Source organism: Artibeus jamaicensis, unplaced genomic scaffold, assembly GCF_021234435.1.
Source record: "Artibeus jamaicensis isolate MK-2021 breed Jamaican fruit bat unplaced genomic scaffold, CSHL_Jam_final contig_781, whole genome shotgun sequence".
NCBI classification, from domain to species: Eukaryota; Metazoa; Chordata; class Mammalia; order Chiroptera; family Phyllostomidae; genus Artibeus; species Artibeus jamaicensis.
Window position 1 is genome coordinate 3,550,824 of NW_026521968.1, and position 243,793 is coordinate 3,794,616.

Below are 243,793 nucleotides of genomic sequence, written 5' to 3' on the forward strand. Positions count from 1 at the left end.
CTCGCCTCTGATAACACCCTGCCTGGTGTCCCGAAGCCGCATCTCCGACACCTCATTTCTGGGAGACAAGCGGCTCTGCCTGGGCCCCCTCCTGGCGCCGCCAGCATTGTCCTCACAGTGAGCCGGGCTGTCACGGGGATTGCCTCCTTTGTCTCCCAGTCATGGACCTTGTCCTCTGTTCCCTGACTTCCGATGTGCAAACCTTTGTTTTAGATATTTCGTTTGGATTTTTAGTTGTTTCCAGTGGAAGGGTAAACCTGGAACTCATTACTCCATCATGGTCAAAGCAAAAGTCCCTGGATTTATGGTTAATCAACCCATATCTAATTCAACAGCATTCATCATTGAATTGACTTTATAATGTTCTTTACAAAGCTACAGTTTTCATAGCATCGACAGTCCTTCTTGTGCAGATTTCATTCTTTTGCATGATAAGTATCAGCGCTGTCATCAGGCATGGGTGTGAGCACAAGGGAGTCCTGGGGCACCCAGGCTGGTGGATGCAGATGTGTGCAGGCGGTGCTGAGCTCACTGGTGTTCTGCTGGTATTGTCTCTGTGACTTTCAGAGAGAATGGAGCATATTAATTTATCCCAGGAGTCTCCTGTAATAAGACCATTTCTATTCATGTTCTGTTTGAATCACCTCAGGAACATCCACATGGAGATGTCCAGTTTTACAGACAAGAGAGATGTCTGTGCTGAAGACATTGACATGGGTCTTAAGTGTACAGGAGGTAGTTGAAGCCGAGCATGGGGGCAGCAAAGACTATGGAGAGTGCAGAGAATGCAAAGAGTCTATGATGAAGGTAGAGTCTATGAAGCCTTGACATTAACAGACAGTCAAAAGAGAGACATCAGAAGCAAAAGGATCAGTACTAAGGTCCCCAAAGTCTATGTTATAGCAACTACGAGCATGGGCAACCGTGAGCAGTAAGTGAAAGGTCAGTGTTCATCAGCTTCTCTGATAGAACGTGCTGACCCCACAACATACGGTCAACACAAGAGGTGCGTTCATAAAAGTAGGAGCCCTCCTAACACCAGGACAAACATGTCTGAACAGACACCTTCTCTGTGTTAGATAATGATCATCTTCAGTCTTCATTTTGGACAAGCATAAAGTTCCTACCAGAAGAATGAACAAAGAAAAATCACTAAGTAAAATGAAAATACCTAACAATTCAAAAGAAGGGAACTAAGAAGTTAAAAGCATGTGTCATTCCAGAAAATAAGAGAAAACTTCAGGAAAATCTCTGGTTTGTCTTCTCAGTAAAATTCAAGAACACATTACATGTGTAAAAGTAGAGGAAAAACAGAAAAAATCTTAAGCCAAGAAAAAAAACCTTGGAGATAAAAAAATGTAAACATCAAATTATATTTTTTTGTTTTTGTTTTATTGAATATGCTATTACACTTGACCCATTTTCCCCTCCCCTTTATTCCCCTCCACCCTGTATTCCCCCTCCCACCAGCACCCCTTCCCCTTAATTTATGTCCATGGGTCACGCATGTAAGTTCTTTGCCTTCTACATTTCCTATACTATTCTTAACCTCCTCTGTCTATTTTGTACCTACCATTTATGCTTCTTATTCTCTGTACCTTTCCCCCATTCTACCCCCACTCCGTCCCCACTCATAACCCTCTATGTGATCTCCATTTCTGTGATTTTATTCCTGTTCTAGTTTTTTGCTTAGTTTTGGGTGTTGTTTTTTTTTAGGTTCAGTTGTTGATAGTTGTAAGTTTGTTGTTATTTTACTGTTCATATTTTTATCATCCTTTTCTTAGATAAGTCCCTTTAACATTTCATATAATAAGAGCTTGGTGATGATGAACTTCTCTAATTTGATCTTATGTGGGAAGCACTTTATCTTCCCTTCCATTCTAAATGATAGCTTTGCTGGATAGAGTCATCTTGGATGTAGGTTCTTGCCTTTCATCACTTGGAATATTTCTTTCCAGTCCCTTCTTGCCTGCAAAGTTTCTTTTGAGAAATCAGCTGACAGTCTCACAGGAACTCGTTTGCAGGTAACTATCTCCTTTTTTCTTTCTGCTTTTAAGATTCTCTTCTTATCTTTAATCTTGGATAATGTAATGATGATGTGCCTTGGTGTGTTCCTCCTTGGGTCCAACTTCTTTGGGACGCTCTGAGCTTCCTGGACTTCCTGGAAGTCTATTTCCTTTGCCAGATTGGGAAAGATCTCCTTTATTATTTGTTTAAATAGGTTTTCCACTTGTTGCTCCTCCTCTTCCTTTTCTGGTACCCATGTAATTCAGATGTTGGAATGTTTAAAGATGTCCTGGAGGTTCCTAAGCCTCTCCTCATTTTTTTAAATTCTTGTTTCTTCATTCTTTTCTGTTTGGTTGTTTCCTTCTTCCTTCTGGTCCACTCCATTAATTCCAGCCCCAGTTTTCTTCCCATCACTATTGGTTCCCTGTGCATTTTCCTTCATTTCACCTAGCATAGCCTTCATTTTTCATCTAATTTGTGATCAAATTCAACAAATTCTGTGAACATCCTGATCACCAGTGCTTTGAACTGTGCATCTGATAGGTTGGCTATCTCTTCATTGTTTAGTTGTATTTGCTGTGGAGCTTTGATGTGTTCTTTCATTTGGGCCTTTTTTTTTTTTGTCTTGACGAGCCTGTTATGTGTGAGGAGTGGAGACTTAGGTGTTCACCAAGGAGAGGCAACCCAGTCAACTGGGTTGTGGTGCTGTAAGTGGGGGCAGGGTTTGAGAGGGAACAATGGTGCTTGCTCCTCTCTCTGTTAGATTTCAGTCCCTTCCACTGCTTTTCCCAAGCAAACTCAGCCTTTCTGGTGCTGATTCCTGTGTGGGTGGGCTTGTGTACATTCTAGGACCCTGTGGGTCTTTCCAACAAACTCTCCTGTGAGGCTGGGAGTCTCTCCCTGTACCTCAACCCCCACAGGTGTTTTCAACTGGTGTTTTGAGGCTTTATTTCCCCTGCACTGGGACCCTGGGTTACACAGTCTGTCTCACTCCCCATTTTCACCTGGTTTATCTGAGCACAAATGTGTGACCATCTGCTCAGCCAGCTGCCTTGAGCTCAGTGCCTCACTTTACAATTGCTGCCTCGCTGGGTCTGCCCATTGCCACCCCATGCCCAGGGTCTATCAGCCGCTGCCTGCACACCCAGGGTCTGCCTGCTGCCGTCTTGTGCGCCCAAAGTGTCTTGCATGCCCAGGGTGCCTTACGCGCCCAGTGCCACCACTTTTTGTGCCTGGACCCATTTCTGCTCAGCTGTCCAACTCCGCCCACCTACCGGTCTGGATGAATGTGTCTACTTTAACTTCTTGGTTGTCCGACTTCCATACAGTTCAATTTCTGTCAGTTCTGGATGTTATTTTGTTTCTAAATTGTTGTTGTCCTTATTTTGGTTGTGTGAGGAGACACAGTGTGTCTGCCTATGCCTCCATCTTGACCGGAAGTCCGAATTCTTGTTTCTTCATTCTGTTCTGGTTAAATGTTTATTTTTTCTTTTTGCTCTAAGCATTTGATTTGAGTCTCGGTTTCCTTCCCATCCTTGTAGGTTCCTTTTACATTTTCCTTTATTTCACTTTTCATACACTTGACTTTTTCATCTATTTTGCAACCATACACAACCATTTCTGTGAGCATCCTGATTACCAGTGTTTTGAACCCTGCATCTAATAGGTTGGTTATCTCTTCATCGCTTAGTTCTATTTTTGGAGTTTTGATCTGTTCTTTCCTTTGGGTCATATTTTTTTGTCTTGGTCATCCTGTTACATTGTAAGGGGTAGAACCTCAGGTATTCAGCAGGGTGGGACAACTCCCATTGCTGCATGTGGTGCTATATATGGGGAAGGAGTCCAAAAGGGAACAGTGCTGCTTGCTCAGCTCTCTGGCAGATTTCAGTCACTTTTCCCACTTCCCACAAGCAAACTGGACCCTTCTGGTGCTGATTCCTGGGTGGGTGGGTCTGTATACATTCTAGGACCCTGTGGGTCTCTCCGAAGAACTCTCCTGTGAGGCTGGGAGTTTCTCCTGCCACTGCAACCTCCACAGGTTTTTACAGTTAGAGGTTTTGATGCTTTCTTTCTCTGCAGTGGAACCCTGGGTTGCCCTGTCTTGCTGCCCTGTTGTTCCTCCTCATTTATCCACATGCAAATGTGGGACCACCCACTCCACCAGCCACCACTGAGCCTCATGTCCTGTCCACCCCAGCTGCCCATCTCCACCACTCCTACTGATCTGAATGAACGTTTCTTCTTTAACTCCATGGTTGTTGAACTTCCATACAGTTTGATATTCTGGCAGTTGTGATTGTTTTTCATTTTTAAATTTGTTGTCCTTCTTTTGGTTGTGCGAGGAGGCAAAGTGTATCTACCTACATCTCCATCCTGGCTGGAAGTCCCATAAACATCAAATTTTAAAATGCAATGAAGGTAGTGAGCAACATTGCACATGCTGAAGCAGAGTCAGCTCAAAAAATCTTCCTAAGATTTAAAGAAAAAGAAAAGTTCTAGTTAATGTATGAAGAAAAAAAATATATATGCATATTGGAAAGGAGTGAAAATAACCATAATTTGAAGATTACATAATTGTCTTCCCAGAAAAACTAAAAAATGATTCAGCTAATAACATGATTCAATTAGCTGGCTACTTACAAACTGGCTTACAAAATGAAAAACTGGAAAACATGAAAAGGTATTTTAAAACCCATTGAAGTTAAATTAACCATAAACAAAAAAATTATCATCAACACTCACCAATTAAGTGCTTATTAAAACGATGATATAGTATTTATTACTCAGTAAGTTAGCAAAAAATGAGTAATTTATCAGCTTGTCCAGTATAGAAGACTTGTTGTGAGAAGATGAATTTATGAAACTTGTAGGCAATTAGACAATATGTTCATACATGTTTACAATATTTGCATCATTTGATCTATCAATTCTACTTCAAGAAATGTATATTAAGGACATATTCATGATAGCTACAATGACTGGCATCATAGTATTGGGGCACTGGTAGTAATATTGAATTATTTGAAACAATCTAGATTTTATAACAATAGGGCATTCATGAAATATTATGTTATTTCTATATGGTAAAATCAAATTAACACATTAAGATATGGTGCAAAAACTAATAAAAGAAAAAGTTTATAACAGAGTATGTGAAAATGACTTTTGGAAGACTATTGTAGATTATTCCATCACATAGATAGGTATAGAGACAAAGATAAAGAGATATTGACATAGAGAGATCTCCATGTCTCCACATATCTTTATGTGTATCTCTACTTCTTTCTGGGAATTGTGTTACCAAAAGGTTAGAGCCTTGATGGGGAAACCATGGATGACTTTCAGTTTCTTAACTTATGTCTTTTGTGTTTTCTAAAAATTATGAAAGTAATATTAGTAACTTTCAGGGTTTTTTAAAAACAATTTTAAACTTCTCCCTGAGTGAAGTCTCTCTCACAGTTGCACTTTAAAATTTGGATGCAGTTGTGACAGAATTTTGAGCACAGAATAAGGTCCTAGTTAACTCTAATTTAAAAGATTTTACACATATTTGAATTTTAGATGTGCAGACTCGTGAAGAGATAAAGGACTCTCAAAGATGACAACATGAAAATTATTCCTCTCTGTGCAGACTTGAACTTACAGGCAGGCTTATGAGAAGCACAAAAAAATATGATGATAGATAAGAGGTTATAGAGTCAGAAGAAAAAAACTTAAGACTTGTTGGGGTTTTTTTTTTTGTTTAAATATTGGTTGAATAAGTAAGCTGGCAGATAAGGGCCATGAGTAGGGGCAGTTTCCTGTACTTATATAGCAGATGAAAACATTCACAGAGCCCAGCTGAGTCTTGGCCTGGGAAAAACACTCATTTCTCTACATTTTTGCCCTGTTCTCTCCCCACCCGGCCTCATCCACACCCTCATTTTTTCCTGAAGCCACAGAAATTAGATTTTCTTATCTTGTACACATAGCTGCTGGGCATAGGGGGAGGAGGTATTTAGAGCCAACTTGTTCCAAACTGTCAGAGTTACGCTGACCCACTTATTTAATTGAGTGCATGCCTTTTCCCTTTCCCACTAAAGTTTGTGCTTATTTTTCTAAAGAACTAGAATTTTCTTTGTGCAATGCAGCCTCCACCCATCTCTTGCATACCTGGGGCACAGAAGCATCTCTCATAGGTCAACTTGTCTTAGCCAGAGCTGGAAGAGGACATGGGGCCAGACATCATTTCAGAAAGCCACCATGGTGACTCTGAGAACAGCTTTTACACAACACAGAGGACATTCTCAGGGACTGCACCTTTTACCTTTATTTGTGGCCTCTGGGCTTGCATTGGTGTTAACCAATGCTAACAGAAGTTTACAGTGACTCCAGATGGGCCATCAGGAATCATGAAAGCAGTTGGTGCTGGAGGAAAAATCCTGATCTAGTTTGAGTTTCATGGCAGGAGCCCAGAATTTGGGCTCTAAAACCAATTACACCATAGTGTGACTCCATAGACAGGTGGAATGCAGTAAAAACCTATCAACAAGCCCCTGGGTGCTAGAGGGTGAGGAGAAACCAAATGGTCTCCCCTTATTAAATTCTTGCTCTCCCATAACAGCATAACACGACCTTAATTTGCTTTTGCATTTCCCCTAGTAAATCTTCTGGTGAAGAGTGAATTCAAATGGGCATTGAACATACCCTCTGGACCATAGGTGGATTTGTATGAGTCCTGCCCAAAGCAGAGAAAAGGAACCTTCCTAGGCCAGGCGGCCGACTGCTCCCCTCCATCAGCGTCTGAGAGGGAGCCAAACAAACTCTCAAACACTTGGCTTCTGCACAAGGGACATGTGCAAGCCTGCTCCTCAGGAGTGCCATCAGACATAGCAGCAAGCCTCCTGCATCCAAGAATGGCCCTTTTCCACTGATGTCAAATGCATTTCACAGCTGACCTGCCAAGAATGTGGATCCTGCTTCAAGATATACAGACTGAGACAGCCCACAGAGGCCAAAAGAGGGAATCTCCATTCGCCTGAATCCTAGTATATCCCCTCCAGATAGACAGCGTGTATACGGACTGGCAAGGATCCCAGCCGTTGGCCTCCAGCACTAAGTTCAGAATTGCTTCAGAAGTAGATTGAAGAGATAAATAAACTCCCTCAAATATGCTTTGTTTCCTTTGGGGACTGGTAACAAGCAGCTGAGGGAGATTCGCAAGTCAATCCCTTTACAAGTGGTTCGACCAGGACAGGTCCTGTGCAGCTGTGTATCCCCCGTAAACAGGGCAGAGACACTAGGCTATGAAAATCTCCCTGGATTTAGTGTCCTTACACTACTCTCCAACTATCTTTATGGCCTCCAGGTCTACTGGATCAAGATGCAGGGAGTGTGGTGTAGGAAAAAAGCACGACACCAGGAGTAAAGAAATTTGGATGCCATGGCCAGGTGTCACCATTGATTTTCTGCAGACTCAGGAAATGTATTCTGCCTTGCTGAACTAACCTTTATTCTCATATTCTTAAGATAAGGAGAGTAGGAGATAGCAATAAGCCAGAGGTCCCACCCAGATGACATTCTATAATTTTTCCTGCCCCAAATATCCACATATACTAACTGCCATTAGTGTAGTGCCACAAAAGGGCAGTAATTCTAAAGCTGGTCGGAAGTCTTTTGGGGCTGGCATAACCAGATCTGGTGTGATGGTTAACCAACAAGTGAGACAACATGAAAAGACTTTTATTTTCTGCTCATATAAAGAAAATACACTTCATATTAAAAATCAGGCCCTGGCTAGTGTGGCTCAATGGACTGAGCATCAGCCTGTGAACCAAAGGGTCACTCACTGGTTTGATTCCCAGTCAAGGCACATGCCTGGGTTTTGGGCCAGGTCCCCAGTAAGGGGGTGTGTGAGGAGTAACCACACATTAATGTTTCTCTCCTTTTCTTTTTAGTTTTGCCTTCCCCTCTGTCTAAAAATGAATAAATAAAATAGAAAAAATCAGGAGGGGAATGGTTTTAAATACAGAAGAATAGAAAATGGAAGGCAAAACACTATCTAATCAACTTCAAAATCACAATGAAATGGATCATTTTACTTCTTTTAATTACCAAAATAATTCTGATGTTCAGAAATATAGAAGACCTTACTAGATAAATAATTAGGAAATTTAAAAAAATCTTTCAAAAATTATTTCCAAAAAGTCTTCAGGCGTCAATGGTTTTACTAGTGGATTGCTTAGAACTTTCACAGATAAAAGAAAACAACAATTGTCCCAAACATTCCAATCTGGAGGTGGAAACTACAAATCCCACTGTGATTTAATTCTGAAAGGAAACAGAAAAAAGAAAGGGAAGATAAGCACTTTACCGTGGAGGGGCATTGGCAGAATGGCTGAGCCCAGTGGCCAGCTGTCTGGTGATGCCACGGAACCCTTCATACAGTGACATGAGGAAGGTATTTCAGCTCTGCAGTTTTCTTTCCAAAAGCCCACAAACCCAGTCAAATCATGAGAAAATCGTCAGACAATCCCAAAGGGGGGAAATTCAACAAGATAGTCAGTACCCTTCTGAACTGTCACAGCCATTGAGAACAAGAAATGATGAAGAATCATAGACCCAGGAGCCTGCATGGACTTGGAAACTGACTGCAGTGTGGTGCCCTGAACTGGATCCTGCAACAGAAAGAGAACATCAGTGGGAAAATAGCTGAAATCCAAATAAAGTCTCTTGAGTTAATAGTAATACTTCTTAGTTTTGACAAGTATACCAGATAACTGCAAGAAAATAGGTAAGGAGCACATGGTAACTCCCTGTACTATTGTCACAAGTGGCATGCAAGTCAAAAGCTATTCCAAAAGTAGGACTGTAAATAAAAAGTTCAAGGGGACAATGCTGATGATTGTATTGATAGACACGGAGGAGATTTAGAGTAGAAATTTTTTACAAGTAGTGGCTTAGCTGCTCATGACTGTGCTCTGAGGAACCCTGGTCCCTGACGTAAATGGTAGCAAATACACACAGAGGCGAGAAGCACCAGATGCCCAGCAAGGGGTGAGCAAATACAAGCAGTGTTTGGGTTTCCCCTATAAAAAAATGAAAACTTAGGGAAATCAGACTGAAATCAGTCCTAAGTTAGGAATCTAATAGGAATCTAATCTAATTAGGAATCTAATCTACTCTATTGTTTTATATTTTTTATTCCTCATCAAATTTTCATCAAAGCAAATCTCAAATTGTTCTCTGAAGAGTGTAGAATTCCTGACACTCTCCTATAAAAATTGACGTCTTATTAGCCCCAGGTCAAGGACTGCCGCACCTCCACCAACTCCAAAGGTCCCTCTGATACAATTCCCTATGTAATAGCTTACTCACTCCTGTGCACACCTCCTCGCAGAAGCCCTCCTTCACATGGCCCACTTAATCTTTCACACTAGACATCTGATCCCATTTATTACAGCCAACTCAACCTTCACCCCACTCTTTGTTCATTACAAAATACAGTGGTACCTTAGTGCTTGTTAGTTCGTGCCTGAACTCATGATGAGTGCCAAAACCGATGAGTACCAAATGATGAAGCATTTTCTCTTTCAGGGCAGCATCATGACTCGCACAAGTTCTAGCAAGTGTGACGAGTCCCAAGCAAGCGCCGAGTGCCGAAACATTTTGTTTCTATCAAAATACGATGAGTACAGGGTTTGATGAGTTCTGCAGCCAATGAGGATCGAGGTATGATTGTACCTAGTTGCTCAATTTCTGCCTGAAACCCACATTTTGACTCCACATACATACTCGGCTATCAGGAAAAGCCATGGAAGACTGGATAATGGGCAAAATAGTTTCTTGAGTGCCCTTTCAATCAAACACTAAGGAACTCTTCTGAGTTACTGCTTCTACCAGGATCTGTGCCTGATTGTCATGAGGTATGCGAGCACTCTGTGAGTAACGCAGATGATTCTCAACCTTAGAAACACAAACAGATTTTGCCTGCTGAAGATGCAGCTGATCGTTGTCTGTGGATAACGGCCAGCCTTGCTTCTGATGGAAGATGTATGTTAGTGTTTCTCATGACTAACCCATGTGGGCTCTTCGTTGGACTGATTTTATCCTCTTACTGGTTCCTTCATTAATTAATGAGTTAAATAAAATCTTTGCTACCTGTTCACTTTATGCTTCTTTGGTAGCTATGAATTTTTCCCTTTTTAAAAATGTGTTTTTTAACAGAGTTTCTCATCCTCAGACCAATGATTAGAAGGAGTGTGTAACCTAGGTATTTGGAGAGCGCCTGTCTCACTATAAAGAGTTACTTTGTGCACATGGGGGAGCTGAACTCTACACACTGCAGTCCCCGTTGCAGCAAAGATTCTCAAAAACATGCCAAACCATCCAATATCAAGGGACCACATAAATTAGAATAACAAGTATCTCAACAGTAACAAGGGTACACAAAAATCTATAGAGACCTTGCCAGTGCTCTGCTCTGTGCAAGGCATTCGAGGCCTGAGAAGGTGCTGAGGTGAAGGTGGAGGAGAAGAGGAGACAGGTGAAGAGCCCTCCATTCTGTCTGATGAATGTCTTGCCACACAGGCAGGAGGAGACCCACTGTTGGTGTTGATTGGAACCCATGGACTAGTGCCCATGCCTGTTGCACTGGCTCTAGGGAAGGAGATGGAAAAAAATTCATGCTTTGGGTGAATTTACAGCTTTCAATCATGCTCCTCATTGAAGGGCTGGGGTTCTTTTGGCCTAACTGCAATACGGAAGCTCCAAGCCTACCTTGTTCTGTCTTTCATCCAACTTTTCTTTCTTAAGCAGTAGACAGGAATCTGTACACAGTCTTGGGAGTGTAGATTTCAAGTGAAGCTCCTTGTTTTATTAACAAAACCCTTCCTGACCCTTTGCTGACTATTTGCCCACATTAATGTGGGCCACCAGCTCTAGGCACAGTGAACAATGACCTTGGGGTCCTTTAACTAGGTGGAATGTGAAGCACCAGGCCCCTCGCTCTAGGCATGTGATTTAATATTTAGGCCTAAAGGAATTACAGTGTGTTCACCAGAATGAACCTGGCTTTTGTTTTCATTCTCAATTAGTTTGCACTTACCCACCCGAAAGAGACTGGTTTCATATCAGGATGCCTCTCTGTGCCTTTCATAGTGCAGCGTGGTGCTTCCTAACAGTTGTTTGGCAACACGCCCTGAACTCTCATGCAATGAACAGTGCCCACCCCTTCCCTCCACATCTACATTGTACTCCCTTATCTCTCAGAAAACAACCCTCTGTTCATGCTGACCATTTCAAAGCTTATTTCAATGTCAAATCAGATATATTTCAACAGTGTTTTTGAGATATAACCTTACATGCACATGTAAAAACCTAAAGTGTCAGTCAGATCATAACATGCATTTTACTGTTCTAGAAAATTCTCATAAACTTTACCATGTCGTTTCTGGGTTTTTGCCTTTCCTCCACTTGTTTGTTGGCTTAAGGAAAGTTAAAGAATTCCTCACTACAGGCTGGGTCACCCTTGTAGGGGGCCAGCACTCCGCCTGGGAGGCAGCCATCCCTCAGGGTCCCGGCCCTGTCTCATGCTACCCTCACCCTCAGAGCTGCAGTCAGCGCTGCACCAGTAATCACAGAATGAAGAGGGCAGACATCTTCCCACTGAATGTTCCATTTAATCTCTGGGCAGCAGCCAGACTTTGAAGTGGCTTTCATATAATATACCCTAGGGACTTAGTCAGAAATGTCTTCTACTATTTAACTTAAAAATGAGAAACAGCATAGTGTAGTACTTAAGATCATAGATTCTATAGCAGAGATTCAAATGCTGCTGCACTATTGAACAGCTAGTTGACAAGGGCCTAACGTGTGATCCCCAACCTCGCTGAGCCTCAGCTTTCTCATCTGGAAAATGGGCTGACTTTAGTACCAGCCTCACAGAATGTCTCAGAGAATCGAGTGAGTTATATATGTAAAGCTCTAAATCAGTGCCCAACACATGGTTACCTCTTTAATAAAAGATTCAAATCCTCACACAAACCACCATACTATCCAACATCTCTAACTTTTTTATTTTAATCGATGTTCTCTTAAGAGAGAGAGGCCAACTCAGCAAGGAGAAATCTTCTCACAGACTATATCCTCTAAGATACAGAAGCCGCTTCCTGGTTGAGTAAAAAATAAATGAATCATGCAGCTAAGAAATCATCTGACTGATGTCTATATTTTTCAGTCAGTTGTTTTGAGCAGAAACGTATTGATGAATTCTATCAGTAAGGCTTATGTAGAAGTCAGCAAAATGGAGCCCCAAACTGATTCAGTCAAATACCCGCTTCAAACGTTAAAGAGCCAATTAACCCTCTAAAATTTTTTTTAAGATTTTTTCTGACTGAAAGTCTTTTGTCAGTGCTATTTCCAGCTAGCCTACCCACATTTGCAAAAAAAAAAAAAAACCGAACCCTACAATCATCACATTCTTTTTCTTTTCATTTAGCTAGCTAGTTAGTTAGTTAGTTAGTTAGTTAGTTAGTTAGTTAGTTTTAGAGAGAGGGAAAGGGAGGGAGAGAAACATTGATTATTTGCCTATCACAGGTGACCCAGCCTGGGACCAAACCCACAACCCAGGCATGCGCCCTGACTGAGCCAGCAACCTTTAGCTTTTCAGGAGGATATGCAGCCCACTGAGCCACACAGAACCACAATCATTGCATGCTTGTGTCAGGAACTTAAGTGGCTCTCTGATGCAGGTACACTGACTCTGAGCTCCTTGCTAACACTCAAGGCTGTGGCCCCATCATCCTGCCCCACTCGCTCCTCCTCTCCTCAGCGTGCCCTCCCCAACCAGCTTCTCTGCTCATGCCTGACACCAGGATGCTCACTGTGACGTCTTCATTCTGCAGCCCACCCTTTTCCTCTCTACTGGTCTTTTTCTACTCTGTCTTCAGCCCAAAGCTCTCCCAGCAAGGTAGTAGGCAGGGGTCAGGTAGAAGAAACTGATGTTTAAAAATAAACAAATATTAAAAAGTCTTATTTTTTTCTTGTCTGTACTCACAACGCCCTGACACCAAATGTGTGAAGGATTTCCCCTCACTAATCAGGGCTTCCACTCTCCAGGCACCAACCGGGTGCCCAGCAATTTAATTTCATCCTGACACTAATCAGAGGAAGAGCAGACCCCACAATTTAAGGGCTCAGTTGCTCAAGGCTGCCCTCGCTTTCAATGTTAGCCGCACGCCCCCAGTTGCCACCTTAACTTCTGACCAGCCAGTTGTAAGTTAGGGTTTCCAGGACCCCCCTCAAGTTTGCTGGAAGGGCTCCCAGAACTCAGGGACAGTCCCTGACATCTACACAAATGAACATTCCAGGGAAAACGTGCCCAGGGTGAGAACTGGGAAGGTCCAGAAAGCAGGAGTTTCTGTCCCCAAAAGCTGGGGTACAGCCCATGCAGGTACTCACCAGCCCAGAAGCTCTCAGTACCCCTTTGTTTGGGGATTTTTTATGGAGGTTTCATCACATAGGCATGATTAATTATCGACTCAATCTCTAGCCTCTCTTCCCTCCATGGAGGGTAGGAATCAGGGCTGAAACTTCTGAACTTCTAAGCATGGTTTGGTCTTTCTGGTGACCAGCCCCTGTTTTGAAGCTATTCAGGAGCCCTCCAAGAGTCACCTCATTTGGAGAAAAGACACTCTCTAAAAGTCCCAAAGAATTTAGGAGCTCTGTGTCCACAATCAGGGGCAGAGACCAAATATGTCTTTCTTGTGGTGTCACAGGTGGTCAGCAGATAGGGTGGGCTTCAGGATAGGGGGTAAAAGAGCAAAGCAGAGAGAACCAAGCCACATAGTAGGTAGGGGTCAGCCTCCTGAGAGCAGGGACAAAGAGGAAGACAAAGCTGCTGCAGTGTCCACCTGGGAAGCACGAAGATTACGTGATCCTTGTCTGTCATCATGGTGGGGACTTTCCCTACTCCTTTCTAAAAAAGGCTGTTCTGGTTTAGAACCAGATAATGAGCAACAGTTATGTGCATTGGGGTTAAGAGTCTACTTTAGAGGGCAGAGCTCTGTCTTTATGATCCAATAAAACACTCCCATTGCCCACTAATTGTTCCTTTTCTGTATGCATAAGCACCTTGCTTTCTCTATTTATTCATTTTATTGTGCCAAGATACATTGTATTTTTTTCTTCATCTGGCTATGATTTCTTTGAAAAAAGGAGAGAGTATGCTTTTGTTTACTTGGCTGTATCAATGAATAATACATTTAGCTGCAACTGATAGAACATGTGATTACAGTGGTTTAAAAATGTTAATTTTCCTCACTTAACTAGAAGTCTAGAAGTAGGTGATCTGATGGCGTTGCTTAAATACACCCTTAGAGACCTGGTTCTTTCTTTCTTTTTTATATCCCTTAGCATTCTGTCCTTTGTCCCTAGGCTGTGACCTCACGGTCACAAAATGGCTGCTGTACCTCCAAGCATCTTAACCATGTTTCAGGCCAAAAGGTCATCTTCACTCCTGTTTTTAATCCAAAAAACAAAGCACTTCCCAGAAGACTCAGCAAGGAGATATTTATTTGTATCTTATGACTCAGAAGGCTGGCTCATAGCCAATCGCTAGACTGATTGCTAGTCCAGGGGAATGAGATGATAATGACTAATTTTGAGAAACAAGACAGGGCTCTCAGCCATGACTCAGAACCAGTTTTGCCAAACAATAACTCTGAATTTTACCTGTAGAGACAGTAGCCTGGCCTTTTCCAGGATCAAAGCACCCCCACCACTATGTGTCTACTGTAATGGGTAATATTAAGTACTTACTAAATGTCAGACACTGTTCTTAAGCAGTTACATGAATTCTCATTGAATCATCACAACAACACTATGGAATCAGTACTGTCATTAATCCTGTTTTAAAGAGGAAGAAACTAAGTTACAGAGAATCGAAGTAACTTTTGCAAGGCTACACAGCTAATGGGTCATAGTACTAAGAACAAGATGCAGGCAGACTGGCCTCAGCGGTATTTCCTCTGCTGCTTCCCACCACAGTCGTCTCCCTCCTGTGCCATACAGGTGTCTGTGAAGTTGGTTGAAAGGATAAATAATTGAATCAATGAATGTGCCTCTTCTCAGAAGAAGCCCTAACCTGCTCAGGGCTTCCAGTGCTGCTTAAATTCACTGTTCTCCATCCATCTTCTTAACAGGGTCAAAGTGTTATTACATGTACAGGATTTATGTCAGTTCGTTGTGCTCTGAGAAAGAACAAAAAAAAAAAAATCTGATAGTCTTGCTGAGTTTCCTGCATAACAGAAAGGGAGAAAAAGAAGTCTGTAAAAGTCTGAGCTTTATCAGCAGACTGAAGTAAAACAACTGTATGTATGTGTGAGTCTTGGGCCAAAAAATGAACAAAATGCAAAGCACGTCCAGACTTCAGCTAAATCCTTGAAAATTCTAGTAGCATGTCTTGGGTCCCACTAGAAAAGAAGGGGAGAGGAGACATGGGGTCACCAGAGATCAGAGAACTGGGTTGCAGACACTGGCCCAGGACGGGATGAACTCGAAAACTGCGGATACAAGATGCCAGACTTCCAAAGGACAATTGAGTAGTTCTGCCAAACATCTCGATATTTTGTCTACCCAGTGCGAGCATCCAGTCTGTGAAGAAGTGATTGAACTGTTCTGGTTTCATATCGAGATCGGCACTGCTGCAGACGCAGCTACATCCTAAGAACTCCCAGAAAGTGCTCAGACTCTGGCTCTGAGCACAGACCCAGGACAAGCTTTCGCAGCCATAATTCAGTCAGATATTTTCGATGTGAATTTCTTCCTTGTAGGCTGCCAGGTTTAGCAAATGTAAATGTAGAATTTCAAATAAACGGTGAATATATGTTTAGTGTAAGTATGCCCCAAACCACATATTTGGAATATACTTATGCTAAACATTTATTCATCGTTTATCTGTAATTCAAATTGAACTGGGTGTCCTGTACTTTACCTGCCAGCCCTAATCTCCTGGGACCCATAAACCCAGTTATATTTATACAACCTCATTCTATCCTGGCTACATAGGTGGGACACTCTCCTTCCTTATGTTCTCCTCCCAACACAGGTGAGATGACCACTTGGAGCAGCTACCAGGGGTCCAGGCTCTCTGCCCCAGCCTTGCCACAAACTGTTTACATGAGCTTGGACAAATGCTTCCATGGCCTCATTTGTAAAAGAGAGGCTGAAATTCAGACAGGACACAACTTGTCTCTCACGTTGCTCTGACCCACACTCCAGGCTGAGCGCCAATGTGCACGGCCACCTCTACTTCTCAGGACAGGTCACACCTTTGTCAGATGAGGAGCCTGAAGGGTCAGTAGCATCTCAGAGTCCAGCCACTTTGAGCCGTGATGCTGTAATTTGCCCTTATTTTCTCTAACACAGAAAGCTAGATACACCCAGCCGAGATGGTCTACATTCCAGTGCACTGCAAATCGTTTTCCTCATGACGACAAAAAGATGAAGGCGTTAGGGGAAGAGGCCAGTTGCCTTGTCTGAGAACCTTCCGAGTCTAACAGACCACCTAGTCCCAGGCAAGGCAGATGCTGCAATATCCCAGGCCAGCTAGAGAGGTGGAGGAGGTACCACACAGCAGGCACTCACCCTCTGCTGGAAATGTTGGAAGGGTTTTCAACATCACTGTTGCCTGTCCCTGACCCAGCTTACTCCTGTGCCTCTTCACGTTTTCCTTGTTATCTTCTGGCTCCTAGGAGCTGCTGGAACAAAGTGTTAAAAACATTATCTCACTGACTCTTCAGTTGCCAGGGTCCCCTAGCAGTACTCAGAGAGCACTCAGAGTTTGCACAGCTCAGAGTTTGATTCTCACAATGGTCTTGATTCAGCTCAGAGATTGTTTGGGTCCTGTGTCCATTTTAAAGATATGAAAGGAATATGGTGAGAAAGTGGTAAAGCCAGGACTCCCAACCAGGTGTGCAGGCCAGAGCCCGACCTGCTGCACCGTACGTACCTCTGCTAACTGACTGACAGGGTGGGCTGTGCCGTGAGCAGGTGACCACATGCAGTGGCTGACATTCACACAGGCAAGTGACTACACACAACAGGACGCCATCCCAACAGAGTAGCACATGCAAACCGGCCATTGCCTAGAGCACACGCGCATACCCCCAGCAGCTGGGCAGGGGCCGGGCTGCTGGAGATGTGTTGTAGGGAGGCGTCGGCAGGGAGCAGAGCAGACTGCGGCTTGGCCTGCTTTCACATCCAGCCCAAGTGAGAACCAGCTGCAACAAACCGTGAGCAGAGACGGCTGTTGAATTACACTCACTCCAGACAACTGCTTTTCTAAAAATAATGTTAACTTCTTACTGTCCAAGTGGAGGCAAGGAAAACACTCAATTACTCAAGTCCCACAACTTTTGTGGGGAAAAGAAGGTGTGGGGAGAAGAATTATTCAGTCTGAGAAGCAGTATGCACAATCCAGCACAGAACCCATGAATGTATCGAATAAAAAGGGCCATGTCTCCCTCCTGAGAGCTCGTAGTAGAAACTGAGTCCTTTCCTGCAGGGAGGGAGCTGCTGGCTGAGGTTGGCCATGGGCAGAGCTGACAGGCACTCTGCCCTCTGATAAGGACGGTCCGGGTGCTTAGACAGCGGAGGCCCTCTGAGGGGCTTGATATTAACGCTAAGAGTTAAGCTCGGGGAGCCAGCTATTCTGGGAGTCTGATAAGGACAGAATTTTCAACGTTCTTTCAGTGCAGGAAGGAGCCAGTCCTAAGGTTTGAAAGCCATCATAGATACATACTGTCTATCGGTCAGTTAGATTTCATCAAGACTTGGAATTCTGTCACTTTTGTTCAAAACCCATTTGGGAACGAGAAAGTGCCTTTTCTCTGCCCTTGACTTTTTAGAAGGAGTAGAAACTAGCCTTCCCCCTCCCCGAGCTTGCTCTTTGTGTGGGTTGCAGGCAGGCAGCCTCCCCTGTATTATACCAGTTCATCCTTACCACAGCCTCCTGAAGGTTAAGGTGCAGACATGGAGCAGGACACGACCTGACCCACAGTCCAGGCTTCTCATGAAGGAAAGGGAAGACTGGGGCTTCTCCAGGCTGGAAAAGCAGGATAGAGAATGCTGCTATATGTCCCACAAGGTCGGTGAACCCAGCAGACCCTGGAAAGAGGAGCAGGGAGGCGGGACATGAGAGGAACCCACTTGCAGACCAGGCTGCTTCAGATTGAACTGACAAGTTAGGACGGGCGAGCAGAAAGAGAAACATCACTGCTATGAAAACAAATAACCTTTGCCCAGCAAGCCTGCACCCTAAAAATATCACTGTGTTTATCCATTTTTTTGTTTCTCCACATTAGTTTCTGCACTCAGTTTACTCCCCCAGCCTCAGTGGCTTTATTTTCTGTGCCTGAAATATGTCAAACAAATTATCGTCTGGGGATAGCTGGACTCCCAGGTCCCTTGGCCTTGGACACTCTGCCCCAGATATTTCACAATGGTCACCCCCAGCCTTTTGAGGATCAGCTCCATTGTTGCCTCCTCCATGAGTCTTCTAGAAACATCTATATTAAGTTAGCAAACACCATTAGTCTCTCTCCATCACACGCCCACTTCCACCCATAGCACGTTTCACGCTCTGAAACTGCTCTGTTTATTTTTATTCTGTGGCTTAGTTACTGTCTGTCCTCACCCTTCAACTAGAATGTAACCTCCAGTGGAACAGGGATTTCCTTTGTCCTTTTCATCGCTATACCCCCTGTCTCTTGAATCATCCTTGCCCACAGAGGTGGCACTTGATAAGTAATGGTTAATTCAATGTTGATCACTGATTAACTGAATACAAATACCCAGTTCCAAAGTTAAATAAAGAAAAGAGGAAAGGAGGAAAGAGAGAAAGAAAAGAAAGAAGAAAAAGAAAGAAAGAAAGAAAGAAAGAAAGAAAGAAAGAAAGAAAGAAAGAAAGAGAGAGAGAGAGAGAGAGAGAGAGAGAGAGAGAGAGAGAGAGAGAGAGAGAGAGAGAGGGGAGGGGAGGGGAGGGGAGGGGAGGGGAGGGGAGGGGAGGGGAGGGGAGGGGAGGGGAGGGGAGGGGAGGGGAGGGGAGGGGAGGGGAGGGGAGGGGAGGGGAGGGGAGGGGAGGGGAGGGGAGGGGAGGGGAGGGGAAGAACTGATTGATATGTACTAAGATGGAGCCTGTGGACCCGGTTTTGTTTCTGTTGAAGGCTCTCAGGTGACCGCAGTCTGCAGCCAGTACTGAGAACCGCTGCTCTGAGGCACACAGAGATGACTTAAATGTCTGTTTCTGGGGGAAAGCCCCATGGTAGATTCTTACCTACTTTGACAGACACAAATGAAGCTATATTGTATTTCTCCACATTGCTACAAACTCGGCTATAGGTACCCATGATGGCAAAGGTGAGTTAACCTTATTAGCTAGCTCTCATTTTGGAAAATAAAGAGCAGCCCTTCACCATCAAAACATGACAGAGACAGGTGAGTAGTGACTGGGGCCAGGAAAGCGGTCTGCTGGGAGCGTGGGCATGGAGGGCTACCCAGACAGTTTGGACTTGGAGTAAAGGACAGAGTTGAGCCAGCACAGCACATAGTGACAATCAGAGACATCCAGAGGGACTGGAGGGGACCCATCCCTGTGACTGGAGTGCTGACACCCTGAGATGTGTTCAGGTGGAAGGCAAGAGTGAGAAGGGTGCAGTTGTGAAGGCGAACTTGGATTTTCCTGTTTGAAAATGTAAACCAAATCCAAATTTGTGCTCCATCACATATCTACCAGTGGGTTCTTTCTCCCCTACTCTCTCCAGTCCTGGCCAAACAGACCTGTTGTTCTGGGCTCTGAAGACACAGGTTCAGGGTAAGTGCTGTGTTCTGCTTTATATGGAGTAGGAGCACAGAAACTATTAGAAGGAAGCAGGGCCACTGTGACCAGGAATGCGTTTTCTGTGTGAATGCGTCCTGCCCCAGATGTCACTCCCCAAACCTCTGTCTGACCAAAATCTGTGTCATCCCCCATTGACTCACCACGGCTGTCAGACATGGACACCCCATTAAACCACCACCCTGCTGGGGTCATTGTTCTTTCAGGGATCATATCTCTACTCCTGTTACTCTTCTTGTCATATGATAAGCACTTAAATGTGTTTAAAAGAAAAGAAAATGTGGAGAATTTCAATGCAAAACAGAATTTTTTAGAACCTCACAAACACCACATGACCTCTACCTCGAATTAGTCTGGATAACTGAAGTTGTGCTGTGGTAACAAACTGACCTCAGAAATCGGTGGCTTGGCCCAACAGAGACTTATTTTTCTTCACACTGCACATCCAAAGCAGGCTGGCTGCTGTCTTTTCTCCACAAACTCTCACAGGAATGTGAGTTCCTGAAGGCTCTGCTGTCTTGTGATCTCAGGCCTCAACACCTGGCTTTCAGGATCATTCCATCAGAGTAACACCCTCTTCCATCCTTTAAAGGATGTGATTACATCCCTTGTGATTACATCGGGCTCATATGAGTCACTAGCTTAAACTCTTCATCTCAGAGTCCTGGAGTTAATCAAATGTGCAGAATCCCTTGAGGCATGTGATATAACAGTCACTGGTCCCTAAGATTAAGACTCCACCCCACTTCTAAAACATAGAACATTGTTTTAATGAAAAAGCCCTATCTAATTGTCCCAAATTTTGCTCTTTGCCCATCTCTGCATCATGTACCCCACTTGCACCTCCTTTTTAAAAAGAAATTCACAGCTAAAATGTTAAAAATACACAGTGAACATGATATAAAAAGTTGCCTCAGACCTCCTTGATAGCATGTGAAATCTATTTTTAAGAACTTAGGATGTGGTATTTTCATGTTAACATATTAATCTCCATACAATTCAAGTTCACATTTTTAGGGAATAAATTCCTGGGGTTATTCAATCCCAGAAAAAAATAATGATGTATTATTTCTATAGTTCCAGGGATAGGGGTCTTATAAATGTCACTGTTTTCTCCTATGTTCAAAACAACTCTCAAGGTCAAGAAACTTCATCTTAGATCTCATATTTTCTTCTTTTCTTGCAATGAAGTCGGAAAACAGCCACCACTCTCTGTGTAAATATTTTTCACACATGTGAAAATTATCACTAGAATCACTGAATTTAGGGCTGGAAACAACGGTGTGGATCATAAAGTCAATCTGCTTCACTTTCGAGATGAGCAAGCAGAGGGCCAGAAAATCTCCCTCAGAACCAAACTTCCATGCCTGTTGTCCGCCCTTACTCTCCTCTCAAGGAGAAACCATCCAATTCTTTTTGTATTTCTCCCACCATTCACTCCTTCATCCCTTCCATCATTTCTGCAAGCGTTCCTTGACCTCCCGGCAAAGGCTGTCTCTGTCACAGGCTAACAGGAGCCAAGAGATTTGGCCACCAGAGAGCCCCCTGCACACCACTGTGGTTGTTCTTCCACCCCAGACCACACTCCTTGGCCAGTCTGTGAGGAGGGGAAGCTGGAGATGAGCATGGCTTTCCCTGTCTTTCTGCAGACACAGTCTAAGGGTGAGTCAGTGGGCGTTTATTTCTTTTGCCACACTCCCCTCCGTGGTCAAGTGCAAAAAAGCCATCATTGATCCATGGAAGTGGGCAAGACACAGCACAGGGTGGGTGGGGCCTGAGACCAGGAAGGCTGTAAGGGCATCAGGTCCATGGGGTCACAACACAAGAAACTGACAGGTACAGATTTAATGTAAGTGGAAGTCCAGTGCAAAGGCACATGGTAAATTCCCACCGTGTGAAATCCCAGTTCCTTAGTTCCCAGCTTCCACAGTGGGTCTGTGGCACAGGCTTCCCTGCCTAGCCAATCAAGGGTGGGTTCCCATCCCCTCTTTAGTGCCCAGCCCACGACCTTTTTAATTTCTTTGCATGCTAACCACACTTATTTGTTTATGTTTACTGTCTGTTCCTCCCTCCTTCCACTCTCCCCACAAGATTCCCCTGCATTTGCTCTTTTTTTTTTCATTTTACCCATACCATATTGAGTTCATCCACAGGTTTTACCCATATCAAGTTCATCCACAGGTGTGCTTCCCTCATAATGGTAAAGCACCTGCCAGCAGCAGAAACTGGCACTTAACACCTTCTCCTTGACATTCACAGACAGGGATCTATATCCCACAGAAACACTGATTTTCCCATGACCTGGGCACTGTGAACCGACCCCTGCAGACACAAGAAAGCTCTGGGCTGACAGGCTGACTTGGTGACGCAAAGGCAATGGGGTCCCCTGGACTGGCTTACTCCAAGCAGGGCTCAGCCCTGGAGCTCCGAGCAAAACTCAGGGCAGCCACACAGTGCAGGTGGTAGGTTCCCTAAAGGGACATTAGGCTGCCACTTGTAAGGGACAGGAAGAGAAATGGGTGCCAAAGAAATGTCCACAGCAACCAGCCATCCCCATCTGCTTCACAACTACCATTTCCCAACTACCCAAGTCCCAAATTGGCCATGCAAGTGTCTGGCCAAATTATTGGCATACACACACATATATCGTATCTTAAGTAGCATAATGTTTTAAAGCAAAGGATTGATTTTATAAGAGACTTCTATAATGTACAGAACACACTGGTACAAAACCCTACTTGGAATGTCCCAATCCACATGGATCTGCAGTTGTGTAGCATCTTCAAAAAACTTATTCCAAATTTTACCCCACTTCTTCATTAAGTAAATGAGAAGAACAATCTCATGTCTGAATGGCTTTTTGCAGCATCCAAAAATGCTTCTTCCAACTTTGAATCATTAAAAAAGTTGGCTTTGATTTAGAGAGTTGCTTTACAGGGAGGAAGAAATGTTTGGCTGCAGTCCTCCATGAGAGGGATAGGTCAAGATATATCTGGACAATACGTTCACATGACAAAAAATTAAGACTGGCTTGTGTGTTTAGGGAGAAAAATTAAAGTGAGAATTTATAAAGTTTGATAGTTTTAGGTTTTCCAGAGTCCTATAGTTTTTTTAAATTTTCTGTAACTAACTCATAGATTTGTTTCTCTCCTGGACTTGGCTAGAGTGAGTGTTATTACAGAAATAAAAAGTCACTGGATTTTTCTCTGGCAACAAAAACATATAAACATTGAACTGGGATATAGATAACTAATAGGGTCAATGTGTTAATGCAATTGGTAAGATTATGATCAATTTGTTTTCATAATTAGAACGTTAAGGCTAAGAGGATTTTGTTGGCCAACTGCCCTTTTCATCTTGCAGATGAGCACATGGAAATGGAGAGTGCTTTCCTCGAGTCCCTACACTCAGCTGGAGCACTCATGGTCCTGTAACACGCAGCTTTCCTCTCCTCAGGAAGATGCCATCGGTGCTCCTGGGTTAACCTGAGCTAAAAGCTTGGTGTATTTTTTCTAATATACTAGGCTTACATGTTGCTAGTGACTTTGTAGATCCACAAAGGGTTAATCAGGTCACAGATTTTGACACCGGCCCTCATTTGAACCTCATACACTCCCCTTGGAGGTTTTCTAACATTAAATGTTTCTCCAACAGCTTTCCTTCCCCTCTATATGCTCCAGTCCCTACATGCTGATAAGTATGTGTCACTGCCTTGGCAGCCCGAGGACAGATGCTGGCAGTCCCTGTGGACCTCTCTCTGCAGCAGTTTGCCCTGGGATCCCAAGCTCTGAGACACAGCCAAAGCAGGTCCTCAAGCAGATGGCCAGATGGTCCAACAGGTGGTTTGATCAGGGAGGTCAGCGAGGAAGGGAACTCCCAGGCAAGCCTTCCGGACATGTGAGGCTCACTGTGTGCTGGGATCAGAGCCCACGAGGCAAGATATGGATGTTGTTGGGAGTAGAAGGAGGGTCAGGGCTGTGGCTTTGTCTGTATGCCCAGTGGAGCGAGGTGTGGGGGCTGAGAGGGATGGCGAGCAGGACTGGTGCCTGGGACCGAGGACCAGAGACCTGATGTGGGGGTGAGGGAGTGGAAAGGAGTCTTCAACACTGGGGCACCAGATCAGGAAGGGGTGTGAGGATCAAGAGTCTTTGAAGGAGAAATTTTTTACCAAAATGTTGTTGAGACCGTAAAGAACTAGACCAACCAAGTAGAGTGGAAGCAAGGGTGATAGAAGCAGAACCTGAGAAGGGGATTTCTCCTCCTTTTTGTGACTCCCGCCCCCTTCACTTTCTCCATGTTATGGGTTCGGTTGTGTCCCCCTAAAATGACTGACATCTTAAACTCTGCATCACAGAAACTGACCTTATTTGGAAACAGGGTTTTTGCACATGTAAATTATTAAGATGAGGTCATCCTGGAGTAGGGTAGATCCTTAATCCAACAGGCCTGGGGTCCTCATAAGAAGGGGGGAATTTGGACACAGACACACACAGAGAGAAGAGCTCCATGTAAAGACACAGATGGGAGACAGCTGCATGGAGATAGAGCAGATGCTGCCACAAGCCAGGGAACACCTGGGGCCACCAGGCGCTAGAAGGAGCCTCTGAAGGGAACATGGAACTAACACCTTGAATTCAGACTTCTGGCCTCCAGAACTGCAAGACATTACATTTCTGTTGTTTTAAGACACCCAACTTGCAGTATCTTGTTACGGAAGCCCTGGGCAACTAATAAACATGGACTTTCCTAATTTTCAATCACAGCCAATTTAGAGGAGAGAGAGACAAAATACATTGCTGTGTCCCAGTTTTTTAACTAATTGGCCAAAATCTACCATGGGGGCAATCACTGTCCCCATGGAGAAGTGTCGCTTTTGCATTCTGTCAGCTTCGATGCCCCTCTCTGGGAAGGAGAGAAGACGGAGCTCTCAATAGCGACTTCCTTAGAGAGACCGGTCTCACTAAAAACTTTTCTTTTTGCCCTCTTAATCCTGTTACAGCCTCAAAGTAGTTGAAGGAATCTAAGTGTTGCAGAACAAATTCTCAGAAATTCCTGATAAATATCTGCATGTGGTGATTTGTCACTTCTGTTTGAAAGTTCATATTTGTTGTATCTTGGTTCCCAAGCAAGACTTTATCTTAACAAATGCTGAAAGATTTAAAAACAACAGAGGCTTGCAAATATGACCAAGAAGGAGAATCTATTTTTAAAAACAACCAAAGAGATGTGAAAATGAATAAACAAAATTCTAGAAGTAAAATGTATAGTAATTGGAATTAAGACTGGGATGCACAGACCATGGGATAAGGCCTGACCCCACAGGAAAAGACCTAACAACAGTTCAATAGGTTGAAGGAGATGGTGGATTCTTCCCTCTTCTGTAGTAGACTGAGGTGAGCACCCAGCTTGGCAGGCTCCTCTGCTCCAGGTGGCCATTCAGGGATACCGGTGTGCTCCGTCTGATTTTTCAGCCATCCCTCCAGATATTAACTTAATCTTGGTTACAGGCACAGGTGACAGAAAAAAAATTTCCCAATCCTTTTTGAACCATTGCTTTTGTAAAATACTAGATAAATAAATAAATAAATAAATAACCAGAAAAATGTTTACATGGTTAGGTATTGTGACAATGTTGAATTGCTAGAAAGTATCTACATGCTTTTGTTTATATTTCAAAACAACTCCCATTGCAAACAAGTAACAGTTTGTAGATCTGCTGTGTTTGACCAGCTCACAAGAAGGAGAAAAAGTATGGAAGAGACACAGCCAGGGTGCCCATGTGGTACACATCACTTCCACTCACATCTATTGAAGACTTAGTCACATGTCCACATCCAACTGCAGCATTGTCTGGGAAATACCATATAGTATCCTGGTATACAACTACAAAACAGTCCATACAGAAGAACAGGAGAGGAAATTATATTGTGTACCACATATAACTGTGGTACCACAGTTGCCCCCATCACAAGCAGATTACAAAACATACTGCACAGGAGGTATCACAATGTCAGTCAACTGCAGAATAGAACAAAAAAAAAATTATCCCGAGGACCCTCCAGAAACGAAGTAATGGAAACATAAAAGAGATCCTGAGTTTTGGAAACAGCCCAACAGAATAGAGAAGAGGCAACAGTTGAAGCAATATAGATCAATGACTTTCTAGAATTATTCAGAGATACCAAAGCTCAGATTCATGAAGCACAATTAACCCCATACTAGACACTGTTGTAAAGACTTCATATAGTAAAGCCTTTTAATATGATAAACACATTTAATCCACATAGGAACCCTATATGGAAGGTATTGCTATTATCACCATTTTACAAAGAAATTCGAAACTCAGAGAGGTTAAGTGACTTGCCCAATGTCTCCCAGCTAGTAAGGACCAGAGCTAAGTTTCCAGAGTCTCATACCACAACACTAAATTAACTCTCAATTTATATGGTTTTAATAAAACAACAAAGGCAATGCTTTAAAATATATATATGTTGAACATTTTTTATTTATGTCTAATGATTTAGACATAACTTTTTCTAGGTCAATAGACCTAAACAAGACTCCACCCTAAATATTAAATCATACTTCTGAGAAATATAGTAAAATGAGTATACATTTTCATAAATACCTCCCAGAAAATCAGCCCAAAACCAAAGAATGAGAAGAAAGCTACATTTACAGTAAAATTGGAAAGCAGCTGAAGCCTCTATCATGGGCACTATCTGTTTCATTCACTGAGAGGTCCGAGGACCAGGGTTACATTTATATTGTCTCAGGGACCACTCAAAAAACCATCTTCTGTGGCCCAAGAGGTGTTTCCAGAGACCCACGCTGCTCTGCACCCTTCCACTCTCCCACTTTACCTCTGCTCTGCAGACCGGTTCCCCTCTGCCCCAGGGCCATATCCCAGGGAGCAGGCAGGACTCCTGGCCCCAGCTCCCTGCAGAGAAGCTGTGCTATCTCAGGCAAATCATTCTGCCTCTCCAGACTTCAGTGCCCTCACCTGAAAACGAGAAGCCTGATTTGCACTAGCAGTTTTCAGACTCATCATTTTCTTCTTATAAAACCTGAGACAGAAATCGCATATATGGAAAAGATCAGAAACTAAGCCACTGTAGCTGAATCAGAGAGGGGTGGGGAAAAGTCCTGCCCCCCAGCCTTCCTATCCCATCCTGCAGACTGGGCATGAGACAAACTCATGTTACTCAGAGCAATTTGAAAATCACCCATTTCTGTGATTTCTGACATCTTTTCCAGCTGTGGTGGCTGATACTTCTTTTGGGAACCAAGCAACTAAATATCAGTCTCTGATCTAGTCTTTGGAAGAGCAATATAAAGAGTAGAGGAGGAGGAGATGTGGAGAGGAAGGGAGAGAAGAGAAAGGGGGGTGGGAGAAGGAGGCAGGGAGGAAAGGAGAGAGAGAAAAGAAAGAGGCCGCAAACCAAGCATTTAAACCAAAGCCACAAGTTATTTTCAGGCTTGAGCCCAAACAAAACCTGACCTCCGTCTTTGCTTAGTGAATGACTGACATGAGGTAACTAAAGAAGACATTTACTAACAAGAAGTATGTAGCCATATCACTTTTATGCCCCGCCCTGTTAAAATGTCTTATGAAGAGTGACCCATTTGTGGGCCACAGGCCTCACCTGGGGAACGGGCGGCTGAGTGCCCCACATCCGTGGTGAAAACTCCTGCTCAAACCAAACCACTCATCAGCATCTCATTTCTTCCACCTGAAAATTTATATCAGCCCTTTATATAAGCAAATTTGAAGAGTACCAGAAAATTGAAAACACGGAACAAGAAAAAAAGCCTCTTTTGTTTCAAAGGCAACAAAATAAAAAAGGGCTTCTTTTTTTCAGGCCAGAAGAAAAGAATTACTCACTTTAAGGGCTCAGGCTGACATTTGCATGAGAAAATGAATTTGGACAATTTCATTTACAGCTTCAAACACTGAATGACCTGGCCCACTGAACAGTGTCTGCAGTGATGTCCCCTCCTCTCCCAAGCCCACAGATGTTAACCCACCCTTGCCTGCCTCTTTCCTGTATATCCCTAGGCTGCCTATGACATCCATGCATTTATTTATTTGGGGGTAATTTGGAGAGTGAGGACTGTGTCTATCTGCCCCGTGTTTTTGCTCAATGTCAGTAGCAAAGTAATTCTTACACTTAAACTGTACCAAGGGCTTTCAAGATGACATTGCATTGATGTTGCAGAAAATAGCCCATTAGTTCAATCCCAGAGAAGCTACTCCTTCCCAGAGTGCCTCATGCTCCCCCACAGCCCTCCCACCGAACTCCGGTGCCCCCTCGCCACTCGTCCCTGTCACCTAGTACTATTCTCTCACACCTTCACACTCACTTCACTGCATTGCCTCAAATCCAAGATCTCGCCGATTGTAAAAGACACCTCTATTTTATATACCTTCAAGAAATAAATATCCCTTCCAATGAAATGTTGACGTGATGCTTTCTTAATGTTCAGAATTGTTATTTTATACCCATTAAAAGAGTTCATTTAGGTTTATTTAGACATAGGACTGAATTGCTTACTGCTCTCGTGCCTGTATAAAAATGAAAATCCATGCTAAATTAGTTGATGATGGTATTTCTAAAATCTATTCATATTGAAAGTTCTGAATTGCTTTTCTACTCTGAGTCACCAGTGCCCACATTCACGTATTTTCATCCTCCACACTCTTGAAAAGCATTGGCAACTCTGGGCTTCTTATGATGGCTCCTCTATTGTCCCCAGTGTTTTTCTTCCAGTCAGGGACATGCATGCTGCGATTTTTTATGTTGGCCCTCTCTTGGTCTAACCAGAACGTGTCAGTGAAGGTTGTCAGATGACAATCAAGACTTATATTATTTTCTGCAAGTGGCTCTTAAATTGTCTAGTCATTCCATCATGAATAACAATGGAATTCTTAGGTGCAATGAGAATATGGTATAACCACCACCTGCCCAAAAGTCACTGTGAGGTACTATCAGTTCTAAGACTCATCTTCAAACTAGGAATGGAAACATGTATCATAAAATTAAGAAATGATTCTAGTGACATGTTCAGCTGGTGGGAGCATTGTCCCATACACCAAAACGTTGCAAGTTCTATTCCTGGTCAAGGTACACACCCAGGTCAAGGGTTGGATCCCCAGTCAGGGTGTGTATAAGACTAAACCTGTGTGGTGACCATTCGAGGCTGGACAGGTTCATGGTATTTGGGCAGATGAAAGAATATTCACAGAGCCGTGGGGATGTTTGATGTGCCTTTATTTATGGCTGGGTGAGCCACACATGCTGCACACCACGTGTTCCCTGCAAATCTCTGCGTAACGCACGTCATGGCTGTTGCTCCTCAGTGGGGCACCCAGCAGGAAGCCCCAGCCCCTCCTAAATACTAGAATATACAAAGCCGCCGAAAAGCCAGAAAATTATATAACATAGCATAACTCTGCGAGCCCATTTCATGTTATGGGAACAGTTTACCAGACCCAGTCTCCAGGCTATGAGAACAGTACTTATCAGGCCCCTCCAAAGCTATGGGAACACTGCTTCCCTTAGTTACCCAGACACTTGGGTGAGGAAGCCAGACTGCCTCCACTTACTTACCCTACAAAACCAATGAATGTTTCTCTCTCACATAGACCTCTCTCTCTCTCTCTCTCTCTCACTCCCTTCTCTCTCTAAAATCAATAAACATATGCTTGGGTGAGGATGTTTTAAATATTGAAACTACAAGGAATGTTATGTCCCTTCCCTTCATGGAGCCAACTCCTCTTGCTCTGGAGTTCCCAGCTCAAGGGTTCTTTCTCTAGGCTGCTTTCTTCTTTAGGTCTAGATGGCCCTCCTTCAGAGCTTGTGTCTCCATCCATAATACACATTTGCGAGTGTGGTTACAATATGATGGGAGGGATAAAGAATGTAATGAAAGAATGAGTGTGCAAATTTCTAACGGAATCATCCAAATGTGTAATCAAAGTGCAGTACAGTCTTATCAAGATGTAAGAAATGAACATAACTGTAACTCATTATTCATTTGATGCATTTTTTTATTTTTAGCCTCCTTATATAATGAGCATTGAAGTGGGGGAGGTGGATCATAAATGAAGATGATAGGCTTGCTATGATATGATATAAAGTAGGTAACAGTGAGTTATATCAAAGAGGATACAGCAGGGAGAGGGGTAGAGTATGAACAGGCTGCTTTTGCTGTGACTTCAATATGGTTTCTTTGAGTAGGCGACATTCAGAGGCCAGGAGAGGATCTGGTGGAAGAGCTTCCTGGGAAGGGTAGGAAGGCAAAGGCCTAGAGATGGAAGCATCCAGCCTGGCTGAAAGACAGCAAAGGGGCTGGTGTGATAGGAGCACTATGGGCCCAGAGGACAGTAGTCATATGCAATAGGAGAGAGGCAGCAAGAGGACCAATTTGTAAGGCCTTGAAAGCCACTTGGACTGGGTAAACTGGCCAGTTGTCCTGGTGTATACTCAAGAGCCCTTTACCTCTCCTTGATTTCCTCTGGGTTTTTAGGGGCAATGTCACAAACAGCAGCATGAGTGAGCTACCCCATTCTCCTTTCCACACATGGTCAACACTCACTTGAATCCAGATCTGAACAAAGCTCCTCTGGGTAAGTGTATTTGTGCATTGAGGTACTTCATCATAATGAATGTGAAACAAGAGGGATGTGTAGGGCACAGTGATTGCAAAGACACATTTTTCTTTATCCCTCCCATTATCCCTCCCATGCAATCCTGCCCTTCAGGACCTGTTATTCCCCCAACTCTGGATGAAACTTCAAGGAGAAGCTCTAGACACTCATTCTCCTATCTGGATGGAAAAACAGATACAAAGACCTGATGTCAAAGAGAGCAAGGACCACAAGGGTCTCTGCAGTCATCTCGGAAATGAATCTGTCACATGGGCCTCTGGGAATGTAGTATATCTAGAAAAGGGATGTGTTTCCAGCCTGGACTACTTCAAAAGTCTACTGTGACTTTCAAGCATGGAGACTTGCCTCATATTTCCACTGAGAAGCTGAGAGCAGGGATGGGGGTGCAGAACAGCCCCAAATGCAAAGTGATAAAGGGAGAATACAGAGCCATGCCTTTGAAATAATCTACCATGCTTGCTGGCTTATGTGTTCTTCCAATTTTCAAATGATTCTAAACAAACCCAAATTCATATTTCTATATTTAGCAGCCCCCAGTTTGATTCTGATCCTGTCTGGAGACTGCATGGCCTTCTGCCAGTGATTAAATTAGTCTGTGGGATATCTATTGCTCTGAGCTAACCAATGGTCATGTAATATTTTTAGCAACTGCAATATAATGTCAGTAAAATTGTGCATTTTTATGACTTTTTAAAGTAATCTCCAATACAGTTTAAAAGTTGTGTCCTTTATTAACTCCATAAAGGCAACAGACCTTGTCAAACAAGGGAGAAACAGAGTGAGTTTTTGATAATGAGACAAGCAAGAGCAGAGAGCATCTGGGTAGGAAGTCCCTCCCACAAAATGCTATGCTGAGGCAGTGCTGAGCAGTGTCTCTCTCTCCCTGACTAGCCATTTCCTTTGCCATGCCAGAAAAACAAATGAGCAAAGAGTAGGAAGAGTGGGTGAGAACCCTTGAAAAGAGCCTATGTGCCCTGAACAACTCGCTTCCTGCACTAGAGGCATCCTTGTTGGTGCCCAGGCCCTGCCCCTGCTGGACCCATCTCCTCAAGCAGAGCACACCCAACACATGTTCACCTCCAGGCCTCTCTGCACACAGTCCCTTCCACCTGGAGCTCTCAACCCATCACTGCCTGCCAAGCCAACATTTAGGCTCCATACTATACTCTCCAGGAAGACTTCTCATGCTGCCCCAGGCAGAGCTCAACTGTTTTTAGTCTTCATATAATTTCTGAAAAGATAGAAAAATAGTCTCTCTTAAAGTGTATACAAAGGTCATCCGAGGCAAGAGAGTCTGAGAAACCAAGAGAGTCTGAGAGTCTGAGAGCCCAGAGGAAACTAAGGAGAGACATGATGACCGAATGTCACGTGGGGTCCTGGATGGGGTCCTGGAACAGAAGAAAGACACTGGATAAAAACGAAGTATGGGGTTTACTTTCTGGTGGTGAATCGGTATTAGTTCATAAGTTGCACCAGATGTGCCACACTGGCGTAAGAAGTTATGGACGAGAGACTGGGTACAAGGGACACGGGGACTCTCCGTACTATCTTTACAATTTTTCTGTAAATCTAAAACTGCTCTAAATGAGAGTTATGGAAAACACAAGCCCTGGCTGGCATAGCTCAGTGGATTGAGCATGGGCCTGCGAACCACACAAGAGTTATTGAAAACACAAGAACAGGAAGGAACTCCACGGTTAAATCTAATGAAAATGAGGTTAACAGATGGCCATCACCAACCACATCTGCCTCAGGAGAGGAAACAGAAAGAATCAGAGCCCAGTGGGCAAACCCTCCTTGTCCACTTCATTCTCAAAATGAGATCTGCCCAAATACATGAAAATGGAAATTTAAGATTTGCCACAGAAATGTGCAAATCTTAAATGACCTCAAAAATGTGCAAAACTATGCAGGTGGTGTATAGTATTTTTAACAAGAAATAAAATGCCACCTGATACAAAATAATTGCACTTGTGGTTTTTTTTGGAAAATCACATACTGATATCTATTACATTGAAGAACACATGCACCCTCTGACAAAGCGATTTCTCCTTGGGAGAAGGAGAAAATCCTTGGGAACCAGCGGCAGTAGGGCAGGAGAATACGCAGGTGAACACTATCACTACAGAACTGTTTAAAGGGGAACAGGTGGGAAGGAACGTCTGTCCACAGGGAAGTGGTGGATTGATAGTGATACTGGCATACTGTGGAAGCATACAGTAGGTCTGTCAAAGGATGAGACCTTTGGCCAGGATGGATGTCTCTGGAGTCCTATAAATGAGAAAGGCCAATCATTGAGGGGGAAGATAGGGGAGGGGGAAAGGGGAGAGAAACTGATTAGTGAATTTCCTTTGGAGGCGATGAAAAGCTTCAAGAATTAAATAATAATGTTGGTTGCACAACGTTGTAAATGAACTAAAAGTCACTGCATTGTACATTTTTGAATGGTTCAAAGGGTGAATGCTGTGTAATATGTATTTACCTCAATAAAAAATAACACCTACTAAGCCCTACAGATGTGTGTGTTTTCAAAGTGCTGTTCTAAGAACGCTTCTTGCTCAAGAAGACACCTGCCATTGATGAGTGCGCTGTCAGAGGAGGAATGGGCCTGCCCCCCCAGCCTGCCTGGAACCCAGGGTTTTGGTGAAAGGAAAGACATCAGTCCTGGGGGGAAAGGAAGGAGTTGGGAAGAGTACTGTAGGGTTAGGGGTGAAGGGGACAGGCCCCCTGGCTGGGGTGGGGAGGAACCTGTCAAACATGAATGTTTTAGGGAAATTCTAAGTGCTGAAGGAAATGATCTCTCTACCATGGCTTTATAAACTCCAGTAAAGCACCAAATATATTTACTAATGCTTAGCTGATGCACATTTAGTGTGTCAAGTTTTCCTGTGGAAGCCATGGAAGAGGATAAGGTTTAAATCAAGGTCAAGAGGAAACTAAAAACTGAGTGAGCCCATGGAGGCCAGGAGGGCAACCTTCAGTGGGTCACATTTCTTTAGAAGTCATGTTCTTTTGTGCCTCAGTTAATGGGGGTAGGGATGCCTATTACAGAAGGACATGCGTGGGGTCTTGTTCATCTTTATGGTCCCTACAGTACTTAATATAATGTCAAGCACATAGTAGGTGTTCAGTAAACATTTATGGAATTGCATTGTGTTAACAATGGATTCTTATATTGAGATATAATTGATATGCAACACTGTGTAAGTTTAAGGTGCACATGTTGATATATTTCCATATTGTAATATGATTACCACTATAACGTTAGCTAATACTTCTACCTCATCACAGAATTATCATTTCTTTTTTGTGGTGAGAACATTTAACATTTAAGACCTAGTCTCCTGGCATATTTGAAGTATATAATATAGTATTGTTGATTATCAGCACTATGCTGTGTATTAGGTGTCCAGAACCTATTTGTCTTCTACGTGCAAATTTGTACCCTTTGACCTAATGTCCCCATCCCCAAGCCCCTGGGAACAAATGTCCTACTCTCTGTGCAACAAGTTTGGCATTTTAGATTTCACACATTAGTGATGCCATACAGGATTTGTCTTTCTCTCGCTTAGCATGATGTCCTTAAGGTTCACCTGTGCTGTTGCAAATGTCAGGAGTTTCTTCTTTCTTATGGCTGAATAATGTCCCATTGCATTTATGTATACTCTATCTTCTTTATAATCTTATCCACCAAAGGACACTTAGGTTGCTTCCAAAGAATGCTGCAGTGAACATGAGGTGCAGATATCTCTTTTAGGTAGCAATTTTATTTTCTTCAAATACGTACCCAGAAGTGGGATTGCTAGATCATATAGTTCTATTTTGAATTTTTTAAGCAACTTCAGTAGTATTTTTGACAGTGGCTATATAAATTTACATTTCCACCAACAGTGAATAAGATATCTTTACCACCACTTACTTCTTTTCTCTTTGGCGATAGCCATTCTGACGGGTGTGAGGTGACATCTCATCATGGTTTTGATTTGCATTTTCCTGGTAATTAGGGAGGTTGAGCATCTTTTCATATACCTGTTGGCCATCTTTATGCCTTCTTTGGAAAAATGTCTATTCAGATCTTCTGCCCATTTTTTAACTGAATTATTTGTGTTTGTTGTTATTGAGTTGTACATGTTCTTTATATATTTTTGTATACTAACCCTTATGCAGTAAATGGTTCTCAAATATTTTGTCCTATTCCATAGGTTGCCTTTTCATTTTGATTATTTCTTTTGCTATGCAGAAGCTTTTTAGTTTGATGTAGTCACACTTATTGATTTTTGCTTTGGTTTCTCATGTTTTTGGTGTCATATCCAAAAAAATCACTGGCAGAATCAGTATCAAAGAGCTTCCTCTGTATGTTTTCTTCTAGCAGTTTTATGGTATCAGGTATTATATTTAAATCTTTAATGTGTTTTAAGTTAATTTTTGTGAGTGGTGTAAGGTAGGGGTACAATTTCGCTTTTATGCATGTGGTTATCTAGTTTTCCCAATACCATCTGTTGAAGAGACTATTCTTTCCCCATTGAGTAATCTTGGCTTTAGAGAGAACTTTTTTTACATTATTTGTAATCAAAACTTGCTGGTATTGACAAAGTTAATGTCTGTCCCCTAAATCCAAAGCACTTTAAAACCTCTGTTCAGTCTTCTCTTGGTCACTGCCCTTTGGAGGCTTTTATCCATTGCAGTACCAGGCAGTGAGACATGTAACATGTATCTTCATCTAATACTATATAGCCTGTGGCAATTATATTCAGACCATGAACCAAGGTGTGCTGATGAGCTGTCAGTGTTCTGGGGCCAGCAGAAAATCAGCATTTTGGGCCAGATTCCTCTTTGTCTCTTTGTCCTTGTGGTTCCTCATGCACCATGCCTAGATTTGCTCTCCAACCCCTGCCACTTCCAGACAGAAGCCTGCAATGTATGAGCAGATTCCACCCTTGGCCTCACACCATCCAAAACAAGTTTAAAATCAAGGTAATAGCTTCTGGCATCTGCTGAGCTCTGTGCATTTTACTCAGTTCTTTCATAGGCAGCATTAATTTGGCCTCACAATCACCTTAAGAAGTGCACAGGGCAGGTTTTATTAGCCCCATGCTATGGATGGTCAAACAAAAGGTCAGAAAGTTGAAAATACAGCAAGAAATGGGATTCCCTGTGGGACCCTAAATCATAGGGCTAATTTTTATGAGTAAAGTCAACCATTTTGGGAATGAAATCTACCAGTTGAAACCAATGTGTTCACTCATTTAATCATTTTTCCATTTGCTAATCTTTCTATTTTTCCCACCTGCCACAGTGTTTACAGGAATGGTAAGCCTTATTAAATGTTTCAGAATTAATAAACGGCACATGTTCTTCCCTTTAAAAGGAGCATATGATCAGGGGGTAATGACAAGCAGGTAAACAATCAAAATACAGTGTTATAACTATCATTGTAATCATTAATTCAATCAAGTTAATATTTGTTAAGTACCCACTATGTGCCAGGAATTGGGAAGAGACAGGCAGTGCCATGTGGAATTTAAGCAGCATAGATTAGCTGGACAGCCTGGTCCAGCCCCAGCCCTGGTGGTTCTGTGTTGGAACACGGGCAAATCGTCTAAGGCCATGGGGCTTCCGTGTTCTCCTCTGTACACTGGAGATCGCCAAACACCCCTGACAGGGGAGCAGGAAGGATTATGTTAGTTACTAAACGTGAAGATTTCCGGATGGTGTCAGGTCAGAAATGACTATTTAATATATGTTAGTTATCACCATTACTAGTTAGTACTATTAGGAAGGAATGATGTAAAATGTAGTCTGAAACTAGGGGAAAATTCCAGGTTTTTTAAAAATATAAACTTAGAATAAAATATATAATTTTTAAAATAATTATCACCCATAAAAATATACATATGGTCAGTTGATTTTCTTTATAAAAGTGCAAAGGGAATTTGATGCAGAAATGAGAATTTTCAATAAATGATGTTAGAACAAGTAGGTATTCAAAAAAAACAAAAAACAAGAAACATTTCAAGCTTTACTTCATGCTATCCACAAAATTTTACTCTTAATGGACCGCAAAACTAAATATAGAAGTTAAAATGACAAAACATCACCCAAAATGCTCCCTCCTTCTCCAGTGCAGTCAACCCCCCCTCCCCACCCCACTCTATGCTTAACAACCAACCATCTGCTTGCTTTCTCTCACTACTGTTTTGCTTTTCTGGAATCACATAAAATGTATCCTTCTGTGTCTGTTTTGGGGGGTTAGATTAATAATTTTTATTCATCCATGTTCTTTCATAGTTCTGAAGTTTGTCCATTTCTATTGCTTAGTAGTATTTCGTGGAAGAGACATACCATGATTTACTAGAATGGTCACATGTGACCCCTCGGATTACTTACAGTTTTTGGCTGTTATGCATAAGGCTGCTGTGACAGGTCTTGGAATGGACTTATGCTTCCTTTCGCTTGGGTAAATAACCTATTCACAGGGTAGTTGAATGTTTATAAGAAACTGCCAGGCTCTTTTTCAAAGTAGTTGTAAAGTTTTGCATTCCCAGAGCCTGTAAGCCACATTGGGAAGATGATGAGGATAGGAAAGATCGCTAAGTTAGACTCAAGCCTTCTGAGGAGCCCCGTGTAGGGTGCCATCCTGAATGAAAAAGCTATCTTCCCTCCCAGGACAGGCCCTGAGGAAGGCAGACACAGAACTGAGGCAGAGCAAGCTCTCCTGCCCACCATCTGAGTCCAAACCACAGGCAGGGCCTCACGTTGACAGAGTCTCCAAACATCTTAAAAACAAGGACCTTTTCTTTCTTTCTTTTTTTTTTTTTTTGACTTTCCAAGCTCCAATTCTTTATCCATGTGCTCACTCTTGGCATACAGAATTGAAAATATTTAGGAAACAAGAGGATGGAGCTATTCTGTATGTAGACCAAGAGCACGCCTCCCAAATTGTTTCCATTCCATTTGAGTATTTAATTCATATTTGCCTCATTTGCCTAAATTCATTAGACAGTGACTGAAGTCCCAATGAAATCCAATAGTTTTGTAAAAAGCCAGAAGAAACCAAAAAAACATTCTGTAAAGAGTCTCCCTGCAAGTTCTTTAGGGACCACAGCAGCCACCAGGCCCCTCAGCCCCAGGCACACTGGTCGTCAACCGCACGGGCATAGTGGGACAAGTGAGCAAAGGGCAGGGCTGGGGCAGAGCCAGAGAAAGGGCATGGTGAAGGTCTGGCTGGCTACTGCACCTGGTTACTGCCAGGCCAGAATCGGCGGGCAGCCACAGGCTCAGAATTTAGACAGGCTTCCAGAGTCTGGGGTAGGACTTTTCAAACTGCATCCTGCAGTGCTTTCCAGGTTCCCACAGTGGACACGAAGCAGTATATGGGACTCCCGGCTAGTCTGTCTTCAGGCAAAGCAGCTCTGACTTTCAGTGCTTATATATTCAGGTTTATACAAGATTTCATTGCTCTTTTTTTTTTAAGAAAAAGAAAAGCATATTCTTACTAAAAACAATTTGAACATGACTAGTTCAGAGATAAATCCTAAAATTAAGGCTCCATAAAGACAGAGGAAATATGCATGTGTGAAGCAGACTGCAGAGCATAGGAAAAAAGATGGTGGGGACTGCAGCCAACTGGAGTGTCCGTGAGCCCTCTAACAGGCAGCTGCCACTCGACTCTGGGCAGCTGCAGCTCCAAGGGACTGAGAACCCATCTTGCCAGGTCTGCCAATTTCCAACAGAACCCAGCCAAACAGCTTTTTACATAAAATCCCTCAATTATGAAATGTCATCAACTAATTAAGTTTATCTCGTAATAGCATATGGATCCAGAAAGCATGTTAATACCTTTGCCTCTACATCACTAACTGCCTCTGGTCTGCAAAATACTAGAAATCATAGCAGTTTTTCATTATTGGGGCGGGGAATCCACCCTTTTTATGAAGGTAGAAGAGCTAGTTCTGTCTTCCTATTTTCTTGTAATCATTTCATCCTTGGTGCTCAGCCCAGAGCCTGGCACTTCGCTGTCCAAACATCTGTCAAATGACCAACTGCATCATTTTCATCTGGCTCTCTGCAGTACCCAGTTAGGCCTTGAATCTAAGACAAATCTCGACCTCTGCTCTGAGACGCCAGGTGTTAGCCCTGTGGGACATAGAAGGCCATTCCTGGGTGGGTACATCTGGCACATCTCTCTTTTTCTGGGCACTGGTGAATAATCTGAACAGACAGGCTGTGTACTTAAGCCAGTCAGAAGCTGTGCCCTGCAGTTCCCAGGTCCTTTTAAGGTACAAGAAACTTCTGGCTCAGGCCAGGAAATCCCCCACCATCATCACTTCCACCTATGAATGATGGAAGCCTCCTGGCTCTAAGGAATGACACAGGGGCAAAGACATTAATGACCATGTGGAGGGACATCTAAGAGCTGTGTCAGTTTCAGCAGATGCCCACAGCAACTGAAAGTAAGTCCTTCCGTGCTTCCAAGTGAGGGGTTCAACCAGCTCTGCAGGATTTGCGTGGGAAATAACTGAATGATTCTGTGACCCATTACTCACCTTGACCTACCTAAGAGCTAAAAAAGAGTTGAAGTTGGAAATCAGGGAAAAGTTGTGTTTGTAAGAGTGTCTCATACACAGTGAGAACCTTCCCCAGCCCTGTGTTGGAGAGGTGTTCTGTCTTCATCTAAACCTGGAGACAGGGACATCAGGAACCATGTGGAGCCCTTCCCTTGCATTCCCCGGAGTTTGAATGACACCATGAACTGTGCTCAGGAACTTTCACCCTGCCTCTAACGGTGCCTTTTCCTAAATGAGAGAAGCTATGGCTATTAGGCAGGAGATGTAGACATGTCCACCTCTGTCAGGGGCAAACGTACATGAGTGCACCTAATGAATCAACATGAGTTGTAGAAGAGAGAGGCCCTTTGCAGAACTGCTTAAATACTGCCCAAGAGATCTGCCCCAGGAGGTCTGATGACCCCAACCAGAGGTGAGTGGTTAGACCTAGTTTCCTAAGAACAGAGGGAAAAAACATAATTGGCACTAGAAGAAAATGTATCACATATGCTACAAGAAGTATAGCTAAATATTTCTAGTATGGACCCAAAGAAACCCACAGATATATCCCAATAAGTGAAGTCAGTTTTGGCTCTGGCTGGTGTAGCTCAGTGGATTGAGCACGGGCCTATGAATCAAAGGATCACGGTTCGATTGCGAGTCAGGGCACATGCCTGGGTTACAGTCCAGTTCCCATCAAGGGACACACAAGAGGCAACCATACATTGATATTTCTCTCCCTCTCTCCTTCCCTTCCCCTCTAAAGATAAATAAATAAAATCTTTTAAAATTTTTTTAAAAAATGAAGTCAGTTTTGCTCATCTAGTAACTTACTATAATCAGAAGTAGTCAACACTTGATTACATAAACACCAGGCACGCCAGACCTTTCCTATCCCTCACCTCTCCTCCCTTCTCTGTTTAGACCTGGAGAGTCAGAAACCTCATCTAGTAAGCTGGGGGCAGGGCAGCAGGAAGAGAAAAACAAGGTGTAAAACAGAACAGAAACTTCCCACTCACCCCCACCCAGTGTGTATGTGAATATAGTAATGTGTATAAACTGGATGTATTAAGTACTAAAATGAGGCTATTCTTGAAGCTAATAATGACCAGAGAACTGCCTAATTCTTAAAAATGAGCTAGATGACTGTTCACTCCCCAGGACACTATCCAAGTGTGAAGGAGAACTATCGTCTGGGAGCTGTGGAGGGGAGAATACAATTTTTAGAATAATAGTTTTTTTACATGTAGGAAGATACAAGGGCATTCAGACTGGCGGCAGGAGCTTAGTGGTGTTAGAGAGGTGAGAGAATGAGGAAGAGCAGGTAGGCTAATGTGGCCAAAGCAGGGAAAGTGAACAGGGTAGGTGGGCCAATGCCCTGGGAAGCTGGTTCATAAAGCTCTGAAGTGTGTCCTTCATTCTGCTGGCGACCAGGAAGTTCTCTGAGGAGGCAGAGACAGGATCTGTTGGGTGATTTTAGAAGATAACCCTGGGGACCCTTTGGAGGTTGTTACTGTAATTCACATGAATTAGGAGAGTCATGGTTGGAATGGACAGAGGGTGGATCTGAAAACCTCTCTGGAGCAGAACTGTCAGGAGCCAGTCACTGCTTGGATAGCAGGAGTGGGGGGACGAGAGAAGTCAGGGACAACAACTTCTTAGAGCCGGGGCAACAGGTAACTGAATGGCACCAGGAACCTTGATAGGAAATAGAGAAGGAGGAGAAAGTTGGAAAGAAGATAACAAATTCAGTCTCAAACATGGTGAATTTGAGTCCTACCATTGTCAGGACTTTCTTGGGAAGCCACCTGAGAAGCAGCTAGAAGTCTGATCTTAGAACTGCAGAAAGGTCAAGGCTGGTGAAATGGAAGTATCTGTCGCACCCCAGTGTCCTCCACTGGAGTAACTCCAGTGTGAGGCATTCATCCACACTTGAAAAAGTCCTCCAATTACTTTTTAGCACATCTTAGAAGCAGAAGAGAAAAATGGATCGCTTTTTAACATTTTCATTATGCTCATTCTAAAATTATACTCTCCTGATTTCCAAGGACTTCCAGTGCCTGGTGTTGATATATAACCACATAACTTCACCCTCTGTATATAATGCTGAATTACTTACACCTCTTCCAGGACTCACTCCTGACATACAATGTCAAACAGAAATAGAACATGCATCTCCTGCATCTGGGCTGAAATCTTACAGAGATTTCTATGGACTGCAATAAATAATCCCCGATGCTCCCGGAAAGGAGCTGTGCATGCAGACAGGACAGGGTCATCACAGATTTATGAGTGTGCCCCCAGGCGGTAGGCTCACACAGCCCGGTGAGGGGATCAAGGGGCGGTCTGCGGGCAGTGGGAGGTCTGAGGCAGCAAGGCTACAAAAGGACAGCTGATCCTAGGGCCGTGTGGTACCTGGGCACCCACAGGGCCACAGGACATGTTTCCATCTTCTAGCTTTTCTTACTGCTACTCTTACAGCCAGAAAAAGAACTCAAGTTCATTGAAACCTGAGTGTATTTTCTTACAGCCTATTGAATCTGATACCAAAAGCACTACACAAACCTCTGTTGTGAATACTACGTTTCCCTACTATACTGTCTCCCTGCTCTTCAATATGCCCAGAGGTTGGCCTTAGATGAACTGTGCATGGGTGAAGATTGTCTTCCCATGTTTTCTTGCTTGTTTTTCTTTCTCATTTCCCATACCCTTGATTTCCTCTCTCTCTCTCTCCCCTCCCCTAATTTTCCTATGAAAATCCTCTTCTTGTGAATAATCTGGAATAAACTACTTTACCTCTCAAGCCCTTTGTTTTCTCACTTGCAGCATGAAAGTGTAAGACCAAGTGCTTGTCAGACTTGAATGTGCAAGTGATCGCTCTGAGGATATTGTTAAAATTCAGCTTCTGATTTAGTATCAGACTGCTGGAGTGGGGCCCAAGATTCCACCTATCTAACAAACTCACAGGTGATTTCAATGCTCTTGATCCAAGAACCTCACTCTGAGTAGGAAAATGATCATGGATAGCCAAGGACCTCCACCAGCAGGGCTGTCTGGAACGGCATTCACACTCCATTGGTGAAGCCTGCTCAGAGAACTGTTGGAAGCTCTGTGGATACATTCAGCTTCAGTGGGTGAAAGGTGACAGTGGTAAAATGCTTTCAAAACAAGCACATCAAGTATTTGCCTTCAATGAAATAGATGATCTCTAAGGACTCTCACCATTCAATATTCTAAAATATCTGTGTTTCTCTTCCACAGAAAGCATTTCTCAAAAATTGTTCATGTATGAAAGAGTCTAATGAACTCATCAGTGTTGATGAATTATGGAGGACTTTTTTAAAAATAAGGAGAATGGAAATCATAAAAATAGGGTCAAAAACAATAAAAAATTATAGACGGTTAACTAAACAAAAGTTGGTTCATAGAAAAGGGTATTAAGATAGCACTTTAGAAAGAATGTTCAAGAATAAAGAGAAGATGTAAATAAACACCTTAGAAAATAGAAAAGTATAAATAACCATAGACATAAAAGATGTTTTAAGCCTTGGCTGGTGTAGCTCAGTGGATTGAGCACGGGCCTGTGAAGCAAAGGGTCACTGGTTCAATTCCTAGTCAGGGCACATGCCTGGGTTGGAGGCCAGGTCCCCAGTAGGGGACACATGAGAGGCAACCACACATTAATATTTCTCTCCCACTCTCCTTCCCTTCCCCTCTCTCTAAAAATAAATAAAATATTTAAAATGATGTTTTAATAACTTTAAAGAAATATTATGAGCAAGTACCAGAAAATGTCAAAATCCAGAAGCAATGGAAGAATTGTTTTAAAAGTATAAAATGAAAAAATTTTGATATGAAAGAATAGAAAACTTATTTAGACAAATAATATTTAAGAAGTTGAGAAAGTAATAAAATGTATTCTCTCCAAACTCATACCCACACACAAAATCCAGGCACAGAGGGACTTACGAGTGAGTACAGTGATCCCGCACCTATCACAGGAGTTACATTCCAGAGACCCCTGTGATAGGTGAGAATCCACAAAGCAGCAGCGTTATATTTATTTCATTATTTATATTTTTAAGGCTTTATAAACCCTTCCCACAGTCCTATAAACCTTTCTCGTTATCTTATTAACCTTTCCCACACTCTTATAAACATTTCATATGCTCTTAAACACTTTCTACACTCTTAAACCTATGTAATTTTAATAACATAAAATTCTATATGGAATTTAGAATATGGGTACTCACCAGTGAAGTATACTACAACTTGAATGATGAAGATCATGAATTATGTAGTTGTGCAGTAATGATGGCGACGAAGGTGATGACGATGAGATGAATGTACTGCACAGCCAAGAAGAGCATTACAGCTCTTCTGAAGGCACCACTTCATCAGGTGATTCATTCACTGGTGCAGAATCTTCACCTTGGGCTGTAACTTCTGTTTCCACTAAAGGCGTAGGCATAACTGATCTCTTTGTCTGAGTGATGAACATAGTTATGGTGAGTTGCTGGTGCTGCTTTTTATCTGCAGAGGCAGCTGCTCCATGCAGAGAAACGCTCTTGAGTCCAAAGCGTCTCTGAAATTTGTCAAACCAGCCCTTGCTGGCACTAAATGAAGTTGGTCTGGTGGGAGTAGCACTCGACAGTTCTGCTTCTGCATTGTTGTCCTTGTCTTCATCCTCGTCACCGTCGTGAACATCCATGCTCTCTGCAAATCTATCCTAAAGTTTCTTGGCCTTCATTCGGATAGTGTTGGTATCCAGCGAAACATTCTTCTTCCTGCAGTCATTTATCCACAGGGCCAATGCAGACTCCATCCTCACAATGGCTTTACTGTGGGAAGTGACCACCCTCTTTGTGGTCTTGTTAAAAGCCATTGTTGCCAGAGACCTAATATTCTTCTTTTCTTTCTTTATGTAACGAACAGTAGATTCGTTGATCCTGTAATGGCGGCCTACAGCTGCGTAGCTTTTGCTTTCCTTTTAACATGTCGAGAAGATCCATCTTTTCTTTGATGGTAAGCATATTCCTCTGGCACTTGAGTTCACTGCCAGTAGCCTTAGAAGGCACAGAACATTTGGGTGGCATCATAGGGCTTGAAATAAATTCAAACTTTTGTGAAAATGTCACAAAATCACAACACCACAGAGCAACACTATGTGCAGTGATCAGAACTCTATGTGAAGTGGACTTCCGCCAAGATGGAGACGTAGGTGGAGGAACCACCTCGCCTCTGTGCACAACCAAATCTAAGAACAACTATTTTTAACAGCAGTCACAACCAAGCCACACAGAAAATCGACAATACGGAGTCCAAAGGACAACTAGATACTCAGCTGGACCGGTACGAGGAGCAAGGCCAGCAGCGGAGCAGGTTAGCAAGAAAAAATTCCTGGGGTGGTGCGCGCTGTGTGCGGTGCTCGCAGGCAACCAAGGGTGCTGATCGCGAGCGAGATGGCTGCCGGAGTGCACAGGGAAGAAGCGTGGTGGGTCGGTCGGTCGCGCGCATTTACGTGCGGAGAAACCAGTGAGAAGGGAAGCCGGCGCGGGGCAGCAGACTCGCACAATTCCGATCGGATAAACAAGCCCCAGGCATGTGGAGTGACTGGATGCGCTGGGCGAGCGGAGAGGACCGCCATTGCTCCCTCTCTGACCACGCCCCCACACACAGTGTCACAAACCAGCAACCTGGGTCTCCCCATCCTGTCCTGGTAAACAACTAAGGCTTCACTCCGCTCACTTAACAGCACGAATAGACCAAAAATGGCTCTAGGACAACTCAGAGCCCCAGAACCGATAGACCTAAGTGATGAAGAAATAGCCAGTCTTTCAGATGCACAGTTCAAAACACTGGTTATAAAGATCCTTACAGAACTGGTTGATTTTAGTCACAAATTAGAGAAACATATGGAAGCTAAACTAATTGAAATGAATGGTGATACAAAGGATACCAATAGCAATGGAAAGAAAATTGGGACTCAAATCAAGGGAGTGGACCAGAAGGAAGAAAAAAATGATCAAACAGAAAGGAATGAAGAAATAAGAATTCAGAAAAATGAGGAGAAGCTTAGGAACCTCCAGGACATCTTTAAACGTTCCAACATCCGAATTATAGGGGTACCAGAAGGGGGAAAGGCACAGCCACCAGTGGAAAACTTGTTTGAACAAATAATAAAGGAGAACTTCCCCAAGATGGCAAAAGAAATAGACTTCCAAGAAATCCAGGAAGCTCAGAGAGTCCCAAAGAAGTTGGACTCAAGAAGGAACACACCAAGGCACATCATAATTACATTAGCCAAGATTAAAATGAAGGAGAGAATCCTAGAAGCAGCAAGAGCTAAGGGGACAGTCACCTACAAAGGAGTTCCCATCAGACTGTCAGCTGATTTCTCAAAAGAGACCTTACAGGCAAGAAGGGGCTGGAAAGAGGTATTCCAAGTCATGAAAACCAAAGATCTACAACCAAGATTGCTCTACCCAGCAAAACTTTCATTTAGAATGGAAAGACAGATAAAGTGCTTCTCAGATAAGACCAAATTCAAGGAGTTCATCGTCACCAAGCCCTTATTATATGAAATGTTAAAGGGACTTACCTAAGAAAAAGAAGATAAAAAAGATGAACAGTGAAAGGACAGCAAACTCACAGTTATTAAGAACCACACCTAAAACAAAAGCAAACTAAGAGGACAGCTAGATCAGGAGCAGAACCATAGAAATGAAGATCTCATGGAGGGTTAGCAACAGGGGAGTGGGAGGAGGGGAAGGGGGGGAGAAGGTACAGAAAATAAGTAGCATAGACAGTAGATAGAAAATAGATAGGGGGGAGGGTAAGAATAGTAGGGGAAATACAGAATCTAAAGAATTTGAGACACATGTTCATGAACTAAAGGGGGAAGTGGTGGGGGAGGGGTATGCAGGGTGGAGGGGAATGGAGGGGGGAATAGAGCAAATGTAATGGCATAATCAATAAAAAAAGTTAAAAAAAAAGAAAAAGAAACTACTTTAAAGCTGAAAAAAAAAAGAACTCTATGTGAAGTGGAGAAGGAGAGATGCTTAGGGGCACAGTGCAGGAGAGGAAACAGACCAATGCTACCAGTCACTGAGCCAATCAGCACCCAGGATACAGAACACAGTGCTGTGGTTGGTCACCTTCCATTCCATCAGCCAATAGTGTGCTGTATACAATCTCACACTGGCAAACTTGCGCAAGCTGTAGTGGCATACCGCATTTCCATTGTGTACGTAACAGTATTCATCCACTGATGAAATATATATTCATCAGTGAAATATATTGTATTTTATTTTGATTTAATATTCTTTTAATATGTTTGAATTAATATTTTTATTTTTATATTGTTTTAAAATTTTAAGCAAAAATTATTAAAATCATAAATAATACCTATATACCACAAAATCCCGTGATATAGTGAAAACTCCACAATGTAGAATTAGATATGTTTTTTTAAAAACCTGAGATACAGTGAAGTCGCAATAAGTGAACCGTGATGTAGCAAGGGATGACTGTAATATCAAAACTTCAAACAACAAATAATCTATATATTATTCAAGTTGCCCACTAAAAAATAAAAATAAAAAGATTTTTCACTTGACTTGGGTTGGTGAACGTATGATACAATATACAGGTCATGTATTATAGAACTGTACATCTGAAACTTATATAATTTTATTAACCAATGTCGTTCCAATAAATTTCATTTAAAAGTTTTAAAAATTAATTTTAAGGAGGAAAAAGATATAACTGAGATGTCAAAATCAAACAGGGACAATATAAGGAAAAATTATAGGCCAATTTCACTCAGAAATATAAAAAACATTGGCTTGCAGAATCCAACATATATTTTAAAATAATTCCTCATAATCAGGGACTTCCGCCAAGATGGAGGTGTAGGTGGAAGCACTGTGCCTCCTCACGCAACCAAGTTTAAAAACAACAAAGTTTTAGGACATTAACGGGTTCCTGGTGCCTCAGGCAACATTCTGAGCACCGTAGGGCACGGCCTCATGTAATGCTTACCCGTATCCATGAAGTAGGTACCATATTGTCCCATTTACCCGTGAGGATGTTGAGATACTGAGCAAGTTTACATTTTCAGTCAGTTCACCATATCCTCAGCCTTTGCATCTGTAGACTCAGCCAAACATGGATGAAAAATATTCAGAAACAAAGACCTGGACTTTTCAAGATGGCGGTGGACTCGGAGGGAGCAGATACCAGTTCCTAGTACAAAAGGGAGAGAAACATGTCCCATCGGAGGAGGTGAAACCAGAAAGCCAGCAGTTGCCAAACATATATGAAAATAAGAGACCAGAAACCTCATCGGTCATGGAGGAACCAGATGGTAGGGAGACAGCAGCGGTACAGTAGTCTCTGGGATGGAGCAGGGAGAAACAGCCGGTGCAGGGTAGGGGGACCTGTGCCCAGTGGCGAGAGCCCAAGGGCACACGGGACAGCCTTCAGCGCACGGACAGCTCCCCCCCTAGGATTTTTGGGCCAGGGACCTGCCAAGTGGCCCAACCAGAGGGGAGCAGAGGTGATTTCAGACTGTGCATAGTTCGGAGGTCCTGCGCCTGGTGGGAACTGTGTCTGGGAGAGTGCCTAACGGTGTCTGGGACAGCATTCAGCGCCCAGACAACTCCCTCCCTGGGATTTTTCTGCCGGGCAGACCAAGTGGCCCAGGCAAAGAGGTGTGGAAGGAATTTCAGCCTGCGCGCACTTTGGGGAACTAGTCACCACACACGCGGTGTATCTGGGCAAGTGCCTGAAGGTGCCTAGATCAACGTTCAGCGCCCGGAAAGCTCCCTCCCTAGGATTTTTGGGCCAGGGACCTGCCGAGTGGCCCAACCAGAGGGGAGCAGAGGAGATTTCAGCCTGCACACAGTTCTGGGTCCAGCGCCCGGCGTGGTGCTGCTCCATCCCTAGCTTTTTTTGGCAGAGGCTGGCCAGGGGACCCAGACAGACACAGGAGCAGAAGGGATACACACCACGCAGTGCAGCGTACCATGACGTGCGCACAGAGTTTCTAGGTCAGCGCCCAGTCCTTAGATCGGCTCCTGGCTTCTAGTCCACCCCCCTCAGACTATCTGGAAGCCCCGGGTACTGAGGGGTCCTGGGAAAAGAGCTGAGACCCTCGCCTCCCTTTCTGGCCAAGCAAGGTGGGGGGCCAGGAGAGACTTGTTTGATAGAGTTTGTGGAGAGGGTGCTGAGGACAAAGGGCCCCAACCAAGGACTCTGTGGTTACCAGCCCAGGAGAACTCAGAGGTGCAGCCTGGGGATCTGAATCCAGTAGACACGGCAGCCCAGTCTGCTTCACACCCAGCTTGACAGCAAGCCCAGGATTGGGCAGAGGGCCTGGGGCTTCCCAACGGAAAGAGGGCGGGTCTGTGCTCAGTCCTGAGGGAACCAGACAACTAGGCCGGTGCAGGTGCCCGCAGACATGGCAAACCAGCCCATGGCAGTAAACCCTGGGAGGGGAGCGCTATGAGGAAGTCCTAATTCCCCATTGTAGGGAGCTGGGGAGAGGCTCCAAGTGTCTGTATCCTGAGAGGGGCTGACTGAAAAAGTCACAACAATCGACCCTCAGCCAACTGCAACCAGAAAAACCGGTTCGGCTAGTTTGAAGCCAACAAGTGACATTTCCTTTTCTGATGTTGTTTCTGAGAGATTATTTTTGTTGGGGTGTTTTTTGTCTTTTGTTTCTTGTTTGTTTTTTTTTTTTACTTTACTTTATTTGATTTTTATTCTTTCTTTTTTTTTTTTACTTTTCTTCCTTCTCCATTCCTTTTCTTTATCTTTTTGCTTTTTTAAAGTAACCTGTTATTTCTTTTAAATTTTATTACTGTTTCATCTTTCCATACTTTTGTCCTCTATTCCTGGATTTACTGTTTTATTTCTTTTTATTTTCTTTCTAAACTTATTGCTCTTTCTTCCATTCCCCTACCATTTTTTTCTTTCTTCCTTTTATTCCTTTCCTTGTAATTTCTTTCTTTTACCCACAAGAGTCACAATCAACTTGAAAATATGAAAAGACCAGAGCTAGACCCATAGAAGAGGCCTCCCAATAGTACAGTAAGAGAGACAAATTTCACATTGCTGTAGGAGAGAAGCCAAAAGTTGCTGCACATTTGAGTAGGTGGAAGCAGAGAAAGACAGGATAACCAGAAGAGACTGCAGCACTGAAATTCACAGGCATTCCACCACAAAAGTTCATACCATAAACCCAGGGTGTCAAAACAGATCGATCTAAGAAGCTGAGGCTAACAAGAAGAGTCTCACAAACAATGGGAAGACAAAGAAACAATCCCCAAATGAAAGGAAAGGAGGAACCCTCGGAAAGAATGTTAGATGAAACAGAGGCAAGTCAACTATCAGATACTGAATTCAAAGCACTGGTTATCAGGAAGCTCAAAGAGCGCACAATCAGCTACCAGAAGTTACAGGGGAGCTACAATGATCTCACGGCGAACTATATCAACATGAAAAAGGAAATGGAAATTATTAGCAAGGGCCAATAGAAATAAAGAATACAATTTCTGAATTAAAAAAACACAGTAGAAAGCATTAAAAATAGGGTAGATGAAACAGAAGATTGGATTAGCGAATTGGAGGACAAAGTAGAAAGCATCTCACAGAAAGAACAGGAAAGGGAAAAGAGGCTCAGAAAGAATGAAGAGGGATTAAGAGAAATGCAAGACAATATGAAACGTAATAATATACGAATAATAGGAATACCAGAAGGAGAAGAAGAAGAACAAGGGATAGAAAACGTATTTGAAACAGTAATGAGAGAAAACTTTCCTAATTTGATGAGAGAAAAAGTCACACAAATCCAGGAATCACAGAGTCCCAATCAAGAGGAACCCAAAGAGGCCCACTTGAAGACACATCATCATTAAAATGGCAAAATTCCAAGACAAAGAGAGAATCTTAAAGGCAGCAAAAGAGAAAAAAGAAGTAACATACAAGAGAGCCCCAATAACATTAGCTACTGACTTCTCAATGAAAACACTTCAAGCAAGAAGACAATGGCGAGAAATATTCCAAGTAATGAGAAACAGAGGCCTACAACCAAGGCTACTTTACCCGGCAAGGCTCTCAATCAAGATAGAAGGCCAAATAAAGAGCTTCCAAGACAAAAGAAGTCTAAAAGAATATGCTGCCACCAAACCAGCTCTACAAGAAATCCTAAAAGGACTGCTTTAAGGAAAGGAAGGAAAATAGACAGACAGAGAGGAACACAGGTACAAAAATGGCAATGAATAAGTACCTATCAATAATAACCTTAAATGTAAATGGATTAAATGTTCCAATCAAAAGACACAGAATAGCTGCATGGATAAGAAAGCATGACCCACACATATGCTGTGTACAAGAGACCCACCTCAGGACAAAAGACCATCACAGACTAAAAGTGAAAGGCTGGAAACAAATTTTCCAAGTGAATGGACGAGAAAAAAAAGCTGGGGTAGCAATTCTCATATCAGACAAAATAGACTTCAAATAAAGGGCCATAAGGAGAGACCCAGAAGGTCACTTCATAATACTCAAGGGAAGAATCCACCAAGAAGACATTAACATCATAAATATATATGCACCAAACATAGGGGCACCAAAATATATAAAGAAAATCTTAGAGGAATTCAAGAAAGATATAGACAGCAACACAATTATAGTGGGGGATTTTAACACCCCACTATCAAAAATGGACAGATCTTCCAAACAAAATATCAACAAAGACATTGCGACATTAAACAACACCCTTGATGAAATGGACCTAACTGATATATACAGAGCTCTTCACCCCAAAGAAGCTAAATACACATTCTTTTCAAATGCACATGGAACATTCTCAAAGATAGACCACATGATAGGACACAAAACAAGCCTCAACAAATTCAAGAATATTGAAATCATACCAAGCATTTTCTCTGACCACAAGGGACTGAAACTGGAAACCAACCCCAAAGGAAAAAACCCAAAACACCCAAAATCATGGAGACTGAATGGAATGCTATTAAACAACGAATGGCTCAAGAATGAAATTAGGAAAGAAATCAAAAAGTTTCTGGAAACGAATGAAAACGATCTCACGACAACCCAAAACTTATGGGACACAGCGAAGGCAGTGCTGAGAGGGAAGTTTATAGCAATACAGCCCTACACAAAGAAGACAGAAACATTTCAAAGAAACAGCCTTACTCTACGCCTGCAAGAACTAGAAGGAACAACAACAAAAACAGCCCAAAGCAAATAGAAGGAAGGAAATAACCAAGATCAGAGCAGAACTAAATAACGTAGAGACTAAAAGCACAATTCTAAGGATCAATGAATCCAGGAGTTGGTTCTTTGAGAAGATAAACAAAGTAGACAAGCCTTTAAGTAGGCTCATCAAGAAAAGAAGAGAGAGGACACAAATAAACACAATCAGAAATGAAAGAGGAGAGATTACAACTGATATCACAGAAATAGAAAGGATTGTAAGAAATTACTATGAAGAACTATATGCCAAGAAATTTGAGAACCTAGGGGAAATGGACACATTTCTAGAAAAATATAAATCTCCCAAAACTCAATGAAAAAGAAGTAGAAAACCTGAATAGACCAAAAACAGCAAAAGAAATTGAAGCAGTAATAAAAAAAACTCCCATCACACAAAAGCCCCAGACCAGATGGGTTCACAGGGGAATTCTACAAAGCATTTAAGGAAGAGCTAACCCCCATTCTTCACATACTATTCTAAAAATTCCAAAAGGATGGAAAACTCCCAAACTCCTTTTATGAAGCCAGCATCATCCTAATTCCAAAACCAGATAGAGATACAACAAAGAAAGAAAACTTCAGGCCAATATCACTGATGCACATAGACGCTAAAATCCTCAACAAAATATTGGCAAATCGCATCCAACAATATATCAAAAAGATCATACACCAAGACCAAGTGGGATTCATCCCAGGGATGCAAGGATGGTCCAACATTCGCAAATCAGTAAATGTAATTCATCACATAAACAAAAGCAAAGACAAAAACCACATGATCATATCAATAGATGCGGAAAAAGCTTTTGATAAGGTACAGCACCCATTTATGATAAAAAGACTCAGCAAAGTGGGAATAGAGGGAGCATTCCTCAATATAATAAAGGCCATTTATGAGAGACCTACAGCCAATATCATACTCAATGGGAAAAATAAAAGCTTTTTCACTAAGATCAGGAACAGGACAAGGATGTCCACTTTCACCACTTCTATTCAATATAGTGTTAGAAGTTTTGGCCACAGCGATCAGGCAGGAAAAGGAAAGAAAAGACATCCAAATAGGAAAGGAGGAAACAAAAATGTCACTCTTTGCAGATGACATGATAGTGTACATGGAAAATCTTATAGAATCTACCAAAAAACTGCTCAAACTAATTAATGAATTTGGCAAAACAGCAGGATACAAAGTCAATATCCAGAAATTGAAGGCATTTTTGTATACTAACAATGAATCAGCAGAAGCAGAAATCAAGGAAAAAATTCCATTTGATATAGCAAAAAGAAAAATAAAATATCTGGGAATAAACCTAGCCAAGGAGGTAAAAGACCTGTATGCAGAAAACTACACAGCACTGAAGAAAGAAATCAGGGAAGACACAAACAAATGGAAACATATACCTTGTTCATGGATTGGAAGAATTAACATCATCAAAATGTCCATACTATCCAAAGCAGTATACAGATTCAATGCAATACATATTAAAGTACCAATGGCATATTTCGCAGACATAGAACAAACACTTCAAAAATTTATATGGAATCATAAGTGATCCCAAATAGCAGCCGCTCTTTTGAGAAAGAAGAACAAAGTGAGAGGGATCACAATACCTGATATCAAACTGTATTACAAAGCCACTGTAATCAAAACAGCCTGGTACTGGCATAAAAACAGGCACATAGATCAATGGAACAGTACAGAGAGCCCAGAAATCAACCCAACTCTCTACAGTCAATTAATATTTGACAAAGGGGGCAGTAACATAAATGAAGTAAAGATAGCCTCTTCAACAAATGGTGTTGGGAGAACTGGACAGCTACGTGCAAAAAAATGAAACTTGAGCAGCAACTTACACCATACACCAAAATAAATTCAAGGTGGATGAAAGACTTAAATATAAGCCATGACACCATTAAAGTCCTAGAGGAGAACATTGGCAAGAAAGTCTCAGATATTCCACACAGCAACATTTTTACCCGTATGTCCCCTAGAGCAAGGAATATAAAGGAAAGAATAAACAAATGGGATCTCATCAAAATAAAAAGCTTCTGCATGGCCAAAGAAAACAGGATTAAATTAAAAAGACAACCAACTGTATGGGAAAACATTTGCCAATGATACCTCAGACAAAGGTTTAATCTCCAATATATACAAAGAACTTACACGACTCCACTCTAAGAAGACATCTAACCCAATTAAAATATGGGAAAAGGACTTGAACAGACACTTCTCTAAAGAGGACATACAGAATATCCAGAGGCACATGAAGAGATGCTCAATATTGTTAGCTATCAGAGAGATGCAAATTAAAACCACAATGAGATACCACTTTACACCAGTCAGGATGGCTATCATAAACAAAGCAACAAACAACAAATGTTGGAGAGGTTGTTGGGAAAAGGGGTCCTTAGTTCACTGTTGGTGGGATTGCAGACTGGTACAACCATTATGGAAAACAGTATGGAATTTTCTCAGAAAAATAAAAATCGACCTGCCTTTTGACCCAGCAATTCCACTGCTAGGATTATATCCCAAGAATCCTAAAACATCAATTTCAAAGAACCTATGCACCACAATGTTCATAGCAGCACAATTTACAATAGCCAAGAGTTGCAAGCAACCTAGGTGCCCATCAGTAAATGAATGGATCAAAATATTGTGGTACATATACACAATGGAATTCTATGCAGCAGAGAGAAAGAAGGAGCTATCCTTTGCAACAACATGGATGGAACTGGAAAGCATTATGCTGAGTGAAATAGGGCAGGCATTGAAGGACAAATACCATATGATCTCACCTTTAACAGGAAGCTAACCAACAAAACAAGCAAGCAAACAGAATAAAAACAAAGACACTGAAATAGAGAACAAGTGGGCAGCGACCAGAGGGGAGAGGGAAGGGAATTTAAGGGGAAAAAAGGGGAGGGATTTTGAGGAACAAGTATGAAAGACACAGGGATGAGGACTGGGGGGGGTGGAAATGGGAGGGAGGTGGGGAGACGGGGCAGGGGGGGTTGGGATGGGAGAAATTGATCAAAAAAACTGTACTTGAAAAATAACTAAATAAATTTTTCAAAAAGTTTTAGCAATAAAAACGCAGCCAAACCACAGAAAATTGAACTACACGGAAGTCTGACAACAATAAACCCTTCAGCCAAACAGGTAAGAGGGTCAGAGCCAGCAGCAGAGCGGGTCGGGCAGGAAAAACCCACCGGACCAACCCAGGCACACAACCCAGGTGTGCCAGCAGCCATGGGCGGATCCCAGGTGTGAAGAAGCAGCGGACCTACTGAGGGTGCAAGGTATTGGACCCATTGATGGCGCAAGGCAGCGGACCCACTGAAAGTGGACCATGGTCACACATTCAGGAGCAGATAAACCAATGAAGGAGCTAGCAGCGATGAGATGGACCACACAGGCCCTAGTGGCCAGGAAGCGACAGAGGGAACTGCCGTTGTCCCTCTCTGACCCCGCCCCCACATATAGCGTCACAAACCAGCAACCTGGGTGGCCCAACCCTGGTGAACAACTAAGGCTCCACTCTTCATACCTAAAAAGCATGAGCAGATCAAAACATGGCTCAAGAACAACTCAGAGCCCCAGAGCCAATAAATCTAAGCAACCAAGAAATAGCCAAACTATCAGATGCACAGTTAAAAACACTGGCGATCAGAATGCTCACAGAACTGGTTGATTTTAGTCACAAATTAGAGGAACAAATGAAGGCTAAACTAGTTGAAATGAAGGGAAATGCACAGGAAACCAATAGTGAGGGAAAGGAAACTGGAACTCAAAGCAAGGGAGTAGACCAGAAGGAAGAAAAAAATGGCCAAACAGAAAACAATGAAGAAACAAGAATTCAAAAAAATGAGGAGAGGCTTAGGAACCTTCAGGACATCTTTAAATGTTTCAACATCTGAATTATAGGGGTACCAGAAGGGGAAGAGGAACAGCCGAGTGGAAAACTTATTTGAACAAATAATAAAATAGAACTTCCCAGTTCTGGCAAAGGAAATAGACTTCCAGGAAATCCAGGAAGCTCAGAGAATCCCAAAGAATTTGGACCCAAGAAGGAACACACCAAGGCACATCATCATTACATTAGCCAAGATTCAAATGAAGGAGAGAATCCTAGAAGCAGCAAGAGATAAGGGGACAGTCACCTACAAAGGAGTTCCCATCAGACTGTCAGCTGATTTCTCAAAAGAGACCTTACAGGCAAGAAGGGGCTGGAATCCAAAGACCTACAACCAAGATTACTCTATCCAGCAAAACTTTCATTTAGAATGGAAGGACAGATAATGTGCTTCTCAGATAAGATCAAATTCAAGGAGTTCATCATCACCAAGCCCTTATTATATGAAACGTTAAAGGGACTTACCTAAGAAAAAGAAGATAAAAAAGATGAACAGTGAAAGGACAGCAAACTCACAGTTATTGACAACCACACCTAAAACAAAAGCAAACTAAGAGGACAGCTAGATCAGGAGCAGAACCATAGAAATGAAGATCACATGGAGGGTTAGCAACAGGGGAGTGGGAGAAGGAGAAGGGGGGAGAAGGTACAGAAAATAAGTAGCATAGAAGGTAGGTAGAAAATATATCGGGGGGAGGGCAAGAATAGTATGGGAAATATAGAATCTAAAGAACTTGAGACATGTGGTCATAAACTAAAGGGGAGGAATGGTGGGGGAGGGGTATGCAGGGTAGAGGGGAATGAAGGGGGGAATAGAACAACTGTAATGGCATAAATAATAAAATATATTTAAAAATAATAATTTGTCATAATCAGAGTTTACCCTAGATATTGGAGGATGATTCAACATTATAACATCTATCAATCCACTTCAAAATTTAAAACAGAAAAGTCATGATTGTCTCAATAGATAATGAAAAAGCATTTTGTATATGTCAGCACATGGTTATTAAAACCTTCAGGGGACAGGGATATAAAGTTTATCTTTCACAAACCTATAATAAACTACACAACAGAGACACTTCAGAAGGTAGAGAATAAAGCAAATATACATTTTTAAATCACTACTGCTTGCCATGGTTTGGAAAGCCTTGTGTAATTCACTAAGGTTTAAAAAAAAAAAGCAAACAATAGCCTCGACCACTTTTCCTCACTTGGTTGGTCACCGTCCCATAAGGTGAAGTGTCACCAGTTGGTTCAATTCCCAGTCAGGGCACATACCTGGTCGGGAAGCATGTGAGAGGCAACTGATCAATATTTCTTTCTTTTTTTTTTTTAAATAAATTTATTTATTTTTTTGAATTGTTTATGCTGTTACAGTTTTTGAATTGTTTATGCTGTTACAGTTGTTCTATTCCCCCCTTCATTCCCCTCCACCCTGCCCCCCCAACCCCACCATTACCCCCCTTTAGCTTATGTCCATGTGTCTCAAGTCCTTTAGGTTCTATATTTCCCATACTATTCTTGCCCCCCCCCCATCTATTTTCTATCTACTGTCTATGCTACTTGTTTTCTGTACCTTCTCTCCCCGTCTCCTCCTCCCACTCCCCTGTTGCTAACCCTCCTTGAGATCTTCATTTCTATGTTTCCACTCTTGATCTAGCTGTCCTTTTAGTTTGCTTTCGTTTTAGGTGTGGTTGTTAATAACTGTGAGTTTGCTGTCCTTTCACTGTTCATGTTTCTTTAACTTCTTTTTCTTAGATAAGTCCCTTTAACATTTCATATAATAAGGGCTTGGTGATGATGAACTCCTTGAATTTGGTCTTATCTGAGAAGCACCTTATCTGTCCTTCCGTTCTAAATGAGAGTTTTGCTGGGTAGAGCAATCTTGGTTGTAGGTCTTTAGATTTCATGACTTGGAATATTTCTTTCCAGCCCCTTCTTGCCTGTAAGGTCTCTTTTGAGAAATCTGCTGACAGCCTGATGGGGACTCCTTTGTAGGTGATTGTCCCCTTAGCTCTTGCTGCTTCCAGGATTCTCTCCTTCATTTTAATTTTGGCTAATGTAATTATGATATGCCTTGGTGTGTTTCTTCTTGAGTCCAACTTTTTTGGTACTCTCTTGGCTTCTTGGATTTCTTGGAAGTCTATTTCCTTTGCCAGATTGGGGAAATTTTCTTTTATTATTTGTTCAAATAGTTTTTCCACTGGTGGTTGTGTCTTTCCCCCTTCTGGTACCCCTATAATTCGGATATTGGAGCGTTTAAAGATGTCCTGGAGGTTCCTAAGCTTCTCCTCATTTTTCTGAATTCTTATTTCTTCATTTCTTTCTGTTTGATCATTTTTTTCTTCTTTCTAGTCCACTTCATTGATTTGAGTCCCAGTTTCCTTTTCATCTCTATGGGTTTCCTGTGGAATTCCATTCATTTCCCTTAATTTAGCCTTCATATGTTTCTCTAATTTGTGGCTATAATCCACCAGATCTGTGAGGAAGCTGATGACCAGTGTTTTAAACTGTGCGTCTGAGAGATTTGCTATTTCTTCGTCACTTAGATTTATCTCCGGGGCTTTGAGGTCCCCCTGTGACATTTTTGGTCTGTTCTGGCCCTTTAAGTGAGAGAAGCGGCGCCTTGGAGTCCCAGGTCGCTGGGTTGTGACGCTGTATGTGGGGGCGTGGTCAGAGCGGGGAAATGGCGCGGCGCCGCCGCCGCCGCCGCCGCCGGTCCGACCGCCGGCGCGCAACCGGGCAACCACAGTCAGCTCGCTGCCACCGCCTCCCCACTGACTCCTCCGTAGTTGCTCACCCGGTGGGCCGCTCGGTCGCTCACTAGGTCCAATCCTGGGTTTGGAACCCGTGCGGCTGGATTCGCGCGTCTGGATTCCGCGCCGGGGTCCGACCGAGCCCTCCTTTGTAACTCCTCACCCGACGCCGGTTTCGCCCCTTACCGGTCGGGCAGAAGAATTTGTTGTTAGCGGACTTCCGAAAAGTTAAGTTTTCCGTGTTCTGGTTGTGTTTTCTGATGCTAATATTTAGTTGTCCCTAAACTTGGTTGTGTGCGGAGGCAAGGCACATCCACCTAAACCTCCATCTTGGCGGAAGTCCCCCAATATTTCTTTCTTACGTTTTTCTTCCTCTCTTTCTCTCTTCCTTCCCCTCTCTCTAAGAATAAATAAAATCTTTTTTAAAAAAGACAAAACATTGAAAAAATAGACTTGCTATGTTTTGGAGAGGCGATGCTCATTTACACAGAAAGCTGAAAGAAATGAAACTAATAAATATTTATTAACTGGTGAGTGAATGAATGAATAAATGAATGAGATGGTTCAGCAAACTTTCTAGACACAAGATCAACACACAAACACCACAGTATTTAAGAGGCACTTCTGGAATGGCAGTTTGAGAAGCTCCACATGCCCTCTCTGCGTTGGTCTGTTCAGGCTGCTATAACAAAATATCACTAACTAAGTAGCTTTTAAACAACAGAAATTTATTGCTTATAGTTCTAAAGGCTGAAGTCCAAGTGTATGGTGCCAGCATGGTCATAAGGTACCTCCCCCAGGTCACAGACTTCTCGTTGTGGCCTCACACAGAGCAAGGGACCAACTAAAGGGTGCCTGTGGAGCCCATCTCCTGAGGCATTAATCCATTCACCAGCGCTCCTCTACTCCCCTCCCAAAGGCCTCAACCCACTAATAACATCATGCCTGGGAGTTAAGATTCAACATAGGGGTTTGGAGGAGACATATTCAGACCACAGCACTATCCCCAGTGAAATAACCGTAACTGGTGAAAATTATAAAAACAATCATCTAAAGTCTCTGGAAATTCTTCTAAAGGCATACAGCAAAAGGAAAAACATTTGCTCAAGAAAATATACTAAATCTCAGTAAGACAGTGAGTGTCTCTGGTACTTGAGTCACAGCCCACTCCCTACCTGGCTCTCCCTCCCCCACCCCTCCACCAGCACAGTGTCAAAGAAGCTCCACTGTGGGCAGATGGCTCCAGGAAGACAGGGCTCCCTCTCACCCCACTTTCTGTCCAGCAGTATAGCTTTCCCTTGGGAGGAGCAGATGGCCCCGTGCATACTCATAAGGTGGAAACTCTACCCTAGGCATGGCTGGCCAATAATACATGGAAGGCCACGTCACCCTAACCCTAGCTCACTTGTAGGGTGGAGGCTTTGCAGTTGGAGGCAAGACCAGAAAACCATAGATCACCACCATGCTCAGAGTTGTGCCCATGGAGCAAGGATACCGCCCCAAGAGAACTGGGCTGTTGGCCCCAACCCCAGCTCCAGTGGTGCAGAAGTGCTGCCCAGTGGGGGTGGCAGACTATAAGAATGGAGACCTGAGTTCCATCTATGTCCCTAAAAAGTCTGACTTTACTTGCAACAGATGGTGGAAAATTTCAAACAAAAAGGCATTTTGATAGACAGTAAAGATTTTGTTGTGAAGGAAGAGAAAATGTGTAGTTTCAGAATAGCAGTGAGCAAAAAGGTAGATCATCTAGAATTTAGTAAAGAGAATCAGGGAGGACAGGGAGACAGCTAAGAAGAGTTATCACAGGCTTAAGACAAGCCTCAAGGACTGGCCTCAAAAACTCACATCTGTAAAGGGCCTGACTGTAATTTGATCAAATTGTGGAGTAATACATGCCCAAAAGCATTGTAGAAAACAAGTATTGTCTAAAATATCCAGTTTCAACAGAAAATCTTTCAAAATATGCGGAGAAATATAAAAGTATAATTTATACACAGAAATAAAAGCAGACAAAATAAACTGCTTTTGAGGACAGCCAGATGTTGACTGGAGAGAAACTTTAAAAATAGTTATTATATGTTAAACTAATGAAAGGACATATAGTGGTATTTAAAAGATCAAAGAAAGGCATGATAACAATGTCACATTAAATAGAAAATACCAGTAGAGGTAGAAATTATTTTTAAAAAACCAAATGAAAATTTTGGAGTTGAAAGTAAAATAAACAAAATGGAAAATTCACTAGAGCAACTCAAAAATAGATTTCAGCTGACAGTGGTCAGAATCAGCCCACAGAGAGGGAAAGAGGAAGAGAAAAACAAATGGAGCCCCTGAGAAATATGAGACACCATTCTGTATTACGATGCATGCATAATGGTGACAGCAGGTGAAGAAAAGAGAAGGGACAAAAAGAAGTATTTGGAGAAATATGACTACCCTACCCATCCAGCTGCATGGGTACGCATATGAAAATAAGCCACACAAACAGCAAACAGGAGAGAGCTGCAGTGGCTGTACTCACAATAAACAAAATGGACTTTTAGAAATGTTGCTAGAGATTAAATAAAACATATTATAATGAAAAGGTCAATCCAACCAGAAGATATAACCATGATTAAAATGTAATGAATTGGACAGAGCCTCAGAATACATTTCCCAAAATATTTTTTAAAATATTAATCTATATATTCAAGAAGTTCACCAAAGTCCAAAGAAGATAAACACAAAGCAATTCACATTCAGGCATATCATAGTCAAAATGTTCAAAGACAGAGAAAGTTTTGAAAGCAGCAAAAGAAAATTAATTCATTGCACACAAGGGAACCCCATTAGATTAAAAACTGACTTCCAGCCCTGGCTGGTGTGGCTCAGTGGATTGAGTGCCAGCCTGCAAACTGAAGAGTTGCCGGTTCAATTCCCAGTCAGAGCACGTGCCTGGGTTGTAGGCCAGGTCCCCAGATGAAGATGTGTGAGAGGCAACCAATCGATGTATCTCTTACACATCAATGTTTCACTCTCTCTTTCTCCCTCCCCTCCCCCTCTCTAAAAATAAATAAGTAAAATATAAATTTTAATCTGGCTTCCAGCCAGAAACAATGGCCATATTCAAAGTGCTGAATAAAGAAGCTATCAGCTAAAAATATTACATCCAGCAAAACTATGTTTCCAAATCAATGGAGAGACTAAGACATTACAAAATAAACAAAAACTTCTGGCAGACCCAGTTAACAAGAAATTGTAAAGGGCGTTCTTCAGACTGAGAGCCAATGGCACGATGCAATAATTCAAACTCACAAGAGAACACAAAGAGCTCTGATTAAAGTAATCACATAGGTAATTATAAAATACAGTATTAATACACATTTGTTCTCCTTTCTTCTCTTGACTTAAAAACAATTGCATTACATCCCCCATGGAGGATGGGGCAAAATTATATTTACAGTTTTGAGTACATGAAACACAGAGTTTATCTTATATTATTATTTACTAATTATTGGATTGTTTTCCATACAAACAACTGTAAACCTACTTTCACCCCAACTTGTATATATCTAAACATATGTAAACATATAAATTATATATATTATATTTAAACATACATCTATATATGTTGTATATCTAAGTATACACAACATATATATATTTGTATTGTTGAACCTATAATCTATAGAAATATAGTATATTTGAGTATAACAGTAGGTGAGAACAAAGATGTATATTTAAGAATAACAATGGGTAGAATGATGGAATAAGGAAATGACATCAGACAATAATCTGAATTCATTGAAAGAAATTTTAAAAACCAAAAATGTTAAATAAAAAGATTAATAAGCTCCATAAAAATACTTGCTCTTTTCTATTCTCTCAGCTTCACTAAAACACATAGAATTATAAAAAGTAATAATTATGACAATGTATTAATGGGCTTATAGCTTAAATACACATTATGTCTATATATATACATGTAACAATAGCACAAAACACGATGAGTAGCAAATAGTTCTATACAGGTGCAATATTCTATATCTCACTGGAATTAAGATAATATAAACTTGAAGTAGATTCCAATAAGATCTATATTGTAGCCCTGGAGAAGTTAGTAAGAAACTATCTAAAAACATAGATTTAAACAAATCAGTGAAAGAATTAAAATGTTACAATAGAAAATTACTTAATGAAAAGAAAGCAGTAAAGAAACAGCAAAGGAGGAAAAAGGATATGAGACATGTGGAAAACAAAATATTAGACATAAATTAAACCATATCAACAAGAGCACTGTATATGAATGGATCAACCAGTCCAATGAAAAGACAGGGATAGACTGGATAAGAAACATGATCTCACTGCATGCTGACTGAAGGAGCCACATGTTAGACCCGAAAACACAAACAGGCTTGAAGTAAAAGGAGGAAAAAACATATACCATGCAAACAGCCGCCACAAGAGAGCTGCGATGGCTCTACTTATAACAACACATACTTTAAAACAAAATGCTACATATTATAATGGAATAAATTATAAGGAAAAGGTCAACCCAATAAGAGGATATAACTGTTATAAATATATAATGAACCTAACAAAGGATCATAACACGTGAAGCAAAAATTGACAGAACTAAAGAAAAAATAGACAATTCAACAGTAATTATGGGAGATTTCAATATCCCTCTTTCAATAAAGGGGAAAAAATGAGAAGATACACATGGATACAAAAGACTTGAACAATATCATAAACCAAACAGACCCAACAGACATGAGAGTAGAACATGTACTGTCTTCGCAAAGGCGCAGTCCCCCATTCTCCAATGGAACATTCCCTGGTAGGCCATAAAGCAAGCTACATTAAATGTAAAGTAATTGAAATCATGTAAAGCACATTTTTGACTATGAGGGAATTAAATTAAAAATTAATAACAGAAGGAGACTTGGAAACTTCTCAAATAACTGAAAACAAACAGCATACTCTTAAATGACTAATGGATCAAAAAGAGAAATTATAAATATTTTGAGATGGATGAAAACAGAAACACAACACCCCAAACACAGCTTATTGTATATACAGCTATAGCAGACCTTAGAAGGAAGTTGTAACTGTAAATGCCTATGTTAATTTAAAATTTTTCTCAAATCAATAACCTAATTCTCCACCTTGAAAAACAGAAAAATTAGAGCAAACTAAGCCCAAAGCAAGCACAAACAAGGACATATAAGGATTAGAGTAGAAATAAAGAGAAGAGAATAGGAAAAACAATATAGAAAATCAATGAAAGCAGAAGTCGATCCTTTGAAAGTTCAACAACATTAACAAATCTTTGGCTAGACTAAGCACAAAGGAAAAAAATTGAATTACTTAAGTCGAAAATAAAAGAAGCAACATCACTAATGAATTACCACCCCCCAAAAAAGAATTCTAAGTAAACACTATGAACCATATGCCAACAAATTAAGTAATTTGGATGAAATAGGAAAATTCCTAAAAAACTGACACAAGAAGAAATAGTAAATATGCATAGGCCTATACAAAGAAAAGCCCAGTGGAATGAACATACAGTTGGATCGGGTGGATCAGGTTGAATTTACCAATATGGGGCCACTGAGCAGAGATTCCGGACTTGACGCTGTAGCTTGAGGGGTTAAAAAGTGTTTAGTTGTCTGGACCAAAAAGGGGTGTGCACTGAGTGAAAGTGAGATGTCAAGGGCAATTAGACTGTTAGAGTGGATTTGTCATGTAAGCGCTGATCACCTATCCCTGGAGGGTTCAAAGGACACACTTTTTACACTGGTAAAAAATAAACTGGTGAGGGGAGCCCCAGGATCCTTGAACAGCCCTGTGGCTGCTCTTCTCTTACAGGAGAACCTGTGGCCACTGAACTTAGGATCCTTAATTGCAAGAGGGCTATTTGAGCCCTGGGGTGGCAGGGGCCAAAGAATGGTTTTTAGTGGCCAAAGACGGGGGCAAGGGTCAAATACATAACCAGAACAGTCTGATTCACGGATGCCAACGTCACTGGCCAGTGGATCATGGTGTTTCTAGGAAAGAAATAGATGGGCCATCTATTTTTTAAAAGATTTTAATGCATTTTTAGAGAGAGGGGAAGGCAAAACAAGGGAGAAAAACATCGATATGAGGAGATACGGTGATCAGTTGCCTCTCACATGCACCGCAACTGGAGAGCAAACTCACAACTCAGGCACGTGCCTCGACAGGGAATCAAACCAGGGACCTGTTGGTTCACAGATGACATTCAACCCACTATGCCATACCAGCCAGGGCTGAATGGGCAGTCTATTAAATTTCTACTTAATCTATACAAGCGACAGAGCTCTGGGCCAAGTAAACAGAAATATATGTTGAATCACCAAAACAAAGAGCCCTTAACTGTTTCCCTGACTGAGCCAGTTTACAGTTCCCTTGAGGAAGGACCCTGGTACCCTACCCAAAATTTATACTGGTAATTTTTCTCCTAACTTTCCCCCAAAGGCACTGACAGTCTTTCACCCAAATAACTATGCAGTGGGGGAAGGAAAATAATGAGACTCGGGAAATTACTGACACTGGTTCTGAATTAACATCAGTTCCAGGAAACCCCAAATGTTACCATACCAGCCAGTCAGAGTAAGGGCTTGTGGGAGTTTTAGCTCAGGTATTTCTCACAGTGGGTCCAGTGCATCTCTGAATCCATCCTGTGGTTCCTCCACCCAGTTTTAGGAAGTAAAATTGAATATATTCAGCACCTGGCATAACCCCCACACTGGTTCCCTGACCTGTGGAGTCAGGCCTGTTATTGTGGAAAAGGCCAAGTGGAAGCCACTGGAGGTGCCTCTACCTGAGAAAAATAATAAACCAAAACAACACTGCATTCCTGGAGGGATTCCGGTACCGCCACCAAGAACTGAAAGATGAAGGGTAGTGATTCCCATCACATGCCCATTCAACTTGCCCACTGGATCTGGACAGAAAGCAGATGGATCTTAGAAAAAGACAGTGGATTGTTGCAAACTTCACCACAGGGCGACTGAAGTTGCAATTGCTCTTCTGGGTGTGGTTTCACTGCTGGAACCTGGTGTGCAGCTCTTGATTTCTCAAAGGCTTTTTCTCATGTCTGTTAGTAAGGACACCAGAAGCAGTTTGCTTTTGGCAAGACTAGCAGTATGGTTCCACTGTTTTTCACTGATATACTCAGGGGAATATTAACTCCTCAGCCTTTCATCATAATTTAGTTTACAAAAATCATGATCATCTTTCTGCCCTACAGGTAGCATGCTGGTCCATTGCACTGAGGGTATTATATTAATTTGACCTAATGAGCAGAAGTAGCAACTACTCTAAACTTACTGTTTCAGAGGGCGAGAAATAAATCTAACAGAAAATCATGGGATTTCTAACTCAGTGAGATTTCCAGAGGTCCAGTAGTGTGGGGCATGTTGAGTTATCTATCACTTGTAAAGCAAGGGATAAGTTGGTACATCTGGCCCCTCCTACAACCAAAAAAGGTGTGATATCTAGTATCTCCCTTTGGATTTTGGAAGCAGCACATTCCTCATTTGCGTGTCTTCTCTGGCCTGTCTACCCAGTGACCCAAACACTTTTTTAACATTTTTAATTTTTGACAATATTACAGGCATCTCCATTTTTTCCCCATTTGCCCCCCCACCTAGCCCCCACTCCCCCTTCCTTCTGGCCATCCCAACACTGTTGCCTGTGTCTACCTGTTATGTGTATATGTTCTTTGGCTAATCCTTTGCCTTCTTTCATCCGGTCCACTCCCTACCTCTCCCCTCTCACAGCTGTCAGTCTGTTCCATGTGTCCACACCTCTGTTTCTGTTTTGTTTGCCACTTAATTTTGTTCATCAAATTCCACATATATGCGAGATCATATGGTGTTTGTCTTTCTCTGTCTGGCTTATTTCACTTAGCATAATGTTCTTCAGGCCCATCCATGCTGTCACAAAAGGTAAGAGTTCCTTATTTTTTTTATAGCTGCACTGGGTCCAGAACAAGAGAAGACTGTGCAGTAGCCCAGGCTGCTTTGCCATGCACACTTCCAGAGGGGCCTCAGGATGCAGCAGATCCAATGAGGCTTGAAGTGTCCATGGCAGATGTTGTTTGGAGCCTTTTTCAGGCCCTGGTATGTGAATCACAGCCTGGGCCCTTAGGATTTTGGAGCAAAGCCCTGATACCCTCTGTGGACAACTACCATCCTTTTGAGAAATAGCTCTTGGTCTGCTCCTGGGCCTTAGTAAAATCTGAACTCTAACCATAGGCTGCCAGGTTACTGTGCAACCTGAACTGCCAACCTGACCCAGAAGCTCTCTGGCCCACCAAGCCATAGTCAGGGATGCACAGCAGCACTCGGTCATCCAATGAAAGTGGTGTGAATGAGTTACATGGAGAAGTAGCCAAAATTACCCTGTCCCTGTAATCAGTTGATTAAGAATCAGGAAACTCAGGTGTGGTATACAGAGAGTTCTGATTCACCTACAGGTACCATTCAAAATTAAACATGTGGTGCACCGCAGCCTCATTCTGGGACACCCCTGGAGGGCAGTGGGAAAGAGAAGCTTCCCAGGGGGCAGGACTTTGGGCAACGGACCCGATGGTTTAGTTTTCTTGGAAGGAGAACTTGCCAGAGGAACAAGCCTATACCAGTTCCTGAGTTGTGACCACTGGTTTGCCTGGACAGTCAGGAGCCTGTAAGGAACATTATTGGAAATTTGGTGATTAGGATGTCTGGGGAAGTGGTATGTAGATAGACTTTTCTGAATGGACACACCATAAGAACAAGATTAATATATTAGTGTCTCAGGTGGCTCCAAACCAAAGGGCGACCTCAGCAAAGGATTTCTTTAATGATGTGGATGAGAGGACTGGTCCTAGGGATCTCTGTCAGTCTCTTTCCCCAGCTACTCAGTGGACTTGTGAACAACATGGCCATGATGACAGGCATGGAGGGCATGCATGAGCTCTGTTCACCAAGGCATCATGGCTGCAGCCATGGCTCCATGCCCCACCTGAGGCCCTGCCATGGCGCCACTCCCCAGGGCGAGTCACTCAGCTCTCGGGTAGCAGGTTCATGTCCCAGAAGAGGCAGCACTTTGTTCATATTGGAGTAGACACATTATGGATGTGGATTAGCTTTCTCTTCATACAAGGCTTCAGTCAAAAACACCATCCATGGCCTAATAAGATGCCTAATGCCCCATCATGGTGTCCACACAGCATGGCTTCTGACCGAAGACCTCACTTCCCACCAGAGTAGTGGAACAGCAGGCCATGCACATGGCATTTTCCGATCTTCCCATATTTCCTTCTATCTTGGAGCTGCTGGCTTGACACAATGGTAAAATTGTCTTTTGAAGACTTATATACAGCACCCACTAGGTGTCAATTCCTTACAGGGCTGGGGCAAGATTCTCAGGTTCTCAAGGCATCTAAATCAGCATCTAATTTACTGGCTGTCTCTCCCATAGCCACAATTAATAGATTCAGGAATCGAGGGGTAGAAATGGAAGGGGAACCACTCAGTCTCACCCCTACTGACTCACTAGCAAAATGGCTGCTTCCTGTCCCCATGACCTTAAGCACTGTGGTCTGGAGGTTTTAGTTCCAATGAGAGGAATGCTCCCCCCAGTACATACAATGGTGATCCAATGGACCCAGAAGTTAACTCAGCTACTTTGAGATCCTTGTGCTCCTGGGTCAACAGGCAAAGTAGGGAGTTACTGTGTCAGCCAGGGTGGTTGAGCCTGACCACCAAGGGGAGAGCAGGCTCAACCTGATATTGCTCCACAATAGAGAGAAGGAAGAGTATGTCTGGAATACAGATGCTCCTTTGGGGTCTGTTATTACTGCCCTGCTCTACTGGAAACAACAACCATCCAGTTCAGACCTGTCCTTTCAGAACTGAAGGTTTGGATCGCTTTACCTGCCAAAGAGCCATGAACAACTCAGGTGCTTGCTGGGAGAACACGGGATGGACAGTAAAAAGTGGGTAGTTATAAATGCCAGCTGCAGTCATGTGATCAGTTGCAGCTATGAGGACTATACTTGTTATAAGTATTCCTCCTTATTTTATTATGAATATGTCTCTGTGTATCAAATATCTTTATTTTCTCCTGTCTCTCTTTACCTTATAATATAGCACATATATATTAATAATAGTTACCTTTAATCACATTTTTTAAATTATAAGATATCAAGAAGATTGACTACCACCTGAGACTGCCTCCTCTTCTATAGAAAGGGTAAGCACACTTTCGGTTGTATGCAGCATAGTTGTATCACGTTGAGCAAAAGTATGGCCTTATTATTGCCTTTATTTGAAAATTAAGAGTGGTTTGAGTAGATGAGTTTGGGTGTCATGGTGACAGGAGGTGCACCGTGCCCATTAGTTTATTGTGTCAGCAGGGCTAGGCTGCCCAGTTACTCGATCCAACACTAATCCACGCATTGCTGTGGAGCTATTTTATAGATCGGATCAATGTCTTCAATCCGTTGGCTTTGAGTAAAGGAGTTACCCTTGATAATGTGGTGGGCTTCCTCCATTCAGTTGGAAGGCCTAAAGAGAAAAATCAAGGTTTCCCTCAGGAAAAAGAAATGCAAAAACATTTTCTTTCATTTTTCACATTCCTCAAACAAAATTTACTATATAGAGCAAAAATGATAACAATGTTTTGTGAAGCTGTTACATATGTGAAAGTGTTTTTGTTATGCATGTGGAAGTAAGATGGAGGTGGAGGTGAAGCCTACACATTGTGATAAGTTCCTCCCATCACAGGGGAAAGAGTATAAAATTACTTGACGGTAGGCTATGACCAGTTGAGGAATCACAGTCCTGAGCTGCAGCATTTGTCCAATACTGGAAAACTGGTGCTTCATATGTTTTTATCCTGTTTTGTAGCTGCTATTTGGGGAACAATCCCGGACACTGTTACCCGTCACGTTCAGAAATAGAAGCTCCAAAATATAAAATTTTGAAGCATAAGTGCATATATTATTCACAACATGTAAATCATGACACTAGGTGAGCTCACTGTGTGGGCTGGTACGATAGAAAATGGGTGCAGCTCAGGGCCCGAGCTCTGCAGGCCTTCAGTGATTCGAGCACATGTTGATGAGGAAGCTTCCACAGCAAGGTCAGAAAAGACTAACCAGTGACGTGGGAGGAAAATCAGGACAATGTGAGATCCAGGGACCAAATGAAGAGTTTTCAGAAAAAAGATCAGGGGCAGCCGTGAACTCCATTCAGTGGGTCTGGTAAGTTGGGCAAGACGAGGTCTGCGGCAAAGCGGCCACCACATTCAGCAGCACAGAGGCCTTGATAATCGTCAGAAACACATTTCTGGTGGAGTGATGAGAGGACAGACATCACTAAGGTAAATTTAAGAGCAAAAAAAAAAAGAGAAAAATTGGAGACAGCTTGCAGATAACTCTCAAAAATTTTCACTGCAAAGAGTAAAAAAGAAATGAACAAAAATTAGATGAGAAGGTGAAGACAGTAGTGGACCTTTTCAAGGCGGGAGAAACAATAGCATGTTAATACGCTGAAACCCCTGATGGGGAGGGATAAAGGGATTGTGCCAGAGGCAATTCATCTCTTTCCAGAAGAGAAGGTAGCACAGACAGAGACAGATGTAAATAAGTGGGTGCCTGTGGTGGTGGGAAAAAGTAGCAGTTCTCTCTCAAATGCTTCTATTTTGTCAGCAAAATAGGAAACAGTGTCATCAACTAAGGTGGGGTTGAGCAATGATAAACTGGGGACAAGCAGAGAGGAGGAAAAATAAAACAGTCATCTGGAGGAATTAGGAGGGTGAATGGTCTAGTTATATTTACACTGGCAGTATTAAATAGCCACATTGAGTTAATTATCAAAAATTTGAAGGGGGACAAGTCAACAGCAGAGTTGTGGATATTTTTTCCTGCAGCTATTTTCAGCCTATATGGGTGCGGAATGGATGAAGAGTTGGGTTGGGTGAAGGGTTGAATTATATCAGAGTTACTGTTTTGCAACAACAACAACAAAACACAAAAAAGAGGTTCAGGCAAATGAATGAAACAATTGGCTATGGATCTTAAGCAGGGCATGCAGGCAACAAGAAGATGAGAGGGACCAGGGACAGTGAAAAGATGGCAAGAGCAATGACTCAAAGGTCCTGAGGGTTGTTGGCACCCAAGCATTGCTGCTGCCCATGACTCTACTGTAGCCTTCACACATTAGATTCCCCTATTTCCATTATAAAGAGGAAGACATATGTGAGTATTCAAATAAATGCATACAATGATTTCACACAGAGTAAGTGCAAGTAAACACAGCAGAGCTGGGGCAGAGAGAATCAGGAGAGAGGTGAGGGAGCTCAGAGCAATGGTCCCTGTTCTGCAGTTCCCCTTCGAGGCCAGATGCCTCCCACCCTCTCACAAGCCCAGGTCCTACTTCTGCCTCTTATCTCACTCTCACAGCTTCCTGTGCCTCCTCTTCACCGGAAAGAATCACCTAGCCTTAGAACTCCCATGTTTCCTTGCAGTCTTCAAGAGTGGAGAGGGGAAAGGTGGCATGTGAAAAGAAGTGAGGGAAGTCACAGTAAGGAGGTGAGGATGGGAGCTCTGCAGGTAGTTGGGGTCAGAATGTAACAAGTAGGTGGGATAGATGCTCAGGTGGAAGCCTTCCTAAAATGTTCAATGAACAGCAAGCAGGTCAGGGTGGCCAAAGCCTAGAGGCCGGGCAGGCACAGGGCAACAGATGAGGTCAGAGACATTTGGAGACACTATTGGAAGATGGTTAGAAGGACTTGAGTGAGCTGGAACGCCATGGGGGGAGGTTGGAGACAGGGACTGACCAACACTACTGAGAGTTTGAACAGCTGCATCTGCCACTCTGCAGAGCATAGCTACAGACAGCTCAGCAAGGAGGGTGGGGGCCCTAACTAGAGATGAGGAGGGGGTGGGGAGGGGGTGGGGCTCTGGAGCAGGTAAGAGGGGTTGGATTCTGGGTTCATCTTGAAAATAGGGCCAACATGTTTGCTGGTGAATTGTGTGGATAATGAGAGAAAGAGAGTTTAAGGACAATTCAAAGGTTTTGGCTAAGCAAAAATTAAAGCATGGAGTTGCCATGAACTGAAATAAGAAAATGTCTTGAAAGAACAAATAAAGAAGAAGATAAGGAGCTCAGTTTTAAACGGCGAGAACATGAGATGTCTCACAAGCTTCCAAGTGGAAATGTCGGGCAAGAATTAGATTAATTAACCCAAAGTCCAGGGGAAAAATCTAAGTTGGAAATATAAATTTGAGAGTTATCAGTTTATATGGGGATGCTTAACACTTTGAAATGTAATGAGATCAAGGGAGCGTGTGTGTGTCCTATTTCTGTGTGTAAGTTTCTTGAAGTGATGCCTATTGACTGACTGTGTTGTATAAAAACTATGTCTACATCAGGGCATCATATGTATTAAACCCTATCTGTTAATCTAATGCTATTTAAACATAGACCTCAATAAAAAATTTTTAAAAGTACCGCACAAACTTAGCCAAGACTTCAAGAGGGTGAGATTATTTTAAAGTCTACACAGACACACCATGAAGAGCAGTAAGTTTAGCCATGCTAAGACCTGGTCGCTTGGAACTAAAATTGATTTTGGTTTATCAAGTGTCTCATTAACGAAATAAAAAGACTCTAGTCTTCAGATTACCAGTTACTTGTATGACTATGTGCAAATCATCTCTCTTCTTTGAGCCTCTGTTTCTCCAAAGGCAAAAATGAGGGAGTGAAACTAGACCGTTTACACTCCCTCTCTATGCAACAGGCAGACACTCAACTACCGCCCTTTTCCGGGAACTCGTCAGTTTTCCGGCTGTATGGCTCCCCCACGTGGTCAATAGGATGAATGCAACTTGTGTTTGAGGCAGTGACTTTCTTGAGCTCAGGTACAGGTTACCCAACATGGGTCAGACACACTGGTAAGCATTTTGGGTACATTTTCTGGTCCAATCCTCACCGAAACACTACGCGGCAGATATCTTCCTATTCCTATCTTATGTGTGAGGGAAGGGAGACACAGGATTCGAGGTTGTATGTAAGTGCTGCTCCAGGCAGGCTGAGTCTGGGCTCCTGGACAAGGGTCTGCCTGGCAGTGAGAATGAATAAATAGGCCAGCCCCTCAGCATCAGAGGAGAGGTTACGAATGGCTGTGGAGAGAACCTCCCTTCTCACTACCTGGGGTCAGAAAGGATTTCAGAAGCCCACAGAGGCCCCCTGGGGAAGCCTGCCGCTCTGCCACTCGGCCCAGCCACCACGCAGGCCCCCGCACCCAGCAGGACCCTGCGGCTGTTTCCTGAATCGGCCTCTTCAATGGCGCGAAGAGAAAGTGCACAGAAACGGACTGGCTTTACTTGCTTGCTCCCAAGCGATTTGGGAGAATGTTTTTTGGTTTATTTGTTTCTGAAATTCAATCAAGCAACCGACATACAGCCACCAAAAGGGGCCAAGCCTGCTGGAAGCCAGGTCTTCTTACTTTTCATCCGATTCTGTGTCTTCTCTCATGTACTGTCATCTAAAAATTAATTTTTATGTCAGTAAAATGTACGCGTTTTGGCGGACATTTCTTTGAGCTTCCATGAAGCGCAGTCCCTGTCTCCAGGTCTCCTCCTCTCTCCCAGTCGGCCCCACAGGGAGCTCCACGGTGCTGTCGTCCGGGGTTCCCAGAGGGCGTCCTGAGTCGTGGCAAGGACAGAAGCCTCCACGTAGTTTTGATATTTTTGGAGAAAAAAAAAAAGGACAACTGATCCGTGTGTTAGTCGAGCTTAGTGTGTAAGGAAGGGAGAACCCGCTCTGGCGGGCGGTGCGATCGTCCTTGAAGAGCTCGGGTGAGAAGGAAGCTTGGGAGCAGGAGCCACCGAAGGAGCCGGGCGCGGAGCCGGACCCGCCCGGTTACTCAGGGGCCGGCAGCTCGAGCGCCTTCCGAAGGAGGCCTTACAGGAACTTCATTCTGTACCTCCAGGCCCCAGGCCTTCCCTTTGTCCTCCTGCACCATTGGCTTTCTCTACGGGTACTCGCCCCCTATAGCTTCTGCTCCCCCCACCTTGGACTTGCACACAGAGCTCACCCAGCTGCTTTCCCCAGACTCAGGGGCTCTCGCTTCCTGGGTTTCCCTTCAACACGAGTTTCCACTGCTACCTGCTTCATCTTCCCAGTATTTCCCAGTTCCTAGCCCTGAGAAACAATAAATGACTGATCTGCTCATCTTTTTACACCCAGGTTGTCATAAGCTAGCAGCTGCTTGACTGCTTTTCCGCCGTCGGAAAGTTGTGCCCCAGCCGGAGGGTGGCAGTGCACAGGTTACTTTTGTGGCTCCCTGAATGAGGGCATGTCAGCGTAATTTTCCTTTCTAGTACAGATAGAATCTCTATTTCCCTGCTGCCTTTTTGTTTCTGTTCTCTAGTACCCTTTCAAAGTGTGTTGTGATGGTGCCAGATGCATCCTAGACTTCTCAGTGTGATGACTTCTAAGGTGTATATATGTGTGATCACTATGCTGTACACCTGAAAGCAACGTGATAGCGTATGTCCACTGCAATTGAAAAGCACATTGTAAAAACGTATTGTGAAGTACAGATAAACAAGTATATGTAAAGGATAACACACAGTTTAAAGAAGGCAAACACCAATGCACCAACATTGGTACCCGGCTTGGGAAACAATGGGTGAGGTGATGTTGGGAGCCAGCCCTGCCATGCCCTTCTCTGACTGGGCCTTTCTTCCCCTCCGTGCGAACAAATCCAGTATTCTGTGTTTTGGATGAATCCTCCCCTAGGCTTTTAATAAGAACTCTACCACCTTTTAATGTACTCCTACACTACGTGTTTTCCTGTTTTAGTTTTACCTGGTTTTGAACTTCATATACGTGCATTCATGGCTTCCACAGCTACCTGTGGCCTGTGTCACACACTCAGTGTTACACATCTGACGTTCACCCATTTAGATGTGTGGGGGGTATTTCCTTCATTTTCAGTTATTTATAGTACTCCATTATTAAACATTGCCATATAATAAGTTATGTATCGTTACAGCTCTATGTCTATAGGTGAACGATTACACAGCTTCTCTGCTGTCGGTGGACCTCCACATGTCTCTGTATCTGGTTACTTATTATAAGCGACAGGACGTTCTTGTCTAGTTCCCCTGGTGTTCATGGCAGAACTTCTCTGGGATGCATACGTGAAGCAGGATCGCTGAATCACAAGGCATAATCACACTCAAATATATAAATAATAATACTCAAAGTTACAGAAATTCTTTCCCCAAAGTATTTATATTAGTTTACACCCAAGCTTAAGGGGGAAAATGGGGAGGGATTTTGAGGAACAAGTATGAAAGACACAGGGATGAGGACTGGAGGGGGGGAAGGGGAGGAAGGTGGGGAGACGGGGCAGGGGGGGCTGGGATGGGAGAAATAGACAAAAAAAACTGTACTTGAAAAATAACTAAATAAGATTAATTTTTAAAAAAGAATAAAAAAAATTGCCAAGCTTGTTGAATATGAAAATGTTATTTCACTGTGGTTTTAATTAAACTCCCATTTCTGAGTACCAATAACATTAAAATTCTTTTTCTATATTGATAGTCTTTTGTTAAAATACCTATGAAATTTTTTCACATTTTTCTTTCTTTTATTTATGTATTTATTTTTAATATATTTTATTGATTATGTTATTACAGTTGTCAAAATTTTTCCCACTTTGCCCCCTCAGCCTGGTAACCCCATTCCCTCCAGCAATTGCCCCCATTAGTTCACGTCCATGGGTCATGCATATAAGTCTTTTAGCTTCTCCATTTCCTATACTGTCCTTAACCACCTCATCTATTTTGTACTTACTAATTTGTACTTCTTAATCACTGTACCTTTTTCCCATTCTCCCCCTTCCCCCTTCCAGCTTGTAACCCTCCAAATGATCTCCATATCTATGATTCTGTTCCTGTTTTGCTTATTTGCTTAGTTTGTTTTAGGTTCAGTTGTTGATAGTTGTGAGTTTATTGCCATTTTAATGTCCACAGTTTTGATCTTCTTTTTCTTATATAGTTTCCTTTACTACTTCATATAATAATGGGTTGGTGATGATGAACTCCTTTAGCTTTACCTTATCTGGGAAGCACTTTATCTGCCCTTCCATTCTAAATGACAGCTTTGCTGGATAGAGTAATCTAGGGTGTAGTCCTTGCTTTTCATTGCTTTGAATACTTCTTGGCAGTCTTTTTTTTTTGCCTGCAAAATTTATTTTGGGAAATCAGCTGAAAATCTTATGGAAACTCCTTTGTAGGTAACTATCTGCTTTTTTCTTGCTGCTTTTAAGATTCTCTCTTTGTCTTTAACCTTTGGCATTTTAATTATGGTATGTCTTGGTGTTGTCCTCTTTGGATCCAATTGTTTGAGACTCTCTGTGCTTCCTGGACTTGTATGTCTATTTTCTTCACCAAACTAGGGGTGTTTTCTTTTATTATTTTTTCAAATAGGTTTTCAATTTCCTGCTCTTCCTCCTCTCCTTCTGGTAACCCTATGATTCCAATGTTGGTACATTTGAAGATGTCACAAAGGCTCCTTATTCTATCCTCATTTTTTTTATTCTTTTTTCTTCCTTATGTTCCAAATTGTTGATTTGATCTTAGCTTCATCCCCTACACTGTTGGTTCCCTGTAGATTTTTCTTTATTTCACTTGATGCAACCTTCATTTCTGCCTGTGTCTTTTTTTTATATTACAGTGCCCAATGAGTTCTTGGAGCATCCTGATAACCAGTGTTTTGAACTCTGCATCTGGTAAGTTGCTTATGTTCACTTTATTTAGTTCTCTTTTTTTGGAATTTTCTTCTATTCTTTCATATGGGCCATATTTCTTTGTCTCTTCCATTTGGCAGCCTCCCTGTGTTTGTTTCTGTGTATTAGGTAGAGTTGCTTTGACCTCCTGTCTTAGTAGCATGGTCTATTATAGAAAAGCACCTGTAAATTGTGTGGGATGGAGCCTTAGGTAATCACCAGGACAGGGCAACCCATTTCATTGCTTCACGACTCTGTGTGGGGGAGGGCTCAGAGAGGGGACTATGCTGCTGCCTGGCAAGATTGATCAAGGAAAAAAAACAGAAGATGAAAACAATATCATTAATGAAAGGGAGAAATTAATCAGATGTTGAAAAGAAAAGAATACTATTAATAATTATATTTCAACAGATTTAACAACTTAGATGATATGGGAAAGTTAACTTCAGAAAACTAATACAGAAACAATTTTTTAAATATATGAATCATGCTATAAAGAAATTAATGAGGTGACTAAAAACCTTCTCACAAAGAAGGTATCAGAGGCAAAAATACTTTTACATGAAAATTTCTAAAAAGTTTCAAGGAAAACCAACTCATTCTGGAAAGCAAATATAACCTGATTTTTTAGAAAAGTCTTACAAGAACAGAAAATTATAGGCCTATATCAGTCAGTATTATAGATATGAAAATTTTAAGCATAACCAAGCTGTGTTTATCCCAGTAATTAAAAAATTGTTTAAAAGATATTGAATGCTGAATTACACTTTATGAAAAAATTCATGAAGTGTAACTTACCACATTAACAGATTAAATAAGAAATATCATATATTTATTGTAATAGATATAAACAAATCTTTTGATAAATTTCAACTCCATTCATTAAAAAAAGAAACTCAGTAATTTAAGATAAAAGTTAATTTCCTCATTAGGTTAAAAAGTATCTACTAAAACAAAACAAAACACAGAAAACATCATCTAAATGGGGAAATGTTAGTCATAGTCTCAATAAAGTAAGGATCTTACTCATTAAAGTAACACACCTGCCTGGGTGTCTCAGTTGGTTGAAGCATCATCCCATAAACCAAAATGTTACAGATTAGATTCCCAGTTAGAGTGCATATGGGAGGCAACGGATGGATGCTTCTCTCTCACATTGATGTCTCTCTCTCTCTTTCTCTCTCTCTTTCTAAAATCAATAAAACATATCTTCATATGAGAATTTTTTAAAATTAAGGATTAAGACAAACACGTCTGTTTACTGTAGTATTAGAGATCATAGCTAGTGCAAGATAATAAAAACAAAATCAAGAGAGAGAGAGAGAGAGAGAGAGAGAGAGAGAGAGAAAGAAAGAAAGAAAGAAAGAAAGAAAGAAAGAAAGATCTAGAGCCAAGAAAGAAAGATCTAGAGCCCCAGAGTCCCAGCCAGTAACTAACTAGTCCTGTGTTCTCCTGCTCCTTCTTTCATTTCGACATGCTGCTGTATCCTTTGCCAAGGAATTCCTGGCAGGTGAAGTGGCCATGGCCATCTCCAAGACAGTGGTAGTGCCCATTGAGGGGGTCAAGCTGCTGCTGCAGGTGTTACATGCCAGCAAGCAAATCTCCACAGATAAGCAATACAAGGGCATTATAGACTGTGTGGTTCATATCCCCAAGGAGCAGGGAGTCCTGTCCTTCTGGCACGGTAAACTGGCCAATGTCATCAGATACTTTCCCACCCAGGCTTTCAACTTTGCCTTCAAAGATAAATACAAGCAGATCTTCCTGGGTGGTATGGACAAGAGAACCCAGTTTTGACACTGCTTGGCAGGAAATCTGGCATCAGGCAGTGCTGCTGGGGCCACCTCTTTGTGTTTGTGTACCCTCTTGATTTTGACCGTATCCATGTAGCAGTTGATGTGGGCAAAGCTGGAGCTGAAAGGGAATTCAAAGGCCTCGGTGGCTGCCTGGTTAAGATCTACACATCTGATGGGGTCAAGGGCCTGTACCAAGGCTTTAATGTGTTTGTGCAGGGTATCATCATCTACTGGCTGCCTACTTCAGTATCTGTGACAGTGCATAGGAATGCTCCCAGATCCCAAGAACACTCACATCTTCATCAGCTGGATGACTGCACAGTCCATCACAACAGTGGCTGAGTTGACTTCTTGCCTGCTTGACACTGTTTGTCATGGTGTGATGATGTGGTCAGGGCACAAAGGAACTGATATCTTGTACACAGACATGCTCAACTGCTGGAGGAAAGTTGCTTGTGTTGAAGGAAGCAGAGCTTTTTCAAGGGTGCATGGTCCAGTGCTCTCAGAGGCATGGGTGGTGCTTTGGTGCTTGTCTTGTATGATGGGATGAAGAAATTCACGTAAATTATTTCATAGCCTTCCTGCCCCCAACCCCATGAATAGGCATGTTGTATTATGTAACACATCTTGAGAATTCTTGACAGACTGTTGTTGGCTGTCTATTCATCAATGGCAACTATTTACTGGTTGAAAATGGGAAGCAATAATATCGTCAGACTAGGTTTCTCTTAAAGCCATTTTCATGTTGATGGTGGGACTCTATTATATTTTTTATTTCAGTCATACCTAATAAACAACAAATTTGAAAACATAAAAATATCTGAAATATAAAAAAGGAAGGAAATGAAACACACATTATTTGCAAATTATATGTCCACTTAATTAGAAAACCCTGAACAAAGTATAAGCCAATTATTAGAGGGGGAAAAAGGGAGTTTAGATTAATATATCAAAATTCAGAGAAATGGACATCACACAGAGGGTTTTCAGTGGGGCTGGGGAGGGGAAGAATGGGGGGAGGTATAGGGAATAAGAAGCATAATTGGTAGGTATAAAATAGGTGAGGAGAGGTTAAGAAAGGTATAGGAATAGAGAAGTCAAAGAATGAATATGTACAGCCCATGGACATGAACAAAGGTGGGGAAGGTTGGAAAGTTGAGGGGTGTAGGGCAGAGAGGGAGTAAAGGGAAAAAATTGGGAAAACTGTAACAGCATAATCAATAAAATATACTTAAAAATGAAAGATAAAAAAATTCAATGAATGTGTATATATAACTAAAAATACAATTTAAAAGATCACATTAAAATAAGAAGAATGTCAAGTGCCTAGTAATAATATTACAAATATGTGCTAGACTTCTATAGAAAAAATATAATATTGCATTGAAATATTAAAAAAGACCTAAATAAATGAAAAGATATACTATGTTCCTGATGGGAGGACAAACTGTTGTAACATGATGATTCTTCTCACATTGGCCTCTAGCAGTGGTTCTAAGTATGGTTTGTGGAACAGCAACAACAGCATCACCTGGTGTTTGTTGAAAATGCATGTTCTTGGACCCCATCAGGACCCAGTGCATCAGAGACTCAGGGGTGAGGCCCAGCAATTCCTTTTTAACATCCTTGCAGGGGACTCTGGCATATGCTAATGTAATTTAAAAACTACTGATCTCTGGAGTCACTGCAATTCCAATAAAAATTAAGACAGAATTTTCAAGAACTTGATAAGCTTATTCTGAAATGTGACATGGTGAGGAACTCCACTAAGCCCCCAAAGAAACTACTGAAAAAGATTTAAAAAAATTTTTTAAACCTTTGGAAGTGGTCCTAAAGGCAAAGAGCAAATGAAGAAACATCTATTCCAGAATAAGATAAGTGGACTCTGTGTTATTTGAACCATGATCTGCTTCCTCCCTCCCTACCCCCTCCAGCTCAGCAAGGGAGAAACTCCACTCCACACTGCCGCAGCCAGAAACACAGGGTCTCCTCTTCCCCCAGCTCCCAGTTAGAGGACTTTCTTCCAAAAAGAAGCAGAACTTCAGCATTTCTCATCCTGTCCTCAGCTCTGACTGAGGCCAATTCCCAGGTGAGTGTGGCCAAAGAAGTGTGGGCTCCCTTCCCCAGCACCCAGTCATGAACTGAAGGTTCTGCATCGGGCTTGGAGTCCAGAGAGTGCTTGGGCCCTGGTGGTTCTTATGGTACTGGAGATTCTAGCTAGGGAAATTAGACAAGAAAAAAAAAACAGAAGGCATCCAGATGGGAAAGGAAAAAGTAAAACTATGTCTGTTTGCAGAAGATATGATCTTGTAGATAGAAAATCGAAAGAAATCTGCTTAAAAACTACTAGAACTAAAAATGAATTTAGCAAGATTGTAGAATACAAGATTGATATAAAAAGCTATCAATTATATTTTTATGCATTTGCAACGACAATCCAAATAAAAAATTAGGAAAGCAATTATGTTCAGAATGGCATCAAAAATACTTAAAAATAGGTCTTCTGGCCAAGATGGAGGCATAGGTGGAAACACTGTGCCTCCTTGCACAATCAAGTTTGAAGACAACAAAGTTTTAGTATCAAAAACACAACCAAAACGCAGAAAATTAAATTGTATGGAAGCCCGACAACGACGAGCCAGACCAGTAAGAGGGGCAGCTGGTGGAGTGGGGTTGTGCAGGAAAAATCAGCCAGACCATCCCAGGCATGTATGCAGAGGTTGGCAGATGCCAGGCACCGGGTGGCAATGGGCAAACCCATTGAGGGTGCAAGGCAGCAGGCTGACCATGGTAACACACTCATGCACAGATAAACCAGGTGAAGGAGCAAGCAGTGAGACAGACTGTGCAGGCCCCAACAGCTTGAGGGAAGCAGCAGAGGGGACCACTATCGCCCCTCTCTGACCCTGCCCCCAAATACAGCATCACAACCCAGTGACCTGGGTTGCCCGGCTCTGGTGAACACCTAAGGCTCTGCCCCTCATACCTAACAGATGCAAACAGACCAAAAGTTCATTATGGCTCAAGAACAACTCAAAGCCCCAGAGCCAATAATTCTAAGCGACCAAGAAATAGCCAAACTATCAGATGCACAGTTCAAAACACTGGTGATCAGGATGCTCGCAGAACTGGTTGATTTTAGTCACAAATTAGAGGAACAAATGAAGGCTAAACTAGTTGAAATGAAGGGAAATGCACAGGAAACCCAATAGTGATGGAAAGGAAACTGGGACTCAAAGCAAGGGAGTGGACTAGAAGGAAGAAAAAAAATGACCAAACAGAACAGAATGAAGAAACAAGAATTCAAAAAAATGAGGAGAGACTTAGGAACCTCCAGGACATCTTTAAATGTTCCAACATCCAAATTATAGGGGTACCAGAAGGGGAAGAGGAAGAGCAACAAGTGGAAAACTTATTTGAACAAATAATAAAGGAGAACTTCCCCAAACTGGCAAAGGAAATAGATCTTCAGGAAATCCAGGAAGCTCAGAGAGTCCCAAAGAAGTTGGACTCGAGAAGGAACACACCAAGGCACATCATCATTACATTAGCCAAGATTAAAATGAAGGAGAGAATCCTAGAAGCAGCAAGAGATAAGGGGACAATCACCTACAAAAGAGTTACCATCAGACTGTCAGCTGATTTCTCAAAAGAGACCTTACAGGCAAGAAGGGGCTGGAAAGAAGTATTCCAAGTCATGAAATTCAAAGACCTACATCCAAGATTGCTCTATCCAGCAAAGCTTTCATTTAGAATGGAAGGGCAGATAAAGTGCTTCTCAGATAAGATCAAATTCAAGGAGTTCATCATCACCAAGCCCTTATTATATAAAATGTTAAAGGGACTTATCTAAGAAAAAGAAGATAAAAAAGATGAACAGTGGCCTTTTTCTCCTCGGAGAAACTGGCCGCTGCTGTCCTTTGTTTCCCCTGAGAAACTGGCCACAGCCCATCCCTCCTCCCCAAACAGATCTCGTCTTGTCTCAACCATATTTATTCATTCACGCGTGTCTGTGGCACCGGGGGAACCTTGAGAAAGAAGTCGCCCCCTCATCTGGCGCTCAGAACAGGGACCAGACTCGGACCTTTTTCAAGCCAGAGGCCTAGAGCCACGCCACAGACATGCCCGCATGGACACGTCCTTTAATAAGGTAATAGATGCGCAATTCTCATCCTTGTCGGTCAGGGGGACTTAGGAAAGTAGTTCCCACATCTGGTGCTTCACACCAGAGGCCTTGAGCCAATTTACCACCAAGGACACACACCTAAGTGGATAGAAATTGACCCCCAGAGGATTCAGGGGCATCTGTAAGACAGGCCCCCAGATGTGTTAGAAATAAGTGGACAAAAATTTACCCCTCAGAGGGGTCAGGGCATCTGTGGAAAAAGCAGGCCCCCAGGCATGTTAAAAAAAATAGCGAAAGGATACTTTTTACTCTTGAATCTCCCCTTCACTCCCCTTCATAATACCCAGAATGGTGCATCTCACATTAATCTTGGGGCTCAGCGGGTGAGCGCATATCCAGTGCTCCGAGCCCTCTCAGCGGTATAAGTGAACCCGAAACTCAGAAAAGAATTTATTTGATTGGAAAAGCGTGTGCACCCGGGCCAGTCCCCAGAGGAATCCGGCTGAGGGGCTCGCTCCTCTTTCCCCCATCCGCAGGGAGAAGCGGGGATGGGCACCGCCAGCGCCTTCCAGGTGGCAGGCAGGCTGGGAGGGGGGCTATCTCCGCAGGTCAAATGCCCGGACAATTGGAATTGCCGGAGGGCTGGGCCCCCTCACTTCGAGACCCGTGCGCACGATTCTGAAAGCGGACCGGTGGCAGACGTGAGGGTGAAGAAGTGGTGTCCACTCCCTGGGCCGACTTTGGCGCGCCAACCACAGCAGTGAATGCCTGCAGGTAATGACAGCACCAACCGCCTCACACGCAACTTGCACACTGTTTGCTACCAAAGAGATTTGGAACGCTGACCAGCCGAGCGGTGGCGCGAGGTGGATCAGGTGGCTCGTGCTGGACCAGGCAGCACCTGGCAGCCATTGTGGGCTAGCGTCAGCTCTGTTTCTTAGCAACAGGTAAGCTTTCAGTGAGCAGGAGGGGCTGGTGGTAGCATTGAAGCTGGTTTTCTAAGTGCCGCATCTTGCAGTGTGAGGAATTTTTTAGTTTTAAGATATTTACCAATAGAGACCTTACAATGCAACTCATCTGGCAATTGTAGAACGGGCTCATCATACTTTTAAAAATCTCTTTAACGAACAATAAAGGGGGAGTCATGAGCCTTCCCCCCCCCAATTTAATTTTATTGGCCATGTTTACCTATAATTTTCTAAACTACGATGAGTTGCTTTGTATTCCAATTGTAAAACATTTTTGGGCAGAATTCTAAGCCATTTTTTAAAAATATTTTATTTATTTATTTTTTGAGAGAAGGGAAGGGAAGGAGAGAGGGAGAGTAATATCAATGTCTAGTTGCCTCTTATGCGTCCCCTGCTGGGAACTGGCCTGCAACCCAGGCATGTGCCCTGACTGGGAATCGAACCACGATACTCCGGTTCACAGGCCCGCACTCAATCCACTGAGCTATGCCAGCCAGGGCTAGAATTCTAAGCCATTTTAACCCCAGATTTTAATTCTTAACTTGGAGAAGAGGGTATGCTGTTTGCTTTTCAGAATGACCTTTAGAACTGCAGGCAATGAGGGTGAAGCCATATCACAGAAAAGGCTTCCCTGATGGCAACGCATCTCCACACATTAGACTCTGCTGATCCAGACTTCTCCAAGCCATGTGGAATTCCAGCCAACACCCCTGGAGTGGTATTCAACATCACCTAAGAGAGACTTTTTCTACCAACCTAAAGGGACTAAATTGATGCTGCAAGACATTCAACCCTTAACCAAGCAGGATTTTCAGACCCTTCATGCTGAACTCCAAACATTGGTTTGATAGACAATCTGAGAATACGGGTCATTGGACCCACTGGTTGTTTATTGATTTTAATGATGCTTTCTAACTTACTCTTACTAAGTTGTCTCACCCTGAGTTCAGCTACTAGCCCTTGCTGCATATCTTTAAAGTAACTTTGTGAAGTCTGTGCTAATTCTCCCAAAAAATTGAAATGTAACCAGATCTGTTACTTTTGTCTTTCCCATGCATTTATATCATTTTTCAACTGACTGAATTTAGGAGTTTGAGTTATGACAGCCCTTGGATGCCTTGTTTTAATTATTTGTGCTTTATGATATATATGGAAGTTGTTTTCTTGTGATTGCATTCGAGAATAACAAATAGTAGATTTCACAGTGATACAGGGTGCAGCCGGGGGGGCCCCCAAAAAAAGGATTTGGAATGGTGTCCAGAATTCAAAGTGTATAGGAATATTGGAGAGACATATAAGATGTCCTCACCCCCCCCAGGGGGAAGGGACGAATGGAGCAGGGCCATTGAGAGCTGTTTTACATAGCAACAGTTTCCCAGCTAACCTCTGAAATGATTATTTAACATATCTATAACCTTTAACTGGCTTCATAGATATGTTAAATAGCTTTGGCCAAGTTTTGAGCCAGAGAGAAGGGAGTGGCTTCTACCCAAGATGTAACTAGGGGCTGCGCTCCTGAGTGGGAATGCCTGCATGAGAGCTTGGAAAAGACTGGCTCCGGGACATGAAGGGTCCCCGCTTGGCCAGATGAAGAAGAAAGCCACATGCTTTTGGTGGAGCGTGGACTCCTGCAGCTTTGGTGTTACGGGAAAATGAAGCGACCAGACACCGAGGGATTCTGGAGTACGAGGTTTATTATTTAACGTGCACAGGCCCAGAACAGTCAGTCTCCAAATTATGAGCCCTGAACAAAGGATTCTTGGGGTTTATACAGTCTACGGGGTCTTCCTGTCCACACGACAAAGGTGGGATACAGAAGCAGAATGTGCTAATTGTTCTATCAGCGGGGGTGCTAGTCCCAGCCCTACTGACTATCCGGCTATCCGCTTTCCCAGTGGGGGTGCTAGGTGAGTCAAAGGTTTTCCAAAGCTTCCCACATTATTGGTAGAAGAGGCCCACACGGCTTTGGGGTGCCCCCTTTGGCCACGTGGCCTGGAAAGCAGGAGAGACTTTGACTGGAACTGGGTAGAAAGAACTCTTGCCAGTGGACCACGAGAAGGTGCCACATGACTGGATTAACTAGAGATCCTGCACGGTGACACAACTGATGGTGCCAGGGGCCTGAAAAGGGGACATGTGCTCTTCTCCTGGTTTACGGTACCCGGAGTTGGGACAGTGGGAGAAAGGAGCGCTGTGTGGGTGTAGGTGTACACCCTAAAGGACTTTGATATTTTAGTGGAGGCATTAGGCCTGAATAGCATTAAATAAACATTTTGTTTCCTTTTCACAAATCTCTGGCATTGAGAGATATCTTTCCAATTGGCGGCGGACAGAAGAGCCCAGTAGATTTTAGTATTCTGTCCTTGGGAGGGGCCCCTGTTGTGTAGCAATATTTGGCATCCCTAGGTGGGCCGAATATTGTATTGCCCCCCTCCCTCGGACCTCTTGTTCGGTAACAACAGGCCTAACAATTTGAATTAATTTAATAAACATAAATGGGGAAGATGTTGTAGACAAGTCTGCCTGATTTTAGGAATTGCATCTCTACCCCTTGTGGCTAAGGGCGAGAGACGACCTTTAGAATGCCAGCGGCAGGAGACAAAGCCTGTCTCTGGTAGCAAACGCTGCCTCAGTTCTTTTCCCTGCCCCCAAAGCTTGGTCAGAAGTCAATGACAGATAAGACCCCTCACAGCAGGGGCAACCTAAGCCAGACTCGATCACTTGGGAGGCCTTCATGGAAGGACTCGGGGGGACTGCAACAAAGAGAAATGGACTCTTGACCCCCAGCTTTGTCAAAGCCTGAGTCCCCATGTCTTCTGGGAGAAGTGCTTCCTGGCTCTAATTCCCTTGAGCCTGAATACCTGTTGGGGAAGGGTGCAGCTCCTTGCCTTGCTAGAGTGTGTCTTGGGGGAAAATCTGGCATCACAAAGACTTGTTGATAAACCTGTGAAATCTGCTCTGCTAAGAGTGCTTTCATTCATATGATAAGGGCTCGAGAGGAAATGAGTATGTCTCCCAAAGTTTCTGCAACTCTCTTCCTGACAGACACTGACTCATAGTAAGCCCTCAGATTTCTTTGTAATGTTATCTACTGTTTGATCCTTGTCGCCCTGTATTCCTGTGTATTACAACCCAATGAAAGGCTACGGAGAAAGGCATTCGAGGCCTTTTACTTCTCAGAGAAACTGGCTGCTGCTGGCCTTTGTCTCCCTTGAGAAACTGGCCACAGCCCGCTCCTCCTCCCCCCACCAAAAAAAAAAACAAAAACAAAAAGATGAACAGTGAAAGGACAGCAAACTCACAGTTATTAAGAACCACACCTAAAACAAAAGCAAACTAAGAGGACAGCTAGATCAGGAGTGGAAACAGAAATGAAGATCTCAAGGAGGGTTAGCAACAGGGGAGTGGGAGGAGGAGAAGGGGGGAGAAGGTACAGAAAAGTAGCATAGGTGGCAGGTAGAAAATAGATAGGGGGAGGGCAAGAATAGTAGGGGAAATATAGAATCTAAAGAACTTGAGACATGTGGTCATAAACTAAAAGGGGGGAACAGTGGGGGAGGGGGTATTCAGGGTGAAGGGGAATGAAGGAGGGAAATAGAACAACTGTAATGGCATAATTAATAAAATATATTAAAAAAGCAAAAGTAAGTTTAACAAAACAAGTGCAAATCTTGTATTATGAACACTACAGAACCTAGATTTAAGAAATCAAACATCTAAATGAATAAGAAAACACCCTACATTCATGGATTGGAAGAGATAATACTGTTAAGGTGATAAATTGACCCCACAAACTGATCTACAGATTCAATGCAATCTCTATAAAGAATCCTGGCTGAATTCTTTGCAGAAACTGGACAGCTGATTCTAGAAATGATATGGAATTGCCAGTGACCTACGCTAGTCAAACAATCCTGAAAAAGAAGAACAAAGGAGAATAATTCATGCATTCCAATTTCAAAACTTGAGACAAAGCAAGGGTAAGCAAGAGAGGGTGGCACTGGCGCAAGGCTAGACACCTTGATAAATGGGTAGAATCGGAAGTCTGGAAATAAGCCCACCTGTCTGGGGCTCCCAGGCACTACAGGGGCGTCTGGATCGCCACCCACAAAAAATGGTGTTGGACTCATAATTACTTCCCATCAGAAATGACAACCACTTCAAAATGGGCCAAGGACATAAAACATATAATTTTAACTCTAACATTGAGTTAAATGTAAGAGGAAAAACTACACAACTCTTAGGGGGAAAAAAGACGCAGAGAAATCAGAACTCTCATACACTGCTAGTGGGAATATAAAATGGTTCAGTCACTTGGCAAACACTTCAGCAGTCCCTCAGATGATTCCACATAGAGTTTACCCTGTGGCCCACCAGTCCACTCCCAGGTGGAGACACAAGAGACACAAAAACTTACATCCACATGAAGTCCGGTATACAAAGGTTTATAGCAGCACTATACACAGTAGTCAAAAGGTAGAAAAAACACAAATGCTCATCAACAGATGAAGAGATAAACAAAATATGGGAGATTTCTACAATGGAATATTTTTTAGTCACAAAGAGGAATGAAGTACTAATGCCTGTTACTTGGATAAACACGAATAAACCTTGAAAACATACTAAGTAAAAAAAAAACCTAATCATAAAAATTGACACATTATGTGATACCATTCAAATGAAAGTCCAGAGTAGGGGATCTATAGAGATACAAAATATATTAGTACTTGCTTAGGGCTGGGGTGGGTAGTCAGTAAGGGGATAATAGCTCAAATGTATGCATGCTTTTGAGGTGATGAAAATATAAAATTTAGAGTGGTGATGATTGTTAATACCTGTGAATATAGTAAAAACCATTTAATTGTATACTTTAAAGTCCAGATTATATGGTAAGTGAATAATAGCTCAATAGAGCTGTTTTTAAAATGTACAGAGGACAAAAGGTACAAGAATAGCCAAGACACCTGTTAACGACATCAGATGCCAGGATTTATTATGGAGCCATAATAAAGACAATGCGGTGTCGGTGCAGGGATAGACATGTTGACTAATGGGGGGAAACTAAGAGCCTAAAATCCCATGCATGTTTGAAGCCTTTTTACATTATGAAAGTGGAATGCCTCATCAGTATGGAAAGAGGAAACTGATTATTTAATAGATAGAGCTGAAAAAAATGGGAGAAAAAATAGATGGAGCTTATCACATGGGAGAAGTTGAAATTGTATTTCTAACCCATACCATTTAGAAAAATCAATTCCAAATGAATTTAGAACTTGAATATCACACGCACATACACAAAAATACCTTTAAAACTCTTAATATGAAGTACAAGATGAATATTTGTAAATTTTAGGATTAAAATTGTATATTATCCTTTAAAGGAGATGCAAAAATCATGAATTATAAAATATTGATGTCTGGCCCTGGCTGGTGTAGCTCAGTGGATTGAGCACGGGCCTGTGAACCAGACAATCATGGTTCGATTCCCAGTCAGGGCACATGCCTGGGTTGCAGGCCAGTTCCCTGCAGGCCAGTTCCCAGCAGGGGACACATGAAAGGCAACCATACACTGATGTTTCTCTCCCTCTCTCCTTCCCTTCCCCTCTAAAGATAAATAAATAAAATATTTTAAAAAATATTGATGTCTGAATAATTGATGTCCATAACTTTGCTCATAAAAGATAACCTTTAAAAAAGTGAAAAGATAAGTTACTGAGAGAAGGTATTTTTAGTACAGACACCCATGAACAATTTGGATTAATAATATATAAATGGCAATAATAAATTAGTACTGCAAAATAACCTAATGAGAAAATGAGCAGAAAGTATGAATTAGGAGACAGATCTGACCAATAAACATACAGATTGCTCACCACTAGTGATTAGAGAAAGTCATGGCCAGATCACATTGTGATACTATTTTTTTCTTCAAATGAAAAAAAAATTAAAAGTCTGAAATACCAAATGTTGAGGAAAATGTAAAGCAAAAACTCGGTGCAACAACCTGGAAAACAGTTTAGTATTACCTCCTAAAGTTAAACATCCACATGCTTTATGATCCAGCAACTTGACTCTTGAGTATAGAGCTAAAGGAAATGTTGGTGCTTGTAAAACAGGACACATATACAAGAATATTCCAGTACAAGTACTGTTCTCTCTAGAAAAATCTGGAAATAACCAAAATGTCCATCAAGGGAGAACAAACTTTTTAATGCAATGAAACATTTCATACTAGTCAAAAAGCAATAGGGATGAAGCTTAGCATCAGACTATTAAGAAGAAAGTAATCCAGTCCTAGCTAGTGTAGCTCAGTGGATTGAGTGCAGGCCTGCAAACCAAAGGATCATGGTTCAATTTGCACTCAGGGCACATGCCTGGGTTGCAGGCCAGTTCCCAGCAGGGGACCCATGAGAGGCAACCATTCATTGATATTTCTCTCACTCTCTCTCCTTCCCTTCCCCTCTAAAGGTAAATAAATAAAATCTTTGAAAAAAGAAGAAAATAATTCAAAATATTATAGATAATTGTGATCTTTTGATAAATGTAAAAATAAAATCTAAACTTGAAAGTATTTTCTTTCCCTCCCTTTCTTTCTTGCCTTCCTTCCTTCCTTCTTTTCTTTTCTTTTTTTCTTTTCTCTTTTCCTTTTGTTCTTTCTTTGTAGGGGACTGGTTTGTTTTGGTCTGGCAAATGTGACTCAGCTCTGTATGGAAAACCTACAGAAGCAAAGTGGTGGGCAGGAGCCAGACCTCCAAACCCAGTTTCCCCGTGGGAATCAGGCCTAAAAAGTGCATACAGACTGTTATGGCTTGCTCTTGCTAAAACTCCATCACCCTGGTCTAAAACAACAAATGTGCATTGTCTATCTTCAAGATAATATCCAAAGCCTGTGTGAATTTTCCCAAGGACACAGCCAATCATCTCCTCACCATTACCCTCTGCATGTTATTTTCATTTCCTTGATTGTACCTAAAATGTAAACAATCATATTCTATGTAATAGATAATAAATCTTTCTCTGTTGTAAGACCTGAGGAAAACAATAAAAGCCTGTCTAGGCAAGGGTCAAGGCGCTCTTTGCTTGAGATAGTAGTCGTGCCGTTCCTTTTTTCTACACGGGATTGTTGTAGCCTGTGCATTTATTCTCCTCTTCAGTCACAAGCTTCAGTCATCTCCTCTTCATCTCTTTCTTTTCTATTTTCTTTTCTTTTCTTTTCTTTTCTTTTCTTTCTGCCTATCTATCCATCCATCCACCCACCCACCCACCCACCCACCCATCCATCCAGGGAAGAAGGGAGGGAGGGAAAAGACACACTAGAGTAAGAAACAAAAGCGAGTGAATGATGACCATGGGATTCAGGATGACGACCTTGCACCAGGAAAGGCAGGGAAATGTGGTAATATGTAAACTCTTGATTAGCTACCTATAGGTTAATTTACAACTTTTATTTTCATACATGTTCATTACAATATTGTTAGCTAACAACTAACCAAATATCTAAATAAAAGTGGGCAGGGGGCAGGGGATACTCACTGACGAGGCAACTCTATATCCAGATAAAACTCACTTTTTAATTCCATGTTTTTATTGCTAAAAGGAAAAAGGGGGACTAGATCTTGGGAGTGTGTGTGGTCTGGAGAGGGGGACTCAGCGGTCTCCACCATGCCATTCACTTTATTATTTTAATCCTTTTGTTGTTCAATTACAAAAATGTTATTTGATCCTCTTCATCTCTTAACAGACTTGGTAGTCTCTTACTCCTGGCTCATATTTTCACGATTCCCAGTTATTTTACATACTAAACGTTTTTCAATATTCTGTAGCTGAAAATTCAAGTCCCCGTTACTGCTTGTTGTCTCTCCGTGTTCTCACTAATAATGTCTCGTATCTTTGTGTGCTTGTGATCTTTCACTGTTGAGCTTTTCCTTTTCTTTGAGCGGAACCTGTGCTAATGCTCTGAGTTTGAGTTGAAGGCGAATTCCTCCAAAGACCATTGTGATCTGCTTCTGCCAGCCTCCTGGGGGCACTGCTAACCTAGGTCTGTTTAAACTCTCTGCTTGGGGGTTGGAGGACAGAGGCCGTGTGAATTCAGACCATGACTCCACATGGAAGCTGACTCATGGTTATGTGTGGATTCTTGGCCATCTTAACATTTTTCCTCCATTCAGTGCCAAGAGGAAGGCAAGTATGTTTCAATTCCACCTCCAACTGATTGGCAGATCCAATTTTTTTTTCCACCTTCCACTTTGCACGTAGCCCTTTGAGCTCCTAGCCTCTAACCCATGGTGGGCAGGCACCACACCCTATTTCCCGAGCCCTAACATGGCATAATTTTGAATACAAAAGCTCGAGGTTTCCAGGATTCCACAAAAACTCTAGGCAAAAAACTTGTATGTAGTCAGCATTTATTAGGCAACTTTTAAAGGCCCTGGCATCTTCAGGAAGAAAAGCTGCTCCTAGCAAGTTCTTTTTTCTGTCCTCAATGGACATAACTCTTCATGCTTTGAAAATGGATCTGCTTTCTGGAAGCAGGCAAAAGCAGGTTGGGATCAAGAGTTCCGACTTACGTTTATGTGGAGGCTTCCCAGATTCCTTTTGGGCCAATTCAGGAAAGCATTTTAAAGTAAATATTTTTTATTTTGTAACTATAAATGTATTTCCTTCAACTAGGGATATCATTACTGATATCTAACATCCTGTCAGAAACACAAGTTATTACTTTCCTTTTTCTAATCTTCACCTGAGGATACATTTAATTTAAGAGAGAGGGAGAAACATCGATGTGAGAAACATCGACTGGTTGCCTTCCCTACATGCCCCAACCCAGGACTGATCCCATGATCTAGGTATGTGCCATGACCCCTGACTGGAATCCAACTGCAACCTTGCTGTATATGGGGTGACTCTCCAACTCACTGAGCCACACTGGCCAGGGTACTAGTACTTTCTTAATGACAGTTGACTACTCCACTTTCTCAGTACCTAAAATTTGGTTGTGAACTATTGACTGGTAGGACAGCCTCAACTGTGACCTGTATTCACCTCTTTTCTTTTAGTGGAGACAAGCCATGGGTATAGAAATCCAATTTATTTTGAAGTGTTGTAGGGAAAATCATCTAGGCTCAATAGAATGAAATGCTGTCTTCAACAAGAGGAACATCAGGCTTCCATGGCCATTTTCTCAGAAAAGCACTAGCACTGCCTGACAGCTGGACCAACTATGCCACTGGATCATGAAGACTGTTTACAGTGACTTCAAATAACTCACCATCAAGTAAAGGAGGAGGCAAGTAAATACAACTAAACATAATTAAATGCTGCACAGATTTGTGTTCTTAAAAACATTATCTGAGCTCAGAGGACAGCATTGGGAAAAGCAACCCAGAACATGTGACATGTAACCCAGGTCTTAAATAAGCAGGTGCTTGCAATGGGCAAGTGAAGAATTTCAGACAGAAGGAACTGATCTGGGCTACAAGAAAATGCCTGAGAGGGCACAGCGGGTTTGCTAGACTGTGAAGCAACCTGAGTCACCCAAGCCAAAAAATGCTTTTCCCAGCCCCCCAACTCCCCTCTTTACCCCAAACATTTGATCAGGGATCCATATATCTAACCACATCCAAGTTACCTCCTAAATCCTCTCTTCTCCGTTCCCCATACCATTGCATTAGCTCCCCCATCTTCTGCCAAGGACAGTGCAGGTTTCTTCATTGGTCTTCAAATCTCCCCACTTCCATCCAGCCTACGTAGTCACTGAAAGAATTTTTCTAAAGCATACATCAGATCAAACCACTTTCATGTTTAAAACCCCATTTGGGAGATAAAGTTCAACCTTGGAATGATGTACAATTCCCTGTATAATTGTGGCCCTGTCTACTTGTTTAAACTAGTGCCTGACCCCTGACCCTTCCAGATTCCTCTCTGGTTCTGTGATAGAGGACAGGTTACTAAAGGCAGTGAGCCCACTTCCTCATCTTTAAAATGACATAATAGTTTCTACCCATGTGCTGAGGACTGAATAAAACTACTCATTTAAAACCATTTGCCCTTTATCTCACACATCCCAGGGACTCATTAAAGAATTTGAAACAAAAATGACATGGTTCGACGACCTCTGTAGAAAGAGAGGGCCATTCGTAGGGAAGAACTGAAGGGCCTGCCACCGAAGGTGAGAAAGAACACAAGTCAGAGATACAAGGCAAGAAATGAGTGTGTGACGCCATGGGGTTAGAGAGGAACAAATATGATTAGGAGAACTTGGTTTCTAATTGGAAACAGAGGTGAAGAAAGAGCTGTACGCAGAAGGCAAGTTTCAGAGAAAGGCCCTGACATCCTTAGGAACAAAAGCTGTTTCTAATAAGTTCTTACACTTTCTCTGCCCTCAGCTGAAGCTATTCTTCATCCTTTGAAATGGATTTACTTTCTAAAAACAGGCAAAAGTGAGGTGGGGTCCAGTCTTGCAAGAAAAGAAACTAACTATGGAATGCCACCTGGGCTGGAGTAAGTGTAGCCCATAAAACAGGAGGGAATTATGTGTATTTAACAGGTATTTGTTTGAAAAATATATCTAGCCATTTGAGAATCTAACCTTGCAATTCATCAGTCTGTCCAATAGGAAGCACAGTTTCACAAGAAAAATCTCAACAAAGCATCAAGACACCCGGTGCATTGATGGATGCTTGACTCCAACAATGCATCATTGCCTTAAACAAATCACCTACTTATCGACGATTGGTGCCCTATGTGCAGGACTAAGGCAACAATACTGTCTGCCTCGCAAAGCTGTGTTCACATTAACTCTGTTTAAGTGTTATAAAAAAAGCAGTTCTACTCTGCTTTTCTTCAGTAAAATATTTGTAGATAGAAATTTCAAATGCAGATAAAAATTGGATTCATTACACATTATGATGACTCAGTTGTGACTTTATATAATGCAATATGGATTAACAATTTTAAATAGCAGAATCACATTTTACATTTAACGAGCATAGATACACTTTGGCATGTCAGAAAAACAAAAATGTTATTGTAGATATTGAACTATACTATCACTTATAACGATTCCAAGATTCGAGTGCTTTGGTCTAAATTCCCAGAACATATATGGAAGCTGATATTTCACACACTAAACATATTCTTTATACCACATAGTCAAATACCAACTGCCCAGTCTACGTGTTCTTACAGTGTACCTACCCTAAGAGAGCCACTATTGCTGACTGGAATTTTCCCTCAAACCACTTAATGAGGTATTTAAGCAAACAAGCAAGTTCAAAACCACCAGTATCCCTTACATTCCAAGTAGTAAGCATAGATGCTGTGGGTGAGACGGATGAATAGAGCCCTGATCGAGGGTCCACGGACATTAACCACCCCTGGGCCTATGAAACAGGGCAGCCCATGTTCCAGGGCACCTTCAAGACCTTCTATGCCTTTATGCTGCTGCAGCAACAACAGATGTGAGAAATCAGAAAGTGAAAGTGCACTTGAATGCCAACTAAAAGAGCCACCTCAAATTCCTGCCTAACCCCCATTTTCAGTGATGGACACATAACACCATCAGGCTAACGGGGACATAGAGGCTGGTATTCTGAATTCTCAGGCACCCCACTTAAGACTTAGGGGCTACAGCATCTCCAGTCGGCTTTAGGGGAACCATCTACACAGCTGCTGTTGTAACAGCCTCTGAACCTCCAGCACCTTCTTTGACTTACACTCATTTCCAAGATCAGAGGTCCCCAACATCTAGGCCCCAGACTGGTACTATCCAGGCCTGTTAGGAGCCAGGCTACACAGCAGGGAGTGAACTTGAATATAATGGACTTGAATCATCCCGAAACCACCCCCCACCAGTTTGTCCATGGAAAACTGTCTTCCGTGAAATCGGTCCCCAGCCGAAAAGGTTGGGGAGCACTGTCCAAGATAACCAAGCAGGCCTTGGGAAGGTTTATGAGCCTTAGGTTTAACCCCAACTACAGTTCCGTCTTCTACTTCTCAATTCTACACTTTTTTCAGGACAGGTTTTTAAATTTATTTTTATTTTTATCTTTAAAGATTTTATTTATCTTTAGAGGAAAAGGGAAGGAGAGGGAGAGAAATATCAAAGTATGGTTGCCCCTCATGTGTCCCATGCTGGGAACTGGCCTGCAACCCAGGCATGTGCCCTGACTGGGAATCAAACTGTGATCATGTGGTTCACAGGCCCATGCTCAACCCACTGAGTTACACCAGCCAGGGCAGGTTTTTTTTTTTTTAATTAATGCCATTTCTAAATTCTAATTTAGAATCTAGGTGTTACAGCCCTGAGTTTGAGTCTCAGCTCTCCCCTCCTACTGTTATCAGAATCAGAACTTCACTTCTCTTAAGCCTTTTGTTGTTTTGTGTTTTGCTTTTCATATCTAAAAGGGGACACTACAACCTGACTTTGAAGGCTAGTCAAATGAGATGAATAAATATTTGTACTGCCCACAAAGCATGGTGTGCAGTCTACCTCTCTCTCCTGACACTGTGCCTGTGCTCAGTGGGGGATCTGGACACTCCCCAGGGTCACCTTCCCCCAGCAGCCAAGGCTCAGGCAGAGGCCAGGATTCCTACAGCCACACCCTTCCATGGAGAATGTTTGATACTTACCACACCTGGTGCTATAATGGTATCTCCTATATCTCAGATCAGATGAGAAGCAGACACAGAAAAAGGGTAAGGTGCTGAACTAATGTCTGATCAATGAGTCAGGACTTGATCAATGACCGAGGTCGTAGTATCACAGATAAATTCAGGGCTGAAGCTTCAACATTGTCTTCTCCAAGTTTCCAGGGTTCCATGGCTTGTTGCTCACCTCCAAGTCCTCCCATCCATAACCCCCTAGGCCTGACCTCCACAGACCTTGGACCCACCCCTCCCTCTCAGGGAACAGTGAGTGACTGCAGTCTCCAACAGTCGTGGCACCAGGAGCAGAAAGCACAGCCAGTAACCGCACCCCGAGCCCAGGCAGACTGGATTCTTAAAAGTCGTATCTCTCCACCATGCCACAGTTTGAAGAACAAAGAGCAAGTATCCTTTCCCTTTAGCATGAAGAAAGCTGGGCAGGTTAGGGCAACACACAAACTTCAGGAATTTCAGCACCACACTAGCTCCAACAGAAAGCAAAGTGATACAGCAACCACAAGAGGAGAAAAGAAAAAAAAAAAAAGGAGCCATAAACACTTCCAAAGAAGAGAATTTTCCCAATGTGAAATGCACAGATAATTTAATGGAATTTACTTAATTTTCCCCTCTCAGGGTCTTACTTCAGAAAATCAAATTACAAAGTCATCATTACATCCTAGATTTATTACAACTGACCTGCAGGCAAAAGGATAGAACTATTACATAAACACTTCGATTCCATGTATATATCTTAAATAGAGGAGGAATTCAAACAAGAATACAGGATAAAATATTCCAAAGCTCCAAGAAGCAGTTATGTTACTGAGCTCCATTTTTACAGACAAATAAGGCAATATCCCTGCACATTAGCTTTTTGATAATTTTATACATTTTTCTATGGTACAAGAGAAAAATAACCAGAGCTCACAATGTACAGTTCTTACACTATTTTCACAGTTTGTGAACACTATACACCCTTTTGTTTTAATAAAGATACATTGTAATAAACTCCTTGCCCTTAAGTTTATAGTTTATAATAATCTATGATTAATACACTAAAATTTCCTTTTTATGTGGTCACCCACACAACAGAACGGTTAGATTAGCTCCTGGACAGTCAGAATTGCTTTCATCTCCATTTGTATAGCGGTGAAGCGACACTGTGCTGAGCCAGATGGGAACGGACAGCAGAGAAACCAGTTCCTCGAGTCCTCGGGAGACACGGAGGAGGATGGCTTGGTGTGCTTGAAGGAAGACACCTAACAAGGCTTCCTTTCAGAACACTGGGAAGTCTGAGGGTTAGAATGCCATGAGGGAGAAAATAGGAAAATTAGGCAAGTGGACCAAAGTGATCAATCATTTTTGAACTCTGAAATTTACAGGGATGTGACTTTAAAACAGCACCATTCTCCCTTATTGTTTTATAGTGTTTATGACTGTCACTCTGGAGGAGACACAGCCACCCCTGCCACCGCACAGTTCTGTCATCGTGCCACCTGCCTCTCAGACCACAGCTGCCTCACTTTCCAGTGTGCCTGAGCGACTCACAGTGCTGCTGGCAAAGCCTGGTGCTCTGGGCGGGGGGGCCAGAGCACAGCCACAGGAGGCCCTGGCTGATGGGTGAGTGAGGAAGCACAGCAAAGACAGCAGGTTTAAATGGCCTCTTATTACTGCTCTGGAATTGTTTTGGGTTTGGGGGTATTTTTGTAGAATTCCAATTCCAAAAAATGATGGTAACCCGCTAGAGACTTCTCACAGCTGATGAGCTTATCTAAAGAATTGCCATTTCATTTTCAGATCTTCATTGGGTCACATGTGTTTCCAGAAAGATGCTTCCTCATCACCTACCACATTAGCTGAGCCTCATGTCTTTCTGTCTTTTGAATATTAGAGCCTCTGAGAGATGTGGGGCTAGAAATTCTTGGTAGGGAACATCCCTGGTAATTATAAAGGTTTTTGAAATGGGGGGCGGGGTGTGTATGAAATAACTAGATTAAGCAAAAGTCACATAGTGGCAATAGACTACACAGGCAGGGAAAGAGATTCCAAAACTGAAGACCTGGACCAGTGATGGCAAACAACCGACATTTGGTCTTTTGCTGCCTACAAGAAATCTTTATCTAATCAATCAAGGCACATTGCTACTAGCTCCTCCTCCCTGGTGGTGAGTTATGATGGCAAAGGCAGCAGCCTCGGGACAGAGGGGAAATACACAGCTGCTACAAGTTGCTCCAGATAAGATACTAGAATTAAAAACATCTGTAAACTTTGCCCTCTGTACTATTTTTCTTCTTTCAGTCCTGGTGGTTTGTGGCAGATGGAACATCGAGTTGGCGGCATACCAAATTCTGAGTGAAAATTCTTAGGATCAGCACCTTCTTTAACAAGTGGCAGACTCCTGAGTCTTCCCAGTGGAGAGTTGAAGGACTGGTAAAGGAGAACACACATTCTGTCCTGTCTATATTTTAATGTTCACTTCTTTGAATGCAACATAATTTTTGGTAAAGGTAAATTCATTCTAATTTAATATGATATTTCAAACAGGAATTTGGCTGAGCACATCAATCCCCAAACATCGACTGTGACTATAAAGCAACAGAAGTCAAATCAGTAAATCTATTGCACTTGGTGAAGAAAGTAAATTCCTCCTTGTCTCCCAGCTCCAGAAGGCAATGTGTCTCATTGGCTGTGCAAGCTCTTCTCACGCCAGCCAGAGTCTCTCTGTTCAGACATAGTACATCCATCCCTGTGTTCTTCCAGTACTTGGAAGTCTGACAAAATACCACTCCAGTAGCTGCGTCTCCAGGTTTTGAGTCTAGAAATGAATTTAAGATGTGATCTAATCACAGTCAATAAGTTGATCGTACTGACTTCCGCATTTCATGAATATGTTCATCAGGAAAGAGCAGGATGAGGTCTCTCTGACCAGCACTTAACACTGTGTGACCAATCGGGTGTTTTGGGGATGCATGTTCTAGGTGACAGGAGTATACAGACATGATGGAAACGAACACCAATCTTATTGCACGTGGTGTCTGGGCGAGCAATAAAAACACTGTGATACAGGGTTAAAATTCTTTATGTCTTGCTTCCTCTCAGCCCTTTTTTCTAGAGTCTGACGTAGCAGCAGTATCAATCGACATACATGGGAGAGCTGGGAGTGGCTGGCATTTGATCCAAGATTTTACAGACATAGCTTGCAACCTCTACGGTACGTTCTTCATACATTAAAATAAAGGGATGTTTCTGCAAGAAAATTGAAAAAAAAATCAAAATTTATATCAGAGCCCATATCCCACATCGAAGTTTTCCCAATTTTGACACAGCATAAAACCAAGGCTCCCACCCACCCAGTGCTGTAAAGTCCTATAGCCCCAGCTCAGAGAGGCAGCCTAGCCTACAGTGCAGGGACACGTGTTCACAGGTGTGAGCATGCCAGACACGGAGCACAGTGCTGAGGCTGGAGGAGCAGCCCTGGGAGTGGGGTCTGGACACCAATCTGCATACCCAGGAGAATGTGTGGAGGCAGGGAGCACTGCTGTTCCTCAGCCCCAAACACAGCTGGAGTCTCTGCCACTGTCTGAGAACCAAACTACATGAGTACCAGGGGCTAGTCTTAGGGCAGAGGCATCAACTCCAACTCCCCACCCCCCAGGCACAGAAAGTAAATCTTGAACAAAAAGGATACAGTTTCCATCCTTCTAACCCCCAGAACAAAAGAAGGTCAACAGAAAGGAATCCTGTGAATGTCTTCACTATAGTCTCCAAAGCCCTAGGCCCCCCATCTGCTTGGTATTCTTTCTCTATCAATATTTTGCTTTCCTTGCTCTTCTAAGCACACTGACTGGGTATCTTTAGTCATGGCTGGGGTTGATGATAAGTCTGATCTAACATCCCAGAGAGCTAGAAGCAAACTGTGACAAACAGGTGTTTTTTTTTTCTTAAAATATTCCCACATTATTACAGCACAGTCCTTTCTTCACAGCCAAGACCAATGCCACAACCAGGTGACTCCTTAAAATGCCTGGTTCCTCGGCAGTGGTGAGAACTTTCAAAGAAATGGGAATTGGCTGTATGATCTACATTTGTATGACGACATTTAATTAAGGCAGAACAAGCACCATAAATTCTCATGGACATATTATGCATACACAGCCCATGCAGTAAAGAATGGCTCCTTAAAAGTGAATGCTAAAATTCTTCAGGGTGATTTTTATAATGTGTCAGGGCCAAAACTTTCTATGAGAATATAGCTAGTAAATTAGTAAGAAAATTACAACAACAAATTTTCTTTTTCCAAATGTATTTGTTTCGAGACATTCTAACAAACACTCAGTAAGGCCGAGCTGTCTGTGACAGGCCCACTGCCTGCTCAGCAGCCCAGCTTGTGCTGAGGGGGTTCGAGGACGAGGAAAGAGCTAATACACCCAAGGTCTCACACTCACCAGAAGTTCTTTATACTTTGGCCTTTTGGATTCATCCTTTGTAAGGCTAAAATAACATAAAAATAAAATAACATTATTAAAATAAAGATGCATTTACCCCAAGTATCTTTTCTCACAAATAAAATATTATAAAGAGTCAAGTATTTTTTTCCTTCAGATACAAAGGTAACAAACAAAGCAAACAACCTGCCAAAGCAATAGTTGTGCCAAACACAGAAAACACAAAAAAATTAGACCATCTATAATATAAGAATTTATCCTTAGGATATGCAGTACAGGAACATTAGAGAAAAATTAGAAACAAGGTAACTATTGACAATTAGATAAATTATGGCATAGCTACATCAAAGAATACTAAATATACTCTTAAATATATAAGTGTATGTATAAGTAAACAATTAAATATGTGTATTTCTGAATATATACAAATGTATTTATAGAGGTACCACCTAAGAGAAACCGGTAACCTGGGAGGTAAACTACATATAAACTTTTAAATTTATCCTTAGATTTAAAATTTTTTCACACTTTGTGTCTGAATCCTGTGTTCTTTGGTCCAAAAGTTTACAGCTGTGCAGCTTCATTAAGGACCAGGTGAAAACCTCTGCTTGCTGACATTTCCCGAGTTCTACCTTCTTTAGTTAATGTTGCCAGAAGTATTTTCATTTGTTTGTATTTACCTGATCTTGGGCCATGTCTTAATTACCACTCTCCTCAAACCTCAAATCCATTTTTACTATCAAAAGCTAGTTCTATGATTCTTTTAACCAAATATTTCATTAAAACAGAATAAATAAAATGATCAATTTATGCAATTATGTAAAATGCAAATATGTGTGCCAATTAATAAAAACATTTTTTAAAAGAGAAAAAGCAGCCGATTTCAGTCATCCTTATGGCCTTCTTCTAACTAGAAAATCTTGAGTAATTCCTCTTCCCTCTGAAAACCAGCACTACAGTAGAATTTAGTTAAGGAAGATGAAAAAGACTTGCAAACTGGAGTCAAACAAGTGTTTTCTAATTATGTGAAAGGAAAGCAGTGACCATGAAATGTAAGTTTCATAGGACCTAAAGAGTAGAGAGAAACAGCATTCCTGGAGAGAAAAAAAACTATGGGAAAAACAAAAGCATTTGTAAGAATGTAAAGAAAATATACTAAACACTCTGGCTTTATGCTCATAAACATATGTTTAAAAATCATGGTGGATAAACAATAATTATTAAAAATAGTCAAATAATAACAAACAGGTTGTACTGAAAATACAGACTGAAGCAGCAGAAAGCATGACTATTATTACCATATCTGCATATATTTAATCTCACCTGCTACACACACACTCCTGTTAAAAGGTAAACAGACAACACTAACAGGTGTGGAGTTCGCCTTCCTTGGAATAGGGTTTCAGAAAGCCAATAAGTTCAACCAACTGATCTTTGGGCCTGATCCACTATACACACCCAGTCACATCACATGTTATATCAGAGCAGAATCCACCTTTGCAAGTCCAACTGAGGAAGATCTCGACTTGGTAAAAGCTTCCAAGCGATCATCTAGCTGTTAGAACCACACGGGAATAAGGTCATCGGTCTCGCCTAGGCTGAACTCCTTGTACAGCACATTAGAAACTGGAGGCAGAGGCTTCTCCACCACCCACATCTGCTTTTAATAGCACCTGAGTAGTAGAATAAGAGAGTACAGCCTCTCCATGCGGGAACCTTCCGGATAGCCACAGTGAGCCAGAGTCCCAGCTCAGAAAACAGAGGGATGTGAAGAAGGCTCCTTTCTCCAGTGTTAAGCACCAGTGTTGCTCAAGTTAAGTAAACCTCACTGTTCTCAATGCATTGTTCTGAGTATTTGTTAAGTCAAGTACTCACCACAAGTTGACAAAGTTGATGAAACTCGGGGAGAATTCCCTTTCCTCCGAATTACTCAGCTGTGGAGGGTCTCCTTTCACGACTTGTGTTAGCTGATCAAATACGCTATTCCACTTTGGATAAGGAAATCGACCTGTGGCCAACTCGTACTAAAAAGAACACAAAGGAAAAAGCAAAACACACTAAGGCATTATTTACTGCTCCTCACTGAAACTGCCAGGTTGAAAATCTAAGCTCCAAGCAAAACTCTCATAAAAGCCTTGAATCAAAACCGTATGAGGTTAAGGTGGAACCTTCAGAATTATTAAGACTAAATGGAAGTGAAATTAGAATCAAGATAATATAAAGAATTCTGATCAACCAAATTCATGAACTGGACTAAAAGGAAACACAAAACTTGAGCCCAGACAGCCCCACAGTGCATGCTCCAGAGCAGTGTCTGGTTCTGACTCCTTTGCATGCAGGGTTCTCGAAGGCTGGATTTAGAACTATTTTAGTACAATGTCTACACAGTTATAGTCATCTCAGTGGAAAGCCATGTCCAGAACAGTGGTCAAATGAGTTTTTAAGGTAAAAGAACATTCAACATACAAACCACCCAATGAGCTGAAAGGAAACAATGTATGTATCCTATTCTACAGCCACTCTGTAGTTACTACAATTTCAACCACAGCCAGATATAACCATTAGTGAAGAAACCAAGTCAGAGGTACATCCTTCACCGTGAAGCCCAATAATGATGCTCAAGACAGTATCTTTAAATCATACCCAACTAGACCTGAGAAATGTTACAGATGTATGTCCCAATATGTAATGGGTCAAAAATGTATTCTCATCTTTCTCATTTCACATTGTGAAATGTATTCTCATCTTTCTCCCACTCTGTCCTGAGGATAATAAAAACCCAGAAATGTGCTTTTTTCAAGAACTACATCTGAATCTACATCATGGCCTACATGAATCCCATTTTCTGTGCACTGACAGGTGTTTTATTCTGGTGCCATAATATATGAGACTCCAAACATATGAGAGGAAGATGGCATACAAGAGGGAGCACCATCTGAGAAAACAGTTTCAGAGTTTCTCCAGCTGAGGGCTGATTCTTGTCAATAAGCCAAATACTAATTTTAAACAACAGAAGGAATGCAAAAAAGATGGTATGGAAGGGGTGCTTCTCTCCAAAATGCCTCCTTCAGCTCATCCCTGTCTCAAATTACATACAACAGGTAAGAGAACAGGCATTCATGCACACACATGCAGAAATCCCTTCCTTTGCCTGAGCTTTCTTTTTAATGAAAATGCAAATGCTTGAGAAGAAGTAAACCTTATTGATTATTCACAGCATCAGGAATGATTTCATTAGATTCATTCTTGAGAACTGGTTTTAATAAGAAAAGGAATAAAGTGAAAGATTTAGGACCCTAGAAATTAATCTCACACATTTTGTAATTAGGTTATCCACATAAAACATATGAAGTAATTATAAGTACGAGTAACTTGATTTAAAATTTTTTAGCCAAATGTACTATAAAAACTTGGTAAAATTTTTTTGTTAAAACCTTTCACAGAATAAAAAAAAATTTTTTTTAAATGAAGTAAATACTTGCCTTTTAAACAAAACTGTTTTGGGCAAAGATAAGTATTTCTGAATCTTTTCATGTCTTATGTGCAAATAGTTGCCTCAGCTAAAAGCTACAAGTCTTCTTGCAGTCTTTGGGGCCAGTCACCAAACCTAAAGATACCCAAGCTGCATGCTCTCTTCTGACTAAAAAAGAAGGGATTCCTCCTCCTTTAGTCAGGTGGCTTCCTCATAGGAAAGATTCTAGGAGGCGTGTTCTATATTTGATCATGAGAGAAACTAGAAGGAGTCTTCTGCAGAGGTGAGGTATTACCCTTCAAGTCTCAGTGCAGAGACTTCATGGGACTGGCAACATGACTCACGGAGAATAACTAACAAGGAGAACTAATGCAGCCCCCTAGAGATGGAAACCTCACACCCAATGTAGTTATAGCTGTAGAAGCTGTCCAAACTCAGAAAAATGTCATCAACCCTGGTAAAACAGCAAGCGCAAGAGAATAAATCTAAAACTTCAAAACAAAATTTGGTATTAAGGAAATACGCTAATAAAGATACTTTTTAAGTACAACCAAAATTTCAATACAGTCCACAGGTGAGAAAGAAGAGTTTATTTAATTATGCTTTATTAGTGGCGAATTATGGTAGATTTCTTAGTGTTCTTACTCCATGTGGTCCTAAGGTATAACTTTAATTTAGAATGTCACCTAGGCAGTGTCTGTTTCTCCACCAAACTCCTTTCAGCACAGTTGTTTGTCACTTTCCCATTCATTGAACAGAAGACTTGGGTAGAGCTACCTTCACACAGACAAACAGGCAGACCTGACACCCGCTGTGCATGGGTCTACTGGCCACACTCCCTTTGGCTGGAGGTGGAGGGGCCTCTGAGCCTGCCCTGCAGCATTGCCTGCACAGGAACTGCCCTCCGTTCCTGCTCTCAGGGTGACTGCCTAGTACAACTGACCAAGGGACCCAGAGCCCTTTATTACAGGCACTTCATCAAACCTTGAGGGAAATCACCAATTATGGTTTGATATATAAGGTATAAAACATCATTTTTTCCAGCAGCCAGAAGATGTATTCCCTGTGATTACAGCCATGAGCAGGTAAAAAAAGAAAACAGGTAAATAAAATCGAAGACTAGAAGAGATAAGAGGCAGTTCTTTATGAGGCGTGGAAAACTGACTAAATTTTCTTTTACTTCTGAATTTGTTACACTACTGTGACAAACATGAGTCAACATATACATACCAATGTGATCCCCAAGCTCCAGACATCAGAGCGGACATCATATCCTTGTCTTGATGCACTTGGGTCTATTCTTTCAGGCTGGAACACAAAGAGAAGTCACGGTCATTAATTATTCAAACCACCAGGGAGGAGAATGGGAGCAATAGCTGGGTGGCAGCCAGAACACCAGCATGCTCCTGAGGGGAATCTGTGTCTGGGGGCAGATCAGGAGTAAGGAAACCCAACATTACAAATAATCAACAGGAAAAAAATCCCTCAATGGCTTCCTCCACAATGGGAATACAAAGCAACTCTTCTAATTTCCTGCCTAATTACTCACAAGCATTTACAATATCTGAAGCTGGGAACAAGGGAAATATAGGAAGAAAACTGGAAAAAATGTGAAAAATAAAAAATTGCAGGGTTGGCTTAGTAGCAAGTAGTGGTTCAAAGGAAGAAAAAAAAAGACTAACTCTTCTATGTTTCATGAATAAAGCCATACTGCAACGTATTTGAGATATAAAAGCAAGTATGAGCTGAATTTATAATTATTTTATCCATTCTTCATCATAAAGCTAAATTTATCATTATACATATCCATTAGTCATTGTTAATAAATGAAACATGGCCAATATAGTAATATATCATCCCATCACTTATATAGCTAAAATCATTTTTAGCAATTTCTGTGAAGGGAGCATCTTCACATTTCCTTGAAATGGGAAACCTTTGTCTACAGAGGTGTCAGGGATGAAGAGGAAAGAGAGCCGGCATCAGTGGCAGAGCGGACAGTGGGTCCAAACTGAGACTGAGAGTAACTGCTGTGGTAAGGCATGTCCAGAGAAGCACAGGAGCTGACTGAATTCTACTCGTGGCCTGTTGGCAACGACTAGTTTGGAGACCTATGCATTTTGTTTTGAACATGAGTACAATAGCTGCATAAATTTTCATTGTAAGATATTTACTTTGTTTTTAATCACAAATACATTTATTTACCTAACAAGGGGCACATTATGTAAAAATCCCAGATAGCTGACCAAGAGAGAAACAGCAAGAGAATACATATTCTCACAAATACAGACCATGTTCTGTGCCATGAAACACACCTTATATTAAAAAAACTGAAATGATGCAAAGCATATTCTCAGTCTATAAAGTAAATGAAAAATCATAACAGAAAGATACCTGGGGAATCTCCAAATATTTAGAGGCTAAACATATTTCTAAATAACACATGGAACACAGAAGCCTAAGAAAATGTAAAAAATATTTTGAACAAAATAAAAAATAATTAATCATATCTTGTGGAATGCAGCAAAAGTAGTGCTCACGGGAAACATAAGCACTAAATGTATTTATTACAAGGGAAGACAGATTGAAAATTAATAATCTAACTGTGCGTTTTTAAGGAATTAGGAAAAGAACAAATTAAACCCAAAGCAAGTAGAAGGAAGATGTAATAAAAACTAGAATGGAAATAAGTGAAATCAAGAAGGAAGAAAACTACAGAGAAAAATCAATAAAACCAAAAGTTGATTCTTTAGAAAGATCAAGAAAACTGACAAACTGACCAATAGTAAAGAAGACTCAGGTTATTAAAATCAGAATGAAAGAGGGGGTGTTATTGACCTTACAGAAATAAGTGAAATGGATATATTCTTCCAACATGAACATTGACCAAAAATAATAAGTCCGAGAAGCCTTAAAACTATTTTTTTAAAGAATTTATTAATCAAATCTTCTCATGAAGAAAAGTCCAGACCCAGATAAGTTCACTCCTTGCGTGGTGAACTCCTTCAAACACACAAGGGAGAAAATAACACCAGTCTTACACAAATTTTATCCCCAGAAAATAGAGAAGTAGGGTACACCTCCCAACTTGTTTCATGAGGCCAATGTAATCATTTATGAAAACCTAACAAAGATATTATTCAGCACAATAATCCCTCATACATACAAATGAAAACTGTAAACGAGCAATATGAGCAAATCTAATTCAGCAACACATGAAGAGGTAATGTATCATAAAAGTGGAATACAAAACTGGCTCAATATTTTAAAATTATTGTAAGGTATCACATTTACAGGATAATGGAGAAAATTATATTATCATCTCAATAGATGTAGGATTGGCCTCTGACAAAACTCATAATAATAACAACTCTTGGTACACTAAGAAGTGAAGGAAATTTCATTCCATAACGGGCATCCAAAAATAACCTAAAGCTAACATGATACTTGGTGGTGAAATATTGAATACTGTCCTTCCTAATAAATATATTGGGACAAAACACTTCCTAATTGATATATTCGGCATTATTAGAGGTCCTAGACAGCACAGAAAGGCAAAGAAATGCAAAACACCGCCTTTATTCACAGACATTTGAATTTCTACAGTTGTCTAACAGAGAAAAAGCCCTACTAAAGTGAATGGTGGGACCAGCAAAGTGGCAGGACACAGTGCAAAATATGAAAGTCAGCCGCATTTATCTATAATATCAAAGTATTAGAAACCCTTTTTTTAGTTCCATTTACAATAGTAGCATCAAAACACATGAATTTTTTAGGAATAAATTTAAAAGATTCAATAGTTCCACACTGAAACTATAAAACACTGCTGATAGCAAAAAGACTTAATAAATGGAGAAACACAGCAAGTACTACAAAACACAGTTGCATCAAAATATCCACAAGTGAATGGATTAATAAACTATGGCCTATCAATACAATGCAAAACTTCTCAGCAACAAAATGAACTAACATATGCAACTCTATGTACATTTATATGAAACTCTATGAAAAGCAAATCAAATTGACAGTGGCAGAAAATAAAATCAATGATCTTTTTTGGGTGATAGACATGTTTTATATGTAGATAGAAGAGGTGATTACATGAGCAACTACATTTGTTGAAATTCAAATTGTATGCTTAAGATGGGTGGCTACCATTGGTGGTTATGGTGATAATGTCATTCTGAAACTGTAGTTGTTTATGTCACTAAGACCTGGAATTTCTAGCATACCAGGCATGTCCAGAAAGTATCCAGCCATGTAATATGAAAAAGAGACATTTACTGAAGAAGATAGAAGAAACATTGTACATAGGACAATCATGCCTCGGTCCCCTTCAAAGTAGGTACCTTGGGACCTCACACAGTTCTCCCAGTTTCTCTTCTACTGTTCAAGACACTCTGCAAAATCTTTTGTTGGAATTGCCATCAGATGCCCCATTGTATTTTTTTGAATCTCATCAAGGATCTAAAATCTCTCCCCTTTCAAAGGTGATTTTAGTTTTGGGAAAAGCCAGGAGTGGCTGGGCACCCAAATTGGGCTGTAGAGGAGCTAAGTCAACTGGGTGATTTGATATTTTACCAAAAATCTCTGCACGAGACATGATGCATGAGTGGGCACATTGTGATGATGAAGCTGCCAATCACCAGTTGCCCACAGCTGCCACTGTTTTCATTATATTGCATCTCCCAACCATAGAAGAACATAAAGGTGGTACTCTTTATTAACTGTTAGGCCTGGAGGGGAATACTCATGATGGGCAACACGTTCCCAACTGAAAAACACAGTTAACATGGTCTTGATCTTGCTGTGACTTTGCCATGCTTTATTCGGGTCTGGAGAACTACATGACTTCCATTGGGACAACTGGCCTTCCTTTCCGGATTATAGCCAAAGACCCACAATTTATCTCTGGTTATGACATTCTTCAGGAAATTCGTTTCATTGGGAGTAGTTTGAATCAAGCCATCAGCAATTTCAGCATGCAACTGTTCCTTCTGCTCTGGTAGCAGAAGCCACAGAACAAATTTTGCCATGACACATTTCATGACAATATCTTGCATCAAAATCTCGGACACAGTAGTTTTCAGAATCCCCAGATCAGCTTCTAGTTCTCACACTGTGAGTCGCCAATCTTTGTTAATTGCAGCCCACACATGTTCAACATTCTCAGGTATTCTGCTTGTTGCAGGCCTTCCAGAATGTGCATCACTTTCAACAGATTCCCAACCATTTTTAAAGCATTTGTGCTGCACTTTTGTTTGCTCTGCACTCATTGCATTGTCCCAGAAAGGCTTTGGAATCATCTGAATAGTTCCCACAGAAGAATGTTCAAGCTTAACACAAAATTTGATGCAGACTGATCACTCTACTTGCATAGTCATTTTGCATGTGATGGCCACACGGTACACATGCTCACTCAACAGCATTTACCACCCCCACTGAGTAGTACAGTGAAGTCATCATTGTTCACACATGCGTATTCCAATCCACTCTCCTCTGCTGCCAGGTTACATTGATGTTCCGCAAACCATTCTTGTTATATTAATAATGGCTGAACTTTTTCCGGACAGAAATCATTCATGTGTTTGGAAACTTACATAACTCCTGGAAATAAGTCAGAAAAAAAGATTCCACTTCTTTTCAATGTCATACTGAAGCGTGTAGACTCACGATTCACCTCCAGATATGACCTTCTTAAGGAAATCTGGTTCACTGGTAGCAATAACAAGTCTACCCAGAATTATTTAATGTTTATTATTCATAGGTACCCAGACACTGAAGTTACATGATAACTTGTATATTCTTCTCCAGTAGGGATGCAAATGATTTTTGCCCAATAGCCCCAAAAGTTATTGCTTTAATGACCTGGAGATAATTAGCAGTGCTGTATTCTTTCTTCAGTGACCATTAATACTAAATCACCCTAAGGTTCTTAGAGCCAGTTTCAAAATCTTGTCTGACCAGTTTTCTCATGAATGAGCTAAGTATATATATTTTTGACAAATGTTCATTCTTTATGTTTATGTGTAATATTTTTACCAATTTGAAAATTATTCTTTGAGAGAAGATTTAAGATCCTCAAAATCAAGAAATGAGTAAAGACCCTGTATTCTATAGGTATGAAAAACAAAAAAGCTTTTTAAAAGTATAACAGGAAAATAACCAACTTAGAGAATAGGATATGAAACATTAACAAAAATAGCAAAAAGTGATAGATAAAATATTTTTCCATCCAAAACATATAATTTACAATAAATACATAAGTTACTTTGTATTAAAACATAAGACAAAAACCAATGAATAAGGCAAAACTGACAATCACACTTAAATTTTGAATAAATCTTTCTCAATTTTTTTTAAGATTTTATTTATTTATCTTTAGAGGGGAAGGGAAGGAGAGAGGGAGAGAAACATCAATATATGGTTGCCTTTTGTGCATCCCCTGCTGGGAACTGGCCTGCAGGGAACCAGCCTGCAACCCAGGCATGTGCCCTGACTGGGAATCGAACCGTGATTGTCTGGTTCGCAGGCTTGCGCTCAATCCACTGAGCTACACCAGCCAGGGCTAAAATGAATCTTAATATATCCCAAAAGACAGTAACACACATGTTAAAATGCTTTGAAAGGAAATAATAAGCCAAAAGATTAATAAGAATCAACAAAATACTTTATATTACTTAGCAATGCTATGTAAAAAATTACCCCAAAACTTAATAGCTTAAAAAGTTTTTTATCTCACAGTTTCTGTGAGTCAGGACTCAGAGAGAGTTTTCAGTGGAGGGTTTTGATTCAGGGTCTTTCATGAGGCTGCAATCAAGATGTCAACTAGGGTAGAAGGCTTTACAATGACTGAAGAATTTGTCACCAACTTTATGTACAGGTTTCCTCACCACAGGTCTCTTAATAAAGCTGCCTGAGCATCTCCACAACATGCCAGCTGGCCTCCCCCAATGACAGCAATCCAAGAAAAAAAAAAAGTAAGCAAGAAGCCATACAATGCTTGTTTATGACCTACTCTCAGGAAGGACACATGGTCACTTCAACCACATGCTCTTCATTAGAAGTCAGTCAGTAAGTTCAGTCCACACTCAAGGCTGTACTAGGTCTCTACCCTTTGAATGGAGCCATGTTAAGGAAACTGTGAATGAAGTTTAAAATTATCATACCTTTGGGTATAAAAAAGCCCAGTAAACAGCTCTTACATCTCATATATAAAACAACTAAGAAAACAAAAATATGTACATGTATACATATGCACATTTGTGCGAGGACATACACACACGGATGCTAAGGAAACAGTAAAACTACATCATTTTCAAAGAATTAGCTATCTTTCACCAAAGATTACTGGCCAAAATGGATTTCAACCACAAAGGACAGAAAAAACTATGCTACCACAAACATTCTGAAGTCTGGGGAAATTTTTCTGAACTCAAAGAGGTCAAAGATATGTTTTTGCTTACTAAATAATCAATAATTTTTACTGTATGAATAAATAAAAATAAAAATTTTCCCAACTCAATTACTTTAAACTTTTACAATGTAAACTATAAACCAATCTTGGTTTAAGTATTTTTATGCAGAAATATTAAATATTAACATACCAAATGTAAAAATATATGAAACATATAAACAAACCACCAGCCACATGGAGCTTGTTTTTGGAATGCCAGACTAGTTCAACCACAGGAAATATGTCGCTAACACTCCTTATACATCGGCTACACAGAAATAAACATTTCACCAAGTACTGAATGCTACCCAAAAAAGGCATTTCATAAAACTGAGTAGCCATTCCTGATTCATTTTCACCCTCCCTCTCATACACACATAATCTCACACACAAATGTGCACACTGACTCAATAAACCAGAAAAAGGTATTTGTTTTCAAGTCAGAAATAACAGAAGAAACCTATTGTCAACATTGTCATTCAATATCATTATAGAAGTTCTAAGCAAAGTAACCAAAGTAAATATAGAAAAGGAAATGTATAATATACAATAATAAATATGAGATAGATCAATAAATATGAGGAAGGTGAGCCAAGGCAAAAATTACTTGCAGAATAGTACCTGAAGTACCATGTGAAACCTATTCTAAAAAGTAAATCAGCAATTTGTCTGGTTATAAAATAAACATGTCAATATAAATAGCTTTCTTATGTATCAGCATTTACTAGTCAGGAAAATACATCCCATCCAAAACAGCAACAAAAAAATGTCTTAGCACCCAAGAATTCAGCAGTGAACTCAATAAAGGCTAGTCTCAAATGTAAACAGTCAGGTGGTGATAAGGGTTATGAAGCAAAATAGGGTTCAAGAGGTAAGAGTGATGAGGGTGCTGTTTGTTTTAGATGGGGTGGTCCAGCAAGGATTATCTGAAGATGACATCTGCTCAGAGACCTAAGGAAAGTGAAAGACTGGCATGGTAAAAAATACTCCCAGGGGAGAGTTCAAGGGAGAAAGGAAAGACCCTGAGGCAGGAAGAGCCTCCATATCTTGTGGAACAGCAAGGAGGCTGGTGTGGTGGCTGGAGGTGCTCAAACAAGGAGGGAGTCTCAGACAGCTGAGGCCAGACCACAGAGAGCTTCTCAGGCCCACTGAGCTACACAAAGAGGGCAGCATGATGTGACAAGGCTTTGAAAACACGAGTCTGGCTGTGATGAGTGTGGTGGAGCAAGGGTGCAAGCAGGGAGACCATTCCAGAGACCACATAGAAGAAGGCAGGTGAGAAATGCTAGTGGCTGGACCAATGAGCAATGGTGGTTTTAGAAAGGGGGTGGGTTCTAGGTATACCTTGAAAGTAAAGCAGAAAGTAGAAAGAAATAAAACTGCAACGTTTGTGTCCTGAGCAAATGGAAAGAGGGAATTGGTATTCACTGAAACATAGAAAAACTGGGGAGGCAGAGGCAGCTCAGAGATTTTGTAGGGAGCAGAGATGTGAGAGGTGACCAAGAGTTCTGTGCTGGACATACTATATTTGCAACTTCTATGGAATCTAAGAGGGGACAGAAAATAGGAAATTATGTGCAGGGTTTTGAAGTTTACAGATGAGGTGTGTGCAGGAAAGAAATCATCAGCAGTTATCATTTTCCTGAGCATCTACTAAATAACAGGTACTGGACCTCAATGAACAAAATAGACAGATATATTAGTCCTTAAGACTAGATAAACTCATTGAAGGAATTTGGGTAGTTAAGAAAAGAGACTGAATACTCAGACCTGGGATATACTAATAAAAGCATCAGCAAAATGAGGACCTAGAGAACCAGTAAGGTAACCAAAAAAATGTAATGTCATGGAAACCAAGTGACAAATGTGCTTCAAGCAAGGAGTACTTCAAACATTACAGGTAGCCTGAGGAAAATTATGACTCAGAACTGACCAACATGAGACATAATGTTCACTCTAACAAAAGCAGCTTAAATAGAGCAATGACGGTAAAATAACTCATTGGAATGGGTTTTAAAAGAATACAAGGAGAAAAGGCAGAGACAGCAGGTACAGACTAGTATTTACAGTTGACAATAAATTTGAAAAAATTATTAAGAAATGTGTACAACCTACAAGAAGGAAAAATTACCAAGAAACACTAAGACAACTTGAGTGAATGAAAAGAAGTAATATATTTAATATATTCGTCCATTGGGAAGAGTCAATATTAAAAAACAACAATAAAATTCCTGTAAAATTCATACATTTAGTATGGGTACTAATTCTAGACAGTCAATTATGAATGGAGAAAACTAAAAAATGAAATTTCAGCTGATAAAACATTTGTGGGGAGAAAAGTTATACTCTTTCCTTTGATAATATACTAATAGTGGTTACAGTACGATTAAAAATTTAAATGTAAAAAACAAAAGCCTGTGCTGGCTGGTATAGCTCAGTGGATTGAGCAAGACGAGCCTGCAAACCAAAAGATCGTGGTTTGATTCCCCGACAGGGCACATGCCTGGGTTGCAGGCCAGTTCCCAGCAGGGGACGAAGGAAAAGCAACCATACACTGATGTTTCTCTCCTTCCCTTCCCTTCTAAAGATAAATTAAAAAAAAAAAATTTTTAAAGCCTAAATGTAGGCACTAAAATAAAATTCTGCAACTATTTCCAGTCTTGGCATAACAAAAGTCTTTCAAGATATTACAACAGTTACAAACCTCAAAGTTAATAATTGATAAGCTCCACCATGTTAAAATTTTCTTTTTCTGTGATTGAGCCAAATTTTTCTTTTTCTGTACTATACATAGTAAAAACTATGTATAACTTAAGACAAATTACAACTTCTGAGAAAACTACATAAAACAATTCTCCTTATATTTTAATCAATATAAAAGATTAGCATTCTAATAAAAAGGCAAAAGTTAATGAATAAAATGCAAAAGTATCCAACTTTAACATAATTTAAATATATATAACAAAACCCATGTGATTAAAAAGAATGTCCACTCTGGCCTCTCAACTTGACAAAGATAAAACTATAATGAGCCCTGGCTGGTGTAGCTCAGTGGATTGAGCACGGGCCTGTGAAGCAAAGCGTTGCTGGTTCGATTCCCAGTCAGGGCACATGCCTGGGTTGCAGGCCAGTTCCCAGCAGGGGACACATGACAGGCAACCACACATTGATGTTTCTCTCCCACTCTTTCTCCTTCCCTTCCCCTCTCTCTTTATAAATAAATAAATAAAAATGTTAAAAAAAAAAAACTATAATGACACAGATTGACACCTATTTAGAAAACACAGCCTTTAATGTTCCCAAAGGTCATGAGATGTATGACCTTTTCTTTTATATCCAAGAAAAGTTACAAAAGAGTTGTATGAAGATAGTTTTAAAATGTTTACAGCCATTTTTGCTATAACAAAGCACTAGAAAAACTTAAGCAGGCAAAAATAAAAAATTAGTTAATTTTTAATGGCCAAATTCATTATATATGAAAATGCATCAACTCGGAAAAAAATACCTACAAGCAGATGAAAAACATATGTGCAATATGATTATATTTACATAAAAATGTAACAGAATATATACTTGCCAAAAATTTTTCCTCCCTCTATAAGTGATTTGTGGGTTATTGATTCTCCATTCTACTATTCTGTGTATTATTTTTATGTATTTAACAGACACAAAATCTTAAAATAAAAACATATTTATAAAGCTATTACCAATAGAATTCTTCAAACACAGTTATTTTACTTAACATTTTAAAAACTAGGAATAATACAATGGGATTTTAAAGTCCCCAGGAAGTGAAAATATCCTGCCATGGGGGTTTACGTAAATTATGTATCTCAAAGTTATGGATACAAACAGAAAAAGTGGCACATGAGTCTCACTTGGGAATGTGCATATACATGAGTATTCAAGGGAGAAGAATATCCAACCCAGAATCTTTACTTGATTATTCCAATATGCTTTACTAGGCAAGAAATATTAAAAAATTTGAAGAAATTCAAAATTAAAGTAAAAAGTTCTTTTTAGAATAAAACCATCATGAATTCATACTCAGGATTACATGGGGTGGTTATTTTCTAGCATTCAAAAATGGGCAATTCAAACTGCTGAAGAAATAAGAAGTACTGGTCACTTAATTGCAAATCTACACTTCCAAAGATGACAGCAGTGTTAGCAATAGTTGTTTACTAAACTTGATTTTTGTGAAGTCACAATTCTCAGGGACTGTCTTCACATCTTCAGCAGTCTCAGTACTAGTACCACAGCGGACAGTACACTTCAGTTGTTTTAAACAGCTCTCCTGAGATGTAGTCCACATTCCACACATGCAACCATGACCAGAGTCTATTTTAGCACATTCTTCACCCCACACCCTTTGGACATCACCACCCTATTCTACTACAACTGCCCCACCACCAGGTCTAAATAAGCACTAACCTACTTTCTGTTGCTACAGGGACCCTTACTTTGGACTTTCAAATAAATGGAATCATAGTCTCTTGTATCTGGCTTCTTCCACTTTACCCTTATTGTACCATGAATCAGACTTATCCATTTCAAGATTAATATTCCATTCTACATATATATCACCTTGTTCTCCCCACCATTCATCCACTAATGGACATTTGGGTTTTTTCTACCTTCTGGCTATTAAACTTTCAGTTATGTTTACAGTTATGTGCCATGAGTATTCATGTACAAGTTTTTGTTTCTCTTGGGTATATATACCTGGCAGTCCTATTACCAATTCTTATTGTACCTCTATGCAGACATGTTTGAGGAACTACCAGTTTCTTTAAAGTGGCTGAATCATGTTACATTCCTACCAGCAGTGTATGAGAATTTAAACACTGCTGATTTCTCCACACCTTCAGCAACACTGCTGATTATCTGAACTGTTGATTCTAGCCACCCTAGTGAATATGAGGTGGTATCTCATGGTTTTAAGCCCTGAATTTTTAAGCCAGTCCAGAACTAGAATTTAAATAATTAGCAAAGCTATAAAAACAATTATGGTAAAATCCTGTCTGACCACACTAGAAAAAAAAATTTTTTTTCAGTTGAAAAGCCTAACATTGACAGCTACATCATTTACAACACTGTCCAATAAACTGTTTTCCACAGACTAGACACTCTCCTAGTTATTAGCAGGCATGTCACAAGACAAAGTGGGCTCCACTGCCAAATATTTAGGATGTACTAGATTCACAAAAGATGTTTCTTTATTGAGGTGTTTTTCATTACTTTTCATTTGTATGCTAATATACACTATGTATCTAAAAAATAGCACGTGGTGATCCCCAAACTTATTTGGCTCCAGAAACACGATAAACAGAGCTACATCAGCAAAAATGGCGGAGTAGGTAGCTCATAGGGAATACCCTTCCAGAGAAACATTGAAAAGTAAAGCAAAAATTGCCAGAATCAACTTCATCAGAACTCTGGAGGAAAAAAGCCAAGCTTCACAACAACCAAGCAAACACTAAATCAAGAAAAGGGCAACTTAAAAATAGTAGGAAATATTTGCAGCACTTCTACCTGACCTTGCCCCAGCTCAGTGGTAGCCTTGAAGATGGCAGCTGTCATTCAGAGTGTAGACTCCTGGTCCCTGGTCCAGAGGGAGGAGGATACAAAGCAGATCTTATTCATCAAGAATTGTGTTTATCTGTTCTAACCTGTCTGGGGGGCTATATGAAAGACAGATGCAAGGTGCTTGCCTGTTTTGCTAACACTGGACCTCGCTCAAGGCAGAAGGAATGGACATTCTTGAAAACAATTTAAGACAAATGAATAACCATAGATACCTGGTACAAGAGACTGGATTGAGGCACAGAGTAGAGCATCAAGAGCCTAGGAGAAAAATCGAAGGGTAGAGTTTCTTTGGGAAATTAAGCAATTCAAAAATCACCTGTATATACTGAGGAATGTAGAAAGCCATGTATACACCTTGGGCAGGACACAAAAAACCCAAGAAGACCAGAAACCTTAACCTCTTGCTGATCTATAGGTTTAGGCCAAGTAGAAACTGAAAATTGAGGAAGATTTGTAAATGACCTGGCAAAGCACTTAAGAAGTGTCCCAACACAAAGCCAATATGAAAAAACTGGAACAGTTGTTTGAGTTTTTTCCCTTTGTTTTCTTCGTGGAATTTTTTTTCCTTTTTGGATTCTGTTTTTGCCCCCCCGCCTCACCCCTCAAAACATCTGTCAAAACATAGCTGAACATAGGAAAGATATATCAGAGATCATACATGATTTAAAATACAGACTTATTTAAAACTTTAGAAAAATCACTAAAGAAACAGCTTTATCCTGCAAGGAACAAAACAAACCATGAGGAGGGGAGAAAATATGAGTTCCAGTGTCCTCACATTACAATATTCAAAATTTCCCATTTTTAAACAATTACATAGCATGCAAATAGACTAGGAAATATGACCCCCCCCCCCGAGAAATGAACAGAAACTGTACCCAAGGACACACATGAACTTACTGGAAAAAGTTTACATCGACTGTCTTAAATATGATGAAAAAGCACAGGAAACCATGACAAAGAGTTAAAGGACACCAGGTAAACATGGTCTCAACAAACAGAGTATCAATAAAGAGAAATTTTAAAAAGGAATCAGACAGAAAGCCTGTTCCTAAAATGTATAATAACTGAAATAAAAAAATCCACTAGAGAGCTTGAATAGCACATTTGAGCAGACAGAAGAATCGGCAAACTTTAAAACAGGTGAACTGAAATTATTCAGTCTGAGGAGCACAAGGAAAAAAGTATGAAGAAAAATGAAGAGACTCAGAGATTTGTGGGACACCATTAAGTGTACCAACATACTTATAATACTTCAAGAAAGAGAAGAAATAAGAGGGCAGAATAAATACTTGAAGAAATAGTGGCCAAAATCGTGCAAATTTGATAAAAGGCACAAATCTATATGTCCAAGAAGCTTAACATATAGCCAAGTGGAATAAACAAAGAGATTCCCATCAACGCATTATAACCAAACCACTGAAGACTGAGAGAATCTTGAAAACAGCAGCAAAGCAGTGATTTCTCACATATTAGGGATCTTCAAGAATACCAGCTAACTTCTCATCAGAAACCATGGATGCCAGAAAAAAATGAAATGACATATTTAAAGTGCTGAAAGAAAAAAAAAACTGTCATCCAAGAATTCCCTATTCAACAAAACTGTCCTTCAAAACTGACAGCCTGTTAAAGACATTCACAGATAAACAAAAGATAGTATGAAAGGACACTAGACAGAAACTCTGAATCATAAAAGGAAATAGACTTCTAGTAAAGGTAACTATATAGGTAAATATATAAGCCTTTATGATTGTATTTTTGGTTTGTAACCCCTCTTTTTGCTTCTTATATGATTTAAAAGACAAATGGATAAAATAATTATGAATCTACATGATTAAGCAAACAACATGTACAGAGATTAGTGACAATAACATAGGATGTACAACAGTATACTGGCAGAGTTTTTGTATGCTTTTAAGGCTAAGTAGGTATTAATTAAAAGAAAACTTATACATTTAGGACACTAAATGTAATGAATATGGTAAACCATTAAGAAAATATCTAAAACATATACAGAAGAGGAATAAGAAAAACTTAAGACATGCAGCAAAAAAATCAAATTTAAAAAGGCACCAGAGAATAAGTACAAAAACAGGTAAAAGATATACAAAAGACAAATGACAGAAGTCATACCTTATCAGTAACTATTTTAAATATAAATAAATTAAAGTCTTCAATCAAAAGGTAAAGATTAAGAGAATGAATAAGAAACCATAATCCTACTATTTGCTACTATATGAGTCTACAAAGGACTCCTTTTAGATACAAAAGTACCAACAGAGAAAGAATGGAAAAAGTTACTCAGTGCAGTATATTCTCTGTTGCCAAAAATACAAGGTCTCTCCAGAAAGTATTTAGATGTTTATGAAAAAGAGCATTTATTAAAGAAGATATAAGAAACACTGTACATAGGACAATGACGCCTCAGTCCCCTTCCAAGTAGGCACGTTGGGACCTCACACAGTTCCTCCAATCACCATCAGCTGCCTGTTGTATTTTCCTGAATCTCATTGAAAGTCCAAAATTTCTTCTCTTTCAAAGGTGATTTTAGTTTTATGAAAGCCAAAAGTCTCAGGGTACCAAGTATGGGTTGTAGGTGGGGCTGAGTCACCTGGGTGATTTGAAGTTTCACCAAAAAACTGCACAAGACGTGATGGATGTATGGGTGCGTTGTCACAATGAAGCTGCCAATCACCAGTATCCCATAGCTGGGGCCTTCTGAATCATCTGAATAGCTTCCACAGAGAAATGTTCAAGCTTAATGCAAACTTTCATGCAGGTTTGTTGCTCTAATCACTCAGTCATTTTAAATATAATGGCCACACAGTACCCATGCTCACTCAATGGTGTGTACTGCCCCCACTCACTAGTACAGTGGAGTCATCATTATTCATGCATGTGCATTCCAGTCCATTCTCCTTGGCTGCCAGGTTACATCAATGTCACACAAACCATTCTTGTTATATTAACAATGGCTGGACTTTTTCCAAACAGACCTTGTTTATACACATATATATCTAAATGTATAAGTACACATATATGTATACAAAAACATATATGTATATAAATACACACATGCACACACACCCCCATATGAAGAAGCAGGAATGTGGAAAAACATTTACAACTGGCTCACGGAAAAAACTTAAATTTAAACTCTACACTTTATATACTTTCTATGTTAAACATAATCCAAGAAATCACAATTCCTATATAGATAAATGATAAACCTTAAAAAGACAAGACACATTGTTGCTGATATCTTCTGTCAAGATATATTAAAGGAAAGTCAAGTCACTTTTAGCAGCTTGTAAAATGCATGCTGATTGTATTCTTTTCCATTTATATAGGCCTCAGAAGACTGGAATGGATAGAAGCATTTTATTCGGTAAAAAGGTTAGTGGCAGTTTGTTGGGAGACTGCTTACTCCAAGGCTGCAATAGGTCAGCAGGAAAAGAAAAGCCGTTCACCTACTGGGCCTGTGAACCTTACTGCTACACAAAAACTGAAAGTCTACTTATTTCTTAAAAGTTACCTACATGCATCCAGCTCTATCAGGGCTACGATTGCATTTTTTAAATTCACATAAATCAAATATAATTCTTAGCCAGTGTTACATACACAGCAAAAACACTTAGATAACTTTAGTACTGAGACAAGCCCTAAAAGTACTTGCATAGATTAACAGTTTATACTTAATTCTCAGGCATCATGGCTAAGTATATAAATTACATGAATTTTCAAATTTTCCATGTTTAATTTGTTTTTAATCTCTTGCTTTTGAACTGGTTGTTCCACTTCTCCCTAGTTATCATGATTTAATACACAATCGTCCAAATCTTCCTGAGAACCTTCCTGCCCAATCGCCACCCACAAAGGAAGATCTTTTCTGTGTGCATTAATACACACACACACACACATTCCCCTCTGACATTTTCGCTTATGGAAAAAGTGACATGGAAAGGTATTAATCAAAACAGGGCATTGAAAGCAATAATTCTAAAATAATGAAAAATTTTCAAATGCAATGTTTTTCAAAAACAAGACCAGAGTATAGCCAACAGAACATGTATGCACAAAGGATACATGTAATAACACGCCTTACACTATTTATAGGTTAAGATATAAGTGAAAAGTGAAAGCATGGTTGGTATAAAATTTACTTTTAAATAACGTTGAAAATAAAATGCATTTAAGTTCATAAAAGCGTAAATTTGTGGGTAGCACTAAGTCTGCCTATCCACAAACAAGACATAAAAGCTATAATATGTAGTTTATGATTTTTCTTACTTTTCTATTGCTTATAGTACTGGGTTTGAAAATATATAAATCAAGAAAGAAACTAACAAATAAAAGGAGATAAAAATTTTATTCAGCTCTAAGCTAACCTTCAGTTTAAAAAGAGTCTTCAAAGACTGAAACAGACATTCCTGATAGAGATGCTTCAATACATGACATATTGAAGGTTTTATGTCATGTGTGGCACACATACACATGTATGCCACACATGCCACACATGTGTGGCATAACACATGTGTGGCATGTGTTGTGCCACACATGACATAAAACCTGTGTGTACCACTACTTTGGGGAGTAGTCTGCTGCTCCACAAAGAACCACAGCCACATTAAGGCCCATCATGTAAGGAAAATGTTTAAAATATGGACACAATTTCCAGTCAGATATAGATAAAAATCCAGGCTACAGGAACAGTCTGTGCAAATGCACTGGGTTAAGATGAGTATGGTATGTGTAGGACAGGGTAGCCTTGTCTCCCTGAATGAAAAGAGGCTTTAGGTTGGCAAATATAAGAAGTCTACCCTTGCATTTATGAGTTTGCTTTGTCCATCTCTAAAGAAGGGACCAACAATATTCAAAACATAGTCTCAGACTCTGCAAGATATACCAAGTCCCACCACAAATCCAACTCCTTCCATTCTCCTGTAACTGGGAACAGGACCACTTAATGGCCTGGGACACATTCTCAACATGTCTACTACGATGTTCTCTACTACAACCAAGACAGCATAAAGAGTGCTAGAAACACAAAGAAGCCTTCTGAGAACTAACCATCTGGTTGATTAGTACAGCTGAATATGGTGAAAAAAACAAAAACAAAACAGTAATCAGAGAAGACCACAAAGGCTAAATACCAAATAAGAGGAACAGAGTAAGATAATAAAACAGGAGTTCACTGGGATAATTTTGCAAAGTTTCATGGAGAAGCTAGAACCTGCATTTGGTCCTTAGGGAAGAAATGAGTCTCGTATGGTGAAACTGCGTGACCCATGGCAGAGCCCTTAGCAGTGTAGTACCAAAGGTCACGGTCACGGGTTCTCTGCACAACCACTGTCAAGCAAGAAGGCTTGGCCTTTGCACTTACTGCCATGTATGGCCTGCACCCAGCATCTCTTGTCTTGGCAATGGAATCCACAAGCTGTCCGCTGATGCCAAAGTCACAGAGTTTAATATTTCCACTTCTGTCCAGAAGGATATTGGAAGGTTTGATATCTGAAAGACAAAGATGTTATTCAGTGTACAAGTAATCAATCAAATGAGCTACATTCTAAAGTACTTTAACTAAAAATATTGAAAAACCTTAGACAGTAAGTGATCAAGTCCTTAAAATTCAGATATATAAAAGGATGAGAAATATGAAATTTCTCTAAAGACTCAATATCAATGCTTAAAACCTCAATATCAAAAAATGCTACACAATAAATTCAGGCTTTCTATGTCTGTTTCCGTCAAGAGACATATTCATTTACTTGTTTCAAATTCATTACTTAACAGTCAAAAATACAAAGAATAAATTTAAACTGTACAAGTATACTAAGCTACTTTACAATATGTGTCAAAGACTATATAACTGAATACAAAGTATATGAATTATAAACCCACAATTTAGTTAAAGTAGAGATTTAACTAACTTAGTAAAGTATCCAATCCAGTATATCCAGAAGACCACAGGCTTTGGGATCAGAGAAGCAAAGGTTCAAAATCTGGATCTAAAATTCACAATGTGAAATTCTTAATATGGCCTATGAACTTTCCATAGCAAACACAATTTCCCCACCCACAAAATAAAAAAATAAAATTAAAACACCTAATACAGTGTCCAAACATTATGTATACTCAATAAATGCATCCACTTAATAATTATCTACGCTTGAGACTTATGATCTTAGATGGCTTCACCAAGTTTCTCCCAACCTATCCTTTCTTAAGAGTCATCTTAAGAAAGCAGATTAATTTTTACCACACCCAGAGTATTTGTGCTTCCCTGCAAATTTGAGAAAGCCAAATCCCTTCCAAATCTACAGCTTTTACACAGTCTTGCCAAAATGGCCCCTAAGTTATCACCTTTTCCTGACAATCAAATCTACTCACTGCCAGTGTCTGCTAATCAGCTACCTGGTCAGTTCTTCTTTACTCACCAATTCCCTATCTCTATCTTAATTTCTATCCATTGTGTTGTCACTACCATGGCTCAATGAACAAAAAGTAAAGGTAAAAATAAATATACTGTGTAGCTCTATCTGCACCTTCAAACACTGGGTCCTGACTGGTCTAAGCTTACTAAGGTAATCCCAGGCTCCTGGGCAGGAACTAGTTTTAGGTTAGGGCGTGAGGAAATTCTGATCCATGACAAAAGAAAACAGAGACATGTAAAGAAGATTTCCCTGTCCCTGATAACTGCACAGGAAGAGAGCTTCTTCAAGAAGTTGTCATGTCTAGATGTGACACTAGAGACCAGCTTTCCTTCTTACTACCCTGAGGATGGAGTTGACACACTACTAAGGACACAGCCTAAAGAAGGGAGTTTGAGCCCTAACACATTTTACCGGGAGCCACCTTACCTTTGGAGTTTATTACAGCAGATAATGAATTTCCTTGAACTTTAAGGCAAGTGTCAGAATTTCCTGTTACCTGTGATCAAATGCACTCTAACTGAAGCAAAAAAGCTAACTAATTTGATTTGATAAAAAGACCACTATAAACTAATCATTTGACTTAGTAATACAAAAATCAAAGTTATTTCTGAAGCCTCTCCCTTTCATTCTACTCCTCCTCAGGCATGGTCTTAGTGCTTTATTGTGATACTCTAAGTATGCTAAGGTATCTGAGCAACCCTAAGGTAAAAGCGATACTCTCGTAATTGCAGCACACCGGAAAAAACAAAACAAAACAAAACAGGAAGGACAACCCCAAAACAAGAACAAGGAGGAACAAATAATTTTGTTTAGGGACCTAACACTACATGATTTTTGGCCAAAAGAGAAAATAAGAAGCCTATCTAATATTATTGTTAACAAGCCCAGCAAAAGTAAATGAATTATTCTGATATTCAAGGTTAACTAATTTCTGGTCCAGGTTCAACCCCGAACTACTTAAATGTCCAAGTTACTAATTTCTTTAACCACTAGAAACTATTTTTCTTTGAATTCAAGGTTCATATTTCTGAATATGACCTTTGACTTTCTATCATATTTATTGTCAGGCTGAATCATACAGTGTCACATTTTGTCTTATATTTGTCCATTACAAATTTACTGGAAATAGTGAACTTATGTCCCTCTTCAAAACCATTAACTGAGCAACTACTCTGAGTCTGTCAGTAACAAATAGAGCAACTATTTAGTCTACTTGCTGAATTAAATGCAGGATTCCTACTGCCTTACAACAGATCTACATCAAATGTTTAAATTTTGAACCTGTGTCTAATAAGGACAAGATCACTATTCTCACGCATACAAATGCTTTAGAAGAATTTCAACATACTAGTGAAAGAATCTCTCAATTTGCAAAACTATCCTCTAAAGTAGAAAAGAAACACTTGATAGGGATGGTAGTATGCCTTTGTAATACTAGGGTACCACCCTCTGATTCTTCTCTGCATGCTCATAAGGACCATCTCCATGCCTTACTCATATACACAGAAACACTATGTATTGGGTGAATGAATAATTGTTTTTCAACTAAGAGTAATAAGAACTTTCAGCAAAACCTCTTTCAATTACTAAGTCTAACATATTAATAAGGTAGATTAGAATTTATAGACCCCCCCCCAAAAAACCTAAATTCACAATGAAGTTTTAGGATACATATAGTACGTTTTACTAAAAAAGTGACATTTAATTTTCAATATTTTTTCCTATTATTCCTATTAAGAAAAAATTGTTTTATAAAAAACAATCCTATACCCACCTCTGTGAATAATTTTCAAGTTTTCTTTTAAGTGGTTTAGTGCTTTCACAGTCTGGGAAGAAAAAGCAGAGATGAGATGAACAGTCTCCTTTTAATCAAATAGCACAACAGTTTATTGTAACAGCCCACAGAGCCCACTGCATTCCATAAGCTTAATGTTTCAATACTCCATGCATTTTTTTGTTAACTGAAGATGCTGAATAGTGATTTTAAACCTGAAAATTAAGTTGCCTTTATATACCATTCCTTGAAAGTAAAAAAAAAAAAAAGGTAACTTACAATTTTTTAGTAAGTCATTGACAAGTTGTATAATGTCTCTTATACCTTCAAACTTTTCAAGAACAGAAATATGTAGTGCAAGAAAGCCCAATAAGCTGGGTTCCTTATTAACCTTAATTTTATAACTTTTTCCAGATTCTCAATTTCTCACCCTCATTTACCCTCACTGGGTGCTGAGCCTTCACAGTAATCTCTGCAGAGCCACAGTATCTCCACTCAGCCACTATGGCAGCTTACCCCAAAGTTATCCTACTGTCTGATCACTGCTCATAATAACAAAATCAGAAATTTCTTCAGGAAAAAAGAGAACAGAGACTTGACTTAAAATGTCCACAGCCTCAAACTATAATAGGCCAACTATTTGCAACGGGCCAGCTATTTGCTATAGAAAGGTCAAGTTTCTGTTGCCAACAAGCTCATGGGTATCAGGAACACAGAACACACAAATCTGTAAAGTTTCAAGCAGGTAGGCATGTGTGTTTGTTGAGTTATTAATTAGCAAGAAGAGATTTAACACAAAGTAATTTTAAATGTTGTGCTTAATATAAAAGGTGATCATCAAGTCTAGAAACATACGCAAATATAGAATAAATTATTTATAGTATATCTATACTACACGTATTGCAGTATATGATCAAATAATTTTATTATGTTTTCCAACTTCATGAGCACCCTGTTATATAGTGGTGAAGAACAGCATTCTGGGATTAGGCTGCCTGAGCGTATACCATTTACCAGTTACAACTGTATAAACTTCAAAGCAAGTTAATTACTTAACCTCTCCATACTTCAGGTCTGTCACCTGTAAACAGACAGTTGCGCTATGTACCATAAAGAATTGCTATGAAGATAAAATGCTGTAAGATCTTGGCCTGATACAAATGAACATTCAATAACCACTAGCTATTATCATTAAACTACTATTGTTCCAATGAATACTTAACAAATTCCAAGATAATATTGAGTTTGGTATACTGGAGAGAGATGGCTAAATTGATCAATATCTAGTCTGAATAATGAACAAGTTTCTAGTAAAACTCAGCTTTGTTTTATAAAATATATGAAAGGGTATATCTCTTAAAATGTACATCATGAAACATTTAAATTTCAGCATTAATCTAGCTAAATAGCTTAAAACATTACATGAGACCTATGAATCTTAAGATTACAATGACTGAAGTTTAATCTGATTTTTAAATTTCAATTACACACATGCTTCTCTTATAACTAAATACAATTCAGAAACTGCATCTTTTTAACATTAACCCTTAGTGCTTCAACAAGATAAAACGGCAATGAATAGATAACCTTTACTGGAGGCTGAGGAAACAGGGAAGGAAGAGACAGGAAAACACATGCAACCAGAGAACCTTACAACCTTCTCTAAAATTTAGTTTACATAACCACTAACCAGATCATGTAATTAACTCAGATTCACAGGGATTTCTAAGAGTCTTATTAATTTTACTCTATCAAAAATTTTTTTCAGAAAAAATAATTATGAACAACCTTCACTGACTAAAATATTCAGAGAAAGAAAGGAAATAATCATGACCTCACTTTCAAGACTACAAACATAAGCAAAAAAATACCTCTTTTTTTTCTTGGTACTCTGGAAGAAATGAATTGACTAAATAAGTAGTAATACTGGTTACTAAAATTGCTAGTCAAAAATTCACATAGTTTAGACTGCATAACCCAAATCTTAAACCACAGGAAATAATACTTTGTCTAAGAGTTTTAATTAAAAGACTTAAAGGAAACTGCGGTGATGCTAATTAATTTAGGGATAACTTTAATAATACAACATATTTTTAAATGATTAAGCCAGCAGGGGGAAAAAAGCAGAATATTGCTTTTTCTAATCTTACTGACATCACAATCTATTATGGTTTGCTGTGATTTTATTGAAAAGAATACCGTAGCTTTATGTAGAATATATTTTTAAAATAGTTATGACTTATGCTAATTACACCAAAGAAGTGATTTTTGTCTCTTTTCCTATTACAAATTATTTTCCAAGAAAAATTCATAATATCCTGTGAAGGACATTTGGGTATATGCACATTTAAATCTCCAGCACCATTATTATATAAGTACTATACATAAAATAAACAATTTGAAAACCAGGTACTTACTGCTAAAGTGATTTTGCCTAAAATTTCTTCTGGAATAACATCATCTAATACACTATATACATATTTGTAAAACTTATCAAACGAGGTAGACATGAGTTCCATACAGATCCAACAGTCACCCTATGAAATAACAAATATTTGTTATTCTTATACACTTTATTATTAAGTACCATTTGTTCCTTCACTTAAAGTAGAAATACAATTTTAAAAAAATCAATCTTATTTTTTAAATTCTGTTTTAGTAGAAATTTTGGTTTCTTATCAAAGCTCTGGGCAGAATATTTTCCTTGTGCTTAAACATGAACTTCTTTGCCCAATTTCCTGCACTCTTAACTGTAAGGATAGGAATTGTCTTACATAGAAAACTTTAGCATTTTTACGAAAATTTCAAATTTTGCCATAATTAAATCTAAAAATAGAAAATGTGGGAAAATGTTCATTTTCACTAACAAAGACAAAGATTATAGTTATCGTGAGATACTATAAAAACTTTGTAAATCAGGGAAAGAAAGGAAGAGAGACAGAGAAAAGAAAGGGAGACAGAAAAATATATATAAAGCAAACCCAATGCCTCAAGTCCTTGCTCAAGTGCCACCTTCTCAGGAGTTAACATTTAAAATGCAAGTCATCCCATTCTTAGCATCCCTTTACCTTACCTTGCAGTGTTTTGCATAATCCTCATCACCTTCTAATATAAAATATGATTTATTTTAATTTTGTGTTTTTCATCTATAGTCCCTACTACAGTATACATTCCATCAGGGCATGGGCTCAATAAACATTCTTTAAATTAATGAATGCTGGCTATAATTACACTGTATCATTTAAAAACGAATGACAACATTATAGAGTGTTTTAAAACAGTTTGAAGTCAACGGGACAACTAAACGAGAGAAATAAAAGTACTATACTCATGGACAGAAAAGTTTATACTCATTGACAAAATCATGACTGGGAATCTAACTTAAAACAACCATAAAGTACAAAAACAAAAACAAACTAGAAATCACTGACCTAATCTCATTATGAGGAATCTCATTATGGTATATCATTAAAGGGATTATTTAAAACCAAACTGAAAACTACAGTTGTTGAGCTGTATTCACCAGAAAATGTAGAACATAAGCCAATACCATGATTATAGCACTATCAAAGTACTTGCACATATGAGCAAGTACCACCAAATACCTTTCACTCTTCACCAAAGAGTGAAAACAACTATCAATATGGTGACAAAGAATTATCTAAAACTGATTACGTATGTTGTCACTAATGAATGGATCCAGCTGGATCCTTAGAGATTTTTCTACCACTAATTTCCTACCCCTTAAGCTTGACCTGCATTGATTATGAGATTAATGCCCCTAAAAGTAAAATCACTTGCCCAGAACAACATTGCTCATTAGTGATATAGCTATAAATAGAATCCAGTTTACTTAACTCCTTTCTCCTATTGACACCTACAATAGAAGGGTACCTAACTGACAAGTAGAGAAGGCACGTTTTTGATAAGTATTGAGAAGAGATATAGCACTCTTACAATAAGGCCACCTGCTAGAGCACTCATGTAGCTACATGGCTTCACAGAATACTTACTTGTAAATCATACTTGATGAAAACTTTTACTTTAGTATTCTTTTTTAAGTCTTCTCTTTTATTTTGAGTGCTCATACACAATGACTCTCACAAAGACTAACAAACACCCTTCACTCAAAACACATACTTGAATTTATTTTCATCTGAAGAGATCAGCACAATAGATTTATTAGAGCTCTTTTATTACAGAGAAAGACAGCACGATTAACTCATCTACTTAGAATAACAGTACAGGAAGGAACTGAGCTTCAGTGGTGTAGAGAAGCACAATAGAAAGATCACCGATATTTAGAGCCTGAAAGGCCTGACTTCTTATCCCTGCTCTCCCACGTCCTACTTATATAAGATAGGACTCCTCTATTCCACATCTGTGAAATGGGACTGCCCCACCATCCTCAGTGAATTGTGATAAAGACCAAACAAGTTAACATTTTGTAAAATACAAAATAAAGTGCCTGGTAGGTGCCAAAAACTATAGCTAAGAAAACAAAGGGAGAAGAGGAGAGAATGGAAAACTAGAAAGGCAACCAAAAGAGAAAGAAAGATATGGGAACAGGGGAAATACAGGTAGGAAATATAAACTAAGATTTAAAGATGAGAAAAGCATATTAGTGCCAGAGAGAGAAATGTTTATAGTTTCTGAAGGTATATAACCTAATATGATTTTCTTATTTCTTCTGGTAGTTCCTTTTGGCCTGAGAATAGACAACAGCAATGAGCTGCATTTAAAGAGAGAAAAATGGAATGGTCTGAGATGCCTCAAAAAGCGGGGACAGCAGCATTACTCACGTTCAAGCAAAGGATGGAATGACCGTGTGACTCACATAAAAAAGAAATTACTGAACCTGGATGTACTGAAAGAAAGGTAGAAGACAATGAAAAACTGAATTACTATGGTCAAGATAAGGTTCCTAGAGACAGGATCCAAAGAAAACCAATAACATGCTTATGTGTCAGCAGTAACCACTTAGAAAATTCTTTTAAAAAACACTACTAATAACAAAAACTATAAATGCTCAGACTATAAATGCTCAACAAAGGAAGCAAAACATTTATGAAAACAAGTATAAAATGTTAGTAAAGGGCATAACATCAACCTGACCAAAGAAAGAGGCAAAGCATGCTTACAAGTATGAAGACTCAGGATCACAAAGACGCCAAATTCCCCTAAATTAACCTAAAAATTCAGTTAGACTCTAATTGAAATTATCACATACCTGGACAAGTTTATTCTAAAACTTACATAGAAAAGTAGAGCCAAGCAGAGTTCACATGATTTTAAAGAAGGGGGACTAAGCTACTATATAAAAACTGTTATAGAAAGCTATCAGAGTAAAAGATGGTGGTGTCAGGATAGGCAAGGTAGGACAAAATGGTGGCTGAACTACAACTGGGAAAAGACAGCTGAGGTCAAACCGGAGAGCCAAAAGGGCTGGCTTTGCCAAAACGGATATCCACAGAGCAACCTGAGCCCAAGGAGAACCACCAATGATATACTGCTGCTTTGTTCAAAGCGGACCAATCCCCAGCTCCCATGAAGAGAGCCAACCAAAATAAAACCCTGCCACATTCCCTACTTGGACGCAACTTCCCCAGCCCCACTCTGTGAACCGGACCAGAGAACCTTGCCAGGGTGCACAAACCCCATTAAAGCTCCACACTGCCTAATTTTGTGGCTGATTGGCATTTCTTCCTCAGCAGAGCCTAAGAAAACCTTTCAGGAGGTACTAATAGAGAAGGAAAGTAAATATGCCAGTGGAAGAGACTGAAAAGATCACATACTGGGGGACTTCCGCCAAGATGGAGGCATAGGTGGAAGCACTGTGCATTCTCACACAACCAAGTTTAAAAACAACAAAGTTTTAGCAACAAAAATGCAGCCAAACCACAGAAAATTGAACTGCACGTAAGTGTGACAACACGAACCCTTCAGCCAAACTAGTAAAAGGGGCAGAGCCAGCAGGAGAGCAGGGTCAGGCAGTAAAGATCCACCAGACTGACCCGGGCACGAGACCCAGGTGCGCCAGCAACCGTGGGCGGATCCCAGGTGTGGAGAATCGGTAGGACCCATTGAGGGCGCAAGGCGGTGGACCCACTGAGGGCTGATCACGGTTCCACACTCACACACAGATAAACCGGTGAAGGAGCTAGCAGTGAGACAGACTGCGCAGGCCCCAGTGGCAGGAAGCGGCAGAGGGGACCGCCATCGTCCCTCTCTGACCACGCCCCCACATACAGCATCACAAACCACCAACCTGGGTGGCCCTACCCTGGTGAACAACTAAGGCTCTGCTCCTCATATATAACAGGCACAAACAGATCAAAACATAGCTCAAGAACAACTCAGAGCCCCAGAGCTGATAAATCTAAGTGATGAAGAAATAGCAAGACTTTCAGATGCACAGTTCAAAACATTGGTGATCAGGCTGCTCACAGAAGTGGTTGATTTTAGTCACTAATTAGAGGAACATATGAAGGCTAAACTAATTGAAATGCAGGAAAATGCACAGGAAACCAATAGAGATGGAAAGGAAACTGGGACTCAAATCAAAGGAGTGGACCAGAAGGAGGATAAAAATGACCAAACAGAAAAGGATGAAGAAACAAGAATTCAAAAAAATGAGGAGACGCTTAGGAACCTTCAGGACATCTTTAAACACACCAACATCTGAATTATAGGGCTACCAGAAGGGGAAGAGGAACAGCCATGAGTGGAAAACTTATTTGAACAAATAATAAAAGAGAATTTCCCCAATCTGGCAAAGGAAATAGACTTCCAGGAAATCCAGGAAGCTCAGAGAGTCCCAAAGAAGTTGGACCCAAGAAGAAACACACCAAGGCACATCATCATTACATTAGCCAAGATTCAAATGAAGGAGAGAATCCTAGAAGCAGCAAGAGATAAGGGGACAGTCACCTACAAAGGACTTCCCATCACACTGTCAGATGATTTCTGAAAAGAAACCTTACAGGCAAGAAGGGGCTGGAAAGAAGTATTCCAAGTCATGATATCCAAAGACCTACAACCAAGATTACTCTATCCAGCAAAACTTTCATTTAGAATGGAAGGGCAGATAAAGTGCTTCTCAGTTAAGATCAAGTTCAAGGAGTTCATCATCATCAAGCCCTTATTATATGAAACATTAAAGGGACTTACCTAAGAAAAAGAAGATAAAAAAGATGAACAGTGAAAGGACAGCAAACTCACAGTTATTAACAACCACGCCTAAAACAAAAGCAAACTAAGAAGACAGCTAAATCAGGAGCAGAACCATAGAAATGAAGATCATATGGAGGTTTAGCAACAGGGGAGTGGGAGAAGGAGAAGGGGGGAGAAGGTACAGAAAATAAGTAGCATATATGGTAGGTAGAAAATAGATAGGGGGAGGGCAAGAATAGTAGGGGAAATATAGAATCTAAAGAACTTGAGACACGTGGTCATAAACTAAAGGGGGGGAATAGTGTGGGACGGGTGTGCAGGGTGGAGGAGAATGAAGGGGGGAAATAGAACTGTAATGGCATAATTAATAAAATATATTTTTAAAAAAGACCACATACCTAGGAAATTTGATTTATGACAGATGTAGCAAAGCAAATAGTGACAAAGGGTGGACTATTCCATGAATGCTGCTGAGACCAATGGCCTTCCATGTACAAAAAAGCTAAATTAGATCATCACCTCAAATCATTCACAAATAAAAATACAAAAACTCCCAAAAGCAGCTTCAGAAAAGCAAAAATACCACTGGCTGGTGTGGCTCAGTGGATCAAGCACCAACCTGTGAAACAAAGGGTCACCGACCAGTTCAACTCGCAGTCAGGGCACATGCCTAGTGTGCAGGCCAGGTCCCCAGTACAGGGTGTGCAAGAGGCAACCACACATTGATGTTTCTTTCCCTCCTTCCCTCCCTCCCTTTCCCTCTCTGTAAAAATAAATAAAATGTTTAAAGAAGAAAAGCAAAAGCTAAGCAAAACTTTGTTTTGAAAGTCTAAGACTTCAGGGTAGGAAAGAAAATTCTTCCCAAAAACATACATGAAAAGAATAACACCTATCTAATTTAACTCCATTATAATGAATATTTTTGTATGATAAAGGACACCAAAAGAGTCCAACCAAAAGTTCAAAACTAAGACAAGAACATCTATTTGGATGTAAAAAAAAAAAAGGGACTAGTATTTTGAATAATAAAGCATATGCTAAATCAATTAGTAATAGACAATACAATAAAATAATGGCAAATGGATATGAATAGGCAAATCACACAAAAGAAAACCTAAATGCACAAGTAAAAAATTCTGTATCTCACAGGTAATTAGGTAAATGTAATTTTAAAAGTGAGGTACCACTTCAAACCCACCTGATTGCCCAAACTGAAACATTTAATAATATCAAATATTAGCAATGAGATCTGTCACAATAAATGTATATGGCCCACCCAACATCCCAAGCCCTTTTGTTATGTACATTGTGCCCAGCTAAAACGGTAGTTCTCAGTCTTTTATGTAAAGTAGGACAGCCAATGAGAAGTCAACACAAACCTGTCCCATGATGATCCCAAGACAGCCCTTTTAGTTATTCCCTTTTGTCTTGCTTCCTGTGGATAGCTGAATGCTAGTTGCCAACTTGGACTAGGAAGCAGACTCAATAATGGAAACCACGAACTAAGTAATAAGCCACTACCAGTCTCCATTACTGACAACTAACTACAATTCCTGATACAGAAATTACCTTTCTGAGTCACAGGAATGTAAGTTAGTATAAACAATATGACAACATCCACTAAAGTTGAAGATATACACTATCATTTAACTTAGCGATTATATTTCTAGGTATGCACTCTAAGAAACTCTAACCTAAGTTGTCAGCAGACATGTGAAAGGCAGTTCCTTTTTATACTGTTTATAACTGCAAAAAAATAAAAAACAACCAACATTAGAATTATTAAATATTAAAAATGGTATGTTTAGTCATTAGAATATTAAATATCAGTTAAAATAAATTAACCAAATTATATGTAAGGTGGAGCAAAAGTAGGTTTACAGTTGTTCACATGGAAAATAATACAATAAAAATGCAAGAGTAAACTGTTTCACATACTCACAACTGTAAAACTACTTTTGCCCTACCTTTATTATAGATCTGTTTACATGGACAAATCTTGAAAACTATGCCCATTAAAAAGTTCTATGGAAGACACAAACAGGATTAGTCCATATAGGTAAATTTTGAAAATATAATAAAGCAATACTATGTATTTATTACTTAAGGAAAAATACATATATGAAAAAAACAAGTTGAAGGAAATATTAAATTCGAGGTCATGTTTAAATTGAAAGAGAAAAGGGGAGAATGAGATGAGGACTTCAACTGTATCTATAATTTAAAGACAGATAAAGAGCAAATATGCTAAAATGCTAGTCTGTGGTATGGATACATTGTTATTCCCTGTAATTTTCTGTATGTTTGAAATATTTCATAGTTAAAAAAAAAGAAAGAACTACCTTAAGAAACTAGAAAAAGTAAATTAAACAAAGTAGAAGAAAATGAGTGATTAGAATAACAAAATTTAATTAGAAAACAGAAAAACAACATAGAAAATTAATGTCACTGAAAGTTGGTTCACTTAAATATTAATAACTCTGATAAACTTCTCGCCAGACTACTTAGGGAAAAAACAGAGAAGGTGCAAATTACCTAAATGGGAAAAAGATAGGGAGGAAACATCACCATATTGTCTACGCATATTAAGATGAAAAGAAAGGGCTATTACAAATAATTCTATGCCCATTAATTTGACAATTTAGATGAAAGAGACAAATTTCTTCAAGGAAATTTACTACCAAAGATCAGTCTTAAAGAAACAGATAACTAGAATAGAATATCTTTAAAGGAAATTGATTTTGTAGTTGAAAATCTTCCCACAAAGGAAACTCCATGTTCAAATGGCTTCACTGGTGAATTCTACCAAATATTTACAGGAGAAATAATACCAATTCCATAAATTACTCCAGAGAATTGAAAATGAGGGAATATTTCCCAACTCATTCTATAGGGCTAGCATTACACTGATACAAAAGACAAAATTAAAAACCACTATAAGAAAATTACAGATCAATATCTCCCATGAACTTGTATATAAAATGTCTGAATTTTAGAAAATTTAACAATATGTAAAAAAATTATATAATAATATAGATTTATCCCAGAAAGACAAGGCTGTTTTAATATTTGAAAAGCAATCCATATAACTTACCATATTTTAAAAACATATGCAATCATCTTAAGGATGTATGAAAACCATTTAACAAAATTCTAATATCCACTCTTGATAAAAACTCTCAACAAACTAGGAATAGAAGGGAACTTCTTCAGCCTGAGAGATAACATTTATGAAAAACCTATACCTAACATCATATTTAATAGTGAAAGTCTGCGTGCGTTTCCCCAAAGATCAGAAACATGACAAGGATATCCCACCTCACTTTTTCTATTCAACAGTGTCCTACAGAGAGGATCTAGACAGTGCAGTAAGGACTGCACTGTATAGAAGACAGTAAGAAAGGAAAGAAAGAAAAAGAACAAAAGGGGTGGAAGGGAAGGAAGAGGAGGGGAGGGAAGAGAGGAGGAGAAAGAAAAAGAAAAAAGGAAAGAAAGAAGGAAGGGCGGCAAGGAAGGAGGAGGGAAGGAAGAAAAGAGAAAAAGGAACAACCCAAATTTAAAAGAAGGAAGTAAACCCTCTTTATTCATAGACATGATAATCTGTAGGAAACATGATGGAATCTACAAAAAGCTTTCAGAACTCATAAATGCATTTAATAAGGTTACATTATGTAAGATTAAGAAGAATCAACTGAATTTCTACATTAGTCACAAAATAAGAAGAAACAATCTTTTCAATCTCATTTATCAAAGTGTCAGAAAATATCAAGTACTTAAGGATAAATTTAACAAAAATGTGAAAGACTTCTATGATGAAAATGACAAAAATTGCTGAAAAATATTTACAAGATGTAATAAATGAAGATACTATGTTAATGAGTCATTAGACTTAAGACTGTTGAAACACGGATACTCTCCAAAGTGATGTATACAGCAGGGGTTCCCAATCACCAGGGCTGAGGACAGGTACTAATCTGGTGACCTTGAGCAGCAGGCAAGCAAGCAAAGCTTCCTACAAGTACCAACTGTGCTCCACTTCCTGTCCACACCCTGCTGCCCTCCAGCCCTAGCCATGCAAACAGTGTTTTTCATGAATCTGGTCCTTATGCCAAAAAGTTTGGGGGCTGCTTTTTAAAACTTTTTTTATTTTATTGATTATGCCATTACAGCTGTTCTATTCCCCCCTTCATTCCCCTCCACCCTGGACCCCCCCACCCCTACCATTCCTCCCCTTTAGTTTATGAACATGTGTCTCAAGTTCTTTGGATTCTATCTTTCCCATACTATTCTTGCCCTCCCCCTATCTATTTTCTACCTACCATCTATGCTACTTATTTTCTGTACCTTCTCCCCCTTCTCCTCTCACTCCCCTGTTGCTAAACCTCCATGAGATCTTCATTTCTATGGTGCTGCTCCTGATCTAGCTGTCCTTTTAGCCAGCTTTTGTTTTAGATGTGGTTGTTAATAACTGTGAGTTTGCTGTCCTTTCACTGTTCATCTTTTTTATCTTCTTTTTTTTAGATAAGTCCCTTTAATGTTTCATATAATGAGGGCTTAATGATGAACTCCTTGAACTTGATCTTAACTGAGAAGCACTTTATCTGCCCTTCCATTCTAAATGAAAGTTTTGCTGGATAGAGTAATCTTGGTTGTAGGTCTTTGGATTTCATGACTTGGAATACTTCTTTCCAGCCCCTTCTTGCCTGTAAGGTTTCTTTTCAGAAATCATCTGACAGTGTGATGGGAAGTCCTTTGTAGGTGACTGTCCCCTTATCTCTTGCTGCTTCTAGGATTCTCTCCTTCATTTTAATCTTGGCTAATGTAATGATGATGTGCCTTGGTGTGTTTCTTCTTGGGTCCAACTTCTTTGGGACTCTCTGAGCTTCCTGGATTTCCTGGAAGTCTATTTCCTTTGCCAGATTGGGGAAATTCTCTTTTATTATTTGTTCAAATAAGTTTTCCACTCATGGCTGTTCCTTTCCCCCTTCTGGTAGCCCTATAATTCAGATGTTGGAGCGTTTAAAGATGTCTTGGAGGTTCCTAAGCGTCTCCTCATTTTTTTGAATTCTTGTTTCTTCATCCTTTTCTGTTTGGTCATTTTTATCCTCCTTCTGGTCCACTCCTTTGATTTGAGTCCCAGTTTCCTTTCCATCACTATTGGTTTCCTGTGCATTTCCCCCCTTCATTTCAATTAGTTTAGCCTTCATATGTTCCTCTAATTAGTGACTAAAATCAACCAGTTCTGTGAGCATCCTGATCACCAGTGTTTTGAATTGTGCATCTGAAAGTCTTGCTATTTGTTCATCACTTAGATTTATAGGCTCTGGGGCTTTGAGATCTTCTTGAGCCATTTTTGGTCTGTCTGCACCCATTAAGTATGAGGAGCAGAGCCTCAGGGGCAGGGCGGGGTCGCTGGGTTGTGACGCTGTATGTGGGGGCGGGGTCAGAGTCAGGAAATGGCGGCCATCCCTGCTGCCTCCCATCACTGGGACCCGCTCAGTCCATCTCATTGCCCACTCCCTCGCCTGTCTATCTGCACAGGAATGTGCCAGCACAGTTAACCCGCCACCCTTCGCCCTTTGCCCTCGCCGGATCCACAGGTTGCTCACTGGGTCAGCTCTTTGCAACCCCACGCCTGGGATCCCTGCTCCTGAGTCCATGTGACTAAGTTTTCCTGTGCAACGCTGCTCCGCCAGCTGCTGGTTTCCGCCCCTCTTACTGGTCAGGTTGAAGAATTTGTTGTTATCGGACTTCCGAAAAGTTCAATTTTCTGTGTTCTGGCTGTGTTTTCTGTTGTTAATATTTTGTTGTCTCTAAACTTGGTTGTATGAGAAAGCACTGGGGGCTGCTGGTATAGAGTCAATGTAATTCCAATCAGCAATTCTGGGGACTTTTTTATGTGTGTAAAAACTGACAAGCAGATACCAAAATTCATATGAAAATAGAAAGGACCTCAAAAAGCCAATACTTACTTTAAAAATAATTTAAAGACCAATACTACATGATTTCAAGACTTTCTATAAGGCTAGAAGAACCAAGACAGGTGTTGAACTGGTACAAAGATAGACAAAACAGAATAGAACATACTAGATAGTCCAGAAATAGACTCACACACTGATTTCTGGCAAAGGTGCAAAAGGATATCCAAAAGCAAAGAAGTAAACATCAATCCACACCTCTCACCATATAAAAACTAACTCTAAATGGATGATAAATATAATTGTGATGTCTAAAACCATAAAACTGTGGGAAGAAAACATGAGAAAATCTAAGTGTGAGTTCAGCAAAAATTCCTAAATACAACACCAAAAGCAAAATACATATAAAATAAACTGACAAACTGTCCTACATCAATATTTTAAAAAGCTTTCACTTTCTATAAAACACGGGTGCCCTGGATGGTGTGGCTCAATGGATTCAGCGCTGGCCTGTAAACCATAACATACTCATTCGGCTCCCCAGATGAGGGTGTGAAAGAGGCAACTGATAGACATGTTTCCTTCCCTCTCTTTCTCCCCACCCTCTCTAAAAATAAGCAAATAAAATCTAAAAAAAAAAAAAAAACCAACCACCATTAAAATGTATAACAGATAAGTCATAGATATGGGGGAGGGTAAACATCTGCAATCATATATCCGTTCATAAATCTGTATCCAGAATATTTTTTAAAAACTCCCACAACCCGATATTAAGATAAACAGAAATGACAAAAGATTTGAACAGAAACTGCCTTAAAGAGAACACACAGTTGGCAAATGAGCACATGAAAAGGCACATGAGCACATTAAAACATTATTAGTCATTAGAAAGACGCAAATTAAAAACGCAATGAAATTCCACTCTAAATCTACTAGAATGGCTAAAAATAAAAAACAGACGATCCTAACTGTCGGAAAGATGTGAAGAAATATAACTCTCATACACTACTGCTGGAAATTAAAAATGGTGCAATTACAGTTGACCCTTGTACAACCTGGGTTTGAACTGCACAGGACACTCACATGCAGATTTTTCTTCAGTCTATAGTCATCTCTCCTTATCCCTGGGTTTCACATCCTCCAACTCAACCAACCGAATCAAAAATAGTATTTTGGATCTGCTGTTGGGAATCCAAGAATGTGCTGGGCTGATTGCATGTTATTGTTCTATGCTATTTTACAAAAAGTACTTGAGCATCTGTGGATTTTGGTATTGGTGACGTTCCTGGAACTAATCCCCTGCAGATACTAAGGAACAACTAGAGTTTAGTTTGTGGGGAATCAAAAGCTATATGCAGATTTTTGATTGAGCAAGGGCAGCACCCCAACCCCTAGTTGTTCAAAAGTCAACCGCACTTTTGAAAACAGACTTTATAAAACATACATGTACCATATAAGCCAGACATTCCACTCCCAGGTATTTACCTAAGGGAAAGAAAATCATATGTCCACTCAAAAACTTGTACACAAATACTCATAACAATTATTTGCTGAGTTATCTGAGTTATTATGCTGAGTAAAAGAAGCTTTTTAGATATTTTATTTATTTATTTTTAAAAAGAGGGAGAGGGAGGAAGAGTGGAAGAGAAACACCAATCGGCTGCCTCTCACATGTGCCCCGACAGGTGATTAGGCCTACAAGCCAGGCATGTGCCCTGACCCCAGGAACTGAACCAGCAACCTTTCACTTTGCTGGATGATGCTCAACAAACTGAGCAAGCCATGCTGAGCATGAACAAGAAAACTTTTTTTAAAAGAGTGCACATTGTATGATTCCATTTACACAAAATTCTAGAAAAACACAAATTTATCTAGAGTGGCAGAAAGCAGATCTATGGTTGCCTGAGGACAGTGACAGCAGAGAGGATGTGTGTGTTACCTGTGGGACACAAAACAACGTATGTGTGATGAAGATGTTCATTATTTTGATTATGGTTAACAGTATAGGCATATACACTTTCCAAACATATCAAATTGTACGCTTTAAATATGTACAGTTTACTGTATGTCAGCAGTATCTCCATAAAGCCGTATTTATAACTTGTAAGGGGTAAGGAAAAGGAACAAACATAATTAGTAGAAGGGATAGAAAGAGAGGTGACAAAATTTGGCTAATCACTGCCTTTTATATAATATCATGAATGTCTGTAATCACAAGTTACACAGAAGAGTATTTCCTACACTAGAATTTCTCTAACCTCAAAAGATATTTGAAATAAGGGTTTCCTTGCTATCAAACCCTGAAAATTTATACATTAAAAGACTTGAAGTAAGCTATAGGCTAAAAGTTACTTCAACTTTTCAATACTATCAAGCTCTTTTTTTCCCCGTCTATAAAATCTGCAAATGAATTTAGAAACCTGTGCAATTGGGTATCTTAATAACTTAATCAAATCCAAGTTGTACTTTGGGCTTTTTATATGAGTATACTTCTTTCTAGGATGAGTATACATCCTAGGAAAGAGCATATACCCAATTTATTCTAGGATGTATACTTATCCTGAAAAGAAGTACACATTGTTGCAGACAATGGCAATAAATAAGTTATCAATTTCAGTATTAAATATTATTTATTACTGCTTTAATAAAGTTATAGAACTTTCAAAGGCTCAAAATTACCCAATTGCAAGATTAATCTCTACAAAGCTGCAAGAAAAATACATTTCACAAGCCCCTTGACTGATGGTGACTGAACCAGACCAAAACCTCATGTCTTGTGGTCATATAAATTATATCAAATACAATATTCTGGAAGGTTTCTTACAGTGACAGGAATGAAAAGCATCTGTCTCTCTCATAGTGAGGATAAGGTAAAAAGTCCTAACTTCTTGCATTCACTTCCATTCTTTCCTGTCATAAACCTAAAATTTTGGGTCTATTCTTGGAACTGAAAGTTATGTGGCCAAAAAGGATCTTTAAGTTACCAATTTTTGAAAAGTGTTTCTCTAACCCTTATTAAATATATTTATTTTTTTTAACCACTGTAACTTGAGAAAACACGTTTGGACTATGCACTCTTTAAAGGTGAACTTTGTTTCTCAAGCTTCACTTTTTAGTATTCAGGAAGTACCCATGATTTCTAAGAATGAAATTCTAAGATTTTTGGCAGAGTTCAATTTCATTCTGTCATTTTGTGACTTTTATAGTTCCCAAGATTTCATCTTGTCGTAGTCAAATTTATAATATTTTTAAAAGTAGATTAAATTTTAAGTTAAGCTAAAAATTCTTCATCCTTGAACCATTTCTGGTATAAAAGAATGAACACTGAGATCTTTGTCTGTGAATTACCACCTCTGACAGGTATGGCTGTGTGACTTCAAATTAGTGCTCAAATCTATTTCCTCTCTGGAAAAAGGGAATGTTACCACTAACCTGTGTGAAGAAAACATATGTGGACACAACAGAGCATTCAATCAATAGGTGGCAGTGCTTACAGTTGCATATCTCAACTTCACTCCCTTTAACCTGCCTTATACTTTTGCCCCAGCTATTAATAAGAAACCATAAGGATACTTTTCAGACACTATCCCAGACTCTTTGTTTTGTTACCAGTAAGTTTTCAATCATGGATATCACTTACTCTGTCTTCTTTTCATAAAACCAGATTTCCACACTATCTAACCTGGGGCTAGATATTTAAATATCTAGCTTAAGTGAATTATTAAATAAATGAACATAAGAAATAAATGGGTGTATTCAAGCACTACGGATGGGAATTATGGTTGAGACAGAGCCACTTGGAGGCTACAGTGAACACGCCACTGGAAAAGCTGACTGTGGAATCTAGTCAGGAGAGAAAAATCTATCTAATCCCTAAATAATGATTGTTCAGACATAAAGAATAATACAGCCAGAGGATTTAGTGATTGTGAAGAGTAAATGTATGGTTTGGGGGGAGAAGGGGAGAGGAGATAACAAGGTCCTTGTGCAACCTAAAGAAAGTTCCAGATTCATTATATTACTAACAGAATAATATTATGTAATACTTAAGTCTAGGATACAGTTATGCACCTGAATATATGACTGTATACTGATACAAGGTAATATGATATAAAATGGTTAAGCTAATGAATTCAAAGTATCTAGTAAAAAGAAAATGAATATTAAAGCCATAAACAGTATGAGGACAGGAAGAGAAAGAAAGTACAAGTCTAAAATTAAGAGTGATTAACTACTGATTCAATACAGAACTAGAATCTATCATGAAGTGGCATGCTTCCAGTTACTAGGGTTATCTATTAGAAACCCCCAAAAATAAATTTAAAGATTGAGTAGAGAATTAACTGACTGATCTCTAAGGCCTTCTCCAATTACAAGATTTCATATTTCTATTCAGTGTACATTTAGTCCTGTCTTACAACACAGTATATTGTTTAAGTAAAACAAAACAAAAAAAACCCACTACATTCTTGGTAATCAAGGTCCAACACATTCTAACATTTTAAAAATAAGAATGGTACTTTTAAAGAGCATTTAAAATGCTTATGAGTTCAAAGTTGGAAGTATCACACTATCTGATATCAAATTATACTATAGGGCTATAATACTCCAAACAGCATCGTCCTAGCATAAAAACAGTCACAGAGATCAAGTAAATAGAAAAGAGCCCAGAAATTAATATTTGGTAAAAACATACAATGGGGTAAAGACAGTCTACTCAATAAATGGTATTAGAAAAACTGGAAAGATATATTGAAAAAAAAAACTATACCACCCCTTATACCATATACAGGAATAAACTCAAAATAGATTAAAGACTTTAATGCAACACTCAAAATCATAAAACTCCTAGAAGAAAACATAGGCAATAAAATCTTGAACATTTCTCATAGCAATATTATTTCTGATGTATTTCCTCGGGGAAGGGACAACAACAACAAAAATAAATAAATGGGACTACAACAAACTAAAAAGTTTTTGCATAACAAAGGAAACCATCAACAAAATGAAAAGTTAACCCACTGAATGTAGAAAATATTTGCCAATACATCTGATAAAGGGTTAATATCCAAAATTTATAAAGAATTTATAAAACTCAGGACCAAAAACCCCCACAAATAATTCAATGAAAAATGCACAAAGGACCTGAACAGACACTTCTTTGAAGAGGAGGACATACAGATGGTCAATAGACATATGAAAAGATGTTCAATGTCCCTAATCATTAGAGATGCAAATTAAAACCATAATGAGATATCATCTCACACCTATCAGAATGGCTATCATCAATAAATCAACAAACAACAAGTATTGGTGAGGATGTGGAGAAAAGGGGACCCTCTTGTACTTGGTGAGAATGTGGACTGGTGCAGCCACTGTGGAAAGAAGTGTGGAGTTTCCTCAAAAAATTAAAAATGAAATGGTCTTATGACCCAGAGATTCTACTTCTGGAAATTAAAAAAAAATTTTTTTAAATTTATTTTTAGAGAGAGGGGAAGGGAAAGAGAAAGAGTGGCAGAGAAACATCAATGTGTGGTTAATTCTCACGTGTCCCTTACTGGGAACCTGGCCAGCAACCCAGGCATGTGCCCTGACTGGGAATCGAACTGGTGACCCTTTGCTTCACAGGCCTGTGCTCAATCCACTGAGCTACACCAGCCAGGGCAACTTCTGGAAATTTATCCAAAGAAACTAGAAACACTAATGTTCAATATAGGTACCCCCTATTCACTGCATTGTTATTTCCAACAGCCAAGATTTGGAAGCAACCATATGCCTAACCATCAGTAGATGAGTGTGGATAAAAAAGCTGTGGTACATTTACACAGTGGAAAACTATTTGGCCATAAAAAAAAAAAAAAAAGAAAGAAAGGAAATCTCACCCTTTGTGACAGCATGGATGGACCTGAAGCGCATTATGATAAGTGAAATAAGGCAGTCCAAGAAAGACAAGTACCATATGATTTCACTCATATGTGGAATCTAATGAACAAAAATGAACTAACAAGCAAAACAGAGACTCATAGAAAGCAGGTTGACAGCTGCTGTGGGGTGGGGAGGTTATGTGTGGAAAAGATAGAGAAAAATAGGAAAGAGAGAGAAAAGAACTACTGGACATGGAAAACTGTGGTGATAGCTGAGAGTGGTAGGGGAGAGAAAGGAAGGTACAGGGGGATAAATGGTGATGGAAGGAGACTTGACTTGGGGCGGTAAACACACAACACAGCGTACAGATGATGTGTTGTAGAATTAGGCACCTGAAACCTGTATAATTTTTGTTAACCAGGCTCACCCCAATAAATTCAGTAGAAAGGGGAAAAAAGAATAGAAAGTATTTATAAATGAAGAAAGAAAATAGGGGATTAAGAAATGACAGCCATTAAAAACTGTATGAGATTCACCCCTTAACCAAGGGAAAAATTAGTGGCAGAAATTAATGTATAGAATATCATGGCTATATACTAAAATACTGAGAAATTAACTTCTTACCAACATAAGGCATGTAACTGAAGAGCAGAATCTAACCTTACAGTCCTCTTATTTATTTATTCATCAGGTAAAACCCAAATAGTTTATGCCTACCTCTCTGAAGAGTGCACCATAAAACTGAACAATGTATGGGCAATCACTACTCCGCATTACCACATCCAAATCCATAAGAAGTTGTTTTTGTTCTTTTTCATCCACTGTTGACCGAATTCTCTGGAAAAGAATGACAAAAAATGTCATAAAAACATGAAACAACTTGAGAAACCTGAAAAAATATGCTATCACAAAAATACTAACAATTTCTAAGCAAACTTCAAAAATACTAACCCGACATAAAAATTATCATCCATCTCATACCTTACAAGAACAATTTTTACCACAGAAAAACAAAATAGCACTTAGACATTTTTATTTTTAACAAAATAGCAATTGTGTCTCTTTGAAGGACACAGCTTTCTAACCACAAGCATTCACTGATAATGTTGGAAGTTTTACGACAAACTTCTTGGACAGTGAAAATTAACCCATGTGCAAAAGAAAACCATAATGAAGTACACTTTAAATAGTTTTCATGTGAATAATCACAGGCAGCTTCACATATACTTTTAATCACCATTTCAGAATTGTATGAAATCTAGGCATCCAATGCAAGAACAGCCTTTGTCACCCTTGGGATCCTGACACTGTCGCATCCTCATTCATTAGAGATAGAACACAGTTCAGGGCAGTAAAAGTGAGAACTACTATAGGGGCAGCACAGAGACCAACAGTCCATGTCTCCCCAGTCCTAGACTGGAATTCTCCCCCACTCCACCACACTTTCTGTATGGTGCAATCAAAGACTTCTGCTTGACTTGCCAGCCCCTGAGTCAGAATGCAGGATAGCACAAACATGGTGAAGAAAACCTAAAACTCAGGAATAAAGGGCTCTTTGTCTTTTCCTAAGCTGATGAGGCCCTGCTCTGTACACTGCAGACCTAAGGTGATATCCCTGACCTACCCATACAACAACTATGCACAACTCTAAAATACTGCCCCCAAAAGGTTCATATGCCCACCTACTGCCCAGGGGCAGTACAGGACACAAAGATGGTCAGAGGGACAGTTCTCACTGCCCCAGAGAGGTAGGAAAGAAGTTTAGAAACTGTAAAACATTAATAATGAAGTTATAGTGTAACACAAAGCCATGCAAACAACTTTTGCTCTCATTAAAAAATGTCTAAATGTCACACCGTGCTACTGTGAATAACATATAGCACATACTTACAAGGCAAGTTAGTATCAAAAAATATATAAGGTGGCACTTTGTCTTCCAAAGGCTTCAAGGTATCTGTCCTCAATGTTCTTGAAAGGGATGAAGGCAGTCAATTAAGTTCTTGAGCCCATTTTACAGAATAAAAGCCAGAGGCACAGAGACACAAGAGAATGTATTCCATGTGACATGATAATACACAGTTGTACAAGGAATAGAAGTAGGTTCTCTCAATTTCATTTTCTGTACTAAATAGCAATTTCATGCATTTCAAATACAAATTTAACTTTGCTACTTAAAATGTATAGCCTGATAGCTATAAGTACTATATACCAAATAAAATTTACTAACTGATATTCATCTGTATAGGGTGATTTATTTAAAACTTACACATTAAATTTCACTACACAAATAAACAAGAAAAAAGAATGAGAAATATAAACAAAATAAAACCAAAACATTTGAAATTAAAAAATGTCCCTTTTCTCTCTCCTATTTAGCTTTTCATAGCTTGGGGATTAATAATCTCACTTTTAAATCAACATTAGAATGTGTGCTCAAAAATGATACTTTTATCCCTGGCTGGTGTGGCTCAGTGAATTGAGTGTGGGCTGAGAACCAAAGAGTTGTCAGTTCAATTCCCAGTCAAGGCATATATATGCCTGGATTGTGAGCCAGGTCCCCAGTGAGGGCCACATAAAAGACAACCACACATTGATGTTTCTTTCCCTCTCTTTCTCCCTCCTTTCCCCTCTAAAAAAAAAAAAGAGATACTTTTAAAAAGTCAAAACAGCCCAAAGGTATTCAAAAGATGATGTTAATAATTTTTATAAACATTTAATTCCATTTATTCTTGTTTTAGAAGTATAACTTTAAAAATAGAGCTGTTGGAAATACTAATTTGGGAAGGCAATTACTTAAAAAAAAACTATCTGTATCTAAAATTAAAAGACAAACACCTGGTAATTAGAAACAAACAGGGAAGAAAAGCATCAAATGATCCTCTAGTTAGGGAAGGTTTCCACCTACTAAAAAATTCTCACTATTAAAAGTCTTGAAAACATATTTTATCCTATTTTTAATTGTATATCCTGTATATATGGTATGTATATACTGCCAAGTTTAAATATACTAGCATGTATACTTATAAAATACTATTTTAAAAGATGCTCTCTTACTAGTTTATTTTTTCCCAGAACTGGTTACATGGTTTTCTAAACTTAACATTTGTACAAATGCTTATAAGTCAACTATTAGAAGGCATATTACAATCAAAAGCTCAATAGTTATCATCAATACCTCATTCTTGGGGACTATTCCTAGAAACACTGCTACAGAAAGGATACATGCTACTATGTGAACTGGAGGCCTAATGCAAGTCCCAGCATTTGATTAATGTGTATTATTCAATCCCTGACAGGATTACTATTCACCGGAATATAGAGACAATTCCTGACATAGCTCTAACCTTTGAGATCACCAGCATAGCAAGAAAATCTATTAATCTTAAAAATATTCTTTAATGTCACTACCAGTACAAAACAGAACATGGGGCTGCTGGAGGACCTCACATGAAACTGATTTTGCTCCTGGATGTTTGTCAACAGGCTAACACTCCTCATGCTCTCCGTCTTGAACACCTTGTCCAAGTGACAGAAGTGCGTGGAAGAGTAGTTGCTGTCATTGCATCGGAATTGTTTGGCATTAAGCAAGTATAACTGACTCTTAATATTTATACTAAAGTTTTAAGGTTATATTGCAACATTTATTATATGTGAGTGCTTAATTAATTAAAAAGACCTAAAGGACTCAAAAAGAGGATTAACTACAAACAAACACCTACAATAGCAATAGTTTCAAACTAATATTAATTCAATAAATGATTAAAGTTGGAGGATACTAATGATAATCAATTCAAATGAGAATATTTAGTAACAAAAGTTCTTCTAACAGAACATCAAAACAGTGTATAAAAAAGACTTCTAACATTTGAAATAAATAAGGCCAGAACTCTCTGTTACAAAGGAAGCATAATCACCTAAAATGGAACAAACATCAAGAACAGACTTAAAGCTGTCCTTAATTGAGGGCACTAGAAAAGGAAAGAGCAAAGGTAGAGCCAATTGTACTACTTGAAATTCTCTTGTAATTGGAATGTTCAGAAGTCAAACGTATTGATAAATGCCTTGAATTACAGGAAATTTTATTTATCACATAAATTTAAAAGTTAGGTAAGGCTGATGTTTATTTGGGCTCAACAAACTTTTTTTTTTCTTGTAAAGAGTGGGGATGGAAACCTCACCCCAATCAGTGGGGCAGGGGAGAGCGGTTGGTGGGATGGGGAAATGAAGACGACTATGCTTGAACAACAATAAAAAAGAAGAAAGAAAGAAAACCTCATCTCAGAGTACATAAGAGTTAAGAAAGTCATCTCAATGACCTTACCTTTTAAAAAGTTTCCTTTTCACCCAATTGTTAGAACTCATTAAAATCACTTGCCTCTGCACCATGGGGATACTGAGCTCTTATTTGTCACTATTTTATGAACCTAGCTTAAGTAATTACATACATGCTCTTGGGACAAATCGGACTACATTTTTTGAAAATCAACCCACATTGCTTAGCCAACAATAAAGTATTTTAAAATTACTGTTTTACTTTATTTGAAATATATGTAGAGAAAACACTTAAAATCAAAACAAGAATTACTAGTCTGCATATATAAGCAGTTTTCCACAGTGAAGAAATTTATGTACTTGAAGCTAAAAATTTTTTTTAATTATTGTCCAAATCTGTATTCAAGGTTGCCTTATACTACTCCTAATAAAGTTTTAAAAGCAGGTTAATGCCAATGAAAAGAGCATGTAGCTACAAGTCAGCAATGCCAAAATGACTCCAATTCAAAGTCACTTATAGATAAAGGAACAAGGTTCAATTAAATTCCCAGTTCTCAGTTTTATGACTATTAGAGTTATACAAAGGGATATAGTTATACAAAGTACTTCCCTTTTTTAAAGCAGCCACTCCAACTCATGCCTTTAGCTGAACAGCCACAAATTCAGTTACTAGTAATTTGCATGGATTAAGCTGCAAGTACCATGGGTCTAACTTCAAAATTTAAGTTAGAAAGTGTCCTCTGATCCTCTTCTACATCATATACAAAGCACAGCAATGTCTGCTTTGGAAACAGTCCTAATCATATAAAAAATGCTAAGAAGTTGTTGAAAGTTTGTCTTTCTGTGCAACATGGCAGCTAAAAGTCACTAGGAAATTTAAATGTTGACAGCATATACTTGGCCTCAAAGATTAAGACACATTGCTATAATGGAAAGGGATTGGGAGAACTATTGAAACAAGTTCAGTGAAGGATTGGGACTGGGGGTGGGAAAGGCAGAGAAAGGGAAGCAAAGAGAATGGGTAGAAATAGACAGCATTAAACTCTCAAAGAAACTGGATTCATCCCTTCCTATGGAGACAGTCTAATAGCACTAATGATATTTTTTTGTTTGTCTTCCTTTCATAAATTTATTTTCTGTGGTCAGGAGAGACAGGAAGAAGGGATAAAGGAAAAGAATACACTGTGATGATGACCCAACAGCTATTATGAGGTAAGGCTACGATGGCTCAACTGTGCCAAAGGAAAGGAAGAAAGGCTGACAACACAATGGCTAAGGGACCAGCTTTCGAGGAAGCAAAGTAAGAAACACCCATAGAGAGGTCCTCAGAAGCATGTGATGAATAACATTGTGCCTAGGGGCTAAATAAGGTCCTAGTGGATTCTGGAAGCAGTCCCTGCCACCCACTCTGATTCGGAGCAAACCTTTCCATCTCCATGTTAAAATTCTCAAAGACACTCAGTTGCTAGAGATGTCAGGCATACACCAAAGAACTGGGCTGTCCTGGAAATGACCCCAGTCTGAGTCTGCCTGTGTCCTGAAGTGAGAATTCTTGACTCTCACCAACTGAGAGCTTTTCTCTTTACCAACTCAAGCTAAAAGTTTAGGCAGAAGAGGAGTGTATCTCGTGAATAATATGTACATGGAGAAGACCCTCTGAGTCACCTGCTCCCATTCCTGCTTAGAGAAGGGGAAAAATAGGTCATAATACTCTTGAAAGACTCAGAGCAAAGACTGATGATACATCAGATAGGTATATGATTAAAAACAGTAGTTCCACAGTGTGTGTGACAAACATTAGTTCCTAGAATCTGAGCATTCTAGGCAAAAAAGATACAATTTATCTGCAAACAAACATATCAAGGATCAAGACCTGAAGAGCCCAGGAACTGACTTTAGAAAGACAGGCTTGAAAATAGCAACAGAGTAAAATATGCTCACAAAACGTCTGTCATTTCTGGTATTCCTTTCTTAATTTCTCTTTTGAAATGAAGAAAATATGGGGGGGGGGGGGATGCAATGTGGAGAATAGAGGAAACTAATGTGGAAGGGCATGCCCACTAGCCCCATTAGATAGGATCTCCAAATTCTCACCTGACAAGTTGTCAGTTCTTTGTAGGGCTCAAGTAAGGTAAGTGACTCATACCCCTGCCGCACATGTTTATCTTTAGCTGCAAACATGAAAGAAGGGTGAGTTCCCCAATCAGAAATTAGGGCACAGACACAATGAAACTCAATAAGGTGATGGATTCAATAACTATGTAGAAACTCAATGTACGGCTTTAAAAATTATTGTAGGCATTGATGAAAACAATTTGACATGGGATAAAATAATGCTATTAGTATTTTGGCCATTAGCAATACAAAGTGTTTTTTTCAATATACCAACCACCAACCCAATCAGAACACCAGAAGGTATTTTACTTTTCAGCAAAGTTATGTGGGATCTGCTACCACTTGCAGGTAGATAAAACTCATATCTCAGTGTTTGTGACACATTACTTTATGTAGCACCTATCATCATCTAGGGCTCCATTAAGTACTAGTATTCTACATTTCAAGTAATTGTCAAATGTCTTGTCAAATGGTATGATGCCAGAACAACCAATGATGGGATAAGAATGAAATCAAAAGCTCCCTGTGTTGACCTTTTGTCCCAAGTGACACTGATAAATATCACCCACATGGAAATCCTAGAACCGGTACATGAGTGAACATATCACATGAGATCTCAGGTGGAACTCCTCTCCACAGAAAATAAAAAAGTGATATAGTGAAGGTCTGACAGTCTTTGCTTTAAAAATCAAAAGATGAAGAACAAGATTTACTTTAATTGACACAGTTATAAAAATAATATTTTGAAAACGTGTTTATATTCTGGGATATACAAATGCCAATACTTTTCTGCCATAAATGCACCCTCGTTCATTAAGTATTCCTTGCTAAAGGCCCCTTCTAAGATTACTGTCTAAATAAAATGTGAAAGGGAGTCCATCACCAGTTAGCGGCTAACTTGGGATCAACTTAATGATGTAGGAGATAAAAGAGCAAGGATTACACTCATATACCTAAGGTTCCCTAAGGGTCCCCTTGCATCCTAAAAAACATTCTGATCTGTACAAATAGACAAACTGCTTTTCCAGCAGGAAGGTCCAGAATTTTCCTGGAATTCAAAGCTGGGAAACCCCAGAAACCACCACAGAACATCACTTTGCTATCACCTTCCTCTAGGCTACAGGAGATGTTAGGCTTTTTTACTTTCCTTATTTCAACATAAAGATTCACAGTTTCATCCTTGCTTGCTAAGGAGTCTTTAAGTAAATCACAAACAAGAATGCCCATGACATCTCATAATGTCATCACTAGTGAGTTCCAATCAAATGGTGACAGTAGCCAAAATAAACAATAAAAAAAAGCAAAGTATTTGGGATGCTGATCACATGTGCAAAAATGGTTTTCGTGTCAAAGAGTAATAAATAGTGTCTATTAAATGGATTGTTTGAGATTATGACAACATGTGCTTTTACTAAGACAGGAAGAAAGGGTACTAAATCTTACCTTCAAAACCATTCAAGTCTTTAGAATCAATTTAGTGAATTCTCAATTGTATTTTACTCAAATTAATTAATTAATAGTAGTGCCTCCCATTCCTCTGAGGATACTGAGGCCCAATTAATTCCATATCTTCTGCTATGCATCATCAGAGAGCCTGGGGGATTAGTTTCAAAAACATGTACAATATTATATCACGGGAAGAGCTGCCCTGAGCACCAAGTTAATGGGACAAGCTTGTATATCATGATAAGGGTGATATCATTTTCTTCCTCCTTACTTATTATATCATGCACATGTAAAAGGCACAATGTTAATCTTAGCATTAAAACTTTTGAGGGCCTACATACAGATCATAAATGACAGATCGTTACTTCAGTATCCACAACAATAAAGTGCAATAAGAGTAAAAATCTGATGTATAACCAATTTCAGAGGCATGACCACAAAACAACAAAGAATGATACAAAAATGTGCAAGAGGTATACCAAATACTGGTTCAGATGACCCTCACTTTGAGTAAGGTGTGATAAGACATGTTTTCCTCCAAGTAACTACGTAACCTGGGATATGAAACCATGTCACAATTCAATCAAATCAACCAAGTGCTGGTAGAGAGTTTCAGAAACTAGGTATTGGAATGTTCAGAAACACATCATGGTTGATTGAAGTTCACCTAGAGTAACCATTTCCAATCTGTCCCACTTGGACCCCAAAGGTTTCCTCAGAGGTCACACCCTATGGACTACCAATAGCAGTAGGCAGGGTTCCCCCTCTTATCCCTTACATCAACCAGAATCATACTAATTTTGTCTATTTTACTTACTGGGGTGCACATATAATTCTGTTAACTAAATAAACCCACACTGAAAACCACTAAGAGCAACAGCAAAACAAAACAAAACAAAACAAAAACAAAAACACATGTACACTAGGAATTCCAACACCAACTCCACAAGGGACCTGAGTTCAAAACCAAGGCTGACTAAAGGGCAGCCCTGACACATCTTTGAGATCGGTCCACTCCTAGAAGTGATCCACTTACACTTTTATTTGCAACATCACAACTTTTAAGCAACATTAGGAAGCATAAAATAATATGGGTCAATCAACCATGTATATATTAATTAAGCCACATAATCTAGCCAATCAAATGAGAGCATAAGACACTGGAATCAGTCTGAATTCAAAACAAGATAGTCATGAATGTGCAGCCCACAAGTGATCTGGATAATCAAACACTAGCACTGTGGCCTTTTGAAATGCAGCAAAATTACCTAACAAAACACTCTTTACTATCAGGAAAAAACATTTCCAATTTAAGACAACCCTATCAACTATCGTTCTAATGCTTTCAGAACAATGTGCAAGACCAATGTTTAAATACTAAAATGAACCTTCTCTAATAATGCTCACAGTCCCTACCAAAATTACTCAGTAAGAACTTGTGACAGAAATGACAAGGTCCCTGCAGTAGCAGGGAAAACACACCAAGCCATTCTGTGTGGAGCCCTGCCTTCCCCTACCTGCAGTACCCTCTGCACCAAGGAGGCCTTCCTAATAAGCCAATGAAACCTCAGTCTGCTCAGGGATGGGCTGGACTGAGGGGAGGCAGACCCTGTCAGAAATAGGGCTCTGATCCTTCTGAGCAGGCCTAGGGGTTAACCGAGATGGCAATTCCAGGACAAGGACACTGAAGTCAAGATCCAAATACCAAAGAGAAGCAGGAATGCACGAACTGAGGTCAGGTTACAGCCAGTGATCATGAACACTCAAATCAATGCAACAGGAGAGTTGGAAGAGAAAAAACACTGAGTGTTGAAGAAACAAGACAAGTTAAGCAGATGACCAAGAAAGGGAAAATACCTGAAACGCTTCAATACAGGGTCATATCACTAATTCAGTCTGGCCTGAGCACCTAACCTCAAACAGCCAATTTGTTTTTCTGGTTAACCCAGATTACTTCGCAAGTAGATGACTAAAAGCTCATCAAAATGATCAATGGTGACAACCTTAATATAAAACCTTGCTATCCCTACCTACCTGCCCAATATTAGCTCCATTCTCCAATGGGATGACAGTTTTATTCCAGCATTAACCCTCCAATAACAACTCCATTGCCTTCCATCTTTAGTGACAGCAATTTCATTCCCTTATGTTGCCTCTCATTTTCATTCTCTTCTACTCTATCCTGTGTTTTTTCTCTCAGAGCCCACAGACAGGAACAGGGCATTCATACCTTCAAGAAACCAGTCCGGACATAAGTCTGTTGGAAGACAACAGCGAAGCTGGCAGTCTAGGCAAACCAGACTCTACAGGCATGGCCAGGTGGGGATACATGGTCGGGACTTGAAGGTACAGATCATCCCTCCCTATGTTAGCAATGTCTTTGTCACTCCACTCACTTCCAACCCATGGGCCTGCACTATGGCACCTCAACTATTTTCTCTCAACTCCTGTGTCCCTGGATTCACTGTGACATTCCGATTCTGATCATCTGTGGACCTAACTCTCCTGCGTGTTTCTAATCCTAGCCCCAAAACCCAATCCTGAGTGCTTCTTCAAATATTTGTTCTGAATCTGGGGCTTTTTCTTGTGATTAGCCCTGCCAGTGGGCTAACCAGGCACCTACTTTACTTAGAGGACAGTCATTGTACATGCCTAAAGTTTTCACTCAGTGGTTATCCCACTATCATGCAACGTGGGCACTGCAGGTTATTTGCAGAGGATGCTGACCAAAGTCTGAGGTACCCAGCCAGAGTTGAAGGCTGTCCTTCCTTAGCTTTGGAAGACCCTGGGGAAACAAAGACTTTGCCCTTGGCGGCCCTATGACGCCATCACTCAGGCAGAGTTAGACAAACTAGTAGTCCTACCACCCCTCACAGACAAGTAAAGTCCATTTCCTCAGGGCCATGCAATTAAAACTGAAGGGTTAAAATTTTCCACATCTCTGGTGCTAATACAGAATCTCACTGTCAACTTAAGGACTGTCCTCAGGCCAATGGTCAAAAAATTATTATAAGTATAACTCTTACAATGTTATGTTATTGAATCTGATATACTATAATTTACCCAATTTTCAAATTAACTCTTGGAGATAATTATTTCTGATAACTAAGAAGTCATCTTTTCAAACATTTCTTCTATTTGGTAAAATAAACTTGGGGAAGGGCTCCCTCAAACTAAATATCAAGCTAATACACAGTTCAATTCTGTACAAATACTTAAAGTAAATCTTAAGGATAATTCAGGATAAGCTTAATATCTAATACAGTACTCCTTCTATAGTTCCAAAGTGCATATTAAACACTAGTATAGCGCTACTTCAAAAGTGTATTTCTCATTTCACCAACAGAAATAGAAAACTCACAGGACTGTGAATCATTGTCCCATAGTCCATTTAAATCTCTACTGTCCTAATTTCAGAGCTAAATACAGTGGGTGCTCAATAATTCACTTTCTATGTGTATAAGGTCAAATCGAAACTCCTTAATTACACATTGCTTCTACATATATCTACATATTTGTCCTTTTTCTATCTGGTTTGTGTGCCCAATAATGAGGGAACTAACTATCGTCGGTGTGATGAAGGGCTAAGCTTTTTCAAAGAGACCAACAATAAATGTATTTTAAAATTTATAGGAGAAGGCACATGTCAGTCATCAAATTGGAATCAAATACATCCCATCAACATGTTGATTGATATGCCATACTATCACCCCCTTCATGCTAAACTATCATGTTTGCTCAAATAGTCAAGGTGATAAAGATAGACAGTATCAGATAGTAAGTATAAATGTGCCTATTATCACAAGAGGTTGGGACCCGTCTTAGGTCCCAAGACGACCTTAGAAGTATTTCTGAAGAGTTGAGATTTTTAATAGCATCACAACAGAGGCTCTCAAAATAAGGTCAAATTACAAATGGCAGACAACAATTTCCTATTTTACTTTCAAATTCCTTAAAAACTTGTGTAAGCACTATACAGTTCTAAATGTCATCAAATTAAGAAAAACTTTTAAATGTCAAGATGAAGTATCTTCTTTATTTACCTTTAAAACCTATTAATCATGGCTAATTCAGATTACTAAGACAGATTGCAATGTTAACTAACACAGTAAAGCACACACAGCACAAACTGAAAAAATCAGAACATAATTACTTAAAAGTACTTTCTCTGGGGGAAAAGTTAGAACTTTGGTTATGTAGGACAGATTTTCCTTAAGACCCAGCTGAGTAAGAGTGTCATGAACAATGATGCAGGGCGATGCAACGTACGTCCAGGAGAGTCCAAATAAAAGGACTCTGTAGTTACACAGCAGTGGCACAAAATGAAAAGAGAAATAATTCACATTCTAATAAAAACATTTTATTTCAACACATATTCCAAAGCAAAGGTCTTAGCATCTTCAATTTTAGAAGTCTATGGATTATATGCCAAATTTCATACATGTATTCATCTGCCTAAGAAAAATGTCTATAGTTCTCACCACATTGGGAAAGAATATAACCAAAAACAAGATTAAGACTCCACACAGAGAATCAAATTTTCCCACAAGTCATTTCTTATTTGTTTCATATGACCCAAGAAATAGAAATGCTCAACAATGAAGGAGGCTAAATAGTAATATTTTGCTCACAACAAACTTCAACACAGGTAGTCTTTTATATTATATAATATGAATCCACTCCCCAAAATCAAGTATGAAACTGAGGCTCCTTTGATAAATTCTCAAAATAGGGGATTAACTGGAAGATGGTTATAGATTGTCTGCAAACCCATTCTTAATTCTTACAAACTGGGACATTATTTACTGCTCTAAGAATTTTAAGTTTAATGACAGTATCTAAATCTCTTTCTTGTTCTCTTCAGTTTCCCCTCACTCCAATTGTTAATTTTCCTAAAATATTTTACACAAAGCAAATATTCATTAAACATCTGAACAAATTACAATTATAGGGGCTTATTAAGAGTTGGATGGAAACCATCATCAGTTCTTCACAGGTACCAACATAAGCCTACCAGGTACAGTCTTGTGGGCCAACCTCCATATCTGGCCATTCTTGATTTTTGTTTGTAAATGAACATGTCAAACGGCATGACACTCACAATAAGGACAGAATGTGACAGCATTATCACAAGGCATGCATTTCAGTACAACTTTCCAACCAGGGAACAGGGCAGTACTGAGTGGAGATGAAATAAACAAACAGAAGCCGAGCCGGTCAGGACCGAGTAAGGTTGAGGTTAGTGGCAACAGCATGTGCGTGGTTTCCAGGAAACCTTCAGTAAGACTGCTGTTAGCCCTAGCCCCGCACCCTGCCCAACCCAGTGCGCTGCCTCTTCTTCCAGTTTCCCGCCTGGCTCAGTGCAGCACTGCCCTGCTCCCAGGGGTGCAGCCGCCTGGCCTGAACTCACCTTGGCAGTGGAAGGGCCTGAAGTATAAAACATGTTAATGCATCATGCCAAAAGTGCAGTGAATGTGCATACTTAATACACTCACAGTTCCAGAGGAGAGAAAATGTGCCACCAGTAAGAAAACTTCTACACAAAACATCCACAAAGAACTCAGAGAAACAGTTTTATAAACACCCATATTTACTAGAAAAGTAAGAACAGATCAATAGAAGTATTACCACACCAAGAAATTGCACCTAATGGATTAAAGCACCAAAAATAATTATGGGTTTCACCTACTTTAACTGCCATTATTTGTCCACTTGGTTTGTGGACCATTTTGTTGACAGAACCATAAGCTCCTCGTCCAATTTCTCCAAGGTCTTTCAAGTCCTCTGCAGTGAAATCCCAGTGTTGCTCGGGGGAGATCTTCAGTTTTCCTGATGATTCAATGCTGTGTGTTCTCAGTCTCTCTCTGTTAAAATATTAGGAAGAAATTTCCACATTTTAAATAGGTTTTTTAATTTTTTTATTTTAGTAGCAGTGATTAATGTGTAGGTAATTGGTTTTTGCATAATTTGCTAAAACAGTCTGACTTCCAGATCTGGGGAGTTTCTTTATCTGTATCAACTTGGTTTTTCACACACTAACTTAAGAAAGGCCTAAATTTAGGTAATTGATAAATGTAGCTTTAATGGAATTCATCAAACCAATTTTCACTTATTGAAGAAACTAATTCCACAAACCAGTTTTGATTTCCAAATGTAAGATCTTTTCAGCTTTGCAAAATGCACTATTAAATGTGGAATCCTAGGAACTATAAACCCCATTTCCAGAAAGCTCTTATCCTACCTTACCCAACTATTCCAGGTCCTCACTCCCCAGCACAGCTGTTCACAAATATTGCTGCACACTAGAATCATCTGCAGATTGTTTAAATCTCATAACAATTAAATCAGAATATCTAGGGACAAAAGGCAGAAAATAGTATATTTTTAAAGATCCCCAGGTGATTCTGGCAAAATTTGTGGGACCCAGCATCTCAGTGCACTGCCCTGTTCACATGAATGCCATGCTGAAGTGGGGGGAAACAGGAAAGTGAATAGTCAGCTGTACCCAAGAGGAAGACTGTCCCATGCTTTTCAAATTTGAAACTTTTAGCCCTTGTTCAACAAATAAAGCAATGAGGTGAAAATAGATGGTTTATGGAAAAACGTGCTTACTCATTACAGATTTTCATTAAATACAAATATCATCTCCCAAATTCCAACTGAGATCAACATATTAACTTCCAACCATACTCTGTAAAAGATCAAATCTAAAGAAAAATATAAAATCAATGTCCCAGCTCTCTTTTTTTCTCTCTCACACTCACAGACACAGAGTGTAGGAATAAACTGTATCAAATGAGAGTGAAACATAAAGAAAAACATTCCACTGAATATCATCTATATTTTTTCAATTTCATATTAAATGATTAGGATCTTTTTAAAAATCTGGTCTGGTGATACAAGCAAAAGCTTATGTGACTGGTTTCTTATGTTTCTTCTTCCAAAATTTATGAATGTTTCTCATATATTTTTGGTTTTTGTAGCTATATTTAAAGTTCTCAAAATATCTGAATTTTAAAAGTGCTCCCCCAGAACAGCCACATATATTAGTATTAATAATAACCAAGATTTGGTCAAAAGGTACAAACTTCCAGTTATAAAGTAAGTCCTGGGGATGTAATGTACAACATAGTGACTATAGTTAATAATACAGTCCTTGCATTGTGTAAATAAAAGTGGATGAGAACGCAGATCTTTAAAGTTCCCATCACACACAAATTTGTAGCTATATGTGCTGATGGACATTAACTAAGGATTACTGTGGTGATCATTTCACAATATACAGAAATACGTAATCATTAAGTTGTACACCTAAAATAAGTATGATGTTGTCAATTATACTATACACACACACAAAAATAATACCTCTTCCAGGTGAAAAAATAATTAATAGCCAAAATTCAAGATTATAGTTCAAAGATTAATATTCTTTATCTAAATAACAACTAGCATTAGTGAACTAGCATTCCAAATGCAAGATTGTCAAATCATAATATTAATGTCATAATATCAACTTTCATTCATACGGGTTCTTTCCACTTTACACAATACTTTCATCAATGTTACGTATACACTAGAACCTAGAGTCAGTGGCTTTTGAAGATGGAAATCAAGCCCAGTGACTAATTTGCTCAGTAGTCTTTTTCATGAAGTAGATAAATTAAGCCAGGAAATATTCTGACATAAAGAAGTTTCACTACTTGTGATGATTATTGTTCTATGAACAGTGGCAAGTGAACACCATCTCTATGAAATACACAGTACAACCCTACCACTGAGGGAGCAGAACAAAGGTAATTAAAATTAGGTGTAAATTGGAAGCAACATTTTTTAAGTCTCTGCTAATTCAAGGGCTGTAGCAGAGAGGCTCTAAGAGTATCCCTGTCACCCTCACTTCCTCGGTGTGCACATCCTTGCATAAGCTTCTGAGTATAGGTGGGACCTGTAACTTCCTTCTAACCAATAAAATATGGTGAAAGCTACCCCTCTCATGATCCCATTGTGTTATAGAGCATTTACTGCTAGCATTCCTAAGACAGCAAACAAATTTCATTACTACATAAAAATCACAGAACAGCAGCTATAATATATCTATTAAAGACTGAGTTTTAGAATTATGGAATATCTCAGCTGACTGTTTAGCTTACGATTTAGCCTGCTGTATGGTTTCTAGAGAAGATCCTTCTTTTTTTTTTTTTTTTTTTTCCTTTTTCAAGGTGAAGAGATTGACAGCTAAAGGATGCAGGTTACCTGCTTGGACTAATAAAAATGGTCAAAAATTGAGCAAGGTTAACATATGCACAACTCTGACTAAACTAAAAGCAACTGAACTTTACAGTTTAAATGGGTGAGTTGTAATATGAATTACATCTCAATAACACTGCTAAAAATAAAAGAGGAACAGGAGAATGTGATTACTACCCAGAGTTCCATCTTCTCATTTAGATAGGAAGAGTTATGAACACCACAGAAAAATATGCTGTGGGATGTCACCAAGGCATGTTCACAGAGCCTTTAATAACACTGGGCTGGCAATCTTTTTGGTGATACTGAATCAATTTTACACCGGTGGTCTAAATGTCAGTCCAACCATGTGTTAGTCCTTCAGAGAAGGGCTGTGCGCAGACAGACACAGTGCTCTAGGGACTTAACCGGGAGAGCTGCCCCAAACCTTCACCATTAAACCCTAGCAGTCAGTCACCGAGGCAACTATACTAAGTAGCCAAAATCTCAGTTGCAGTTTTTCATGTTAAGGCAAATCTGTCAAACAAAATTTAAGTGTTACTTCTGTATAGTACACAGATCAGGAATTCCTAATTGTCTTATTATTAATTTCTTGCCTGAAAATTCAACTCAACTCCATAAACCTAAAAGTTATCCCCAATGCCCTATCAGTAAATACGTTCTGCCTGTGAACTTGTATTTACTCATATTCCTTCTAAAACATGTGTTAAGTACTCTACATGGGCAATTATTAACTGAGACATCCCACCAGTCTTGTTTTGTTTTTTTTGGTCCACTCAGGAAACAAAGAAGGGGTTAAAGGTTTCCAAGTTTCAAACTAACTCAATTCTGAGACAGAAATACAATCCCAGCCCCTATCAAATCTTCTCCATAAAAAAGTCCAGTAGCAAAAAAGTCAATAGAAAAATGAGTAAAATTCTCCTTTGGATTTAAAGGTCTTTAATATGAAAACAAGTTTCAGTCATTATTGTTATAACAGGACTTGTAATTAAACTATCAAATGATACACAGTCAAGTTTAAAAAATCAGCTACCCATTAACACATTAATGCCTAAGATCACAAAACTGAATTAAACAGTATATCTCTTGAACACAGTATTTCAAACAGCATGCATTTTTGGATCAATATTAACATCAGAAAAGCTATTTAGATACGGACTGAAATTACCATTAAGATAGTCTCTTCTATGTAAATGTAAGTAGAATTTTAATGGTAATATAAACTTTGGTGAAATCTACAGATACCAACAATAAGAATTAAAATCTAGGAAAAAAAATCAATCAACTTTATTGATTAATTTGAATCATATTTGAAAAAATTTCATATACATAGAGTAATCTACCACCAGATTCACTGATTATTAGAGCCGGTGTATGTCCCATGGGTTAATATCTTCATGTTCCTTTTCAAAGACTACATGTCCTATCTTCATAAAGTGATGCTATATAAGTGAATGGAATATATCAAAGATTTTAGGGGTTACCTCTTCCAATTGCTTAAGGGAACACTTATTCTTCCATACCTCATCTGCCCATGCAGAAGAATCTGGTCTCTCATCTGACCCCTTTACTGATTGATCAGTGAATACGGAGGAAGAAATGAACACACTCAGTTCAGTTCTTCTCCTTCAAAGCTAGCTGGCCTACAGAGAGGGTGTGTATAGCTATCTCTCTAAAAGAGACTCATGGGTTGGGTAAGTCCACTTACTCAAGGGCAGAGGGATTTAGCCAACTATTCTGCCCTCATATGTTAGAGCTACATTTCTGTCTTGCTCCTGAATCTCTCTCAATTGGTTCCAAACACAAATTGAAAGGAGGCTTCTTACTAGACTTCCATATAACCAAGATCCATAATTTTTTTAAAAAGTTTTACCAAGTACTGGAAAGTAATACAACTAAATGCAATTATGCTACTCCTAGAGTTCAAAGAGAAAAAAAATACCTTCAGTGTGACCTAAGATCTTCCAGGCTCCGAGAGTTTCACAGCTATGTGATAGACCCTATAACTGGTTTCCTATAGTCCCCTTGTAGAAATGCATCGAAACTGAGTTATACCTGGAGCTTTAAGATCCTGGTGAACTTTTTCCAAAAGTGGTTCATCACTTTCAGAAAAAGTTCACCAAGAGTCTCTCTTGAGGGCAGCAGGATCATGTGCAGTCTGCTAAATGTAATTTCTGTCCTAAACTACATGTGAGTCTTGGGGTTGGGGAGGGATATGAATAGTAGACAATACACTCGTTGAGAAGATAGGGGAAAAGTAAAAGCCAGAAGCAATTGCAGGCCGCAGCTTGCCCTTACTTGATGATAGTTATTTACCTAGAGTTGTACTTCCCCAACTTCTCTTTGGGTTATCACTTTCTTAAGAATAGGAACTGAATTTTATCAGAAATAATTCCTAAATATCCCTCAGGTTTCCCTTCATAATGTCCTATGTATAATTTTACATAGATTAACCTTACCTGCCTTCAATGAACATTCTGTAGGGCTCCAAACCCTAGCCCTTGGTTATCAGCCTGGGAAACTCAGCCACAAGCCTGTGGTGATTACTATCAAATACCCATGCTCCTCTTCTTTTCCCTAGGATCTTCCTGTATTCTGGGCAGCAATACACCTACTACCCCCACCCATCTGCTACAGTCTGAATTGTGTCTCCCCCACACCACCAAATATGGGAGGTAATTAAGATCAAATGAGGTCCTAAGGGTGAAGCCCGCATCTGATTGGACCCACATCCTTATAAGAAGAGACACAAAGAGCTGCTCAAACAGGAGAACCTCTCCCCCACCCTCTGCACAGAGAGGTCATGTGAGCACCAAGTAAGATGGTTATCACCCATAAGCCAAGAGAAGAATCCTAAGAATGAAACCTACCATGTCAGCACCTTGATCCTTCCAGCCTCCAAAACCATGAGAAATAAATTTCTGCCCAGTCTGTGGCATTTTGTCATGGCAACCCAAGCACACTAAAGTGCCAATTCCCCTGTAGTTAGAGGCAGTACTACAAATGTAGTACTGAAAAGGAGCTGACTTGCCTAGAAGAAAGGTCTTTTTATCCTTTTTCCCTTCTCCTTCTTGCTGCCTTGATGACTGGAATTCCAGCCACCCTTGAGGCCCTCGTGAATGGAAACCATTTACTGAGAATAAAGGAGCAGAAAATTGAAGAACTGTATGTATTTATTTATTTATTTACTTAATTTTTATTTGAGAGGGAGAAAGGGGGAGAGAGAAAGGGAGGGAGGGTTAGGGAGGGAAGGACAGGGAGAGAGAGGAAAGACAGGTGGGGACAGGGAGGGAGGGAGCAGGAGGAAGAGGGAGAGCTGGGTCCTCCTCCTAAAGGTTTTTATCTGCTCACTAAAGGCAAGGATCTTAAGGGAGGTCCCAGGGGAGGATCTCAATAGACTATGCATCAGCTCTCCAGGTCAGTCCTTTCAGGGTCATTGTCACTACTGATTGGTCAGTGCTGGGGGAATCATTAGTCACCATCACCACAGCTGGCCCTGATGTCAGTCATGGTGTAGCCCCACCTGGACTTACTGCTTTTCTGGGCCTGGAGCTGAAACACAACTGAAGCCTAGATTTATCTCTAGTTTGCCCAAAACTCTGTCTCTGTGGTCAACAGACCCGAGACTCTGTTCCTAAGATTATTTGATGTGGGTCAGAACCTCACTCTTTTAAGGGCTTAATGCTTAAGGGAGTGGTATGCAAGGGCCTGTATGGGAGTCAGATGAGGCTATTCTCCAGCCCCCTTGTTCTTTCTCTAAGAAAGGGGGATGGGGGAGAAGAGGGTGGAGGTGGGGAAGAGAAGAAGATACACAGATAGATATGAATGCTATAGGCATCCCCCACAACTGAAATGTGTTGATAAATGCAACTTTGACACAACAAGCAAGATTATAGGTAGCATCCTTAACATACAGCTTGAGTCCATAAAATACAGGCCTCATTAAAGTATAATTCAATGCACAGAAAGTATTTTTTGAAATCAGGGAATTATCTTGTTACCTGAAAACTATTATTTTTTATTCTGTTTGCACTTAAGTCCTTCCTGAGCACTTTCTTTGATAACTGATCTTCTGGACAAAACTGATCAATTTGTCCATTTACTGTTCAACAATGAATCATTGCTAGAGTGCTTTAATTGTCATCCTTCCACTGACCCAGACTAATCCATAAATTTCTGAAATCCTACAGATTCCAAAAAACACCAAAGAACATGATGTTTTAGAACATCAATCAGACTGGGCACTGAGAAAAGCTTTATTTCTTTCTAATGTGTCTAATAAAGCTACCTGGGGCTTTGTATAAAGGTGGGTGCATTTTTTTTTTAAATACAGAGGCAAAGCTAAAGTTACCTGGGATAGCTTGCAACCCACCCTCCACCACCACCCCTACCCTGACTAAAAATACCATTTTGCTGTGCAAATTCAGCAGCAGGACTAATAACTGGACTGCTTTTTACAACCAGATTACCCAATCCTAAATCCTTCTTAAAGCTACACAGGTAGAAGATATTTTTTTTTAAAAATCAACCATAATCCAGAGAAAATCACTATTTAACAATTTCATATATCCTTTGTAATTTTCTATATTATGTGTATAGGCTATGAAATGACACATTACACCTATTGCTTGTAGACGTCACTTAATATATTTTGACGTATTAGTCACCACATGGCCTGCACTGTTACTCTAACACTGCATAGCAAGTTTCTACTCATTTAGCATAGCGGCACCAGCAGCAAGGGTGCCCACAGTTCCCATTCAGTAATATCCTTTCCCTACATGCCAACCTGACAGGTGACTAGTATTAAATCACTGTTTTAAGTTGCATTTTGATTTATTACTCTTATATATTTGGTGAATAAATATCTCTTCTTTTGTTTACTGCCTGAGATAACACTCTGGGCTATTCTTTGCCCAGGCTTTGGTTTGCAGTTGCTGCTACTGCATCTATTCACATATCTACCAACCCTCTGGCCTCCATTGCAAATATTTCTCCAGAGTGCAATTACCTTCCTGTTGTATTTAGGAGGGAGTAGAGTTTGAAAGGCAGAGCATAGAGTAAGAGAGAGCTGCACAGAAAGAGAACCTCACATCTTTGCAGAGGTCCCTCCTGAGTCAGCACAGGCCTATGAAGAACCTACACCAGCTAGAGGAATGAACCACTCAAAAGGATTAGAGAGAACAATCCCACACGCATACAATTCTGGTTTTGGCCACTATAGTAGAAAACTCCATAATCCATAGAAAATCTATGAAAGTACTCAGAAGGGTCTGGTCTCACCTACCAAAGCTAAAAGGACCTAAAAGGATCACACTATCTCCAGTAACTTAACCAAGAACAAAGCTCAAAAATATTTATAAGAATTGAAAAACATCCAGCACCCAATCTCCAGCATGCAATCTAAGATCACCAAGTATGTAAAAAAAGCAAGATAAGCCTTGGCTGGTGCAGTTTAGAGGACTGAGCATGGGCCTGTGAAGCAAAGGGTTGCCAGTTCGATTCCCAGTCAGGGCACATGCCTGGGTTGCAGGCCAGGTCCCCAGTAGGGGACACATGAGAGGCAACCACACATTGATGTTTCTCTGCCACTCTTTCTCTTTCCCTTCTCCTCTCTCTAAAAATAAATAAATTTTTAAAAAGCAAGATAATGTGATCCATAATAATAGAATAATAAATCGATTTAAACTGACCCAGAAATGACAGATGCTAGAATCAGTAGACAAGGACAACAAAACAGTGTTAATTACTGTATTCTGTACATTCAAGAAACTAGAGAATATGTTAAAAAGACACAAAATACATAAAAATGAACCAAATAAAACACCCAGATATAAAAACTACAAGGAATGGGGCAGGTGGAAATTTGGGGGGATAATGGATAGATTCAGTTTCTTGCCAGTAGTGATGGTTTCATGGGTATAAACACCTCAAAACTTATTAAATTGTACACTTTATAATGTGCAGTTTATACCAGTCAATTATACCTCAATAAGATTGTTGTGAGGTAAGATTGCCCCTCAGCCCCTCTTCCTATCTGAAAGGGATTTGCCTATCATGTGTCTATAGTGCAATGCATGTCTATAGTTTGAGAAGTCCAGGTCTCAGTATATTACAGTTAGAGCGTCCACCGCTCCAATGGCAAATTCTCCTATCCTCAATCTCTTTGTTCTTTAATACTGTACTCTTGACTGACAGTAGCAAATATAAAAATACAATTCTCAGCCCTGGCTGGTGTAGCTCAGTGGATTGAGCGTGGGCCTGCAAACCACATGATTGTGGTTCGATTCCCCGTCAGGGCACATACCTGGGTTGCAGGCTGGTTCCCTGCAAGCCAGTTCCCAGCAGGGGATGCACAAAAGGCAACCATACATTGATATTTCTCTCCCTCTCTCCTCCCCCCCTTTCCCTCTAAAGATAAATAAATAAAATCTTAAAAAAAATACAATTCTCAGTGTATATTGCTATTATAGTCTTTCTCTACAACATTACTCAGAATGACTACAATTCTCAGATAGACTGTGTCTACATCCATTTCATCTCCCTCTTCCCATCCCTCATGCCCTGTCCCCCATTTATTTTTGGGTAGTTACCAGCAAAGAAGGAGGGCATGAAAGGGAATGAAGATGCTCTGCCTTTAACACCAGTGGCTCAGAAAAGGCCACCTTTCTTTAGGTATCTCTGTAGGACTGCTGTTAAAGAAACCCTAGGTAATTTTTTTCTTTATTCTGGCTATTATTTCATTAGAGATCCTATAGAGTTTCACACTAACTTGTCTTAATTTTCAGTGCTTCATATTATTGCCTTTGCTCTTCACAAATTTTAGCAGAAACTTCTACTGGTACATAATTTTTCTACTACAAATCTGAAATTGCTTTCACAAAGTCAGAACTTTATTTCTTGAGCTAAGTAAGTACCAAAAGTCTTAACTATATTTTATTCATAATCTGTAGCTAATTTTTAATACCACTACTATGTGAACTGTCTTTTAAACACATAACTATAAAAGAACTACATTTTGAAGCTTATTTTTACTATTTCTAGGGGAGAATTTATCCCAACAAGTCAACAAGGAAAAAAGATTTTATAGAAATGAATTTTATTAACAGACACATTTAGGAACACTTGTGCTTGATATACAGGATGGGCAAAAATAGGTTTATGGTTTTATGAGAAACAGTGTATTCTTGCATTGTTATTTATTGATAACTGTATTATTTTTCCATAATAACAACTGTAAACTTAGTTTTGCTCCACACTGTGTAATATACACACTTGAAATCTATGGTATTTTTGAACCCCTTACAGTGCTTAAATTTTAGCTTGTATGAACTATATAATCAACCAGCCTAATGTAATTCCATTCTATGCTTTAGACTTTATCTCATTTTATTTCCTTGTGTATACTCCAGATGTCTGCCAACAGAGAAATAAAAAGTTCAAGTATAATTGTAGTTGAATTTGAATCTTTCTGTGAAGCTCTTTAAGCTTAAGCATACATTTCAATATGAAGAACACTTAATGCACAAAATACTTTAAGAAAACATTCATTCCCATGACTTCCTAACTGCTCAGTTTGGTATTCAGGACATACAGGGTTACAGTCTAAGAGAATTTGTTTAGAAAGGAAACAGACTTCATCCAGTCTTGTCTTTTAGCAAACTTGGCCTGAAAATCCTGGATTGGGCTTAGTGTTCCTCCTCTGTACTCACCTACACTGCAATCAGGAAACACCAACCTACAGTCCCCTGCAGTCCCAAAAACCTCTTTTTAAGTATATTATGCTGGTTTGATACTACTTATAGCCTAAGGTGAATATACTTCTAACTACTTTTGCTTAATTCTTCAAGTTTTATTTTAAGGTACATTAAAATAAGGATACAGACCTTAAGCTAGTATTCCTCAAATTACAGAATGAGGAGGGTTTTCCCTGCAGCTCCAGCACCCGCACTGGAGTCAAATGTCTACTACCTGAGTCTTTGACATGGGTATGTATCACTTCTTAAACATTTCTGAATATACCAAAATAAGCTAAATGAAACTTCCAAGGGATGCAAAGGTATCTACTACCATCACTATGGCTTACAAATGCACTACAGTGATAAGAGGAACACAGCACAGCCCTCTTCTGTGCACTCCCATAACAACACAGAGGCTCTGCAACCGCAGTCAAGTCTCAAATGCACAGTTCCACCCACCACTGTATACATTCTAAATACCTAGCCACTCCTCCATTCATTTATGAAATCTACTTATTTTAAGTCACATAACTATACATATATCTACTGGGTTGGCCAAAGAATCCATTTAGTTTTTTCTATAAAATAAAAGACACATTCTTCATTTTCACTAATAACTGTATTGATCTGAATATTTTGAGCATGTTGGTTATCTCCTGCTATTGGTTTCCAGTGGGTAGAGGGCAGAGGTACTACTAAACATTTTCCAGTGCATAAGACAGCCCCACAACAAAGAATTATTTGGCCAAAATGTCAACAGTACCAAGAAAATTAACAAACCACTTTTGACATGTTCAATCAGTCATAGTACCTTCTCTATACACCACACAAATCTCTTTGTGTTTCAGATGCATTTTACCTTTCTTAAAATAATAAAGCATAATACACTGAAAATGTTGCATAATTTCTTTTATCTTCAATGTTAAGGTGGCTGCAAAAAAATTCACCAATTTTGATACTTTTTTAAAAAAGGCACACTGATATGACAGCTGTCACAACACGATCTAACAAAATTGTTTCGAACAAAGTTAAAAACAACTAAGCACTACTAGAGTCATCGTACAGAAAAAACTAAATGAACTTTTTGGCCAACCCAATATTTCCCATTGTCATTAAGTTATGAGTCTAATCCCTCAAAACTCTGAGTCTTATTTTGGGGCCAACTACCTTTCACTATAATTACAAATCTACTTTGTGGTTTTGGAGGAAAGGGAATTGAGGAGGTGCTGATGAAGACAGGAAGCATTGCTCTTCATCCTTTTGCTGTGAATTTTTAGTACTCTTTCCTGTGAATATTGTAGTACTGCCGCTACCCTGTAGCCTATGTTTGCATCACACAGGCCATCTTCTATGATGTTTAACTATGCCTGTATCATCCTGTCCTTGAGAAGTGAATTTCATATCATCCCTAGCAGGTCAACAAATCTGTTGCAGACAATATAAGGTCTGTCCAATAAATATCCAGCCACATCCTATGGAAAAGAGGCATTTGTTGAGCATACAAGATACAGACAACATTGTACATAAGAAAATGATGTTTCAGTCCCCTTCAAAGTAGGCACCTTGGGACCTCACACAGTTCTTCCAATCACTACCAGCTGCCCTGTCATATTTTCCTGAATCTCATCCACAGTCTGAAATTTCTTCCTTTTCAAAGGTAATTTTACTTCTGATTTGGGAAAAACCAGAAGTCTCAGGGTGCCAAATATAGGCTGTGGGGGGGCTGAGTCACCTGGATGACTTACTGTTTCACCAAAAAACTCCACACAAGATGTGATACATGAGAACGTACATTGTTGTGATGAAGCTGCCAGTTGCCCCCACAGCTACAACCTTCTAAATCATCCAGAGTTTCCATGGAGGAATGTTCAAGCTTAACACAAAATCTGATGCAGATTCCTTGCTCTACTCAGTCACTGAGAATGGGACGGCCACACAGTACACATGCTCACTCAACTGCATCTACCGCCCCCACTGACTATAGTAAAGTTATCATTGTTCATGCAAGTGCATTCCAGTCCACTCTCCTTGGCTGCCATGTTACATCAGTGTTGTGCAAATCATTCTCATTATATTAACAACAGCTGGACTTTTTCTGGATAGACCTTGTATTCTTCATAGGCTTCCAAAGGAAACCTGCCAGGAGGTAGCTGTTCCTAACTAGATCCACAGTCAAAAGCAAGTCTTCAATACCATGTGCAGCAGGCTCAACTGCAGCTTCCCCAACAGAAGATCAGAAAGTAAGCTTATCTTTACAGATATAATTAGGATAAAAGTCTCAAAAAAAGATCACTGTAGATTAGGATAGGCTGTAAATACAATGGCATATATCCTTATAAGAGACATAAAAGGAGAAGACAGAGTACACAGAGAAACACAGGAGAAAGCCAAAAGAAGTTGGACGTAGCCACTGGAATTATACTGTCACAACCCAAGAAACATTAGGAGCTACCACAGCTGCTGCAAGATAGCAAGGATCCTCATCTAGAGCCTTTGGAAGAAGCATGGACCTGTCAACTCATTGATTTCAGATTTCTGGCCTCTAAGAATTGCAAATGAAAAAATGTCTGTTTTTTTTTGTTTTTTTTAAACCACCATGTCTGTGGTGATCTACTGGCAGCCCTAGGAATCCAATACAACATCTAAACCACAAGTCAGCAAAGTTTTTCTGTAAGTGACAGACAGTAAATATCTGAGACTTTGCCAGTCATACAGTCTTTGTTGCAACTATGGAAGCACAAGTGTGTGACTATGATCCAATAAAACTGTATTTACAAAAACCTGCAGCTGGCCACATTTGGCTCTTGAGTAGTCATCTAAATGATGTATCCTTTAAATGATCTAAATTATGTCTATTCATTTTTCATTATCTTTTCTCCTTCAAAGTTTATAATTATCTCTTGAAGATAAAAAACTTCAATTATCCACCGAAACCCTATTTTTTCAAAGCCTATAGTTTTACTTCCAGAATTTAATCTCTAGATACATTTCAAGCTTTTTCTTAAAAATCCCCCACAAATCAACCCCTTCCTGATAACCCCTTCCTGACTCTATTAGGAGTCTGATAACCCCTTCCTGACTCTATTAGGTAAATATGTATATTAAGGCTGCAGCCAACCTCCTTAACACTGTTCATATCTTTGTATCTTTCAGTAAGAGCTAATCACATTTAACAGACTTCTTCCTAGATAAGAGAACTTGATTCCTCAAACTTTCCAGTGCTTAATAATTTTCCTTTAATAAATAAATATTCTCTTATATGTAGAACCACCATCCATAAGAACCCTTTAATCAATGTGAAGTGTTTTCTCCTATTTTATTATCACATTCTCCTACTTCATTTATCTTGATCTTCATTTCCTAGAAATGCTGCCATACCTTCCTTCCCAAATTATTTCTTCCTTCTTTTTGCCTAAACATCCTTGATTTTTAACAAGCCAGGTTATACTAAAATGCCTCAAGCCATCATACTCTCCTCACCATATAAATAAACCCGGCAATCCCCTTGAGGCAAGAAAATAAACATAATACATACCCTACACACCACTGTAACTTCTGTATTCTGTGTCCATACTGTTAGAATCTCTAGATGAACACTGTTTTGTGCATCCTTCTGCAATGCAGCTCTATTAATTTGGAAATTTCCACAGTAAACTCAGTATGCAAGTCACCATGGAAACCGCCGGCTTCCTGGCACTACTAACAAAATAAGTATCTTTGCTAGATCTAAGGTAAAGCAAAAAAAGAAAAAAAAAACAAAAAAGGTGTCTAGAAAAATTGCTCAAATACTCCAAATATATAAATTTTCAAATTCTGATGTCCATATTTAGTGAACAGAAGGTATTAATTACAACCTGAATTATTTTGAAGCAGTACAGATTTATGAAGTACAAAGTATTTTTATCATGAAGGAATGAGTAATATTAGAGAGAATAAGATAAACATTCATGTTTACATCTTGCTGTAGATGGCACATTCTCTAAGAGCTGATAATGTGCCAGCTGTACTTAGAGCTTACCATTAGAACAGTATTTCTAGGCTGTTTTAGGAAAGCTGCCCTAAACCAACAGGTAACAAGCTGTCTTAAGATTCTTTCCCTGATTGAGCCCCAGTCTCCACCAGTGGCTGAAACCTTGTCCCCCAAGTATAGCCCATGGGTCATCACCAACAAAGCAATCTTACTAATATACTCCCAGTACATCAGACATAGCTGACCATATAATCCCTATCCATCTGCCCTTTGAAACAATACTTGACTTCTATGACATCGCAAACTACTAATTTTCTTCCTACCTGTAAGATGTCTTTCCCACCTTTGCCTGTTGCTCCTCTTCTATCTAACCTCTAAACGTCAGATTTCTTCAGGGCTCACCCCTGGATGCAGTTCTCATCCATATACACTCCCTTCCTCGGCAGTGTTATCTGCTCTCAACCTTTAATCTCTCATCTCTACTCTCTCCTTTGGGTAGCTAAACTCCTGCTCTTCTATACTCCCTCACCGACAGATGCTCCAGACCCGAGCTCCACATCCAGGCAACTGAGCACATCACCCAACTCAGAATTCTGGAAGTCACTAAGAACACCAATCCCTCTTTACCACCCACATTCAAATTAATATCAGTATCTGTTAATGCTCCCTTCAAAATGTCTTTGGAATCTGTCCATTTCCCTGCACCTTCACTGTCATTAACCTATTACCATTCATTGTCACCACTGTTTCAGCTACGCAACCACAACCTTACTAGGACTCCCTAATTCCATTTGCCTCCTTCCAACAACATACTCAATACAGCAGCCAGAATCATCACTTTAGAACATAAATTAAATAATGCCACTCCCCTTGTATAACCCTTCCAGGACTATCCACAGCACTTTGAATGTCATCCCACATCTTCACCTCCAAGGCCATGCATTACCTGGCCCATCACTACATCTCTGCTTATTTTAAATCCACTTTTCCTTCTCATTTATTCAGTCTTTAGTCAGACTGTCATTCATTCAGTTCCATGAAAAGCTGAATCTTTCCCACCTTAATGTCTTGCAACTTCATAGACATGCTATTCCCTCCATTTGGAACACCCTTATCAATCAGTCAGTCTCTTTTCAAATCTGCTAAACTCCTACACAGGTTTAGAAGATTTCAATGACTACCTCACCTCTCCAACATCTCCACTCTAAATTAGGTTCCTCTTTTATTCTCATAGCATTTGGTGCTTTTCCTTCAATAGTATATAAACTACTTATAATTATACATAAAATATTTTTTTAAAAATATACAGAGTTGGACAAAAGTAGATCTACAGTTGTGCATGTGGAAAATAATATAGTAATTAATAAACAATACTGTAATAATAAATGTTCAGACTCACAACCATAAACCTCCTTTGGCCTAGCCCCTATATATTTTGCTGAATCCCTGTGTCTACCTCCAAACATTAATCTTTAGAAAGTAGCAATCACATCTCTCTCTTTTTTAACACGAAATACCCTGTGCCTACCATAGTACCTAGTAAAGGTTAGGTATTCATCGAACACTTGCTGAATGCATGAAAGAATGTGTATTGAGTTGCTTCAGTTTCTGACAGCTATCAGTTGCTCAGAAAGTTTTGATGCACTGCCTGGACTCTGAGATATCCTTATTTCATTTCCCAAACTTCCCCTTTTTGTATCCACTCAAACTGCATGATAAGAATGAAGACACCTCTTATAACTGCCTTTGACAGCCCCTCTATCAGAAGAGAGGTAATAGTGGCCACCTGTGTGAACCTGCAATGCTCTCTGTACCAGTAGTCCTCAACCACTGACAATTTTGCACCTCATGGGTCATTTCACAATGTCTGGAGACAATTTTGGTTATTACAACTGGAGGAGGAGGGTGCTACTGCCATCTAAAGGGTAGAGTCCAGAGATACTGCTAAACATCCTACAATGCACAGGACAGCTCCCTATGACAAAGAATTATCCAGACTAAAATATCAATAGTGGCAAGGGTGAGAGGGCAGAGTTACTTCCATAGCCTTCTAAAATAGAAGGGTCAAAAGCTGGTACTCTGTGAAGGATTAAACATTTTTTATTAAAAAAAATACACTTCACTAGCACTAAGTTTTTAAAACTCTTTTTAATTTAGAATGAAAACAATTAGCTCTGGCTGGTGTGACTCACTTGGTTGGAGTGTCGTCCCGTAAACTAAAAAGGTGTGGGTTTGATCCCTGCTCAGGGCATACACTTAGGTTGCACGTTCAGTCCCTGGTTGGGGTTCATACAGAAGGCAACCCATCGATATTTCTCTCTCACATCCATGTTTCTCTCTCTCACATCAACATTTCTCTCATCCCCTTTCACTCTCTCTCAAATCAATACACATATCCTTGGGTGAGGATTTAAATAAAAAGAAATGTAGTATGGTGGATTAAATAAAAACCTCTACAATAGCAACATATGTAGCTGACTTTGCCTAGATCCACTGAAGAACTGTAAACTGACATATATTCCTTTTCTCAGCAACCCAGTCTTATCAACTTACCACCATTATGGGTGATACTTTATTTTCCTCTTAGAAGGAAGAAAAAGATTTTTCCCAAAAGAAAAGAAAAAAAGACCTCCTGATACTGACCTTTTGGAATCCTCCAAAGGAAAAAAAATGAGGCACCACCTCTCCTCTTCACCTCACTATGACTCCCACCAATCAAATCACGAAGTTTCTAATCAGCTTTTTGTGGACTCATTTTGTGTGTGTGCATGCGTGCGTGCGTGCGTGTGTGTGTGTGTGTGTGAAAGAGAGAGAGACAGAGAGAGAGAGACAAAGAGAGAGAGAGAAAATGAACACCAAGGAGCAACCAAACACAAAAACAAAGAAGTGAAAATGTCATACATACAAAGTTGAAGGGAAAAAAATGTCAAGAAAAATAAGGACTCAAACTAACAAGTCCAAAACCTAAAAGCAGCATTCCAGGAACAGAGCTACTACAAGAGAAAAATCAAAAGACTAAGTAAATAAATCATTTATCCTAGAATGAAAGACAGCAGTTTCTAGATTGAAAGATCTACCAAGAGCTCAGTGTGAGAAAAAAATAAAGGAAAGAGAAGATTTAAAAAAAAGAAAAGAAAACCAAATGGATATAGCAAGATTTCAGATGACACTGGTGGAAAGGACAAAAACCCTACAATCATATGTGTACATATGCCTGCAAAAAATAGGTCATATTCCAAAGTTCCTAAGTCACAATGGTATATAACTCTTTAACAGTAACCTTCAAAACACTGGAGCAAGTTAAAACTCTGAAGAAAAATTTATATCCAAGAACTTTACAGTCAATAAAACTATTAATCTATTAAGAGGGGAGATAAAGGCATTTTCAGACATGCAAAGATCCAAAAACCTTACTAAGAAAAAACACATCTCAGGAAGCCATTAGAAGATATACTCCTAGATCAGGGGAAGATGGCCGTGGAATAGGACAGAGAGGATTCCGCTTCCCCCCATGGGAGAAAAACCTTGCCAATCTGCAGAGGAACAGCCAACAGTACCCCAGCATATAGGAAAATAGGAGTCCAGAAATTGTAGTGGGCAATGAAAGACCAGACAGTGAGGAGACGGCTGCAGGTCAGTAAGATTCGAGCCACCAGTGCAGAGGCGGCAGGCCGAGGCTGCCGCCTCTGCCTTGCTGGGCGCCAGGAGCCCAAGCTGGGTCTGCTGCAGACTCTTTGGGAGCCAAGGGACAGCAGCAGGGTCCCTGGGAGAGAGCTGGGTCATCAGCTCCTTCCCTAACGGGCCTGCATGGTGTGAAAAACATCTGGAGAGACTTGTTTGCTTGAATGGGCAAATAGGTCAGAGAGAGGAATGGGCACCAGGAGGCAAATGCAGGGGACTTGATCACCCGTGGAGTCTGTGGTCACCAACTTGGGAGAATTGAGAGTCCCCCTTACCCTCCCCCGTAGCACTGGCAAAGGTTTGCACCCAAGCCTGCAAGACCAGGGAAGCCTGGCTGGGCATGGGACCCAGCCCACAGCAGTGACTCCTGGGGAAAGACTGCTCTGAAGAGGACCTGGATTCCCTGAGTGGGGCGCTGGGGAGAGGAGCTAGTCTGGATCTTCAGACAGCGCTCATGAGACTGGCTGAGTATACCAAGAAGGAAGAAAAGCTACACCAGTTGCCCCTCAGCCTGCTGCAGCCAGTGAAACCAGAAAAACCGATTTGGCCAGCTGGAAAGCAACAAGAGGTGTTTTTTTGTTGTTGTTATTATTTTTTCTAATTTTCATTTATTAATTTTTATTATTTTACTTAAATAATCTTTTACTTTATTAACTATTATTGTTTTATCTTTCAACACCTTTTTCCTCTCTTCTTTCTTGTTTTATTCCTTCTTCCTTTCTTTTCAAACTTACCACTTTTTTCTCCCTTCTGCTGCCTTTTTTCTTCTCCCCTCTCCCCAGAAGTGAGACAAAAAACTTGCAACTGCGAAAAGACCAGAGTTGGACCCAAAGAGGGGGCATCCCAACAGCAGGGAAAGAGAAACAAACTTCACTTTGCTATAGCAGAGAAACTACAAGTTATTGCATATTTGTACTATTATTATTGTTTCATTATTCTTACATCTTTTATTTTAATAGTATCTCTGTATTCCTCCTCTTTCTGTATAGTCTTCTTTGCCTTGGCTGGATATATTGTATCATTTGACAGGTTTCCCCTGTCCCCTCATTCATACTATATTGCTAATTTACTGTCCCTTACTTCACCTGTACTCCATTAGCACACTAGTGAAGGTCCAATACTTCCTTTTCTTGGTATCTCATAGATTCTGTCATATGATTGTAATAGAATATTATTGTAAATAATAGCTACTCTATACTATTGCAAATACTACACAACGCGCCTCCCAGATCTTAGCCCACTTCATTGTATCCTGAACTATAATACTGTAGTGTATAACTCTATTCACTCTCACACTGCACCTATTTATTATCCTTTATTCTCACCTTACCTCAGAATCTGACCTCCCACAACCTCACTGCTTTTTAGATTCAACTCACAAACCTTCCCTCCCCAACAAGAGCCTTATATTCTTTTCACCCTTTCTAAAAAGTGGCTAGTTGGGTTGAAGATTAGGGTTATCGCTATACATACCCAAATGATCCTATCTCTTCTCTACTAGCTGCTACTGTAAATATCATAGAATACTCTTCTGCTCTCATAAACCATTTTGCCTTCCCCTCCAACTGAACACACACACACACACACACACACACACACACAAAGAGTAGGTGGAAGGGGTGAACACCAGGATACCCACTGGAAGAGGAAACCCAACAACAAAGGAACCACCAACAGATAACAACAGAAGAAGGTGAAGGAGAAAGTGGAAACCACACAAACCTCATTCCAAGATCTATCTCGAAATACAAGTAAACAGTGGAGAAACTACCCAGGGCAAGCAACTGAATAAGAGCAAAAGAGAACCCTCAAAACCTTGTACACACAGAAGAACGAGCTTCAACACAACCTGCCCTCACCAGCACAACAAATTAAAACAGGTGGTGGACAAAGAGACCATCAGTTCACCAGCTAGTGGGAAGGACCCACAAAAAAAAGACCCCCAAAACAACCAAAACCTAAAGACAAACTCAGAGCCAACATAACAAATAGCACAAGACCAGTGACCTGGGGAGATCAAGGACACTACATGACTGAATCTCACCTATATTATACCACAGAAGTTCACACCATAAACCCAGGAAGCCAGAACAAATCAATTTAAGAAGCTGAAGCTAACAAGAAAAGTCTCACAAACAATGGGAAAACAAAGAAACAATCTTCAAATGAAAGAAAAGGACGAAGCCTCAGAAAGAATGTTAGATGAAATAGATGCAATTTAACTATCAGATATTGAATTCAAAGCACTGGTTATTAGGAAGTTCAAAGAGCCCACAATGAGCTACCAGAAACTACAAGGGAAAAACAATGAACTCACTGCAAACTATATCAACCTGAAAATGGAAATAGAAACTATCAGCAAGTGCCAAAAGAAAATGAAGAATACAATTTTTGACCTGAAGAACACAGTGGAAGGAATCAAAAGCAGGATCGATAAAGTAGAAGATCAGATCAGCGAGTTGGAAGACAAAGTAGAAAAAAACTCCCAGAAAGAGCAAGAAAAGGAAAAGAGGCTCAGAAAGAATGAAGAGGGATTAAGAGAAATGCAAGACAATATGAAACGTAAAAATATCTGAATAATAGGGACACCAAAAAAAGAAAAAGAAGAGCAAGGGATAGAAAATCTATTTGAAAAAGTAATGAAGGAAAACTTCCCTAATTTGATGAGAGAAAAAGTCACACAAATCCAGGAATCACACAGAGTCCCAATCAAGAGGAACCCAAAGAGGCCCACTTCAAGACACATCATCATTAAAATGGGAAAACTCCAAGATAAAGAAAGAATCTTAAAGGCAGCAAGGGAGAAAAAGAAGTAACATACAAGGGAGCCCCAATAAGGTTAGCTACTGACTTCTCAATGGAAACACTCCAAGCCAGAACAGAATGGCAAGAAATATTCCAAGTAATGAGAACAAGAGTCTTGTAACCAAGGCTACTTTACCCAGCAAGGCTCTCAATCAAGATAGAAGGCCAAATAAAGAGCTTCCAAGACAAAAGAAGTCTAAAAGAATATGCTGCCACCAGACCAGCTCTACAAGAAATACTAAATGGACTGCTTTAAGGAAAGGAAGGAAAAGAGGGAGACAGAGAGGAACACAGGCACAAAAATGACAATGAATAAGTACCTATCAATAATAACCTTAAACGTAAATGGATTAAATGCTCCAATCAAAAGACACAGAATAGCTCAATGGATAAGAAAGCATGACCCACACATATGCTGCCTACAAGAGTCCCACCTCAGGACAAAAGACCTACACAGACTAAAAGTGAAGGGTTGGAAACAAATTTTCCAAGCAAATGGACAAGAAAAAAAGCTGGGGTAGCAATTCTCATATCAGACAAAATAGACTTCAAAAACAGGACCATAGAAAGAGACCCAGAAGGTCACTTCATAATACTCGAGGGAAGAATCCACCAAGAAGACATAAACATTGTAAATATATATGCACCTAACATAGGAACACCCAAAAATATAAAGAAAATCTTAGAGGACTTCAAGAAAGATATTGACAGCAACACAATTATAGTAGGGGATTTTAACACCCCACTATCAAAAATGGACAGATCTTCCAAACAAAATACCAACAAAGATATTGTGGCACTGGACAATACCCTAGAGGAAATGGACTGAACTGGTATATATAGAGCCCTTCATCCCAAAGAAGCTAAATGCACATGGAACATTTTCAAACATAGACCACATGAAAGGACAAAACAAGCCTCAACAAATTTAAGAAAAGTGAAATCATACCAAGCATTTTCTCTGACCACAAGGGACTGAAACTGGAAACCAACCTCAAGGGAAAAGACCCAAAGCACCCAAAATCATGGAGACTGAATGGTATGCTATTAAACAATGACTGAGTCAAGAATGAAATTAGGGAAGAAATCAAAAAGTTTCTGGAAACAAATGAAAATGAACTTACCACAACCCAAAACTTATGGGACACAGCAAGTCCTGACAGTGAAGTTCATAGCAATACAGGCCTACCTAAAAAAGATAGAAACATTTCAAACAAACAACCTAACCCTACGCCAACAAGAACTTGAGGAACAACAACAAAGACAGCCCAGAGCAAGTAGAAGATCAGAGCAGAATTAAATGACATACAGACTAAAAGCCCAATTCTAAGGCTCAATGAATCCAGGAGCTGGTTATTTGAAAAGATAAACAAAATAGAGAAGCCTTTAAGCAGGTTCCTCAGGAAAAGAAGAAAGAGGACCCAAATAAACACAATCAGAAATGAGAGAGGAGAGATTGCAACTGATACCACAGAAATACAAAGCATTGTAAGAAATTACTACGAAGAACTGTATGCCAAAAAATTTGAAAACCTAAGTGAAATGGACAAATTTCTAGAAAAATGTAACCTTCCAAAACTCAATGAAAAGGAAGCAGAAAGCCTGAACAGACCAATAACAGCTGATGAAATTAAAGCAGTAATCAAAAAACCCCCATCACACAAAAGCCCTGGACCAGATGGTTTCACAGGAGAATTCTACAAAGCATTCAAGGAAGAGCTAACCCCTCTTCTTCACAGACTATTCCAAAAAATCCAAAATGATGGAAGACTCCCAAACTCTTTTCATGAAGCCAGCATCATCCTAATGACAAAACCAGATAAAGACACAACAAAGAAAGAAAACTTCAGGCCAATATCACTGATGAATATAGACGCTAAAATGCTCAATAAAATATTGGCAAACCGCATCCAACAATACATTAAAAATATCATATACCATGACCAAGTGAGATTCATTGCAGGGATGCAAGGATGGTTCAATATTCGCAAATCAGTAAATGTAATACATCACATAAACAAAAGCAAACACAAAAACCAGATAATCATATCAACAGATGCAGAAAAAGCTTTTGATAAGGTACAGCACCCATTTATGATAAAAAGACTCAGCAAAGTGGGAATAGAGGGAGCATTCCTCAACATAATAAAGGCCACATATGAGAGACCTACAGCCAACATCATACTCCAAGGGCAAAAATTAAAATCTTTTCCACTAAGATCAGGAATAAGACAACCTTGTCCACTTTAACCACTTCTATTGAACATAGTGTTGGAAGTTTTAGCCACAGGGATCAGACAAGAAAAGGAAATAAAAGGCATCTAAATCAGAAAGAAGGAAACAAAACTGTCACTGTTTGCAGATGACATGATAGTGTACATGGAAAATCTTATAGACTCTACCCCAAAACTTCTCCACCTAATAAATGAATTTGGCAAAACAGCAGGATACAAAGTCAATATCCAGAAATCAAAGGCATTTTTATATACCAACAATGAAACAGCAGAAGCAGAAATCAAGAAAAAAATCCCACTAGATATAGCAAAAGAAAAATAAAATACCTAAGAATAAACCTAACCAAGGAGGTAAAAGGCTTGTATGCAGAAAACTACACAGCCCTGAAGAAAGAAATCAAGGAAGACACAAACAAATGGAAACATATACCATGTTCACGGATCAGAAGAATTAACATCATCAAAATGTCCGTACTACCCAAAGCAATTTACAGATTCAATGCAATACCTATTAGTTTACCAATAACATACTTCACAGACATTGAACACTTCAAACATTTATATGGAACCATAAATGACCCTGAATAGCAGCTACAATTTTGAGAAAGAAGAACAAAGTAGGAGGAATCATAATACCTGATACCAAGTTGTATTACAAGGCCACTGTAATCAAAACAGCCTGGTACTGGCATAAAAACAGGCACATGGACCAATGGAACAGAACAGAGAGCCCGAAATTAAACACAAGTTTCTACAGTCAATTAATATTAGATAAAGGGGCCAGCAACATAAAATGGAGTAAAAATAGCCTCTTCAACAAATGGTGTTGGGAGAACTGGACATCTACATGCAAAAAAATGAAACTTAAGCAACAACTTACACTGTACACAAAAATAAATTCAAGGTGGATAAAACGCTTAAATATAAGCTGCGACACCATTAAAGCCCTAGAAGAGAACATAGGGAGGAAAATCTGAGATATTTCACACAGCACCGTTTTTACTGTTATGTCTCCTAGAGCAAGGGACATAAAGGAAAGAATAAACAAATGGGATCTGATCAAAAGCTTCGGCATGGTTAAAGAAAAAAGTATTAACATAAAAAGAGAACCAACTATATGGGAAAACATATTTGCCAATGATACCTCAGACAAGGGTTTAATCTCCAAAATATACAAAGAACTTACACAACTCCACTCTAAGAGAACAAGCACCCCATTACAAAATGGGCAAAGAACTTGAACAGACACTTCTCCAAGGAGGACACACAGAGGATCCAGAGACACATGAACAACTGCTTAGTATCGCTAGCTATCAGAGAGATGCAAATTAAAACCACAATGAAATACCACCTCACACCAGTCAGAACGGCCATCATAAACAAAGCAACAAACAACAAGTGTTGGAGAGGTCGTGGAGAAAAGGAGATCGTAATCCATTGTTGGTGCATTTCCAGACTGGTAGAACCACTATGGAAAACAGTATGGAATTTTCTAAGAAAACTAAAAATGGACCTGCCTTTTGACCCAGCAATTCTACTGCTAGTATTATATGTTAAGAACATATAGAAACACCAATCCAAAAGAACCTATGCACCCCAATGTTGATAGCAGCACAATTTACAATAGCCAAGAGTTGGAAGCAACCTGGGTGCCCATCAGTAAATGAATGGATCAAAAAACTATACACAATGGAATTCTATGCAGCATAAAGAAAGAAGGAGCTCCTGCCCTTTGCAACAGCATGGATAGAACTGGAAAGCATTATGCTGAGTGAAATAAGCCAAGCTGTGAAAGACAAATAATGTATGATCTCACCTTTAACAGGAAGCTAAAAAACAAAACAAACAAACAAGCAAAATATAACCAAAGACATTTAAATAGAGAACAGGCTGACAGTGACCACAGGGGTGAGGGGAGGGAATTTCAGGGGAAAAGGGGAAGAATTTACAGGAACTAGTATAAAGAACACATGGACAAAAACTAAGGGGGTTGGAAATGAGAAGGAGTTGGGGAGCACTGGGGGATGGGTGGGCTAGGATGGGAGGGCTGGGATGGGAGTAAAAGACAAAAAGCTATACTTGAACAATTAAATAAATTTTTTTAAAAGCTTAAAAAGAAAGAAGATATACTCCTCTATAATGTGTTCGAAAACTGAAAAAGCAAACAAACAAAAACAACATGAAATTCCAGAAGAAGGGGATCAAAATCAAGAGAGCAACAGAGGCATTCACCAAACAACAGCAATGAGCTGGCCTAACAGTACAACTACTCCAGATTACAGCAATACAGATGGAGACACAACTCTGAAAACAAAACAAAACAAAAAATACTGATCGACTAAAGTATTTAATTATGCTGAGAGAAGATTCAGGTGTAACCATTAAATGAGATAATTACTGCCTCTGGGGAAAACCAATTTGCTCAAGAACAGTGATATAATCATACTTTGACTCATCTGTAAATGATAATTTAAAAAAAAAACATCCTGAAAAGATGATGTTTCCTTTAAATAGCATAATTTCTAATTAATAGATACAAGTTTCCAGTAACATGCCTGCACTAAAGGCAAAAGACGTCTATACTACTCTGAACTAATAAGAACTTAACCCCCCCCCAAACCAGACATTTCTTTAAAGAGCAGAACTTTGTGGGACCACAGGTTAAATCAACAGGGTTTTTTTTTTTAATGTCTGCCTAAGTCTCTGATTCAAAAACATATGATTTAAAACACCAAAATTCAATTCACTTTTAGTAGACAAGCAACTCAATAGCATTTATCATTAATCTTTAAATAAACATGCCAGAATTAACCCTCAGTACCAGAGCCATCAACCCCAACTTAAGTAGATTACACTAGAGAATCCTTAGGGTGTGGGTCACATAGATAATCAGCTCACCCACACCCTCTGCTGATAATCCCTCCAGCAATGAGCTCTCACCTAAGGGGACTGACCACAACTGCCAGGTGCACTGAGGTAGAATGTGGGACCGAGGACAAGATTCAATGCCTCTGACCTTTAAGGGGTCCAATATGCAAGCCTTGAAAGAGCATCTCACACAGCAGCATTACTCACTAAACTCAAAGGGGAGAAACACCCTCGTGTCCATCACAGATGAATGTGTAAATAAAATGTCACATACACATGCAATAAAATATAATCCAGCCTTAAAAAAGAAATTCTGACATATACCACAACACAGAGTATAAAAATATTACTTTAAGTAAAATATGCCAGACCCAAAATATTGTGTGATTCTACTTATATGAGATACCTAGAATAGTCTATTCATGGAGACAGAAAGTAAAGTGGTGGCTCCCAGGGACTGGGGTTGGGAGGAGGAATAAGTGCTGAATGGATACAGTTTCAGTGTGAGAAAGGAAAGAGTTCTGAAGATAGATGGCAGGGACAGGTGTGCAACCAAGTGAATGTACTTAATGCCACTAAGCTGTATACTTAGAAATAGTTATATTTACATTAGATATATTTGTCACAATAAAAAAAGTTTGCAGCAGTAAATCTAAACTAGCCAAAAATAAAAAGCTTATACCACAGCATTTAATACCTTTTGGTGTTTTAAATTTTGTGGTAGTGATGTATATCTATAAGTATTTCTACCATTACTATCATTTTGTGAAAGTGCTCCACTATAGAACTGTAGAAATTCCAAATCAATGAATTGTGTCAAAAGTTTTCATAGTTAAAAAAAAAACACACCCTTTTAAGCTCATGTATAAGGCTGGTTTTCATACTTAGTAATTAACCAAACATGTCCTAGGAACTTTGGGGAATAAGAGCAGAGAAGACTAGAGCCCTCTCCCACCTCACAAACATGTAACCTATCAGGGTCACACATAAGATTTATTTGAAGAATGAAGCATGCAACTGGGTCAATACTCATTCTCTCTCTCACAAACACACCCCATCTCCCTCTCTTCTAATTTACCATATAAAATAATGAAAGTCACTATTCTAATTCAAGGCCTGAATTGAGACCAGAGTAAGTGACACAGAGGTAGTGATGATTCTGGAAAATAAACTAGGACTCAAAAATTAAACAAAATGGTTATTCCAAGATAATAAAATTTAAAACATAAAGTTTCCACAATTTAACCAGCAATAAGTGCATAGATGACTTATAATTACTATTCTAGTTTTTAAGATAAAGCTCTACTGAGTAGGTTCATCATGGAATTAAAAATACTAATGATTAGGCCCTGGGCAGGTAGCTCAGCTGGTTAGAGCATCACCCCAATCCCCAAGGTTGCGGTTTCCATCCCCAGTCAGCTCACATACAAGAAGCAACCATTTAATGAATAAATAAGTAGAACAACAAATTGATGTCTGTCTCTGTCTGTTTCTCTCTCCTCACCACATCTCTTCTCTCTAAAATCAATTTTTAAAAATGTTCTTTAAAAGAATACTAATGGCCCTGGGTAGGTGGCTCAGTTAGTTGGAGCATCATTCCATACACCAAAACTTGAATTGTGTGTTCACAATTCATGGTCAGGGCACATACATAAGTTGAGGGTTCAATTCCTGATCAGGGTGCATATAAGAGGCAACTAATCGATATTTCTTTCTTATATTGATGCTTCACTCCAGCCCCACCCCACCCCCAGCAATGTTTCCTCTCTCTCTAAAATGAAGAAATGTATCATCAGGTGAGGATTAAAAAATAAAATAAAGAAAACTAATGATTAACTGGGGAATTTTAAAACTTCTAGCTGTTCTATAGCACAACTTAGCCTTATTTCTGCTCAAATGTAATACAGGTAATTGAGATATTAGAGGTCTCAACAAACACATTTCCTTAAACTTAGAACATATGTTTCCAAAATGTTTAGCTTAAGCCTCTAAATGTATCTGTATGCTTCATTATATATTTCCAATGTTAGCTTTTACCTTAGTATTTCTTCTTGTACAATTCTGATATGTTGTGAAGATAAAAGGCTGTTGTTTCAGAATAACAGTTGTATTTGGTGCCTTCTAAATGATTCAGTACACCGAGAGCATTCACACATTAGTCATCATGACAAAAGCATAGAATGTAACAGAGTATCTACTACTGTTCATGTCAAATTTATATACAGAACATGACTTCAGCATAAGTCTGCCAAAATCATTTAAAAAAAAATTCCAGGGTAATAAAAAGACTTAGAATGCCTAGTTTAATCCAATCCTGATGGAAATTTAAAAGGTTGCCACACATTTTTCTTCAGTTTTTCCTTTTACTCTTTAGTTTTAGCAATTAATCTTTCATTTAAAGAGCCAAGAGGCAAAATGTTAACAACTGTTACACTTAGGTAGTAGGTACATATGTCTCTATACTGTTCATTTTTTATGTTAGAAATGTGTATAATAATTTTAACCAATGATAATTAAAAACAAAGGTTTCCTGTTCAGGTTCTCCCCTCATTCTCCAAGGACTTACATAAAAAGACTAATATTTTTTTTCAAAAAAGAAAGTAATGAAAAACTGAAAGATTTGAACAAATTTTCTGAATGCCTAACAGCAGACAAAAATGTGTAAACAAAGCAAAAATGGATCAATTCCACAAGAAGGGACTCTGGTTTCAAGCTTACCAGCCAGGTGCAACACAGGACTTCATTGACATCCTGTTTCACACTATTCAAAAAAAAAGCTGAAGTACAATAATATATTTATTTGATGATACTAAAGAATCACTTATTCTATGAGATGCAGTAATGGTATTGTAGTTATGATTTTTTTGAAAAAAAGAGTCCTTGTCTTTTAGAAATATACCCTGAAATATTAATAGATGAAATAGTATGTCTAAAATTTGGTTAAACCTAAGGTGGCAGAGGGAATTGAGGAACAGATAGAAACAATACTGGCCACACTAACTGATGACATTGCTAAAGCTGATGGATAAATACATACAGATTCATCTACCACTCTCTAGCTTTGTATATGAAACTTTCAATAATTAAAAGTTTTTTTTAAAATAGTAATAAAGAAAACTATAGCCTATAACACATGATGGGAAGGAGCACGCAGCAGAGATGAGAGATAAATAATGGTCCCAACAGAACCTTAGAGGGGATCTATAGTTGGAAGGTATTGAAGGCCTAGAAACAAATGAAAATTAAATTTCTTTCTGGAAGAAAGGTCTAGTCGGTTCCTCCTTTCCTATTCACCCCCCCCTGAAAATAGTAATAATAAAAAGAGTGCCCTGGCTGGTGTGACTAAGTGGATTGTGCATTGGCCTGCTAATGGCAAGGTTGCTGGTTTGATTCCTAGTCAGGCCACATGCCTGGTCGCACTGGCCAGGTGCCCAGTAGGGGGCACGCAGAAGGCAACTACACATTGATGTTTCCCTCTCTTCCTCCCTTCCCCTCTGTCTAAAATAACTAAAATCTTAAAAAAAAAAAAAAAAAGAACATGTCTCTAAAGAAAGTAAACATACTATTTGGAAAGAACCAGGCCTCCTAGGATGACTATTGGTCCTACTTACTATTTTGGCATCTAGAATACCAAAGACCTGACCAGCTCTCAAGCCATTAACAGAAAATTAAAGGAAAGCTCACCCTTCAGTGGACCATCAATAAATAGAGTTTCCAATCAGCCTTCTAATTTCCTCATCCTCAACTATCTATAAATAGTCAAGAATTATAAGATAGAAATTAAGAATAGGATACTAAAAAAAAAGCCACACACAACTCTTGGAAATTAAAATCAAAATAGAATGTTCTATATTAGAGCCAGAAAATAAAGGAAATCTTCCAGGGTATAAAGAGAGAGAAAAAAGAAAAGAGATGCAAATACAAAAGAAAAGTCAAAGACCCAGAAAATTCAAGATGTCCAACATCCAAATAACACACATTTCAGGAAGAGAGAATAGGAAAAACATAAAAGAATCTATTAAGAAAAGAAAAGCAGCCAAAATTTTCTCAAGAACAGATATACAAATCTTCAAACTAAAATAGTTCTTCCAGTACACAGAGAAAAAATGATCTGAACCTACGCATTTCCTCATATAATTACAGAATATAGGAACAAAGAAAAAATGCTGAAAATTTCCAATGAAATAGGTAATATATAAGTAACACCTCTGCTACAATTATAGTTCTATCCTACACTCACCAGAATGCCATCCTCCATTCTCTTTACCTCTATTCTCTTGTCTTTCAAAATCCAATTCAAATCTTGTTTCCTTTGTGAAACTCTTCACCAAACTGTTTATCTAAAGTGATCTTCCCCCCAACCTTGCTGCACCATTCATTTGACATTCAATCTGTATTACTTTATTCCTTACTTCTGAATTGCTATAGCCAACTATCATTTCTTAGAATTTGTTTAAACTGGTGGTTCACAGAAAATAAGGACATGGTGGGTTTTTTTTAGTCTCTCACAGAACCTTGCAGCCAAGAGACATCAAGCACCTGATAATCAAAAACTTGTTCCCAGGATGTAGCTTAACTTCATTAATTGCTTACATAGTCCATCTTATATTTTCCTTAGTTCACCAAAGAATTTTATATTTATATCTGCAACTAAAGTGCAAAGAAATTCTAGAAGATGGAAACATATAAATAGCACAGAGGTATCTTCTTCAAACCCCCACAAACTTCAAGTTATATTTTCTAACTGCAAACCACTTACTCTAAACAGTGCCAACAAAGGCTTTCAGTGCCTGATAGCACACAACTCAGAAGAACACAAAACATTCCTTATGAAAGTGGTGGGAGGGTGGACTGCCTAGGGGATATGCTGCCCTAAGAAGCTGTCTTCCACCAACGTCTATGCAGGGCATTGCTATTTGGATCCAGATAATAAACCAGTGCAGTAACAAAATTCAAACAAAGTATGGGTCTAAGATTTTACACACCAAGATCAAATACGTAAGAGTCTATCCAGCAGTAAAAATGCCTATTACTTTGTCTTCTCAAACTTTTAATACCTCCTGGGAAGAGACAAAGGATAAGAAACCTAGCTGGTTATAGGATTATTATGAACTTGGTTTAACAAAAACAAAAAAAGCACCTAACTGACTCAAATTTTGTAAGAAAGCTTTTCCCCACTATTTCCATCTTTAAAAAAATGAGATAAAAAGATTCTGTCCATAAATTCTCTCTATATGAAAAAACTCTTGAAGAAAGAGAATTCAAATATCTGTGGGTGTTTTTCCAGTCTTAAATATGTTGGGTTGTCTTTCTCTTTGTCCAAGGAGGGCTTAAAAAAAAAAGATGAAAAAGAAATATTTCAAGTTTGGCAATTACTGCACATCTTTCTGAGACTTCAAATGTACGGTTCAGCTAGCAACCAAGGTAAGTAGACTATGTTCAAGAATTAGTTTTGTACTAGCTTTCACTAAAAATTCTAGGACAAGAGGAAGGAAATTTTTTGGAAAGTGTTTCCTTGTTGCTGAGGCTCTGACTAATTAAGAAGTACTAAGAGTTTCCTTCCTCAATACTACAGCCCCCACTTGAGGTTTCAGAGAAGGCTCTGACAAGAAATCTCATTATGAACATCAGTCTAATTAAACTGACAGATACGATTCCCATTTAAATAAACTGTTACTGCAGTTTTCATTTAAAATATCTTCCATTCCCTTTAAGGTTACAGGTGGAAGTGCAAGAGCACACACACATACATACACACTTATTCCCTTCTAGACACTGCTGTTGAAATATTTTCAGCATTCCTACTGCAAGACACTCTTTTTTCTACCCACTTGTTACTGTTTGTAAATACAATGGATACCTAACATCAAAAAACAAGAAAATAGCAACAAAAATGCCTCTTTGGGAAGAACAAATATACCTGTAGTCCAATAAGGTATAAATATAAATTCTTGAGAAATTACTGAAAACTATAAAATAAGTTATTCTGACAGTTTTTTTAAACCATAGTTTCTACCATTTGCTTTATACTTCTTAATACCAGAACTGAGTGAAGATTATTTTTATTGGACATGAATATAAATAAATGTAAAGCCATTCCTTTTGACCCTGGTTCATGACAGGATTTTCTGGGGAAAGACATTATCTTTTAACACAGCAATTCAATCAAAGATTTCTGTAAAATATTCTGAAAGTATTGTTTTAAATAAACAGATGTTTCTAATACTTTCATTGAGATGTTATATCTATTTTACAATAAAAATATTTAGGGAACAAATTTAAAAATTAATCACTGACATCTGTACACTGACATACACACATTGTTTCAATTGACTGTGATGTGGAAATCTTACAGAAAGTAGGTTTACTAAGAATGGGTTCTTTTCTGTCACCTAGTCAGTGGAGATGATCATTGCAGATCAACAGGAGAGAATTAAATTTCCTAAATACCACTTACAATTTAACTGGAAATCCAGAAAGAAAGGTATAAACAATATTCTCATTTCAGTGATATGGAAATTAAAAAGATATAAATATATCTGAATCGTCAGCTATTTTTCCCTTCAAGTAAACTTTAAAAACAAAAATTGTGCTTACCTACTTCAGACTATAGTGCAAATAGCTTTTTATTTAAGTTCAAATAGTAATATCTCAATGGCCCATAAAAATAATGGAAATACCAACCTCTCAACTCAAAAAAATTCATAAAATACAATAACTTTTAAACCTTTGCTTGAGTTGAGTCTTTTATTTGATTACAGATATACTCACATGTGTGGGTTTTGAACTCCTGTAGGATTGGGATTCAGAGTAAACCTTGCTGTAGATTTGAAAGGTGGATTTGCAAAATTCAACTTCAGTGCTTTGCGTTTACCTAAGAAATAACAAATAAAAAGTAAAAGTTTCAAGTACTATAAAACAGGTACTATTCTGAGGGCATAAGAAATTCATACCAAAAAGAAGAAAAATGTTTTTTAACATACAGTTAATATAGTATTTTGAAAGGCAGCAAAGAATTTCTCAGAATTAAGAAAAAGTAAATATTATTCATTATGCTCCAGTAAAATAGAAAACAATGCTCAGTACTTCAAGATTATATTGTTCAAAGATGCTAACACTTTTGCAAATGAAAACACCACTATAAAAATCATTTACCTCAGCAGTTATACTAAAAAATGCTAAACTACTACCTATCTAGTGTTAGACTTTAATGCCTTAGTTTAACAAATATCATTTTCTCTCAAATGTAATATATACAACTGAGTGCAGAACCTGAAGCATTTGCAACCATAATGGGGTAAAAAATATCATGGTAGAGTCAACTTCAAATTAGTATCAAAGGTATGCCAAATAATCACTTATTTAGAGCAATTTCTTTGGGGTGAAGAGGAAGGAGATATCAATGTTTTGTATTAAACACACAATATCCATTATTAAAAAAACCAGAAAATTTAGGGAAGATAAAACAAAAATATATAAAATATTGTATATACATCTATAAAATATTTATATACAAGTCCAAGTACCCGAAACTAATCGTTGTCTATTACAGACTATTTTTCTACATAATGCAGACTTTTTTTCTCTATAATTAAAATCAGGCTGTAATACTGCTTGTAACATGACTGATTCTAGTATATGAAAACTTTGTAGCAGAGTTTGATTTTTAAGCATTTTTAAGCCCATCTTGGGTTCATGGACATTTTAAGGATCCCTTTTCCAGCACTCATTCTCCATAGTTTATTACACATCTATCTACCTAATCAAACAACATCTCTCCAATCCAAATACTTCCCCATCTCTGTGGACTCAAAAAATGTATTAGAGAGCTCACTCTGTTCAGCCTGGCACTCGTGGAGACCTGAGCATTTGAGTGAGCTGTGAGAGGTGGACAAGACTGCAGGGAAGAGCACAGCGCCCTGATTACTGGTTTTAGGGGTGGGCTTTCTACAGGATGTGAATGCCGAAGACCAGACACACCATTTTCAGAAATAAGCATACTATGAAATGAACTAACGCCATATTATGCCTTTCAGGTACCAAATATTCACTTCAAAATTATTTTTATTTGACAGCAAGTAAAGTAAGGAAGGACATTCAAACTATATATGCAGAAGGTACTCTATGAAAACTGGCAGATGTGACTACTAAAAGGCAAATTCTGTATATTACACAAAAAAAAAACTAAAAAATTAAAATGAAAACTTGGGAAAATCCTTGCAATACAAAATCAGAAACTCTATATAAAGACATCACACAAATCAAGGAAAATTTAAAAATTGGTGAGAGTATAAGTAGTAAAGCAAAATTATGAAAGAATTATGAAAAGGCATTAACAAAAATTTTTTTAATTTTTGTTCATGTAAGGTTGGTAACACTCAGGTTTTATTGTATACATATACATATGTATGTTCTAGTGATAACATATTTATCTAAGGGACTAGGTAAAATAACCACTAGCACAAGCCACTGCTGGTGGAACAGTACATTGATACATCTTTTCTAGTGAAGGCGATATACAAGAAAATTTTTTAAATAAATATGCTCCTTTACTTCTTGGAAATTTGTCTTTAGTAAACATTTAAAGGCAGAGGATTATTCTCAGGTCTTGAAACCTGACGGAATTTGCCCTGCTGAACTCTGAAATTGCTTGGGACTGCTGATTCCTTTCATCCTTCAATTGTCTCCTATTCTCTCATCAATTTTACCCAATGCCTGGCCCACCAATTGTATTTTGGAAACAGGTAACTTATCTTCTCATTTCTAGGTCCACAGATAGAGACAAATTTTGTGTTGACGTGGATCACAATTGAGTCTAGGTGATGTATTGATTTGACCTATTGGGTGAATGCATTTTGAACACAGGGCAGATGGAATGAATATCTGTGGGCCGGAAGGCAGACTGTAGTGGACTGAATGGTAAATCCCAAACATATCAGGTCCTGATCCCTGGAATCTATGAATTTTACTTTATACAGCAAAGCTTCTAAAGATTTAACACTCAGTTATAGACTTGTGCAATCATAAATTGGAACAAGCTCAGTGTCCACAAACACCCCAAACCAAAAGCTGAACACCACCTGGGATGTGGTATATGTCTGAAACAACCCAGTATACCAAACCATGATCTCCGTATGGTAACAAACTGATGAAAGACTTGGATCAAACGCAGGACAATAACACAACAAAGAATCATTGTGAAACTTTCCAAAGAAAAGTAACAAAATTGGTCCTTTCTTCAAAAGCCTAATTTGAGGTAACAGTAGCTAATCTCTGCAGGCAAACAAAATAATATTACTCTAATTAAAACAAAAACTGTTTTATTGAAAATAAATATTTATATATAATACATACACAGAGAGAGAGAGAGAGAGACTTTTTCAGCATTGTATTCACATTTAAACACAAATAAATTGGGGTCTTCAAAGGGCATTGACTGCAAAAATAAATAAGCACATGTAATGGAATGTGACTTAACTTGCATAAATTAGATTTAAACACACTATACTTCAGAAACATATGCAACTATCTTGAAAAATATCCAAGTATATATTCTGATATTTCACTAACAAAATCCACTAAATAATTCTATAAAAGTTCAAAGCCTCTTTAAGCAGAGACAACAGAGCCTAAAACTGGTGCCAGAGGGTTTAGGATAGGATTAAGCTGCATAGCCTGTTCTTAGTAGTGCTCCTACCTTGCCCTGGCCCACCTCGCCAAATGATGATGATCAGTTTAATGAACTCACAAGACAGTTTTGAGGAGGAAAGGAACAACCCAGGAAGTCAATCAAAAGTGAGTGAGATTTGGGGAAGGATAGAAAGAGGCAACTTTTACAATACTTTAGAGAGGATATTTCTAGCTATCTGTAGATCTGTATACATGGGCCTTTTATATTTGTTTGTTTAAATATCTTTTCTCCCATTAACTTTCTCTAAGAACCTCTTTAGGACTGGTTTTTCTTATCTTTACTTCTCTTTCTCAAGGGCCCCAAAAACTGAACCCTAAAGGCAACCTGCCACCTGTATTCAAATATTTTTAATGACAAGACTACAAATAGGATATGAGACCAATATGAACTTTTTACAACTTCCATAGGAAGAAAAGGGTCTACGGAAAGAAGTGACACTGTAATTGGCCTGTGGAGATTGTTAGAAAGTAACAGGAATTAAAATTTTTGTATAATAGGGTTTAAAGTAATTGATCAAGATTATAAATTTGTAATTATAACTCCCCCTTTAGTGAGACTGTCACCAAGTAATTAATTCTGAACCAATTGGCAGAGATAAACAAATCTCCTTTAACTACAACAGGACAGAAAACAGGCAAAATCAAACATCTTAAATTATCTGTATAGCAGGAGAAAATATCTTCTCTCCTATGAGAAATAATTCACTTTATAGACTTAAACTGAATTTCAGTGCCTTATGTAGAAAATGTTTTCAAATGTTTATTGATCTGGAAATAAATTTGATATGGACAGACAACTCAAGTGTAGGTTAAATTAGCTAGACCTAAGTTTCTGTTGTTTGCAACCAAGAAGCCTGACTGACATAGGAAAAACAGTCTCTGTCCACATCCCCAGACGTTTCCAAAGCACTGCTACGTCCTGCCTAACTTTTTTCATGTTCTGGCTTATAGAGAAAATGAGGACATTTGTTCAACACACTGGGAAAATTAGAATCATAGATAGTCCAGAGGCTAGCCTAGGTAGTTGAGCAGCCTCAGGCCCCACTCAGCCACTCCAGAACTGAGGGAACCAATCTCCACACAACCCTTGAAATCTTCCTTTCAAAGCTCTCCCTCAAGGGCACACCCAGAGCTATTTAAAAATCTTGTTTGCATCATCTTAGACAATTTCGTTCTTAAGGGTTCTCATGAAAAAGCATTCCCAAGCATAGATCTTCAAGAATATTCATAACTATTATTGAAGAACAAGGGTTTGCTCAAGCATATCCATATTCACTAAAGCCTAAGTCTATATTTACCTCTAATTCTCACCACAGAACATCTCACAGGCTCACAGAATACTGAAGTTGGAAGGAAGACATCTTTCAGTTATTTACCTTAAGCAAGATGATGAAGAGCCCTGGTGATTCTTCCTCCATTATCTTCTTAAGCAACACAAACCTTAAGCATCACTTTCATAATCAGTAACACTGATTCAACAGTTGAGTACAACCTTGGCCAAAGATCTCACTCACCAAGGGCAGGACACTCAAATATGGAAGATGACTACTCTCTGCAATTTAGGTTACCAAGGCATCTCTCTTTTGCCTTCCACAGATAAGGAAAAAGTGTCATTTCTTCATTATTCATTAAGAAGCAGCATTATTTATAGTTTCCAAAACCATCAAAACCAGTTTATCCTCAGAGAGATACTATGTTTATATTGGATCTACCTTGTAATCCCCTCCCTTCCTCCTCAAGGCTATTCCCATCATCAAATTGTAAACAATTTTCTGTTCTAAATATTTAACTATCTTGATTTATCTTTGAGTTCTGCAAATCACCTATAATAGGTAACTAGAACAAAAGAACATTTCAACAAATACTAATTTGAATTAGAATTATCAGATTTTTAAAAATCAATATCGCACTACCCTCTCATACAACCTAGTGGGTTTCTTTCCTTCTATTGTATCATAGGAAAGCAAGATTCTGTTACCCTTATGGCCAGAATGGGAGAACCAGAACCCTCCCCAACAACTTGTTAGAATGGAGACCATCTCTAAAATATTTTAGTCCACCTACATATTTTCAACACCATTTTGATATGATTTCACCAAATTTGAAATAGTAATAGCAAAGTTCGTATTGCTGATGGCAATAAAGATTACTAAAGGACCTGTAATGTATAATACCTGCCTCTAGAGGATGGCTTTTTTCTTTTAATTTTTAAAAATTTCTTTTGATTTTAGAGAGAAAGAAAGGGAGAGAGAGAGAAATCAATGTGAAAGAGAGACATCGTTTGCTTGCCTCCCATACCCACTCCCAACTGGGGACTGAACATATAACTACTTGGTATGTGGGATGACACTCCAACCAACTGAGCCACGCCTGCCTGGGAGGCTTTTCTGATATAATACTAACAAATCAATGTGGGTTATGTGGTAGATGGTTACTAAAATAATTCACAACTTCCTGTGTCTACACCTCTGTAATATGACTTTGCTGTTCCTCCCATCAATAAAGTCTATTTCCCTACCTCTTAAATCTGGGTTGGCCTTGGGACTTGCTTTGACCAGAAGAATATAACAAGGGATATTTAATGACTTCCAAAGCTAAGCCTTGAGGCCTCCTGGCTCCCACTTTCACCCTCTTGGAAAACTAACGAGTCTAAACATAAAGCAGTTCAGTCTAGCTTCCCTGATAAGCAAAGAACAAGAGGTCCAGAAGCACCAGCTGTCCCAGCTGAGCTCAGTCAGCCCCAATAGGCCTACTAGCTCAATGCAGACATGTGAGAGAGCTCCAGTGAGACCAGCAGAACTACCACTCAACCCACAAACAGAATCATGAAAATTAAACAGATGCTCTTTTGTGCCACTACTCACAGGCCAAAAGAGCTAGGAAGAAATAATCAGTCCTTCTAAGGAACTTCCACTGCCACCAGAGAGAATTCCCTAGAACCCAGTGTAGACAAGAAAAAAAAGTGAGAACTTAAAGTACAATGTACAAGTCTGGTGATTGACCTGCAAGTATTCAGAGCATCCTACCTGAGCTGGGGAAGGGGAGTTGCCTTAAAGTCTCATTTCTTTCTTGGCTTTAATTCTTAGTACATTATTTTCAAAACAGAAAGAGAATCCAGAATAACTTTTTAAGTTATTTATAATCATTGGTTATGAAATGAGAAACACAATTCTAACTATGCAACTTTATATTCAAACAATTTCAGAAATGAGGAAATAAAGTGACAGACAAGAACTTATTTTCATTTCCTTTTCTGCCTAAATTATTAGTACAGTAATGAGTATGCTAATTTATTTCATAAGTTCAAAAGAGTAAGAGAGGAAGGAATTTAGACTTGGAATAGAAGAACTGGAAAAATTTGTCAGTTCTGTTCTAGACTTGCAATCTCAGGCTTTCCAAGTATTAACTGAGCTACTATCAGCTAATACTATGTTGCCCCTCTCCTCCTCCACTCTGTAATACATAACAGTGAGCAACTTCCAAAATTCCATTAATCTCACTTAAAACTCTGAACTCGAATCAATAAAATAAAAGTTATTCATCCATGAAGCTAAGCATTTTGGAAACTGAATTGTTTTCAGTTTAAGAAACCAAGTAAATAGGCTAACAGGCCTCTTCTAACACATTTTAACACTTTTGTGTAAGACAGATTTGGAGGAAGTCCAATGTAATAATTTACATAGCCATACATGCAGAAATATCACAATTATACACAAGCTAGTGTGCCAGGCAGTAAAGACAAAAAGATACATGAGGTAACAGACCTATCCACAGATATTGGTTTGGCATCCTCCCTCCCAAAATTACAAAGCAATGTGACCCCAAAATTATAAAGGAATATGGCCGTGGCCAGGTGGCTCTGTTGGTTGGAGCATTGCCCTGTGCACCAAAAGGTTGTGGGTTCAATCCCCAGTTGGGGCGTGTATAGGAGGCAACCAATCAGTATTTCTCAGATCTCTCTCTCTATATATATCAAATTAAAAAAAAAAGATCCTCGGGTAAGGATTAAAAATATTATAAAGGAGACTTCTGGCCAAGATGGAGGCGTGGGTGGAAATACTGTACTTCCTTGCACAACCAAATGTAAAGACAACAAAGATTTAGAAACAAAATTACAACCAAAACATACAGAAAATTGAACTGTACTGAAGTCCTACAACAACAAACCATTCATCCAGACCAGTAAGAGGGGTGGAGTCGGCGGCCGGCCGGTGGAGAGGAGTCTCAGCAGGAGGTGGCAGTGATTGTCAACCCAGGAGGGCACGAGATGAAAACCCAGTAAGGCTAGCAAGGCAGCTGGCTGACCCCAGACACACATTTGTGCAAAGAGAAACCAGGCAGGTTTAAAAATGGTCAGTGAGACAGACTACGCAACCCAGGGCCCCAGTGATGAGAAATAAGCCTAAAAGCACTGATTGGAAAAACTTTCAGGGGTTGAGGGGCCGGGAGACACTCCCAGCCTCACAGGAGAGTTCACTGGGGAGACCCACAGGGTCCTAAAACAAACACAAGCCCACCCACCCAAGAAACAGCACCACAAGGGCTCAATTTGCTTGTGGGTAGCAGCAGAGAAAGAGAGCAGAACAAATGCCATTTCTCCCTTTCTGACCCCACCCCTAGTCACAACCCAGCTACTGGGCTGACCCACCCCAGTGAACATCTAAGCTTTCACCCTTCAAATGTAACAGGTGTGAGCAGACCAAAACATTATGGTTCAAGCAGAAGAACAGCTCAAAGCCCCAGAGCCAATACTTCTAAGTGACAAACAGATAGCCAACCTATCAGATGCACAGTTCAAAACACTGGTGATCAGGATGCTCACAGAACTGGTTGATTTTGGTTGCAAATTAGATGAAAAAATGAAGGCTACACTAAGTGAAGTGAAGCAAAATGCACAAGGAACCAATAGTGATGGAAAGAAAACTGGGACTCAGATCAATGGAGTGGACCAGAAGGAAGAAAGAAAGAAACAAACAGAAAAGAATGAAGAAACAAGAATTCGAAAAAATGAGGAGAGGCTAAGGAACCTCCAGGATATCTTTAAATGTTCCAACATCCGAATTATAGGGGCACCAGAAGGGGAAAAGGAAGAGCAACAAGTGGAAAACTTATTTGAACAAATAGTAAAAAAGAACTTCCCCAATCTGGCAAAGGAAATAGACTTCCAGGAAGTCTAGGAAGCTCAGTCCCAAAGAAGTTGGACCCAAGAAGGAACACACCAAGGCACATCATCATTACATTAGCCAAGATTAAAATAAAGGAGATAATTCTAGAAGCAGCAAGAGATAAGGGGATAGTCACCTACAAAGGAGTTCCCATCAGACTGTCAGCTGATTTCTCAAAAGGGACCTTGCAGGCAAGAAGGGGCTGGAAAGAAGTATTCCAAGTCATGAAATCCAAAGACCTACATCCAAGATTGCTCTATCCAGCAAAGCTGTCATTTAGAATGGAAAGGCAGATAAAGTGCTTTTCAGATAAGGTCAGGTTCAAGGAGTTCATCATCACCAAGCCCTTATTATATGAAATGTTAAAGGGACTTACATAAGAAAAAGAAGATAAAAAAGATGAACAGTGAAAGGACAGCAAACTCACAGGTATTAACAACCACACCTAAAACAAAAGCAAACTAAGAGGACAGCTAGATCAGGAGCAGAACCATAGAAATGAAGATCACATGCAGGGTTAGCAACAGGGGAGTGAGAGGAGGAGAAAGGGGGAGAAAGTGCAAAGAATAAGTAGCATAGATGGTAGGTAGAAAATAGACAAGGGGGAGGGCAAGAATAATATGGAAAATGTAGAAGCTAAAGAATCTGTGACAACTGGGACTTGAACTAAAGGGGGGAAATGGAGGAGGGGTATGCAGGGTGGAGGAGAATGAAGGGGGGAAATGGGACAACTGCAATGGCATAATCAATAACATATATTTAAAAAACAAAGCTTAAAAAATATTACAAAGGAATGTCCTGCGAACCAGACGATCGCAGTTTGATTCATAGTCAGGGCACGTGCCCAGGTTGTGGGCCAGTTCCCAGCAGGGGGTGCATGGGAGGCAACCATACATTGATATTTCTCCTCCTCTCTCCTTCCTTCCCCTCTAAAGATAAATAAAATCTTAAAAATATATATTATAAAGGAATGTGGTAAGAAGAGGCTAAAGGGTAGGAAGAGGGAAGAAAATTCTTTTTGCTAGATGCTAAATGATCACCACTGGAATACTGGTAAGAATAAAAACAAGTATATTTCTACAGTCCAGTCATTTACAAATCTGTAAATCCAATCCCTTACCCGGCAGCACTGCTATGGTGAGTGTTATTATATACCTTAAAAATATAATGGCTGATAAACAGTAGCTATGAAAAAGTGGTAATTTCTATAATGTAAGTATTAAAACTGATTGAAGTTAGTTTATTAAATTCTCTAAAAAGAAAAAAATGGGAAAAGTTTGTCTGATACATGTTAAACCAATAAAAATGTGAAAAACAGGAAAAGAAATTCAGCTTACTTTATAGATTTGTTTAAAGTACTATCCCATAATCCCTAATCCTATTAAAATCCAGTATTCCAGTGGCATTCAATTAGAACATAGAAAAACCAACATGGAGTCATAGAGCCAGTTTACCTAGTTTTGAAACTCAACTCTGCTAGTTACTAGCTATATACATTCTTGGGCAAGTGACTTCACCTCTCAAACCCAGTCCCATTCCTACCAAGTGAAATTAATAATAGCACTTTCCTCAGAGGGGTCATGGGAGGAATAAAGGAGTATGTATGTTTAACAATACCACCTACACTGTCACTCATTTTTTCCCAGCTTTTATTATCAATTATGTTGAGGTCTCTGATCCTATACCTGACTTAGGGTGGTTATTTCCCTAACACCAATCAATGCTGCCTCAATATTAAACATTTTCCTCATCTGACAACTTGGACCTCAGGCTTAGCTGCCAAAGAAATAACAGAAGTAATGCACTGTCAGCATTCCTGACCTGTGAGAGGTAATTCATAGAGCTCTCTTTGGGGAGAAAGATTTTTTTTAACCTGGAATATCAAAGATTCTGTTATTCATCTATCAGTTTCTGAAGGAGCGCTGCCTTGACACAAAGGCATAACAGCTCTTAGCAGATCCTTAGACTCCACATAAAGGCAAAAATGGGCATTTGACTTATTGCAAACTGCATTTTACTAAGAGGCTCTTGTTAACAGATTTCTTTAGGGAGAATCTGCAGGCTTAAAAGCCCAAAATGTGAACCCAAGTTGATCTACCCACAAGGAAAAAAAATTTAAGCTCATTTTCTACCATAGTAAATTTCATGGAATGAAGCTCACAATATGCCTTAAAAGCTGTCTAAACCTAATGTTAGAAATTCAGTTGATTCTTCACTCTGATTCAGCTAACCATCAACTCACTCTAATGTGACATGAACCCTTCTATGACCACCAGTAATTTTAACTCAATTATGCATAGTATCATTATTATGGCTTTCTATAAGAGCCACACCTTTAAGCTAGCAATTAATTAAAACCAACACCAGCACTGCTTTTGATCAGACTCTGAGCCAGATGTCTACTACTAGCAAGCAAATATAATTCCTCAGGCTAAATTGGCCAAGTCCCCATTAGTCCAAACTCCTCGAAAACACACAGGGAGCCAGCTGATGCAGGAAGACCCTGCTGGGACTACCCACACAGCACAAAGGTCAAGGCTTCACTGAAATAAATAGGCCTAGAGATGCTTGTCTACACAGTCATGAAGGTAGATTCAAAGAGATTCTGTTGAGCAGAATCTTGGCTTTGGATTTCCATGGTCCCAAATTCTCCTGTGGGGCTCCAGGTTCATGAGGTACAAAACATATATATACCTTTGTCTAAACTATATAGCCCCAGCTAAAGTCACTGCCTTCTGCAATTAAAAACTGAGGGGTGGGGGCAGAACATAATGGCTTTACGTAACAATATGACAGCAAATATCCCACAAACAAAAAATACAAATGAACCATTAACATGAAAAATATCATCAAATTCTTCTAGTTAACCAACAAATTAAAATTCAGCTTTTGCCTTTAATACCACATAGACATTTAAAAAATCCTGAAATTAATGTTAACAAAGGTCTGAAGAAGTTGATAGTCTCTTCTGAACTTGTAACACAGCTGTACTTTTACATCTATTTGTGGTTATTTGACATTTGCCTTCCCCACCAAACCCTAAATTCCAGGAGGGCAGAAACTCTATTTCTTAGGCACCTCAATGCCCAGAATTACACTGGACACATAAATCCTTAACATTTGTTCAGTAAACAAATGAAAGTAGACAAATGATTAAACAAACAAGTGACTGCTACAAATATAAATTGGTCCACTTTCTAAGAGGGCAATATCTAGCAAATATCTCAAAATATCCTTACAATTAACCTAGTAACCCCATTCCTAAGAATTTATCCTTTATGATGTTATAAAGTGCAAATAAAGGTACTCAAAGCAGTGATATTTATGCTAGACTAGTTATAAAAATTATGGCACATCTATAACTGGAATACTATACTACCGCCAAAAAAAAACCCACTATAAAAGACTACTGACACAAGAAAATGTTAATAAATAATAAGGTGTTTTTTTAAAATCAGGCAATAAGAAATATCTAATAAATTATCATTTTAATAAAAGCATACCTGAGAATAGTAATTTAAAATACACATGCCATTCTCCAAAATATCACTGGTGACTAATTCAATGTGCTAAAATTATAGGTGATTGGTTTTTTTTCTGCTTTTCTTCATTTCAGTTTTCCTACATTAAGCATTTATTGTTTCTGGTTTAGTTAAAATCTCCTCTGGTTTGGAGAAAGCTCCAAACCAGAGCTTTCTAAAAGAAACCAATTTTATGGAGGCCTAGAGAAGTTAAAAAAAAAGGGGGGGGGTTTAAAAATACAGACAGTTTCGTATATCTATTAAATACACCTTGGACACTTCCATACCCTACCATTTTATAATATTTCACAAATGATATCTTTTGAGAAATTTAAGGTATATGGAACAGCCAAATTTAACATTTTAATCTCTGACACAATAGAAAAAGCTTATCCAAGACAACTACCCCCACAATGCCATGTTCCAATTATTTTGTAAGCACAGCTTCCATGAAAATCTAAAAACAGTTGAAATTCCAGTTACCCACACACCTAGAGAAGATTCCAAATGGATACCCAGAGGTGGCTGCCATTATTGTCATCACAACCTCCACCCCAGTGTAGAAGAGGAAGACATGTGCTAGTAACTCTGAGTTTTTCACTTCTCTGCAGGTTATACAGAGTTCTCTTGCATACCATCATCCTTCACAATCCTTACTAAGAAAGGCCTAAGCTGCTACATACCTGCACTAATTCCATTCACATACAATAGAAGAACTATTGCTATGCTTGATGCTGAGATTCTAGCCAAGAAGGGGGAATGGTTAAAGCATAGCAAATTGGTAAAGGTAGTCAGCACCTTGTCAAGGTGCTGAGAACACTTTAAATCCGCATAATGCCTAACACTTAGCCAAATCCACAGCTCATTCATATTGTTAAGCCTCAAATTTGTAAACATACCCACAGCAGCCCCAGGGCACATGTGAGACACAAACACCATGTTGGTCAATTCCAACAAAAGTTTCTATGCAGAACAGCCAAAGTCATTCCTACTTCTATGATGTGTAGGCCATAGAGTGCTCTTCCTCCCAATCAGACCCCTCAACATTCTAACTAACTTCCCCATCAGCTCCCCAAAGTTTTATGTTACTGTCTGACCATGTACCAATATTAGGATTTCTGAAAAACTACCCACACAACTGAGCTTTCTAAAAGAAGCCAATACTCTTACTCTTTGGTAGGCATCTTTCTAGCAGGACAAGGCACATAACACAAAAACTCAGGAAAGCTCTGTCAAAAAAAGTCACAAGGCTTGCTCCGACTTTCATCATTCCCCCGAGCTCACGCAGTAGCTTCCAACCAACCTCACTGTAGAGGCAGGGGAGCATATACAGCAGGTATTCACAGAACAGTGTGCTTGAACTCCAACCAGGAACCAAGTGCTCACTGGTCTTAATATCACATTTATTTTCCCGCTTGGTAAACCCCATAACATTCTATCATTACCATTTTAACATTTCGTCACCCGTAAATGATATAAACACATTAACCATATAATTATCACTAGGCCACCAATATTTTTTCAATCCTTCAAAAGTACTTGAAAAGTATTTCAAACCTTTTGTGTGTGTGTGTGTGTGTGTGTGATGATGTGAGTAAAAGAACACCTGCACAATACAATTAAGGAAAAACAGGGCTGTTCTTGGCTAAAGACCGCTGACCTAGAGGTCTAATAGTAGCTCCAGGACACAGGCTACAGAGATCTATATGTGAGCTGACAGGTAATGTATTCACAGGTAATGTATTTAATACTCAAACTGAGGATCTACCAAAACAGCTGGATCTCGCTTCTCCTTCTTAAAAGGTTTACTTAAAATAATATTATCAACTACATAACAAAGATAGACTTTTGTCAAATAGGATATCCACCAGTATGAATTAATGAACTCTACTATACTCTGTCTCTTTCTCTCTGTTTCTCTCTCTAGATGACCAGCATTCACACAGTGCACTTGCCTGTTCTCTCCATGGCCATGTGGGCTTAACAGCCAAAAGGCCCCATGGTTGCAATGACTCCAGGGAGCCTGAATACCTCAGCACAGCAATGGACTGCAGCTGGAAACACACGCTAAGCTAGTGAATGTTGGGTTGGGTTGGGTTGGGTTGGGCTGGGCTGGATGGGACTTGAATATGGAGCAGAAACTCTGGATGGTGGCCTTCACACTGGCCCTTACTGAAGACAAAGTTGGATTTTCTCCATGATGAGGTGGGCAGGTATGGGACACTGGGAAGTCAGGAGGGGAAACCCTTTAATTTTACATCACCAGTAAAGTTTACTACAGAGGCCCTTCCTCCTCCAGGTCTCAGGAAATTCTTTTCCTATGACACTGCAAGAACTCATCTTCCACCAATAACAAGTGGACACTCAGTTGCTGTCAGAAAATACCTGAGTGTCAACATTTGGCATATAGAAAAGTGAAAAATGTTAAGATTTTCTAAAGGCAACAGAAGTCAGTTTCAAGAAATAAATCTTTTAATGTCTATTAATACTTGTAACTGATATTTTATACTATTGAAATCTGTAAGTAAGCCTAAAAGCAAGTTTAAAATATTTTAATTAAGATGAAATGAAAAGATATTATGTATCAATATATGTTTCTCTATATCAATAGTAGATTTACCAAGGATTATCATCATATTATCAACATATTATCAGGATTATCAAGCCAGAAGTCCTTCAAATACCACACTTTTGATTTCATAAAGGTCTTTTTTTTTAAGCAAAGAATGCACATATACAACCACATTACACTAACTCAGGAAAACCAGACAGAGGGCCTTATTTACTTATTTTCCTTTTTATTTGGCTCCACAATGGATTACAGTTAACTTTTTATTCCAAGATGACTTTTCTCCGCTCTCCAGGAAACACGTGACTCCCTCATCCTATTGCTCAATTACACTATCCCCAAAGCAAAAAATTCACACAACCATATAAAACTTTACCTATAATAACTCTGCTTTTCACATATGTCCTTAGGAATTCAGAAAGGCAAAAGAAGGAATCAATTTTTTTCATACACATAATTTTGCATATATTTTTAATTCAATTAAGGTAATTTGGAAAGCCTTCCTATAAACTTTTACTACTGAATAGCACCTTTAAACAACAATAAGGCTCAATTTTACTGACCATTTGTGGCTGGAGACAACCTGCACTCAAAATCCAGTGAGCTAGTTACTGCTCTGTTCCAGGAGCTAGCTGACTGGCTGCCCTACCTAAAGCAAAAGTAAAGCTTCATTTCAAAGATGACTTTCCCAATTCTACAATATCATCAATAGTTTAGCAATAACTTAATAAATGCAGAGGAGATACACAAAAACCACACTTTGTAATTTTTAATTAGCCATCAATGTCTTACCGTATCTATATAATAACCCGTTCCTTTTTTAGGTAGACAGTCAATATTTCAACATACACATTCTCGACACTCAGAACCTAATTATCTGTCTGGATGACTTCTGACCTCTGGTTAGATATAGCAGTCCAGTGACACAGTATTTTATGTAATTGCACCTGTAATATCATAAGAACTCAAGCATTTCCTGAATTAATGAATAATCCAAGCTTAAGTTTTGTGTTTTTTTGTTTTTTTTTTAAGTTAGAAATACCTGGTTGTTGTTTGTTTTTTTTTTTAATTTTTATTTATCTTTAGAGGGGAAGGGAAGGAGAGAGGGAGAGAAACATCAATGTATGGTTGCCTTACGTGCGTCCCCTGCTGGGAACTGGCCTGCAGGGAACCAGCCTGCAACCCAGGTATGTGCCCTGACTGGGAATTGAACCGTGATTGTCTGGTTTGCAGGCCCACGCTCAATCCACTGAGCTACACCAGCCATGGCCAAGCTTAAGTTTTTTACTTAACTTTGGGACAAATAGTGTTCACTCATACAGCTCAACTGGGGATTTTATCTGTATTTCTTGGTAGGTCTAATTTGTTCCTTCATTTTCTTCTCAATCAAAATATGTATAACTAGAAGTTATGTGATTCCCTGAAAAAGCAGGAAGCTTTGACTAGAGAAAAGTTCCTCACTGATGAGTTCCTCATGGCACATGAGTTAGCCAACTTCTGGCTCTTAAAAAGATATTTGCCATTTTTCACTGTCTAAAGTTACAGGACATGTGGAAATCTTCTGTATGTTCAACTTTTTCCATTTCAGTGCTGCATTATACTATTACCTGTCAAAGAAATTGTAAGTAATGATTTGCATTCTAAATTTAAATTCAGATCCAACTATGTTACTACTAAAGCAAATAACAGAGGTAGAAAATGAACAAGCATCTTCTACACAAAGCACTATTATACTCCTCTCACCAGCATCTGAATAGTTTCTTTGGATTCCACTGAATAAAACCTCCCAATTTAAAAATCATGAAGATGTGAATAACACTTTTATTTCTTAGTGAACACAATTAAGTACTATTTGTTACCCATAAATGGGTTCTATCAATTGAGCTGGGGTTTTTTTTTTATCCTCATCTAAGGATATGCTTTTATTGATTTTAGAGAGGAAAGGGGGGTGGGAAGAGGAAGGAAGAAAGGGGGGGAGTGAGGAGAAAGGGTGGAGAGAGAGGGAGGGAGGAGAAAGAGAGACAGAAACATCAGTGTGAGAATGAAATATCAATAAGTTGCCTCCTGTACACAACCCAACTGGAGATAGAACACACAAGCTTTTGGTACACAGGATGACACTCCAACTGAGCCACCTGGCCAGGACTATACATTTAGATTTTTAAAAGGTTAGAATAAAGTAATATTAATCAAGAGTAAATTGCACTCAAAGAGGGTCTGTTGTATCCTATCTAATTCCTGAATATATAAGTACAGGAGAGTATTATGACTGAAATTTCTCTGATTTGTTACTTACATCTGTATAAGATCAAGTCAGTTTTAGAATATCATGAGAAATTCTGACAATTTAGTTACAAGATGGATGACTGAATAGGAATAGTGAAAAGGGACAGTTGGTTAAGAAATTGTTACTACTGAAGGGTGAATAAATTAAACCTGTGGACAAGAATTTACCTGTCACTGAAGAGATCATTACTAACTGGAACACAGTATTTTACCAGGTTATTTAATATTCTGAATGAAAACTCTTATTCTATTCTCACAGAGGGTCTTCCAATGACTAATTCTGGACCCCAAGTACTGAGGAGACAATGCCCCAAAGGCCCTGAGCACTCTGAACATTGAATATAAGTTATATACAGAGCTGCACTCCAGTCAGGGTTGATCTTACCTTAGCAGAACTGGTCTCACGTACCCACTGGTTCCACAACTTCATTAAAAAAAGTAAAGAATTATTCTTTGACATTTTTAAAATTATCTTCAGAAATTAAGAGATTTTTAAAAAGTTAAAAAGAACCCTGATTAATGAATAGGTCAACTCATATTCTAGAGTATGAAAAATAAATGTCAAGTTTTAATTCTCTCAAAGTACAAAAAGATCACAATAAATGGTTTTGTGTGTGGTGTCCATATATACATAAAATTTCACATCCTTCAATAGTGGTACAGTTTAGTCAGAGGTGGTCAATGCTTAATTCTATAATTTTCATTCAATTGTATGCCCCCCAAACTACAAGACTTTTCCCTTCCTTTTCTTCCTTCCTTCTTGTCTTCCTTCCTTTCTTGTGGGAGTGGGGTGGAGACAGACTACAGCTACTAGTTGCAGAGCCCACAGATGTTTGGAAACAAAAGTTAACCAGCTCCTAATCAAAGAATTAACTTAGACAAAAACCACTGAAGGTGGCCAGAGCACCAAGGGAAGGCTGATAGGGCCCTGCAGCCTACACTGATAGCACCTAAACCCACTGATCAGTCCTAACAAGACCTACAACCAGAAATCACATGCTTCCTGATGTGATGCAACAAGAAACGCATGGCTCTACTTAGGAAGTGTTCCTGCCAAAAAAAACGGAATCACATGAGATCAAGCTTCTATACCCAGCTACCAATTCACAGGAAATGCAAAGAGGAACATGTAAAACACTAATTACTAAAAGGATCACATCAGGAAGCTGGATAATCAATCAACCATATCCAAAATGTGTAAAATGTTACCAAATACAGGACCCAATATTTTCAATGGATAAATGGCAATAACGGAGAGAAGAGGAAACTACTCTTAGATCTAAAGAAACTTAAGAGATACCTTAAGAGATGTATCAACCAAGTGCAATGTGTATAAGATCTCAACTGGAACAAATCAACTATAAACACAGCATCTGTAAGGCATTTGAGGAAATCTGAACAGTGAGTGGCTATCTGATGTTGTTTCGTGTATTTAATGGTGTAATAACGGCATTGAGGTTATGTGCTTAAGAGTCTTTGTCACTTAGCAGACATATGACTGACAGATATGTGGATGAAATGAATGACACTCAGAATTAACTTATTCTGAGTGTCTTAAGTTAATTAACTTAATTAACTAATTAAGATATTTCAGGAGAGACAGATGCCGGGAGGAGGAACGAATGAAGACTGGCCACGTGCTGTTACTGCTGCTATGTAATGGGCACATGGCAGTTCCTTATACTATTCTTTTTGTGTTTGAAAACTACTATAATTAAAAGTTTTTAAAAATTAAATAATGTTCTCTCTTCTACCCCTAAGTAAAAGAAGGTAGGAGGGACATTACTTTTTTTAAAGCATCAACTCACTGTTAAGAGAGTCCATATACAAATCTGTCCTCATGCAATGCCTGGCTATGCTGCTTTGTTCACTGACTCTACTGAGTCTCCTGACCTACTTGATCTTGATCAGCTGTTTTCCAGACACATAAGTCATTTGAGGATTTTCCACATCCGTCCAAATAATGTTTATTTATTTATTCTGTCAGATTAATTCAGGGTTTTTTTATTAAACATTTTTCCCTAGTGATAGATCTACTATGTCCCTTAGCTTCAGTGCCACAAGAAGAAATCTCTCCACTTAATATTCTGGTGGGCTTATCAGATAGCATTATGAAATTCTCTGGCTTCAGGAAAATCAGACATGATATAAATGGTAAGTCTACATCTCATGACCATTTGCAAATGCATACCCCTCAAAAACCATTCCTATGAGTGCCCAGTGCTTGCTTTCAAGAATCAATAAAACACTATGTTTCATAGCATGTAATCTGTGATCAGACCAAGGTCACACAGTTCTATCACTCATTAACTATATGACTTTGGAAAAAAATTTTTTAAGACTTTATTTATTTATTTAGAGAGAGGGGAAGGGAGGAAGAAAGAGATGGAGAGAAATGTCAGTGTGTGGTTGTTTATCACATGGCCCCCACTGGGGACCTGGCCTGCAACCCAGGTATGTGCCCTGACTGGGAATTGAACCGGCAACCCTTTGGTTCACAGCCTGAGCTCAATCCCCTGAGCTACACCAGCCAGGGCTGGAAAATTTACTTCATCTTTCAATGCTTCAGTTTTCTCACTTAAATAATTATTTTACCTACTTCATAAGGTTGTTGTAAGAATTAAAGGAGTTAGAAGAGGATTTATTTCTAACAAAATCTGACACACAGTAAAGAAGTCATCTATTATTATTACCACTACATAGTCTGTCTCATGTCAAACATAAGCTTCTTTACAGCGGGCTCTGGATTTAATTCATCTTTAAAGAACCAGTGCCTCTTACCATGAATGGTGCATATACATTTGTCAATTGTCAAATTTGGACTTCCATTTATTAAACATAAGAGGTTCTCTAAAAGGGAGTAAATATGCTTGAATACACTTGATGTTCATTTCTGATGAATATTCACTTCATTCTCCCTAATGAGAAGATGAACACCAACATGTCTAGTACACATCTTTTCATCTAGACACTTGTGTCTGGATTGAAAGCACTCATAAAATCATGTAGTGATAATTGAACTATTTGCTAACACCTTGTTTGAAAACTATCCCCCTAAATTTATAAGCTAAATTAAAAACCACTCTCATTACCTTGGGATTTAATTAGGAAACTCTGGAAACTTTCTATAGCATTTCTGTTCTGTATCTGTTCAACCACAAAAGTTTTGTCAAATATCCCTTCATTGTTAAGAATTAAGTTTAACTGGTAGCTGAATGGAAACTTTCTGCAATGTGCATGAATCACTAATTGTTTTCTTGCTCAAAAATATCACACATTAAGCTTTCTCAAATGATTCTGAAGGCATAATAGTTGTTCAAAATGAAACCTTCCTTCTTCTAGCATCAAGACCCATTTTTCAGGAGAAATTAATGTTTTCACCACTTCCAATATAAAAGATGATTAGGCAACATTCCCCTTGGCATGGTATAATGTATAAGGGGACTACATAAATCTTGACTCTGCCTATACCATACTACCATTCTTGAGTTTTGATTAATATAAAAGCTGTTTCCAAGCAGATGGACTTTCCATTGGCAGTTTACCATGACCCACAAAGATAATGAAGAAGATATACTGGATGCTAGTTGAGCTTATGGCAAATCCCACAAAAGTCTCATTTTAACTTACTTCAGGATCTATATAATTTTAAATAAACCTTGCTGAACTCCAACAGTAACAAATGTGGTCATTCTGTTTCTTAGGATTGCTGAAAAACTTAGCTGACTTTTAAAAATTTCAAATAATAAAATATTAGTCATTGGGTGTAGATTTTTGCTACATAAAATGGGAAATGGAAATTTGAATCAGCTGAGTTTTCTAAGCTTTTCATTTTAAATGCAGAATGGCCTGTCCCTCTCCTCCACTCCTCCCTTCCCCTGGCTTTTTATACTCCACCTCCAACAACGTCAAAAACTCTTAAGCAAAACATCTTCTTTTATCACATCTCTTATCAGGTCAGTAAACATATTAATTACATACTCAAATTTCTAGAAAGATTCAAGAAACATCCATCCTACTCTTTATTGTTTCCTTTTAATTATTACCTATTTAAAAACAATTAGGGATACTTACCTTAAAAGAGAGTTTCACAATGAAATGAGAACCTGTCATTAAAATACCTCCATTTTTTCTCCCAAAGCAATCACTATTTAATATCTATTAGCAATTCCAGAATAGCAGTCACCTCTAGAGCATGTAATTTTCTAAATAAAGATCTTATTGCTATGCAAACATTCCCAAGTAAAACAACTTTTAAAGGCCATTAAAAGCTACCAAAAGTGTAAAAGGCAAAGCTACAGAAAAATTCAACACTATCCAAACTTGTCTGTAGCACTCAAGAACTCTATAGCCAAGGGCTAAAAATACATTGCAGAACAGAAGGGAAAAAGGGGGCTAAAGATCCCTCGTGTAAAAACTAAACTATCAACAGACTATTTGTCCAACTGCCAAGTAGTCTCATTTAGATGAGCACAGGGTTCTGTTATTTTCTCAGGAAAATTCCTATGCCCTCAAATCCTTAATGGGCCATAATTCCCATCTAAATAAAAAAACAGAATGCTGATACACTAAAGTAAATTTGACATTTATAAAAGAATTTCTCAAACACTTTGTTTCTAGGCAAATCTACTAGCCCCTTCAAAAAACTGGTTTTATAAAGCAAAGTAAATCATATCCTAAATAATGGTGTTTACAAGTTAGCTCATTAAAGCCACTAAGATACAGTAATTCAAACTTGATCATAACTCACATAAACACCTGTACAAGTTCAAAATTATTTTCAAATGATAAATTAATCGACCTTCTAAATGTTGCTCTACATTGTAAAGAATGTTTTCCCTTAAGTTGTCTTACATTCAGACTTCAGAAAAATTCAATGATCCAACAGTGTTAAAAGAAATATAACATCTTTTTAAATAATTATAACTTTATCTATTACTTATTATCTTAAATACATATCATCTTAAACATATATATTTAAAAAATCAAAAAGTGTACAAATTATAACTGAAAAAATGAGGTGAAAAGTGGATATTTATTAAATTTCTATTAAAATGATTGCAAAATTAAATATGTAATCTCACACTATTAACTTGTGTGTGTAAGTACCTACACACACATCTCCAATAAAACTCCACTAACTCGCAACAGGCAATTATAATAAACTGATTGGAATAGTGATGTAGCAATATGAAAAACAAAAACTATGTGAAAGTCAAACAGTGGGAAAAAAATTAATCTTTCAGAGCTTCCATTAGTCATCAGAATTATCTTACAATAAGTCTTTTTGATTTGTGATGGAGAATTGAGCCTTTGAAGCAGCAGTATCAAAGGTACTGGACCTTCACCAATATCTAATTTTGTTCTCTTTTGCCCCATCTCCTCCTACAACTACTGTATGATACAGAAGGTGGGGCAAAAGTAGGTTTATGGTTGTTCATATGGAAAATACTACAATAATTAATAACCAATATAAGAAAAAACTGTTTCACATACAACTGTAAACCTACTTTGGCCCCCTCTGTTAAATTATTTTTAATGAATTAAATACTATAAGTTTTTCTGATAATTTTTAAAAACTTTAGAATAAAATTGAACATTGTGACACTAGAGTGTTTTCTAATAGATGAGAACACACTACTTCAGTAATTCCAAGCCCTCCAGTTTTAAAGAACTGAGTGACAACTTTTAACATCAAGTTCATATCTATATTCCAGAGCAAACTGGAAGACAGACTATCTGCAAACATTATAAAATAGCAGTTTTAACTTTTAAGACTTGTTAATCACCAGACCAGTTTTGGAAAAAATGTTTAATATATATAAGCAACTGAAAACTAATTCTAAAATACGGTATCAAGAATGCAAAAAGAAATGCTGTCAACTTGGAGCCAGCCATCCCTACCAACATCCCAGCTCCAACCCTTTCTCACATGTGTGCCCCTTCTTTTAAAGTCTTCCACTGAAGCTCCAAGCCATCACAGACACCTCTACTTAACTCCACAGCAGGGCAGGCCCATTGCTGGATCGCTGAACCATGGTCCCCAGTCAGGAAAGAAGCTATCATGAGACCCAGAGCACCACTCATGCTTCTTCTGTCTCACAACAGAACAACAGGGGCAAAGGTGCCCAGCACACATCTGCACCTGCACACTGGGTTTAGCTACTCAACAATCAGTAGCATCAGTACTCGAACACCTAACAACCAACAAAGGGTCAACTCTCACCCACTGCAGTAGGCACACACTAAGGGCAAGGACCAATAATCTTCTTCACTTTATGGTACCTATGTGTCAAATATGTGCTTTATGAATGAATGTATAGAACTGTGTTGAATCCCAAAAGCTGGAAAATAAAGAGGAGAGGAAGAAATAAAAAGGGAGATGTGAGAAAACAGTCATAGTACAATGAGGTAGTGAAGGCAACCCAAAGCAAGCATCAAAGTGGGACTATATATGCTCCTGTGTTAGATTCTTCCATGTGTACTGAAGGAGGCAACACTGCAAACCTGTTATAACAATGGGAAAGGAACAGGGCCATTTAATCTAATAGCATTTTTAATCTACCTACAAAGCTATTTGTAGACATTGTATACACATTTTAAACTTAACAAAAATCAATACATTTCTCTTATGCTCACAATAGAACTAAGACAAAAAAGGCAACAATGTGTATGCAGTTTTAAATTTTAAAAACTGGCATTTTTCTTTAATTTCATGTCAGTATATAAAAATTAAATTAAATACTAAACAGAAATATTTTATATTAAAAGGTAAATGGATGCTAAAAATTTTCATAGCAAATATGTTAAAATTAAAAGATAGCATAAAATAGCTGTAACTTCATTACATATATATCGTATGTATGTTCATTATGGGGAGGGAATTATACACTATTTTTAATTTAAGGTAAGAGAAGGATGACAATAATGGAGCAATTAAAAAAATTAACTCAGGATGTAGGTACCTCACTCTATTATTCATTATATATTTACACTGTGGGTGAACCACTCAAGAAATAAATCATTGCTAACTACTCTTTTCATTTCAAAGAGTAGTTTCATAACTATTCTAATCATTTCAAAGGAAGTCACAGTGTTCAACCAACAGAAATCAAGTATTTGCCTTCATCAGAAAATTTAGAAACAGAAATATTTTCTCCAGGTTAAACTTTGTTTCCTTTGAACTAACATTCTTAAGCATGATACATATTGGGGGATCTAAAATGTACAGCATGCTAACTACAGTTAATAATATTGTATTATATACTTAAAAGTTGCTAAAAGAATAAATCTTAAATGTTCACAAAAAGTTAATGATTTGAGGTTATGGAAGTGTTAACTAACTCTATTACTGTTATCATTTCACAATGTATAAGTATCTCAAGTCATCATGTTGTACACACTAAGTTTACACAACATTATATGTCAATTATATTTCAGTAAGGCTAAGGAGAGAAGACTAGTACATACAGAAAAGTGGTCATCGTTCTTCCCCACTCTATAAATAGATAAGCAGAAGATGAAACTCGTTACATCATATTTTGGGATCCTTTTATGTTAATTGTAAAACAGTCTCCTTGAGTTGGGATTTTTTTTTAAACTGCATTTTATACAGTGATATTTAACCTTAGAATGCATTTCTTTTAGCTTTACAAGTTTTGCTTTTTAATAAAAAACGTATTCTGTATTTTATGAAGACTAGTGTTTGAATATAATACACTGGCTTCTAATGGGGGGTGGTGGGAGGCAGGAAGAAGAAAGCGGGCTTTGTTTTAAAGAAAAAAGGAATAAAATGAATTAAATGTATGGCTTAAGTAAATTAATTTTAAAGCATGAGACCTCTGATACAGTTATACACTTTTTGTACCAAAATCTTAAAAGTGAACTTACCTCAACTTGCGACTTAAATTATAGTTAGGCATGACTACCTATGTATGTACATACTCCTATCTACACATGAACACCTATATATACCTTTGTGTACCTGTACACATCTTTCTAAAGCTACTTTTCTTTCTCTGCCTACATACATCCAAACATATATACAAATCTTTCCATATACATACACATTAGAATGTGTATGTCTTTCTTCTGTTTCAATTTCAAACAAAATGAGAATATAACAACAATTTTTTTGCATTTGGAAAAAGAATGAAAAATGGAAGCTCTTTTAATGTAAAATTGCCATGGTTGGTTAGTTAAAACAATAGTAGACACATTCCCAATACCAAGATGGATATGAAAAAAATAATAGCATAGTATCATAAAATGTGTAGCTTACTTTGTGCCTTTTCACAGAAGTTTATCTGAAAGCCTAAAGTAAAAGAGATAATTCCAGTTCATTTACTGTAAATCAAACAAACCAAAATTAGAACATGATGTTGCATTTTTATATAACAATTTGAATAAAATAAATTTAAAAACAGTTCAAATCACAGAGCCCCCACCATCACAGATATAACATATTTCTTTAATAATTCAGCTTTTTCCAATGTAGATGTACTTTATTACAGAATTGAAATCCAGTTTACATTGTAAAAGTTAGTGTCTTTACCTTTATACTTCATAGTCTATTCAATTAAAAAAAACAAAACAAAATAGTTATTAGCCCTTGGAAGCTAAGAATAATTTTTGAGATAGATTTGTCAATTCTTTCAACCTACAAATTCAGAATATTACAAGCTGTTTTATTAACTCAAATTATTGCCTTAGAACCAATCATGATTAATTACTAACTAGGATTCAAAAGGTTTAGTAGTTCATAAGTTGTGAACCTAAACATTTTCTAGTCAGCTACCTCCAAATGATAAGACAATGAACTACTGAGAGGTGCTAAAATTCTTCTAGAGTAGGCCTGCCAAAAAAAAAAAGTCCGTGTCTCTAGGAATGATAAGACAGAGCAGGACTTTAGTTATAAGAAAAACTGTGAATTCTCCTTAGAAACATGCACACATTTTTCCAAATCCAGTTGAATCTGGTTGTCCCTTATGCATACAGTGTACACAGATATAATTTTTTTAATAAAATACGCCCAGTAAAATAAGCTATTTAAAACAATAGCCTTCTCAAAATCTTCTTTCATCCCCTTTTTCATTGGGTAAATAGCTGGTATTCTTAGAAGTCTACTTATACCTGTGCTTACTACTACTACTTTGGGAAACAAAATGGAGAAAGTACATTTAGAATACCATTCAAACTTGTACTTATACAAATTCCATCAAAACTTGTATGAAAAACCAGGACTAAAGGAAGAATATGATTAAGCAGTCTCTCCCATCTAGTTATCAAAATACTTAGAATTTAAGTAGATAAGGATATCACCTTTTTGTAGAAAACTTGAAAATCCTAATGTAACTAGTGTGACATGAAGGTTACCTTGGTACACAAAAGTAACCCACTGTTTACTACCTAATGACACAAATGGCAAAACTTCATGGGACAGAGGTACTGGGGGCACACCTGGAGGCAGGGCACAGACACTTCCACTGAAGCTCAATACATGCCCCACCAGACAAGCAACATGAAGACTTCAGGAAGAAGAAAAAAAAAATCAAACATCCATGGGTCTTAGAAACCGAAGCAACTAAAAGCCAGCTAGCCTACTGCCAAGCAAAGTGAGCTGCGCGTAAGTCAGGAGGAAAGGGAACTGGCTCTTTGGAAGCAGCAGTGGGACAGAGAGCAGAGGAGCCTGGGCCAGGGGTCCAAAGCCAGGCTCCCACATGCTCCCCCTAGAGGAAGGAAGGGAAAGTTCACCTGTACCACAGCTAGAGAGGAAGGTGATGCAACACTGAAACAATTTTAAGGCAATAGTTACTCTTTTCTTTTTAGCTCTAAATACAGGCAACAGTTACTACTAAGTAGCAAAAATAAAAGGTGAGAGAAAAGGTGAACAAAATATCAACATGAATGGGAAAAGGAGCATTCCTTAACAGTTAAGTGAGAGCTCTAGGCGCTACCACCAGGTAGAAGCAAGGTGCCAGACAGATAAAGAAAGGTGGAGGGCCAGATTTGGCCTGTGGGCCTTGTGTTTGCCACCTGTGCCATAGGCCAAGCCACCAAGTCTTCCTCTGACACAAGCACAAGGAGTCTAGTTGTTTGTCATTTTAAAGCTTTAACCTCAAAGTGTTAACGTGTCTTAAACTGCTAAATTACTCATAGTACATCATTATAGTTCTAACATCTAAGAATTTATTTAAGCTTGCCCAGAATGTCTGGTTCCACTGTACTTAGAGTAAGCCCCACAAGATTTCCTGCTATTTCCTTAGCTTTCCTTACTTCACCTTTCCCAAGCTTAAAAGGGAGCCACATTAATTTAGTAATTCCAGGTTGTCTGCATCGTCCAGAACCATTCATGATTTGGTAAATACTAATCAAATACACCAGTTCTTTTTCCTCCCTGTGGCCAATTACACTTATTTTTTCTGGTTATATAACTTTAATGCTCTATTATCATTTCAAACCTTTTCAATTAAGCCTAATACACCCATGGAGAGACTCTAACTTCTATAAGCCTCAATTTTCTCATCTGTATGATAAAATAATAATATACGAAAGTGTTTTGTGATGATTAAATAAGGTGATCTGTCTAAAATGTCCAACACAGAGCCTGGAATAAAGTAGGTGAATATTTTCATAGTCATTATTATTCCTGGTCTCTCCCCCACGTGAGCAGTGATTGTGGCACCTTCCCTACCAGACCAGCTTAACCTATGCAAAACCAGTCCTCCCTCTCCCTTCATTCTCTTCAGCCATCTTAGACAATTAAAAGGGAAGAACTCCAGAGGGCAGGGGAATCCCCACCAAACCTCCACATTTCTGCTACAGCCCTGCCTAGACACTGCCTGGTGTCCTGAGGACTTTAACAACTCCAAAAAAGGATACCCCACCTCCTGTCCCCCCACTGGAAACTAACCCAGATATCAGGGATACTGGCAAACACATCAGGGGAACCCCTTCATGTCCCTTACATTTTAGCAAAGCCAGGCAATGAACACAGGCATGTCAAACACATGGCAGAGCTATATTTGGCAACATTTATCTTGTTTACCTGTTTTAAATTTTTATTTGAGTGATTGTTGGTAAGATGAAATGCAGTTTGAAAAAGCTGCTGTCTTTCCCTGTGGTGAATAATGATGTGTTGATCTTCAAGAATCAAGCTGTGTATGATGTGATTGTTATTTTTTTTCCAAAAGGTCCATCTTGAGCTGTGTTTAACTACTGGCCAATGCTCCCTCTTTCACTGTGTAGCCACAAGTTAGTCCAATCTTACCACCCCTTGTCCTTGAATCCTTTCTACGAGTATCCATTAATTCCCAACCAAGCTGAGAGTATAAAGAGACACATGAAGACTTTCTGGAGTTGGGAGGAAAGGAATAGAAGCTAACCCATGCCCACTGGCAGGGAGAGTGATTTGCCTAGATGGCAGACGTATCCAGGATGGCAACATATGTTATTAATTCTTATGCTAAATGTGTCCCTTTTATATATTAGGTATAGTGTACAAAGAGATCTATTACCTTGCATATCTACACTGGCCTCTTGGGCCTCAAGGCCTAATTAAAGTTTCCTACTTACTTGTAAATTCCTAATCAAAATGTCTCCAAATACAAAATACCAGTGTAAAACCTCTAGCCAGTTGAGAACTCTATTTAGAACATACAAGAACATCAGGAAGCTCTGAAACTCCAAAATTAACCCAAATGTGGCTGGATGCTTAGAGTTTCCACCCTTTAACTGAAACCTAAAATAATCTCTCCCTTCTATTTCTAAATCTGCATCACTTCTGGCAAAGATTCTTCTCTCAGCCCTCAATGGCTGAAATGACTAAAAGAGAGCTCAGAGAACTCTGTGAGCCTGTATAGTAGAGTACTTAGAAAAGCAAAGGCTACCAGGTGGATTAAATACAGGTGAATTAAAACACACCTGTACTAGGGCAAATTACTTAATTTAAATGTCAGTTCCCAGATCTACGTAAGGGGAATATGCTTAACTACCTTTAAAGGATACATACAAGCATCAAATTAGGTAAGGATAGAGAAAAAGAGCTGTTCACTATTAGTTTCCCTTTTTAAGTCTGAATTCAAGTTTCTCAGGCTCTGTCACCTGGGCCATCTCTATCCTCTACAGATGGAGATTGCAAAGGAAACTGACCTGAATTATGCATGATGGACTTGGTTATGATATTCAGACCCTGAAAAATAAGGAACATGCTACTGGACCAAATCTATCCAGCTTCTCAAAAGAGGTGAAAAAATAGAATGAAAAAATGAGAACACAGAAAAAGAAGACATGACTCAAAAAGTACAGGGTTAACTAATATTACACCTTCAATGAGTTTCAGCACACACTCACTCTGATAAGATGCATTAAAGGAAAATGTGACAAAAGAAGTATCCTAAAAGTGATGTATTTTTCTGCTTTTTAAAATTTGAGAGCTAGGGTTGCTCTCATTTTTAGTGGAACACAGAGTAATGCAATGTATGCTTTCAGAGGGGACTATTTTTTCTGAGCTGGACTTGTATCAGGTTATATCAAATAAGTGGTAAAAGAAATAGCATGCAACAAACAGGGAAAGGCAAGCAATTCTAGGATTTAGAATTATGTATGTACAATGTCTACACAATTCGATTCTTTAAAATTAACATAAAGGCACCTTCTTATGGTTCTTGGTGAATAAATAGTCCAATATAACTACATACAGGGTGTCTCATACATGTTGTATATACTCCAATATTATTGGGAGAAAAAAGCATATTGATTTTAAATCTTCACTTTGTCTGAATGGATATACTTCATTACACTTGAAAGCTCTTTATGTAGAATCACACTATCCTATTTTTACTTAAATTGATATTTATAAAATGTTCAGATGAGGATAAATAGGTAAGTCCGTAAGTTTTCTGTTATACATCTATATTTGAAACCTAAAATGAATAACTGTTTAGGTTAGCATATTAAGAGACTCAGAGGCACCTACAACATATACTATATTTCTTATAGTGTACTTTACGAATGCCTCCAAGTTTTTCAGAATCAATTATAGATTCTGACCATTTTTTTAAGTTTTAAAAAAGCTGACATTTCTTAGCTACCTGCATAAAGTTTAAGGAAGAGTTTTATGTTTCCCTGCTTTGTCTTCTATAATAAATTTAACTTCTTGTGTTTATGAGATCTTTTAAATCTATTACATTTTAAGTGACCAGTAACCAAAGCAGGTAACCACCTGTAATAGCCATTCTTGTATACTGATACTTTATATTTTTCAAAGCACTTTCACGCACATTCATCTAATAATGTGATTCTCATAAACAGCCCTATAGGGTAAGTACTATCCCTATTTTAACAGATGAAATACTCAGAATTCAGAAAAGGTGGGTAATTGCACATGGCAGAATAGTAAACCCAAGTAGATAATAAAAAAATGGAAATCAACAGGTTAGAGAGAAGGATAGGGCCCATTAATAAGCTAAACGAACTAAGTGGATTATGAGGGGTTAGGGACTCATCTACTAATAATGAAAGAGACTATTATGGAGACCATTAATAAATAACAGAGCTGTTATTACCAATGATGACGGCTAACATGTATAATAGCATCCTGATTACATGCCAGACCCATGCTTCACATGCATTCTCAAAGTACCCACCTGTGGGGTAGCATTATTCCTACTTTCCAATTGAGAAACTGAGGCTTGTACAGGTTAAATATCTTGCCCACAGTCACAAAAATCTTAAGTCCTGATGAAGGAATTCAATCCAGGCCTCCAGAGCTCTGGCTGTTAAGCATAATATTAAGAAAACATTATTTCCCAACCTGGATCACTCTTGAGCCACAAACGTCAAAACAGTGGTCCAAGTTGAGAAATATTAAAAAGGTGTGCAGGGTTATTCAGTGCCCCACACAGTGCTGATCACCCAGAAGTACTTCCACTACCTGTTCTATGAAATGTCTCCCATTATGTTCTATTCAAAACAGCATGGTCATTAAAAACTCCCAGAAAGGCAGTGTTGGGTGGCAAGAAGCAGCAGATTGTGTGAAGGGGGTGGAAATACAAGGACCATTTCCATGAAGTTTTATCTAAAGCCAAAGGCCTTTGGTAGATGAAGCACTGGAGGCTAGGTTCTAATATTATAAAATGAGAAAAAAAGAGAGATCCTAAATTACTTCTTAAGCTCATGCTTTATAACTTGAACTCAGCTAGATAGACAACATCCTGAGAATTTCAAGCACTTCTCTTCATTCTGAGTAATCAAAAGAGGTTAAAGAACAGATATAACTAACATGTTCCTGAATCAATCAAAGCTATACACAGTATGGATTTTTTAAAAATCATCAATAATTCAGAGAAAAGTTTGATGTCCTCCTTCTCCCTTTTAAATTCATCTTAATAGAAAGTTTTGCTTAGTAGGCATACAAACACAGTGGTGGGGGAGGAGAATGGAGAGCAACAGAATAATTCCTAACCTCAACTTCCTGATTTTCTTTGCATTCCTAGAACATTCCAAACTCTTTCCCATTTTGGAACCTTCACACCACACTGTTTCTTCTGCTTAGAATTCTTCTTTACCATAAGAGAGTCATCTCCTCAGATGGGTCCTCCTTGACCAACTTACCAAAGCAGTTTGCCCACTCCCCTATTACCATCTATCATGAAACCCAGCTTGTTATCTTACTAACACTTTTCTCCAGCAGTAATTGTATTCATGCTTTTCTGTAAACCCAATCAGTACTAGAGTACTATGGCTGGCACTGAGCAAATGTTCAATTTTTTTTTCTGAAAAAATAAATTTATACAGCTTTTTCAAACTACCAATTTCCTCAAACCCCCCCTCAAAAAACTTACATTATTTTATGTCACCCATTTGGCACAAGCAATACAATCCTAAATTGTTATTTTGCTGTTTCATTTCCCCACCACCACCACCTAGACTGTAAAGCTGTAAGATCAGAAAACCCAAACTGTTCTTCAACTGTATACCATGCTTTGCAACACAGCAGCTTCCAATAACTAATTCAATTTGAATTAATTATCTGAGGGCCTGCAGAGAAAGTGTCCTCTGAGCTCTGACATCATCCTCTTTATATACCACAGTTCTTTATGCATATTAAATTATGAGGAGGGTGACAGGATTATAAAAATGCATATAATACTGTCTCTGCTTCATAAATCACACGCATTCTCATAAACACGAAATAATAAATGCTGAACCTAACTAGACACACAGGACAGATTATGGGGGCCTTTAGGAAGACTTAATCAAAGAACACTTCGGTCACACTACCAAGGGTACTCCAACTAATTCTGCTAATAATTTAACTAAGTAGTTTGCTAAAGTTGTCAAGAGATTTCTGAGATTCCCTTTTAAAAAACAGCATTGCCTCTCGAAATCCCCAGTTAACTTAAGGAAATGGTCCCTAATGGTGTAGGGCCTGGTCTTTTCACCGAACCCCCGGTCAAGAGCCACACGGGGCTAATAAGCAGGTCCAGGGGTAAAAGCCACTAATTGGGAGAGCTGCCGGAGATGTCCAGACACGACACACAGAGCCACCTTGACCCGCGCCTTTCTACTTCCTGTATCTCTCCATTTAAACCGAATCCACTCGTTGTTGTCGTTGTTAGTTCTGTCTGCTACGCTAACACACAAATCCTTGGCCCGAACAAATGGCTTCTCCTAGGCCAATGGCTGTCTAACTACCTTCCAGGTGGCTCGGGCCTCCGCAAACCCCGCGCCTCCCAGCTCACAGAAAACCCGAAGTTTGGGAACGCAGGGTCCAACTGGACCGCGCAGCCTAGGTCAGCTCGGCGGTCTGGCTGCAGCTGTGCCCAGGAGGGACCTCGGGTGGCCCTGAGGGGGCCACTGAGGGGGCGCAGAGCGGGGCACCCGCGCGGGGCCGAGGGGCGCCGGGCCCGGACACCACCGCCGCCGCCGCCTACCTGAGCAGACCGGTGACGCGGAGCCAGGCCAGGCGGCGCCGCCCGCCCGCCCGCCGCGGCCCCAGCCCGCGCGTTCCCGGAAACGCGGGCGGGGCGCGCGCCAGGTAAGCGTCGGCCGCTGCGGGGCCGCCGCGGGGGCGGGCCGGGCCAGGTGGGCCCCGCGCCCCCGCCGGGGAGTCGGGCAGGGCCCAGGGGCCCAACGAGGCGGAGGCCGCGATCGCAGCCCGCGCGGGCCCGAGCCCGGATCCGGGCCGAGCCCTAGGCGGCCGGAACGGGGCACGAAGCCGCGAGGGAAGGAGCGCGTCGGGCGCGGGCGGCTCCGGTGGCTTTCACAGCCGGGTCCGGGGGCGTCCGCGGCGGCGGGGACAGGCCGCGACGACGCCGACGGCCGCGCCAGGGAGCCGGGGTCTCGGCGCTGCCGCGTTCCTTACCCTGCATGCTGCTGACGGCCGGGTGGCCCGGCGCCGGGGACCCTACGGGGCCCGGGGTGCCGCTGCCGCTGCCACCCCCGGAGCCGCCGCCGCCGCCGCTCGGGCTCGAAGCCGCCATTGTTGGGAGTGAGGAGCCGAGCGGCGCCGCGGCGGCTGCAATGCAGCAAGCTCAGCCTCTCTCCGGCCGAGGGGCGTGGCCTCCGCCGGCCCTGGCCCCGCCCCCGGCACGCCCCCGCCGGAGCCTGATGGGGCAGCGCCAAAAACTGAGCCTGAAACAACAGGCCAGGTCGCGGGTGCGGACCCAAAGGCAGTCGGGCAGGCAGAGAAGTTTGGCACCCGTGCTACGGGGCACGAAGCGGTTTGCAGAATTAGGAGTGTGTGTGCATTTGGGACAACAAAAAGGTACATAGCTTGCCCAGAAATTTAAGAACCCACTGGTTGGATCTCAAACCCAGAATCAGAATGGTAAAGCTGAAAGGGATTCCAGGTGTCAGGCTTGTCTAACCGGTGATGCGGACCTTCCCGAGGGCAGTTGGCCTACCTCTGGCTCCATCCGAAGTGCCTGTTAGGCCCTACCTAACACCCCAACCCCCTACACTGCCCTGAGGCCTCCCAAAACTACTGCATCCCAACACTACTGAATCAGAATCTCCATTTTAATAATATCCCCAGATAATATACATATATGCCAGGATTTCGTTGTCCAACCTTCACCCACCCAGAACTTGTCTGTGCTGAGACTTCATAACATGTCAGAAATGTGTCCTCAATCTACAGAGCCCGGCCTTCTTGCTCCAAACCCAGCCTTAGCCATCAACTTGATTGCTCAGGTGCTAAAGAGAGAGGGCTTAGGGAAAGTAAATTGCGAGAGGAATAAAGACAAATTGAAGGTGAGAGCAGGTAGGTGTACTGAAGCAGAGGGCCTTTTACATTCTGGCCTGCCACAGTCCTTACAGAGTTTGGTTGACAGAGCAATAACTCCAAGTCCAGGTCGTTATAAACATGGCCCCATCCCCATCTCAGGAATCAACAGTGTGCCTTATTTTTGTTGGTCCTGGGGATTCCTAAATGTGAGCTCCGTGGAGGGGAAATCTGATTAGACAGAACCAGAAAGGGAAGTTTCCCATCCAGGCTGTCAGCCCAGGTTGCAGACTAAATATTCTACCTACAGCTCCTGCCTAGTGCTGATAGGAGAGCTATAACAAATGACAAAGGAAAAGGAGGAGCCCTGGCCAGGTGGTTCAGTTGGTTGGAGCATTGCCCCATATATCAAAAGTGGGTTCAACCCCGGGCACAAGCCCCTATGGGAGGCAACCGATTCATGTTTCTCTCACATGGATGTTTCTCCTGCTGTCTCTCCCTCTCTCTCTAATTGTCAAATCCTCAGGTGAGGATTTTTTAAAGAGGGGAGGAACTGTGGCTCCCTACCATTCTCCTCTGTTAAGGTGTAGATGGTAGATGGCTTCCTCTTCTTTGGGTTTTACATTTTAGCTCCTGTAGGAGTTATTATCAATAATCAAATGAAATTCCTCTGTCAAAACATCAACAAAACTTGTTAAATATTAGAAAAAATTGATGCAGAAAAAGGGGGTACAGATACCTTGCATTTCCATTGGTTTGGCCACTTTGGTATAATGAGAACAAGTATCAACAGTCCCTTAGGTTGCTGGCAAATGAACCAAGTGCAGTATCCTATCATCATCAGGCTCTAGTTGCATATGACCAGATGCCAAACAGCTCTATATGAGCAATTTTCTGACACTTTAATCCAGTACCTGCCAGCAGGGTTCCCCACCAGTCCCTGTTGCCCATATGTCCCTGTAGTGTGTGTGTCTTCTCATTTTTCATTTCTGCTTCCAGAGTCCCAACCCCATTGTTTGATATGGACAATGATATAGTCAGAGTCATGTAAAGTGCTACCAGTCCCCTTTTTCAATTATATGTATTTCTTTAATAGAAACCTATTCATTTTCTAATATAAACCCTAGAGGCAACAGTAGAGGTTGGGCAACTACTAGAAAAAAAGTTTTTAAAAACATGTAGTTTTTCCATTTTGTTTTAGATTATGTATAGGTTACATGAAGTTCAAAAGGAGTTTAATAAAATAAGGAAAATATTGACCTGATGTATTTAAATAAACTTAAATAAGAAAAATATATGTAACAATTTTGAGGAACAAGTATGAAAGACACAGGGATGAGGACTGGGGGGGAATTGGAGGGAGAGGGGAGGCGGGGGGGGGGTAGGATGGGAGAAATAGATAAAAAATGTACTTGAAAAGTAACTAAATAAAATTTATTATTAAAAAAAAGATGGAAATGGGAGGGAGGTGGGGAGCAAGGGGCGGGGGAGGCTGGGATGGGAAAAATAGACAAAAAACTGTACTTGAAAAATAACTAAATAAAATTTTTTAAAAAAAAGAATCAATGTACAATAGCCTACTAAATATTGCAACTATAGTAAATGAAACATGTTTTAGACGTGAGTAGTTATTTTGAGTCATACTATTAAAAAACTTGATAAATTATGGCTCTTTGAGCTTTCTAACTGACTATAAAGTGAAAGTAGTACTAAGAAAATAATAATTTCAAGTAAATAAAAGAGCACTTGTGTGTTTTATCTGGCAGTCAATATATATCGAGTTCTTTATAAAAATGTATTTTGCAAAAAACAAATAAAAATAAAATGTATTTTGCCTTTAAAAAATATATATATATGTAACAAGTAAACTTAAGGGAAAATATTCAACCTAGGAAATTCATTCAGGAAAATTAAGACTAACATATAATTAATTAGATTTTTTTTTTTGCTTAATAATACCTAAAGCCGGGATTGTGATAAAAGCAACAGTACGCTCGCATTGACGCTAACATTGTGACCACTGCATGAGAACCAGGGAAAAGCACCATCGATTAGGTCCGCATATCCTCAGTTTGTTCCAGTTGTGAGATTTTTACTTTTTTACGTGCTCATATTTTTCTACTTGATGAGTTGTTTTCTTATGTGTTTTATGATTGGTTATAAACTGAATTGTGTTCCTCAAATATTCGTGTCTTGAAGTCCTAACTCCTAGTACCTTTGAAAGTGATTGTATTTGGAGATAAGGCCTTCGAAGAGGTATTAGGTAAAATGAGGTCATATGAGTGGACCCCAATCCAATATGACTGGCATCCTTACAAGGAGAGTAGGATACGGACACACACAGAGGGAAAACTGTGTGAGGGCACAGGGAGAAGAGGCTGTCTACAAGCCAAGGAGAGAGGCCTCAAGAAAAACCAACCATGCCAACACCTTGAACTCAGATGTTCAGCCTCCAGGTCTGTGAGAAAATACATGTCTGTTGTTTAAACCACCCAGTCCATGGTACTTTGTTCCAGAAGCCCTAACTAACCCCTGTATGGTTCAAGAAATGAAGGGCTTAAAAGAAGTATAGCCTTCTTAGTAATGATAATAGTAATTGGCATAATCTTTGGGGAGAGGAAAAGGCAATTAGGCAATACATATCAATAACCAGCAAATTCACATTTATAATAGATCCTTAAGAAAATCCACAAATGGGCTTAAAATTCTTGGCTCTGCCATGTAGTGACTTTCCTTCCCAGTGGAGGATGGGAATAACAGATATGACCATTGATATGAACAATGTGTGGCAGGATCAGTAAGTACCCTGTCCTGACCGAGCCTGCAGAGAAGAGTAACGTCTGTATCTCCCCCGCTTAGAAAACTAGCTTGCTGGTTCTTTTTTCAACTAGCAATAATTGTGCCTCGGATAAACCTCATTGGCTACGATACTGACACTGCGCAAAGCTTGGTTCTTTTTTATACATATGTCGCAATGGTTAGATTAAGAGGACATTTTTCGCTTCCTATCCCAAATAAATTGAAAGGAAGTTACAGCTGGATTTTACCTTAGGACCCCAATTTCAGCTTATGAGAAGGTAGTAAGAAGGGCCAGACACCTCAGTTTAGCTGAAACAGTCACCAGATATTTGCTCAGCGGTGGGCTTTGAGCAAAACCCATCTTCTGTCCATCCCTAAATCACTGAAGTCTCCAGACCAGGTCATCCAATGACTGATTTTGCCTCTGTAGGCAGAGGGCTGCCAGCTGTGCAGTTTCTGGATATTGGTTGAACATTGCATTTAATTGAAAATAAAGGACATGTAAGAAGCTTTGGCTGGTTTATGCCATCAAAAGAACCAAAATTCTGTCTGGTTAAGATAAAAGAAGACATTACTTTTGATTGTTAACAATCATGCATGGATATAAAGATTTCTAGGTAAATTATTCATCACAATATTACTTACAGGAGAAAAAATAGAAACACTTCACTGTAAGTCACTATGACTAAGTGAAAGGCAATATTGGTAGTATTAGCTATGGTCTCACCAGATACAAATATATACTGTAAGGATATAATTCTCACCTGTTAGAACTATGCTTATAGCCTGTCTTCATATTTTCTATTTTTTATCTATCCTCGCTATTAAAAAAAAATGAAACTAAAATGGAAAAAAAGAAAACAGTAGGCATGTCTTTGGGAGCGGAGGAAGTGTAGTGTGATTGACTGGGAAGGGCAGGAGGGATCTTCAAATGTAACAGCCATGCTCTATACTTTAATAGAGGTTTAGGTCACACAAATATATGCCCATATCAAAGTGAAGCAAATATATGCTCAGGATTTGTCTACTTCAACGTATGTAAGTTATACATCAAAAGAAAAAACAATAAACAAAAATTGAACTCTAGCTAATGGTATAAATCCTAAAGCATTTAAAAGGACATGTACTGCTATCTGCAATTTACTTTGAAATATGTCAAAAACAAGACGAATGAATGAAAGCCTGGTGGGATAGATAGATGGATAGGTATGTGCTGACACAAGAATAATGGAAATGAAATGGTAATGAGAAAATGTAGGTATGGGGTTAGATTGATGTTAACTACAAGTTTTTCAATGGTATGTTTGAAAATTTTCATAATAAAACATTTGGGGAAGGTAAAAAACAGTAAATTTTTAAATCACACAAAAATTAAACATATTGCTAAAGTAAATTGCTCCCCTAGAACAAAAATTACAAACCAAATAATATAACTTCTAATGAGTAAGTATAAATTTAGACAACCTCCCACACCCCCTGCTTTAGGTAAATACTACTAGCCTGCTGTCTGTCTCCGTAGATTTGCCTAACTAATTTGTCTAATTGGGTAGTTTTCTTACAAAAATCAGGACATATTGAAACTTATCCAAAAGAAAGGCATGGCCTAGGCTATAGCCATGTAGGGTTCCCATATGTGAGGACACATGTCACTGTGGACTAACCTGAGACCACATGGGCCCCTCTGACTAACTCAAGACCGCAGAATTTAATAATCACTTAAGGGAGGACATTGTGTTTTGGGTTTTTGTTTTTGAAATCAAGTAACAGTATCTGGTTTGAATTTTAATAACTTTTTGTTTGATAGAGGGGTTTTTTGAGGAACAGCTTTATTTAGCTATAATTCATATACCATATAATGAAGTGTACAATTCACCAAGTTTTAGTCTATTCATAGAGTTGTACAACCATCATGATAATGAAATTTGGGATATTTCATGACCCCAAAAGAAAGTCCATACCTTTTGCAGTCTCTTTTGATTGGCCCCCAACCTCTCAAACTCCCAGATTTAGGCAACCACTAATCTGCTCTCTGTCTTCATATATTTGCATATTTTAGACATTTCAAATAAATTAAAGCATACAACATGTTACCTTTTCTTTATGATTTCTTTCACTGAGCATAATGTTTTAAGGCTCATCCATAATCATAGCATGTATCAGCACTTCATACATCTTCATGGCTAGAGAATAATCCATTGTATGATACACGTATTTTCTTTTTTATCCCCACTGATGGACATCTTCAGTTGTTTCTATCTTTTGGCTATTATGAATAGTGCTGCTGGGAAGATTTGTGTACAAGTTTTTGTATGGACAAATGTTTTCTAATCTTCTCTTTAGACAGCTAGTAGTGGAATTGTTGGGTCACATGGTAACTCTATGTTTAACCACTTGAGGAACTCTCAGACTCTTTTCCAAAGCGGCTGCACTATTCATTTTGCATTCCCACCAGCAGTGTATGAATATTCCAGTTACTTCTCCTCTTAGTCAACACTTCCTCTTATCTATGTTTTTTATTATAGCCACCCTAGTGGGTAGCATTGGATTTTGAAGCATTTCATCTATAGGATCCACGGAACTGGACATTGGTAGACATGGTATATTTTATAAACTAAAAATGAAACATATGCTCATTTCAAGAGGAGATCCCACAACACAAATTCTTATGACTGTAGGTCATCCACTTTTGGTACAATCAGACCGCACCCAGTTCTACCAGTCAGAGTTGAAGAAAGTGTGGTGCCCTTTTCCAAGAGGTAGACACAGAGTTGCTGGCTTACTCCAATGATCAGAAATCACAACTAAACTCTATTAGTTATTGATGAGGCACTTTATCAACTACATAGATTAATTGAAAAATTATTGCTGGACACATAGAAAATTATCTACTTTTTGATGTTGAAAAAAATGAATTACTGCCCTGGCTGGTGTGGCTCAGTGAATTGAGCACTGGCCTGCAAGCCAAAAGATGACCAGTTTCCCAATCAGGGCACATGTGTGTGTTACAGGTCACGTTCTCAGCTGGGGGCATGTGAGAGGCAACCAACTGATCAATGTTTCCTTCTCTTTCTCATTCCCTCCCTCTCTCTAAAAATAAAAATCTTAAAAAAAAAATCACTCAACATCAGAATTGATAATAAAGTTACATGATACACACAGCAAAAAAAATGTTAATGAGCAGGAAAGATGCTACAAGGACAAAAAAATAATCTGAATTTGGTTTTACAAAAAGACAATGTGGACTCTTAACAAAAATGTAACTTTGCTTATATTAGTCAGATGCTGAGTGCTTTGTTGACTCTAAATACAGCTCTGAAAACTATCACCCACCCATTATACCACAGAAGCACATCATATTTTTGTTTATTTGTTTATAATACATAAATGTCACATAAACTTTTAATTATTTTGATATCTAAACAGCACATTAACCAATAAATGAACACCAACATTCAATAGAAAAAATGAGTAATATATATGTAAATATAAATGTTTTATAAACCAATGACTCTAAGTGTCATTCAAAATTATAGTACTATGTATTAAAACAATCAATAATGATATATATTTTCCTACAAAGTGACAAGTATAAAAATATTTGATGATCTATTTTTCTGCTGACCTTTTAACATATTAATTATCTCAGATATAAGCTCCCATTAATTCAAATAAAAATTATCTTTAACTAAACTCAGCTCTTTTATTCAAAGTCATTATCTCCCTGATTCTGTGTCAGTTACTAGACAGAAACTGGCAGACTGCCCCTGGTAGCTCTCAGAATGTATGCACATTCTAATAGCAATTCAGAGTTGTATGACTTTCACATGATACTACATCAAATTTTGTTATAAATAAATAAAATTTCATAAAGAACTAGAATTTTACCAGTTCCTATTGCCTTTGTTTACCTCTACTTTTTTGTAGATCATCTTCATCTTCTTTTTTCTTTATATTTTTCTTTAAAAAAGAAACCCCATCTTTCTGCTTCTGTCTGTAACTTGTGGTTGCTTAGTCTCTGCCTATTTTCATTTTGTCTTTGATGCTTGTGGTGGGGTGCATCACAAGTCCTGTGCATTATAGGATGTGTAACAGCATCTCTGGCTTCTACCCAGTATACACCAGAAGAAACAACACCCCCACCCCCAATACTGACTGTCAGAAATGTCTTCGGACATCACCAAATGTCTCTTGGGAGCAAGATTGCCCCTCACTAAAAACTACTGATCCAAATTCTCCTTAATATGGATTTGAAGTATATTTTATTAATTTATTACATTTATTAAATAGAATTTTATCAATCCACTTCTTTAATTTAGAGAATGAATTTAAACACTTTATGATTATTATAAAGCCTAAATGAAGTTACTTTTTACTTTTTGTATAACACAATTCTTTTTTCTGTGTGTTGGTCACACTATATAAAAAACAAATTTTATATTCAGAGCCTCAATAAAATTGGATGACTATAAAGTTCATATAAAAAAAAAACCAAAATAGTCCCCACCAAAAAACTTAAAAAGAACAAAAGCAAAGAAATCTAGCTCTGCCATGTATTAAATCTACAATAATTAACTTCATGGAACTGGTCTAATTAGGAAGGACTAATTAGGAGGAATACCAGAAATAGAATCAAATACTACTAAGAATATAGTATAATTAAAAGTAGGATTTCAAGCCCGAAAATTGTAAATTTGAAAAAAAGTAAATTTGAATCCATACCTTGAATTTTAAATTAGAATAAGTTCCTAATGAATCAAAGATTTATTTTAGTATAAAAGAAAAAAATAGTAAAATATAAGATGAATTCATTTTTTCTAAGGATGACACAAAGTTGATAAAGAAAAATGTTTTTACAAAGTTCCTCTTAGCAAAACACATACACACATTCACACACAATAAGCAAAATCAGAAGATATGCAATGTGCTGGAAGTATATTTCAACTAAACACGGATAAAAGGGTAATTTCACTAATAAATATTTTCTACAAATCAAGAAGAAAAAGATCAATAACCTAATAGGAAATGGGCCTAGGATATCAAATAGACAGATTGTAGAAAAAAAAAAAGTCAATTTAAAAATGCAAAGTCATTCAGCCTCATTTGAAAGAAATGCAACTTAAACCACACTGAAATAGCATTTTTCAACAATCTAACAAGTAAATTTTAATAACACAATATGTTGATGAGTGTGAGAAACTGGCATTCTATTTTGTTTGTTTGGTTTTGTTTTTGTTTTTTAATCACCCGAGGACATTTTTTTTCATCGCTTTTAGAAAGGAACGGAGAAAGAGAAACTTGGATGTGAGAGAGAAATATCTGTTGGTTGCCTCCCATAACATGCCCAGACCCATAGATCAAACCCACAATCTAAGTATATTCCCTGACCAGGCATCAAATCTGCAACTTTTTGGTTAAGGGACAATGCTCTAATCAACTAAACCATACTGGCCAGGGTGGAAACTGGCATTCTTATACATTACTAGTGGGAATGCATATTTGTACAACTCGGGGAAGGGTAATTTAGCTATGGCTATCAAAATTACAAATGTATATGCCTTTTAATCCAGAATTATACTTCTAACAGTTTATTTCTACAGATACTCTTGCATGTTTGCAAAATGACACGTGTATATGTTATTGCTGATAGCATTTTTATAGCAAAATAGCAAATCAACCTGAATTTCCTTTAGTAGGAGAGGCAGCTATAAAAATAAGGGAACTCTTTAGGTAGTGATATGGAATGATTGTCAACAAGGTAAAAAAGAAAAAGCCAGATGAAGAACACCATGGTTAGTATACTATTATTTGTATGAAAGAGGGAAAATATATCCATATTTTGCTTGTGTATAATGTGCACTTTTTGCCAAAAATTTTGAGGGAAAAACAAGGATGCACATTATACATGGGTAGTACTAGGTACTTAAAAAAACAGCTTTGCCTGTGCTTGATCTCTTCAAAGCCCATATTATAACGAAATGCAAAAGCAATCACAGCAGACTTGAAACCCCAACTTGCTGTGATACCTGGTGGGATAACCAGCCAACTGCAACCTCTGGATGTGTCAGTATGTAAGTCCTTCAAAGCCCAAATTAACAAAGAGCAGACATGGTGGATACAGTCAGCTGGTTGTGGGGGGGATTCCTCCCACAGCCGCCCGCCCCCCCCCCACAGCTGCAACAGATGAGAATAAGTCTACCAAGACAGAATCTGCTTAGGGAGGAAAGGTAGGCCATCTCTCCAAGGAGAATGGCAGGGAGCCTGTTCCTCAATGGGCTTTTATTGGGTTTATTTTGCATAGGAATACAGGGCATATTTGTAAAGCTCATCAATCATTGTCAGGCAGTAATGTTCAAACAACAGATAACATTCAAAGAACTATGAGGGCTTATTTTGAGTCAGGGTCAGATAGCTAAAGGGCCATAAAACTTTGGGGGAAACAAACTCATTCTGTGCTAGGAACCTTATCATTTAAATTGAGGGTATTAGCAAAGTATATTTCACAGGATTTTATGCATTCTTTCTTAGGCCTGATTGCCCCAGGAAACCTGCCCTTTCCAGCACAGGGCCACACCCACCTCCAGCATTGTTTCAGGTTTAAGGCCTTGTTTCAGGCTTAAATCAGGCAGGGGTAGTAACGCAGCCAAGAGTTTGGGAGACTTCTTGTAGACAGAATGAGGACACAGGCTATGTAGAAGCCAAGGGGGTCTATCACCCCCTTTTTCTATAGCCCCCCCAAGTCCTTCCATAAGGGTCCCTTTGTGACTGTGTTTTTCTTAGGTTATCCCTCCTTGAGGAATATGACCTGTCTTTGGCTAACCAGCCATCTGCCTGGGAACAAGCAGGGTGAATTAAAAAGGGGGCAGAGATGGCACCCCTGCCAGGGAGATAAGCTTTGTCTTTTTAGTGGCTTAGGGTCCCAAGATGTCTCGCTCAGCCTTAGCCATGGGGGGTTATAGCTTCTGAAACCAGGCAAGGTGGTTCCCAACAGCTGGTAATGATTTAACACCCACAGGCAGAATCAAGAAAGCATCAATCCCCAGGTTTGTGATTGGATCATAAGATTGTGGAATGGTGTCAGGGAGGAAGTGGTTGTGAAATTGTTTTAAAAATGCAGCATCAGCAATGTTATGGATAGAACTAAGAATGATGAAATTTACTAGGATGAGGAAAGTGACACTCCAGAAGACATTGGTAATGTAGAAGATGAAGAAGATGATATTTTTGATATTGACCATGATGAAGAATTCTTGGCCTTCTGTGATGTGTAAATATCATAAATTTGGTACTGGTACATAAAATTTTTTGTACCTTGTATCTGTTCCTGTGTTTTGTAATTATTTATTACATAAAATTTCTTGTACTATGATATGTTCAAAAATAAATGCTAAAATTCCTGTATAATACAAAAAACAAATATCTAAATATGAATAAATAAATCATTGAATTTAAAATTTAAAATTTAAAACAAAAGATTTTTTTCCTGAAAGTTTGGGCCCCAAACATGCGTGTGCATTATACATGGCAAAATATGGTATTTAATATACACATGATTGTTTAAAATATATTTGGAAGAATACCCCCCAAAACTGAAAGTATTGATTGTCTCAAGGGAGCAAACTGGGTGACTAGGCAACAGGATTGGGAAAAAGTCCATCCATTATATGCTCTTTAGTAGCTTATGAATTCTGAGTGTTGTGAATGTAATACCTAATGAAAAAGGTGAGTATGTAGCTAAATCAGGAATTATGGCTGTCCTTTTGTTTTGCAATGAGCATTCTTACACAATGACAAAATATTTATTACCATATACTTATATTCTTTTAAAATTTTATTTAAAAGTGACTCAAAACTAAATTATTTTTGAAAAGTTTGTTTTATAAAAACAGACTTTTTTATTAAACCAAAAAATAAATGTAGCAAGTTTCTATTTGCTGCTCAGATTCTACTTGAATAACAAAGAATTATAAGAACATAGATGATAAATCCTATAAGAATTCAATCAGTAAACATTTATCACTACAGTAAAATTCAGGTTAATACAGTAAAATTCATTGATAAAACTTATTTATTTAAAAGTCTTTATTGGGCCCTGGCTGGTGTGGGTCAGTGGATTGAGCGCGGGCCTGCGAACCAAGGGATCGTGATTCGATTCCCAGTCAGGGCACATGCCTGGGTTGCAGGCCCGTTCCTAGCGGGGGACCCACGAGAGGCAACTGTACATTGATATTTCTCTCCCTCTCTCTTTCCCTTCCCCTCTAAAGAGAAATAAATAAAATCTTTGGGAAAAAAGACTTTATTGGTTCCCCTTAAACCTGAGAATAGAGTCCTGTTAAGTTGTCCTCCCATTTCTCTCTGTCTATCCTATCCCATTCTCAATAGGTGCTACTAGAGAGCTTTCACTAATTTTGAACATGTCAGAAGTGGTTTGTGAAGTTTTGTGCTAGAGACTTCTCACTGGATGATGTTCCATAGTTGGGTAGACCAGTTGAAGTTGACAGTGATCACATCGAAACAATTGAGAATGATCAATGTTATACCATGCAAAGGATGGCTGATATACTCAAAATATCCAAATCAATAGTTACTGGTGAAAATGAAAAATGTGTCTTTTATTTTACAGGAAAAAAAAAACATACTTTTTTGGCCAACCCAAAATGTTTTTTCAGGTATGTGGAGGAAACCCAAGATCATTCACTGGGGAAGAAGTCCAAATCTCAATTTACAAGTGAATGTAACCCTGAAAACATGTCCCTCCTCTCGTAGTGGGAAGTGGCTAAGATCTGTACAGCTCTAGTGCTCCTATGTCATGAATTTTCCATGGCAGCTACAATTTCGAATGCTATGTTCTCAATATTAGACTGTGATATATGAATTTTCATTCTGAAAATACAGTTTTCATACACCTAGGCTATTGATCTTGGCCAATTCCTCAGTATTTCTTACTTGAGAGTTCCCCAAAATAATGGGGAATGTGAGGATTGAAATGTGTCGATGACTAGTGCCTAGTGGAGGCCACAGACTGGTAGGCAATCTGTGAGTGCACTGTGGGACAAGGGTGATGACAAGGTCAGTGCTCTGCCCAGTCTGCCACAGTCAGCCTTGCCTCTTCACCTGAACCCCACAGGCCTTCTGCCCAGCAAAGCCCTTGGCCAGCTCTAATGGGCTCTGAAAGTCAGATTCCATCATTAACCTCTCAGTTCCTTTGCCTTCTAGAGAATATTACTGAGCAATCCTGTTCAAATCCCTTCAGAGGCCAGCTAGTAAAGTACTGTAAATATGTAAAGAAACCTGATTTAAAAGAGTGCCAGAGAATATTGCATGCACCCAAACAGTGTTCCCATTCAAAGTAAGAATTTCTAAAGCTGAACTTGCCAAATGAAAGACATGCTACCAGTTTTCAACTCCTGATTTGGGGTGTCTGCTTTAGCATCAGAGAGAAGAGGGCTCTTTGGTGAAATTCTGCAAGCTTTAATGAATGCATTCCATTCTTAATTCTTGGTAACCAATTTCTTCCAAGATGGAGCTTATGTGTTGTGTCTTTGGCACTTGATGTTTCTTCTGCACATCTCCATGGGCAACTTGAATCTCCGTGCAGTGGCTTTTTGTAAGGCTTTTTAAAACAGACTACTGTTGCTGATTAACTTTATTTTCTCTCTATTCGCCTAACATCACATAATAGATTGACTATGTTCTGGAAAAAAATTAAAACTCTGGTTTCTGGTTAATCTCAATCCTTTTCTCTCTTTGTTTCCCAACGTTCAGTCCCTTTGTGCTAATTAGCTGTGACAGATGAGTCACTTGTCTTGCTGTCTCCCCAGGAGAAGAAAAAACTTGCTTCTCTTAATGATCTGGAAGACCTTCAGGAGTCACCACATGGTCGTGGAAGCTTCTGTCTGGAGGGAGAAAAGTTCAATATGAAAATCCCAGCACAGACAGAAGCTCAACATGGGTGGAAGCCCAGACATCCTCAGCATCGGACCACAGAGACAGATGGGACTGCTCAGGGCTGCTGGGAAGCAGTCATGGCAGTTATGTCCATTAAGGTGAGGTAAATGTCACTGACCCAGCAAGGACAAGGTCTGGCTGTCCAAAGTTGGCAGGGTCCTCAGCCCAGAAAGGGATTAAGTAATTTAAAGCGAAGGAGGCCCATGTGTGGCAACAAGTGACCGCGCGAAGAGTAGAGGTCAGTTAAAAAAGAGGTCAAGATGAGGCATTGATGAGGACCAAAGAGGGAGAATTCGGGGTGATAGAAGGTTTAGGGGGGTATGAGGCCTTCTGCCAAATCCCTCTAAGACTGTTACCTGAATAGAACTCCCCAAGTATTTTTTAAATTTTTTTATTTATTGATTTTAGAGAGAGAGAAGAGGGAGAGAGAGATAGAGAGAAACATAGATTTGTTCCACTTATTTATGGATGTGTTGCTTGATTCTTGTTTGTGCCCTGACCAGAGATCAAACCTGCAACCCTAGTGTATCCACATGCTCCAACCAACTGAACTATCAGGCCAGGGCTTAGAACTCCCCATGTGTTAAAGGAGCTCTCTGGTCAGTTAATAAGATCAGAAATCACCTATAGAGTCAGAAGCTTTCTAGATCAGCACCTAAAGGCTGGAGCTCTTATTCTGTCATGAATTAGGTTCAAAAAGGAGATAAACATAATAGAGAGAGTGTCTTGGCCAGGTGAAATTTCAGCATTCTGTGAATTTCAGGCTCTGTGGCTAGAGACCAAACCCCTCTTCTGGACAGAATCAAGCTGGAATCTTGGTATCTACTTAGGCAGAGATTAAGCTCAGAGGCACAGGCTTACTCTAAAGTCATAGAAATAAAATAAAGTAAAGTAAAATAAAACAAAATAAAGATTGGTTTGTCACAGAAAACTACACTTGTGGTAGGTTGGTATCTCTATGAGATGACATTAGCAGTTTTCATTTGGGTTTACTTTTAATCCTGAAAAAATTATGATATTTATTACACTATTGAAGAATGTGTCATGTTACATAACTAAATTCAGTTAGTTGAGACATTATTACCTTTCCAATAGTTACAAATCAGTTATTTCTTTTCAGATATCTAGACATTATGTTGAAACACTGTAGCAAAAGCAGTATGGTAAAAATAGTGTTTATGCTCAGATGTATTTCTTATTGCCATTCTCCCCAGAAATCTCCTATTCTAAAATCAATGGTAAGTAAAAATTATTAAATCAGTAACAGCAAGACTTTACTACATGCCAGACACCATTGTAGGCCTTTTACATATATTATCTCACTTAATTCTCTTAACAATCCTAAGAAGTAAGTGGTTATTGTGCCTCTCATTTTGCTGACAAGAGAACTGTGGCACAAAGAGGTGGCGAGCTATCGTACTGAAGGGATTGTTGTGCTGAGACTAAAAGTCAGCACTGAAAGCTTGTTCTGTTTTGACTTCTCCCAAAGGCATCCAGTTGTAGTCAACTGAGTTACTCCCTGTGTTGTGCTGTCACTTTTGGCAACTAACGGCATGTTTGTCTCCTAAAGTTTGATTTAACAGACAATTATTTATAACTGTGCATTGTAATGCTTCTCAGATCACTGCCCAACATATCACTTTAAAAATGTTTTAAAAATTACATTTCTAGGCTTTACTCCAAGAATCTGATTGGGTGAGAAGGCAAGAAATCTGAGCCTAACATACCCTCTGTGTTAGTTTGATGTGCAGCCACATTTGAGAGGCACTGATTTGGAGCACTGGGCTCTACATGTTTTAAATCAAGCACTCCCTAGAAGTTAAAATATTTGGAGACTGGATAGCCATTACTTGTATTTGTATGTATTTATAAATAATATACATGTATTATTTTACCTACAGGTTATATATTATAAAATGTATGCAAAAAATAAAAGTCAAGAAATGCTGAGGTAAGTCTCCTCATATATTTTTCATTATATGAAAAATAATATTTTAAAATATGTATTGAATAAAGCTCCTGCTAAAACTATAATTAACAATGAGATTCAATCTTCTTCATTATTTGAGCAAATTTTGGTTTAATGCTCTATTATACAGAGATTTTTCAGTCCTGGTTCTAAGTTTAGTTTATTTTTGACACTTAGTTTTAATGGTTGTTATAAGTAAAAAAAAAATTGCAATACCTCCAAATGAAAAAAGTACATCATTGACAGTACATACTCATTTTTGAATACCATCTGTTAGTTAAGCAATATTTTTTAATGAAATGTGGCTACTAATAGTCCCTGATGTAAGTGAGAAGCTCTTGCAAACTAATTAAAAGATATGTGGAATTTTAATAATTTTAAATAAAACCAGAGGCATGGATACATGGATCAGACTGACAGATTTCAGAGGGGGTAGTGAGTGGGGGGACTGGAAGAAATCAGCCCAAGAACATATATGCATGTATATGTAGCCCATGGACACATGGACACGCACAACAATGTAGTGAAGGACGGGCAGGGGGAGGGCAGGGGTTGGGAAGAGGGGGCAGAAGTGGGGAGGCAGGGAACATCTGTAATGGTGTCAACAATAAAAATTAAAAAAAAAAATTTAACCTGAAGACTTAAAATAAAAAGCATTGAAACCTTTTCTATGGAACAACTTTATGTATTGATTTTCCTTTATTGGGATCCAAAGAGACTACCAAACAATTATATACAATGAAATTTCATAGAGTACAATGAAATTTCATAGGGTATTATATGACCTTAAACAATGCTGAAAAATTATTTTTGTGTTCTGGAGATATATACATATATATCATCTGTGTATACATATAATCTATATGCATTTATAATTTGCGTATTTTTAATTCTCTTTATATATACTCTTACATCAATATAAGCATATACTTGTGTATACTTATATACTAGTATAAATACGTACATATACATATATGTATATATTTACATATAATATAATAAGTATATATACATATATTTACATACAGTATCTATGTGTTTATACTATATATAAGTATACATATATACACAAATATAGTTAAGGTGATCTTCATCATAATGACAGCAGATATAAATGCACATTTCTAGTAGACTTTTGTTTTGTTAGCATTTGGCAGAATGTTTTCTTTTTTAAAAAATCTTCATTGTATTTTTTCCATTACTATTTAGTCCCAGCAATCCCCACACTGTTATCCATGTCCATGAGTCCTTTTTCCTTTTTGCTCAAGCCCTCCACCCCTAACCTCCCTCCCCATCCTAACTGGCTGTCCTCCTGCTCTCCATCTAGGAGTCTAGTAGACTTCTTAACCTTTGAGAATAGTTTGTGTTAGATCTGGTTCAGTTGGCATTGTCATTACTTTCCACTGTATTTGAAAAAGGACTCAAACTACAAGTATAGCACAGCTATTTTCTTGCTTTTTACCTTTGCCTGCCTTACTATCATGAACTTCAAACTGAGATTACTTTGCAGAAAACCTTTGAAATTACATGCCCATTTGGTTAGGCTTGGTTTAGTTAAAACTAGGCAGTAAAATTCATATATCTACTGAATCCAACACTTATCAACTTTCATATGTCCCAATATGTTGCAAGCAGGTAACATTATGGGACCTCACTGTCAACTCTCAGTCCCTCTCTTCTCCCCTCACATTGCCTGCCACTGTGGCTCGTCTGCTCAACATGTAACAAATGACGGGACGAGTCAGCCCATTATATTTATTCAGTGCTGGTAGAGCTGGATTTCTCTGTCATCTCTCCTGGTCCATGGATTTAGAGGCTTAGAGGTGTCTGCCTAAGCATATGATGACTTTTAAACTTAAAAAAATCATAGGTCCATTTGAGGAGCCCCTCTCTGGACAAATGCTCATACCCACACACATCAGCATTAAGGGCAGATGGTCACTGAAATCCTGAAACCTATGAGTGAAAGCCCCCTGTCCAAAGACAAATTATGTCCTCAAAAAAGAAATGTGTTTGATTATAGAAGCATTAAGATTTATCCACAGATTTGTTTAAAGGTATAAACTTTATGACTCTGATTTTTTGAGCCAGGTCCCTTCTTTTGTGATCTCTTGTGCCACCTGTGGGCACTGTAGTGAATCATTTCCCAGCCCCACCAGAACCTTTTGAACATCCACTGTAAAACAAGTGATGTGTTAGAACCTCTAACCAGAAAAACAGAGTTTGCATTTTGTTTAATTCTCTATTCTCAAAATAGTCCACAGAAGACAATGCAGATTTATTTTTCCATGAGTTACATCACAGTTTGCTCCAATGAGGTCAATAGGATACAAACCACAACTTGATGGCAGAAGGGAGATTATTGGGACTGGTTTCTTTTTTTGTCTCTGTTCCCTACCCAGACTGTGTGTTCAGCATTTTCATACTCTCCTCCACTGATTCTGGTGTTTCCTTAACCTTGAGTCAATCTGAATCTCTTCCCCAGCTCAACCTATCTTTTCTAATATCCACTCCTAGGCTTCAAGAACTTTTGCTGAAATAACTGACCCACCACAATCTCATGCAATCTGACTTAATTATCTATTAATTTCAGTGTCTTATCATTGTAGATATACCACAGTAGTTCCCTAAAATGTACATGATCTCTTTCACCAGCTTCTCCTGATTGTCCTATTCTCTCCTGGGGCATGGTGTTGAAGAGAGAGGTGAGAACACGGGATTCAGAAAAAGCAGAGTTCAAAGTCAGAATTAAAATTGAAGGTGGCTGTGTCTTTGAGTTAGGTACTTACCTCTTCTGGATCTCAGTCTCCTTATCTCTACAGTGGAAACAAGAACATTTGCTGTTTTTGACCATCATGAGTACTAAATCTTTCCTTTCCAAAAAGTGAATATCTTTTAGTTTGTAAAACACACACACATACACACACACACACACACACACACACACACACACACTTGACCCTACAGTTTTATTGTTTCCTTCTCCCCATCCTTTCTCTTTCCCCTGCCCAACAATGTTATTCTTTCGTTTCATGATTTATACGTTTTCTTTTTCCTATTTGAATAGTTCAGAGTACTTATGTTGCAGTCTTTATCATATTGCTCTATTATCTCCAATTCTCGGGGTGCAAGTTCTGTCAATTTTTTTTTAACTGGTGACTGTTCCTTCTGAGGGTTTGTTTTGGTGGGGCTCTTAGTTTTTTACTTTAAGTTTTTTTTTTACTTAGTTTTTCTTCATTGGTGAAAATGATCTTTCTTTATTTCTTTTTTTCTTAATCCTCATCTGAGGATATGTTTATTGATTTTAGAGAAAAAAGAATGGAGAGTGAGAAAAGGAAGAGACAGAGAGAGAGAAACATTGATCAGCTGCCTGTAATACATGCCCAAAGACCAGGGATTGAACCCACAACATAGGTATGTGCCTTGACCAGGTATTGAACCCTCAACCTTTTGGTGTATGGGATGATGCTTCAACCAGTTGAGCCAGCCAGCCAGGGAGGAGAATGTTTTTTTTTTTTTTTTTAAAGAAGTATTTTATTTTATTTATCTTTAGAGGGGAAGGGAAGGAGAGAGGGAGAGAAATATCAATGTATGGTTGCCTTTCATGCGCCCCCTGCTGGGAACTGGCCTGCAGGGAACCAGTCTGCAACCCAGACATGTGCCCTGACCGGGAATCGAACAGCGATTGTCTGGTTCGCAGGCCCGCGCTCAATCCACTGAGCTACACCAGCCAGGGCACAGAATGTTTTTTTATAGGTGTCCCATAAGGCCTAGATTGTAGAAGTGCCCAATAGTCTTGTTATTAAAAATCAATCTATTCTCTGCTCAAGGATATTCTTCAGTAGTTGCTCTCTCCCTCCCCTGCAATATGACTTTTTCTCCCTACTGAATCATTCCAAATAATATAAAAACATGCTATAATAGCCTCTATTTGTCTTGTTAGATATTACCCTTTACAGCAAAACTTCTTGAGTGACTCATCTATATTTGTTGCTTCAATTCTTCTCCTCCCATTCTCTATTGAACTTGCTCCATTTAGACTTTTTCTTTTTCCAGAATAGCTTTCCATAAAGCTATTCTCATCAAAGTCACTAATGTTTCCTCTCTTGCTAAAACCAATGGCCGATTCTCCATCCTTATGATATGTTTGGTCATTAGCACTTAATCAAGTTGATTACTCCCTTCTCCCCCTTCTTTGAACATTTTATGCACTTGGCTTCCAGTATATCATTCTCTCTTTGTTTTCCTTTTACCTCAGCAGCTCCTCCATCTCTCCCTCCTTAGATGGGCCCTGGTGCTCCCTGGCGCTCTCCTTATCTCCCTGGCGCTACATGTTAGTGTGTCCCAGGGCTTACTTCTCATACCTGTTCTCCTCTTTATTTTCACTCATTGTCTAGGGCTTGGGCCTTTGTTATTTCCTCTGTCTGGAAAGTTCCACCAGATACCCACAAGCTTTGCTCCTTTACTTCAAGTTTGGGTTCAAGGTTATTTTATCAGTTGGCCCTTCCTTGACCAGCTTACAAAAATTATACTTCATCTCTAACACTACTTATGCTCCCCTTACCTTCATTTAATTTTCTCCACATCACTTATCCTTACCCAACATATTATTACTTGTGTATTTATTTATTTATTGTCCAGCTTTCTCACAAAATATAACTCTCATCAGGGCAGGGAGTTTGTTTTGTTCACTGTTGTATACCCAGCTTTTGGAACAGTAGTGGGCACCAAGGAGGCATCTGATAAATATTTATTGAACGAGTGAGTGAATAAATAAATGAAAATAAATGTCACCTTTTTATTATTTCCTAAGTTGAGGAAGATATCTCTCAACTTTTAAACTTTCTTCTTTAGTTGTTCAGTCTGTTCAGAAAGATAAGAAGTTTTATGCTTCATCTCAAGTTGCCAGTTTGTAAAGAAATGGTTAAACTGCCAAGACTCACTTCCATACTCAGGAACATCTACCAGTGTTAGAGTTTTCAATGTGAGGTTCATGGTCTTCAAGATGAACTTTAGGGCCCTGTGAGCTCCCTGAATTTGTGTGTAGATGTGTATGTTCATCTTCCTTGCAAAAAGACTTATAGCTTCCATCAAATTCACAAAGGGGTCTGTGGCCCAATTAATACTTTTTGAATTGCTGTTATTTTTCTTGGGTGGTGATCAGCTAAAAGCTAACAGATTGAGGATAAAAACTTATCATCTAAACCAACTCATCTGTTTACTTTTTTAGAAACGAAGCACTTTGCTGTTGAAAATAACACCTACTGCAGGGGGCCCTTTAAATCTTCCTGATAAATTGTTACCCACCCTCTGCTTAGGAACTCATAAAGCAACATTGTGAACTTTAGAAACTTCTACCTGGGCTAACCTGAAAAGTTTTCACACATGGAGTCTTGCTCAGACCCTAGGATCTAGAGAACATGTTGAATCCCTTGTCTACTGTCCAGTTTTTCAGATAAGTGAATAGATCATGATCCATACTTACTCCCTATCCCCAAAGCTTTATTTCTCCGGAGGAGATATCCCCAGTTCCTCCTAACATGGGACAGGGCACTTCACCCCACTGGCAAATCCTTTTATGAATGGTCTTCAGTTGCAAATTGCTGGAGATTGATATACCTATAATACCACATACATAACTTTGATTTGAGCCTGTAGCCTCTGCTGATGATTGTGTGGCTCAGTGCAGGATGGCCTGGAAATGGCCAAGTCCGGAAATTTGGAAACCGGTGG

General features: G+C 39.3%; 1 protein-coding gene and 2 pseudogenes across 2 annotated transcripts; 1 reads left to right on the forward strand and 2 right to left on the reverse strand.

Moving 5' to 3' along the window:
• Nucleotides 1-69,163: 69,163 nt before the first annotated feature.
• Nucleotides 69,164-78,214, forward strand: LOC119057130 (ADP/ATP translocase 2-like; annotated as a pseudogene).
• Nucleotides 78,215-95,973: 17,759 nt separating this feature from the next.
• MAP2K4 (mitogen-activated protein kinase kinase 4) lies at nucleotides 95,974-222,655 on the reverse strand. Of its 2 annotated transcripts, XM_037155829.2 has the most exons (12): nucleotides 222,487-222,655; nucleotides 214,402-214,434; nucleotides 189,661-189,763; nucleotides 157,038-157,212; nucleotides 144,233-144,352; nucleotides 126,977-127,096; nucleotides 124,560-124,611; nucleotides 121,735-121,862; nucleotides 104,537-104,614; nucleotides 101,710-101,858; nucleotides 99,835-99,880; nucleotides 95,974-98,635 (listed from the first exon to the last, which is right to left on the reverse strand). In XM_037155829.2, exons 1-12 carry the CDS (start codon nucleotides 222,602-222,604, stop codon nucleotides 98,522-98,524), a joined length of 1,236 nt encoding a protein of 411 aa, XP_037011724.1. In that variant the 5' UTR covers nucleotides 222,605-222,655; the 3' UTR covers nucleotides 95,974-98,521. The 2 variants fall into 2 exon arrangements, with proteins under 2 accessions (XP_037011724.1, XP_037011731.1); XM_037155836.2 differs by lacking the exon at nucleotides 214,402-214,434.
• Nucleotides 222,656-226,218: 3,563 nt separating this feature from the next.
• LOC119057224 (uncharacterized) lies at nucleotides 226,219-226,295 on the reverse strand (annotated as a pseudogene).
• Nucleotides 226,296-243,793: the final 17,498 nt, after the last annotated feature.

What these genes read in the sequence shown, in the direction of transcription:
- MAP2K4 (XM_037155829.2), bottom strand. Translation starts at nt 222,604, where the DNA reads ATGGCGGCTTCGAGCCCGAGCGGCGGCGGCGGCGGCTCCGGGGGTGGC. An exon ending in TAGGCAAAATCACTTTAGCA is followed by an intron (nt 124,612 to 126,976) that starts GTAAGTACCTGG and finishes TTTTCTTCCCAG; the next exon opens with ACTGTGAAAGCACTAAACCA. An exon ending in CAAAGTATAAAGAACTTCTG is followed by an intron (nt 98,636 to 99,834) that starts GTGAGTGTGAGA and finishes ATTTTCTTGCAG; the next exon opens with AAACATCCCTTTATTTTAAT.